This window comes from Astyanax mexicanus, chromosome 2 (assembly GCF_023375975.1).
Source record: "Astyanax mexicanus isolate ESR-SI-001 chromosome 2, AstMex3_surface, whole genome shotgun sequence".
Classification (NCBI taxonomy): domain Eukaryota; kingdom Metazoa; phylum Chordata; class Actinopteri; order Characiformes; family Acestrorhamphidae; genus Astyanax; species Astyanax mexicanus.
In genome coordinates, this window is record NC_064409.1 from 12,544,757 (window position 1) to 12,833,114 (window position 288,358).

At 38.4% G+C, this 288,358-nt stretch overlaps 4 protein-coding genes and 3 long non-coding RNA genes across 16 annotated transcripts in view; 1 reads left to right on the plus strand and 6 right to left on the minus strand.

The window, feature by feature from the left end:
- LOC125793112 (uncharacterized) overlaps nucleotides 1-245 on the minus strand; it is a 1,974-nt gene extending 1,729 nt beyond the window's left edge. The window contains exon 1 of the long non-coding RNA XR_007432695.1: nucleotides 1-245. This exon is cut by the window's left edge and continues 763 nt beyond it. This is a non-coding gene — a long non-coding RNA (uncharacterized LOC125793112).
- Nucleotides 246-17,809: 17,564 nt separating this feature from the next.
- On the minus strand, nucleotides 17,810-38,325 carry LOC111192867 (deleted in malignant brain tumors 1 protein-like). 5 transcript variants are annotated; one of them, XR_007432676.1, is made up of 17 exons: nucleotides 38,172-38,325; nucleotides 37,963-38,032; nucleotides 37,817-37,890; nucleotides 36,505-36,813; nucleotides 36,270-36,376; nucleotides 34,072-34,267; nucleotides 33,556-33,864; nucleotides 32,919-33,221; nucleotides 22,770-23,078; nucleotides 22,057-22,359; nucleotides 21,677-21,967; nucleotides 20,501-20,803; nucleotides 19,943-20,251; nucleotides 19,548-19,850; nucleotides 18,546-18,857; nucleotides 18,347-18,415; nucleotides 17,968-18,012 (listed from the first exon to the last, which is right to left on the minus strand). XR_007432676.1 is itself a non-coding variant. In XM_049473358.1 (16 exons), exons 3-16 carry the CDS (start codon nucleotides 37,839-37,841, stop codon nucleotides 17,960-17,962), a joined length of 3,189 nt encoding a protein of 1,062 aa, XP_049329315.1. In that variant the 5' UTR covers nucleotides 37,842-37,890; nucleotides 37,963-38,032; nucleotides 38,172-38,325; the 3' UTR covers nucleotides 17,810-17,959. The 5 variants fall into 5 exon arrangements, 4 of the variants coding, with proteins under 4 accessions (XP_049329315.1, XP_049329314.1, XP_049329316.1 ...); XM_049473358.1 differs by lacking the exon at nucleotides 18,546-18,857 and having other exon boundaries at nucleotides 17,810-18,012; XM_049473357.1 differs by lacking the exon at nucleotides 18,546-18,857 and having other exon boundaries at nucleotides 17,810-18,012; nucleotides 18,101-18,415.
- Nucleotides 38,326-43,018: 4,693 nt separating this feature from the next.
- Nucleotides 43,019-56,535, minus strand: tnnt2e (troponin T2e, cardiac). Its single transcript, XM_007252703.4, has 15 exons — nucleotides 56,494-56,535; nucleotides 55,819-55,839; nucleotides 54,679-54,699; nucleotides 54,507-54,527; nucleotides 53,043-53,066; nucleotides 52,886-52,897; nucleotides 52,715-52,736; nucleotides 51,261-51,321; nucleotides 50,327-50,443; nucleotides 50,162-50,239; nucleotides 48,744-48,857; nucleotides 47,443-47,555; nucleotides 47,205-47,295; nucleotides 46,199-46,236; nucleotides 43,019-43,215 (listed from the first exon to the last, which is right to left on the minus strand). Exons 8-15 carry the CDS (start codon nucleotides 51,318-51,320, stop codon nucleotides 43,170-43,172), a joined length of 657 nt encoding a protein of 218 aa, XP_007252765.3. The 5' UTR covers nucleotide 51,321; nucleotides 52,715-52,736; nucleotides 52,886-52,897; nucleotides 53,043-53,066; nucleotides 54,507-54,527; nucleotides 54,679-54,699; nucleotides 55,819-55,839; nucleotides 56,494-56,535; the 3' UTR covers nucleotides 43,019-43,169.
- LOC111192934 (uncharacterized) lies at nucleotides 48,869-50,478 on the plus strand. Its single transcript, XR_002650184.2, has 2 exons — nucleotides 48,869-49,230; nucleotides 50,146-50,478. It is a non-coding gene; the product is annotated as an uncharacterized LOC111192934 (long non-coding RNA).
- A 4,124-nt stretch (nucleotides 56,536-60,659) lies between the features above and the next one.
- cald1a (caldesmon 1a) lies at nucleotides 60,660-148,787 on the minus strand. 6 transcript variants are annotated; one of them, XR_455047.4, is made up of 17 exons: nucleotides 107,351-107,579; nucleotides 106,656-106,752; nucleotides 90,173-90,316; nucleotides 88,164-88,548; nucleotides 88,027-88,062; nucleotides 86,155-86,394; nucleotides 84,498-84,589; nucleotides 82,214-82,484; nucleotides 76,711-76,851; nucleotides 72,751-72,794; nucleotides 71,730-71,805; nucleotides 70,764-70,901; nucleotides 70,535-70,630; nucleotides 68,447-68,515; nucleotides 67,502-67,545; nucleotides 65,211-65,247; nucleotides 60,660-62,664 (listed from the first exon to the last, which is right to left on the minus strand). XR_455047.4 is itself a non-coding variant. In XM_022671254.2 (16 exons), the coding sequence occupies exons 2-16, from the start codon at nucleotides 106,727-106,729 to the stop codon at nucleotides 62,651-62,653; spliced, it is 1,857 nt and encodes a 618-aa protein (XP_022526975.2). In that variant the 5' UTR covers nucleotides 106,730-106,752; nucleotides 148,661-148,787; the 3' UTR covers nucleotides 60,660-62,650. The 6 variants fall into 6 exon arrangements, 4 of the variants coding, with proteins under 4 accessions (XP_022526975.2, XP_007252762.3, XP_022526976.2 ...); XM_022671254.2 differs by lacking the exons at nucleotides 67,502-67,545; nucleotides 107,351-107,579 and adding an exon at nucleotides 148,661-148,787; XM_007252700.4 differs by lacking the exon at nucleotides 67,502-67,545 and having other exon boundaries at nucleotides 107,351-107,578.
- Nucleotides 148,788-174,576: 25,789 nt separating this feature from the next.
- tnni4a (troponin I4a) lies at nucleotides 174,577-180,089 on the minus strand. The gene is made up of 5 exons (XM_022671256.2): nucleotides 179,913-180,089; nucleotides 178,065-178,196; nucleotides 177,719-177,808; nucleotides 176,055-176,225; nucleotides 174,577-175,158 (listed from the first exon to the last, which is right to left on the minus strand). The coding sequence occupies exons 1-5, from the start codon at nucleotides 180,072-180,074 to the stop codon at nucleotides 175,072-175,074; spliced, it is 642 nt and encodes a 213-aa protein (XP_022526977.2). The 5' UTR covers nucleotides 180,075-180,089; the 3' UTR covers nucleotides 174,577-175,071.
- Nucleotides 180,090-182,028: 1,939 nt separating this feature from the next.
- LOC125793196 (uncharacterized) lies at nucleotides 182,029-187,471 on the minus strand. The gene is made up of 2 exons (XR_007432784.1): nucleotides 187,201-187,471; nucleotides 182,029-182,060 (listed from the first exon to the last, which is right to left on the minus strand). It is a non-coding gene; the product is annotated as an uncharacterized LOC125793196 (long non-coding RNA).
- Between the last annotated feature and the right edge of the window lie 100,887 nt (nucleotides 187,472-288,358).

Sequence of the window (288,358 nt, forward strand, 5' to 3'; positions counted from 1 at the left end):
ACTGTGCTCATCCATGTCCAAACAAACAGCACTACACGTAAATATGAACAGTTTATTTTGACAAATAAAAAAAGTAGGTGTGAAATCACCCTAAACTACTAAATCATTTAGGGGTTGTGGGATTAGCCCACTTCACATGTCTGTTCTGGATATGCCATATAGCTCTGGTTTTAATTAGGAAACCACTGTGTTTAAGGTTCACAGTTTTTCACTTTTTTGTACTGAAACTATTCTTGTCATTTGACTATGAGGAAGTAAATACAGTTTTATACTGTAGAAAACCTTTAAAAGTTAGCTTACCCTACAGTTCGTCTGCGTGGCACAGACACACTGGAACACCTGCTCTCTTTTCACTATGATCCGCACCTTCAGATCACTGCCATTGCCCTTTCCCACACCTGCACAACAAACACAGCAATGCCCAGGAGCATTAAATTACATAACCAATATACATAACAGTGCAGTCACTCTGAAAGGAGCAGACTGACTGCAGATTTTAATTGGAACTACACAGGAAACAGCCCCTAAACATACACTGTCCCCCAAAAGTACTTGATAAGTCAGTCTCATTTCTTTATTTCTGCTTTAGACTGAAAACAAATTGGGTTTGACATTAAAAGATGAATAGGAGACAAAAGGTCAACAATTCAGCTTTTGTCCGAACTTACCAATTTGTCTTCAATATTCATCTTTAAATTATATTTTTGTTACACCAAAATGTTTTCACTAGAGCAGAAGAAAAAAAATCAATTGGCCTCAGTGTTTCATACTTTTGTAGGAGAGTGCAGACATACAGCTCTGGGGGAAAAAAAAAACTTAAAAATCAAATTGAAAACCTCTGGAATATAATCAAGAGGAAGATGGATAATCTCAAGCCATCAAACCAAACTGAACTGCTTGAATTTTTGCACCAGGAATGGCATAAACTTATCCAAAAGCAGTGTGTAAGACTGGTGGAGGAGAACATGCCAAGATGCATGAAAACCATTTTTTTCCCCAGAGCTGTATGTTTAACTACTTGATCTCAGTCTTCAACTGAGCACAGCAGAAACTAAAGGAGCAGTTCTGACACACTGAATATATACATACACATTCACCTCACCTCAGGAGAAATACAGTACCTGCGCACTCTCAAACTAAACGCTGTCAATCAACCATGTACACACCATCGTACCCGTGCGCCCTGTTGCAACAGAAAAAAACAGTTCTCAAGCTGACTTGATTCGAAATGCTTTGATAAAGGGCCCTCATCAAATATTACATTACAAACACATTTTCTTTTAACTTAAATTCAGCTGGTCAGCCATTGTGTGTTTGTTTCTTTAGTCTGGCACCCCTGCCGTCTATGAGACTACATACGTAAGAAGAAGAAGAGGACAGCCGGGCATAAGCATAAACAGTGTACAATATGAAAAATAAAATACAGCGTCTACTGTCGAAATTTACTAAACCTCATGCGATTATTAAAAGATCTTAAAATTGTACAACATTCTACATCTATATTTGGTACAAAATATATTTGGCTCATTGTTAAACGGGTTACCAGAGTAACCACTCGACAACCACCTTAAAGACCCTAGCAACCATCTGGAATACAACTGCACAGAAATCAGCTAGGAACACAACACAGTAGCCATGTAGCAGCACCTTAGCAGGAAGTGGGAACCATTTCAGCAGTGATTATTATTAGTACTGTATCTTTAACATTGAATTCCATTTAATTAACTGTGTTCTGTGTCCATGGTTTGGTTTCCCAAACAGAGATTAAGCCTTTCATTTGTAGCAGAGATGGAGAGACAATAAAAACAGAAAGACAGTAAAATTAATCAAAATCTTGATTAAATACTTTTGCTAGTTTTAGTTTCCTCACTGTTTCCCCTGATTGTTGCAGTCACCAGGAAAGTCATGTGTGAACTGTATACCTAAAGTCTTACACACCTGCCTAAAACAACTCTCTCAAACAGAATTGCTTTAGGTTTCTTCAGGTTTATGACCCCCCGTGTAACACTTCTCTATAAAAAGTACAGAAGTACAAACTGTAGCTATGCAACAAACATTTTCTGCTTTTATGGAGAGTAAAATATTGGTCACACAATTCAAGTCAAGTCAATTCGTAAGCAAATCTATTTGAGACAACTAACTGCAGTTAGAAGTGACTGCATATTGATTTTTGCCCAGGACTAACAAAGTGGCTATAAGTGTCCAGCAGATTTTGGCTGGATCACCCACGGAGTTAAGCTGCAGAGCAAACTTCAGACACCCAACATAAACCCTATTGTGAAGCGATTAGCTTTATCTATGGAGTAATGCATTTTTTCTTCATGACATCAGGAAAATACAGTATTCTTTGCTTAAATGACTCAGGTGGGAGCAGCTAATCATTTTACATATTGCATTCCCCATCAAAAACATGTGATAAGAATACTATAACCAACTTACAATAAATACAGAAATACAGTAACATGTTCATAACAAACAGCTCTAGAAAAAAATAAAGAGACCACTTTAGTTTCTGAATCAAGTTTCTCAGATTTTGCAATTTATAGGTATATGTTTAAGTAAAATGAATATTGCTGTTTTATTTTATAAACTATGGACAACATTTCTCCCAAATTCCAAATAAAAATATTTTAATTTAGAGCATTTATTTGCAGAAAATTATAAACAGCTGAAATACCAAAAAAAGATGCAGTTCAGCTTTGTTTGTTGTTTGATGGCTTGTGATCATCCATCTTCCTCTTGATTATATTCAATTTGGTAAAAATTGGTAAAATCAAAGAAATTGATCATTTTTAAGTGGTCTCTATTTTTTTCAGAGCTGTATGTAGGCAACAGGCTATGCTACACAATCACTTGCCTTAAGCTGAGAGAAGCTCTGCACCTCTGAGGAGTCATGTGGTTCACCTTCTGAATTTGACTGCTGTATAAAGCATGCACCTGAGATTTGCTATACCCTGACATATCCGTGCCATGAAGGAAGAAAAAAAAAAAAACCTCCTCAGCTAAAATGAATAAGTGAATCCAGTTTGGATATGGCTTTAGACATTCAGCTGAACAATTATGGTGATGGGTTAACCTAAAAATCAAATCAAATACATATAGAAAACATTGATGATGTCTTTAAATCAGTGAAAACTTCAGCATCACCTTTGCCTCCTTTGCAGTGGATGGCAATGACATTCCCTCAAACTGGCAGTGTAGTTCAACATGTCACTGAGAACACAATAACACAAAGTTCAATATGTGAATAAGAGCTTAGGTTCTCTGCCCAAACCCAACCCAAGGTCTGACCTGGCTCGAGATTTCCCACCACTTTCCTCAGGTTCCTTGGGCTAAAGAAAATAATATAGTTATAAGTTATTTTCATTTTATATAAAGCTATGAATCAAAATATAGCAGAAACAAATCAAACTGTTTTTAAAAAAAAGTTGCACAAGTGCAAAGTGCACACTGTCCATATTACGCACTTCACCTGCCGCTGCGCTTTCCTCCAAATGTGCTGCTTGGCAATGCTGCATCAGCAGCAGCTCGAAAAGAAGCGGTGGCTGACGTCACATGTATCGGAGAAAGAGTGTGCTAGTCTTCATCCTCCTGGTGTGTTGGGGCATTACTAGTGATAGGGGGAGTCCTAACGAGTGGGTTGGCTGTGTAAATTGGGGAGAAAATGGGAAAGAAATATAAATAAAATTATAAAATAATTTATTTTATTTTCTTAAACCATGTTATATTATACTAGATTAGAGGAAAGTCATTCAGACATTGTTGTAGCCTAATGTTTAGGCCTTTGGATCATTGTTTGCATTGTTCATGTTATAATCTTTTGGAGATCTGTTCCTAATAATTAATAATATTTTTCTTAAATAATAGGTCTTATTCATTCTTCACTCATTCTAAACAGAACGAAAATGTTTTTTAAAAGCTCAGTTTTAATGCTCTACTTACTCAAAAAATGTCAGGTTTAATTCGGGCTTTGGCTCAAAATGACAGTGTATGGGGCAGGTTGGGTCGAGCTCTAATGTGAATCCTTATACTGCATTCCATCTGAAGTAGGAATTCAGAATTGGAAATTTCCAAGTTCTAAGTAGAACATTTTAACTGGAATAAACCCACAAGTTCAGAACGCAAGATGGCTGCACCAAACATCAACAGTAGTAAAAGCAGTAGTATTTTACGTTTCATTAGCACGTCTAGCTGTTCATGTTTCCATTGTGTGTGTGAATGTGCGTCTGGTATCGCTGACAATGCAAAAAATTATAACCTGGGACACATAATGTGGGACATTTTTTGGTTACATTTGCTATAAAACACTGGTACATGATTAATAATTAAGTTGTAGTAAACATGAAAGTCTTTAGCTTATTTTATAATTCCCTCTGGAAAAAAAGAAAACAAGGGTAAAATATGTATACACATGTAGATTACAAATAGTGTTAACCTATACATTTAAATTATTTTCTGTGCCTTTTCTATGCTTTCGCAGCACATTTTAATGACCATAGCGTGTTTAAAACATCAGAGTAGACAAGAATGTATATCAAAACTGATTATAGTAGGCCTATATTTACATTAAATATATTTAAATAATTAAAAAAAAAAACATTTATTTAAGCAATGCTAAGACACAATCTTCAATAATAAAATGTGTCAAATTCTGAGCGCTCCATAATGTAGGGCTAAATTACTTCACTCTGCACTGATGTATTAATCAGCTCAGGCCCATTTTAAACACTGATAAACATTTCTAATGTTTAACCTGTAAACAGTATTTCACACTTTCATCAAACATGATATAGAATCTTCTGTTTAAAACTTTGAACAGAATCAATTTTTAAATAAACTAATTTGGCATATATCTGGCTGTCAGGGAATATGTTTAGGTTGTGTCTATATTGTGTAGATTCTTTATTTTTTTAACAGCTTTTAAATGCATCTGTTTAAATGTTGCCTTCTTGTCACCATTACTGGTAATTTACTTGCATATATAACCAATATGCTTCCCAAAGAGTGGAAGAGAGCAAGAGCTTAATTACAGCCTAAACACCTAGATTTTTCTCTGTGAATTTACAGTTATATTTCATCTGAAACTCCAATCAAGTTATCAAATTATTTTTTAAATAGCTTTTCTCAGTCGATAAACAGAGTCGATAAACGGAGTCGATAAACGGAGTCAATAAATGGAAACACAAAGATCACAAAGAGTAAATTTGACTTTGACTTTGTTTTTTTTTTTTGTTTTTTGTTTTTCCAAAACTTATCCAGGCCTGAAAATGACTATTTTCAAGTTCCTTGACTTTTCCAGGTTTTTCATGATCTAACTTACTGCAGAGATTGTAAACTCTGTAATGATCGGGATGCTTTGTGTCCAGAAATATGGCAGCTTCCTAAATACAGCAAATTGTAACATTGTTACATAAAAATCTGTTTAAATCAATAATTCAGCTAAAATAATTGCCTTCTACAGACTTTTCAGTTTTATTTTATTTTCTTAATTGTTAAGCTTACTTTTATGGGATTTCTGTAGAGTGCCTGCTTTCCAGGTGAGGGAAAAGACACTGCAAAAACATTAACTATTGGATCCCAAACCAAAAGCAGAAAATCTAGATTAAAATAAGATTACATAATTAGGTAAAGCATCCCAACCTGTGACATAGGTGAGATCCAAATCAAATCCATCCTTTTTGTTACCGCCTTTTGTTCTCAGATACCTGCAAGATTCACAAATGCCACAAATCGGCATACAAACAGTAACTTGGGTGTATTTTAAAAGGTTTTTATGGATTTTAATAATTTTCCAACCTATTTCTAAATACATCAAAATGTTTATTTTTTTTATTTAATTCTCTCTGAATCATGATGAAATAATCAAACTGTAATTAAGTTTAACATTTCATTAGAATCTATATGAATAATTGATATAATTTAATTAAAATAAAAGAATGATGGCCAGCACCCATTTAGATCCTCACCTTTCTTCTAGTGACCTTCTCCAGATCTTTCTTCTGAGAGGCCAGACGAAAGACACGCACCAGGATAACTATCCTCAAAGCCCTCAGGAAGCTCACCACCCTGTTAATGATAGAGAAAATCACATGAATAGCTAAGAAAGAACAACATGTAGATGAATAGTTTACCACATCATCTGAACACAGCATTTGTTCTTTGCATTGTATGATAATTTAATGATGAATGGACTAATCTGCGTCATGAAGTAGCTCCGTAAGTTAGCAAACTAACTTACATAGCTAAGCTGTTTTGGTTCTACTGTCCCCAAACGCCCCATAAACTCGAGCCACGAGAAATTAGTGTTGTGTCGTTCATGAACGATTCGTTCAAATGAACGAATCATTTGAGTGAACGAACTGAATCCAATCACTTCCCCAGCTGATTCGTTCATTTCTCAGTTCAGTAGTTAAGCTCAGCAGCGACCCCACAGGCCGGCAGGGGAACTGCTGTGTGGTCTGTGAATCACTGAATCACCGGCGAATCTGGTGGCGGAGACTCTCATTGCGAGGAAACTTGCTCAATGCTCAGTGATTCCTTCACTCACTGAACTGTTATCAGGGCTGGCGCTCTCGAGAAAATTAAAACAAGGTTGAGGCCTGGTAATAGTAATAATAACGTATATTGTTATCGTGGTTATTTTTTTATAATATTATTACTATTAGTAATAATAGTTGTATAACAAGCATATTCATAACCAATAGACAAAGTTTCTAAAGGGCATAAGGCCACCTTTATCATGATGATCCTGTTTGGATTTAATTTGTTCTGCACCCACAACAGTGAGCGTATGGATATGTCTTTGTTTTATTTATATGTATTTATTTTAGTTTCTTGACCTTTTGTTTTGCACTACAGTTACGCTATTTATTTTCAATTTGATTGCACATTGAAGTTGATACTTTCTTCTGAATGTAAATGTTTTATGTTAATTTTGCTCTTAATGTAATATCTATGTTGCAGAAGTTCATACTTATTTTTTGTATTATGTTATTTGTAATGTGATTTATATATATAAATCACATTACAAATAGCATAATAAGAAAAGTCTCCCGTTTTTTTTACAAGTGTTGTAAAAATATATATAAATAACAAATATTGAAATATGTAACTAAATGTTGGGTTTATTATACGATATCGACCTTTCCGTCTCCCATCTTTTTAGTGAACTTATTCTAATGGTTCAGTTCATCTAAAAGAGCTGTTATGCACATCACTACGAAAAATAACAAAAGGCTAGTGCTAACTGGTTAACTCTAGCTCTCACTCTCAGCACACACTCACGGGCAGCTCTTCTCTCTCTCTCTCTCCCTTCACACACACACACACACACACACACACGCGCTTTCCTGCTCTGCCCCTCCCCCTACCCCAATCACAAGCCCAGCACAGAACAGAACAGTGAATTCACAGTGAACAGAATATAAAAGCAGCTTCGCTACAATATAGCTAATTGTTAAGAATTTAAAGATTAGGCTCCTGAAAGCCAGTAATGTTGACCCTGCTAAAAAGTCCAGCTCAAAATCAGAAGAAAACATTCCCTATACTCCCTATATTTAACGATCTAGCCTCCCAGTATAAAGTACGTTTTTTCTGCTTTTGAGATGGATTATTTAGTAGAGAGTGTAAATCTGTACTGCAGTAAAAGTGTGTAGTTTCATAAACTTGGCTCGACCTAAATTTGGCTCACTATCTTTATAGGTCAGTTGCTTTAAAACAAAGTAATGTTAGCATAATGTAATAGAAGTGTGACTATTTTCACCGGGTAAAAGAAGCTTTAACACAGGGGGACTAATTTCATCCCTTAATTTAAAACTTCACAGTGCAGTTTACACTACACTGCAAAAAAAAAAAAAAAAACTAGACATAAAATATATGCAAATTAAGACAAATATATGTGTATTAAGCAAAACAAATCTGCCAATCGGGTAAGCAAAATTTTCTTAGTAAGATTTCTTACAAAAAAGCAATGGCAAAGTCTCAAAATGAGTGAAGTAACACCTAAATCAAGCAAAAAAGTCACTGTTTATGGACACAAGAATCAGAATAACTTGATTGCTGCTTGATTGTGCTTATTTTGAGTTCAAATTACTCAAAATAAAGAACAAATTCTAAGTAAGAATGATTAAGATAATTATCCCTAAAATAAGCAAAATAATCTAACACTTACACCATGCTTAGTAAGACAAAAAGTCTTATCAGAGAAGAAAATAAGATTTATTGCCTTAAATTTAGATAATTTCACTTGCTAAGATTTAGTTTTTTGCAATGTAATGTAGGGCTGGCACAAACGATTATTTTTATAGTCGACTAACCACCGATTATTTTTTATGATTAGTCGACTAATCGGATCATACGTTAATTGAATATAAAACACAGTTTATCACAATAGAATGCAGCTGCTATTATACAACCATCATTAGATTTCAGCTATATGCTAACTAAAAATAAAAACAATTAAAATCATAATTCATTAAACCTTTAATGAAATATGCAGCTTGTTGTAACAGACAATTATTTTACTGTTTAGCATAAAGTGTAAACAACTGTGTAAAATAAGGATAAGGCACTGGCATTTATGAAACATCGCAACCGTGAGGTTGTTTGAACTATTATGAAAAAAAAAGTATATTAATAAAAAATGCCTCTCTGTCCAGATATTGTGTACATTACCGTCTCTCTGTCGCACTCAGTGTGTCTTTAGTTTCTGCCCGATCTTGTTTTTCTGCCAGTTCTTGGGCTCCCTATCTCTTTATAAAGGCGTTTTTCCCCGTCCGCGTCCCAATTCACTAGCCAGGGCAGCGGTCTGCACAGATCTGATTGGCAGAGGAGAGCGTTTGGTGATTTTACACCACACATGACTGATCTGTGAGTTTACTGCACCGAAAAGCACTGAAAACAGAAGCCACTGTCAGAATGAAATCCTTCTCTGTAGTTTATCGGTTTGGGACGGCATTTGTGACAACGTCTGGGTCCGGATCCGGATCGCGGTCCGCCTATTAGTGACCTCTGTTTTAAAGCTATCAAGATGAGTAAGTTAAGTACTAAGTTAACGCTCTGTTTGCGCTAATTTTAGCAGCTAAATAGCAATTTAGCTTCTTCGTCATTTAATCAGCCACAACATGCCTCCTTTTCAGGTGCTCGTGCATCGCGGTTGTGCTGCCGAGGAAGGCAAGTTCTTCATTGCAGATATTGCATTGCACGCGTTTCACTTTTATTTTCTTGGTGATCCCACACTTTTGAGTTCTGTAGCGGGGTAGCCATGAAACCAGAGCCTGTCTGTATAATGTCCTGAGATGTCGTCCACTACCTACCCCGGTTTCCACTACTGCGCATGTGCGTCTAGGACAGAAAGGCAGTCGCAGCAGTTTGGAGAGAAAAACAAAGAAAAAAAAAAAAAAACGACTAATCGACTATTAAATTAGTCGTCGACTATTTTAATAGTCGACATAATCGTGACTAGTCGACTAATCGTGGCAGCCCTAATGTAATGACTGTGAACAACTTATTACAATATAGATAACTAACTACCTATGTAGTTATGTATGCATTAGTATGGTACCTAAGCTGTCAGTCCTCTGCTATTCTGAGCACTTCAGAATAAAGATGAATCATATTTGTCAGCAAGTTCTTAGATTTTAAAATGCTATTTTATTATATACACACACATATATATATCATATACATACACATATACACATACATACATACATATACACATACATACATACATACATACATACATACACATATACATACATACATACACATATACATACATACACACACACACACACACACACACACACACACACACACACACACACACACACACACACACACACACACACACACACACACATACATACATATACACATACATACATACATATACACATACATACATACACACACACACACACACACACACACACACACACACACACACACACACAGACACACACATACATACATACATACATAAATATATATATATATATATATGTATGTATATATATATATATATATATATATATATATATATATATATATATATATATATATATATATATATATAATGAGAGTACACCAATTTAGCTGTGAGTAAAGGAGAGATTCTAGTTGAGAAACTGTTAAAATGAAATGTAGTTTTAAGAATGTCAATTAGCAGTATTGCCATTTTATCTCAGTTTTGGTTGTCTTTCATTTTTGCATCATCTGAACCTGGGAGTAGTTCTTTAAATTGTCAATATGTCCATATATACACCTTGTTTTAAATAGCTTGTGCTTAATTTAAATGAAACAAAACTTAAAAGCTGGTGTTTTAATAAATATTAGCAATAAATAATACACATCTGAAACAGTAAAACCATAAATGTAATACATACTTTTTATTTGACTAGACTAGGCTAAAATGTTTTGTTGACTAAATGACTAAAGTGTGACAAACTATTATACGTTTTAGTCAAAAGACTAAAACTAAATTAAAGTCACCTGTCAGAATGGATGCTGGACTGTATCTGTACTTAATTTTAAATACTTGTCATTCTTAATTCTCTGTTCTGAACATTTTCATCCAGGCTTGCTTGTTTAAAAAAAATAGTTGTTTTATTAATTCTATTATTTCATCATGATAGTGTGTATCCTGCAGTAAAGTTATTTATTTGGTTACTTTTTTGACATTTCTAGTTTAGTACATTAATTACAAATACAGGCAGTGTATAAAATGGTATGAGAGAAGTGCTGAATCAGGGGTTTGCCCAGGATCCCATACAAGCTAAAAGCAGTGTATGTTAATGAGACAAATGTATGAAATATGGAGAACTGTAGATCTTCTTATTTGGATAAACTATTACAGGACTACAGTAACTATGTGAAAGTAAATCTACAGATCTTTCTCTTCTGTAAATTCAGGCCCAGGCCCCGAAGACCCAGCATCTTCAGTGTCCTGGAGCTCAAGCAGCAGCACTTGCCACTCCAACGTCTCCATCCCCACCCGAAAGAGGAAGATCAGCAGAAGGAGGCTTCCAGGATGTAAAGAGGAGGAGAGGAGAGGGAGAGCAGATCAAAGCTTTGTAAATTGCTTTCTAAATAAGTGCGTTTTTTTTCATTGTTATTGCTTGTGTCTGTGTTTTCTATTTATTTGTTACAAAAAATGTAAATGTGGGTTTGAGGGCCTGATTTAAGTGTCTCCCTATTTCTTCCTTTTTTTCTTCTTTCTTTTCCCTTTTCCCCAAGATCTCATGACCTCTCGCCACAGAAATAACTTTCTGGTCTCAAAAAAGTAAACGGGCACAGTAACATATTTTGATAGTTTGAGGTGCTACACATTTGGTACCTACAGCACATGTGAACCTACAGAAACTCCATGCACAAACAATAAAATAATCCCTGTCAATCATCTTGCATTACTGTTACAGAAACTAAATTTTCTGTATTTCACCAGCTTCCAATATTGACTGTCAGCTGTTCCACTTGGACACAGGGATTATGTTAAACATCTCTGCACATTTTTTTTTTTAGTTCACAGGCTACAAATGCCCAAAGTGTGGCCTTCATGTTCATGTTAAAAAAAAAAAAAAAAAAAAAAAAAAAAAAAAAATAATAATAATAATAATAATAATAATAATAATAATAATAATAATATATATATATATATATTAATTAAAGACAAAAGTTGTACATTCCTTTTCTCCAGAAATAAAAGTGTCGAAAGCCCAGCATTCCCTTGTAAAAGAAAAGCGCATTCAAGTATATTTTTTAAAGCATACTTAACATGGAAAAGTTCATACTTTTAACATTAAAATTAATACGTACTTAAATACATACTAAATGTACAATTTTGGAACAACTCCAGACAATTCGAGTATATTTGAATTTGAAATTGTAATTGAGCTATATTTAAATACAACATAAACACATTAGATTGTACTTTTGAATGTTTTTTTCGTATAACTTGAGTAAACTTTAGTAGATTCAAGTATGTTTTTAAACATAATTTTAAATACACTTGAAGGATATTGTAAATTTAGTATTTTGAGTATTCATGCACATATTTTGTACACACTAATGCTACTGGGAAAAAATATTGTTAAAAATGTATATTCAATTAAAAATGTAATTTTTGTTTTATTTACCTAATTTAAGTATTCTTCCTTTTCACAAGGACTGTCGTGATATTCATGTCTGTAGATCAGACCAGCTGGACTCTAAAAATATATAGCCTGTCCAGTGAAGAGATGTAGGTGGCACTTTCACTGAGGGAGGAACGGACACTGCAGATGAAACTTAATCAGTCTGATAAGAAACTAAAGCTTGAGAGAAGCTTAAAAAGACCATAATCCTGAGTCACCAGGCCAAAGCAGCACTGGAGCTGCTGCAAATCTGCTCCATATATTTTACTCTCAGCATGAAAATGCTGCTCTCAGAGGGGGAGCTGCGGCATATTTACTCCGAAAGACTCTCAGCTGTTTCTGCAAATATATATACCAAAATACCAAATACTAATATGTGGAGTTGAATAATTGATTTTTTATATACAAATTTAGCAAAATAATACTAATTGGAAAAACATTGGCTGCATTCCAAGAGCTGGATTAGGCTTAAACCCAGACTAAGAAAGATGTTTCAGTGCTAAATCAGCATCACTTTGTGTTTCTCAGGAACCATACAAGTTATCAAGCTTTGGATTGGCAAATATCATCTTGGCTTTTGACAGGCTAAACAATTTCCAATCAGGACGTAACTTGTACCCTACATGTATATGAGGGCCAAAACTCTGTCAAAGTTTTTGGCATGTCAAAAATATTTAAGACACTCATTAAAAGTTACATTTCAAGCACATCTACCAAGTATTAATCAAGTGAGCATTCAGGAGGCTCTACAGTGAAAATTTAACTATTGTGCATTTACAGAATTTATCGCTATTTTTAAACCTAAATGTACACAAGACAGGAACCTTTGACCCAATCAACACATAAATTTACAAACACATATATACACTACTAATGTGATCTTGATTCCCAACTGAGAGCCAAATCGGACATTTTTTCCCTCTACAACAGCGAAAAAGCAACAGTCATTTTAAAGGCCCGAGGCCTTTCTTATTGATTTTTTAAACCTAAATGGACATATGACGGGACCCTTTGACCCTATCAACACACAAATTCAAATACATATATATACGGAACACATGATCTTCATTCCCAATTTGGAGCCAAATCGGACATTGTTTTTCATATACAAAGACTAAAAATCTACTGTGATTTTAAAAAAGCCTGATGCCTAATTTATATTTTTTTCAAACCTAAATGGACACAAGACAGGAACCTTTGACCCTATCAACACAAAAATTTACATACACATATATACAGGCAACATGATCTTGATGGTTGGAAATGTACTGACAGGCATATTTGAGCCTTACTACTAGGCTCTCAGCAGGATTTATGTGCTGTGTTGCTGCACTCTAAATGTCATTTGGTGAAAAAACTCCGACCCTTAGGTTCTGCTTGATCATGCTGGTCATCCAGCTTGCTCTTAATGGTCATGCTAGTCATCCAGGTAGCTCATTATAGTCATGCTGGTCAACATGTTTTAAGCCTAACTGGCCTCGGACCCCGTAAATCGCCGCTTGTGGCTATATTTATTATTATTATTATTATTATTATTATTATTGTAACAATGTAAGAAACAAACCTGCCGCAATGTGTCCAGCAGTGACCTCCATGACATCATCGTAGATCTCCAGCATGTTTTCTAACAAAAATAAAGTGAACATGACTTTTATTAGGGATGTTTTAGTTGTTAAGATTAGAATTTGCTCACTCATACATAACTCTACAGACCCATCACAATGTTTGAGTTTTGTTCCACAATAACATCATCGTAATTATCTGGTTCTTCCTCTGCAAAAAAAAGAAAGAAACAAAATTCTTAATGACTGATATTGGTCATTTCATCTGATATCTTTCTCTTTTAAATTGCTAGCTTTATACATGGGAAAGTTGAAGAAATATATATATATATATTTTTCTGCAGAGATGCAAATAGGCATTAGTGATAAGGACAGATAAAAAAAAAACTGAAGCACACCTGCTGCACTGTCAGATGTTTGTCCAGCAAAAATGACATCATAACTTAACTGCATTTCCTCATTATCTGCTTTACCTAAAACATATTAGAATAAACTGATATTACTAATATGTATTTTCAGTTGGCTTTTTATTTCATTTACATATATTTTATTCCTAAAAACATAATTTTATCTTCACACGTGTAAGTGTGTAACATTATTCAGTGGGAAGAAAAGATAGATAAATTGGTGTAATTTATTAACAAAGGAAGAAAATCTACAAAAAAAACACTACTAAAATATAACAATATGAAAAGAGAGTTATCTGACAAGTATTTGATTAACTGCTACATTATTTCTGTAAAGACCAGACATTTCTGCTTTGAGAGAAAAAAAAAATTTACTCTTACTTTCAGTTGAGACAGTAATTCTTTTAGGGATGAGCCTGGTGTCAATCTCCTCATAGACAGGCTCAGCTGAAGTCTTCCTCCTCTTAGAGATCACTGTGAGAGAGACAGAGAGAAACATGGAGTCAGTTCAGTAGAAGAGAAGACTGATGACAGATTGAAGTACTAATGATGATTAGAGAAAGTACAGAAAGTGGATTGTAGATGATCTCTGAATCCCCCTACCTCTCCTGAGCACTCTGTTCTGATAAAACAGCACAACCAGAAGCACTAAGGCCAGGAAGAGCACAGATCCCAGAACCAGGAGAGACACTGGATAGATGGAGGGAACAGCTGGTGGAGGAGTTTATGATTCTTCTTGTCTGTGGTTGAGAATCTAAAAAACAAATATACAAAATGTATAGACAATTTATACATGAACACAGTCCTTTTATTGGATGTGAATAATTTTGTGATGAATATTATGGAAGATGACATATGAAATGTCTATAAACACAGAATGATCTAGACAGACTGGTGCAAAGCACATACAGACTCTCACTATTGTTACTTTCTATCCTTCCCAAAAACATTACAATTATTAAATGATGGAAACCAAATGTGTGTGACCAACATTATGATCAACAATAGTTACCGAAGTTGCTATCAAGCCTGTTTACAATGGAGAAAAGTGGTCCCTGACCTTGCAAGACAAAATGTCCCATCTGTCCTCTTTTATTATTTAAAGGCAAAGTATGATACAGGAAGCCTAGTGAGTGAGCATAAAATAACAATGTGATGTAAGTATTTTTCTCAAGCATGTGTAAAGTTTCTGTAACAGTTAGGAGGCAAATATATTCAGTTGTGTCTGTTCCTCTGACCTCCACAAGTGACTCCAGCACTGTGGGAGCAGTCAGTGTGGTTCTTCAGGGAATGAGGACAGTCCCACAGGTGAATCTCATTCCCTCTACACTTCACTCTGTTCATCCAGATAGTTCCTCCACCAGAACCATCAGCAGCTCTTCTATTAGCACTCAGCGCCGGCCCACAACCCAGCTGCCTGCAGATCACCTGAGCATCCCTGATGTCCCAGAGATCACCACATACAGACCCCCATGTTTTATTATGATACACCTGCAGCCATCCAGAACAGCTTCCTACTCCTCCCCTCAGCCTCAGAGGAATGTGCTCTACAAACACACCACAGAGGGAAAAAAATGATTATCCATCAAAGTCTTACAAACATTTACAACAGTCGTATATACTGTATGATGAAATATGTTCTTATAGAGATGTGGTAAACCACAAAAAAGCATTGTAAGATGAAAAATATATACAAGCAGAAGAGAGCAGGAGAAAAAAAAACAGAAGTAGCCATAGTAAAAAAAAAGCACTTACCTTGTTTTACCGTTTTAGTTGAAACAATTGATTTTTTTAAACTAATATTTTTTTAAAATAAGATGTTGCTGTTTTTATCTGTCCAATATTATTCATTTTACTTTAATCCTCGATTATATAGAGTGCATTAATAGTATCATGACTTTCTTGATCACTGATGTCTGTTACCATCTGATAAAAAGTCTTGTATTTTTTTATATCGTAGTTTGGGGGGGTGCCATATCATATGCAAAAACAGAATTTAATTTTTATTTTGTTTCAGTAGTGTATTTTTAAAATAATATCTTTAATTCAGTGTTTTGTCATATCACCAAGAGTACTGTTATCGCGATAAATGCCATGAAATATCGTGATATTGTTTTAGGGCCATATTACCCACCCCCATCCACCACACCTGTCCTGTCTACACCTGAATTCCTCAGACTTACATAGACACTCTGATGGACTCCATTACCCAGAATCCCTCTCTAAACCTTTGTTAAAAATATCACTGTAGAAGTGTTATCTAAAATATGTTAAAGTGCAAAAAAATATGCAAACTACAAATAAAACAGTGCGAGCAAAGACAAGAATTGTTTATTAGTGAAAGCATGCTGGCAGAACATGCAGTCAAAAAGAAAGAAAATGTAGTTTATCAAAGACATGATCATTTTGATAATGATAAGTTTTCTTACTTGAGCACGGTCTCTCATGAGGAGATGAATCACACAGCCAATTTGTCAAATCTAGTGTATTTCCATTCTCTGTGGTAGGACAAAAAATCAAATATTATGAAATTCCAATTACAAACTACATTAGTTCTAGCATTCTTTAAAGTCTTTAACACCTCATCATATCTGCTACCTGAGCTGGTAATGCAAGCAACCTCATTGCGATTATCACACCTGTTCTCCCCCCAGGAAGAAGATGGACAGTGCCACAGAGTGGAGTCATGTTTCCTACATTTTACATTATCCAGCCAGTTAGGAGCTGATTCCACTCTTGCTTTAGACCAAGACTCACTGCCAGTTCTTCCACAGTTCAGCTCTCGACAGATCAATTTTGCCGTTTCATCAGTCATCCCATTTACACACACATTCTCCCAGGTTCCATTATATAACACCTCCAGATTCCCCTCACAGCCCTCAGTCAGTCTGATCTCTTTATACTCTGGCGGGAGAAAGATAGCTAGCTAGTTATGCACATTGATTTAAACGTGCAAAAGTTTCTTCTTTAATTATTCAAAATGTACCTCCAGTTGTACATAGATAAGGCATTGGTACTTGATTACAAGATCATTACAAACTGAGCAATTCAAGATACGAAGTACCTGAGCACACGACTCCTACATCATCCTTGTGTCCACATTCATCCTCTCCACACAGCTGATATCTGCAGTTCCACAGAGACACCTCGTTCCCCTCACACTCCACCTCATTCAGCCAAATGGGTCCAGTTCCAGATCCAAACCGGGCTGGTACCGGTACTGGAGCACTGAGGGCCACTCCACACTGCAGCTGTCTGCAGACCACCTGCGCATCCTCAATATCCCACAATTCATCACTCACTGTCCCCCATGATCCACTGTGGAAAACCTCCAGCCTTACTGCACAGTCTCCCCCAGAACCAACCAGCCTGATGAAGCTGTGGACTGTGTTAGATGTACCTAAAATTTACACAAATACAAAAGATGTTTTCAAACTCCTTTCACAAGATATGTGTTGTGTATATGTACTCATATTTGCCAAATAATTATTCTCAAATGTTCAAAAATATGGATAATAGAGGCACTTTTGCATGTTATCATACATACAAATAAAATTATACATATATTAACTGTGCAATGCTTACCAGAGCAGGTGATGTAGAGCTGTACTGTGGAGCTGCAGTTAACTGCTTGTGAGCTGCTGCAGTTCCTCAGATGAGCTTCACTCCCAGAGCAGTTGAAACCCGTCACACACATGTAGCTGTGTTCAGGACTGGATGAAGAGGAGCTGGAGATGTTGAGTACAGAACCACAGCCCAGCTGTCTGCAGACCACAGAGGCCTCAGACTCACTCCAGGAGTCCTGCAGAACTCTCCTCCAGTCCTGCCTGAAGAACACCTCCACCTCCCCCTCACACTACATCCCTCCAGACAACCGCACTCCTCCCTCATGAGACGCCAGAGAAGAACCTGAAGAGAAAAAAAAATATTACTTAGCTTAAAATGAGGGAGTAATAAACTTTCAGTTATTTATTATACTGCAACTGTAAGATCTCACCACTACAGATAACTCCAGCATCCTGTTTATGAGAGCATGCAGTTCGACTCCATGATGAAATGGGACATTTTAACAGGTGTGTTTCGTTTCCCTGACAATCAAACACATCAGCCCAGATCCGGCCACTCCCCTCCCCAAACCAGTCTGACCCCAACACAGCCACAGAACTCCCACACTTCAGCTGAGCACAGAGGACGCTGGCAGCTCTCATATCCCAGCTTACATCACACACTGTACCCCACTCACTGAGGTACTGGAGCTCCACTCGACCAGAACAGGAATCTGAGCCGTTCATCAGCCGAGCCTGAGTGTGACCTGAATTTACAGAGGAGAAATAGTAGGCAACAATAATACAATACAATAATAAAAAAAATACAGTAATTACAAACTAATTGCTCACAGTTTAGTACTAATCTAAATCTTTTACAAACATACTTCATCATACCAGAGCATCTTAGTCCCACATCCTTGTTGTGAGAGCAGTTGGGTTTCAAGGAAGGAGATGTCTGGCAGAGGTACATATGAGATTCGTTTCCTCTACACTGAAGCTCCTCTGACCACATCTGACCCTCTGCTCTACCAAAAGTAGCTGCTCACAGAACCTCCACAGGAGAACCACAGCCCAGCTCCCAGCTACACACAACCTCTGCATCCTGGTTAAAGTCAGCATCACACACTGGAAGCCAAGAATTCCGATGAAGCTTCTCTACTCTCCCAGAGCATGCGTGAGGACCACCAACAAGTCTTCGCTTGTCACCTACAGTATAGTATTTGTGTACATTGATCATCAAAAAACACTGCACCCAGAAGAAAGCATCAGATTACAAGGCTAGTCAGAAGAAAGATGTGCTATGCCATGGCTAAACACATTGACAGGTCAATCCACTAATCCACTAAAAAGTGCTGGATACTGTTGGACCCACGATACCACATCGCAAAATCACATTAGTGAAAGCACATGTAATGCCACACATCTGACATGTTGCATTACACACTGTATGTGTAGTTCCTTAAATATTACTCATCTTAGTCTAAATGAAATAATTTATTATTCCTCACACTGCTTGTAAATCAATGGTAGACATTAAAAAAAAAAAAAAAAACATACTTGTAGTTTTAGATAAAAAAATAACCAAAAACAATTCAACATAGTCAAAGTCTAAACATTTTTTCATATGTATAAAACTTTTGCTTTTTGACTTCTCTGCAGCACTCCTTGTAAACTTAAAAAGTCTGGTTAGCCCTCAAGGACATAAATGACAAATCAAATTAAAGGTTTCTTAATGTTTTAATGTCTTAATATCTTTTTTCATAATATTGTGCAATACAGAAATCAATCAAACTGGTGGATTTGTGTCTCCGTCACCTGTCTGTTATCTGAATTTGGTGGATGTGTGTTTTTGTCAGTGTTTTGTGTGAAATTGACAAAAGGAAGTGAAATACCTACCAGAACATGCCAGTCCCACATCATTATCATGGGAGCAGTTGTGTTTGAGTGAAGATGATTTTGGACAGAAGTGAATCTGAGATTCGTTTCCTCTACACTGAAGCTCCTCTGACCACACCGGACCCTCCCCTCTACCAAAAGCAGCTGCTCCCAGAACCTCCACAGGAGAACCACAGCCCAGCTCTCGACACACAACCTCTGCATCCTGCTGGTCAAAGTCAGAATCACACACTGTGACCCAGCTCTCTCCATGAAGAACCTCCACTCTCCCAGAGCAGTGAGAACCTCCAACCAGCCTGACTCCTAGGTATGATCAAAATATAATAAACATTATGCAGTGGGTTAAAAGGTTTTTTGATTACAGAAGTTCATATTTAGTTTTTAGTGTAACTCACTTGAACAGATGACTCCAGCATCTTTAGGATGATTACAGTTATGTTTACCCCATCCTGCTGATTTACAGTTCTTTAGTATGGATTCTGATTCTCTACACTCCACATTATCCATCCAGATTGGTCCTGATCCTGATCCAAAGTAAGCACCACTAAGTGCATCTACAGCCTCTCCACAGCCCAGCTCTCTACACACCACTGCATCATCCATCATATCCCAGTTATCATCACACACTGTTCCCCACTGTCCTTTATGAAGAACCTCCACTCTCCCAGCACAGCGACTCCCACCATCCACCAACCTCACACTTTCTAAAGAGCAGAAAGAGAAAGATTGCATGCACAACAAACATCATTTTGCATCTTTTAAAATGTGGTAAAACTTCATTTTAATGCTATTCACATGTGCTATATTCCAGCATGCACAAATATGGACTATATCAATAAAAGAATTAAGAAGAATATGTTTCATGAAGTACATTATACACTGACCACTAAGAAAAGAACATCTTTTCATCAAGACTCTAAAAAGAAAAAATAAATAAAATACGTAGCTCTCACCAGAACACACCAGTCCCACATCATTATCATGGGAGCAGTTGTGTTTGAGTGAAGATGATTTTGGACAGAAGTGAATCTGAGATTCAGTTCCTCTACACTGAAGCTCCTCTGACCACACCTGACCCTCCCCTCTACCAAAAGCAGCTGCTCCCAGAACCTCCACAGGAGAACCACAGCCCAGCTCTCGACACACAACCTCTGCACCCTGCTGGTCAAAGTCAGCATCACACACTGTGACCCAGCTCTCTCCATGAAGAACCTCCACTCTCCCAGAGCAGCGAGATCTGCCCACCAATCTGACCCCTAAATTAGTTTATAAGAGAAAGAGAACATGTACATTAACATTAACACACAGCATCAAGTACTTGGAAACCTTAAGAAGTTCCACAGGGTTCTACTGTAGGACCGATGAAACTGATATTAGTGAAGAACTGATGACAGTGAAAAACTGCAGTGTGGGCTTACACATGGAGTCAATTAACAGTTTAAGCACTAAACACAAACAAATGTACTAATTAACTGCTTAAAATATATAAAGATAAAAACTCTGGCCATGTACCACTGAACTAAGGTGTAACTATAATTAACTAAAAAATATTAACGCCTGTTTCTTTGTGAATGGGACTTCTGCATGGAAAACCATTATTTTCTACCAGAAAGGAAAGATTACAAAAATGTATTTCTCCATCATGCCTACAGCAATAGTCTTTCTATAATTAAGTATTGTCTTATAGTGAAAATCACTTTTCATCTCCATATAATAATTTGCTTTTTTAATAATTTGACTTAGTATATCAAGTTATTACCTACATTTAAGTACTAGTAAGACCCGGTAAGTATTTTGTATGTGCTAGATCATACAGAGAAATCACACTGTAAGTTATGGGAACTTAAGCTCTAAAACACAGGCTGTATTATAAGTGTTAACTAGGTTTATTACAGCTTATAGTTTTCTTCTATACAGTAATTTGCCACATTATTTTTTAAACGCAAAACCAGGTCTGAGATTGAGCAAACAGTGACTGATCTAGTGGTCTTAACCAAATAAAAGTGGGTTAATATAGGTGAAAGTAGGTCATGATTATGGCAGATTAGGAAGAAATGCTATAATAAATAAATTGTGCACAACTGATATACATTCCAACGACAAGTATTTTAAGATTTAGGAGAGCTCACCTGAACAGATGACTCCAGCAAGTCGATTACAAATTTGTTCCACCCATCCAGCCGATCTACAGTGCTTCACTGAAGACTCTGATCCACTACAGTTCACATCATCCATCCAGGCTGATCTTGGCCCAAACTGAACATTTTTAAATACAGCCTCCCCACAGCCCAGCTCTCTACACACCACTGCAGCATCTCTTATATCCCAGTTTTTACCACACACTGATCTCCATGTTCTGTTATAAAAAACCTCCACTCTCCCAGCACAGCGATGGCCACCATCCACCAACCTCACACTGTCTGCACAACAGAGAGAGAGAGGAACAGATGTAGAAATCTGAAAAATCAGACTAAATCAAAATAAATACATAAAAACATTTAGCTCTTACCAGCACACACCAGTCCCACATAATTATCATGGGAGCAGTTGTGTTTGAGTGAAGATGATTTTGGACAGAAGTGAATCTGAGATTCGTTTCCTCTACACTGAAGCTCCTCTGGCCACACCTGACCCTTCCCTCTACCAAAAGCAGCTGCTCCCAGAACCTCCACAGGAGAACCACAGCCCAGCTCTCGACACACAACCTCTGCATCCTGCTGGTTAAAGTCAGCATCACACACTGTGACCCAGCTCTCTCCATGAAGAACCTCCACTCTCCCAGAACAGTGAGATCTGCCCACCAGTCTGACTTCTACAATGTGTTTATAAGAGCAAAGAGAACATGTATGTTAATATTAACACACAGCATTGGGAGGTTAATTTGAATAGGAGGGAATTAAACTTATATGGGGCAGTGATTTTTATATTTTGCACTTTTCATTAACTGAAATACAAGGATGTTAAAAAAATATATATATTATTTCTTAGTTGCTAATTCTAAACCAAAGCATTCAAAACCACCTCTGTAATAATCCATTTATTAAGTGTATGAAAGTGAATTTAGGTTCAGGCTTAAACTTTTCATGTTACAAAGAAGTTTTTTTTACAGGGGTGTATATAAAACAACTAACAGTTGTTTAATTCATTCAGTACATTCCAACACAGGCCTCATCACATTTGTTTACATCTCTGTGTAATGTGTTTTATTTTTTTGCATCTTACCTGCACAAACAGCACCAGCGTCTTCATCATGATTACATCTCTGTCTACCCCAATCATAAGACCTACAGTTCTTCAGTGAAGACTCTGATCCAGCACAGTTAGCATATTCCACCCAGATCGGTCCTGATCCTGATCCAAATCGAGCTCTCCGTGGTGCATCTATGGCTTCCCCACAGCCCAGCTCTCTACACACCACTGCAGCATCTCTCATATCCCAGTAATCATCACACACTGTTCCCCACTGTCCTCTATGAAGAACCTCCACTCTCCCAGCACAGCGACTGCCACCATCCACCAACCTCACACTGTCTGTGTGGAGAAAAAAACAAACATACTGATAATCAGAGAATAATTACACTTATACTCAAATAATAATACTCAAATAAGGCTGAAATACAGTTTAGACCAAATCATTACACCTTACTGGATATCAAACGCTCCCATTTAGAGATCATAAGAAATCAGTTCACTAATTTGTACTTCTATAGCAATACTAAAATGGGCTGACAGGATGATAGCAAAGTGTAAATCACATGAATGTACGATGAAAAAGTAAATATATACTCTATATAGTTTATTTAAAGAGTTCTCACATAATTCTTGTTCATTTACTTATCAGAGACACCTGCTCAGTTTGAAGTTAATAGTGTTTTCAATTAAATGCCACATTATGCAACCTCATTCAGCATGTCTGATTTGGTAGTGGATCAGTAAGGGTTTCCCCACGGTGCATGACAATCCCTGGCCCGATGTGGAGAAAGTAGTTAAGTTCTTCAAGGATAAAGGAATTCATACCATTCACTGCCCTTTCAATAACACCCTTACAGAAAAAGAGGCCAGTATACATACAGTCCACAAAGTTAGTGTAAAGATATATATATTTTACCAGTATATTATACTTACCAGATGTGACGAGAGTGACAGTGGTCAATAGAAAAATGAGTAGAACTGGGATGTCCATCTCTTGCACACACACTGCTCAACTCAGCAGCAGAACAAGCTTCACCTCTACTCAGCCAGATAAGACTCAAGAGAGAGAGAGAGAGAGAGAGAGAGAGAGAGAGAGAGAGAGAGATATTCCCCACAGAGGCCAATCACACTCACTATGACCTTATTAGAAAGAGGAGAGGAAATTATCAAACATTTTCAGTGACAAATCAGAAGAAGCATTTTTTAATTTCTCCATATTTTTAAAAAGCGTCAGCACTAATTAACACAGCTCCACAGCTATATATATATATATATATAACATACATATATTTTGTTTTCAATTCAGATAGCAGAAACCCAGCAAAAATGAATAATATTTGTTACAAAATGATAAAAAAGATACCTAAAAACAATTTGTTTTGTTCCCTAGTTTTGTTTCAGATGGATTAAAAGTGATTTTTCTGAGTAGACAGACTGGTCGATCTCTGTCAGTTGGTCTATTCGTCTTCTTCAGACATCTGTACGTCCTCCACCACATCATCATAGTCTTAATATAACGGAAGGAAAACAGCATATAAATAATAGAAATTATATTTGAAGCAAGTATTAGTGCTGGAAGTCTCAGTTTGTCATTGCATTTAATGTCGTTTAATCAGAGAAATATAATTTATTTAAATACAGTGATGAAGATGATTAGTTCCATTAACAGTATTTAATACCAAAAGAATAGAAAACCATAATAATGTATGCTGCACAGACATATATAGATATATTTTTGATTAAGGTGAAAAGCAAATATAATTTGCATGTTTACCATGTGTCCACAATATATCGTACGTATTAAAATATCCAAACCTGTTGTAATGTGTGGGCTCTCTTCAGCAGGTATGCTGCACAGCAGCATCAGGATGATGGCAGCAAGACACTGTTACTCAAAGACTCAAACTTTTAAAATACTAAGGGGTTTTCAATGTATTGGTACAGTCGCCCTCTGCGATCAGAACTGGTTGACAAATCAAAGTGTGTCCCTCTAAAAAAAAAAACAAAAAAAAAAAACTCCCACACACCAAAGGATATTAACTCACCTCAACATGCCTTTTGCAATCCTTTAGTTACCCCTGGGCAATCCTAAAATCACTATTACAAACTGTACAGTAGGCAAGACATTGTTTTTAACTTGTGCCAGACATGGATATACTGGAGTAGTCAAAGATAAATTGAATTTAGCATTAGCATTACCCGCTAACCACACTCACTATTTCCCCGTTCAGGGGCGAGTCTTATCGGCCTGAAGCCTGATGCTAACTGCTAAAACACTTCAGAACCCTACACATATTGCATGGAACTTTTTTCTATAAAACAAAAAATATATGTTTTTTCTTCTGCATTAAAAATTCTAACACACATTCAGTATATATGTCAACTTACCTGAGAGAAGCTCCTCATCTACGTCCTCATATCCTGAATGCTGATCTTCAGAGATAAAACTTCCTGTTAAAGGAGATCAGAACAGTCAGAATGCCAAAGTTCAATTATTTAATCAAAATCTACAGCAAAAAAATGTATTTGTAAGTCTGAAAATGAGATGAGGCTTTAAGCCCAATCCCATTTCACCCCATGGCCCTACCACTTACCCCAACCATTCTTTGAGTGTAAAGGGTGAAATCCTCCCCATAAGAATTGGGACAACACTTCATGCACCAGATACGTCATCAGAAGCACTAAGGTTCAGTAACCTAGCTAATTTTATGGCATTGTATGTCTTCAGAAAGGTTGGTGATTAAGGAACAATTGTCAATTTCTTAATTCCTGTTATGGGGAGCTCGGATTAGCTTTCATTTTATTTACTTGTTCTGTTCCGCCTTAAATGATGCAGCCTCTGCTGTCTCTTGCACCATTTAAGGTGAAATGGGAAAGTTGGCTAACAAACCCCATCCCTTTCCTCTGCTTTTTAACAGCAGTACAGGCCTGAATTGATAGTAACAGATATGTAATTCTTCCTATTATAGTCAGTGGAGTAACATTATTTTGAACCTGTAAGATAAGGTAACAATGCTACAATTGATTTACTGCATGTAGTTTTTTCATTTATAGTCATTTAAACACTCAGAATTGCTATTTGATATCTGACCTTAGATCCACTTTACATACTGTGTGAAACTATAGACTGCCTTCAGTGAAACTCTCTACATACAATTTACCTCTTTTAGTATATCTGTTAGTGACACATTTATGGTTAATCTCTTCATAGACTGCCTCAAGCAGAGTCTTCCTCCTCGCCTTAGAAATCACTGTGAGAGAGAAAGAAAGAAACATGGAGTCAGTTCAGTAGAAGAGAAGACTGATGACAGATTGAAGGACTAATGATGATTATGGAAAGTACAGAAAGTGGATTGTAGATGATCTCTGAATCCCCCTACCTCTCCTGAGCACTCTGTTCTGATAAAACAGCACAACCAGAAGCACTAAGGCCAGGAAGAGCACAGATCCCAGAACCAGGAGAGACACTGGATAGATTTATGGAAAATTAGATGATGGATTTTTTGAAGGAGGGACTGTCTTTTTCTCTGTTAGCTGTACTGGAACTGAAAACACAGAATAAAAACACTGTTGAACACTGCATAGTGTTGTTTAAACGTAAAAAAAAATAATCACACAAAGGAACTAATTAAAAGAGTACCTGTGGTGTAAGTTGTAGTTGTTTCAGATGAAAAAGGTAATGTGACAAATATGTCTGAAAGAAATATCATAAAAATGGTCAAGAAAAAGAGGTTACAGAAGGAGAAAGAGATTAGAGCAGCATTATTTAAGAAATGGTATTTATTGTTTTTGTGTTTATTGTCTTTGAAACAAAAGAAGTATATGGCTGATATGGTAATATTGTAGGTATTTTCAAAAATATTGTTGCATTATTGTCTGCCAATGTTACTTAGTGTATTTATCAGTGTTGTGAGCCTAAATCAGCCATAATATAAATGCTATTCTCCCTTTTACAGGTCAGAGGAGCACAATAATAATAATATTGAACCTGACTGAAATACAGAGTACACTGCTTAACATAACCATAGTTATCTTAAGAGAAGTTAATACTAGATTAAAAAACGTTCTCGCAAACCTGCACAGGTGACTCCAGCACTGTGGGAGCAGCCAGTGTGGATCTTCAGGGAATGAGGACAGTCCCACAGGTGAATCTCATTCCCTCTACACTTCACTCTGTTCATCCAGATAGTTCCTCCACCAGAACCATCAGCAGCTCTTCTATTAGCACTCAGCGCCGGCCCACAACCCAGCTGCCTGCAGACCACCTGAGCATCCCTGATGTCCCACAGATAAGCACATATACACCCCCACTCAGCATTATGATACACCTCCAACCTCCCAGAACAGATTTCCTCTCCTCCTCAACCTAATAGGCATGTAATCTACATCACACATGAACAGACACATGAATAATATTACATTTTTATAACAAAACTACAGCAAACTGCATTAGTGTTTTTATTTAATCAGTTTTCACTCAAATCAAAGATCAACTGATGAAAAGGGAAGTTTAGAATTATTTGACAAAACAAGTTAGAATGTATGCACGAACAAATCTGATTAATACGTATACTTATTCAAGTAGTGAATGGAGTGGTAGTCAAATATTCGTACTAGAGCACTGACCCTGGTTTGGAAATAAGGTTTTCAAATGCAAGCTGTTTCTTCTCTCCTAGAAATGGAGACACATGCTATAAATACTACAAAAATCAAATCAATACTACTAAACTCATTACTAAAATAATGATCTCAGCAATAACAATTGAGAGTTTCAATTGAGCGGCAAACCCCCTCATTTCACACCAACGCACAGAATTAAAAGTCAGTCTGGTTGTGCTGATAACACCAGGCATTCTAATAGGGCGCACAGGAAACTTCAAGCTGCATCAGACTGCTCTTTTTCTCTAACCCCACCTAACTATTCCAGCAATGACAAAAACAATTTTTCAGTGCGATTTTCGTTCAGAACAGGCTCCTATTAGTAAATGTACACCATTATTGTAAGTCACTTTAGACAAAAGCATCTGCCAAATGTAACGTAATTCAATGTAAAATATCTTATTATTTCACTCACAAATGTAATTTTTTCTGATACACTTTACACTTTTTATTAAAATGTGTTCCCAGCATGACCAGATGAGTGTAAAAAGCACAGCAAGGTGTAGCTTGTAGTCCCAAAAAATCTCAAGCAATGCTGCACACATACATTGCCATGAAGAAGTATTTGCCCCCCTACAGATATACTGATATTTTTCTGATTATTAAAAAAAACTTTAACATCAGACAAAGATAACCTGAGTAAACATAAAAAAGCTAATTTTAAATGATCAGGAATAAAGGAATTTAAAGAATTTCTTGATTCTACAGGTCTGGCAGTAATCAGGCCTGGTTGAGTTAAGTGAAATTGAATACTCATCTATCCAAAAAGTGTAATTAATCACATTTTATTTTTTAGGGGGTGTTTGGATATTTTTTTTCCCTTAATAAATAAAATGATTATTTAAAAATTATTTTATATTTACTCAGGTTGTATACACTTACACAGGGAAAGAGGATGAGGAAAAGTGAGGGTGATCCGGTCACCACAACACTTTCTTTCAACACAACTTTTTTACTCATGCTCATCTACTACTACAGAAAAAAAAAAAATAAAAATAACGGAGCAGGTAATGTGAGTCACCTCACTGCTTCTATCACAATTGTTCTGACTCCAGGATGAAGATGGACAGTGAAACAGAGTAGAGTCATGTTTCCTACATTTTACATCATCCAGCCAGTTAGGAGCTGATTCCACTCGTGCTTTGGTAGCTCTCTCAGTCTTAAATCTTCCACAGTTCAGCTCCCGACAGATGAGACCCATTGTTTCTACATCCATCCCATTGTTACACACATTCCCCCATGTTCCATTATAGAACACCTCCAGATTCCCCTCACAGCCCTCAGTCAGTCTGATCTCTTTATACTCTGATGAGAGAAAATGCTTTATGTTAGACCCTGGAGTTGTCATGTAGTTTAAAACAAACTTAATGAATCTACACTATTAGTTAAAAGTTTTAGAACACCCCCATTTTTTGCCATTTAAGCTCTCCAGCCCAGTTAATAACCTGAAATGGTACAAAATCCAGTGTGCTCAAATGGTACAAAAGTTAGCAGTGCCAGGGCCTTTAAACAGAAAAGGACCCCAAAAACGTGTATATTGTAAAAAAAAAAAAAAAAAAAAACTGAATATATTTGTTTTAAAGAAAGCTTTGGAAATTGGCGCAAAAATAAGAATAAATTAAGTCTTAGTCTGTAGTAAAGTTAGAAGAGAATGCGTTACTGCACTCTACTGCTGACTTTGTAGTAAACTGCACTTTTATCATAATACCTAAAAAATAGATACATTCTGACACATTCAAAAAAACAAGAAAAAAAAAGGTACAGGAAGAGGTCTGGCTGACCCACATGGCAACAACTTTAGATTGGTTTAACAAGTCTTATTTTAACAGTTTAACTAAGTCTCACTTTCAGCACTGAAGAGAAAATTTAGAGGTCTGACAGGTGAAGTGTTCAATGTAAGAACACCAGCAATCAGCACACTGTACCTGAGCAGACGACTCCTACATCATCCTTGTGTCCACATTCATCCTCTCCACACAGCTGATATCTGCAGTTCCACAGAGACGCCTCGTTCCCCTCACACTCCACCTCATTCAGCCATATGGGTCCAGTTCCAGATCCAAACCGGGCTGGTACTGGTACTGGAGCACTGAGGGCAACTCCACACTGCAGCTGTCTGCAGACCACCTGCGCATCCTCAATATCCCACAATTCATCACTCACTGTCCCCCATGATCCACTGTGGAAAACCTCCAGCCTTCCAGCACAGTCTCCCCCAGAACCAACCAGCCTGATGAAGCTGTAGCCTAAACTTCAGAGAAACCAGTTCAAAGTATGATTTCTTAGTTCACCCGTAGTCACATGATGATTGGTTCATTTCAGATTCATAATAATTATAATAACCCTTACAATAAAACAAAATAAAACAATTTCCCCCTAACAACAGGCATTATTCACTACAATTCCAAATAATTTGAATTAATGTACCAGAGCAGGTGATGTAGAGCTGTACTGTGGAGCTGCAGTTAACTGCTTGTGAGCTGCTGCAGTTCCTCAGATGAGCTTCACTCCCAGAGCAGTTGAAACCCGTCACACACATGTAGCTGTGTTCAGGACTGGATGAAGAGGAGCTGGAGGTGTTGAGTACAGAACCACAGCCCAGCTGTCTGCAGACCACAGAGGCCTCAGACTCACTCCAGGAGTCCAGCAGAACTCTCCTCCACTCCTGCCTGAAGAAAACCTCTACCTCCCCCTCACACTCCATCCCTCCAGTCAATCTCACTACACCCTCATGAGACGCCAGAGAAGAACCTGAAAGTACCACAAATATATTTTAGATTTTACAGGCTTAATAAGATTGTTTTTACAGCACTTGAAATAAATCAGATTTAGAAATTAAACACATTGTTTTTTTACAGATACTGCTGCATTAGCTGAGCTATATATGGAGCAAAATTAGAAATTGATTTTCAGAAATCAAAATTGTCTATGGAAATGTATATACATGTTCAAAACTGAGATACATTAGTAAATTAATTGAAGTGAAGTAAAAAAAAAATATATATAAGAACATAAGGGCACTTCCTCCTAAAATCACTTTACAGCCCATTGATAAGAATGTTTAAGATTCTTAAAAGCTCACCACTGCAGATGAGTCCAACATCCTGTTTATGAGAGCATGCAGTTCGACTCCATGATGAAATGGGACATTTTAACAGGTGTGTTTCGTTTCCCCTGACAATCAAACACATCCGCCCAGATCCGGCCACTCCCCTCCCCAAACCAGTCTGACCCCAACACAGCCACAGAACTCCCACACTTCAGCTGAGCACAGAGGACACTGGAAGCTCTCATATCCCAGCTTACATCACACACTGTACCCCACTCACTGAGGTACTGGAGCTCCACTCGACCAGAACAGGAGTCTGAGCCGTTTATCAGCCGAGCCTGAGTGTGACCTGAATTTACAACCAAGAGACTCGTAAAAGAGCAAGTTCTCTCCTATACTGTATATTATATAAAGAAATGTTAGACAATAATATCACATATTATACTGTACCAGAACATACAAGTCCCACATCATTACCATGAGAGCAGTTGTATTTGTGTGAAGAGGTTATTGGACAGAGAGTAATCTCAGATTCATCTCCTCTACACTGAAGCTCCTCTGACCACACCTGACCCTTCCCTTTACCAAAAGCAGCTGCTCCCAGAACCTCCACAGGAGAACCACAGCCCAGCTCTCGACACACAACCTCTGCATCCTGCTGGTCAAAGTCAGCATCACACACTGTGAAACAAGACGCTCCATGAAAAACCTCCACTCTCCCAGAGCAAACATGAGGACCATCAGCAAGTCTGGATGTCCTGTGATCTGTGCGTAATGCAAAAATGTTAAATCTCTCTCTCTCTCACAATCAGATTAAATAAAGACTTGTATAATAGACAAATGCTAAACAAAACAGAAGGCTAGTAATGAGATGAAAAAATACTAGAGTTGTCAAATTAACATGTTCACTTCATTAATGAATAAAAAAAAATGAACACAAATGACAAAAATACTGCTCATTAATTACCCTACTTTGTGCCCTCTGACCTCCGACGCTAGATCCCAGTTCACAGATCATATCAAACCACATAATCTACCCAATTCATCCATGTTAATAATACAGATTAATTTAGCTAGGAAAACAGTTGGCATCGCCAAATAGCCATAGTGGCTAATCCACCATTTTGAAAATCATAACAAAAGATTTATAGAAAAACAATAAAAATACATTTTCTTTTATTCTGACTTTTTTTGTTGGTCAAAATATAATTAAATATCTAAATTCTGTCCATATTTGCATATTATTTTTAATCATTTTAAGCAGGGCTGGTATATTTTATTATTACACAGCAAAGCATTTAAACTGTTATTGTAATAATAAATGTAAAAATGTTAACTATTTTAGAGTAGCCTAGAATATCTGGCATGTGTGACCTTCATTTATATTTTTTGTAATCTGCATACGAATAAAGGAGCATCAATTTATAACATTTTTTTTATACCATAGTCTGGCAATCTCAGTGTGTGATAATGTACACATCAGGAAGTTGTTCAATTGAGCTGTACACATTTATATCAAAACGATAACACATCGACTAAAATTAATATATTGTGACATAAGTTTTGTCATATCGTCCAGCACTAAATTGTTAAGCTGGAAATGGCACTATGTTTTTAATTACAGTGTGTTGACTGGTTTTGTTTTGGCACATAAAGTGTTTGAGAAGTTGTCTGGAAGTGGAAAGGACTAATGCATTTTGTTTCATTCAGGTTATAGTTTTGAAAACAAATGTTGTGCTCTAGCAAATCAGTACTGCAGACCCTTTTTTATTAAATTAAATTTTATCAAACAAAATGAAACTGACTAGACAATATCTTGGGTTAATATTTTCAGCAATTAAATAAAAGTCAAAGCAAATGTTAAAAAAAACATCACTGCGTCTCACATTAGCTGTAACTGTCAGAATTTACTATGTAATAGAATATTTAATACGGAATAGGTATACAAAACAGTGACATTCCATCATATGATCTCTGATTTGATTTTGTCTATGATGTGTCGAAACATTCTCAGAAAGTTCACAAATGTAATACATGTTATACGTACGTATTACAGTTTTTGTCTAATTAAAACATACCTGAACAGGTAAGCTCAATACCCATATTATGATTACAGCTGTGTTCACCCCACCCTAATGATCCACAGTGTTTCAGTGTAGACTCTGATCCAGTACACTTCACATGACTTATCCAGATCGGTGCAGATCCTGGAACAGCTGCATCAGTCCTAAACGGCTCTCCACAGTCCAACTCTTTACACATGACAAATCCGCTATGAAATTTGCACCAGCACCACAAATTGTTCCCCACTGTCCTCTGTGAAAAACCTCTGCTCTTCCAGCACAGCGACTGCCACCATCCGCCAACCTCACACTGTCTGTGTAAGAGAAAATAAGAACAAGAAAAAATTACCGAATTATGAACTAGTAAGAGTAAAAATGGGAAAACATTTTTTTTTGAAAAACACTTACCTGCACACACCAGTCCCACATCATTATCATGGGAGCAGTTGTGTTTGAGTGAAGATGATTTTGGACAGAAGTGAATCTGAGATTCAGTTCCTCTACACTGAAGCTTCTCTGACCACACCTGACCCTCCCCTCTACCAAAAGCAGCTGCTCCCAGAACCTCCACAAGAGAACCACAGCCCAGCTCTCGACACACAACCTCTGCATCCTGCTGGTTAAAGTCAGCATCACACACTGTGACCCAGCTCTCTCCATGAAGAACCTCCACTCTCCCAGAACAGTGAGAACCACCAACCACCCGGACTCCTAAAAATTGTGAACATAAAGCTGAATTTAAACATATGTGAGTCACTGCTTCAACATGAAAATGTCTTTCCATGTCATTGAATCTCTGACATTAACACAGCAAGAATGGTCAAAATAGATATGGCATTTAACCTTCAGTGGAAAAGTTGACTAAATGAACGCTATCTGTTTCCTTACAAACAGTACTACTACGCTTAAATGGACCCTAAGCCTCTAAAATGGGTCCTTTCCCACCACTTACAAGACTTTGTTTTACATGTATGATATATTATGAACAGTTTCCTGTTCCTAGTTAACAGAAGGGAACATAAAATAATTTACTGATACAATTTACCTGAACAGATGACTCCAGCATCTTTAGAATGATCACAGTTATGTTTACCCCATCCTGCTGATTCACAGTTCCTCAGTGTAGACTCAGAGCCACTGCAGTGCACATTATCCATCCAGATTGGTCCTGATCCTGATCCAAAGTAAGACTCATGATATGTATCTACAGCTTCTCCACAGCCCAGCTCTCTACACACCACTGCAGCATCTCTCATATCCCAGTTATTACCACACACTGATCCCCACTGTCCTCTATAAAGAACCTCCACTCTCCCAGCACAGCGACTGTCACCATCTACCAACCTCACACTGCCTGTACAACAGTGAGTAAGACAGACCAAGACATTGAGAAAGAATGGAAAAAAACATGTATTTTCACCACTATAAATGATGTAAAGTAGAATTGTGGCTGAAAACTGAAATAATAGCAAGACATTTGCATTTTTGACAGAATTACAAAAAGTTTACATAAACATTGAGCTAATCTTAATGACATTAATCACAAACATGCAGCTCTTACCAGAACACACCAGTCCCACATCATTATCATGGGAGCAGTTGTGTTTGAGTGAAGATGATTTTGGACAGAAGTGAATCTGAGATTCGTTTCCTCTACACTGAAGCTCCTCTGACCACACCAGACCCTCCCCTCTACCAAAAGCAGCTGCTCCCAGAATCTCCACAGGAGAACCACAGCCCAGCTCTCGACACACAACCTCTGCATCCTGCTGGTTAAAGTCAGCATCACACACTGTGAACCAGCTCTCACCATGAAGAACCTCCACTCTTCCAGAGCAGCGAGAGCCATTAACCAGCAGGACTCCTAAAAATTACCATGAAAAAAAGAAAGCTTATTTATCAGTAATGATAAATGATTAAGCATGATGATGCTAAATATTGCACAATGAATGATTCATAAATGCATTGGAAAAAACTAAAGAGAGTATAAGGATTCAAAATAAGTTCAGTAAAGCTATGAATTACATTAAACAAATTAATATGGATCAGCAAAATTATGAAATCAGTAAAAAAAAAAATCAGTAAATTAATTGTTGGTTGATAATTCCAGTGTACAGCACAGTTTGGTGATTGCTCAGTTTAAACATACCAATTTACCTTGGCAATCAACAAGGATTTAGGGTGGGTTAAAAAGGAAAATCATATGTGCTGTACACTTTGCCTACATGGCAGATAATGTACAGTCCCTGTTTACAGTGTTTTACCTGAACAGATAACTCCAGCATAGGACACCCCTAATCAAAATGTATATTATTGTGACTACAGAAGGAAATAAAAATGACCTAATGTTTAGAACACATAACATTGAAGTGGACACGTCTATTTAGCATTTTTAATATTTTTTCCCTTTACAGTTTCAAAATAACAAAAATAAAAAAGATACACATAGACCATAGGTCGGCAATAGGCGGCCCGCGGGCCAGATGCGGCCCGCAAGCAAGAAACATCTGGCCCGTGAGGTTGAACTATAATGAAAAAAAAAATCGGACTGTCCGTCTCAAAAAATGCTCTTTATTTAGAAACTTAATTTTCCAAAACAGAAAATTTTATTAAAGATTTTTTGATAGAGCCACGGGCTGTTAGATAACTGCTAGCTTCTTTATTCTGTTTTTTTTATTCGTTTGTTTTTTTTTATTTAACAAACAGGTATATCATTAATAGCGCCCCCAATGGTCAGTCCACAGATTTCACCCACATCAGCCCACTTGAATGTCTGCTTGTCATTTTAAGAGCGCCCTCCCGCCACCGCGCCCAAGTGCTTGTGGCCCGCCATGTAATGGCTTGGAAAAAATCTGGCCCGCGGCCAAACTTAATTGCTGACCCCTGACATAGACTTTTAATTTGTTGGCAATCCTGTGAGCAGTTATTTTCCAGACACTATATGACCTCCACCAGTCTTGTTACCTGCTTAATTGACTGGAGGAACAGAACAGTAGACACATACTTAATTCACCATTCTTGCTTTTAAACTATGTGCTGCCAGTACAAGTATTCTAAGTCTGTTCCACTCCAACCCAGAATATTACATGTGATTCACATGGATACATGTTGCTGTAGCCATTTTGTATAATGTGTTACTGCAGCTCCAAAAATCCACAAATTATCTCCAAAACAACAGTCTCTTGTGTCTGTTAGACTAGAGAAACTCATTACATTTGTCCAAAGTCTATTGTGTTTGTAATTAGTGCTATCCACCAGGAAGTTTCTGCTAGCTGTGTTTTTAATGTTTTTAAATTCACACTGCAAGGTATTCTAGACAAACACAGATCCCCTACACTTTATTACACTATTATCCACTAAAAAACAAATGCCAGAACAGTAATGCTGCACAAACATAACACCCTCACCCCAAACAAACAATATAATAAGTCACAAATATTTAATTTCACCAGGTCTTAATGGCAAACAGGTAATGGAGCACAGGGCTGAGCTACTGAGACAGAGGGCTGTCTAAGTAGGAATAGATGAAGTCACAGGCTCATTGTGCTGAATGCAGTTCTTACCTGCACACACCAGTCCCACATCATTATCATGGGAGCAGTTGTGTTTGAGTGAAGATGATTTTGGACAGAAGTGAGTCTGAGATTTGTTTCCTCTACACTGAAGCACCTCTGACCACACCTGACCCTCCCCTCTACCAAACGCAGCTGCTCCCAGAACCTTCACAGGAGAACCACAGCCCAGCTTTCGACACACAACCTCTGCATCCTGCTGGTTAAAGTCAGCATCACACACTGTGGCCCAGCTCTCTCCATGAAGAACCTCCACTCTCCCAGAGCAGCGAGAACCTAAAACCAGCCTGGCTCCTAAAATATCACAAGAGCATAAACAATGAGATAACAACAGGATTTAATAAATGAAAGTCAGACAGCACAGACACACAATGTAACTATTCAATACAGTGCACATATTATATGAACATAGTGTAGCTTGCCTGAACAGATGACTCCAGAATTGTGGGTTTCATTGCAGTCATGTTTACCCCATACTGGTGATCTACAGTTCTTCAGTCTAGACTCTGATCCACTACAGTCCACATCATCCATCCAGATTGGTCCTGATCCTGATCCAAAATGAGATTTGCCCAGCGCATTTACAGCTTCTCCACAGCCCAGCTCTCTACACACCACTGCAGCATCACTCATATCCCAGTCATCACCACACACTGTTCCCCACTGCCCTCTATGAAGAACCTCCACTCTCCCAGCACAGCGACTGCCACCATCCACCAACCTCACACTGCCTGTACAAAAGACAAGGAATAAAGAAAGAAAGAAGCGAATAAAAAAAAGAAATAATAATAGGTCTATGCTTCTTCAGCGTCGCAAGGTTATTTAACATAATTCTGCACAGATTTCGCTAATTCAAACAGCCCGAAAATGTTTTAAATAGCTCAATTTAACGCTCTAATTACTAAACAAATGGCTCGGGTTCAGAATGACAGTTTATGGCTCAGGTCGGGTCTGCCTCGGGCAGAAAGTGCATGGATTTGGGCCGGGTCGGGCTGGATTTTTGGGCCCGATCTAAGCTCTACCGCTCCACACACTGCAGGCTTTTTGCAGCGGGGGAGCCATACACTTTTACAAAAACACAGTTAACTCTGGACTGGAAATATTCCGCTGTTTTAATCTTTCCAGACCTTGTCTCACCCCTAGGCTATTTTAATTAAGTTTTTCCAATAGCAACCTATTTAAAGTTGGCTTATTTAACGTTATATAATATTTACATTCTTCATGCTGATGCTAAGCTAATGGTGGGAATACACATTCATTGAACTCTAGACGAGAAATATGTGCAGTTTTAATCTTGCAAGGTTTTTTTTTTAATCGCTAGGCTTTTATATTGAATTTTTCCAACAACAAACTATTTAAAATTGGCTTATTTACATAATATTTACATGTAAGTTACTTAACGTTACTTCTAATGCTAATGTAACACTAAGCAGGTTCTGAACAAAAATATGAATCAACCGAAATGGGAGGGCAAATTAATTTGAAACAGCTTTTACCTTTATTTAATCCAAAAATACTCAATTGTAAAAAACAGCATCAATGATAGAATCTACTTCATTAGGCCAATTTACTAAAAATATACAACAAACAGATACTAGCAAAATATATGTTTCACAGTGATAAAACAGTGACATAGATTAAATCTGCAATCAAGAAAAAAACAAAATTAATACATTTTACCTCCTTGCAGAATATACAGGTTCACTGTATTTATCTTCAAAAAAAACAACCTACCATATACAGCAACCATGACAACCATAAGAATCTCATGTGGGCTCCACACCAAAGTTATCCACCAAAATCAGCACCTACAGATCACATAACACCATTAAGCATACATGCTCAGAATTTCCCCCTTTAAACTCATACTGAATACTAACCCTTTAAATGCAGCCACAGCTCCCCTCAGTGGCCAGCAATCCCCAGCACAATAGAGTGTTTCCCTCTGAGCTACAAACAATAACAACTACATTTAATTATAGCCACTAAAAGACCGTTTCTGCTTCACACAGAGCCATGCTGACTACCTATACATTAAAAATGGGTTTAATTCTCAGAGTAAGCACAATACAAACGCTATTTTACTTACTTTTAGTGTTCCCAGAACCCACGCAGCATGGCCGAGTACATACACACTACTGACCCACTGGCTGCCGCCATTCCTAGCTTACGCTACAGCCCTCAGCTACCGTAATAGACGCAGTAGCGCCCCTACCGTAATGCACTTAATATGGGAGCCCATTACACTAATATAATGCGGGGATACACTTTTAACACCTGACCAGAAATATGTGCAGTATTTTAACAAAACAATTTCAACAACAAGTTGGCTTATTTATATTAAATGTACATATAACGTTAACTTTATTCTTCACACGAACACTGAGCTAATGCTAAGCTAACAGCGCTAAGCTTACACCTGAGGGAAAAATATTGTGCTGTTTTAATTTTCTCACACTTCGTCATTAAGCTATTTTATCTAGGTTTTTCCCACAAAAAACTATTTCAAATTAGCTTATTCATAAGACAAGTTTTAAAAATCTGCTCATTTTCAAATGCAATTCATATTACATTTAAACTATGGCAATGTTTAGCTATCCTTAGACAACTAACGTTAGCTAACTACCTAGAAAGAGAGGCAAGGCCAGCACGTGCAGGTGGTGTAAGACACTACAAATACATACATGATCATAAAATAAAGGACCTGGTCGAACTTACCTTATATCTTAGTAGCACAACAAGTCCTGAGGTGAGCTGAGCTGAGCCTAAATGAGCTGTGCTTCCGCAGGAACTAAAAATGTGCTGCTTGGCGCGTTGTGGAGTTTGGGTTGTGATTATAGACTGTATAAAAGTACGGACTGGACGGTCCCCATTTACTCTCATTAAGGCGATTTAAAGCCAAAATATGGCCGAAATGGAAGCTGCCATCTTGCCTGCGCTTGCAGAGGCAGTAGATGCAAATTGGAGCCAGAACTGGCGTGACAGAGGTGGGAGGCGGGGGCGGGGCCGTGTGACTGCTCAAACCCCGCCCACTCCACGTAATTTTCACCAAACAAGTTTAGTTACTTTACTTAGCTAACCTGAGTTGGCTAACCTAGTTAACTATCGTTAAGTACCTAAGGCTAGGTTAAAAAACTAACGTAAATACTAAAATTAGGGAGAAGAACAAAGTCTGTGTAAGGGACAGTATTAGTATAACAGTAACGGCATTAGAAATGTGTGTTACCACTAGGCACCTGTAGGTGGTTAGATTCGGATAATTACAGTGTTTTTTGGGCAGGAGAAAAAACAAGACAAGCAGTAAAAAGCCAAAGGAGCCTCACCTTTTCTGACCGCAGTTTTAGGATTTAGGAATTAGGAACATGAATATAAGTACCTAGTTTTCTGTTTATAAGCATTTTAATCGTTTTTTGTTCAGTTTTCTTGTGTATTATTTTGTAAAGAAATAAATCTTTGGTTTGGAAACCTAAAACGCGAGTTGGAAAGTGAGTCAAGAACCGCATGGATCTACAGTATGAATACTAATGAACTGATGGAGAGAAATGATCCACTTACCAAAAAAAAACTGGAGAGAAAGTTTTCCTGAGGGTCTGTTACAACAGGTAACTGCTGAACAAGCCTTTGCTTTAATTCAGAAATGTAAATTTTAACAGTACAAGAATGTCAGAAAGATCTGACTGAGCCACAGTGGGGCGGGGCGGTGCGCGTTCACGCTCTCAGGCGACCTGTCAATCAACTTGCCCTCAGGCGTAAATCACTACATCGCCACACTCCTTTAAATATCACGTAATAATTCCTATAAAATGTATTAACTGTAAAAAAAAAAAAAAACACTGAATGTACAGAAATCAACTTTCCAAAAAAATCCTGGATGTGTAATTTTAGATTAAAAATTCCGTCATCTTTCATTCAGTTGAATGGAAATAGGCTTTAGGGTTAAAAGCTGTACTGAAACCAGCCACCAGAGGGCGTAAGAGACGTTGTGGCTTCACTTTTCAACCCCTGTCGTGCTGTCCATACTTATATACAGTCTATGGTTGTGATCAGTGCGGTCTCAGCAAATCAGAGTGGTGTTGACTGGTTAAAATCAACCTAACAATTTTCCGCACAGATTGCATTTTCAAATAGAAAAATACATACATAAATACCTAAATTCGTTAATTAATTAAATAGATACAAAAATATAATCTACTAAATAATTAATAATAAATAATTATTAATAAATGACGCTTAATCAAATAGTCTATATTCATACTGATTAACAATATTTATAACAATGATGTTGATATATTATAAATAAAAAATGATATGTATTCTTTAATAATGTCAATTTCCTGCACCTGTCACCATAACGTCCAAAAAAAGTTACCTAGTCCATCATCAGCAATAAGCAAGAAACAGGTTATATGCTTTCTCCAGTGACTTTCTGTGGAGGGCAATGTGTTGTACAGTTGATCACAACTCTGTGGATTACTTGCCCGAGGAGACAAATACTTCTGGAGCTCATGAAGCTTAAAAAGAACCATAACACGAAGGAGAAGCTTCAGATGAGTAAGTGAACAGAGAAAACTCTGATCTGTTTCCTCTTGTGAGGTCGACTCAGTACTATTATAAGGTTACTAATTTATCAGAGAAATTCTATAAGTTAAAAAATAACTTATACACATTATACCAGGTTTGTGGTCTGTTTAAGATTGTGCTGCCACCTGGTGGTTAGAGTGGTTCTTTCATTTTTTTAGCCTTTTGACACATGTAAACACACTTGAGAAGAGTGGATTCATTCCAATGTTATCTAGGGTACGAATAGTTTACATCTCCTAGTGTGGTTATATGTAAAAAAAACAGTTTGTATATTTCATGTGTGTTTTTAATAAAGTTTTTAATGCTTGTTGCTTACTTTTCCTGATTTTCTATAATCCAAAAAACTATTACCCTATTTTCTGAAGTTTGATGTAGGTATTTTAAAGTTTATAGTAGTTTCTCGTTGTCAGGCTTGGTATAAGTGCTTTAATAGGCTAAAGCCAGTTATACCAAGTTGAAAAAAAAAGCAAAATCAGTTTACATGAGCTTTGTTACAAATCAAGTCCAGAATGGCGTTTGTGACTGTAAACTGTAATATGTCTCTAGAACAGGACGATTTTATGTTACATTTACCATGGTAAACATGGAATGGGAACATTTAAGTTCGATAACGTAAAACCTAAAAGTACTCTGTATGGTTCAAAAAATGGAAATTTGCAAGACTGGTAAATACGGGTGCAATTAACTTGGTTGTGGTGTTAATAATTACCGTGGATAATACATTAAAGAAAACAAAATAATCGTTTTTCGGTAATTGAAGTAGGAGTCAATTTTTTTTTACAATTGTTCCTTAAATAAAACCAGGATAGAGTCACAAATGAGCTCCGCGATGAGCTAATCGATGACGTCAGCAAGAAGCTCCGCCAAACAGTGAGCTCTGTGATGATGTTTGTCAAATCCACAAATGGCAGGTTTGCTGACTAAGACCTTGAAGAGAAAAAAAAAGTTTACAAAAAGTTTGAAGAATCAAACATTTTAACCCACTTTAGTTATTAAACAAATACAGCCTTCACTGAACAAGAAATTTTACTTTATTATTTTACTATATATATATATATTTTATAAATACAGGAAACTGTTGCATGGTTCCATCTACACTTTAGCCACTCCGAAATAGTCTTTGCGCTTTGTGCTGGTTTTGTCTGGTAAGAATGAGCATCTGTACAGTACAGTTTAGTAGAACAAGATCCTGAGATCAGAGTTTGTCTCTATATTAGTTTATAGTTTTTTCAAAAATTACAACTTAAACACTATCTATATTTAATCTATATTGAAGGTGCTTCTCAAAGTGACTTAAGATAATTTAGCTATTTATTAAAGCTTAGCCTAAAAAGGCATTTCTGTTTGCAGAGGTTCTTTAACTGTTTTGGACTTAAAGTCTCATAATAAGGAAAACTTAAATTACAAAAGGTAAAGGTTCTGCTCCTATTCCCATTAAACAGTTTCTTAGTCTAAAAGCCATTTGCCCATAACAATTTACTATCCAATAATGTTTAGTGGGAGAAGTTAGATTTGATAAAGATAATCTTTACTGACTGCAGTGATATCTTTTGCCAAAGTTTATAGACTTACAGGGGTTGGACAATGAAACTGAAACACCTGGTTTTAGACCATAATAATTTATTGTCCCGACTGACAGTTCTGGTGGAAACAGGAGAGTTGAGGTGCACATTGAATTCTGCCGTGATTTGGGCATCCGTGGTTTTATGTTTTTTAGCACCCGGATATCCCTTTCAGACATCTTGCTCTTGCGTCCACAGTTAATCCTGTTTGATGTGGTTTGTCCTTCTTGGTGGTATGCTGACATTACCCTGGATACTGTGGCTCTTGATACATCAGACTTTCTGTCTTGGTCACAGATGCTCCAGCAAGATGTGAACCAACAAGTTGTCCTCTTTTGGACTCCGGTATGTCACCCATAATGTTGTGTGCATTGCAATATTTTGAGCAAAACTGTGCTTTTACCCTGTTCTTCAGTGCTGTCTATACTAATCTGCTGCCACCAACATTACACACACCACTCTTCACCATGAACATCCCACACAAGCAAACTTGTAGTTTGTTCTCAGAATTGTGCTTTTCAATTTACATCCACCTAAACATATCTAAATCTTTATTTATCTTTATTGCGCGAACTGCTTGAATAGTATAACTTTCTATACTGTATATAATAAAAAATCTAATGCCATTTTGTCTTTCCAGAACTACTTATACGACAGCAGAATATGTAGTATTACTTAATGCTCATCTTAAACGTCTAACTTATTTCTGGCCAAACTATTCCAAATATATTAGTAGTAATTGCTGTATTTGGGTTATTGAACTAAATGGGTAAAAAAGAAGAGAAGAAAGAGCGACAATACAACAAAAGATCTCTTTATTGTGTTAATGTGTGCTACATGTATAGTCAAACAATACAGTGGTTTGGAGTGACTGCTGAATGTCTTCAAATGACACTTCAAATTCAGTCTTCTGAATTCCTGGTAGACCCTAGAATTCTGCATGTTTACCTCAGCCTGCCGCCCACCTTGCCCTTGCCACGTCCTTTGGCACTGCAACACAATACAATAATATTTTACTCTGTTTTGTTGACCTAATGTTTGTACTGTCCTTAATTGTGCAAATATTAGGAATAGGCTTAATGGGTGGATAGCAAGCATTTATTAACAGTTAAATTCAAAAAGTCAAGTTCTAGATCCTCCTTTTAGAATGAATTATTGATTTTTGTAATAAAATCCATCTATATAACAGTCTAAGCAAGAGTTGGAAAGTTTAAAATATTTTACTTTATACTTCAGGTACCTGTAGTACTATAGTTTCCCTACATTTATTCACCACAGGAGCAAATGAATAAGCTATGGCAGGTAGTACTTTGTACTACCTGTTTTGAAATCAAAACACCAAACAAGCATTTAGACTACACAACTCCCACACCTCACCCAGACCACACATACACAATTTATACCCATGCATGTAGAACTAGCTCCATTTCAAACCACACTCTTAAAACAAAAGTGCTTCAAATGGTTATTTCAGTGATGCCAAATAAGAACCTGATTTGATTAAATTTGTAACTTTTGGTGCAGTAATTGAAGTGGCTAGTTTGTGGTGAGACATTCTGCAAGTGCAGTTTAACCTGGTATATTGTCCAGATAATTATTCCAGCTAGAACAAATGCCATTTCTGCCATTTTTGCTCTATATTAAACTGTAAATAAATATGCTGCATTCTAAAAGCTAGCCTGTATAATAGTTACGCTTCTATGTCATAGAAGGCTGTGCCAGTGTGAAAGATCCAGCTGCCATTCGGAGTGATTTGGAGAACATAACGATGTATCCTTAGTCTGTTCCGTATGTAAGACTAACAGACTACTGAGAAGGAGTCCTTAAAGGACAGTCCTACCAAGGAACCGTCTTACCTCAACAGTAGGGGTGGGAATCGATTACTATCTCACGATTCGATTCGATTCCGATTTTGGGGGCCACGATTCGATTCAAAATCGATTTTTGATTCAAAACGATTTGAATTATAAATATTTCTGCTTCTGGCTTATGAATCGTATTGAAAAAAAAACCCTCCATAATATACACTGGTCCTGGAGCAAGTAATGTGTTACAAAAACAATAAAATGTGCAGGAATGTGGGTCCTCAGTGACAGAGGAATCACTGGGATATCACAATGACGTTAATGAACAATAAATACATAAATAAATAACACTGCTTTATTACCAGGCTACTAGCGGTGGTGTGTAGGTGACGCTGCTGGGCTGATGTGATGATAGCAGTGGAGCGCTAAAGTTCAGGAGCAGCTGCTGATTAACTAGTTAATTTAAGGTGGTTGTATTTCTTCAGAAAGGGGGCAGGAGGTGGAGAAATTAATTCATATTGTCCATTCCTTAATTCCTCTGTGATGAGGAGCTGAAATTAGCTCTGATTAGCTTATTGTTATTTTTCCGTTCCGCCTTAAATGCTGCAGCCCGCTGCCACCTGTAGCGTTATTTAAGGTGGAACTGGAAAGTTAGCTAGTTAGCTAGCTAACAGTTACTGAAACTAACTACTAGCGATCTTTTTTATGCTTGTTATGAAGCATTCTGCCATAAAACATTGAAACTACACGTTAATCTAAGGTAATATAGTGCTTGTTCTGCCATCTTACCGGTGATTCTCAAACACCTACGCTCTGTGTGTGTCTGGAAGATCTCCAAAGGGACAAGCGCTATCCCCAGGGTTGCCAGGTCCAACAAAAATACCCAGCCCAAAATCAGTCTAAAACCCGCCCCTCAGAATCGATTTTGGGACATTTTAAATCGATTCTGAATCGTAGTAAATGAGAATCAAGATTCTTATGTGAATCGATTTTTTGGCACACCTCTACTCAACAGTAGCCTGCACTTTAAAACGCAGCTACTGTATGCACTAGTCCAAAACAGGAGCTTCTTCCTGTATTTACTTTCGGGCTCTGCCCAGGCAGCTCTGACCAATAAGCAGAGAGAACATTCTTGTATGGTTTGCTCTGACACATTTTGGTGATCTTAAATTTTTCCCTGTGTAATATACAAACCAAACCAAACCAAGGCCAAAATGGTACAAGCTCATAAACACATTTACAAACTGAATCAGACCAGAAGAAACTTACACTATCAAACTTTACTTTACACTTTATATACATATCTATAACATGTACTACTATGTACTACTTTTTCTGTGGCATCTCTCAAAAAACATTTGCAGCACTTTTTATTTTCAAGAGAGAATAATGCATTCTCATTTCATGCCACACAAAAACCTGTAGGTGATAATGTTTCCCTTTTTTGACCATTTTTGTTATTTGTTTTACAAAGACACATGAGATTAGTTCCTTACTTTAAACTTACCTTTCTTTACCAAGTGTCCTCACTTTTGGCCAGACAATAAATCCAGTGGCTAGATTCCCCTTAATTACTATTATCTATCTACAGGTTATGGTACTATCGACTATCGTCTACTGATGAAAACTACACAACTTCAGTCTAAATGTTCTTTTTTTGATTGCTTGATGTTTTTAGCCTAGAACTGGCTAAATGTATGCTTAGATGTTTGAGGGAGAAATGTAAGGGATGAAGTGAAGAAGCCACAGGACCTGGTCTTATTAGGATCATATTAAAATGATTCTAAGGTTATCCCCCTCAATGCCAGCTTTTTGTGGATTGAGCTGGACCGCATGCTCCGAGCTCGCTCCTGTGGGCATCTTGATGTGTTGAAGGGTCTGGACCATTTGGCTGTATCTTACTGTTAATAAGGGATCAATAGAATGCCTTAATTTATAAGGCTGTCCTGCAGGTCTGTGACCATAATAATCAACTATTGTTGGATTATATAAATACTTAAATACTTTTTATGTTGTGTCACCAAACATAGTAAAATATATGTTTTCTAGGATTCTTTTGCATCATTACAGATTATATTTCTGAATTTACAAGAATCTTGTCTCTTTCTGCCATACCAGGACCCTTCAACACTGGAGGGGGATTGACCAGGGTGGTTCTGTGAACTTACCTCTGGTGATCTCTGACTCGAGCCAGAAGCTGAGTGATCTGTAAGATGGAACACATACGGAAGCCTGGCTAAGCACCCAAAGTCAACATATTTTGCCCAGAACAGCAAACATGGAACCTGAGGGATCCGAGGCATCCACAGGAGAACCAGCGCCTGACCGAACCCTGTTAATCACCTGCGTTTTACCTGCAGCCACAACCGAGCGAGACCCCAGACCCAAGATAAGTCTGACCACAGTCACTGACAGCAGGCTACACAACAGTGAGGTCACCGTTCTCACAGCCAGTTACTTACAACTTTTGCTGTTCATTGATTCTGCTCTGGAGTAGAGTCATCTGCAAGCAAGTCACAGTTTTAGACAGGCTACTTTAGGAAGGCCTGCGTTTTCAGTTACTGCAGCTACGTAATTATGGAAGCTGCCATTCAGGTGTTTGAAGGAGAAGAAGAAGGAGGCAAGAAAGTGTTGTTTCTATCTGCTACACCTATCCTATAGATCATTAGATAGGACAGATTTGGGAGGGTAATATGAAAATATTTATTCCCACCCCTAGTACAGTACACTTCATGTATTAGAAGGAACATCTACTAAGTTAACGAGCTTATATTAAAAGCAGAGTCGATACTTGGTTAAGCACCTGCTTTGAGTGTTTTAAGTGTTGCAGTGTTTTTTTAATTCTAAACCATTAATGGCCCATTTATTTGTCCACACCTTAGTTTCACTTTCTCTTATAATGACATATGTTATTTTTTAGATGTGCAGTAGTGTATGTATGTAATAAATCAAATCAGACACTAAATAATGTGTAATGAATAATACATCAGAATAATACCATCTATCTATGGTTCATGGAGTTCAGTAGATGAATGATTTCTAAATTGGTCAATGAGATCACAATGCAGTGGCCCAAAATTACACAATATGCATCAAGAGTTGGAATGTTCTGCTATATCGCCGTCCCATGAGTTCAGTGGAGGTTATGCCAGGAGAAACTGGCAGTACACTTACATCATATTTCTGTCTCTTGAGTTTCTCACTGAGGTCGAACTTCTCAGCCTCCAGCTCCATCATCCACTGCCACATCTCGTTGGCCTTCTCCCTGCAGAGTAAAATACGGCACTCAGTCACTCAGGACCTTCTCAAAATACACAACTTGTGAGTGTGAAGACATGCTGCAGAATGAGTTGGTTGTTTTGTGCAGGGATGAATGCTGTGATGTGCTGCATGTCAGAGGGCAGTGTCTCACTTCAGTTTGTCCTCAGACAGATGATCGATGTTGAGTGGCTTTCTCCTGTCAGCCAGGATCTTCCTCTTCTTCTCCCTCTCAGTCTGTTTCTTTGCCCCTTTACGGCCCTCCATCTGTCAGGGAAAAACTTTAGATTAAGATATATAGATTCCTTCACAGTGTAGAAATATGACAAAAATCACTGCATTGATATCAAAGGTCTTACTTATATAAAGAGAAATTATTTCCTGCACCATTTAAAAACACCTGACTTAAAACAATCACACCAAACTACACTTATGAAATCTCATACATTTGGACTGTTTAGACCAGCGATTCTCAACTGTTTGTTCGAGACCCAAAAGTGGGTCGTGGACATGTTTTGGGGCGGGTCGTAGACAGCTTGTAAAAAATAAAACAATAAAAAATAAAAATAATGAATGATCATCTAATTTAATACTCGTCTTTTATATTGGAAGAAAAGAACAGAGAGAGTTTCTTATTAATGTACTATAAATGCAGGTATATGCAAAGAAGTGAAATATCTAATTTATTTGGTTATTTTGTGCAGTTTTGATATTTAATTTTATTGTAGTAACTTTTTTACATGTAGTTGTCATGTTCCTTCTCAGTTTCTTAAAAGAATTGCTCTTTAATTCACTTTGCATGCATATGTATGTTTAAGTGGGTTTTTGAAGGCTTTTTGTCAAAAATACATTTGTTTGGTTTATATTTTATAAAAGTGGGTCCTGTGCTGAGACCAGTTGCGAACCCCTGGTTTAGACTGCTGAGTGTGTTTTTGGAACACAAATTACAATCATATTGTATTAACTGCCAATTAATAGCAATTAATGCCTTATATTTGCTAATCGATTAATTTATAAATACAGTGAATTACAAATTTACTGTGGAATGCAGATGATTGAAAAAAATATTTAAAAAGAATTGCTATGAAATATGTTTATGCTTTGAAAAGGTATAAAATGTTTAACAATTAATGCTAGAAATACAGAAGTCAAAAGTTTTAAAACACGTTTTCATTAATTCATTCATTACTTCATTAACTACATTCTAGATTAATATTAAAAGACCTAAAAACTACAAAGGAACACATATGCAATTAGAAAGTAGACAAAAAAAGTGTTTTGCCTCCACAATCACCAAACCAAGGTGGTTCGGAATGAGTTGGAGTGTAGTAGTGTAGTGTTCGCCACAACCACTTAAAGATTCTCAATTACAAGACAACAAGTTGTGTAGGGAAAAGTACAGTGATCTGGTGACTCTGATGAAAGATTAAAGGAGCAGAATTTTGCAGTTCTGACCTTCTGCTGGATTCCACCATACTGGTGAGTCATGTTGCTGAGTGCCTTCTTCTTCTTGACATCTTCATCGAGTTTCTTCCTCTGTTCCTCTAGCTCTCTCCTCTCCTTCTCCTCCTGCAGTGAGTCAAAGGGATATACAAAGGGAGTATAATAATAATAATAAGACCCGGACAGTACAAACAATATGACTTGATGATACATATGTAACTTGATGTGCCAAATTTCTGCTGTGTCTGGATAAAAAGCTCATTGTTTATGTGCATTTAAGATGGCTACAGGATGGGGGCGCTGTCTGACAAATTTGCCAAATTTGACAAAGCTGCTCTCTGAAAACGGCTGAGAAAAAAACAGTGCCATGTAGTTATAAGTTTAGCAATATATGCTGTTCAAATCAAAATCAAAGGCACAGACACTAAACCTGGACATAGGAGTCTGCAATATTTTCCTCAAAACACTCCTAAGATCATTCACTCGACTGTGTGCACAGGTTTGAAGCTTTATTTTCTAAAGTGTGTAACGTTAAACGCTGTCTGTGCTGTGGTGTCAGCTGTTAGCCTGTTAGCTAATGTTTAGGGATGCAAAACAATACTGGAATTATATCGGAATAGAGCTTTATTTTTTCTTTTACCAGGGCGTCTAGTCTGTCTGTAAGTTATGAGTGTCAGTATAAGTAAAAAATTGGCTGACACATACATGTGTCATATCGGATATCTGTATCGGCCTGTAATTTCCACATCATGCATCCCTACTAATGTCATTTAGCTAGTTAACTAGACTTCACTGTCTCAGAGATTAGTACTCAGGTTATTTAGTCAATAACAGCTGAGCTGTCTAAAACTCTGTACTATCTGTGTATCTGTGTATCAGAATCCAACATCACGTAAAAAAGAAAATTCTAAAGATAAGTTTTGTCCATCCAAAAGCTCTATCATTCTCGTCAAATTGTAGAGTTTCAGTCAGAAAATCTTGAGTGCGTTCTGTGGTGAAAAGAATGTTAGCTATCATGCTAGCTAAGTGAAGTCCTCTGAGTAGCTGTGCTAAACATTGTTTAAATGTCAAACTAATGGATTAACATTTACTGTCTAAAGCTGACTGACTGAAACGTGTGCAGTGTTTACTTAGGCTGTAAACTAAACTTTCTATTTGATAATTTTTCAGTTTAAAACACAGAATTTGATGGTATTGTCGCCACATTAACACAATACTTAATTTGCGTAGATTACCTGAATCCCTGGTAATACACTATACCATGGTAATGTTTTGACAGGGTATGACGGCATAAAAAAAGTACAATATTTTCCTAATTATATAACAGCTCTATTTAAAATGCTGCTTAGTTCAAAATTGGACTTAATCCCTGTTTTGGAAACTGCCTGAATGTTTGTTTGTTTGTGTTGGTCAGGAGAGATGCCACTCACCGCCAGACGGGCTTGTCTTTCCTTTTCTTTTTCTGCACGGATTCTTTGCTGTTCGGCTCTTTCTGCACGACGCTTCTCCTGCACACAGGTCATGTGGAAATCAGCAATCAGATACTGGTCAGACTTACTTGCTCTGGGGAAATAGAGTGGAAATAGAGTACGTACAATCCTGTTGACCAGAGCAATAAGCTCCTCCTCGTCCTTCTTTCTCTGGATGAAATGAGCTTCAATCAGGGACTGCAGTTCAGATAAATCTTTCTCCTGACGCTTTCTGTGGATGTCCTGTTGTACATACACAAATAAATATGTTAGCATCAGTGCTAGTGCAACACATTTGTTTTCACACAACAGAATTTATATTACCTCTAGCAGATCGAACGAAAACACAGATAGAAGGCTTATAGAATTTTATGCTGCACTTTTACAATTGATGCAGTGAAGTCTAAAACTGAAGATTAGTGAAGGAGTCTGTCAGCCTTTTTACTATCTGCCTATATGAGTATGATCTGCCTCTTTAAACATAGTTTTTTTTGCATGCAATTCAGGGCCAAACACGGCTTAATTATGGCTCTTACAGGTCAGTTACACCAATGACAAATTTAATGTCCCACAAACTAGGCCAACTCAAGCAGCCACATTTTAGATTTCTCATGGCATTTGAACTATAGGCCACATGTAGTCCACGTGCAACCTACCATGTGCAATGTTTTCACAGGCATGTTTTTCCCAAAAATAGAATTGCTAACCTACGCGTACCTAGCTGTGGGTGAAGTTTCAGGTCAAGCCAATACCATCATTCCAAGACTGTATCTAGACTGGAGCCTATAGCCATGGGCCATAGATTGATGCTTTCACTTTCTGGGACAGGAAGTGATTAAACTGTCAAAAAAAGTCACTCCGCGTAAGAACTACCTAACAAATGCCATACATGTAGGTGATACCTAGCTTCATCTGTCCAAAACGATTCTAGGAATACAACATTCAGATGACTCAGGAGAGGAATTACAGTTAAGTGTATCTCACATTTTAAGAACTTCAAACATGGCTCAGCTCTCTGTTTTGTAACTGGAGTCTAAAAATGTAAAAAATGCAAACTCACATCAAAGTCCACCTTGTCTCCTTCAGGAATCTTTGGAGCCGCAATATTTGGCATGAACATTCTGAAAAAGATTGTATTCATTTTTGTCATTTAAGAAACATTACTTAAAGCTCACCTTCCGCGAAAATCCGATTTTTCTTGTTTTTTGTGGAATACAGTAGGTCTCTCCGAGTTGAATGTGTACACCTGCACATTAAACTGTTTTGCAGCCCCCATTGTCTGCAGGAGCTAAGCAAAGAAATCCCCCTTCCCCCCTCCGAAAAACGGGTGAATTTTGAATTATCTTTCTGCCTACGTAGGCAGAAACTCACAGACCAGCCCACCTTGGCTCGAGAAACTCCCAGAGGCGGAGCTGAAGCGACGCAACATCACCGCTCATCAGTTAGGAGGTGGGAGGCAGTGAGCGGCAGAGCGGTGGAGGGGCGTCGCAGTGCTCCTAGCCAATCAGAGGAGAGATATTTGCATGCTGTTTGCATGTATGAATATTCATGAGCAAAGCTGGAATCCGGTCATTTTGGACACACCCCTAAAACAGTCCATTAAAAAAGAGCTATACAGAGACACCTGAGCACTTTTTTTTTTACAAAAACGTCTCACATGTCATTCATTCATACTAGAGACCACAACTAGACATTTTAAAATGAAAGAAAAAACGACGGAAGGTGAGCTTTAATATTGGTCTAACTTTACTTTATTCGCACCAAACTGTCTTGGTACAGGGGTCACGGTTTGGTGCATGCACTCACACAGAGAATACAAAATGCAAGTCTGTTACGATACTTTTTCAAGCCTACATGCCACCTGGAAACCTTAAGCTATAACCTGTAGGATTTATATGGTGATGTATGAACTGTATTGTTTTATTAGTATTGGTATGCTAAATGTAGTCTTTTTTTAAGAGAGTAAATTATTTGCTAGTTTTTAATCTGTCTTTGTTTATGTCTCACTGTCCTCACCTTTGAATTTGGAAGATTTAAAATAAGCAATTTTCAAGAAATATTCTAGTTTTAGCATTTATGTCAACTCATCCTGTAAGGACATTTCAGTTGTGTTTTTGGCTGTGGGTGTTTGTGTATGGAAAGCCAGCCACCACCTTTTCTTAACCTGCCTCTGATGTAGCATGTAGTGATGTAGCATCGCTAGGTTGCCAGCACACTCAGAGGAAAGTGCAGCGCCCCAATGCTTATACATCAGCTAACAGATGCCTGTGCTGACTGACATCACCTAGACAAAAATAATGCGTGGAAAACACAGTATCTACCCACCCAAATAGTGCATGTCCAGTTCTCTCAGACTCCGACTGCTGATGGCAAGCAGCATGATTCGGGATGTGACATAGCACCCTTATGTTTCTTTTTGTGTGATTCTTTCAAATCGAAACATGACTGTTGTATACTATTCTGACAGCTTAGGTTGGTAAAATTAGGTTGGCATGGTAAGAAGTCAGTACTTACTTTGGCTTTGGTTTCGTCTCATCTGAAGAAAAAGATGAAACATATATTGGCATTAATGTTAAGTTGTTGCATGTAGTAATATTAAGTATTCTGATCATTTTAATTTGATATAATTTGTATAAGAAACACATTTATTAACCCAACTTGCAGAGACAGTTTAATGCAGAGTACCTTCTGTGGGCTCTGTCATCAAAGAAAAAAAAACATACTTAATCATGAGTTCAGATAATGTATGCAGTGTCTAAAATTTGTGAAAGAAATATTGTATGTATAGGAAATATTGTTTAAAATATATTAATGACAAGTAAAAGAAGTCAAAGTAAATTACCTGCAGATTCCTCCTCCACAGCGGCTAATATTTAGAAGAAATGACTCAGTTAGTGAGGGAGATGAGAGATTATTCATACAGAAACATATCAAACCCAGTGTGGGTCGACAGGAGCCAAGAAAATAAATAAAAAATGTAATAATAGTATTAATACACTAATGCTAATGCTTCCATAAGTTTAATTTTATCTTAAAAGCCATAATCTCCATACAACAGCTTTTATCTGTGTATTTTTTTATTATTATTTTTTTTTACCAGTTATAACCCAATGTTCTGACTGGCGAAGCCATTCTTCATCATGTCCAGTGCTGGCAGTGCTATGAATTATGAGCTGCAACACTTAAGAACAAATGTTTCTTGCGCACACTTGACCTGCATGCAACATTTCAGCATACCTCAGCTTTGTAAAAAAATTAAAAATGTAGTTCAGTTTGAAGAAGATTCTGTGTCCACTTGAGTAATGACATGCTTAATTGCCACATTTTCATATACAGTACCACACAAAAGTTTGAACTCTTCGTTTAAAAATGTTCTGCATTGTAGATTAAAATTAAAGTCATCCAAATTATGAAGAAAAACATATGGAATTATATAGTGAACAAAAAGTGTTAAGCAAACCAGAATATGTTTTATATTTCAGATTCTTCAAAGTAACACTTTAAAAAAGGAACTTCAGACAATCCAAAAAAATTCAAGAACTATCCTCAAGTGCAGTTGCAAAAACATATTAAAACGCCCCAGAAAAGGAAGATCAAGAGTTACCTCTGTTGTACAAGATACGTTCATCAGAGTTACCAGCCTTAATAACTGCAAGTTACCAGCACCCCAAATAAGAACACCTAAATGCTTTATATGAGTATTTTGGTTTGTTTAACAGTTTTAAATTACTTCATGATTCCTTCATAGTGTAAATGACTCAGTATTAATTTACAATGAAACAAAACAAACTTTTGTCTGGTACTGTACATATTCTTATATTAAAGTCTACAAAACTTTAAATTCACCACAAAAATGCCTTTATGGATTAGGGCAATAAATGGGCCATTGTTGGATTATTGATTCTAGGCTTTTGATCACCTTTGGAGTTGAATCTGCTGTATAATAAAAACGCTTAATAGGGTATAGAAACCAAACCTTAGGAATAAGAATAAAACTGTAAGAACCTTGGGCTTGCCAGAATTTAACTGTTAGGTTTAGTTTTATTTTTTTTGGTGAGAATTATTTTGCCATTACTAAAATTTGCACAACATGCACTTTATAAATTTAAAATCTGTAAGTGTTACATTTAGCACATATTTGAAGAACTGTAGAGTGGAGACAACAAAAAAAATGATTTTTTTTTTTTTTTTACCAATTATTATGGAGAGAGTTTAATGTAAACCCAAATGTTAAGGTAAGCCCAAAGAGCAAAAAACAAAACTGACAAAATTTATTAAAAATAGAAAATTAGTGAAAAAAGGTTACCTTCCACCTCAGGCTCTGGTTCTGATGTGGGAATATCAAAAAATATTTGGAGGTAAAATATTCAGAATTTAGTTGCAAATAGAAAAAAGACAGAGTAAAAGAACAAGATAAAATACTAAAGATAAAAAATATATAAAAAAATAATAATATGAGATGAGAAGCTCTGGGTTACCTTGAACGTCAGCTTCTGGTTCTGATACAAAAATATGAAAATATTTATAGAAAATAGGAGTATGATAACAGAAGGAATATCACATCACATATTAAATCTCCAGATTGTTAATGGATATTAATACATAATATGCACTCATAAACCAAAAATATGCTTCAGGAATTTTTAACTGAAGGCAGTGTTTCTATATAGAACCATGATAATCCCAAGAACCTTTCACATGGGTGGAAAGGGTTTGGGTGATGGCTCTATATGTAAAACCTTTTAATTGTTTATTAAAGGGTTCCACTACCTTTACATGTTAAAGAACCCCTTTTTAAAATTAAATCAACCCCCCTCCCCCATCTTAATAAACATTACAGCATTTTTTTATATATATCATTTTATTTCAAATTTTTCCCATTTTCTCCCCAATTTACACAGCCAATTACCCAGCCTCCCTCTATCATTAATAATGCCACCAACACACCAGGAGGGTGAAGACTAACACATGCTTCCTCCGATACATGTGAAGCTACATTACAGCATTTTATTCAAAGAATTGATCTGTTTATGTTGATCTTTTAGCTGTGAACATTCAGATAACTAAAATAGTAATACTTTAAGAGAGGTTTTGATATGGCTGTGTGACAAAATGTATATATTAAGCCAAATTATGGACTATAAGTGGTCACAATAATGATTATTGTGCTGGGGAAGTAATATTATTCGAACATACAAACAGGCTCATAAGTATTTGGACAGTGCCAACATTTGTACAATTTTTCTATTTATGAATGTGATTAAAATGTAAATGGACAATTTAAGTGTTTCATTATATTTACAAATTACAAATCTGGTCACAGTCCAAATATTTATGAACCTGATGGAACAATATGCGTAATGTGGAACCAGTGTAGATAAAGACAAAAAAAGAATATGGCTAGTATCAGATAGTAATACACTGGTCATTAAAATGAATGAATCAATGTTGGATTGATTGAATGAATGAATGAATGAATGAATGGATGATTGAATGAATGAATGGATGGATGGATGAATATATAAAAGAATGAATATAGTATGAATTAATATACTATGTAGACAAGATGGGGAAAATGAACTACATGCATATAAGAATTTGAAAAACGTCTGCTTTACCTTCTACTTCAGGGGGAGGAGCTACGATAAGAGAATGAGATTGATTTATTAATGTACTGAATTGATTATATTAATACATTTATTGATAAATTAAACCTGCAATAACTAACAAAACTGCAATCTAATAAAAAAAAGTATGTTAAACGATAGAATAGGAAAGGGAGGTTCACAAAACCAGGTGTGTTTTGTCACAATACACCTCATATTAAGATTGCAAAATGTGAAATTTGCAATCTTGATTCTGAATTTATGAGTTTATAAATAATGTGAACATTAGAAAACTGCACAATGGAACTCTTATTAGCTAGGAGTGAAAAAAGTGAGTGGGGTGGACAGAGACATGATGTACACAACATGTATGTACAAAGTTCTGTAAAATGATTTTGAGGGTACCCAAAAAACAAACAAAAAACAAACATGGTGTCATGAGGGTATTGACCAGGTGGGCTCTAATGAGTTTGTATGTGTTTCCACTGGGCTTTCCAAACAGGCCACATCACTATAGCCCACCTGGAACTCACATGTGTCCCAACATACTTAGGTCCAACATTGAACCCATAAGCAAAACCTGCTATCCTATTTCAATAAATAAGTGTATAAAACATTACTGTTAAACATGGGGGTGTAAACATGCAGTTCAAAGCAAGCCAACATTTAGAGTAAGCCAGGCTTTACCTTCCTCTGTGTATTCCTCCTCTAATGAGCGATGTAATTGTGATTAGTAGACGAACGCAGCCAAAAGCAGAGAAAGCACATGTTCATTCTGTGAAAGTACAACTTTGTCCAAAAGTTCCTCAGAGCTCATTTTCCACACAATATTGTTAATTATTGCGCTGCGAGAATCCAATGTGTTATACTGCAAGATCATTCCATATTTCCAGGAGTAAGCACGTTCCATTATCACCTTTGTCAGAACATTGAGATACCTACTAAAGATGATGTATCTAACAGAATACAGTAGTGCTGCATCAGTTTAATGCTATTATGATTTGCATTTGCATTTTTTATACCATCCAAACATTACAAAGCATGACTTACTAATTCTTAATCATCATTCTTAGTAATAATAATAATAATAATAATAATAATAACCTACTAACATTAAACAGAAAAAAAGAAGGAACTCTATTTTCATGAGACTTTACCTTCTTCCCTAGTGAGACCAGACGTATAAAAAAACACAGGAAGAAAAGAAAGACATAAAAAACAATGATTAATCAATTAAATAAATACAAAATAAATATTGTTTAATATTGAAAAATATTTTAACCAATTACCTTTTTTCCCTTTGATAAGTGAAAAATCGGTGAGATTTTACGCAGATTTTTAGCTTTAGCCTATACCTTTTTGGTTTGTATTGATTGTTTAAATGCAAGATATAGGATTTTTTTTCTTCCTTTTCTTTATTATCTATTTTTAACCTTTTTTATGTGTGTATATATTTTGCAAAACCGAAAGAAAATAAACGAAATTAAAAAAACATACTTAAGTGATTCCTATAGAGAAGGAAAAATCTTACCTTAAAGTTTATCCTTAAGGGAAAAACAAATTAAGGTATTTTATGCAACTGGACACTGACCTTAACCTTATCGAAACTTAAATAAACTTAACAGAACCTCCAATTCTGTCCAGAAAATTGGTCAGATCAGAGGTCCAACCAGAATTCTGTCAGAGGTTTGCTAATGGCCACCAATAATGCATCTTGCTGAGGGGTTTAGCCACATATTATGTGCTGTGTGTTTATATTTGATTTAAGAAAAGTGAAAATCTAAACTAAGGCACCAAATTTATGTTTTTTTTTTTTGTCAAAATGTATGTTTTTAGTTATTCTGCACTAGTTCCAAAAAAGTATTGAAGTCCCAGTATTGCAAATACATTGATGTCAATGATGAGTTCATGCAAACCTTTATTAATTTTTACTCTTACTGGACTTTTGAGTGAAACATTAACATTGCTATTAGATATGTGTATGTATAAAAGAGATACAGCATTAATACAGTGAAGAGTTTACTAGTCATACTTACTGCACCTCCTCTTCCACAACTTCCTCATCAGCCATGACTAAACAGTTCCTGAGGGCAACAAGAGGCAGATCAGTTACAGGAGCTTTGTTCATGAGACGTGTGGAAGTAAGTGAGCTCGCCCTACACCCCTAGACTTGATTTAGATTTAGGACCTTTTTTCTGACCTTGATAATCCACCTGTTCTTTAATGATTAGGGTCCCAAAATGGATTATTTAGAGTGCTACTTTAGGGGTGATTGGAGTGATTTGGAGTGATTTGGAGTTTTTGTTTTTAGTTCCCTTATAAAGATATCCAAGCCAAAAAGCATTTTTAGTACTTTTTTATTTTGCTCACTCAGAGGTCACATGACTCATTTAGTCCTTTTCATGCAAGAAGTCCACTTGACTAATTCCTGCAGACGTGACCCCGTCCTGTCTCATGATTGTCTGTTTTTATTATTTGGTTAACACTCTTAGCTCCGATATCTGGTTCTGAGTACCAAAAATGTCTTTGTTTGTTCACCATCTCAACTTTAATGGGCCTCCAAATGGGAACGCGAGCTGCTCTGAGGGCTGAAATTCTGGATGACATTGCTCGGGCGATAAATCAGAAAAGAAATCAGCTGGTCATAAAATAGCTGAGATGAGAGATGCAGGCGGGGGGAGGAGGGGTTATTTTTAAGAATAATAAACGATGGTTTGGGAACAGGTGCCACATGCTCTTGCAGACAATGAACTTGGCTGAGACCATACGAGCCTGCCAGTTATTTGCTCTGTAAATCAAGAGTGCGCGTGTCCTTGTCGTCTATTTTTGAAGCGCATAGTGTTCGCTGTTCGCTCGGGTCATTGTTCTGTGCCTGGCACAGTTTTGACTCTTTGTTTTATTTGCTTTTGTATTAAATGTATTAGACCAGTATAGATATACCATTATATATTATAGCATAGTATATGGTATATTATAAAGTAAATATAGTACAACAAACACATTGTATATGTAAATTTACATGCCACAGGTCATTTACTGGGCTCTAGTTAGGGCGTTAGGTCACTAGTCGTATTGACTTGTATGATGCTTCATGCATGTATTGCTCTGGAATAAGAGTTAAAACCTTTATGTTGGCCAATAAGCCAATAACCACCTTACTGAGTGTGAAGACGCACCGGCCAGAAGTCTTAACAACGTTGCCCCAGAGCCACGTTGGCCAAATCCAGCCCGTCTTTGCAGTAGATTAGCTGTCTCTCAGAGGCATTACCCAAGTTTTACTTTAATAAGCGCAACTACTTGTGCCCTGGTGCAAAGGCTGGAATAACACAGCCCTGCCAGTAGCAGGAATGTAGCTGACGATAGTTGCGGCATTAAGCAGCATTAAGTGAAAACCCCAAAGCATGCAAACCGCCAGTCCCTTCGGTGCTGGTACGGAAGGGGCTAAACCTTAGGCCTCTCAGCCCTCACGCTTTTTGGGACACTTCTCTGAAGGCTTACATCACTACTCTTGAACACAAGCCAGTGGCCATTCAGCTGAGGAGCTCTGCAAGTATCAGAGTATCAGTTACTGCAAGACAAGCCCACCCAAGAGCAGCGAGGGATTCCACAAAACAGGATGAAAAGAAGGACGTCCGCTGGCCTACCTGAGATGTCCACAAGGAGAGGGACGGAGTCTTATTCTCGAGGGTCCAGGGCACAGACAGTATCCAGCAAACTCAAACACAGCTCACCTAATACAGACCTGTACGCCCATGTGACCTGTGTGCTGCCCCCTGATTGGACAGGGTGACCAGGTCTATTGTTAGTGCCTTTGTGGGGGTGGGGGGGGGGGGGGGGGGGGGGTGGTACATACATGATGACAATGAGAAGTCATGCCATCCATTTCCAGGACACCAACTGAACCTGGTCTAAAAAGGACTGGAGGAGTGGAGAAGCCCCACTGACATTGTAGTTTAGTTATACAAGATGAGCCTTGGATAGTCCTCAGCTGATCTCTACAGCCTAAGAATACAGCGTTTTAAAGTGTCCTGGAATAGGAGAGTAAATTTACCTGGGCATAGTTGAATATTTAGGGTTTTGTATTTGGGTTTTTGACCTACTGTGAACCTCAAACAACTCTCTACAAAATTGGCATAAACCTAGCCAACTACCGAAACCCTTATGAGGCCAAATGCAAACAGCTACTTTAGGAGAAAACAGAAGCAAGGCTAAAAGCTAATGCTAGATGACTGTGAAGCACCTCTTAGAGATGCTGGAGAAAGTGCTGCTGGTGGTATCTGCACTGTAGCTGGTGAATGGGCTGTGAGGACAAATACCAGACCAAACGCTAACTCCAACAACCCAATCTTTAGCAACGCTGTTCAGTAGGGGTGTAACAGTACGTGTATTCTTTACGAACCGTCAAGATTCCAATCCATGTGTGACAATGATGATCTCAGGCTCCCTGAATCAATGTTTCACAATTTCAGCCCCATGAATCCTGACCTTGTCATCTTGTAATATGCCCGTGTCATCAGGGAAGAAAAAATCCATTGATGGAATAGCCTGGTCTATATTTAGTATATTCAGGTAGTCAGCTGACCTCATTCTTTCAGCACATACTGCTGCTGAACCTAAACCTGACCAACTGCAGCATCAAACCCACATCATTTACATTGTTTAATCCAGTTTTTTTTTGGCCAGGCAGTGTAAGACCTACACACAGCACTGCCCAGCTTGTATCTGTGAACATATTTCAATGGTGTTTAAAGATGCAACAATACAATGATATTGCTAACAATAATAAAAAGTAAAAACATAAAAATTGGGACATATTTTTGTTAGATTCACCATAAAACATAGACAATTGTTGCTTTTTTTTCATTGATCTCTTTATTGCAGTTTCTGAGTCAATGTTCCGTACAACACTATCAGCTACAATAAACAAGGTCATTAAACAAAATTTTGACAAGATAATTGCAATTATAGTGGCTGTGATTTGCACAGAGTTACCCTGATCCAAAGCAGAACTGTTTATAAGTCAAGACTCAACATGGGGTTATGATTGTCAACAATAAGACCAGAACACAGATCTGTTCACATTTCAAAACATGAATCTTCATATCAGTGAGTGTGTTTTTATATGCACTTCATAATCTGATTACTGCAGAACCCTGACATTTGTTTCATGAACTTGGGTAATCAGGTAATGAAAAAAATCTGAGTTTACATGAGTCAGGCAATAATCCGATTTTTGCTTTGAAAACAGCCAATAAAATCAGAATCAGACTTGACATAAACATTGTGTGAAACTCAAACATCATTCTGTTTTTTTTTTTACAATGTGAACATACATCAGCTAGAAGATGAAGATTATTTAAATCCTTCAGCCTCAGCGTCGTTCTGACAGTGTTAGTCACAATCCCGCTGGTGCTGTTAAACACTGCTTCCTTTATTTTTGCTGCCACAGTCTGTTTTCTTGCATGCGCAGATTGAGAAATCCCAGAATACTCTGATTAAGAGTTTACATGCACTAAAATAAATCAGATTGCTGAGCTAAAATTCATCTCACTTTATCAGATTTCTTACATTGTATATAAAGATAACTGCAGTAATCCGATCCAATCCGATGAACAGATTTTTGAGTGCCTGTAACACACTCACTGATCTGGGCAGTAAATAATTAAGACCAATCTTAATAGTCAAACTCTGTATTAGACTGTATTTGCCAAGGTTACTGATAGTGGATAGTGATGGTGTTCTGGTCAGGGAATTGGTGCAGAATAAACAAAAAAGTAACAAACAAGCAAATAACACAAACAACATAAATTGGTCCTCAGTAATGGCAGTAAGCCATTCATGCCCCTTTCCTTTAACATAGAGAACATTACTGTTTATTTTGTTGTTGTTGTTGATAATGATAAAGAAAACCGCAGCCTTATTGGTAGGATATTAAGCGTTATATATTGCAAAGAAATGTGAACTTTATTTTTATTTTAACTATTATTTTTTTGTCAGTTTTTCATTTTTGTCAAAAAGTGTATGTTCCCTTTATTCAGTGCAGAGCGAAGCCATTACGTCCGTTAAGAATCAGATATATCATAGTGAATATACTGACGACAAAGCGCTTGTAATACCAGTGAAAGAAAAAAAAATGTGGAATAATAATTATGGAATGTCTATAATGATTTTAAACTTGATCCAACATATGATATCGAGAGCAAAAGCAAGGACATCATCTCGTATAAAGCGGCAACATATAAAATATATAGTTAATTACAAAACATACACTATGTGCTAACATATATTATTAAGACCATAGTTTTACTATAAAAAAAAAGTGTCATTATGACAAAAGTAGAAAATACACTACTCTATGGGTGCTCATATTCTGCCCTGTACTGGTGAACATTAATAAAATACCAATATGTGAAGCTTTTGCTTTAATTATAAATTAAAAAGGGTGTGAAGAAGGGTGACTAGCAGAGAAGAGCTTTAAAGTAAAAAAACAAACAAAGAAACAGCAACAAATGTTTATAACATGACATGAAATTACATGAGACCTTTAAATAGGTTGCATCTATTCTTATCTAAAAATGAAAAGAAAAAAAAAACCTTTTGGTCATTTGGTCCACATTTCAGACTAGTTTCTACTGTAAATGAGGCTTTATGCTAAGCGCTACGCTGTAATTAGGACTATGCGACATGCAGTGGTAAAAATACAACCCTGTTCTATTTTCTCTCTTGTCTCTGAGATGTATGGGCAGTGGGAAACGCAGACTATTATTTTTGGTTTGAGTAAATACATATAAAAAAGGAAGATGCTGCTGTCTCTTGGTCCCTGGTGCTGTGGCTTCTTGAAAAGTTAGTGGCCCATTCCTGTTAAAACAAAAAAAAATAAAAAAGGATCAGCAAATTAGGAGATAACATTTCTTTATCAATGTATTTATTAACTATTTATTTACCGTAAAATAATATACAAAATTAATGGTCACTAGTTACCACATCACATATATACTGGGGACCATTTTCCTCTCATCCAGGGGTCCTTAAACTTTTTACTAAGTGATCCCTTTAGAATTCAACACCAACCAAAATTATATAGATTTTTTAATTTCTTATTTTGTTCTGTATTTTTCCTACAGTCCTCACTAATGTTGAAGTATGATCATATTAAAGTTCAGTTCAGTGAAATAAAAGCTCAGCTTGGTGAAGATGGTGGTTATAAGCCCTATCTGGACGGGATTAGTTTCTCAGGGGGACGTCTGTGAAAAATATTTTACACTTCTACTCTACCATTGAGTTTTTTGGCTTTCTCGGTCACGTGACATCGCGTTCAGTAGCTTCTCCATTTCCACTCGCCGTTGGTTGAGGTGGATCTCAATGGAAACACATGTCCAAATGTGTCCAAAGTGTAATTACGGTGCGTAGCAGTGGACAAATAGCTATTTTATGAAACACAAGGTGATTCAGTGATGCCATCCTGTTACAGTATCACATTTTAGTTCAGTGAGCTCCTTACAACTGTTCATTCTTTCATAAATGTTTGTTTAGGCAGACTGTATTGATATGTGTCTGCTTTTATGCATGTATGGCAATGGGACTGAATGCAACTAGAATTGGAATTCAGTGATTACCGTAAGGCATCAGGTAGACAATGGTCTCAGTTCCTTTTGTTTATATAGTGTATGAATACTCCATTAGCTAAATTAGATTCTTTGTAGCATTTAGTAAAGCTTCTTCAGCCTCGTCACACTTCTTTTTTAGTGAGTGTAAGTGGCAGCAAATCAACAGGCACTCCAATGTTTGACATGGCGCTGAGGTAAACCTCAGGTGAATCTTGTTCCCATCCATCACTGCCATGTGCCTATCCAGAGGCAGCGGACAGGCTGTCTGAATTCTTCCCTCAGCTGCTCTCCTATACTTGCCTATGTGACGTGTCAGCATGCTAATCTCTTGCCACCCCGCTCAGTAATGTGACAAATCAGGCAGCTGCTGCCTCTGACTGAGCCTAGAATGCAGCGAGAGGAGGTGAGGGCCAAGAGCAGGGTGATACGACTATGAGTTTGAGTGTGTGTTTATGTGTGTGTATGTGCAGAGAGGGTGCATAGGCAGCCATTGTCCATTACCCAACCACGTCCGGCATGCCTGAAGGCCACAGCGTCCTCGTCTACTGGAACAAAAGGTGTGCTTTCGAAATAGAACACTATGCCACAAAGGCATGTTAAAACGTCATGGCCGATGAACGAAGAGCCAGTAGTGATGATTTATGGTTGGCAGGGACTCACCGTCCAAGGTGCGGCCACGGAATTGTGTGATACGGTCCATACAGTTCTATGGCTCAAGACAGCTCGTCTTTTGGTATTAGCATTAGCTTGATTTTATTTTATTTTTATTTTTTTACATAATTGGCCTAACTGACACGTTAAACTGTTGCAAAAAGGTTTTAAAAGATGTGCACTGATTTTGTCAATGTAGAGCAGACAAGAAGAGGAAACATTTAGACCACCAGCCATCCATCATTAAATTACAGTCCAAAACTAAATGCATTACTACATCAGGCATTTCAGTATTTAATATTTCCAACCTATTCCTCTTTTAGAGCTTCTGTTCTTTTCAGCAGACACTTGAAATTGTTCCACGCCTCACATCCATAAAGTTCTCATTCAATAACAATGAGGTCTGGACTGTGAGTGTGTATAACAGGGTAATTTGAGGTATAGAATACAGTTTATTTCTTAGATGTTCTTGTTAGATGTTATCTCACTTACAGCTTCTTGATCAGCTCCACATTCTTCCATAAGACCCACACTTGCTGGGTTTCCATCAAAATGTTTTACAAATGTTATGCTTCATAATAAAAAAACTGTGGCAAAATAAATATGTGAAGAAATTTTATATATAGACTGCCTGATTAGAAGTGCCATCCAAACAAGTGGAATGTACAGATTTATGTCCTTACAGTCATTTTCTAATTCAATTGCAATATTTCAAAGTCTTTTTTAATTTTAAGTTTAATTAATGTAGATTTGTTATGTGCATTTTTCAAAAAATCTTGGTGTATGGAAGTCCTGCTACTGTGGAGTCATCTTCTCAAAGTGGAACTTGATTTTCTCCTCTCTTTCTCAAAAATAAAAAACTTTAGTTTTTTTCATTTTTTTTTTTGGTATTGCATAGTTGTTTTGAGTCCCGATGCTCTGTGCTTTAACATTTTGTTTTAAATACACTTTATTTAAATTATTTTATCAATTGGCCTCTTTAAAAATCACACCGGAGCTAAAACGGCTCTTTTATTTAAATAAAATAAATTAATGGTGGTCTTTGGACATTTGCACAGTATTCTAGATTAAACCTTGAACTAATACTGATAGTGATGCTAATGTTAAGTATTATGAAGAATCGTTTCAGCAGCTAGGTTCACTTACCATTGGCAAAAGATTTGCTCTCTCCTCTGCTTGTCACCTGAGAGAGGGAGAGAGAGAGAAAGAGAGGGTGAGAAAAAGAGGGAGAGAGAAAAAGATTCAGTGGAATAGAAATGGTTCTTAACATGCAGTACCCAAAAAGCTCCTAGCTAGTGAAAGAGTGGAAAGCTAAACACAGAAAAAGCTTTTTTCTTGTCTTTTACTTCTTCCCTCATATTGTCTATGTTGTATTAAATAAAAATGAATATAAACCTCCATGTACATGTACACACACCCTCAGAGGGGCAAAAGGTGGCCGTGCAAACTCCCAATAAGCAAGACCACAGAGTGTGGTCTCTGGATTCATATCCAAACTTATTTTCCATTCCCCCACACTCTGCTGACCGCTCAGATCCCCACCCCCACGCAGCCAGGCTTGTATTTTGTACCATAAGTGTGGCCATAACCACGGCTTTCCCTTCATTAGCCCCTCATTACGTCAGCATTAGCCACAGTGCAGAGTGTGGCTAACCGCGCGGCCTTGGCCTGACCTTAACATGGCCGCAGCATGCCGGCGCTGCTTCTCACCGGCCTGGAGTCTGCCAAAGATAGAGCTGTCCAGATGAATATCGCTGCTGTCCTGCTTTATCAGAGCAACAACATCCCTGAACAAACATGTGTTTGCTCGCAGGAGGCGCAGGGCTGCGGGGCATGCCTTTTCAGTTTCAGCGGAGTGGATACAGGCTGATGATAGCTGTTGGATTGGCTGCTGTTCAGGATATGTGTGAAAGTGTGGTGTGTGTTTGTGTGTGTGTGTGTGTGTGTGTGTGTGATTGTGTGTTTGCATGGAAGCCAAATACAACTGCGAGAGGTTATAAAAATAGATCCAGAGAACAATCTGTGAGCAGTGTGTAGTGTGTGTCTGTGTGTGTATGTAGTGTGTATGTTTGTGAACACAGAACAGCAGAAAATGGTAGAGAGAAAGAAACACAAGCACTTGAGCAGACTGTATGTAACCCGAATCCTGCATAGCCAGTGCTGGGCGATTTATTTGTTGTATTTTTTATACAGGTATTGATGTGATCTGGTATTTATAGGTATATGTTGTAGCTGTCATGCAAAAGCATTAGCACAAAATATTACAGCTTCACAGAAGAAAAAATGCCATTTTCAGTATTATATTAATTATATCACAAGTATATAATATTTGTGATAAACAATGTTATTGTCATTTAAGACCATTTAGTCACTGATAGAATAACAGTATATACACTGCCTTGCCAAAAAAAAAATCACACTAATACTTCGCTGGACCGCCTTTGATTGCAGCACACATTCGCTATGGAATTTTTTCGATAAGCTACTGCAATGTCACAAGATGTATTTCAATCCAGTGTTGCACTAATTTTTAAGCATTAAGCTCTTGGGCAAAGTCTTCTCCAGCACACCCCAAAGATTCTCAATGGGGTTAAGGTCTGGACTCTGGACTGGTGAAAATCCATGTGTGAAAATGATGATCTCATGCTCCCTGAATCACTCTTTCACAATTCCAGCCCCATGAATCCTGACATTGACATCTTGGAATATGCCCGTGACATCAGGGAAGAAAAAATCTATTGATGGAATAACCTGGTCTATATTCAGTATATTCAGGTAGTCAGCTGACCTCATTCTTTCAGCACATACTGTTCTTTTGGCCAGGAAGTGTACTTGCAATACTTAAATACAGAAAATGTTGAATACTTGTTGTAGAACTTTTACAAAAGTGTGCAGCCTAAAGAACACTTTTATAGTACATTTACTCAAGTACTGGGTCTCAAGTACTTTATACATGTCAATTTATTTCAGGTTTAAATGAAAAAGAAATCCAATATTTTCAATATAGTCCCAGGCTTTTGGGCTCCACTGTATATTTGGAGAATATTGTGGAGCTCTAATATGCTTAAATCCATTTACATGTCAAGTTTCTGCATGAAGCATCAAAGGGAGTCCAGTTACCTGCTACACTTACCACTGTATCAATACCGCCCAGCACTACACATGGCACATTAAACAAGCAGGAGGCTTTAGAAAGTGCTTGCAGCCCCTTTCAGTGACCTATCAAAAATTCTAGCATTCCTTAACACCCCCCCCCAATTTCATAGCTGTGAGCTAGAGTGAGCAACAAGAGTGAGACAGGGAAAGAACACTGTAAAGTCAGACCTATTACAGCACACACACACACACACACACAGAGTGAAGCCGTCTGGTGATAAGTGCATGAAGTGGACATTATCAATCACTGTGCTCCCCTTTTGTGAAAAAACAACATTTACCTCCTCATGGAGCCCAATTCTGCAGACAACTAGCATGGAGAGGGCTTAAAACAGAAACACACAGTGTTAACTGCTCGGCTCGCTGGCACTGCTTATCTCTCTTTATCTTGGAAAACTGCAGACATATCGACTGACATGATGACTTTCACAAAGCAAACAAGGTCCCTTAATGGCATACCAGGAGGGTTATGAAAACACGCTGGCCATTTTTGAGCTAAAGCATCGCTAACTAATTTGTCTCTGGGGATGTGAAAATACGTTTCGAATGCAGAATATGTCTCTACGATAGGGCTGCACGATATATATCGTCTAAGCATCATCATGGCGATGTGCGCATGTGCAATAGTCGCATGCTCAATGTAAATCAAACACGTCATGTTGCAATGTTTTGATTCTTGACACAAGAAGTAGATACACAGTGTTGTCTCTGTGTCTGTGTAAGTGACAGGCTGCTGCTGCCTGAGAAGCACAAGGGAGAGGGGGAGAGCAAGGGTGGGCAGGAGTAAACACGAGGTGACCGCATGGCCTTCTTCACATGGCTGGGCATGTGCTTATAAACGCACGTGTCGAAAGCTGTGCACCTCGGTACAGCACAGTTTTACGCAGATATTTCCAATTACAGCTGAATTCACAGTTTTAATCCCAGAAAAACGCTCTTATTTGCCTTTTACAAAGTCATTTAAATGATTGATTAAAGGGCCGATTACTGTAGTTTTGCTTTTTTCTGGGGTTTTGAGTGCTTGGCGCTGACTCAGCTCTTGATTGGCCCTGGCGCCAGACAGCACAAGGGTGGGGGCGGGACTGGTGATGTAATGGGCCCTGCATTTTTTTTTAAATATACCATCGAAAAAAGAACATTTGCAATGTAATTTTTTTTCTCAATATCCTGCAGCCCTACTCTACAATAGCGATGACTAATTCTGAAGCTTTGTGGACGCCAGTTACCTTGGTAGCAGAGGAGCCTTTGTTTTCCCATAGACTGCGCTTGCTGGTCACATCGCCGGGTTTCAGGTCCTGGAAAGGGATAAAAGGTGAAATGTCAGATGTACGTTTTTGTCCATATGCTGTACACACCACACACAGGCAGAAGTGCTAAGAAGGCATGTAAAGAGAAAGAGGGATACATCTACAGACGTTCATAGAGACGTATACTCCTACCTTCGTCTCTGGACAGACAGAAGAGAAGAAAAGGACGGACAGAGGAAGAGCAGCCCAGAGGCCGAGCGAGGCTGAGGTGCTGCATTATGCGACAGGGGGGAAGCTTAGCTAGCACAGGAAAGAGGACACACAGAGAAATAAGGAATTCACAGTGATGTAACGGAAGCAGATTGATGTTGGAAGAGTTTTGCCTACAAACGTAGCATGAACAGAAGTTTAGTTTTTGTCTGATATTTTTATAAAAATTGAATTCTGTTTAATTATATTATGCACTCATTTTAGACCATAGAAACACTTTGTAGTTCTATAATTACAGACTGTAGTCCTGTATTTTTTTCTGTATATACTTTATCTTCTTTTTAACATGTTCTTTAATGGTCAGGACTCCACAGGACCACGACAGACTGCACTGGTATGGTGGTGGTTTATGAATAGATCAGATACAGCAGTGCTGCTGGAGTTTTTGAACACATCAGTGACACTGCTGCACAGAGAATAGTCCACCAACCAGAAATACCTGCTCTGTGGTTGTCCTGTGTGGCCTGACCATTGAAGAAAATGGTAAAACGAGGACAATAAATGTATGCATAGAAACAGATACAGGACTATAACGTAATTATTTCTACACTTTCTGCATCTACATTTTATAAACCTACAGTTACGAGCAGAATAGAAAAATATATATTTTTATATTTACATTGGCTTCACATACTGTTGTAAGTATGCTTTACAATTAATTCATGCAAATACATTTTAATGTATTTATCTAGGTTTTCTTGTAGCAAATATATTAGAAAATGTACAGTTCTCCAAAACCAAATTCAACTCAATTCATTCCATCTCCAGTTTTTGCAGTAACTGCAGTGGTTGGCACTGTTGGCCACCAGATGGCACCTCGAGGAGGGTTAACCACATTTTAGAAGAGATAAGAGATCAGCATGTTGTTTTCTTTTAAACTCCAATTTTAAACAAATATATGGTAAGGAATTTGTTCCTAGATGTTTACAAAAGCTAAAACGTTATAAGAACACTTGTTGGTTTTCTCTGCTCCCAACACAGATGATCCAACTAATTAGCCAAATAACACTTAATTATCTAATTAATTATGGTGTATAAAAGCAATAAAAGCACTAAAATGTGCAGAGCAGTGGGCCTGAGGCCCACAGTAGAAACATAATGGTATACACTCTATAATAAACTCACAATGGCCTGTGGAGCACTGAAAACAGTCTCTAAAGTAACATTTAAATCGTCCACTAGAGGTAGCCAGTGTGTCATTTAAGGCATATTGTATATCAAGGCCGATGCATAAACCCAGTGAAAGGTGCGTCTCTGATTTTGGCAATATTTCTTAATTGAAAAAAAGAGGCTGTACAAACTGTGTTATATTAAAAATAACACCATTGTTCTTAGGTTAGGGATTTGTTTGAATAGCCAATAACCCAAGTTCTTTCTTTAGGTCACTGGCAACATTTTAGAGACACAGAGTCACATTAAGTGGTCCAATGTCAGGCAGACAATTGACAAAAATCCTAAACTATAAACCTACGTCTGGTTTTGTAAAAACTTTAACCTAATTTAATTTAATGATTCTCTATTAAAACTAGCAAATCAAATGTGGTTATTTTGTAGATAGCACTAAAAATATTCCCTTCTAATACTTCATTTTAAGAAGAGTAAAAGTAGTGGAATTAAGCCCCCTGGCATGTTAATGACCTCCATCTATTTTTTGTAAAATAAAGCAGTGCCACTAGAGGGCATCATCTAGGCAGCCTGCCATAGTTATCATATCTGATCCTGCTCTAACCTAAAGAACTGTGGTCCACAGGGATGCCATGAAGTGCTGAGTCATGTTAAAGGGGACACGGAACTTACTGCAGGTCTCCCTCCCGACATTTTGCCCGTCTCTGGGGTTTTATTCAGCCAATCGTTGATCCGGCCTGCCACGCCCACCTTTATCCCAGCTGCATCCTGCACACAGAGAGGAGAAAACTCACCGTGGGTCAAAAGTCCCCACGTACCAGGCAGGACAGGAAGTTAGTGTGTGAGTGTGTAAGAGAAGAAAGTGTCCATTTATCCAGGTCTGTGAACAGATGTTGCTGACCTTGTTGCTGGACGGTGTCCCGGGGCCAGAGCCGAAGACATTTCCCTTCTCCCACATGCTCTTGATGTTCCGAATGCCATCAGTGACCATGGGCAGGTCAATAGCGCCGGACCGTGGCGAGCGTGCGTCCTTATTAGTCTGAAAAATAAAAAAAGTAAAAGCTTTATTTTTGTTTTGGAGTTGTAAGGCTAATGTAGCTAACAAGTAATGGAAGCTTATGTAGGTCTACATTTTTCCAGATGAGCATCAAACATCATCCAAGAGTTAAATTTGAATAAAATGACAATATACTGCAATCTTACTAGAATATTTATCTATAAAAATGAACAGACAGTCTCAATAGGTCAAAAAGAAAATATAATAATGTGAAACGTAGAGTGAAGACTGGAGAAGTTGGATCGTTTTCAAAATTATATGTTCTCTCATATAAATGTAAAATGATTAGGAATTTTTATTTTTAGTGACACCTTTTTTTAGTGTATCATTTAATTTTTAGTGTTACCTTTACTAACCACAACCCAAATAGTTTTAGATGATATTGGTAAAGTGGGACACTACACTGAAACAGTAACATGTACTAAGGCTTATTCATCACATGACATAGCCGGATAACAATAATTAACTTGTAAATTATATTATTTAAAACATCTCTTATACTTGTTGTAAAACATTATCTCATTAAAGTGAATGTTTGAAAGCTTAAAATAGGAAATGGCATCTAATATAAACCTCCGTTGCTTTAACACAGGTTACTGTTTATAAAAAAAAAAAACAGTTTAAGAATCAATACTTTATTTAAACAACATATGCACTGTCAAATTCACCCATTGTCTAACCACCCAAATATATTCACCCAATCTGTTGTCTAATAGATGCTTATCTTCCAAGCAATGTTTTAAAATGCACTCATTATCTCTGATCTGCTGTTTCGGAAGCGCCCACACTGAAGCTCTGAGTAGAACTCACCTGCACAGCACTGGTGTACTGCTCCAATCTGTTGTCAATCTTTGACACCACAGGAGAGTGAGACGTCTTCACACCACTGGCACCACAGGAAGGCAGGCACACACACACACACACACACATACGTTCAAACAGGTTACACCATGCTGTGAATATTTACCCGTGATGGATGTATGAAAATACCTCATGCCACTTTATTTGAATAATGTATTATTAACAATTTAAGTGATATAATTTGCATAGAACCCTAATTCCAAAAAGAAAAAAAAAGCTGGGTCGCTGTGTTAAGTATACGTAAATAAACACAGAATGCAATGAGTTGCAAATCTCATAGACCCATTCCAGATAGTATGAAGAATCAGCCTGGCTGATTTATCGCAGCATCCGCTATACAGCATTGGTCCAAATGTGGTTTATATTTGCCAAACGGAGAGTTGGAAAAAGCTGCATAATTTCCATAATATACCCGGCAACCAGGGTGTTTGCACATGAGTCTCGGCCCAAGTTTTATATTATGCTCTGCACCTGTGGCTCCATCCGTTTCCTATGTTAAACTCAACTCAGCAAACAAGGTGCTGTCACATGTGTCTCAGACAGATTCCCATATTATAGTCCAGATTATAGTCGGCACCACAAGGAAAATTTGGGACAGTTGTCATATTACACTCTGCAGCTGGGGTTCTGGCTAATGAGGCCCTGATCGATTCCCATATTATACTCGGCAACTGGGGTGTTAAGGCAAGTGATTTAGAGTACTCAGGCTGGGTGTGAACTGAGCATTTTGGCCTGAATCCTAACGGCTAAATACAACATGTCGAGCCTGAGTCGCATTAGCCCGCTCTAATTTAAGTGATTTTTGCAGGGAATTTTTTTTCTCAACATAACATGCTGTAGAACACATATCAGATGTTGAAATTAAGACATTTCACCATTTTATTAAGAACATTAACTTGTGTAGAACTTGATGGCGTCCCATTTTTTTTAAAAATTGGGTTTGTATAATATACTGGGTTTTTGAGGGTACCTTTTCTGTGCTGACTTGTTGAGGAATTCTGCTCTTTCACCAATCTGGGAAGACAGATCAGACAAAGGATAGACTTAAGACAGGTCACTGCGTTGGTCATGTGGAAAGACATACAAACACAAACACACACACACACACACACACACACACACACACACACACACACACATATATATATATACACACTGTTGGAGTTGGCTATTCTGATTGGCCAAGAGACTAGTCTGTTCTTTTTAGGCTGAATCTGTCAGTGGGCCAGGAAAAGGCCTTTTTCAGGCCGAGCGCTCTGTGGGAACGCGGCCTGTGTTTATGATATACGACAACAGGGCTAAGAGGGGGGCAAGTGTTCCCGCTACGCAAAAAGAGAAAAAACACACACACACACACACACTAACACACAACCATTCTCCCCCCCACTCTTCCTGAGCCCTTCAACCCCCTCCCAACCCCACTACCCTCCAACCCCACCGAATGTGGGAGTTCTTAAAATACTCTCTTCAGGAAATTCCCCATTCTTTGGCGTGTTTGAAACCGCTCTGTTCGAATGTGGTTACAGTAATCCTATTAGGCTAATAGCCTTCCTGCATTCCCTGTGAGCCCACACTCTAACGGCTGCAACTCTCCTTTATCTCATTCTGTCCTTCTGGTGTAGACGGATCCACAACCGGGACAATCAGAGCAAACCATAGGCATCTTATGAAGGAACAGTCTGTTTAAAATACATATATAAAAATATATAAAATCACTTTAGAATTATTTAGCACTATTTCATTAAATAGGATATCATTTTGGATATCTGAAGTGTCTGCATTATGAATATCTGAATCTGCTTGTTTATTTTAAATCAGGACTATCTATGCTAGACTATCACTGCAAACAAACACTGGATTTAGACTGTCACCAGTCTCATCTCTGTAAATATGGCCAGAAAAGCGTCTCACCCAGTAAAAAAGCATTATGTGGTTTAGTAATGTGGTTTAGAATACAGTATGACTTATTCTAGATTACAAAAACAAAATGAATTTATTTTAAATATAATAAAATAAATTAATGCATAGCTGAATATAGAGGCAGCCATACTGCGCAACTAAAACCACTTTTACCTCAGAACAGTATGTGGTCAGATTCTGCTCACTGTATAAGATGGGATGTTTTGCAGTTGGAAATTAGAATTTTGTCCTATTTGAACTATATATAATTGCAATTTTATTCATGCAATATTACTGCATGCAATCCATCTTATTTAAAAGACAAAAACAACAATGAAAATATATATATATATATATTTTTTAATTTCTTTAAATTAAATAATATTTTTTATCATTTGTATTATACATTATTTTATATTTAATTCATATTTTAAATTCATTTAAAATTTTTTTTTAAAAGCAAAAGTTAGGAGACACTAGCCTAGCATATTCTGTTATTCTAACCCCAAAAAAATCCCCTGGTGACGTGGTGATGTGTTTTTGTTCATGTGACCTTATTTATAGAATGTATGTGTGCTGGGTTAGTGCTAAAATAAAGCTAGCTCTTTTTTAAGTGTATTTGTTTGCATTTATAGATCTGTTTTAACCAGTTTAACAGTTAAAACATATGAATTAAATGTTTTATGTTCTATATAACTAGTTCTGACCAGATACAAGTTAAATACAAGTTAAGAAATGGGTCTGGGCTGCTATGGGCTACACTAAAAAGCACACGTTGATTATTAAATGTCATGTCTGATTGAGGTTTTGATATTTATTTTCCCTGATCTTGCTCTTTAATCTTAATATCCTGTACATACTGTTCATTTACAATACAGTCAATTAAAATATAACCTCAGATGGGACCTGGTGAATTCACTACTGTGAACATTTATATGAACACTCACTAATGTGGGCATATAAAACTGATGTCAGTTATCAAAGTAATGAAAGTAAAGCTCTTCTCAAGCTGCCTTCATTCATCTTACAGTGCGACCTATGGGGGTGGGTGGAAATTGGCAGAAAATCTCACAGCACCCTAAAAAAACACACATAATTATGTTATAAAGCTAATTTAAATATTAATGCCTTTTTACATTAATATTGTAAAGGCCAATATTTCAATATAATTAAAAAATATGCTGTGCAGCCCAAACGCAAAGCATGCAAAAACGTCAACCGAGATAGCAGCCGAGAGAATTAGACAGGTTCTGAACATGGAACAATATGATATCTGAAAGCACTTTAATCCAATAGGTCAAGCATGAATAGGCTGAATTAGCATTTTGACAGGAAGAAAATGGAAACTCAGTCCGCGAACACACATCACACTCACACACACAGCATGCACTACATACAGTGAACATGATGACAAAGTAAAGCTGTGGACAGAACAGAGACACTCACTGTTAGCTTTTACTACAAACACAATCCTCCTCAGACCAAACAACACGTGAGAGTGTCACGCTAGCGAGAGTGCGGCAGATTGAAGAAGAGATGTGGCTGGCTAAACACACGCTAACTGTAATTCGATTGCTCTCAGTTGGTGGAAAACCAGCTCTGACACTGACCGCAACATAACCTATAACAAGATTACCACATTCGAGCAAATTCATCCACCGCAAATGGACTGAAACAGACACATTCAAACAAACACATGCAGACTTTTGTCTTTCTTACGTCTTGTTCATTCCTAATTCAGCGGCTGCGATGTAAACAAAAGCACTCTGAGAGTGGACTGATTTCAAATTGTGGAGAAAACTGACCTGTACTGACAAGGGGTCACAATGTCTACAGTGCTGAAATATCTGTTTCTTTTACTAGGTACTAGGTGGTGTGATGCTTCTAAGAACTTCCTAAGAACGTTAAATGTTTGCTCCCCGAATTCAGTCCAAGTACTATTTCACAGAAAGCAGGATCACATATTTTAATCAGGTTTATTAATAATACAGTCATAACATATATTAGTGCATCTCAAGAAACTAGAACATCATTGAAAAGTTACTTTATTTCAGTAATTCAGTTTAAAATGTATAACTAACATATTATATAGCTATATTAAACACAGAATGATCTATTTTAAGTGTTTATTTATTTTATTGCAGATGATTATGGCTTACAGCCAATGAAAACCCAAAAGTCAGTATTTCAGAATACAGAAAATTCACAGTGGGCAGTGTGCCAAGTCCTGCTTCAGATTTCATTTTCCAGCAGGACTTGGCACACTTCCCAAACTGTCAAAGGTACCAGCTGTTCTTATATAATATTCTAAGGTTCTTCAATACTGACTTTTTGGGTTGTCGTAAAAAAGTCAGAAAGTTGTAAGAAAGTTTTAGAGGTGCTGAGCTCTTGTTTCTTTTTCTTTACAAATTTAGGCAATTTCATGATGTCTCTTAATATTAAACTCTTTCCGCTTTTAGACTCTTTGGCCTGTTTTTTGCGCTAGAAATGAGCACTCTCTCCGCTTTTAGACTCTTTGGCTTTTTTTTGTGCTAGAAATGCGCAACCTCTCCGCTTTTAGACTCTTTGGCTTTTTTTTGTGCTAGAAATGCGCACCCTCTCCGCTTTTAGACTCTTTGGCTTTTTTTTGTGCTAGAAATGCGCACCCTCTCTGCTTTTAGACTCTTTGGCCCGTTTTTCTGCGCTAGAAACGCGCACCCTCTCTGCTTTTAGACTCTTTGGCCCATTTTTCTGTGCTAGAAGCGAGCACCCTCTCTGCTTTTAGACTCTTTGGCCCGTTTTTCTGCGCTAAAACTTCACTCTCGCCGCTTTTAGACTCTCTGGCCCATTTCTGACACCTAATGGCCCGCGGACCAAAGTTTGGACACCCCTGGTTTAAAGGGTTAAAAGTTGATGAGAGCTAAGCAGTTATTGTTTCTTTATTTTTCCAAAAAACAATCTAAAACAAATAGCTTTCAGTCTATCAGTCTTAAGGTAAATTCTGTCCTAGTCCAGGCTTTGACTGTCCGGACCTGGTTGACTAGGAACTGACCTTCAAGGAGGATCCCCTGGGGCTCACACAAACAAAGGGTTTCCTGGTGTCTCCGTCCACTTCCTCCCCAACCTTCTGCCTCCGCTCTGCTGCTTCTGCTCTTCTCCTCTCGATCTCCTCCTTCATCCTTCTCTTCTCATCCTGCAACAAAACACAACAAACAACACATCTTCAGCACAGCAAATACACCAGCATCCAAAATTCTGTAATATCTGTAAATAATTAGTAAAAATTAAATAAAATCTCTGAACCCTGAAATCTCTAATTAAGCATCTTACATGTTCCTTTGTGTCAGTTTACAATATTTTTTATATATTTCAAGCAGTTTCCTTTTATCACTAAGCAAAGCAAAAACTGTTACTTGTCATTTTAACATATTTAAACATGGATATTCAGTATTAATTTAAACAATACTGAAAGAAGGAGGTAATATAACTAAACACATACAATTGAAGATAGGTCTTTACATAATTATTTGTAAAATGTAATTAATACAAATGCAAATTTCAGAAACCAGGAACAGTTCAGGAAAAGCCAGGGACTACTGTTGATTCTTGAGAATTTACACGAGGACATCCAGCCCCAGTTTCAGCACATTTCCTGCCCACTTAACATGTTTGAAAAATGCATGCTGAAGGGTCAATAACAAGCCTGTGGAGGCAGGGCTTAGTGACAAGTGAGCAAGCTAGAAATCAGCCAGTCAAATGCTTCTCTGCTTGTTATATTGCTGCATCATCAATCAACAGATATACAACAGATATACAACTATATTTTCAACTACTGTATTTTTAAATAACTGGTGCACCAGCCAGCTTTGAAAAGGAAAGTGTAATTTATCAGCATAAAATATATATTTTTTTTAGACAAATCCTGAACAAAATCAATTGTAGAAAAAATATGTATATTTAGAGTTTTACTTGCACTTAAAGAGGTTAATACATTCACAATTACAATCAGGTGCAGCACATTAGAACATGGTTAGACAGAAAATGAAGGAAGTCTGTTTTGCTTTTTAAACCTTTTAGACATTTGATTTGGTTTGCTTATGATTGTTGAAGTGAGCCGATTGTTGAAATGACTAGATCCAAAGAGCTCTCTGTGGCCTTCAGAAAGACGATGTATATTCAGAAATGCAGATAAGTCTGATATATGTTGCAAAAATATCTCAGAACAAATAAAAATCAGCAATTTCACTGTCTGGAAAATAATTTACAAGTAAGGAACATTTTTTTAAAAACGCCAACGTGATCGGTTCAGGTTTTCTAGCAAATTTAGCCCAAAGCAGAGTAAAGAACACTACAACAATCCTAAAATATCATCACAGGACTTACAGGTAGTTCTTTATTGCCACAGTTGTTGGAAATATACTGCATCTACCATCAGAAAGAGAGCGATAAGGTTTAACTTCCATGAGAGAAGAACAAAGAAGAAACGGTTACTGTCCCAAAAAACATTAATAAAAAATAAAAATCAGGGCCAGACTAAAATATACAAATATCAGCACAGATGAAAAGGGGTAATAATAAGGTATTATTAGGGTGTCGTTATTACACATTTTACAAATTATTTTAAAAGTTATTTTATGTGTTTAGTTATACTATATACTATCCCTATCCCTAAAATGCACATATGTTAAAGAAACATTAAGGTTTTTTATATATTTTATTTTCAGTAGTAAATGATCAGATGATCAAGATGTGTCATCGGATATTATGGAGACATGCTAAATTTAAGCACTGTCATATTTTGTCCGCAGAGCCTGGGATAGTATTTTATTACTAGAACTGTGTGGTACATCATAAAAATCAGTATGGGTGTTGCTCTCTAACTCCACCTCTGGGTCCTCCTGCGGCTCTTTCCCTAATACTAATTCCACCACTAAGTTTGCCAGGTAAAAAAAAAAAAATCAAAGACAAAATAAAACAGAGTAAGTATTGACTTATTTTAAATTATTTTGCACTAGTAGTTTTTGCACAAGCTTGCACTTCAAATTTAAATTATTATATAACTGTGTATTTGCACTTTTTATATGTCTGGCATCAGATACCCTCATTATATGCACATCAACTGGTGTTCATTGTCTACTGTGTTCAACTGCCATTACATCATCTCCATTACACACTACTGACTGTACTTTTGTACTTTTATACTTTATATATTATATTGTATTTGTATTTTTTGTATTTGTTTACAAATACAAATTGCTATACAATTTTTTTGGTATTTGTATTTTTATAAGTTTTGTTTTATCTTATACTTCCTAGTTACTTTTGTGTACTGTGTATACCCGCTGCTGGATGTCAAAAATTTCCCCCACGGGGATCAATAAAGTATGTATGTATGTATGTATGTATGTATGTATGTATGTATGTATCTATCTATCTATCTATCTATCTTGACAGCGAGAAAATATTTTGCATCTGTGGTGGGAAAGGAAGACGATTCTCCCTGGTGTTTTGAAAGTGGACTGCTGTAGTTGTTTCCCACACTCAATCTTATTTTCTACTGATTACTCCTTTAAAATAAGACAAATACATAAGACAAAGACATCTATGAGCTATCCACATTTTTTTTTCATATGACTCTATACTGAGTGATTTCAAACCTCTGAATAGCAGAGTACACAAACATACAACATACAGGCTGGCCCAAATCCAGCATGCTAATGTGGCAGTGAATTCCATCTCAGCTGGGGAATCATAAAAATAGCTTTTTTTCATCCCATAGCAGCTCCTGGCAAGCCTCTCCGCCATCAGCACGAGGCCTTGTACCGTCTAATTAGTCCCTTTTTTATTTATTCCGCCTTTTAATTAGGAACAAGGAAAGCATTAGCATTACAATGACAGAACAGGGCTGGACGAGGCGCGCTGACCGGCCTGCGTGGCCCCGGCTCAGGAAAGGCCTGCTCCTCGCTGATAGCCCGTGTACAGCTGTAGGAAATTTGCATAATGCCATTGAGAAATACGAGCGAGCTGTGGCGTGCGGTGTGAACATTTAAATGATGTCGGACCATAATCTGAAGCGCACACAATGGAGGCATTGGGTTGAATTAGGACTCTGGTACACACTGATAGTGATAGAGTGTAATAAAACAGGAGTTATGACCCTGTTACACACTCATCACCGTCACATAAGACACGTTCAAATGAGAAACACGGCCCACAATTCCTCGTACGTTCTGAGAAGACAGAGCCTCCTCGCGAACCAGGACTTATCGACATGGAGTTTAAGAAAATAAAGAGCTTAATGACTCCGAAGCAATCAAATATGCAGAGAATGTCTTCCTCCTTCAGAGAGCTTCATTCTCAGGCAAATTTAGACCAGTATTGTTGACTGAGGGCCAGGAAAATAAGATACACACATACCACTGTGCTCTAGAAACAACATTCTGGATGATTAAAGCGATAGTTCAGCTAAAAAACAACTTTTCAGCATTTCCCTGATCCCAAATGCCGTCCCTCAGCCAAGACATATTTGGTGTCCAGACGTCGAGCTGGCTGCAGCTTTATTTTTAGCCACGCTGCTGAGTTTTAAGACATTTATAGATAACAGAATGTCAGAAACCACATACTCACATATACAGCTCTGGAAAAAAAAACAAGAGACCACTTAAAAAAGTTGAGTTTCTATGATTCTCCAAATTGAAAACCTCTGCAATATATTTAAGAGGAAGATGGATGATCATAAGCCATCAAACCAAACTGGACTGCTTGAATGTTTGCACCAGGAGTAAAGGCATAAAGTTATCCAAAAACAGTGTGTAAGACTGGTGGAGGTGAACATGACAAGATGCATGAAAACTTTGATTAAAAACCAGGGTTATTCCACCAAATATTGATTTCTGAACTCTGAATCCCTAATGTGTTGTTCCTAATCAACACCTAATCAACTACGTTTTTAGACCACTCCCTTAAGGGCCTGTCCCACTGCGATTGCGTCTAAATATCCACTAAAGTACGTCCAAATTTATCAGAAAACACTGCGTCCACTGAGTGAATGCTGCGTCCAAAATATAGACGCTGCATCCAAACTATAGACGCAGTGCGTCCAAATTACGTCCATATTCCGTCTAAATTGAAGTTGGACGCCGACTTCCAAATTTGTACGTCGACTTCAACTCTTTGGACGTCGACTTCCACTTTTTGGAAGTCGACGTCCACTTTTGGGACGTCGACGTCCAACTATATATGGTTGTTTTTTCTAGTGAATCATCATTTCTTCTTGAGCTACAAGAGAGAGCACATCTATTCTCTTGGAAAGTGTGGAAAAGCGATGGACGCCAGAAAAATATTTTTATGGACGTCGATGTCCACCTGTACGTGCCGTCCAAATATCCACTAAAATACATCCGAACTGCGTCTAAATATCCACTAAATTACGTCCATATTAGTCGCCGTCTATTCCGAAAATTTTGGGAGGTACCAAAACCACTTTTGCGTCTAAAGTGGACGGCAACGTCTAAACTACGTCCACTTGGACGGTGCCATCCAAATATCCACTAAACTACGTCCAGATTGCGTCTAAATATCCACTAAATATCCACTAAACTGCGTCCACTGAAATTTGGACGTACTTTAGTGGATATTTAGACGCAATCGCAGTGGGACAGGGCCATTACTTTGATTGGTTGAAATCATCATAACATTTGTTTTGAGATCTCCTCGTGAAAAGTGAACAAACGTCTTAATCAACAATAATTTTTTAAACCTTCCCCTTTGACACAGACTGGAGACCTCCTTCCAACTGTGATTGGTCTAAATCACCACCTCTACCTTGCTGTGACTGGTCCTAATGACCATCTTGTTTGTTCGTAATCGCCAGTTCATTTTGAGACCTTCCTTGTGCTGTAATTGGTCCTGATCACCACACTGTTTGTTCTGCGACCTACCCCACCTGTGACAGGTCCTAATCATCAGCTCATTTATAAGTCTTCAACCTAACTCTACATAAAAGCTCCTCTAAAGGGTGATTATTCTTAATCATCAAACCTACACTGACTGTTATTGGTCCTAATTGCTGCCTTATTTATGAGATCTCACTCTAGCAGTGATTGGTTCAAATTACTGCCTTGTTTAGTCCTTATTAACACCCTATTTATTTTGAAACCTCCTTCTGACTGTGATTGGTCTAAATCACCACCTCATTCATTCTCAGACGTACCCTTACTGTGTCAGGTCCTGATTAATACCTCATTTATGAGATTTCACTGTAACTGTCACCTTGTTTGTTCTGAGACCTTTCCTTAAATGTGATTAGTCCATATTACCACATAGTTGCTTAGTTTTGACACCTACCTCGACTGATCCTACTCATTAGATCTCATCCTAACAACCACTGGTCCTAATCACCACCTTGTTTGTTCCTAATCACCAACTACGATAGTTCATGTTGAGAATATTTACATTTTATCTCACAAAGTTCAGGTAACAGGGATTTTTGTACTGAGAAGTTTTTCTTCACAGCACCAAGGAAGTCTGGAGGACCAATTCTGAAGCTAACGTACCTCCTCTTTAGCCTTCCTCTCAGCCTCCTCTTGCTTCTTATTCTTCTCCTCTTCTTCCAGCACCTTCCTCCTCTCCTCTCTCTTCCTCTTCAGCTCCTCCAGCTCGGCCTCTGCCTCCTGCTGCTTCTGCCTCATCCTCTCAAACTCCTCGATCTCCGTCTCGTCTCTCCTCCGCTTCAGCTCCTCCAGCTTCCGCTCTGCCTCCAGACGAGCTCCCTCCCCGTCCTGATCCTCCGCTGTCGGGACCTCGGGAGAGCGTAGGCTGCCACGGCTGGTGCACACACACGAAGAGACGACAGGTGAGGGGATATAGCCATGTTAACATAGGTTAAAGAGCACACGGCCACATAATAACATGCATGCATGCACACACTGCACTGTTTTAGAGCTGCACACACAGAAACATACACACACACACACACACACTTAGGGAATCAGCTCGTGTTAACTCATGTGTCTCGTGTCTAAGGTGACAGAGTATCCAGTTACAGTCGTATTCAGGACTCGAGACAGCTAGGATTAGATAACTAGGGTCAAAAACCTCGTCATAGTACATAAAAAACAGCTATTTTAGTGTATGATCAGGACTACTGCTGAACATCTGTATCATCTGACCTGATGTCCTGTGTTTCTGTGTTTAAACTAAGCTTGTATGGGGAACTAACACTTACGGTGGTGCTTGAAAATTTGTGAACCCTTCAGAATTTTCTATATTTCTGTATAAATATGATTTAAAACATCATGAGATTTTCACAAGTCCTAAAAATAGTTAAAGAGAATTTGGTAATTTATTTATTGAGGAAAATGATCCAATATTACAGATTTGTGAGTAGAAAAAATATGTGAACCTCTAGGATTAGCAGTTAGTTTAAAGACGAGTCAGGTCAATCAATGGGAAGACCATCAGGTATGCGTGGTTACTAGGGGTGGGCGATATGGCCCTAAGTAATATCATATGTAATATCATGATAAGTTAAATTTGACTGAGATATTTTAAGATTTGTAACAGATTTGTAACAGAATTCAATGATCCAGAATGTCATGATACTAATAATAATGCACTCCAAATATCTCCATATATCCAGGATTAAAGTCTCTAGTAGATATACAATGGGAAATGAGAACAGTGTAAATTTTTCTTTTAATAAAAACAGTAAAAAAAAAAAAGTAGAACACTGATTAGGGGTGGGTAATATGGAATAATATTTCATGGTGTAATATCGTTCACGATATTCAAATTGTTGGCGATTATTATTGCGTACGAGAAAATTCTAAAGGGTTCACAAACTGTCAAGCCCCACTGTACTTATGAAATATTAGTAACTAGGGTTGGGAGGTTAATCGAAATAATTTGATTAATCAAATTATTGTTTTAAAGCGATTTTCAAAAAGGGATAAACAACATTGTTGATCTTGACATATAGAAGCTGCCAGAGTGAATCTCAGTAGATAAACTAAAGTCTTTATGTGAAACGTAAAAAACAAATGCTCATATAATTGAAGAATATTGATATTGAATATGTAACTACACAGCTAACATAGCTTCAAAGCAGTCGTCAGTTAGTAGCAACTGACTATACTGCAGTGTTTAAAAAAATTAAAACGTAGATTAATAGAATATCATAACATTAATTATTCATAAATATCAAATATATCATTACAAAGCTTAATTCCCTGGTGGAACAAAAGACTATTGGTAATAAAAAAAAACAACATCATGAGCTTTAACTAAGGAACATGGACCAGATATATTCCAACAGTGCGTCAACAATGGATTTTCTGTGACAATGTAATAATGTAAACAATTCACTGGTTTCTAAATTGTTCTTTTACCTTTTATGACAAACTGAAACAAATTAGTGAAAAAATATTAATAAATATTGGTCTTAAGGGGCCTAATCTTTATTTAATACATCTTTCGATCAGTACATACCTGATCAGTCCTCTCCACATTATTTCCTCTCTTTCCAGCCCAACCTCTTCTATTCTACCCCTTCTTGTCTCCTTGTTAATAATGTTTTTTTTATATATATATCTATATATATATATATATAATACGAGAAATGTATGGGAAAATACTAATTCGGGAGGACGGCGGGAAAGAAGGGTAAAATACGGTAGATTTAGGCTAAAGTTATGGGACATAATATTTCACTAGTACCTGTCTAATAACTTTTGTCTCCTAAGTCGTTAAAGGCAGGGTGATTTATATGATCTTGTTAAGTACAGTCAAAAACTCTGTTCAGTGTACAGATCAGCCTCATCTCTACATTATCTCACACACCTCGTGGTTCTCTCCACCTTCTTGTGCTTGCTGTCCTCATACACTCCTCCATTCTGCTGCTTGCTCTTCCTCCCCACGTTTTCGTCCTCCATCTGCCAGCGGAGAGCGATCAGAAATGAAAATAGAGCACTATAACATCATTTGCTGGGCAAGCGAAGCACTCGGCGAGATAACAAGGGGAAGAGTGTGAAACAGTGGTCAGAACAGCACTCGGAGAGAAAGGTCAAGTGAGAACACACACACACTCTTACAAACACACACTCCTATCATGCAACAAGCTAGCAGCAGTGTGTGGTAAACCGCGTTTCATCGGTGAGAGAACAAGACCATATGGAAGAGACCGTGACCTTACTGAACACTGTGGAGAAATTCGATGGAGGTATTTAGTGGACATTTCTGTGGAGTCACTCACACACACTGTGATCACACTGTGTCTGGATAACCTTCAGGGACTGGATTCACAAAAGCTTACCCAAGACACTTATATATAACATATATATATATATATATATATATATATATATATATATATATATATATATATATATATATATATATATATATATATATATATATGCCCCCCCCCCCCAAAAAAAAAAAAACTTAAACATTTTTAAATATATATTTAGTGATTATTATAGATTAATTGTTGAAATTATTTATGGTGGAAATGTAATTATTTTAATAAAAATAGAAATTCATTTATTTTTATTTATGTATTTCATTTTTTTATAGTCTAGGGCCAAATCAATTGTTCATATTCTTAAATGCAAGTCTGGGAAAATACTCAAGAAGTTCTTAAATAGAGATTTTCCTAACACACTAGCCTTTTACACTTTATTTTATAGATTAGGATAAACAACATGAACCATTTTCCAATTTTTAAATTAATCATTTAAAGCAACAATATGTAGCATTATGACACTTAAGTTACAGTTTTAAAATCATTGTAAATTTCCTCTAATATTCCTCTAATCTGTAATAGAGATGTGGTTGCTCAAGGCATCCACATGCTACTAACTGCACTATATAACTTTGGTGAAGCAGTAAAATTGTGTAAACTTTGACACAGCAGAGGGATTCCTCTTTAAACTTGTGCAAGAAAGTTAGAATGAAATCAAACTAAGCAATTAGAAAACATAAACTAAAATTGACTGTAGAAAATAGGTCAAAATTCCTCTGGAAAAAAAGATAAGTGTGATCTGACACTGAAAAACATTATTTTTATTATGTATAAACAATAATCTCCACTTTTAATCTTGTGAATTTATGGATTAATCATTGTAATTAAACTTTTTTTATTTAAAGTCTAATACAATTTAAGAGAAGTGTGAGGCTATCTTATAGTCAGGAACATACATTGTTAAACATTTTTAACAAAGTAAGATAAGGATAAATGATAAAAAAAGAATAAAGAAGAATGAAAAAAAACTACATAAGTGTATAAAATTAAATTTTTTATTTCTTAAGACGCTTTTGTGAATCCTGCCCCAGATTTGGGGGCAAAGCCTTTTGCTACCATAAACACCGTAATCTCCTTTACATATGCAAATTTTGGCAATGCATCCTATTACTATTTAGGCCTAATCAGCTGTTCTCCGAGACGAAGCCCCCAAAGCTTTAGTTATCCATCTCCTGCGAGCATCTGGCCTCTTACCAAACCTAAATCATTGCTTGTAAACTCTCTCTCTGCTTCCTGAGACACAGCTGTCTCCTGATTTTCATCATCTGCATTCTCCTCGAGCTCCTCTAACTCATCCTCCTCTCCTTCCTCTACATCCTCATTCACTCCTGCTGTGTCCTCGTCCACGTCTGGCTTTGAGCAGACTGTGGAATCAGCTGTGTCTTCATTTACATTCTCACACTTTTCACTTGCAGCCTCCTGCTCAGTGCTGCCCTATAAAAGGAAGTGGGAGCCACACAGTTTATAATGTGTAGTTTATTTAAAAAAAAATCAAACGTTACACAATTTTCCCACTAGCCCAGTAATAGTAGAACATGAATGATGTTTGTCTTTTTATCTTTGTATCAGACGTATAGAAGCTAAAGTAAGCCTAATTATAGATTTGTGTGTTTTGTACAAAATGTAGTTTAAATAACTCTTTTAAAGCATATTTTAATATCCTTATCCTTAATAATTTAACAAGCTGTTTGGTTACTGTACTTTAAAGAGTATTATATATTTAAACGGCCTCTATTCTGACTGGATATCATGTATTGTGTAGCTTGATTTAGGTTGTGTCAGTGTGTCCTTGTTAAGATTGGTATGAATGTCTGACAGTTGATTGTTGTCAGGATTTAAATCAGTCACCTGTGTTCACCTGTGTTTTTCATGGCCAAGATAGCAATACACCAGAAATTTACCTGAACACACCTCACTTCCAGACTACCATGCCCATTGGCTTAGATATATTTGAAAACTCTGTTACTATTTAAACGATGCGCAAGGAGTGAAAATAAATAGACTGTTTGCGGGGTGTAAGCTAGCAATAAGCATGGGGACACGCCATGTGCAGGGTGTATTATTTCAGAAAGAGTGGGTGGGGCTAGCCTGCTAACATAAGGTCAAATTACACGTGTTCACGTGTTTGTAACTTTTAAGGTAAAAATAGACTTCTTATTCTCTACAAAATCACCCTTCCACATTTTCTTTACCATTATCCTAAAGTTTAATTGCCTGATTTAACATATTGCAAAAAAACTACTTTTTTTCCAACATGGGAATTCAATTGAACATTCTTTTTTGTCTCCTGTGCATAATTATGGTCTTATTCATATTTATAAAAATCACAATATTCAGTCTTAAAAATGGATATTACTACATTCTGTTAGCCATGGAATGTATTTTGTACATTTTTCAGTCATTCTGGCGCATAAGTTTCAAGGACAAAATATTTTTTTTTGGAAGTTTCTCTAAATTATGGGCTAAAGGACTAAACCCTTGAACTTTTACAAGACAGATTAATGTAAAACACATAAGAATATGTTAGAAGGATGGGTAGCAATTTACAGTAAGGGTGCATTATTAAACAGTCTCAAATAATTATTAATTGACGCTAGTTATTAATCATTACAGTTTTTTTAAACTACTGTCTCAATTAATTAATATTATTTACAATATCCTTAAGCATCAAAATGTTAACACTTTTTTTATTGTTGTAGGTACTGTTGTGACCCTTATTGTGATGTATTACTGAATAATTGTATCTATTTATTTTTTTTATTTTATTAAGTAGATATTTCCATTACAATTACAATGATTTCACTTTCACTTTTCTGATTGCATAAAAAAAGTACTGTTTCTTAAACAATGGGGTTTTTAGTACTATGATATGTTTTGTAAAACTGGATTTGAAAAACTGTGATGTATCATTTTACTAAGAGTATTGCAATATATTGAGATGCAACCTCTTTATTGTATTGTAAGGTTCTTATATCTAAACAAATCTTTGGGCTAACAGAAAATCTGTGTAGGTTTGATCTTTTTTTTGTTAAACTTAAAATGTAGAAGAAGTCACGACCGCCATACCTCATCTTCTATTTGAGGTTTCTCCTCAGCGGATTCCTAAAAGTGAACAACGATCATCAAAACCTAAACCCAACCCATACCCAACCAACAGACCACAATACAGCAGTCATAACAAACCTCAGATTACAGAAACACACCTGTGCCCTCAGGTAAGACCTCCGCGGCTTCTCCTCCATCACTTCCTCCACTTTCTGCTCTTCCTCCTCCTCCTCTTCTGCTGCAGCCTCCTCTTCCTCCTCCTCCTTGGCCTCCTCATTCTCCTGCTCCTTGCTGTTGAGTGCAGGCTGCTCCTCCTGCTCGTGGTAGTGATAGCGGCGGCTGCTGGAGCACTCCTCCGTGCTGTAGTGAGTGGAGTCGGGGGAATCCGTGTCCTTCTGTCTGTCCAGCGCCTCCTTCATCCTCTTCTGCCGGCGCTCCTCGCGCTTGGCGAGGCGATCTAGCAGGGCCTGCTCCTCATCGTCATCTTCACCTGCCTGGCTAGAGCTGACCACTGAGCTGGACACCGTCTCTGTAACAGTCACACTGACAGAGAAAAAAGAGAGAATTTACTATATTAAGATTAAGGCGATGGTCACTTAGAAATACCATAACAACCACCTGAAATAGCATAGAAACCACCTAGTGCCTACCAAGAACAGCCAAGCAATTTGAAAGTATTTTTGTGAATTGTTCCTCATAGAAATGAATAAGGAACAAGGAATACACTTGTAACACCCAGCCATCAATGTGGGATATCATATTAGCAACATTTTTAATTTTAGCAACACCCGAGTAGCCACCTGAAACACCACAGCACGAGACTGGGATACTCCAGCAACTTCCCAGCATCCACCTGCAAACTACTACCATGTAAAGTATCATCATTATAACTGACTAATATTCACTTAGAAATACCATAACAACCACCTGGAATACCACAGAAATCACTTAGTGACTACACAGCAACAGCTGAGCAACTGGAAACAATTTTTGCGGATTGTTCCCCATAGGAATGGATAGGGTGCAAAAATCTGGGACCCCGACAATGCAAATTGCCCGCGGGCCGTAGTTTGGACACCCCTGCCCTATTGAGTCTGTTTCCTGAATGAAGTGTCCGCTGGTAATTTGGGACAGGCCCTGCTCTTTCCCATTCCCCCCTACCTTTGTTAGGCTGCCTAACTGGCCTGCGCTGGACTGTCTCGGACCCGGCCCGGCTCTCACAGGCACGCCACTGTAGGTTAATGTAGTCTGAGCGCACCACTTGGCACAGCTTTCCTCCGACATCAGCACAATTCACAATAGAGGCGGCTATGCCCTCTCACGCGCAGGGGACACTCGCAGGCTGCTGCCATAGACTAGTCTTGTGTGCGAAAGCATTCGGGACTACAATGGCGCAGTGTCAGTGAACGTCAGCACGACCCACTGCTTCCACATCACTGACCTGCCACAGGAAGTTATTTATTACACACTCAGAGCGGGGCTGCGGGTCTCTGTCTACAGGACAGAGAGGAGACTTTTACACAGATATCGACAGTCTGAGTGTGTACAGATGTGTGTGTGTGTGTTTGTGTGTATATGTGTGTGTGCTATGAAAGCTAGAGTTTCATGCATGCATTATTAAGAGAGAGTATTGAAATATGCAGAGGACTCAGGCTCCACCTGTTTCTGGGTCACATTTGGGCACATGGGAACACCCACACACACACACACACTCCAGGAAGGACATGGAGGACCCCTAGTGTTTAAGTCCAACTACCAGATTTGTTTGAAGAAAAAAAAAAAAGTTGGTAAATGGACTATGAATGGTACCGTCCCAATCATAAAGAGAACACATTTAAATGCACTTAACAATCCAATAATTGCAGTTTATTTTATTTTGTAAGCACCACAAAACACCATTGATAGTGCCCTCTAAATGTGGAGAAGTCTTCTCCAAGTGTCCTGACCTTATTAAATCTCAGATCTTTACGGCAATGCTGCATAATCTGGAAGAAAAACAGCCCAAGTAAGTCTAGAGACTTTGAGACTTCTAGTTAGTTGTTTAATATCCTTCACAAAAAATAAATCAGTAGGATTCCCAATACTTTTGTCCGTATATTATAGTGTATCTTATATAATATAACAGCAGAACGTGTGGGTGTGTATGTAGGCATGTGAGCTGGCATACCTGTGGCTGTTGTTTAGCTCCACACTCTCTGGAGGGTTCGGCGCCTCCTCGCTGTCTTTGCTGCGCAGGCGCTCCTGCCGAGCTCTTCGCCTGCGCTCACGAGCCGCCTCCTCCTCGTCCTCCTCGTTCCGCCGATAGGCCATCCTGAACACACACACACACACAGAAACACTCAGGCAATGACAGTGATATTGCTCTAGTGAGAGATGGTAGGAGCCAGGGCAGAAGTCTTGTTGGCAGCCAGTGTGTTTCTCACAGCCATTACTGTTATTGCTGCTGTCACTGCTGCTTCTGCTGCTGGTGCTGGGGGTGAATGGTGGCTGGATGTCAGCTGTGTGTTTGTGTGTTTTTTCGTCTGTGTGTGTGTGTGTGTGTGAAGTTTGGCAGCTGATGAGAGGAGCTGGACACCAGTATGGCTTAGAGCCCATAAAACAGCCAGTCAGACAGAACAAGTTCAGAGCACAGGGAGGAAGATTTTTCTTGAGTGTGACCTCAAGAAGCTTTTCACCTCTTTCTCTCGTTCTCTTTCTCCACCTCTCTTTCTCTCTCTCGCTAAGCCTTTTCCACTTTTAACAGGCACGGTATGTACAGTCATATGCAAATGCTCCCAAGCCTGCTTCTCTATCCATTAGGTCACGGCTGCCTCACAAGTTTATGTCCAATAACTGTTCCTTCTTTCACATAGACAGAGAGACAAAACACCAAGCTCCTCTTATACAGAGTTTAGGGCTGTACCTCTCTCAGAATTTAGAATTTTAAGATTGAATGTTAATGTGTTTAATATTTAAGTATAAGTATTTGTGTACATTTTCCCCTTATTGTCACACTGTAGCCTGTGTCTGTTTTGGGTTTTTCTTTTTTTTTTTTTGGGCCGTTTTTGCTCCTCTCCTCTGTCTTCCTGCCTTTTGGTATTGTCCTGTCTCCGCCCTTGCCACGCCCTAGTCATTAGTGTTGTCACCTCATGTCTTGTTTGTATTCCCGCCCCCTCGTTTCCTTCTTCTTCAAGTGTTCCTCACCCTCTTTGGGTATATAAGCCCCTTTGTTTCAGTGTTCCTCGTCAAGTCTTTTGTCTATTTGGTGTAATTTGTTATTCCTTTGTATTTGTAGTATTGGAATTTTTGTATAGTCTTGTATTCTTTTGTATCCTTGTATGCTTAATAAATTTTCTAGTCTACGTTTATGTGTGTATTGTTTTTTTGTTTGTTTTGTTTTATGTATTCAGTTTTGTTATCCTCAGTCTTGTAGTTTTGTGGTTTAGTTTGCTCTGTCTTGTTTATTAATTTTTTTGTGTTTCCTGTGTTTGCTTTTTGTTTAGTTTTTGTTGATTTTTTTGTTTAAATAAAAATGAAAATACTTGCGCTTATGTCCATCCCCTCATCTGTGACACTTATATAATCATCTCGCAATCAGAAAATCACATTGCTTTGAGTTCAAGTGCTGATTTTCACCACATTAAAGGCCAATTTATACTTTTGCAATGAATCTATGCTGTAGCCTATGCATACCCTACATGTAGCTCCGGACCCTACGCGTAGCCGAGGAACCTATGCTGTAGCCTGTGCATACCCCACCCATAACAGCAAACCCTATGTGTAGCCAAGGAACCTATGCCGTAGGCTATGCATACCCTACCCATAACCGTGGACCCAATGATCAGCCGAGGACCCTTAACCATAACCTATGCGTATGCCACCCACAACCATGGACTCTACAAGAAGCCGAGGACCCTACACCATAACCTATGCATACCCCACCAGTAACCGCAGACCCTATGCATAGCCGAGGAACTGACGCCGAAGCCAATGCATACCCTACCTGTTGTAGCCAAGTCCGAGTCAAGACCAAGACTTTTTAGTAGTGGAGTCAAGACCGAGGCCAGGAAAAACCGAGACCAAGTCCAAGACTGAGACCAGATTTAGATTTAAAAATAATTTTTTAAATTCCATTAATTTATTATAAAATGTGAAAACAATCACAATTTGCCCTCAAACAGATCCTCACTAAGGTTAGCTAGCCCATCGTAAGGTTAGCTGGCTCATTGTAAGGTTAGCTAGCTCATCACTAATGGTAATTCTCTCCCCGGTAATATTAGTATATTATATCTTGATCGTTGCTAAGCTTAGCTAGCTCATCACTAATGGTAATTCTCTCCCCGGTAATATTAGTATATTATATCTTGATCGTTGCTAAGCTTAGCTAGCTCATCGCAAGCTTTACTTCTCTTCCCGGTAACATTAGTATTTTATCTAGCTCTCTGCTAATGTTAGTTATCTCGCTAGTTTGCACTAACCTCTCCTTGTGCTTTCTTTCTAGATGTCTGGAAAAATTAGTTGTGGTCCCTGAGGTCTCTGTTTTTGAAATGTGGCAGAATTTACATTCTGCTGAATGTTTCTTCTTTCAAGAAGTCCTGCATACAAATTCACAATGATTCACATAACCAAAGAGTATAACTTCAGCGAGCCAGTGAAAAAGAGCACATTTAACTTAACGTCAGACTGTTCAAAATGAAAAGTGTTCATTGATTGGATACTGAACAAAAGCGGGAGTTGCCTGTTTTTTCGCTGTACAAAGAGAAAGGACTAATATGGTCTGTTTAAATGAATTGTTGATGTTCAGTAACAATAAAAAAAAGGTTCAGTTTCTACTTTTTCACCTTAGACAGAAGACTTTCACCCCGAGACCAAGAAAAGACAGATTCCAAACAAGGTCGAATCCGAGACGAGATCGAGAACGCTTATTTTTGGTCCCACTAGTGATAAATAAAGCTTTATTTAATTTTATTTAGGAAGACAAAGTATTGAAATAAACTTGTAGGCCTGCTCCCTGTAGGCATTCCTTTTAACAGTGCTTCAATATGCAGTCCTACTCTAACCTATTCACAGGGGCGCTGTAAAACGAGGTGGAAACACTGTAGCCTGATTATTTATGATAACATTAATCTATAGCTGACAGTAGTTGAGAGTGTTTTTATGCTACAGCGCTGGAGTAATAGAGTGCTAACATAACTGAACTGCTGTGGTCAGGAATTCTGCTGTTACTGAACAGAGGATTCTGCTAACGCCCAAGCAAGACCGTAGGGAGAGTGACATCATTTACATGTCCCTTATCCTCCCCCCCCTTCTCTATCTTTACTACAAGTACAGTACAGTACAAACATCAAGACACAATGTAGCATTTTTTTTACAAATCACGATGTGTTGATCTAAAGTTTAATGCTTAATTTTTTATGCTTTATGCTTGTTTCAGTTGAGTGTCATTGAATAATCTTAAACAAATATCTGCAAAAAGGAACGAGAATGTACTGTTAATAAGATCAAATGAAAGATTTTACCTTTAACCTCTTACTGCAGAAGCGCCCTCTAGCGGGCCCGCCGGCGGGCCCGTTCTGACTATGTAAATTAGAACGCTTAAAAGCTGTCAAATATTCTAAACATACCGACCAACTAACCAACTCATATTCATTAGTACTACTTTAACTACCTGCATGCAAATTTACAGCCATCTACATGAAACCAGTCGCCAGAAATCTCCAACTGAAAACAGCCTGTTTTTTTCACATTGTTTACACGAGAAACACGCCTCCCCAACAAAATAGCCTTATAAAATAATATTAGTGTATAAAATAACATCATATTATATTATTGAAAATTCACTTACTATCACAGCATCCACAATACAGCACTGAACCGCAGGTAAAATATCCATAAAGTCCTTTATTTGCCTGCTCACTGCTCCTCAAAAACATGCGTTTAGTTTCAGCGCAGCCGTAACGTCGTATTCTCAAGCTCCCAGCGACTACACAATGGAATATTTTCCGTAAAGTTGTACGTGAATACAAAGCTAAGGGTGTCCTCTTCTAGATTCAGTGGTTTTTATTGGTCTACAATCCACTACTTTTCTTGAGTGATCGTCTTTTGAACCAATGGCGTGAGCGCTGGATCGCGCTGGTGTTCAGGGCTGTCCAATCAAATCAGATCATAGCCTTTCTCCAGCGTCACAAAAGTGATTGACACCTATTTCAACCAATAGTCCACCCTTAGACGAAAACACTGATACGTAATTTGCCCTGATTGGTCTCCGAATGGCTGGGGGAGGGGCATGCCAATCCGTCACCACGTCACAAAAAAAACACCCCTCTTCAAACGCTAAAACTCCATAGCGCACACAGCGCGCAAACATGTGATTTTATGTGTCATTTCATCAAAAAAATATTAATATTACCCTGAGATGGACTCACATTAATTTATTTTATCACAAAGAAACAAAAAAATATTAAAATGTTGTTTTATAGAGACAGATTCACCTCTATTAGACTGGGGCGCTCTGGAGAGGTTTTTAAGCCTTTGGTGACGCCTGGTGGACACCTTATATATAATGCAGTGTAAATTCCCATGCTGTCAAAATAATGTTTTCAAATTTTGTACTTTGTTTGACAAGACCCTAATAAACCAGGAAATGTAGAGAATGATTAGCTAATCATCACCAACATCCATACACACACTATAAACTCAAAATATAATAGGCGCTTTTTTTTTTTTTTTTACATTTTCCTCTGCATTTAATGTTCTCAAATAGATCCTAAATAATGAAAATTACCTCTTGAAAGTGAATTACTGTTTTGTCCCAAGTGTCTACTTCAGTTTAAGCCCTGACTGGTCATTGTGCTATATGTAAAACTTAAGATATCCAGTGTGATAGCATAGTAGTGCAAATCGCATGAAAATGAGCAAAAACATGGATCTGATAACATTAATCTATAGCTGACAGTAGTTGAGAGTGTTTTTATGCTACAGCGCTGGAGTAATAGAGTGCTAACATAACTGAACTGCTGTGGTCAGGAATTCTGCTGTTACTGAACAGAGGATTCTGCTAACGCCCAAGCAAGACCGTAGGGAGAGTGACATCATTTACATGTCCCTTATCCTCCCTCCCCTTCTCTATCTTTACTACAAGTACAGTACAGTACAAACATCAAGACACAATGTAGCATTTTTTTACAATCACGATGTGTTGATCTAAAGTTTAATGCTTAATTTTTTATGCTTTATGCTTGTTTCAGTTGAGTGTCATTGAATAATCTTAAACAAATATCTGCAAAAAGGAACGAGAATGTACTGTTAATAAGATCAAATGAAAGATTTTACCTTTAACCCTCCTATTATGTTTCGGGTTAAAATGCTTTTAGGTGTAGTTAACCTTTTCTGCTGGACTTAATTATTTCAATGAACACAAACACGCTAAAATGAACCCTATTTTTGGGATCTATAGGCGAGCCGTCAACCCCGCACCGCACAGCTTAATTAAGGGTGTGTCAGTGTGTTTGGTATTGTGAGGATGCAAAAAAACACCTTGCAGAGCTTGAAATGTGCAAAAGTGCAAAAATCATGGTTGTGTTTTGGGCTTAACATAAAATAATGACCTCATCGACATGTCACTTGCCAAGCTTGCCAAGAGACAGATGCACTCTGATTTTGGTGAATTGCTATTCTAATGGCGCAGGGCTTTTGCGCTTCTCAGAAGAAGAAAATAAACTGTGTGTTCACACTGTAATTTACGGAAACAACAATGTTATTGTATTGTGTGTTCTGTTTACTGTTGATGTAAAAGATGGGTTTGTGCAGTGCTGTACGTCCGTGTGCGTGCTTGATACTTGATTGTTGTCAAGGCTTCAATCAGTCAGTGGCGTATCTTCATGAATGGACCCCACAATATCTTATAATGTAATTAAATCTTTTTATACTTACTTTAACTGAAAGCTAAAGGAGAACTCCGGTGTTAAATGGACTTTTGGTTTAGTAAAACGTGATAAAAAGTACTTCCTTTGATTAATAGCATACCTCCGTTCTCCCACAGCGTTTAGAGATCCAAACAATTTAAATCCAGAATTTAAATTTTGTCCAAACACCCTTCCAACTGGGTGACAAGTGGCATATTTTGCCCCGATAAATCATTTTTTACATCTTTGTCCAGGCTCAAAGTAGCTCCACACCTCCTTGCTAGAATCTGGAGAAGCTTATTAAAAACCTAATACATAATTAAAAACCTCTATGTAGACTCCACATAGCGCAGCACCCGGCACCAGGAGTAATGGCGGCGCTCGGAGCTGAAGCTAGCATTACAGGATGTAAACAGTGGTTTTTAATAAGCTTCTTCTGCACTTTTTAGGTTATTAATGCCTCGTTTTAAATGTTGAGGCTGTCTGGATTCTAGCAAGGAGGTGTGGAGCTACTTTGAGCCTGAATAATGGTAAAAAAAAATATTTTTTTAATTAAAATTATCTGGGCAAATTATGCCCCGTGTCACCCAGTCTGAAGGGTGTTACGACAAACTGTTAAAATGTCTGGATCTCGGAACGCTGTGGGAGAACGGAGTTGTGCTATTCATTAAAGGTAAGTACTTTTTATCATGTTTTACTACAACAAAAATCCATTTTACACCGGCGTTATCCTTTAAGAAGGTTCTTTCCTTCTTTTGAGGCGTTTGCTTCTACTCTACAGTGTACTGCAAATATCTGGGAGAGTCTCTCAAATCCCAAATTCTGTAAATTCCAAATATGAAAGATTGTATCAGCATGGATCTGAGTCACTCTGAGAGAACATTCCTGACTATCAATCCCCAGCTTTCTGCTGGACACACGGCTCCACCACGCCCAATCTAATATCCTCTCCTTGGGACACATCCAGTCCATCCAGTCCAAGTGTCCAGCAGCGTCTCGGCTCCCTCTGCTTTACCAACACAATAATAAATCTCCTCCAGACCAAAACTACCCGTCTGGAATCTGGACTCACAGCAGCAGCTCTCAGGTGGGTCTAAAGTAAGTTTGATAGTTTGCCCAAGCCGGGCGGCCTATGCCTGTTTGGAGCTTCGCACTTCCCAGCATGTCTTCAGCACACATAGTTATTTAGGTTAGCCGAGCATGTAGGCCATATGGAACGCATCATGTGGTTTAGTATAACATTAATTGTTAAACAGCTTCTGTGGTGAAGGCCGGGCTGTTGGAGACGCGTTTTACTGAATTCATAAAATCTGCGAAGAGAGAAGCGGCTGTGGGGTTGGAGATAATGCTGATATGAAGATGATCTCACACTGCATTAAGCGACAGTGTGGGCAGCAACATGGAGGAGAGCTTATGGACAGCGGACACATCCAAACAGGCAACACATTAGTGCGCCCAAATATTTTCCTTCCATCCAAACATCTCAGAAATGTCACTTAGAGCAGTTTGGGAAAGGCCCTTGAGAGCGGGGTCTGACACAGAGAGAGAGAGAGAAAGAGAGACTGAGACTCTGCCAAAAGGCTGCCCTATTCCCACACTCACCCTCCCTCCCACCCCTCCATTCCCCTCTCCCAGAACACCCACTGACACCGCACTCATCTATTTTCTATCTATGCTTTTCTACTGCCATCTTAAGAACCACTTTTGGTTCCGTAATGAACTATGTTTATGAAAGTGAGGCAATGCGAATGTCATACTGCTGGCAGCTTGCAGTGTGTTGTGTAGCTCCACCCATCCCCATATGTTTAAATGACAAAACAGCCCATTTTCCATCTCACTTTTCCCCTCTAATCTGTCTTTCTATCTCCAGTGTCTTATTATGGCAGTTTTTAAATGTCAATTATTTTAATATTTCCTATTTCGTTAGAACATGGGATACACCTAAAAATGTAGTCACTAGATCAACGAGTGGTCCAGCGGGCTAAACGCTGCCACTATGATCCGGAGATTGAGGTTCGAATACATGTAGCCTGCCATTGGCTACCAGAGCTCTGAGAGAGCACAATTGGTTTTCTCTGAGTAGGTAGTCCAAGTAAATTAAAGTCACCTAAAATGGCAATACTATTTGAGTATTTTACATTTACATTACTACTGTTCACTATTGTTCAGCTTAGACGACTTATACAATATTTTCACTCTAGATCACTTTAAAAAATAAGGAAATTAACAGCACAGTGGTTTGTTTAAGCTTAAAACTGTACTCAATACATGAAACAATAAAGTTAAAAAGAAGCATTGTTAAAACACTTAAGAAATATAGAAAAAATAGTGCATCTTCACCCCTTTTGTTTACGCTTCAAAAAAAAAAATAATTCACATCTATATCAAATATTTTTAGAAAATCTAATTGTGAACTCAGTATCGTGAATCGAAATGCATAGACTAGAGTGTATTGCTGCACCCCTACTTTTTCAGTAAGTCTAATGTCAGCATGTAGAGCCAATTTGATTGAGCTAGTTGATTAATAAGTGTTTGGTACTAAAATGAAATTGACACTACATGAACAGAGCTGTAAAATGGGCCAATTTTAAAACCCCCAAACATTTACAAAACAGTCTTTACTCTCTATTTACAACCTGTCTCTTTGCAGAAGTCTTTTGAGGCTAAAGTTAAGACTACATATCTCTTTTGTAACAGATAACTGTTTGCATGTTTTCACTTGTGTGGTTGTTGAGTTTTTCTTTTTTGTACTGGAGATCCTGGAGGAACATCATTTCACTTCGCTGTGTGACTTACAAAGCCTTTAGACTTGTCCTGACTTGTAAATCAAGATAAGGAGCAGTATGGTGATGGTACTTCTCAGATTTAATATGATGATCAACAGCTAAACATTTCTGCAGACAGAAAGGAGCTCATCCCACTATTCTCTCTCTCTCTCTCTCTCTCTCTCTCTCTCTCATAGGAGCCTGGCTGTAGCGCAGAGCTCAGAGTGGGTTTGGAACGGCCCATTCACTGAGGATGGGTGTTATTTCCTGAGCTCTTCCTGACCTCTCATGGGAACACAGCACAGATGTGTGGTGCCAAATGGCTGCAGAGGGAGGGATGAAGTTACACACCAACTACTGCAGGACCTACTGCGTAAAACGTACACACTACACACTTCTCATACATTAACACGGGCCTTTTTATGATCAGTAAAGTCCTGAACCAGCGAAACATACAGAACTGAGACATGTTCTCTCTTTTTTTTTAGAACATTCCATCAGAATCGTCGGCGGAGATGCGAAAGCAGCAGCAGTCAAAACATTCCAGAGTGTGTGTATGTGGAGTGTCGCTGACCCGAGTCCGATCTGGAACACACTGCTCCAGCACGGGAAAGGCCACAGCGCTCACAGAGCAGAGAAAGAGAGGGAGGAGGGAGGGACAAGACAGGAAAAAAGAGAGAGAAATGCTGAAAAAGGAAGAATAAGGAAGAAGAGAATAAGCAAAAGAGATTGGACAAGACTGAAAGAAAGTGAGAGAGAGACTAAAGAGACAGAGAAGTGATGAAAAAGAAACCATAAAAGAGAGTAAGAGAAAGAGATTGGAAAAGACAGAAAGTGAGTGAGAGTGAAAGAGAAAGAAAGAGAAAGAGAGAGAGAAGTTATTTTCAAGGACAGAGCGATAAAGAAAGAGATGGCAAAACAGAATGTGTGAGAGAGACAGAGAATACAGAGAGATAGAGAGAGTTTGGGCAAGCAAGAGAGAGAGAGAGAGAGAGAGAGAGAGACTGGGTGAGAGAACAAGAGAGCAAGAAAGGTAATGAGTGAGAGGAAAGGACAGAGGGTTAATAAAGATAGAGTGAGAGAGAGAGAGAGATTGGGAAAAACAGGACAAGTGTGAGAGGTAAAAAATATAAGAACACATTTAAAAAAAGGGGAAAGACAGAATGAGTGAGTGAGAAATAGAGAGATTGGGATAAATGAGAGGTAGAGAGAGAGAAAAGAGAAAAAAGGACTGAGACATATATAGAGAGTATATAGAGAAATTATGGGAAGTAAGGATAGAGAGAGAATGGAAGAGAGGGAGGCCAAGACAGTAAGTGAGAGAGACCATGCAATGATGAGGGAGAAATAAAATGAAGGGAAGAGAGCTGCAGACAAATGCACAGTGAGGGGAAGGGGAAATAAACATTCAGAGAGAGAGAGAGAGAGAGAGAAGAGAGAGGGGCCAAAAAGGGAAAAAATACAAAAAGAGAAAGACAGGAAGTGATGAAATAGAGTAATATAAAGAATATACATGCAAACGTTTAAGGAGATAAAAGGGACAAAAAAGGAAAGTATGGGAGAAAAGGAAGGGTCAAAAGGAGAATGAATCTGAGAGAGTAAAAGAAAGACAGAAAAGGAAAGAGAAAATCAAACGAAATGCCAAAAAAAACAGAAATACCTATATAAAGTAATTGGGAAAGAGAAGGACAAAAGAAAGTTAGCGAAAGATGAAAAGGAAGGAATGAAAAGTTTCAAAAAGAAGGAAGAATCTCAGAGAGTGAAAGAAAGACAGAAAAAGAGAAAAGCTAAAGAAAAGTCTAAAAGACAGCAATAGATATAGAAAAAAGTGAGAAAAAGAAGACAGAAGAAAGTTAGAGAAGAATGAAAAAGAAATAGAGAAATAGAGAGTGAGAACGGTAAAGACACACATAGGTAAAGAGGGCTTGGGAAAAAGAGAGGCAGAGAGAGAGAGAGAGAGAGAGAGAGGTTTATAGGGTCACTTATAGTCATTCATATAATCACGGCAGTAAATGATCAGACAGCAAATATACAGCCAGAGCACTGCTAGTCCACCAGACTGACTTGAGACAGAGCACAGGACCAGTCTCTCTCTCTCTCTTTCTCTCTCTCCCTCTCTTATTCCCTCTCTCTGTCTCTCTCTGTCTCTCTCTCTCTCTCTCTCTCTCTCTCGTTCTGAAGTGGAGTTAATCTTGGCTGCTCCAGACGTAGAAGCGAAATGGCACTCGTCAAGCCTTCATCGCCTGACGGAGTTTCAGCCAAGCTCGAGTGCCAAGTTGCTCCCGAGTGCACAGGCCTTATCGTTCCTCTCTCACTAACCTCTCTGCACCCGTGACCAGAGCTACGCCAACATCTGCCCGCCTGCTGTTCCAGACACCCACTCCAGAGCTTCCGCAGAGACGCAGCGGCAGCAGTGCCAGCAAGCGCTGGTAATGTAGAAGCACTTGGCCAGAGGACAGCACTTACAATTACACGCATTAAAAACTCAGCTCTGGGTATGAGTTTCCTCCCTACACTCCATGTTGATGGTTGAATTGACAGGCCTAATGAAACGTGCTAATGCGCTTGAGCTAAATCCATTTCAAACTGACTCTTTGATAGGTTAGGCTAGGTTGGGTTAGAGCTTTGATCAAGGATTGACAGCAGAACTGTACTGACATCGAGGTGATCATTCTCACTTCAGCGTGACATAGAATGCATTTATAAATCATTTAAAGATGTATTTCACTTTGGTTGCGGTGAAAAATGCTACTCAGATGCTATTTTACAAGTCTGTTTACAACCCTGTTTACAACCCTGTTAGTTTTACCTCAGAATTGAGCTGAACACTAACTTAGCTTTTAATGTGGGCTGTAAAAACTAATGATGACCTAGGCTGTTATTGCCTGGTTTACAGCACCACAACAGCACATATTACCAATGTATGGCTTAGCCTAGCCTAGCCTAGCTTATAACACAGTTATAGCAAGAATGTCTTGGGTCCTAGTGGATAGTGTAGCTGTCCTCTTTGTATTTTTCTGTGTTTTTTTGTGTGTCTTTTTAGCAGTTAGCAGGTAACTAGGTGACGAGAATGCAAGGTCTAGTAAGCTTAGCATTTAGCCTAATGTCTGGCTAGCTACTAGCACCTTCCAGGGCTAGTTCCAAAGCCCAGGGTTTTTCTCTCTGGCCCATTACTGAGTGGTGCTTCATCCACACTCTGCTAGCATTCACTTTTTAGTAGCATTCTTTACATATTTAGACTAAAAATGCTTTTGCTAGTGGGCGGTGTGTAATAAATTCTGTCAGACTGATTAAAAAGGTTGTTATGCAATAGTTTTTGGGTTTTGATTTTGGATTATTCTACTTTTTTTTTACTTTTACTTTTAATTTTACTCTGTTAATGTCATCTCAATCAACTTTGCTAAAGTAAATAGCCTATATTTCTCCAATCTAACGCACTAATGCACCCTTAAGCTTTTAAATATTTGTTAAATCTAAAACTTGGCCATGGAAATACAACTCCTTCACAACATGCAGTGAAAATGTACTGGATTTATGCAACATTAGCAAAATAAAATGGTGACTAATATATCCGCCATTCTCTCCGGTCAAACATTGGCCCGGGATTATGGGAAACGACAATGTGTACTGTAAACCAAATTCTTTTTTGCATGGCACCCACTTTCAGGAGAAAAAGAAATACATACCGGGCAGGAACTTGACACGCAGGCCTAACAATGCACACAATTAGCCAAGGTCCAGTATTCTGGCCAATGATAACATGGGCGTTAGCTATTGAAAAGAATACGCTGCACTTATAGCAGTGAATACGCTGGGAATAGCGGCGGGTCCGGCCTGCTTGTTCTTTACCCATGATGCTTTGTGACAGCCGCATAAATCACTCCTCGGCAGCTGCCGTCCGTGTTTGTGGAACGGTTGTGAAAAAATGCAGCGTTCGACGAGAAACGCTGATGCGAAATCTCTATTTGAGTTCCTGCCATCAGTGTTTATGGGAGTGCCTCTCTTCCTTAAATGGGCACGAGGCTGAGGAAAGAGCCGGAGTTCAGAGCGCTTCCCACACACTGCCGTCTCCGAGCGGAGCGAGCTGTCCCACCGACTAACTCCACAGGATCTAAAGCCTGTCAGAGCAGGAGCTGAGAACAGGAGCAAAAGCAGCTGTCAACAGCAGAAGGCCACGAGCTCATAAAGGCCCTGCCATGTTTTACTCATAATCAGACTGCAGCTGAAAAACTGCCTCTTAAACTGGTCCCTTGCTGATCAAGAAGAAAACGCTGTGATGGTGTCAGTCTAAGAACAGGCGTTACAGTAGAAACCGGAGGAGAGGCTGTTACAGTCAATTTTTGCTACATTTGCACAGTTTATGACTATCTGTCAACTGCGTAGTTAACCGCTGCACACAGAGCCATACAATGTCAGGTTAACTGCTAACACTCAGGTTAACACTTTTTACTTAATTGCCGTGTATATATGCCTGTCACTACTTATTATACAGCTCTGCGATTTCTATTGACTTAATGTTTTAAACATTAATATAATATAATCTTATCTAATCTGCCGTAAAGGAAACAGGACAAGCAATTCAACTTAAATAACAATAAACAATAGCACCAGCCTTTAACCTAAAGTTAAACCAGTTTTTCTGCTGTTTTCATTTTAAGGCCAAACAATAAAAACAGGCTTAAGCGAGCAGTAACATGCTTTCAAAGATTTCAAAATAAGGCCAAAAGGAAGCCATTTAAAGCATTTGATATAAAATCTCTGTAGTAAAAATGCACATTAATACAGTGAGCACCCCTGGACAAACTTTCTGTTTCTATGAATAGCCAGCTGGGTAAAAGATGGCCTGATATCAGAAAAGGTACGAAGTAGTGCTGAGCAATATGAAAAAAATGTCTGGAATAACAAAAGAATGCAAAGCTTTCAGACCTTAAATAGTGCAAAGAAAACAAGTTCATATCCACAATGTTTTAAGAGTTCAGAAATCAATATTTGGTGGAATCATATTTTTCATGCATCTAGGCATGTTCTCCTACACCAGTCTTACACACTGCTTTTGGATAACTTTATGCCACTCCTGGTGCAAAAATTCAAGCAGTTCAGCTTGGTTTAATGGCCTGTGATCATCCATCTTCCTCTTGATTATAATATATAGTTTTCAATTAAGTAAAATCATTATTTTTAATTGGCCTCTTATTTTTTGTTTCCATAGCTGTATGCCTACATTGGTTAGTGCAGAGAACCACACGCATATCCCACATGTCTAGTTCCTGTTCTATGACGTTTGGCATGTTAGTGTAGAGTATGATATCAGGCGAACAGTATAAGAGCATACCTGGCCTTTCAAATTCAGATTTGCTACTAATAAACCTATTGTATCACTCCACCCCTGTGAAAGGAAAAGCAGATCTATATAAAACATATATATATATATAAAGGCCTATAAATCTGATTTTAAGTATCCTGCGCAACAATAAAGTTTACTTTGACATGTGCAAAACACGACACCGCATACAGTCAAGTGCAACAAGCATGAAATGACTTCACACAAAGCCTATGACACTCTAAACCTGTGCTGCATAAAGCAGAACTCATGAGAGCTGTTTCCAGTGTTTTCAGAATGGGCTGGGTCGTAAAAAGGCCAGCAGATGTACAGTAATGGATGTTCGAGTGAAAGAGAAAAAAAAGAGCCTGACATCTGTAAGCATGGCCCACCCATCCACCCAGAGGAAGCCATGTAAGAACTATATACGAACATGCGGGACTGAAATTCCACCAGAACGAAGGAATAGGCAGTCCAGTGCTGTTAAATTTCACATGTGATATATTAACACTGTATATCAGAGGTCACTAATAGGCGGATCTGGACCCAGACGCTGTCCAATCCGGACCCAAACCGATAAACCGATACAGAGAAGAATTTATTTCTGACCGTGTTCATTTAAAGCAGCGGAACTTTTATTGCCTTTATGGTTACTTGCTTTGTGACGCAGTAAACTTACAGACCAATCACGTGTGCTGTAAGATCACCAAACGCTCTCGACTGCCAATCAGATCTGTGCAGATACGCGAGTGCGGAGCCACACATGAGAGAAGTGGGAGAATAAAGCGAGAAAAGCTAATACAGATGATGCGCACCAGAAAAAGAAATTAAAATACTACCTTTAAAAACATACTAGTACTAGTGTTACTTGGAGGTATTAAAGAGAAACAACCGAGACAAGAGTGCAAAATATTCTTCTTTACTCCACCTGATCAGAACTCCTCAGCAAGAAAAAAAAAAACCCTCGCTCACAGGTGCGCTCTCTCTCTACTCACAAAACAACCCTACCTCAAAACTAAGGCAGCCCCCAGGGGACAAAAAGCATTGGCAACTCCCCCCATCAGTTTTACCAACAACATAGTAAAGTCTGATACAGTAATAATATTAAATAAAATAAAACTGCTGTTTTAAAAAAAAGCTGATATTTTGGCCAAGTTCAGCAAACATTTCTCCATATATAGTATGATTTGTCATTCATGTAATTATCATGACAGGTAGGCGCAAATCTATTATAAATAAATATAGCAATTTGAAACAAAGTTAACATACAGATTCACATTAATGGACTCAATAAGTTCAGGGTGTTTCCATTTATTTTATGATAGGTTGATAATGACATAAAACACTGACAGCACTACTAGGTTTCTTCAGTATACAGTATATAATACTGAATCATAACACAAGTTAAAAATGGCGACTAAATACCCCTGCTGTATATGTACAGCACAGCATGAGCATCAGTTTGAAGATGTCATCTGGAACATGGTAAAGGAAAGCTTAAAGTGACTGGAACAGCTCCAACAGCAGAGAGCAGTGCGTGTGCATGTTCAGCTGTACACTGACACTGTTTTAGTGGTAGTTTAAAAAATAAGGCTCTATATGATTGTGAAAGCACTAATCTAGAGCTAGTTGTGGTTAGTTGGATGTTAACCTCGACAGATAATGTTAATTAGATGCTGTTAGCTGGATAATTACCTGACAAATGTAAACTATTCTATGTATATTGTGAGCAAAAATTACTAATAAAGATGTTGTGAGGTAGTATTTGTGAGCAGGATGTTAACCGATCTATCTGATGTTAGCTAGATGTTAACTCCTCTAGCCGAAATCAACTGAATATTATCTAATTTCGATTATACAGACTACATGTTGTTAGCTGGGTGTTCACTAGCTATAGCTGATGTTAACTGAATATTAACTAATACAGATGTTGTGAGTTAATGTTTGTGAGCAGGATGTTAACTGATCTATTTGGTGTGAACTAGATGTTGTTAGTTAAATGTCAACTACTGTTGTCATTGCTGATGTTAGATTTGCACTACTATATTTGATGTTTTAGCAATTAGTCAATTATTAAAGCTGATGTGACCTGAATGATGTTAACTGGTTGGTAACTAATCTAGCAGGTAGTTAGCTAGATGATAACTAAAGTAGCTAACATATGCTAGATGGTATCTACTGGTACTCTGCCAGATTAAATACATTCGTGCATTGACCACTTTAGAAAAAAAAGACCAATTTAATCATTTAACAGAGGAGCCTACAGATTACTTCTCTGTTGTTTTTGAATAATAAAAAACTACTTTAAAATGTATTTCTTTCTCTTCTGCAAATATTTGTGATAAATATAAATGTTTAGCTTCTTAACGTTGAGTCTGTGTCACATATGATAAAAAAATATCAGATTTGGGCTACTTTTATCTTGTGAGTGAGGTTGAACACTGGCAAGTGTGCTTAAGCCAGAAGGTGCAAGAAGTATGAATATGTGCTTGATCCACATCAAGAAGAAATGCATAGTAATAGAAGGCATAACCGTCTACAGTGGATGATGCAATGGGTGGTAATTTTCTGATCGGACATTTTTTTTTCATATGTTTGGGTCAGTTTGCAAGTTGTGCTTGAGCTGTCATTAGTAGTATAGAGTAAAGTTGATGTGGCAGGCCTGGTTAAAAGTGATGTTACCTCTCAGCCTCCAGGCGCATCTCCTCTCGCTTCTGCCTCCTCATCTCCCTGCGCCGCTCGAAGTCATCATCCATGGTTCGGTCCCGGAGGTGCGGCCCTGCGAAGGAAAAAAAAACGGCAAACACAAACACTGGGTTGGTTCACTGTAGATAGTAAATACTAAATAATATATAGTGTAAACAGGGCTGGCACTCGATTACGGCTGAACCGCATGCTTTGCCACATATTCCGGCATATGGTGCTCGAGGAGGCTTCTGCATTCCGCAGCTTCCCTCCCAGTGAACGTGTTTGCTTAACCCTTTTAACACAGTCACACATTCACATATGCAAGACATTTCCAGCTGCTTTTTTCCTCCCTCTCGCTGGCCTGATATCAAACAGATCGCACAGTTTATTTTCACACTAGTGCTTTTAAAATGGAAAATTGGGGAGGCGGGGAGAAGAAAGAAGGAGAGAAAAGAGAGCAAGAGAAGAGCAAAAAGGAGTGAGTGAGTAAAAGAGAGAGAGAGAGAGAGAGAGAGAGAGGCAAAGGAGAGGATGTTAGCACAGGATGTTCATTCAGCCAGGCAGAAAGACTCTCACTAAATATACTTCTGGGTACGTGACCAAAGCTAGTGGCGGACCACCCAGGAGCCTCTAGAGTGAGCTTTTTAGTCCTGAGGGGCTGCAAGCGGAGTGAGCGCAAACTGCCATACCTTAGCAACAGCGACGAAAACGCCTCGGAGCGGACTCTCACACCATTCCAGCCTTTCCTTTCCTTTCCTTCCCTGCTCCCTCTTTCCCTGTGCTTTCTGTCTCAGCACCACTCCAACACAAAGAGTCCCTCTGGCTCAGCCGTTCTCTTTCTCTTTCTCTCTCCAGCTGCAGCTCCACCAGAAAAAGCCAACAAAAAAAAGAGAGAAAAAGCCAGCCTCTTCCGTTCCCCTCTCGCTCACCCTCCCTCTCTTCCTCCCTCTCTCTCTCTCTCTCTCCCTCTCTCTTTCTTTCTCTATCTATCCCTCCTTCTCTGGGTGCAGACAGTATGGGCCTCCCCTCTAACCCTCCCTTTCCTCCTTTCTCTTTCTCTCTCTGATTCTGTCTCTCTCTCTGTCGCTCTCTTAATGCTTGCTTCCACTCCTCCCTCCCTCCATTTCTCTCTCTCTTGCTCTTTCCTCTCGCTCTTCCCTGCTGCTCCGTGCCCCTGGTTCTATTTCTCCCACCATAAAAATGAAAAGTACTGTTATGTGCTGTCAATATAGAAATACATTATAATGCAATGTATGTATGGGTCTCTCACTTTTACTCTGGCTTCACTCCTCTCTTTTTTCTGTCTTCTATCAATTTTCTCTCTTTCTTTCTTCCTGATTTTTCTTTCAGTCTCTACTTTCTATCATTCTCTAACTTTCTCTCCATCTTAAGTTTCTCTCACTCTTTCTCTCTCCCTTCTTTTGTCTCTCACTACTCCATCATCTATTTGCTTCTTACTCTTTCTCTGGCTTCTCCCTTTCTATCCCTTTCTATTCATCTTATACTCCTCTATTTTCTTTGTCTTACATTCTCTCTTCCTCCCTTTACATTTTATTCTATGTTCTATCCTTCCCTGACTTTCTCCATCTCTCCTTATTGTCTATCTTTGGCCCTCTCTGTCTATCTCTTTTTCTCTCTCTAACCTTTCTTTCATACATTCTTTCTCTTTTTCATTCTCTCTCTATTTCTACCTCTCTTACATTGTCTCCCTGCTCTCTTCCCTTTCTTTTTATTTTTTAAATTCTTTCTTTCCACTAATTCTTCATCTGTACCTCAGTCTTTCATTCATTTTTCTTATTCATTCTTCATTCATGTCTTTATTTTCCATGTCTTCCTGCCTTTTTTCACCTTTTTGTATTTGATGTTCTCTTTTTTTTCATCAGTTTGCTGTCTGTTTTTCTTTCTTTGCACTAATCTACATCATCTCTCTTATTATTTCTCTCTTTTATTGTTTCTCTCATTCTCCTACTCTGTCTCTCGCTCTATTCCTTAATATCCTTCACCTTTCACCTCAATTTTTTCTTTCCCTGTTTTCAACCTACTCTTTTTCTCATTCAATCTCTCACTCTTTATTTTCTACTTTTCTTTCATTTTCACAAATTTCCCATCTCTCTCTCTCTCTCTCTCTCTCTCTACTTTTTGTGTTGTGTTTACAGAGCTGGGTCTGGTTAGTCCAGGCCTGAGTCCTGGACGTTGTGTGTGTTTTAAAATGCAAAACTCTGAGGGTTTCCTGTTCAGCATTGTGAAGGCCTATCTGGACTGCTCTCTGCTTCAGCTGAAAGAGAGAAAGAGCGAGAGAGAGAGAGAGAGAGAGAGAGAGAAAGAGAAAGAGGGACTTCCAGCTGTTCAGCCTCCATATCGCTCTGAACCGCTGGCTCATCTGGACCCGCATTCACACACCGCAGGAATTCCCCGCTATCTCAGGCCAGATCAGCTGTTTTGCAGCACGACTGCGCCTCATATTTGGAAGCTGAGTGTCGCTGCCACACAAACACCCCTCACTTGCCCCTTTAAACTGTCCCATAAAACTGTCCACTTTAATCACAGCGTTAATGCTGATCATTAAATCAACGCCATAATATACCACTGTGCACGGCTTCACTCGTTTACTAAAAAACTCATTTAGTGGCTGAATCACAGCCAGTGTTATCATCACATCATCACATCTGTTAGAAATAACAATCTAACGCAATACACTGCACTATGTGGGCAAAAGTATTCAGACACTCAGAAAGCAGGGGTATTATTGTTAAGAGTTTATCATGCTTTTGATGGTGCAGTTGTCTCTACTGTTCAGGGAAACCTTTCTACTAGCATTCTAGATTTTGAAGCAATGCTGTGAGGATTTGATTGCATTCAGCAACAAGAGTTTGAGGTCAGAATGTGGGATTTTCATCAACTACCACATTCCCAACTCCTCAACTTACCCCAACAAAAATAAATAAAATAAAACTAAAAAACAATGGAGTTGCTTAGATCTAATGGATGCTAGATGGGTGCTACAGTTTGACAAAAGTGTAAGTGGTTACGTGGTAGCTAGGCAGTTGCTATGACTTTCCATGTGGTTGCTATGGTGGCTATGCAGGTGTTGCAGTGGAAGTATCTAAGGCTGTCATGACAAGTAATGGACAATACATAGACATGACTTTAAAAATATTTGATAATCGTGATATAATCTATTGTGTTTATCTGTTATATATGTTTGTTCACATACAAAACACTGAACAGTATTTTAGCCAATACACACAGTGTGGACTACAAGATGGATGATCACAAGCCATCAAACCAAGCTGATCTGCTTGGATTTTTGCACCAGGAGTAAAGGCATAAAGTTATCCAAAAGCAGCGTGTAAGACTGGTGGAAGAGAACATGCCAAGAAAACTGTGATTAAAAACCAGGGTTATTTTTCTTTGCATTATTTGAGGTCTGAAAGCTCTGCATTTTTTTGTTATTTCTCATTTTCTGTAAATAAATGTTCTAAATAACAATATTTTTATTTGGAATTCGGGAGAAATGTTGTCCGTAGTTTATAGAAAACACAGCAATGTTGATTTTACTAGTTACTATGTTGATTTTACTATTTTACTAGTGGTATCCCATGTAGGGGTTTTAAGAAAATATTGATACTGTATTTTCTTATTAACTTTTTTTTACTGAAAAGTCTCATACAAGTAGCATATACGCAGATCAAGCATAAGATTATGACCACATGCTTTTTTCAGTCTTTAATCATTATCAATTTTATCAGGTCCTCTGAGCATGTACTGTTTGAGTGGTGGGTCATACTCAGTACTGCAGTCACACTGTCATGGTGGTGGTGTGTTAGTGGGTGATGTGCTGATACAAGTGGATCAGGCATAGCAGTGCTGCTGGAGTTTTTAAACAGTGTTATTTCAATAGAAATGCACATGAAATTGTTGGAACCACAAACACATTTGGGTTCCACACACTGTGTCACTGTGTGTTCTCAGTATGGGGCATTGCTCTCTGTAAGAGGCCCCGTCCCCTTCCTCTGAGTCCAAACATTCTTTCCTCAGCCTTCAATCAAAAAAAAAAGAAGAGAAAGAAAAAAAGAGGTAGAAATAGAACTGTTGTGCCTCTTCCTCCGCAAGACCACCCGTATGCGGATAAAGCTAGCGTACATGCAGCAAGATAATGGAAGGGCCTAGACTTTCCTAGAATTACATCCCTCTACTGTGCTCTTGAAGAGTGTTTCATAAGACAACGGGGGTCTGGCCACCTCCTCCTACTGGCCTCGATATGCTGGCAGCCACTGCCCCCCTCAGTGAGTAAGGATTAGAATGGCTGTAATGACACATTTACCTAGCAAATTACTACCTCTGTGAGGAGAGCGCCGCTCGAGCCGTTCATAAAACCTTCGCCGGGCAACTTGTTGCAAAGCTATCATAAGAAAAGGGCTTGCGCTTGAAGTCTGTGCCATTCTGGTAGCAAATTTACACAGCGGTGGTGTGATGTTTACCTCAGAAGACCTGCTTTTAAAAAACCAGGGCCTTGCTCTATGGTGGACAAAACCATAAACAGTACAGGGGTCAGAAACCGTGTGTTTGTAAAATGCGTCTGCAAATAGCAAGACAGACCAAGTCTAGACAGGATTAAACTAATGGCTGTACACGGACATCCTGCATCAGCTGTTTTTTAGGCTGAAAGATACAAGATCTAAAGGAATAGAATTGTAATATTAGCATTTCACTCACGTATGCTTAAAAATGCACCGCTGAGGTAAATTAATGACTACAACTGCATTGCTGAGGTAAATTTGTGACTAAAACTGAACCGCTGAGGTAAACTTGCGACTACAATTGCACTGCTAAGGAAAATGTATGGCTAAATTAGAACTGCTGCTGACAATGTATGACTAAAATAGCACTGCTATTTTGGGTAAATTAATGTATAAAATTGCATGTTTTAAATAAAATAGCACTGCTAAAGTAAAATTCTGACTAATATTTCACTGCTAAGATAAATGTATGCATTACATTATACTGCTACAGTAAATGTATGGCTAAAATTGCACTGCTACAGTAAATGTGTGACCAAAACTGACAGGCAGGAGAATGCTTCCTAGAACTGGGTAACACTGCATAAACCAACTAATATTTGTGTAAAATTCTAATACTTCTCTTCTGCCTCAGTACAAATTCATGATGGGTTTAATCATTTGATCCTTAAAATGTTCTTATTTTGGACAAAATTTTAATCCTGCATGAAAAAAAATCATAATTTAAATAATGGAAAGTTAAGGCTTTTTTGTACAATTACAACAATTGATTCTCTGTAATTTTCTTTTATATCCAAACAAAACCTGTTGTTGTTACTGAAATATGTCTAAATCAAGATCAAATCAAATTGGAAATCGTATCAAAATGGCACCTTGTGAATGAGAATTAAATCAATTTGGGAAACGTTTTTTTCAGAAATGTGTTAGTCTTAGTCTTTGCTTAAATGATTTCTGAATCAAAGGGAAGAAATTACAAATTTTGCATGAGACAAGGACTATGCCTTCTATGACATATTCCTAATAAATGCATAACTACATAGAACTACAGAACTTTAGAAATGCAATGTCTTATCCACCTAGTACCCACTATTAAGCCTTACTCCAACTATTGATAATTTACATTGCCTTGCCATGAGCACATTGACCAGTGTTCAGCTCCATTCACAAGATAACACCTCACAACTCATGATCAATGTACATGCTGATATCGCATGACTTTTGGCACAAAGTTAAAAGAGTAGTACACTATTACTGTGCATTAATGGACCATATAGCTATAGCTATAGAGCAAAAGTTCCACTGTCTCTCCTGGGATTCCTTGAGTGCCATCAAAGGAAAATTCTCAGTACTTTCCATATGGCTTAAGCATACAGATGGTTTGGATGAGCAGTAAATGTTAACAAATTATATTCTGTGGTTTCCCCAGAGTTCCTCCACTCCACTGATAGATAGCACTTCATATTTTTTTTTATAATAAATAAAGCATGTGAGCACAGTCTCGGCTTCAGACACTCCCTCCATACGTAAACAGAACGTCTGAGAACTATTACACGTGAGACTGACCACAACAGTGGAGATACTGTCATCTGCATTTTGATTGGCTCCTCACACGGTCATGTTTATGCACTTCCATGCAGCACATTCATCATTTCCTCATATCCATTAGATAACTGGAAATGTTCATGTCAACAAGCTCAGGCTGTGCAATTATCCATTACCAAACCAGACAGACAGAAGTACTGTTTGCAGACACACTTAAAGCAGAGCCAAGTCTGGAGTGATCTATGACCCCGACCACCGTCCACGTGTTCATGTTTATGCAGCATCTTTATCACTTCCATAAGAAACCAATTGTTCCAGGTTAATTCCAGTCAGGAATATCTAAGCAGTGCATGTCCTGGATACATTCTTTCAGAGAAAAGATGTGATTAATCACCTCCACATCTTTCTTTAGCGCCATCAGGCAAAAATCTATCTTGACTAAAACCCTAAAACTCTTAACAAAACCAGTGCTCAAGTATAGCAGTCTGATGTATTTCTAGCAAAGTGGTTTTGCTTTTATCTGTCATGTAGGGCCGGGCAATTAATTGAACATTAATCAAAATTCACAAAGAATCTATAGTCTACTGGTTCTTGTTGATTTTTTCATTTTCAAAAATCTGGTAATACAATTTTTAAAAATTCTGTTAGTATTCTGTATTCATGTACTGACCCCTTTAAAAAGCATACTACCACATACTACCAGATCTGTCCCAATAATTACACATTATTGACGTCATAAATATCATACAATATCTGGATATAACGTCAATATTTTTAGCTGACCTTAATATTATCTACAGTGCCTGTGAGGGAGAACCCTTTGACAAGATTGAGCTGGTATGTTGACTTTGTTTAAGTTCAAAGTTTAAATAAAGGAAGTTGAAACTTTTTTTTTGTTTATGTTCCAACTCCAATTTCTTCTCATACTTATTAAAAGTAATGTGTAATTGTGTTATTATGCCATTATATTTACATTATATTGGTGGCATACAATGGTGTTAAGATGACAGTAATATATTTAATTGCAATTATTACTATTTATATTGCAATTACGGTAATGATTATTATTTACTAAAGTAAATATATTTTTAGTGGATGTCAATGTGCAAAGATTTTTATTTAAAGTCATTTTGGCACTTTGAAACATTTTTATTGGTCCAATGAAACGGATAATAACAACAATCAACAATAATCAACTTATCATACAGTAAATTAACATGACCTCAATAATAATTGATAATCTTGATATCGACTGTTGTGTTTATTTTAATGTTTGTTCACATAAAATAAAATAAAATAAAAGACCACTTAAAAATGATGAGTTTCTTTGTTTTTACCAAATTGAAATCTTCTGGAATATTTTCAAGAGGAAGCTGGATGATCACAAGCCATAAAATCAAACAGAGCTGCTTAATTTTTTGCACCAGGAGTGCAGGCATAAAGTTATCCAAAAGCAGTGTGTAAGACTGGTGGAGGAGAACATGCTAAGATGCATAAAAACTGTGATTAAAAGTTATTTATTTAAAGTGTTATTCCACCAAATATTGATTTCTGAACTCTTAAAACTTTATAATATGAACTTGTTTTCTTTGCATTATTTTGGAATTTGGGAGAAATTGACGTAGTTCATAGAATAAAACAAGAATGTTCATTTTACTCAAACATATACCTATAAATAGCAAAATCAGAGAAAAGGATTCAGAAACTGAAAAGGTCTTTTAATTTTTTCAGAGATTTGTATGACACCAAATAGTATTTTGCTATAATGACAATGCTTCAATAACTGCAGCAACTACATTCAGTAGATGAATAAAAAGTATATATTTCCCAAACTATGATTAAATAAATGTTGTTGTCTTTAAACTGGTAGAATCACTTTGTTATGGTCTTCTATTATTATCATGTCAGTGGCATTTAGTGGTCTAAAAAAAAAGATAACAATATTGTTGATTGCAATAATTTTTGGGATGATATGTCATCCACAAAACAATAAAACACTACTTACATACAGATCCACTTCTCCACAGCTCAGTGTTTAGGGAAAATGTATAAATCTGGCAACATCATGATCCACACTTGTGTTTTCACAAGATCTCGAATCATATCACAGTATGCAGAGATATAAACTCTCCACTGGTATTCTGCCCATATTCTGCAGAGCTACCACACAGCTACGCAAACACATTTATCTCCAGGGCATGCACCCGCAACTATTTAAAGAATGCGCCTCCGCTCCAGCCGTGGTCGCAGCGCAGTGACACCGAGGTGAGATTTCCTTGCCTCCCTGCAGAACAAAAGGCGGCCTTCGTGCGGAGAACATTTCCTCATACCCATTAGATAATTGGAAATGTTAATGTCAACAAACTCCGTCTGCGCAATTAGCCATTAGCAATTTGTCTGCAGCCTGCTGGGACGGACGGCCAGGCAGAAGTGCTCTCCACAGACACGGCCAAGTCTGATGCGATCCACAACCCCTACTGCCAAACAGATTAAATAACTAAATGTTTGGATCTACCACCCACTGCTTTCTGGAGCGAGGCCTTTCTCCACTACTCCAACAAGGCTAAATTTACTCCCCCAGAAAAAAGGTGCTGCCCTGCCAGCAGAAACCACTGGCCCTATTTGCATGTCTGTCAATAAAGGTCCATTAACACCAAGCAACTAGTCGTAGCTAACGCTCTCTCTGCAGAATCAGTGGGATATCTGGCATCAGGCAACTTACTGGCTTGGGCTATCACTCGCTTTTCTTAAAAGGAGTTTAAGAAAAATGATCATAAAGTAGAGGACTGTTCATTATTTTCTACATTATTTTCTAGTTTTACTGCTGAAATGCTGTGTATAGTAGATTCCACGGTAATCCAACAGTCCTGCACTGTTTATTATACAGAAGTGCTAAAATTACCATCCATAAATGCAACTTTTACAGCATTATATCAAATATTTATAAACCAACTTGTCAATAATCTCTGTGCAGGACCATGCTATTGTGATACAGGTAGCAAATCACGGCATAGTAGCAACAACAGCAATGAAGCATTAGCTTGGTGGCTAGCTACTATCCATCCACATAGATTCCATAGAAAGGAAGCCAAATTTGTCTGCAGGTTGTCAATGAGAGTCTGCACATTAGAGGCCACCTACTCCTTCTCCCAGACCGAACACGTCTCAGACTGCCTTCATTAAGTTTACAGGGCAGCCTAAAGAACTACAAGCAAAACAGATTTTTCCACAGAATACCTAGTTTTTCTTGCTTTCTTTAGATATTTCTGTAAAACGTGCAAATATGAGCACAGGGAAAAGTAAGTGGTGGAAATAGACAGGGGTGACTGATCTTTGCTGGCTTCATTTTTGAGTAAAGTTGAGATGCCTGTGTTTTTATGTTGGAGTAATAACTATAAACCTAAAAAAATATTGAATTTAGATTAGGTGAAATCCTGAGGTGGCTCCTAAGAGGCACAGTCATCAGCGTTGCCCTATCAACGATGGGGCCAACATTAAGATGACTATGCATAGTGCTAGTCAGTGTAGGTGTCTGGTAGCCAATGCAATAGAACCAGTGGTGTCGCCTGGGCAGGGCTTCTGGGGCTACGGTCCCGAGCATCGTTTCAAGCCCTGATAAGGATGTCACAGATGCCACGTGTCAGCGTTTGCTGAACGTATAAATAGAAATGAATAAATTGGGTACTGGGTGAAGGGTGGTAGCGTCTCTCCATTGCCATAACTGATCCAAAAGAGCCTGAACTTATTTTTGGCAAAAGATAAGATGTCAATGGGTAGTTAAAGAAAGTGGAGCCTGGCTTTTGCTGCAACAATGTTTTGAGGTCTGAAAGTTGTTGTTCTGTTAGTAACCACAGGTAATTAATTTTAAGACAGGTTATTATTTCAATAATGCATTACACTTTATCATAAAGATATTTTAATTTAGATCTAGACCTTATTAACAATTGCAAAGCAATGGATCATCAACATATGCATGATGGAACATCCCTGTGGTTTCCCTGTTCTGCAGGTGAGCAGAGCTGATACTCCAGTGTCTTCCAGAGTGCATGAGCAGGTGTGCTGCCAGCCAGGTGCACAAAGTATCCCAATAATCTGCAGAGTCAGCAACCTAACAAGGCCTCACTAACACACACACCCCTCACCTTGCTCATCCCCTGGCTCCAGCGAAGCTCCAGCAGGTATGCCAGCTATGCAAACTCAGGCCTTCCCCAGGACTTTAATCACTCATCATCACCAGTCTCTCATTGTGCATGCCAATCAAAGCTTTCATTAACCCCTAAAGAGCGAAAAAGGTTCCTTTCTCCAAGCCCACGAAGCAGCACACACACATCCATCATGCTGGAGGTGGATACAGTAGCTCCTGCAGCTGCCTGCGGCGGGTGCAGTGTATCGGTGCTCATGAATCAAGCCGACGCTGACACGGGGCCATATGGGGATGAAGAGCCAAGCCCTCAGGGAAGGAAGCGGAGGCGCGGTCTCACCTGCGGAGCGAGTTAGAGAGCACAGCCGCCTGTCAATCACCGGCAGTGGGAAGAGCATCTCGGGCTAAAGCTTTCCCCCTGAGTGCTATTCGCTCAATGAACTCCAATGAAATAAAGAGATCAAAGAGCCGAAGCTGGGAGCAGGGCTCCCCCCGGGCTGAGTCTGGGCCAAGCCAGTGAAATCCACTCTGCTGCACAGTCTAGCACATCCACCGGGTCAAAGCACAGTCTACAACTCCAGCCTGCTGCAGCACAGGGTCTGAAACTCTTATCCTAACCCCAATACTGCCTGAGACCTTTCTCTGTCTGAGATTGACCCAACATTAGCCTTCTTTACATTATACATTACTAGTATTTTGACCACAAAAAAAAACTTATATATGTACAGTTTTCTGTAAAACGTGCAAATATTAGCACAGAAAAAAACTAACTGTTGGAATTAGACTAGGGCTGCATGATATATTTATGGTTTAAGCATCGTCATCGCGATGTGCGCATGAGAAATAGTCACAGCGCAGGGTGTGCAATGTCACTTAAGGCAACACAAGAAGTAGATACACAGTGTTGTCTCTGCGTCTGTGTGAGAGACAGGCTGCTGCTGCCTCAGAAGTGAGAGGGGAAGAGCGAAGGGGGGACCAGGAGTAAACACAAGGTACCTGCTTGGCCTCCATTCACCAAAGCTGTGCACCTCAGTGCAGCACAGTTTTGCGCAGATATTTCCAGTTACAGCTTAATTCATGCTTTTAATTCCAGAAAAAACACTCTTATTTACCTTTTAAAAAGCCATTTAATGCCTAATTAAAGGGCTGATTACTGTTGTTTTGCTGTTTTCCTCAGGTTTTGAGTGCTTGGCGCTGGCTCAGCTCTGGACGCGAGACAGCACGCGGGTGGGGGCGGGCTGGTGATGTCATGGGCCCTGCATTTTTTAATATCGCAATATTTATTTTAATTTAGAAGAGTGGCGCAGCTATCTAAATGCAGATCTATCATTGGGAATAAATTGCTTGTGGTGATTTATTCTCAATGAGGGGGGCCAACATTCAGATGACTCTGCATAATGCTAGTCTAATAGCTAAGCTAATCTAATAGAGCTAACAGTCAGTGTTCTCCTCCAAGCATGTTCAGCTGTTCAGTAGTTCACCAGGAAAATTAGATAAAAAAGTAACATCAGTAACATAGATGATGTATGAAGTATGGTAGGCAATATATTGAGTATCACAGAATCACAGAGATCACAAGATATCATCATTATCGTGGGCAATCGTTAGATGCCCTATGATTCCCATCCTCATTCATTTTCTAAAATACATGAATTCCTTAATTTCAGGCCTTAAACACATTCCAATAAAGTTGTGGCAGTAAAGCATTTATCGCTTTGTAATTTAGTCATTCCCTCTCATTTCACAGTTAAAAAGATATTTTGGCACTGAGGATAAAGGACTACAGGCAGGTCTTTTTTTTTCACTGGCATACTATTGTAACGTGAACATCACGTGGTTCAGCACTGAATTGTTGAAAAATGCATCTAGGACACTGAAAAAGATGTTGTTTTGAAGGCAGCATTGTAATTTCTGCATTAATCCTGCTAACACAGAAGAGTTCTGACACAATTCCATGCCATGACAAAGCCTGGCTTGAACTTTGGAACTGGTTATGTTCCTATTTTGCCCAGAAAACATGGTATCCATTTCTTCCGGCAAGGATCAAGACGTTTTCACTGTGTAAAGGTCCATCCCAGATGCCTCTGAACCCAGAAAAGCTGACATCACTTCTGAACAGGGCTAACATAAGGCTTCTGTTTTGCAAAGTGATGTTTTAAGAGGCACTAGTGAATGTACAGTAACTCTGTACTGTAGAGCTTGATGATGCTTGAAGGTTTGCAAAAGTAGTCCAGACAAAACATTAAGTATATTGGGTTTCTGCAGTCTGCAATGAAATAAAAGTCAAAGTAAATGTAAGAAACTATTTTTTATCTAATTAAGGTTAAAATATACTGTAGAAAGATGTGAGCAAACAATCAGAACTGGCGGTAAGTGCAGTGTGATGTGAATGCAGCCATATAGCCATAAGTGAGATGCTATGTGTTCTTTTTAGCACTCCATCGAGGCTGAACTCAGAACAGCTGCCTTGGCGTGTATTTTTTCATCAGCTTGGATGAAAGATTTAGGAGAGCCAGTAAGGCAGATCTCAGGCCAGTGGCGTCTCGGCAGTGGCGGTGGCTGAGCTCCAGCTCTTAGGCCTGGTCCATGTGCAGTAAAACTACACAGCGTGTGACAGGCCTACAGCCATCATTATCTCCCAGCTGTGTTTATATGCAGGACATAATGGGACCTGCTGAGTCTCAAAGGCTTATTGGAGCAGTGGAGACATAAAAAAAAAAAAAAAAAAACGAACAGGAGAGACACCCTGCATCTGCAGGAGAGTGGATGCACATTACAGCTGCTTGACTGTTTGGTTTGGTTGGACGTCCTTACAGCCATCCTGGTAATACCTCTGGGCAGATATTTCCAGTCAGACAGCACGAGTCACACAGTGCTGGCCTCGATGTAAGACCTCAATAATAATATCATTTCCACCATTTTTCCATTTCTAACAACTGACTGGTACTTCTGCTACCACTGGTATTCAGAGTCAGTGACGTGTCTAGGGAACTTCCAAAAGCTCTGCAGAAAAATATTTACTCAAGATTGAGTGTTACGAGCGATCCCATTCATATTTAAACCAGTAAACCCGTCTACTGTGTAGATGAAGACATTTTTATCCTAAATGTCCTCATGCTTTTGGTCCAGAAGAGGGTATCTAGTAATGTTGTAGTCAAAACCAAGACCAGGATACAGGAGTCCGATTAGTTGAATGGTCTGAGTCAAGACAGAGACCAATCTCTTATTATTTAAAAGCTTTCAAAGCTAAATGATGGATGAAACAATTCCCTCAGACAGTAGTACCGGATTCGTCTGGTCTTGACAGCAGTTTCTGAGTCGACCTCAATCCGAAAAGCCGATTCCAACTGAGGTCAAAAACAAAGTGAGGCCAAACAAAATCAGTCTTGGGTAAATACATTTCTGTAAGCATTTTGAAAGTTCTGGATGCTAGTATTCTAGTACTTGAGTCTGGTCTATATCTCAAGAACTGTCTGAGGCTGGACTTGAGTACTACAACACTGGCATCTAGAAGTTACAAAATGGCTCCAGAGATGAATTTACCCAAGATTGAGTATCTAAACGAGTTGACCAGTTTATGCTGTTTATGTTTCAATTCAAATTTTATACCCAATTAGAACATTTCTCAGTAAGTCTGATGTTAGTGGAAACTGGTCAATGTAATCAAATTAGTTCGTAGCCAATCAGCTAATGGTAGTGCAGATAGATGGGCTGGACTTGCTGGTAATGTTTGTATTAGTATTTGGTCTTAGTCAGTGCTGGTCACATTTATTTTCGAGTCCAAATATACTATTGCATTAAAAAAAAAAAATATATATATATCATTGAAAAGTTACTTTATTCCAGTAATTCAGTTCAAAATGTGAAACTCATTTTTTATATAGATGTATTACACACATAGTGATCTATTTTAAACCTTTATTTATTTTATTGTTATTGTTGGTCTAGTGTGAAGTTTCCACAATCAGTGATGGTTTGGGAAGGCAAGTCATCTGCTGGTGCTGGTCCACTGTGTTCTATCAAGTCTAAAGTCAGTGCAGTGTTCTCCTGGGAAATCTTTCAACACTTCATGCTGCTCTCTGCTGGCAACTTTTATGGAGATGCAGATTTCATTTTCTAGCAGAACACACTGCCAAAAGGATGAATTGGAGTTATATAATATTATAATTTTCTGAGATTTTGGGTTTTTATGACCTGAACTTTTATTGTTGAAACATACCAATAAACTTAATGAATAAACTGGGAATCCTGTGGGACAATCTTTGTATCTGGTCCTTCAGGCTGCACTGAAAACTCAATAAAAGCAGTCTGAGATGCTTGGTCTGAGGAAACAGGGTGTAGGTCTGCCAAAAATTGTGTTGAAGAATCTACTGTGCAGACAATCATTGCAAATTCGACACAACATATTTAGCTACTCATCCGATAGAACAGATTTTAAACATCCAAGCTTATCAAACGGATACATCTTCCAAATATTGAGTGTTATGAGAGTTAAGAGTTATTCAGTTCATGTTTAAACCAGTAAACCTCTCTGTCTCCTCTGTAGATGATGCATGCTACTTCTATCCCCATCTCCTCACCCTGTTGATACAGAGAAAGGGCTGTACCATCTGTTATTATGGGGGTGATCTGTTTGCCGGTGGTCTGTTGGCTTAAGCCTCGTGATTGCACATAAGAGATGGCTCGACTCACGCGTTGGTCCCTCTGATGATGCATCAGCACATTTACAGCCCTGGGGCATCAGACCAGAGAGAGAAAGAGAGAGAGAGAGAGAGAGAGAGAGAGAGAGAGAGAGAGAGAGAGAGAGAGAGAGAGAGATGGAGAAAAAGAGCAGGATGTACAGCCATAAATTCAGTGGAGTTTTTGGCAGGCAGAGCGGTGACTGCTTTCCACTGGTGTCACTGAGCAAATTGGCTCGACAAAGCAGCAAAAGAGAGGAGAGGAGTGAGGAGAAGAGAGAATAACAGAAGAGAGGAGGAAAAGAAACAGAACCGTCTCAAGATCCATCTCTTCTTCCATTCAGAACGAGGCTTTGATGAATTTACTGCGTTGCTACTGCAGTGCCAAGTTTAAAAAAATGACCATATTGCACTCAAAACTTTTCGGAATTTGAACACGAAATGTCTTTCAGACAGCGACACATCATCACACCGTCCTAAAATGACTCCAGCTGTCCAGCTTTTCTTTGCTGAACGCCTTGTTATGTCAGCCTTTCTGAACGTTCTCTGGACAATCTCTGGACATGCAGAGCTGGAAATGAAAACATCGAGATGGTAACGCCATAACTCACTCACTATTAGCCTGGCTTTAGTCTGAGCGTGCCTGTAAACACACAAATCAAAACCCATATTCAGTCCATTAGCTTCATCCAAAACACAAGTTTAATGAATAGAGGAAACTCAAGCCATTCAGAGCCATTGGATTTCCATTCCAGGGTGAAAATTGAGACTCCCGCATTCCCAGACAATGGATCACATTCCTCACCACACAGACTCGTCCAGTGATTCACTTTCTGACTGTTACCTGAACATCAAATAAGCCTCAGATGTTGCAGAGAGCGAAATGCTGTCATGCAACTGCAGCACTCTGGACTCTGAAATTCAGAAGTTGGTAATCGTCTTGCGATTTTCCAGACCTCCGGCATTCCAGAAAAGATAAGTGTACGATAAAGTATGTGATGATATTATGTTGATCTAAGCAGTTGAATTTAAAAAGGCCACATCATGGAATTTTTTAAATCTATCATTCTTTTCTTAGTCCATATACATTAGTAGATATCCAAGTTTTGGTGGACACTCCATCTGAAGGTATAGATAAATATGTATATGTGGGTCGTGACGCCTACATTTTCTGTCTGACTGTAATATTTTTAATGAAAAAATGTTTTAATTCATAAAAAGATTTCTCTCCTATATATGTACTCACTTTAACGTTCCAGAAAAAAAAACATGTTTTCAATCTTCTATCAGTTAAAGTGTTAATAAAATCATGGTCAATCATCGGCCTGTTGAAAACTCATACGACAATGACCTATTTATAATCAGCTACTGTTGCTGGCACAGACCAGCTTGTCCAGTTACTGTATACAAGTCAATGTTTTTCTAATAGCTTTAGACCCAGACTCAAAGTCTAAGCATTACTTATCATGTTTGGTACATCAGTTGGCTGTTTTACAGCTGAAAGACCCAAGCTGTACAGGACTAGGATATTAGCGTTAGCTGAGGTAACCTTTACCTCTAAACAAAGTCATGTATGGCCTTTGTCACTATTTAATAGAAAGTACTGCGTACAAAATCCTGTGTGGAGTGTTGTAGCATGGTAAAGAAACAAACATTGCTCAGAGTCATGAAGCACCTGTGTGCATGCCTCCATTTTAAACAATGGTTTCGAATGTTAGCTAGTTTAATCTACTTTTCTTTTCTTTTCACCTCTCCCTGTCTAACTTATTCCTGTCTTTCTTATCGGAAGCATAGCGATAAAAAAGACAGGGTTGGGTATCATCATGTGTCTCCACTATTTGTTTCTGTGGCTTTAAATATAAGCCCTATGCAGAGTTTTCAGAAAGCGCACTAATAATCCTAACATAAAACGGTTAGCATAAACAAAATTGAATATGATAAACTCTCTGGAGCAGATAAACATATTGGCACCATGCCTAATGATGTTACCTACTGGTAGAATGTCTATTACCAATTGTAAGGGGTCTCAGGCCCTCCAGCATTGAGCTGTGGAGCAGTGTAATTCTGGAATGATAGTGCTCTATCCAACATATTTTGGGATGACTTGAGAAGTTGGGGAGTTAGGTAAGGTAAGGTATAAGGGGATGGGGTAAGAGCATGAGGTAAGGTGGTGATCATCTCACTTAATTCTCCTTCAATGCAAGCAAATCCTCACACTATTGCTTCCAAATCTAGGAGAAATATTTCCCTGGACAATAAAGACAGCCACACCAACACAAGCAGGATACACAGATTTTAAACTGTTACATTTCGGAGAAACAATAACAAACAATGAATGAACAAATTTTCTAATGTTTGCTTTATATCATGTACATGTTTTGAACTTCACAGTGACAATACAATAAAATCTGATACAAGAAGATACGCTGTACTGTTGAGCCAAAATATTTGAATATCTTGCAAAGTAGCAACTGCAACCTCCAGCAAGAATAGAAGCATGGTATTTCTGTCCGCATTGTGCAGTGTTAGGAAAATGAGGGGTCAGCTAGTTTTGGACGCTGCAAGCAAATTCAGTAAGATAGCCTATCCCACAGCTGACCTAATGAATCTGTCACGCAATGTAAAACGGTCTTAGGCTAAATCACTCAGTGGCGCAGTGTGTCAGGGAAGTATTTGCTCTTTTATTCTTTTTTTTCTCTCTCTCAGATTCCTCTTCTTTGTGACAGAAGGTAGATAAACGAGGCCGGATCCCTGCATTCCTCTGCTAAACTGCAATTGGTGGTAAGTGGTGAGAATGCAATGAGGCTTACGCTATGTGTTTTTTCCCCTTAAACGCTTGTTTTAAATGGTCCTCTCATGCGCTTCCAGAGATTGCACCTCTATCAGCCAGTACTGGCATGCAAGATCCTCGCGAAAAGAGCGAGGAGGAGAAAAAAAAAATAATGCGAGTACAGCATCAAACGTCTGCTGCCTATTGGCGTCGCTCCACATGACCAAATATGGTAAGAAAAAAAGCTCCCTTTCCCGTAAGTTGAGAAAAAAAAGAGGGTTTATAACATGCTGTGCAGAAAGATAGAGCCCTCGCACTCAAACACACTGACCACAATCAGTGGGAGAGAGGGAAAGCTCTATCTGCAGCCCATGAAGCGAAAGAACGGGCAAGCGACAGCACTGTCGCAGTGGTGGTACACATGGCACACTGTGTCCCAGACTCCCAGACCGAGCAGAAAAGTTTCCCTCCTCTAGCAGAAGCAGAAATGTGCTCTCCACACTGAGAGAAATATGATATCTGAAGAAAAACAGAAAAAGCAATCCACGTTTTTTTCTCCCCTCCGGACATTTTTGTTCAAGATGGAGCGGTTTTAGCTTTCAGCTACTTCTGTCTATTATGTAACTGAAAAACACTCGAGGGGGGAAAAGAGACACTTGTCTAAATATTCAACCTGTCAACCAGCCTGGCCTTCAGGGGAAACTAACAACCATGCAACCTTGCACACGCTACCTGATCAATGGGCCTACTCAGCATGCTCAATGGTGACAGATGAGGTGAGAAGGCACTGAAGCACTGGGCTAATCATGACTCCAAAACACATGTACTGACCTTTCATAATACATTCCCCTTCACTTCAGTATTTACCCACGCCTACAACACTGAACCTTATTCACTAATTGCAGAAATGAGGTGCCGCAGGCTTCCAGCTGGCCACCAACGATGTTGGTACATGTTAGTTGCATCCCAAAGCCTGGGCTGCAGCTGAGTTTGCTGCTTATTTTGGCCACACTGTGTTTCTGTGTTTTAAAGTAAAAGACGTTCAACAAAAGCCTAGAAATGCAGGAGAAAACCTCTGGAATATAAGCAAGAGAAAGATGAATGATCAAAAGCCATCAAACCAAACTGAACTGCTTGAATTTTTGCACCAGGAGTGGCATAAATTATCCAAAAGCAGTGTGTAAGATTGGTGGGGGAGAACATGCCAAGATGCATGAAAACTGTGATTAAAAAACAGGGTTATTCCACCAAATATTGGAATTTGGGAGAAATGTTGTCCGTAGTTTATAGACACTGAAACTGGTTTATACCTGTTCAAGTCAAGTAACTAGTGTTTGTCCTATGTGCTGATTACACTTTTAACCATATGCATTTACACATGAAAAGCTTTGGTAAGTTACTGTCAGAATGAAATCTGATATCTGTGTGGAACTGAATAGGCAAATTCATTCACTACGTGAAAACCTGTTGGTTTTCCGCTGAGCTGTGGCTTTACTTTCTGTCATGAGTTTCCTCAAACTTTAAGAAAGGCAACAGCTTCAGAGCTCTACACTAACAACACAACAACAACTTTAGACTGTTTGATTAAGTCAACAAGTACCCTGATTGCTGTCATAATTTCTGAAGACTGGTTTTAACTGTTTACAGAAATACATGCTGCTTAATAATCCAATTACTGAGCCAAAAAAGTCTTTCTTTTTTTCTCCATTTTGTAGAAACAGTTTTTCAAGATGGTGACCATAGTCTGGAACAGTGGCTCACAAACTTTGGTACACGTATCACTGGTGGTACCCAAAACATCCCAGGGTGGTGTGCCAGATTAACGCAGACAATTTGCACAATGCATGCACGAAGTAATGATGATTAGATAAATTAGATATATAAAGTTTTCATCTGTTATTTTTATCATATTAGATACACATGTATTAGAGCCACATGTGTGAGCTCACACTTCAGTTCTTCACTCTTATAACTACAGTTATAAAATTATTATTATCAGTTTTACAGACCCTACCATAGAACCATGTGGAAATCCATAATTCACAATAGTTCCTGCATTAGGATTAATGCAGTAGCTGAATAATTAACATTGGGTTAAAGGGGATGCACTACTGTTATTCCCTTTCCTCTGTCTCAAGTTTTCTAAAGGTGCTTACACACTGAACTGCACTGACCCTAAACAATAATCCATAATCTGCCAATTGCAAAAGTGTGCAAAGCAGACATATTACCTATAGTAGGTGGTACATGGAAAATACATTTAGCTAATCATATGTGTTACATGGTCTAAAAAGTTTGAGAACCACTGTTGTAAAATATTTAATACATGCAGAAGTGTATGATCCAAAGCAACTGGACAGATTAGCCACTCGATTTCCCTGTGTTGTAATTAACATTATCCAGCAGCACACGCAGTATATGTCATGCCCCCTGTGGGACATTTAATGGTACATAAAAATGTATTCAGCATAAACTTGAGACGTTCCTGATGTGCCTTGTAAAACGTGCCTGTCGAGCAGGCCTCTCTGCCTGCCCCTGACAGGCATCCTTTAGCCACGCCTTACATACACAGCCTCGGAGCAGTGATAATCGAGCGGAGAAAGACAGAGCTAAAAATGGTGGAGTGATTTAAAACCCCGCTCCGGTTCACAGCAGGGTGCGTACTTTCCGTCATACCGTACATGGAAACCCATGATTCGAGTCTAAAGCACGGACGCTGTGGACTCTGCGGCGTACATCCACAGCAGCACATGTGCAGAACATGTGCATCCGAAACCCCTGGCCCTCAGGCGCTTCTATCATATCCTTCGTTTTTACGCCTCACAAAACCCCGAGCTGTGAGAAAACATTGGCTCCCCAAAGAGAATTAATGCCATAGCTACCTCCTTCTTGAGTGACACTCTCCCCCTGTCCCTCCCAGCATGGATATTAATCATCATCAGCATATCTATTTAACGGAACAGAACCCTGTAAATCAGACAATGGAATGTGTTTTTTTGTCGAAGACTGCGAGAGGATTTCAAGGGTATTATGTGACAACAGATCTCGGAGAAGAAAAGACGAGGAAAGCATTCCCCAGGAGAGACAAGCAAGGGGAGATTAGGCCTCAGGCTCGATGACCTCAGTGTGTGGACACTGCGCAGGGTGGAGGCGAGAGGTCCAGAGTAGGGCCACACCATTTTAGAAGCTTTTAGAGAAAAAAAACAAAAAAACAGTTTCATTCTTTTCTGAGCAAACACACAGACAGATCACAGTCAGAGAGAAATGAGTGGCATCTGACTAGCCTATTGTTAAACCAGTACTTTTACACAATGCTAACAGATGGTTTTCCAAGAACTCACAAATTATAAAATGCCAAAATACAGCAAATTTGCATTATGTAATGCTAGGACATGCTGGAAACATAGCTGGAAAGTAAGACTAAAGCAAAATACAAAACAAGTGTGATGAAAATTAGTTATATTACCAAATTTATACATTGCTTGAATGAAGCAATGGAGATTGTTAGTTCAGTTGAAACAGGTGGTTTATTACTGGATACTACTGGCCTTGTAAATGTTATAATCATGCCAAACAGCTTTTCAAAAGTTGCTTTCAAAAGCCTAAATGCAGAACCTATAAACACATATATGAAAAATGGCTTTGCAGTGCTTTTACAGAACTGTACATACAAATCTTTGACTGTTAGATTGTCGCCTTCATTTGCAGTGGTGTCGTAAACACCCCAGTTGATGATTGTGATGATCTGGGAAGCAATTGCATATAGCAATCAGTCACCACAAGTAGTGAAACGTGGGACACCAACAGCTCACAAATATGTGCAGGGTGTCACACGAACAATTGTGCTGCCTCTTATGGTGCAATTTTCATTTTTCAGCAGGATAATCCTCATCCACACACAGCAAGGTTGCTTGGTTGCCAGATTTAGCGAACAAATCAGCCAAAAATCTGCTGGGATGTCAGCATCTGCAACCTTCGAGTATAGGGAAGGGTCTACAGGCCCAGCTGCAACAACTGCTGGAAATGTGCTGCAGAATGCCATAGAAAAACTATATGCCTCCATGGCCAACCACATGCCCAATCCAATTTCTCTTTTGTACCCACAGCCCTTGTTTTTAAATATAACTCTTTCCTTTGGAACAAGGTTACAAGGGAGCAACCTAGCTGCTGGTTAACTAGCTAACTTTAGGGATTTTTCATTCAACATTTATGTCTTCATAGGTGATAGGGGAAGGTGCTGCAGTAATACGGTAAGACTAATATTGTCCAATTCGTAATTTTTCTGTGATGGGGAGCTGAATTTAGCTTTTATTAACTTTTATTTTCTTTTATTTGTCCATTTAACCTTAAATGCAGCAGCCTCTGCAGTCCTGTTCCATCAATTTAAGGTGGAATGGGAAACCCTCCTCCTAGCCTAACAAGAGTCGGGACATCCTACCCCTAGGCGTGCACACACAAAACAGAGGGTAGGGCTAGGTGGTAGGGCCAAGGGGTGAAATGGGATTGGGCCCTTTTATCCAGGCTAGAGAAGCTCATCAGAACAATAGAGCTCACTTTCTAAGCTTTTATAATATAGTAATCACTTTCATATACAGTATCATCATAACATTCAAACATACAAAAAGCTTCCTTTCATTCCAACAACTCCTTTTCTGGTGTATATTGCAGAAACATTTATTGCAACTATATTTCCCAACATGATTCAGCTCTATATTAAACCTTTGTTAAACTGTAAAAAGATTTTAGCTACAAAACTGAAGGAAACTACTGAGGAACTTCTTTTTAGTTTGAACGACAGACAGTATAAAAAAGAGTGTAAATTTCCATAATTTAAAGCAGGCCAAGGAAATCCAGAGATCAGGATCATCGCTCGCAGCTTTAGTCAGTGATGAGCCGGAACAACTTAAAACAATCAGACTGATGACAGCGCTGGGGAGTGTGACAAGAGAGACCCTTTTAAGAGCCCCCTTTCGCTGCGAGCCCACTTCCTACCATTATTCCTTCCACTTCTCGCATGAAATGGACATGCACGGCTATGGGGGACCACAAAAGAGGCATTCCAGTTTTCTATCCTCGAGTCTAAAACAAACACGACTAACGTGCCTCACATTAATCATGTCTGCGAGGCGTGTACACAATGTAGGTAGACTCTCATAAGCTTGCTCAGGAATGCTTGCAAGAAACCTCTGCATGAAATGTAATGTATGTGTGTGCACATGTGTATATATGTGTGTGTGTGTGTCAGCTGCAGAGGATATGCAGCGCTGCTGTGCTGTGTGGCCCTTCAGACCACACATTCCTGTGTGAGTTGAAACCCCTTTCTAGTGCCTCTCTCTGCTGCACTCCTCCCGTTACGCTAGCCTAGCCCTGCTCTCGCGCTCACATTTATGCTGGCCATTATTATTAGCAAGGCAGTGGGCCAGTGTTTACAGCCACTGCTTACGGTGTGTGTTTGACCCCCTCTGAGGCAGAAAGGAGGCTGTTATCCTGCCATAAATCTGGAAATACACAGACATATCATTCACAGACACACAGAGCAGTTGATAGAGATATGTATCCAGCTTTGAGGGGTATTATCAAATCATGTCCGCAGGTTTTATGTCAGTGTGTGACTGATATTTAGTGTCTAAGAAAAAGCATGTTTTGAACTCCAGAAACACATTTTTCTGGCAATAAACACCAAATAGTATGTAGACTTATATGTTTTGCCAAATTACTGCTGTTGCTGCTCCAGAATTTTTATACAATTATTTTTTTGTGAAATTGCAAGTACAAAACTATGCTACTCTGAGGAATTTTCACTTGAAATGAGGGTTGCAAGACATGGAGACACAAGAAAGGGAGATAAACTAGCTCATTTTAAATTAGCACCCAATCTTTTGGTACACAAACTAATGCTAAGGCTAAGTTACCTGAGCTAACGTTACTATCATAACCCTGTAGACCTCATAAAGCTGAGGTAGTAAACTGACTAAACTGATACCAAGTGTATCTAATAAGCGATGCTGAAAGCTTAATTTAACTTTATTTATAAAATTATAGCATACAAATTAAGCCTGTACCAAGTATTTGGCTAACCAACAACCAACAATACATAATGGATATAGGTTAAAATCACAGTTATTATAAATGCACAAATGTACTCAGTTAGTTATAGTGTGTCACAGTAAATAAAAGACAATAAGAATTTTGCTACAGTGTTTTAACCTACAGTGTTTTGAACACAGCACAAACATATTCGGTATTGTGGAGTTTTATATAACTTAACCACCACCTTCCACAGAAGATGAGCTGCTAAATTAGCTAGCTAGTTGGCTAGCTGAATTAGCTAGCAAAATTGGCTAGTTAGCTAATTAATAAATATGCAGAGTTTCTAATTGTTTCAGTGCTTTTTTATATAGTCAAAAAATACTGAAATGGTTCTGCTTTACACTAGCTAGCTCTCTACATTGTATAAATAACTCTCAAGACTGCTTTACAGTGCTATTGCTTAACGAAAGCCCCCTACACCAGAACATCCTAACCCAGAGAAACAGGTTCTTGATTCTGAACAACAGATTAGCTGTAAAGCTAACCGCTTCTCCTGCAGACTCACAGCACCACTTTACCAGAACTTCAAAACCAAGTTTCTCTCAGCAGAAAAGTAGGAGCAGTTGTATGGAAGTTTGGGTGGATGTGTTAAATTTAGCTACCTCAACCACAGACGCAGCTCCTCTTCTCTGGAAGGCAGTGGATATAAGTTAGCTAGATAGCGAGCTAACCTAGCTCTGCACAGCACTCCTGTCTTTTTGTGTGTTGTGTGTGAAAGCTGGTTAGATATGCTGGTGTAAAAAGCTGTAAATAAAGTTAAACAGCTTGTTGGAATGCTGGGTTAGCATTGCTACTTTATTATCAGTGTTTACAGCAGTAGCTCTCTCAGGCTGCATTTATTTAAATACTATATGCAAAAACTATTTAATATGAAATGATCAGATTTTCTAAAACAAAAGTGGAGGAATCAAAGTTTTAAAATAGGGCAAGAACATTAATGTTGGCTGAGCTAATATCCTGTTTGGATATTTAAAAGGTTACGTGTTTAATAAATATATGTATATATTAAATTAGTGTTGGCTCATGTGGAAATTAAAACCAGTATGCGCTGCAGAGCACTTGTGTATAACAGCACCAACAAAAAAACATACTAGCAGAGCTCGCTAGCTAGCCAGTTAGCAAAACAAGCTAACACATTGACAGCAGCTCAGCTCTGTGTAGTCAAATGCACCGTTCTACGTGAAGAAACATCAGAAAAGAGAGGAATGGAATTACACAATAGATCCACAACTTGAAGAAAAAATTCTCTTCAAAAATGATGAAAAAAATACAAATAAATAAATAAAAAACATAAACATACCCTAATACAGTGTGATATACCTGCTGGCACAGCTGAAAAAAATCCTACAGTAAACAATGGAACTCATGGATGGAATGCTTTCTCTAGGTAGTGCTTAACATTAAAAGAGATAAAGTACAACGTGAAGCCAATGTTTATCTGGAGAGCAGAAAGATTCCAAATGATTTGTTATCGACCACCCATTATGTCTAAGTGTTATAAACTGTTCACTACAAAGCAAACAACTTTGATTCTAAAATCTGATTGCCTTAGCCATGCCTGAATAAGTGCAAAAAAACAAAAACACACATAACTCTGCAGATCAGGTAAAATCTATATACATGTAATTAGATATGGAAAATGGGTATCAGTGGGTATTGGTGTCTGGCTGATACAGTATCAACAGGAAGAGCTAATCTGATATCAGTACAAACTGGAAAAGTGCATTTCCTGAAGAAAACACCCATTTCCACCGGTTGTTAGGAGGTTGTTACACTGCTGTTGTACACTGCTATTTGGTTGCTATGACATCAAAGATGGTTGGTACCATGTTAATTGTTTGATGTTTGGTATAGTGTTGCTAGGTGGTTGCTGAAGAGTTGTTGTAAAGTTGCTGGAATATTGTAAAACATCTGCTATGGTATTTCAGGTGGTTGTGCTATAGATTTGGAGACTACAAGTGATTGTTGTTATGTGTTGGTTGTGGTCTCCCAGGGAGAGACAACAGTGTTCCTAAGCAGTTGCCATGGTATTCCGGTTGTTTGCTTGGTGGTTACTTTGGTATCTTTGGTATTTTTGTTTGCTAATCGCTGTGCAACCATCAATGCAATACATGTCGAGTAGTGACTGTTAAGGGTCTTGAGGCCCCAACAGTGGCAGACTGCCAAAGCTAAGTATTGAACCCACAACCCTGTCATCAATAACCCAGTGCTTTAACCACTGAGCCACCACTGCCTTAAGTATTGTGACTGCAACAAATACACTACATTTGTTGACAGTGGTTGACTTCACTGCTCTCCAGTCTTCTACACAAATCTGTGTCCCAATTACCTTTTCCTTTTCAGAAATGTATTGCTGAGCTTTTGCTGAAACCTCGATGTCTGTCTTTCATTGGAGCTGCAAGTGCCTGTGGTTCCATTAAAATACCTCTTTGTGTGTCTTGCTCTCTTTTTATTCATATTTCTCTCTGACACACACACACACACACACACACACACACACACACACACACAGACTCAAACTCACTTATTATGCAGTGGATACTCTCAAAAGTCCTCTGATGGATTCATTTTACTCATATGAAAACTGACTATTTCTCCACTTGAACAGGTTTTGCTGTGTAGGCCTTTCAATCTAATCCTTTTACCTTCGTTTGAGGAATATAATATTTCATATTCAAGAAAAACATCACTCAGTCTGTTTCTGAAGGCTTTCATTTAAAAGCCCTTATATCATATAATCCTTACATTTCCTACAAGCATGAAATTGCGAGTTAATTCAATAGCCAGTTTCAGACGTATGAGTGTGTGTCTGTGTCTCTGGTTATAGCTAATGGCTAAACTGGAACTGAGATTGTAATATATGGTGTATTATGGTGCCAGGGGAGCTTTTTACCTCCTGCCACTTACCCCACCATCTCCCTTCCAGTTATACACCTGTGCTACACACACACACACACATACACACACACTCACAATCGCCCATTTGAAGTGCTGTGGCTCTGTTGACAGAAAGCTTGACTGACTGACTATTTCATTTCAGGCAGGTCTGGGCGGCTGGGACGCTATTACTGATCATTAAGTTGAACCTGAACTAATGGAGGGCTATTATTATCCAAGGTGGTCTCGCAGACATGTGTCATAAGCTTGAGTGGTACAGGACCCACTCTCTTTCTCTCTGTCTCTCTCTCTCTCTACGACACACACACACACGCACGCACACACAGAGCGGCCCGGCAGACATGTAACAAGAGTCCATTGTTCTGTATGGCGCTGCTATATTCATTAAATCAGAGTTTAATGAGGGCACAACCCCCCTCCTCACACACACACACACACAAAGACGTTTGTTTTTCTACAATGTTAGGACATGAGGTCCCATATTCATTTTATAGATAAATATATACTAAGGCTTAATGATGTTGGAGAAAACAACTGACACTGCAAATTCTTCTTCTTTATTATTAAATAAAAGAACAGGAATTTCACTAGAAGTCATAGGAAGCCAACACTCAATACATATATTGACAATGTTCTCGATATTGATATTCAAAACTGGAGTAAAATTAATAATATTGGGCAATATACAGACATAAAATGTATTTTTTTACTAGCACAGAGAACATTTTGTAGCAATTTGAACATATAGAGGTCCTATCGTACACCAAGGCATGTTGCGATGCTCTTTGCTATCTTACACCCCATCAACAGTCTATTTTCACCCACGTTGTTAAAATAGCATTAGAGTTTAGGAACATACTGTATCTATGCTGATGGATGTGGTGGTTTCAATGTGAGGTGATTGAGTGCATTTCTGGTGTATTGATATCTTGGTGGCGGAAAGCACAGGTGTGCCACTGACGGATATGAACCTTGACAACAATCAACAGTCTATACCTCTATATCTTTGCTAGGCAGGTGCACAATAAACAGAATATGCAATAAAATAACATTGCACACTCACCATCACAGCGTGAACGAGCAGGTCAATTTCCTTTGCTCAGAAGCTTAGAAACACTGCACCATGCGCCAAAGTCAGAGTGCTATTAAAAGGAATGGCAAGTCATACACTGATTGGTTTATTTCATGTTATACCCAAAAACACCTATGACTAATTAAGAGAATTAGAACATGCCTTTTGCACATTTAAGGACATGCAAGGCGCACTTTTTGCATCTCCACAACACCAAAGACATGCTAAAATAGACCAAAATAATGTATTTGCTATTCTGCCCAGAATTTATGTCTTGAAAATGTATGAAAACAACTACAAACACACCCACACACACACTAGCCTCAACATTCTTATTTCCAATGTAAACCCTCACACTCTCTTTCTGGGGCATCTCTGGCCTCTCCTAATCGCATGCAAGTGCTTCAGTCATTAATCAGAACATGGCTCCAATTAGACTGAGCTCGGCCTCCATTAACAGAATGGCTGTTTACAGCACAGAGACCAGGATAAACAAACAGAGGCCATCATGACCCCGCTATTGTCCTAATCCGCGTGTCACCAAGCCGCTTCAGGGTTCGGCTCAGCCGTTGACACAGTTCTAGCGGCGTATATTCGTGATGTAATCTTGTAACCGGCTGCAAAAGCTGAAAATCTGCTGTCTGATTATCCTCATTCTGTCAGCTTAAGAGCGCCTGAGGAGCTGATTCGGTTTAGCCTATGAAGCTCTGTGCTGACTGATGGCACCAGTAGCAAATAAATAGCCTGTATAGCTGCTCGCCGCGCGTGACAGAGGCTGCATCTGGGATGTGTAGCGTGCAGCCTGAGTCACCCTGTGTTTGAACTGCAGCTGAAGGCCAATAAAATCTCCTTTAAGAAAGCCAGACCTGAGCTGTTTAATAACAGCCTGAGTGAGTGTAACAGAGTCGTTTTAGCGCATTTCTTATGAGGTAAGAGGCTCTCGAGTGCCAGTCTCTTCTCCAGCAGAGGACTCCTGATTACACAGCACTTTACCACTTACTGGGCACTGCAGAAAAGCATCCAAACTAGTAAATCATGGTACCTATTGGTACAAACAGTGCTGGACTTTATGGCTGAAATTCATTCCATGCTATATTTCTTCATTTTGGTCAATACTATATAATTCTGATATCGATATATGAACAGCATGAAGTCACCACCTGTGGTGCACATCATCACAAACTGGCACTGCTAGGCTACAGTAATAGCCTGTAGTGTGCTTTCTGTTCTTTGTGCCCAGCTTGATGCAGCAAACTGATGGCAGCCTCCTGAAATGAACATCAGTCAGTAAACAGATGCAGTAAATACTGTATATACAGTATCTCACAATCATATCATATACTTTGATGTTCCTTTATTTGCCTAAAAATTATAAAGAATTTATAATATACAGTCACAGATTCCAGATGATTTTCATGAGATTCTAGGCTACTCAAATATGTCTTAAACAGTAACTACACTCTTAACCCTTTCAGACCCTGCATCCATTCCAGTGGATGTTGCATTTTTTTTATATAATGAGTTTTCTTTATTTGTTTGTTCAAATGTTTTGTAGCACACATCACTATTTGAGAGCTGTTGTCCTTTAGAATAGACAATGAACAAGTTTATAAATCAAAGAAACAGTAGCTTGGCACTGCCCACTGCACAGTAAAACCAAAAACAAAAAAACAGTAGTACTGGTACTAAAGCCATTGAGGCAAAGAAATAGCTAATTTTTACTAATTTAATGTGATTTTAGAACACCTTTTAACATTTTTTTTACTGTTTAGGGATAGTTTATCAATAAGAAATATAAAATATCTCACACAGGCTTCCTATGCATTGAAAAAATATATATATTTTAGTTAATGGATTAATTTGCTATATAGAATTTATAGTCGAGTATTATAGTCTTCTTTTCTGTGCATTACAGACAGAAAACATCATGCCAATTATTTCCAAGCTGAATTAATCATAGATTTTTGATAGCAGGTCCCTGTCATTGAGTACCTGAGTTGAGTAAGTTTGGATTTTTTATATAATCTGTGTATGATATCTGTGCATCACTCTGGTCTTCAGTTATAAAGGTCAGAACATTGATATGTAGTTAAACATTTTTTTTATAAAAAAAAAAGTATTTATATAAAGTATTTTATATAAAAATACATACACATTTTAGTGTGTTTTAGACCAAAGGTGATTCCTCTACCAGTTTTTTGGGGGTAAACAAGGCCTTGTGTATATTTTTAAATGAAGAAATAACTAAATCTGGTTTAATATCTACCAATAACTACTGTATGACAAAGTTTTTGCCCCGTGCCCTAGTCTTTCTCTCAGACCTACCTCTATTTTATGAAGGTAGGTCCAGCCTTTTACCTCAAAGCAGAAGCAAACCAGAAGTCTAAAAGTAGTTTCCATAGATTTTCTTCAATTTCTACAATCATACACACTCTTCTTATACAACCATATGTTGAACATACTGTCTGAAATCACCAGCTGTCATTTGCTAGTATGTAGCTTGTTGTCTTGTGTCAGGGACGCTGGAATAAAATAAATACAAGCTGCCACACTGAGCGTATGTGCATGCAGCCACATGCCTAGAAGTCATGTACAGACTCACTTCCACAGGGGTGGCAGGGCATATTTAACATATGTTATAGGGGGTCCTTGTGTGACTCGCCGTGTTGGACTTTGATCTGCAGCTTTGATCAAGTTTAATTGCCTTGTTCCAAATGGAGAAACGACATGTGAAGTGGAATGAGGAGTGAGGGGAGGGAGGGGACGGGTTGAGTTCTGTGCCTACAGCACATTTCTAAAGAGTCCTCCGAGGCTCATATATTAATGCATAAATATGCTTCTGATTAGGAGGAGCGAGTTCACTTCATAAAGTCACTCCTAAACAATTACTACTGCTCCCCATTAGCAGACTGCAGGCAGCCCCAGCCAGACTGCCTCTATTAAAGCAATTGTACACACACTGGAAGAGCTGCAGTTTAATGCCAAACAGTGTGGCATAATTACACTTCACATTACCCCACATACCACACACACACACACACACACACACACACACTTAGCTAAGTAACTTAGCTTACATAAAACAGGGCCTGAGACTTGGTTCTTCTCAAGGATTCTTCCTCATAGTCTTAATGAGCTTCTTTGCACTCTTTAAAAATAAAGGTTTCTAAATGGTGGTTTAAGTGTTATAGAGACTCTATATTATGTTAAGGGCCTTTAAACTTTTTAAAAGGTTCCTCATGCTTACAGATACTGTACTTTTCATTTCCTTTTTATTATTTTTATGGTAATGTATGTATGTATATATATATATATATATATATATATATATATATATATATATATATATATATATATATATATATATATATTATATTTTTATATATATATAAATATATTATATATATATCTTTTTTTTCAGCATGAATTAAAAATACAAAAATTTAAACAAATAATTTGTATATTATATAATAATATAATTATGATTAAATTGATTAAATCTGCATATCTCAAGCCATTTGTTATTTTTTTCCCTAGATTATATGAGTCAATTAAGCCAAATTACTGTTTAATGTGCTTTTTAAAATGGAATAAATGAGATTGTACATGTTTACATATAGAATCTGCCAGACTAAATCTCTGTGTAGACATTTGCTTCTGTCAGAAACCTGTAAAAAAGTATTTTATATGGCAGTGGTCTTTATATATGATACTTTTTCTTAAATATATTAGGCTATATAAGTTAGGTTTGCGCCATGTTAATATAAAATGCATTTAAGGATTAAGGTGGCTGCTTACTGTTTAAAAAAAACTAAGAAAGAATGTAAAGGAAACAATAGCTTGCGCATCACTTTAAATGGGGCTCTGTTTAAAAATAAAAAAAAGTTGTTAAGGAAGAACTAAAAATAATTATTGTAATAGAAGTCATGTTTGCTCATATGTATTTGAAAAATATAGAGATTTTTTTTTTTACAATATCATCCAGGCCACCATTTTACTTTTCCATTACATGTGAAGTCACTAGTTAGCCATTGTGATTGGAGCAAATCAAACATCAGCCACCATACGCCTGCACCAGCTAGCATCAAACTGGGAGTGATGGGAGGAGAGAGATACATCTATCTACAGGGTTCGGCTGCTGATGGCGAAGCACTAATGCCCAGGAATCACAAATTTGTGTTCTAATGAGCCACTCAGAGCCTCTAACTTTGTTTTCAGTGTTTTCTTGTGGATGAAGAAATGGAGCTTTTAAAAAAAAATGTTATCAACTGAATCTTAAATACCTGCTTACTTCCAATATAGTGATCAACATAAGACATAAAAACACCATAAAAACACCTTCAGGCAGACTGCACTAGATTCCAGATTTCCACATATGAATAAATACATGTAAATACTATTCTCTTGTCAATATATAGTGCTTTGTTTAGATTTATCTGTAATGTATCTGGGATTTGCATAGTGAGAGCTAGGGGTGGGCGATATGGCCCTAAAATAATATCACGATATTTCATGGTATTATCGCGATAACGATACTCTTGGTGATATGACAAAAAAATAAAAGTACACTACTGCAACAAAACAAAACTTAAATTTTATTATTGTACACGATATGATACAGCACACCCCTAACTGATATATAAAAAATACAAGAATTTTAGCAGATTTCTAACAGAATACTGGACAAATATAATCTCTAGTAGATATTTAATTATAAATGAGAAATGTGTGAATTTTTCTTTTGCTTAAACAGCAAAAAAGTAGGACCCTGCTGTGATAATTAGGGGTGAGTGTTATGGCACAATGTTTCAGGGTATAATATTTTGGCGATATTATCGCGTACAATATGATATGGCACACCCCTAGTGAGAGCAGTGTGCAATTTAGGATTAAACTTTTGGGTTTTCTTCCTTGATGTCTCTCTTAATAAGACCACACAGGGCTAGTATGCTCATGCATACATGTACATATCTTGGTGGACAAAAATATTTAAAAAATAGATGGAGGAAAATGTCTGTTTAAAAAAACAAACAGGTATATGTGAGCATGAGAATAATGCATGGAATAATGGGTTTCTGTTCAGTGTTCTGAGCCATTATTGAGTTGCCACTGTGCCACTGTGGTCTCTCAGAACTGTTAAAGAGCTACAGTTGTGTACTGTGTAACTGTGGGTTGTTATGACTCTTCTACTGCAAGCTAACAATAGCTCAAAACCCGCAGTTGCGTACAGCATATCACATTATCTTCAGAAATTCTCATGTAAGAGTGGCTGACGGAAACTCACACTTTCACGGAATTCGGAATTCGACTGAAATTCGAGAAAAGGTCTGGATGAAGCCTCACTCTTGGTGTTGCTCTAAAGAACTTGCCACCTTTATCTTTAAGAGTATAGATTTTTTGGACCAATATATGTTTAGAGCCACCATATATAGCAATTTAAATAAAACCAAAATGACCTCACACTGCAACTGATCACATTGTTCACGCATACTCTTGGTCTTGCATCATAACTCAACGTATATCGCTCCCTTAATTTCTCAAATTGCGCTCTTCAAATGAGATCATTTAATCTGATTTCCACTGGCCGGGCAGGCGGACATGTTGGCCACGTCTTGATTAGGCATGTTTGTTTAGCTTGGGCTTGGGGAGGGGTGGTGTGTGTGAAGCAGAGAGCCCTTGGGCTGAGCATGTGATCCCCATGGGGAAGAGGCTGGAACAGAGAGACCAGGGAAAATGGACTCGACTCAGATATTTCCTGTTCTTGTTTTATCAGATGAAGAAGTTCTTCTCAAATTAGGAGAAGGCGAACATGCTTTGTTTAGGGATGCACTGAACGGTCAACAACCAAACTTTCCAGCTGAAAACTGCAAATAAGCACTTTTGTGTTGAGCAAATAAGTGAAAAGACACAATAATTTACACCAACCAATAACCATAATTACTTTTAAGTCAAACTGCTCTGTTCACAACATCTATACTCTACCAGTATCTATACTCTCCCTTCTTCTATCCCCCATGCTAGATAAAAGAGTTAAAAAAAAACGGCAGGTTGAAGTTCATTTTTCAACACACTCGCAAAATTAAATAAAATAAGCACTCAATAGGGCTGGGAGATATATTGAGATTTTAGGAATTATCTATATTTTCATATTATATATAAGATGATACTATCGAATTCACCTTTCTCTTCTCCAAGTTTGTCAATGCTGACACATAGCCAACTAATCTTTCCATCTCTAGAATATTCTAAAATAATTTTATGTTCATCTAGAGCTGATTGATAATACAAGTGTCTGTATAACATTTGGTTGTAGTTTTGTCTTAGAAGTGTCTTTTTGTCAATAAATATCTTATGGGATGAAAAAAAATTCCTTTTAACTTAAAATATTGTCATAAACTGTATGTGTTCCAAATGAAAGTTTCTGTATGAGCTATATTGGGTTGGGATAGTAGCATTAGCTGAAGTAGCTAACTGATGTATTTTGTTTTAATCTACTGTGCTTATCTGTTAAAAAATGCAAAAGAAAACACAGCTCAGTTACATTATATTTTGATGTAGTGATTTATGCTTACCAAATATCTTAATACTTCTATAACAGATAAGTATCTATGGGTGAAAAACATAATATAAAAGCTAATATAAAAGCAATACTGAATATATATTTTATTTTGGTCATTTCAGCACATTACTAGTTTTGTTGCTTTATTGTGTCATTTTTTAACAACTTAACATTAAGCATATTTGGACGATGTCATGCTTTAAGGCTGGTGGACCTCATGGATGAGTCTTAGAAGCTGAGCCATTATACTGGCTTATAAAACTGAACATAATGGTAAGAGTGTCAGGTTCAGTCGTATATGTTTCCCGAGGGATCCATCAAAGGAATCCAAGGTTTTTCCTCCCAAATGAACTGCTGACGTTCTAAAGCCGGAGACGGCTGTGAGCCATGCCAGCGCCTGGACGACCAGGGCGGCCAAATAAGTTAAAACTCGAGCCTCGTTGATTCGTCCTCTGTGAGCAGGATTTATTTCAGTAGTTGATATAACATGCCTGCGCCCTTGGGCAGTGGAGCGAGGAGAACGCATCTGTCAGCGTTATCCATCACCCCAGAGAAATCCTTACACATCAGCAGCCCAGGCCTGCTGCAAGCCTGGCCATTTAGGAGCTACATACCCTGGGTCCAACTCTGGGTTCACTGTTCCAGAAGCCCACTTTTCCACTGAAATCTGCCACCATGAAGATCAACAAACGGACCACAACTTCAAATTATTGAGAAAAAAAGGCAGAATGACTGACTGGTTTGAAATGCAAGAGGGTAGAAGAAATTACTCATTTATATACATTCATCATCAAAAAATAGTTACATCCAGTAGAAATCAACCAAGAAAGGAATTAGTATGGAATCTGAATGGTTTGTCGTTGTTTCAGACTGTCATGGAGTGATTTGGATCTACGCTGGGTCATCATCTTCAGTGATGAGTCCTGCTTATCTCTTGGTGGAAATGACAAAAACAAATTAGTATGCGAAGGCATTGTGATCAGCGCCAACATCAAGGTGTCATGGTGTGGGGTTCAATTTCGTAGGATTCCAGATGTGGAATGTGGACTTTGACAGCTTAAAGGTATGTCAATGAGGTATGTTAATGATACTATACCATGGCTAGCTGCATCGCCAGACCTATCCTCCATTGATTTGTAGGATGCTATTGGATACGCTATCAACACTCATCCCCTACTGCAAAATCTGCAGGAACTGAGTAAGGATTAAAACTGTATAAGATCAGTCGAAATGTTTAATCATCTATTATTCCTGGTAACCTGGTAATCTTCCTACTCTATAGCCTTGCAAATCGACCCTTCCTTCTGGGAGCAACTATTTTTGCAACCCTTTTATGGTGATGAGTGTACTTCTACCAAATATTGAACCACATCTGCAAGGCAGGGGCTAAAGTTTCAGCTGTCTCTGACCTCACGAGCAAGGAATGGCCCTGTTTTTGTCACTTTTTCCCTTAGTTGGATCGTCACAAGCAGTTAGGAACCAGTTAAACGTAGCTCAAAGTTCTGAAAGCGTCCGAAAATTCACCGGGTTATGCAACAAGGCTGTGCGGTTCTGGACCTAGTGCATTCAAATTACATGCTATCAGATTCAAAGCGGAGGAGGGCTGGTTTAGAACATGATGTGGTTCTGAGTCGCAGGGCCGCATCTACTGAGGTTTCTCCGCTCCGTCAATCATCTGAACTGAAAGTTAATTGAACATTTCGTGACGGCTGCCCAAAGTAAACATTTTTTCAGTCTTATTTTACAAGAGCGCATTTGAAAAAAGCTGTCCTGGACTGGGGAAATACAAACCAGTGTTATGCGGAGGGTTTTTCTGCTTGCGCATTTGGGATCTTATATGCATACTGTACGTCTTGGCCTCCCGTTCGTGGATATTTTGAAGATTACCACGCAGAATTCTTCCAGAGCCTGAAATTAGAAAAAGTGTTTGGCACATTTAATGAGAACCTATCTAATACGAAGTCGCTAATTACACTGTCATTGAACGACGCTGTAATTACATGTTTTGAGGTATTTACAGAAACAGAATTGTGAGGTTGCGGCAACCTCCAAGTCGACGCTGCGATAGATTCTGCACAGTTGGGAATATTTGTTAGGGCAAACGAAACCAGATCATTAAAAAAAAAATTGCACTTGAGACTGGCCCAACTGTAAGGCAAACTGCATGGGCTGGTATTGGGACTGTCGGGCAAAAGCATCTATCCATCACCATCATTTAGTCCACCCCTCTGCTCCTTTCCTAGGTCAACCTCAGAGTCCTATTTTCCATAACGGGCACAGGGGCCAACACACTCCGGAAACGCAGGGCAGTGTTCTCTACATCCTGCTCTGGTCAGGCCCATGCCAAAGTCTTGTTATCACTGTGCAGAATTACCTCCAGATTCCTCTGGGCTCCACTCGCCCTCACATTACAGCGAATAACCGCAAGTGAGCAGGCGAGCAAGCGAGAGAGAGATAGCGATAGAGAGAGAGAGAGCTAAAGAGAGAGAAAGAGGGGGTCAAAGAGAAAGAAAATGGTGCTGTTATGCATTCCAGAGGCTATTCCAATCGTCTGTCACCAGGTTCAATCTGTTCCTTATAAGGCGAGGGCATTCCCCTCATATTTTTCAAACACCACACTGTTATCAGATCCAGTTTCGTGGCCAATTACCGGCCAGGCTCGCTGCTCAAAGCTCTAAAGCTTCTACAGCTACCTCCACACCACATCACCAGTCTGAAGGACTCTTCTGAGACCTGGTCTGGGCAGAAACCAGCCCTGGGCGAAAACAGTCAGATCACTTCCAGAACAAAATCAAAACAACTTCTGAACATTAAAGTGATTCAGATGGATGTCATCACGACTATGCCTCGATTCATGCTGACTTGCTTTTTTATTCACCACTGTTTTAAAGGATCGGACAGGCAAAAGAGCTTGGACTACAGTGCAAATTTAGAGAAACAGACATTGTGTGCACTATTCTAACAGTGATTCAGTGGTTTGGTTCAGTTATATACCACATGTGACCATTAAAGCGCAAGAATAAAAGCGACATTTTATTAGCTACAAACATTTGTCCAACAATAGCCCATTATGCCTATAAACCACGCTTTTGCTGTTCCAAACCTGGATAGTGTACCCCAAGTGTTTTTGGTTTTTTTTGTAATTTGTTTGGTTCAGATCCACTACTAATAGGTTACACTGACTGGGTTTCCATTTAAATGTTTCGCAACAGCTATGGTCAGAGTATAGGAATTTTAAGGTAGTATGGGATAGGATTTAAACTATAGGGGAGTACAGAGACATATATGGTAGTGTAGGGTAGTATAGGGGGTATAGAATTGTTGTTTAATAAAAAAATAATTTTTGTTTTTTACATAATTAGAACACCCAAACTGTCCCTCCCACTATGTCAAAATCTTTTGACAAATGGACCAATAGAAACTCTCTAAAATTACCTGAAATAAGCTCTTTTTACATTGACTTCCACTGAAAGTAAAGAAGGTTTTAGCTCTCTCTTGTAAAGTTGCTGTTTTGGAGATACATGTTTTTCTTTGGACAGCGACGATAGGTAGTATGGGGTGTATAGAATGTTTAAGGTAGTATATAGAGTACCAAGTAGTGGAGAAATTGGACACGATTAAGATGCTTGCAGATTGATATTTAATCATTTATTCCAAAATTGCTTTCCCATTACTCTTTTCTGGCATCGCCATTTAGTTTTAAGATTATTTTTAAAACATACAAAAACTTGGTTGGTACTACTCAGGGTAGTATATAGAGTATACAGGGTAGTATAGTTAGTACGAGGTAGTATATAGTGGTGTTGTGTAGAGGGTATAGGTAGTAAACAGTAGTACATGAAGTACAGGATATTAAGGGTAGTATAGGGAAGTATAGCAGGGTTCTGGCATTATTTTAAAAGTCAAATTTAATGCTTTTTAAGACCTTTTTTAGCCCGCAATGAATATAATTTAAGACCCAAAAAATCTATTTTAGCTTGCCACTAACCTTAGGTCTCTTCCCGGTAATGTAGCTTGACGCTAATTATGTTAGCATATTAGCTAGCTTACCGCTAATGTTACTATGTTAGCTAGCTCTCCGCTAACCTTAGTTATATCCCCAGTAATGTAGCTAGATAACTCACTGCTAATGTTAATATGTTAGCTAGCTCACCTCTAATGTTAGCTAGCTCTCTGCTAACCTTAGTTCTCTCATCAGTAATGTAGCTAGATAACTCACTGCTAATGTTAGTATGTTAGCTAGCTCACCTCTAATGTTAGCTAACTCTCCACTAACCTTAGTTATATCCCCAGTAATGTAGCTAGATAACTCACTGCTTATGTTAGTATGTTAGCTAGCTCACCTCTAATGTTAGCTAGCTCTCTGCTAACCTTAGTTCTCTCTTCAGTAATGTAGCTACATAACTCGCTGCTATTGTTACTGTGTTAGCTAGCTCGCCGCTAACCTTAGACCTCTCCCCAGAAAATTAGCTAGATAACTCGCTGCCAAGAATCTCTCTATTTATCTATCTGTCTGTCTGTCTGTCTGTTTGTCTGCCTGTCTGTCTGTGCATCTATAATAGTATGTTAGCTAGCTCACCACTAATGTTAGCTAGCTCTCTGTTAACCTTAGTTCTCTTTCTGGTAACGTTAGCTAACTCACCGCTAAAGCATGTGCCTTTTTTACAGTAAATTTAACAATTTAAGACCTTAATTACCTGGATTTTAATTTAAGACATTTTAAGACTTTTTAAGGACCTGCAAGAACCCTGTATAGGTAGTGCAGGGTAATATAGGATCTATACAAGTTTAGGGTAGTATAAGGTAGTATAGAGAAGTATAGTGAGTGTAGGGTAATATAGGTAGTACAGAGTGATTACGAAATATAACACACTAAAGATGCTTATAGCTTGATATTTAATTATTTATTAAAAGCCTCTTGCATTTCCATCCATTTCCATGCTTATTTATTTTATTAACATGCAAAAACATGGTGGATGGAAACACTATGCAATACTCAAGTGGTTCTCTGTATGTTTGGTTGGAATTCACTACTGTTAGGTAACCCAGTTGTTTACCTGAGGTTCTTTGCATTAGCTTGGTTGAAAACCACTTCTAATATTGTTGAACTGGTGCCCTTATTCTAAAAAGCTTGTCTAGATTCCATGTGCTGGAGTTTCTCTGATTCATTTGCTTGTATCCCAGCAACGAGACTGAAACCTAACACTATAATCTTTCCAAGTAGAGTTCAAAGCAAGTGTGTGATTGTTCTGTATATATAACCTGTAATCAGGTGAAGGATTTTCTACTGTATACATTTTTCAACCAATCCTTCATTAAAATGGCTGTACAAAGAGAATGGTTTACTGAAAGCGAGGCGATAAAAAATGCAATTTAAAGTATAATTTGCATCATATTGGTACTTATTTAAATTATCATAAGACTGCCTCATGGCTAGTTTAGAGGAAAATTTCATTGGCCAAGACAGTCTACAGGGTTATTCCTATAAAGCGCTTTATGGTTTGGACAAATGCCAATATTATAAACATTTCTGTGGTCAAATATTGCAAGAACTCTACGTTCTTTAACATAAGGTTAGGTGTCTTTTTCTCCTTCTCCGGTCTTCCTCAGTTCATACTTCTCATAATTTATTTTTAAATTAAAAACACTCTGTAATGTTTTCTAATTAAAGTGTAATTGCAATGTAACAAAATAAGGGTGCTATAAAAAGTACTTTGAGCAATCCCTTAATAGAAACCACTTTAGGTTCTATTTAAATGTGTTTGTAAAGAAACTGTGTGTGTGTGTGAAGAATCAATCTTTCAATGAATAAAAACCATTAAAATTAATTTAATTAAACCTAATAATCAAGTGCTAGTCATTAGAAACGCACTGAAATTAACATTTTGGGCTGAAACTAAAACCAAACCAAATAAAACTTGAAGGCTGAAGGACAGATGATGAATATTGAGCATAGTCCTTTTGCTGGTTTTCATTAATTTTGCACATTTTTTCACTGTAATTATATTTTGTATTGATTTTCAAAGCAAAAACATACAGCATCACTAAAAAAACCTTTTTAGTAGCACCCTTAATTTTAATAGTGTAGCAAAGCAACCTCCCAACATCCACCATGCTCTTCCACAATCCCACAACAGAAACAGATGAAACAATGCAAGAATGTTCGTGACTAGCAACAGCACACCACAACTATTTTTGGAAGAGAAAGAGGAGAGACTGGCAGCCAGAAAATACACATACAGACCAAACTACTGAGAATCATCAACATTTTACAGCATCCATGTTGGTAGGAGTTCCAGACCATAGATAAAAAAAAAAACAAGGTAACATGAATCCACAGTAGTTTAGCTATAGACTGTTTTTATTTCGGAGAAAAGGTAGTGTAACTTAACAAATATGGAAAAAAAAGTTTTGGAGAAACTAAACATACTATTTTTAAAAGGATAGACACCCTCATTAGTATTGGAACAGCTATTCACTAGGCATTAAGCAGTCTGTTTTGTGTTTGTTTTGCTGTTTACTGCGAAGCTTTAAGCTTTTTTATTTTTTGTACATTTTTAATGTTTGTAGTTTATATCCATAGATCAAGTGACTTGTTTACAAAATAAAAAAAAGTTAACAGAGCTAGCTGGATAGACAGACAGGCAGCCATGCAGACAGACAGACAGACAGATATATAGATTGATGCCTAAACCAACCAAACTGTCCACCTTGTAAGCGTACCAGCCCACCCTAATATCGCAGGCCCTGTTTACGCTAAATAAAACAACTAAATTTATTGTAGAAACACCCTGAAACAACCCTGATTTATTATTATTGGGCCATATTGCCCAAGCCCTAAGATTTCTGAGGAGCTTCTAAGTTGCCACCCTACCCCTACCACACTGCCACAGCCATCCTGCCACTGTTACTCTGCCACAGCCACCATTCCGCAGGCATCCTGCCACTGCTATCCTGCCACTGCCATCCATGCCACAGCATTAAATACAAGTAGTGAGCATGTCACAGCCTTGCCACAGCCATCCTGCCACTGTTACTCTGCCACAGCCACCATTCCACAGCCATCCTGCCACTGTTACCCTGTCACAGCAAATCCTGCCACTGTTACCCTGTCACAGCAAATCCTGCCACTGTTACCCTGTCACAGCAAATCCTGCCACTGTTACCCTGCCACAGCAAATCCTGCCACTGTTACCCTGCTACAGCCCCCTGCCACTGTTACCCTGTCAATCCTGCCACAGTATTAAACACATGCAGCAAGCATGTCAGAGCCTTGCCACAGCCATCCTGCCACTGTTACCCTGCTACAGCCCCCTGCCACTGGTACTCTGCCAAAGCCATCATTCCAGAGCAATTAAACTCAGGCACCGAGCAGCACCTCTGGGCTTTTCTCATTAGGAAGACATAATGAACAATATCGACATCAGCAAAATTATTGAGGTCATGTCTTTACACTGTACGATAAATCGATACGTAATTATCGTGTACCTCTAGTGTTCATACAAACACGTCTCTGAGGAGCTCGAAAGTTACTTACTAAGAAAAGTCTAACCACACAGAGACCTGCCTCCCCGCTCCTGCCAGTCTGCCACAGCATTAAACACAGGCAGAGAGCAGCACCTAAAGAGATCCGCCGGATTCTGCACCGGGGCGGAGAAAAACACTGTAAAACTTTCTACACACACACACATGCACTGACACACACACACACACACACTGTAGACTCACCTGCAGTCACTGTGGAAGTGTGGACGGGCTGGAAATCGCCAGAGTTTCGGGCTGGACTCCGCTGCTCAGACTGGATCCTCTCTGGAAACGAGTCTTCAGGATTCAGCCTGCAGCACAGGCCCCTCCCCCTCCATCGCTCCTGTGTTTACAGCCCCACCCAGCCGCGCTTAGACACGCCCCCCCACACCCACCCTCAGCCCTGCTGCATTAGCCTATGCAATGCCGAATGCTTTTTATTTAAAGAGGCACTTTCATTTTAAACGCTGAAATGTGTTCCTTTAAAGTAATGAAACATACCAGTCCTGCTTAATTTGTTTATAAACCTCTCCTAACCTTTGAAAAACGCTTCTATTGTGGTAATTTCTGTCTCTACAGCATCCTCTTAGGTTCTCCAGTGCTATAGGTAAGGATAATGTGTTAATGTACTCACAATATGCAGATCAGTGAATCAATAATACCGCCCTCCTGCTGACGTCCAACCAATCATCTGCATCTCACCACTATCAAAGGCACATTGCTACTGCTGCTGCTGCCCCAGTGCCCCTCCCAAACTACCCCTCCCATTTTTTTGCCTTTTTCAGATTTGAGCTGAGGGTGGAGTCATAATTATATGATTATAAATCGCCTCTAAAAACTAAGAGGAAAAAAATCTTAATTTTGATATAATAAGCTCAAAGTTAAATACAAAATAACCCACTGTTTTCAAAAATAGCAGGTCCAAATTCAAGGACAATAAGCAACTATTTTAAATATAATGAGTAGGAATGTACAGACAATATTTTAAATGTCCAAATGTAGAGGATAAAAATCACATTTGTTCAAAATTCAGACAATACATAATACCTTTTAAATATTAATTTGATATTTAAAGAAATAAACAATTAATTTTTATATATTAGGTTAAATTGTAGAAAAGATACTCAAAATGTAAGCCACTATTTGGAGGAAAATTATTAAAATATAGAGACTATAAGTAATAATTTTAAGTACAGTTTTAGAGACAATATGTCATCATTCTAAGATGATAAGCCAAAATCTAAAAAAAGCATTATTTTAAGAGAAAAGCCCAACTGAGAAAAGTCCAGTTGACAAAAATAATGAATAATTATTGTTGTATAATATCCTCATATTTAGAGAAATTAAGTCATAATTTAGAAATTTGGGGTTAAAATAAATTAATTGTATACTCTTAAATATTTTCTATTTTCGTAAATAAGCAATTATGTAGAGATCAGGGGTCACTTTAAGATACTAAGTCAAGCTGTTAAGAAAAAAAAGTAATTGTGATCAGATATTTAATTTAAATTTAGAGAAATTAAATAACTATTTTAAAATAATATCTCCAAGCATGTAGAAAATATGTCATAATTATGAGATAAGACAAAATTATACTTTGACTTTGTTCAAACAATGATTTATTTTCTTGTGATTGTTGGTTAGAAAGGTTGAAATATTCCCTCATTTCATAAAAATAGAGCCTATCTAACTTCATTTTTACATAGTAATTGAAACATTTTGTTAATGTTTTTGAATTGACCCAATTTCTTTCACATTTGAGGTAAGAAGACAAATTTAAACATAGTATCATACTGCGCTCAAAACAGAAAGAAGAGAAAAAGCAGGTGAAGAATGGGCTTTGATGCTGGTGGGCTCAACGCTTTCTTGCCAACAGAGCAGGATTTTTTTTTTTAGTAATTAAATGACCAATCCCTCAAGCTGGCACAGAATAGAGAGAAAAAGTTCAAATACCAACACATTAAAGCTCGGGGGAGTGGAGGAAGCAGCCAGGCTGAGATGCTGAATGCCCTTTTTTGGTTATCCTTCTCGAGGCCTCAGCGAGAAAAAGCCACTGTCAGGAGTGATCATAGAAAATGTTAGTCTTGGAGAAAAAGGGGTGTCGGTCTGTTTAAGCACTTTAAACACAGGCCTAATATCTTCTGGGAAGCACATGCAACCCTACACCTTTCTGATTCAGGATGGATTTAGAAATCACACAAGGTGCCCAAAAATACCCACCAATCTGAGGACACTGGAAGCCGGTATAAAACGCTCAGTGCCATAACAGTCATCCAGAATCAGACACCTTTGATGCTCGCTCTGAGCCAGGCTTTTTTAAAGCAGCCCATTAGATTTAATCACCAGTTGATTTAGAAAAAGAGCGCTCCCTCTGAGGCCGGAGCGGTTATGTAATTATAAACCAAAAGAACTTACTCATTTCATGCCTTTCCTAAATCTGGCCTTCTCCTGGTTTGACTTGTCAGCGTGTTTTATGCTTACATCAGGACTCAAACCGCCTGAAAAACCTAAAATAAGGGTTGTGTAGGCAGCATTCTGAACAACGCACATTTAAACACACTATTTACATGGCCTGTATCATGGAAAGCTCATTTACCTAATTTCTTGAAATAGAATAGACCGGTGTAGAGTAACATGTAAACATGGTTTAAGGTTTAGAAACATGGGGCCCTATTTTAGCAACCTATAGCGCACTGGTCAATTGCAGTCGTGCAGCTGGATTAAGGCCAGGTCAGTGTGCCTTTGGTATCGTGAAGGCATGTACTAATTCTAATAATATGTGTGTTTAAAAGCAAAGTGCAAGTCCCTTTAAGAGCCAAGTGAGCTCTGACTTTGGTGCGTTTGTATCTTAACAGCACGGTGCTTTGTGTGTCTCAGCAGAGGACAGCAAGTGACCTGCGTGTTCACACTGTAAAGGTACAACAATGGTTGTACCTTGAAAAATGGTATTTTATTCTTTATTCTGTTTATTGTTGAGGTAAAAGTTAGGTTTATTCTCTCTTTGTTTGTGTTTAAAGTTTGTGTAGAGGTGTTTAAAGAGGTGTACGCAAATGGACGATTGGCGTGGGTTAGTGATTAAATGAGAGAGCGTTTGAGCCTAAATATAAGCTGTATATACACCATTGCTCAGACGACTAATATTACATAATTTTAAAAAGACATCCTACAGATCTCTGTGCTTAGTGGGTGAATTATCTGAAAAGAACTTACATACACTTTGTCCTCTTTGTCCATTTTTGGACATAGGGCTCCCCCAATGCTGATACCTAGTCCTGGTAGAGGAGCTTCAATTACTCTTGAGAGCTATACCAGCAGGGGCATTAATAGATATTAGAGCCTAATCATTAGAGTGGCCATATATCAGTTTAAAGTCACAGTAATAAAACTGTTTATTTCTACACTGAAAAAAAGTTTTTTTTAAATGTGTTTGAAAAGTGACATAATAAAATAATTACTTTTGGTTTCAGTAACCTTTAAAGTGGTTACTGAAATTAAGAATGTTGACTATTTTAAAAAGCAAACTCACTAAAAATCTCATTTTACTACAAACATGGTCCTTCATATAGAACTAGAAGTGTATAGAGGATATAGTTGAGATGAAGTAAAATGAAGGAAATTGTAGGCCTGGAGATTATAGTTTTCAATCACTTCATCTTCTCGGACAGAAATACCCAGCATACTTTCTTCAAGAGATGGAATTGGGCATTGTGATCACCTCATAGTCATGATTGTTTGATTTTTAATCATATGGTCTTGTTCTCGTACTGTGTGAGTGTATATATGTGTGTGTGTGTGTGAGTCTTGGCAACATTAAAAAGAAAGGAGAAACACCCAATATATTCAAACTCCTGCAAATAAATCAAGCCACTGAAGGGGAAGGATCATTTATTTGTTTTTCACAAACGCCTTTGAGGAAATAGGAGCCGTGCGACAGTTTACCAGAGTAAAGATTAAATGGAATTTTTTTCCCACACTTTGGAAACAGAAAACAAAGTTAACAGATCGTTTTACTTATCTGGAATTTAGTAACAAATGAGAGGCTCCCGATGATTTTATCATTTTATAGCCTCTTTAATATAAGAGCTTTTGCCTGGTCTATATTTACCACAATGATTTCACTTGTTTACCTCAGTAATAAACTGACGTTCATGGCAACTCTACCTGGGTATGACCTCATACAGGCTCAGTGATCAATATGCGCGTTTTGGACATATTAGGCAATTGGCTGAGTATCAAAAGAAGTTATTCTATGTGCTCAACTCTGTAAGAAGAACAGGCCTACTTCTGTCCATGTCTATGTATGAGCTTGTTTTAAAGCATCTGAACCGTGAGCAGTTCAACACAACACAGAATAACAGAGCGAAGTCTGTGGCGTGCCAAATATCTCTGTTTTGCCCAAAGCACAAGGCCTTATTTTATTTCTTGCCAGTCGAGTTTTCACATGATAGTCAATCACGAATGGCTTTGTGATGGTAGGTAATTTTAAACAATGCCTTCTTGTAAACATAACACACACCAGCTGTAAACTGATGCCATTTACTTTGTTGGGAGATATCACGAGTAGTGAAAAATAGTGAAAAATACCTGCCACCATCCTCTAGCTTCTTTTTCTTCATTGTTTAATTAATTTCATTAACTTCAATTTTGACACACATTTTCAATTGAACATGTACACTCACATGTCACTTTATTAGGTACACCTCTCCAACTACTTATTAACACAAATGTAGAATTAGCCAATCACATGGCAGCAACTCAATGCATTTAGGCATGTAGACATGGCCAAGACGATCTGCTGCAGTTCAAACCATCAGAGCATCAGAATGGGGAAGAAAGGTGATTTATGTGATTTTAAACGTGGCATGGTTGTTGGTGCCAGACGGGCTGGTATGAGTATGTCAAAAACTGCTGATCTACTGGGATTTTCACACACAACCATCTCTAGGGTTTACAGAGAATGATCCGAAAAAGCGAAAATATCCAGTGAGCAGATGCCTTGTTGATGCTAGAGGCAGTGGCGGACTTAGCAATTTGGGGGCTCAAGGCGAATTTAGCTAGGGGGCCCATCAACATTAATATGCAAGAAATAGGGTTGTGCCCATGGATGATATCATCGTCCATCCTCATTTAGGACCCAACATTGTAATGGATGGTAACCATCGCGATGCCACGCCCACTGTTTTGTTTTTCCAGAAACATGCACTGACCTTCTTTAGGTCTCCTTCACCTAAAACTTTAGCAGGGATCGTACAGAAAAAGATCAAATCAGGTATATGAGTCAGGGATGAAAAAATACCCTACTGCTAAATATGCCTAATTGGCATATTATTCTATTATTTATTATTATTATATTATTATATTATTATTATTATTATTATATTATTATTTATATCTAGGTTACAGCTTGTCTTCGTCTTGGTTTTTCTACATGTCTGTATTAATTTTAAACATTTCATGTCATTCATGCTGGTTGTGCCAGGAAACTTGCTCATTGTCAGCCAGTGTTGGGCACGGTACTTTGAAAATAAATTATGAAAATTCTATTATTATTAGAAAAATAACAAACGAAAATAAACCCAAAATGTGGACAAAAATATAATCGAACGAATTTCAAAACATAGAAACGAAAAACTTTAAAATGGTATTAATATAATAAAATATAATAACTGGATCAAACAGTTTCGCGTCAGTCACAAGGAACGTGCGCATCAGTCAAAAGGAACGCGAGCGCGGCATTGCGATAAAAAAAACGTTTGAATAAATAAGGTCCTATCAAGTGAATTAAAATATATGGTATTAAATGGTATTAAATTCACATGTTTATTGATATTTAATCAAGAGAAATCAGGCAAAATGCGCTGCCTCTCTCCCCCTCCCTCCCTCCCTCCCTCCCTCAGCACGGAGCTAAATTCAGCGTGAGGCTAAAAATAATACAACAACTAAAATTAAGATGAGTAAGGACCTGTAAAGTAATAAAATATTGTCAAATATAAAGGATAGTTTGAGGTTTTGGGGAGCTGTTTCAATTATTTGAAACTGAAACTAACTGAAACTGATATTATTCTGTGCACTATTATATAGCTTTTGATTGTGTTTTGAATGAGTTTTTATTTTATATTAATTACTTTTTATTCATTTAAAATATTTTGAGTATTTTATTGATAAAAAAAAGCTTATCAGTTTTGGAAGAGCATCTGTTTTTAGTTTAGCCTCTTCCTTCTTTTTTTCTTTTTGTAGCAAGTGGCGCTTCATGGCTTGGCTCACAACCCACTTGTACACTTAATTTCACCTTAATTCCTCCTTGAGGTTCATGGCATGGCCACATGGCATGAATAGAATATTCAATTTTAACGCGAAAGAGAGGGGGTGTGGACTGAACTGTATTTCTTTGTAATTTATTGTGTTGTCTTTGTTTCCATTTTAAACATACAAGAATCACCATTTCTGAACGCACTGTGAATTACTGTCCAAAGGGCCCCAATTACCAGCTGTAGGCCTATGGGAAGTTTGCAGCTAGTCAAGGGGCCCCTACAGTGGGCTGCAGTGAAAGGGGCCCAAGGCAGTTGCCTAGCAATGCCTCTATGCAAAGACCGCCTCTGGCTAGAGGTCAGGGGAGAATGGCCAGACTGGTTTTAGCTGATAGAAAGGCAACAGTAACTCAAATAACCACTCGACTCGTTACAACCGAGGTCTGCAGAAGAGCATCTCTGAACATCAGCACAACACATCCAACATTGAGGTGGATGATGAGCTACAGCAGCAGAAGATCACACTGGGTGCAGCTAGTGTCAGCAAAGAACAGGAAACTGAGGCTACAATTCGCACAGACTCACCAAAATTGTACAATAGAAGATTGGAAAAAAACGCTACCTGGTCTGATGAGTCTCGACTTCTGCTGCGACATTCGGATGGTAGGATCAGAATTTGGCGTCGACAAAATGAAAGCATGGCTCCAACCTGCCTTGTATCAACAGCTGGTTCAGGCTGGTGGTGCTGGGTGAAAGATATTTTCCTGGCACACTTTGGGTCCATTAGCACCAATTGAGCACCCTGTCTCAAACGCCACAGTCTACCTGAGTATTGTTGCTGACCAAGTCCTCCATCCCTTTATGACCACAGTGTACCTGTATCTTCTGGCTACTTTCAGCAGGATAATGCGCCATGTCATAAAGCGTGAATCATCTCAGACTGTTTTTTAACACGACAATGAGTTCACATATTCTTTTGTATTTTTAAAAATGTTGGCTTCTTTCCTATAGAACAGAACAAAATTTGGAACTAAAGCATCCATACCTACACTCTAAAAAACAGAGGTACGATATGAGTACTTTATTGTACTCAAAGGTACACTCTTCATAATTGTACCCTCAAAGGTACCCTCTACAGTACAATAGTCTTTACAGGGTCAGATTAGTTCCCTCTGAAGTACAAAGTAGTTTCTAACAGCAATAAGTACAAATTTGTACCATTTAACCAGCCAAAAGTTACATTCGGTATTCTGTATCACTGTACTAATAAACTATATATATTTTAATTGCACATTTTTTATTTGAAAGCCAGACAATTTTGGATCATCAAGTTTTTAAGCCATATTCAGTTGATGATAATGTTTATAATTTGTATAATCTTTACTGGCACAAAAACCATGGGTACAAAAAAGGACTTTTTTGTACCTCAATATAAGGTACAGCCCCAGCGACAAGCTTTGTACCCTTTTAAGTACAAATCTGTACTTATATTTCTTAGTGTGTATTTACTATCATTGGTTTAAACTATTATATCTAACTATGAAATACATGATTTATGTTATTGCAATTACAGCATCATTAACCATGTATTAATACTGTATTACCACATGGTATTTCGTATTTTGGTATCCTAATACCTACAGTGCCAGAACTACTGCTTGTAGTTATTATAGATGCTGAAGTTGATCGGCTCATTGGCTCTTTCTAGACCAGTCATGTGACATTCACGCTAAAGCAGAACAGACAGTAGCACAGTTAGTACCAAACATCAAAGAAACTTTTTTTTTCCTTTCATTGGTTTGTTTTGGGGGTCAAACATCCAGCTGTAAGCCCAGAGCAGGCGAGCAGCCCAGCTGCCTGGACATGGTCCACTCAACACTGACCTTAAAGTTGTGGACGAAGAGGAGATTAAAGCATCAAGACCCAGTTTCAAAGACCTGTCATCTTCTAGATTAACACCGGCAGAAACCGGCCATTTCCGAACACAAGGGGTCCCAAAACAAAGTTTTACTTGGGGGCCCTCGAGTGAATACTTTACTCACTTTAACTACAAAAAAGTTGAATAAGTGCCTAAAAAGATACAATAACACTATTAAATATCACTATTAACACAAAAGGCAACCATGTTGACTTTATACATTACAAACAATGGAATGAAAATTGATTGAAATACATTAAACAATCTCAGGTAAAACATTCCCAACTAAATGACAAAAAAAATAATAAAAAATATAAGGATATAATTACAATAGGAGAGTAACAGAAAACGGGCGGCACAGTGGCGCAGTGGGTAGCACTTCCGCCTCACAGGGTTCGATTCCCGGCTGGGGCAACCCGGGTCTTTCTGTGTGGAGTTTGCACGTTCTCCCCGTGTCTGCGTGGGTTTCCTCCGGGTTCTCCGGTTTCCTCCCACAGTCCAAAGATGGCACGTTCAGGCTAATTGGAACTTGATTGAAATTGCCCCTTAGGTGTGAGTGTGTGAGTGAATGTGTCTGTTTGTCTGTCTGTGTCCGTCTGCCCTGCGATGGATTGGCGGCCTGTCCAGGGTGTATCCTGCCTTCCGCCCGATGCCTGCTGGGATAAGCTCCAGCACCCCCCCCGTCCCCCTCCCCCCCCCCCCCCCCCCCGCGACCCTTCACGGATTAAGCGGTTGACAATGAGATGGGATGAGTAACAGAAAACAAAACAAAACAAAACAAAACAAAACAAAATAAAATAAAGTAAATATAATTTTATTTAGCAACAACAAGAATGATAAGCAACTAAGACAAAATAATCTGATAATCTAAAATGTTCTTATATTAAATACACAGTAAAATACAAAAATGGATGAATTTGAGACAGGCATGTCCACTACCCGTACCCTTTTCTTCTAACAGTGTCCGTTATGTCTTTATAATGTGTGCAGCGGGTGGTTTTGCATTGTCTTTTGGAAAAATGCATGGGCATCTTTGAAAAAGATGCTGCATGTGTAACATACAGCTCTGGGAAAAAAAGAGACCACTTAAAAACGATATGTTTCATTAATTTTACCTAATTGAAAACCTCTGGAATATAATCAAGAGAAAGATGGATGATCACAAGCCATCAAACCAAGCTGAACTGCTTGAATTTTTGCACCAGGAGTGGCATAAGGTATCCAAAAGTAGTGTGTAAGACTGGTGGAGGAGAACATGCCAAGATGCATGAAAAATGTGATTAGAAACCAGGGGTATTTCACTGAATGTTGATTTCTGAACTCTTAAAACTTTATGAATATGAACTTGAACATTATTTGAGATCTAAAAGCTCTACATTTTTTTTGTTATTTCAGCCATTTGTCATTTTCTGCAAATAAATGCTCTAAATGACAATATTTTCATTTACAATTAGGGAGAAATGTTGTCCGTAGCTTATAGAATAAAACAACAATGTTCATTTTACTCAGTCAAAACATATACCTATAAATAGCAAAATCAGAGAAACTGATTCAGAAACTGAATTGGTCTCTTATTTATTGAAGCTTCATTTTATGTTCTCAAAAAAATATATCTGCATGTATACATAAATGTTTTTTTTTTTTTTTTAGATTAAAGGTTAGTTGTCAGCTTAAAGGGTTAAAGCAGACATCTTCACCATTCCATAACATTAAGAAAAGAGGATGCGAGATGGTGTGATGTCACATAGTCTGCTGAGGCAATAAGTTCAGCACTAGTTGAACACTGTGTGATGTTCAGCCTTGCTGAATGTGCCACGGTGCTGATGTTCGAGCCCGTGTCACGGTCTGACTATATGATAAAGCAAATGGAGCAGATGTTCATATCTACTGACTTCCTGCATGCTCTCTATTGTAAGGCAGAGGCCAGAATGGGAGCTGGCAGTAAAAGGAGCACAGTGCCATGTGGTTATTTCATTTCTGCATGGCCTGCCTTAGAGGCTGGAATAAATCTTACTGTGCTGAAACTCTACACTCTCATGTGGAAACTTGGGTTTTGAAGCTCCATGAGAGATGACTAAGGACCTGAACTTTCCCCTACGCTTTCCACTACCAGTCTCACCATGTCCAATTTCCTCCTGCCATTTTGGAAAATGATTTAGAATGATCGGCTTCTTATAATCCAATGTAAAGGACAGTGCGAAAGGGCTGGCAGTGTCTGGACTTTTGTCTTTTAACATATTAGGCCATCTGAGGCCCTTTATCATCACTAAGAACATATTAGATACATGCTCTCACCTGTATTCAGTACCAATCAGTACCAGTTCTGACATCCAGATTATGAAGGAACACATAAGGTTGGATTCATGTAGTAACTTAAAAGGGTTTAACAAGCCAATACAAATGAATCATTTAGTTAGTTCTTATCTGGGGTGCTGTTAACTTGAGGTTTCTGAGGCTGGTAACACTGATAAACTTATCCAGTCCAACAAAGGTTTATTAAGGAACCTTGATCTATAATGAACCTTAAACTCTTGATCTTCCTTTTCTGGGGCAGTCCTGATGAGAGCCAGTTTTATCACAACGTTTTTGGTGGTTTTTGTTACTGCACTTTAACTTTTATTTTTTTAGCTTCTGTAACTCTGTTACAACTACAGAAATGTTCTTTTCTTTTTTGTTCAATTCTTTATGTTGCTGCACCAAGATTTGTGTGGCTACATGAGAGAAGCATGCAGTAGTGTAGCCAACTCCTCAGTAAGAAAAGTAGCTATTGGCTGTCATAAAAGTTGTCATCACCTAATTTACATAATATATATTTTTGAAGCTGTAAAGGATTAACAGGAGAGGAAAGTGAGTAAAAAACACCCTAAATTTGTTAGAAATGTTACAAATGAACTTGAACAATTGAACAACTTCTGTTGCTTTTTAAATAGGCAGTCACATCCCAAAATAACTTAATTTTTACGTAAATTACATGAATACGTTTTTTTTAAAGTTTTTTTTTTAAGTTTTCCTAAGTTTTCTTTATTTTTAAACCTATTATAGACAAATTGTTAAATTCCTAGCTAGATGTTTAGCTTTTAATATAGAGGCAGACACTGTGGACGAGGTGAATGACAGGCTACTTGGTGAATGAGGTGAGTGACTGACTGAGACTGTGTGAGTTAAATTAAGTGATTTTTTGTTGCATCACACTGAAGATGCATTTTTATTTACATCGCGCTCTTTAAATAGGGGGCGGGGTCAGTCAGCAGCGGTTTTGGGCATGCGCAGATGATTTACAGCACATGTGTCAAACACAAGGCCCGCGGGCCAAATGTGGCCCGCCACGTCTTTTTATGTGGCCCGCGAGAGCTTGTAAAATCTTAGTGTCTATAATAAATAGGTCAGAAGCGTTCTTTGACCAAAAAATACATTTCCCACAATGCTTGTCGATTGTATTACCCGCAAAGTTACGGCTTACTGCCACTACACGGCAGTGTAGTCATTGATGTGGAAACCCTGCCGGAGGGAAGGTGTAACTTCGCGGGTGGAATTGAGACATGTTTATCCCATAATATCCAGAAAAAGAAAAGTTGATGCAGACGGACGGCTGTGCTTCAAGGCGAAAGACCGGTATGCATTTTGTGTTACTGACCAAAATAAACGCTTTTTAGAAGAGATATAAATTATGTGTAAATATTTATAAGACAATAGCTGATAAAATCTGTTTTAATGAGGTTAATAAACATCACTGTGACATCGCTAGTCGCAGTTTCACCTCAGCAAAGGACGAGGAGGTGAATCACTTATCTAACCAGCCTTTACTGATTTCTGCCCCCAATAACCCTTTCAATAACCTCCAATAGCCTTTAATAGTCTCCAGTAGCCTTCAACAGTCTAACCTTGCAGCCGTGGTGTGTTCTAAACTCCGTAGTTATAAACATCCTGAGGTTAGCAGCGCGCTAACTGACCTGTTTATAATGTAATCCGAGCAGTGACTCCGGGATGGCTGCTCTAAACTGCTGCTGTTAGCTGCTTGGGCTGAAATATGAACTGTAGAGAGCTGTATTATCCGGTTAGTGGGGTTATTTTATTTCATACACAGAAGAACTTAAAATCCTGTAGCCCGTGGCTGGGCTGTAGCTCTGACTCAGTAAAGACTGTGGGCTTGTGCTGCTGCAGCTCCCACTAGTGGTTGGATGAGGAAATGCTAAATCTGTCACAGCTCACAATTTTTGATTTTATATTTATTAAGCCTCTTTTCAGTATCAAACGTTTTGATCAAAGTTAATATAACTTGTATTTTATGTCATTTCTATTCACTTGTATAGTTTCGTTCTTGATTGATGGAGTTTTTGGATTTCATAACAGGATTTATGTTAATAGAGCAACAAGCAAACATTTTTTCCATGCAACTGTAATATTTGATTGAATAAATAATATATTGAGAGTTATTTAACATTAAGGAGTAATTACATTCATTTACATATATTACATTTGGTTACATTTTCTTATATTTATAAGTTACATCTGGCCCTCGGAGGACAGCCAATATGCCAATGTGGCCCTCGGCCAAAATGAGTTTGACACCCCTGATTTACAGTGTGTTCGTGGAGCGGTGTGGCTCTGCTCTGCACTGTAAGTGCAGGGGCCGATCTAGCCCTTTTGGGGCCCTAGGCAAAATATAAACAAGGGGCCCTCATTCTTGAAACACACACATAAACCGAATATCTAGAGATGGAACGATCGATTGGCAGTGTATCGTATCGGCCGTTTTTCAGCCAAAATACGGTATCGGCGATCGGCAGATATTCTTCTGATTTTAGACGATCTGATTCAGAAGTTTAGGGTTAAGCAGTTTATCAGAGCTGTGTGTGGATGAAACTGGTGAAACCGGTGAAACTGCTCGCTTACAGGAAGCTGCAGTTCCTCATCCAACCACTAGTCGGAGCTGCAGCAGCCAGCCCTGCTGTCTTTATTCAGTCACAGAGCTACAGCTCAGCAATGGGCTACAGGCACAGTCTGGAGTGGTTTTTTTTACAGTTTTCTGTGTAGGAAATAAAGGTTTTAACCCCACTAAACGGATAATACAGCTCTCTACAGTTCATCTTTCAGCCCAAGCAGCTAACAGCAGCAGGTTAGAACAGCCGTCACGGAGTCACTGCTCGGATTACATTATAAACAGGTCATTTAGCGCGCTGCTAACCTCATGATGTTTATAACTACGGAGTTTAGTGGACACGGCCGCCAGTTTAGACTGTTGAAGGCTACTGAAGACTATTAAAGGCTATTGGAAGTTATTGAAAGGGTTATTGGGGGCAGAAATCAGTAAAGGCTGGCTAGATAAGTGTTTCACGTCCTCGTCCTTTGCTGCGGTGAAACTGTGACTAGCGCTGTCACAGTGATGTTTATTAACGTCATTAAAACAGATTTTGTCTCATAAATATTTACACATAACTTATATCTCTCCTAAAAAGCGTCTATTTTGGTCAGTAACACTCGTATTTATTTACTAGCAGCTTAAATTAACAGTGTTTGCTTTGGCGTGGATGTAATTAGGGGAATCAATACCAGGTTTGCCTGGCACCTGTGTGGCATTAATGTGGCATTTGGCCCCGCCCAATATCGGTATCGGCGATCGGCCGATCGTGGTGAAAGACGACCGGCGATCGGAATCGGCCCCAAAAACACTGATCGGTCCAGGAGGTGTAAAGAAGGAGGTCAACTTTGGCAGTGCATCTGCGATTATTTTGCTCTGTCCGATTCTTTCGTTTAGCAGAACCACTTTCATAACTCCGCTTCATTTTCACTGTGACAGCAAAAGCAAAAAGAAGCATGAATTTTGATTTAACCATTCACATTCATGTAACATGTCCATGGTTTGGATTCATATCCCATTTAGGACTATTTATGAAAGTGACTCAAAGCTGATTTGAAAAAAATCTGATTTGGCACGTTCACACAGCCATGAAAAAATCAGATCTGAGCCGCATTGAGCCAAAAATCTGATTTAAGTCACTTAAGTTTTCTCAGCTTTTTAATTTTTTCAGTGTAGGAAAAAATGGTTCAAATTCTGGTAGGAAACAGGCAGAATTCTACATAACAACCTATTTAAAACACCTACTGAGCTTCTGTAATTATGCTCTGTGACTCAGCTGACTGCCATCTTGTGCAGCTCTACATCTGTGCGCATAGAGGTACACACGCCACGCACGGATTCATCACACAACCCTCTCAGACTGGGGTAGTTCCCACTGACCACTCAGCAGTCTGCTTATGATTTCAGATTATCCCCCTTTTGTTTCATGAGCCCCTCACTCTAAACCGCTCTGACATGCAGAACAGTTCAGCAAGAGACAATAAACCTTTGGAAGCAATTTCTCAGCAAAGGTCACACAAAACAATGTGTGGGATGTTTAACGTTACCACAGAGACTGCATCTGTGTCCAATCAAAACTCAACCATCTGCTCATCATAAAAATGCAAAAGCTGGATTAATAGGACAGTCTTTAAAAAAAGAGAGGCCACAGGAAGATGCGGCACACGGAGGAGGCCAAATACCACAATAATGAGCACTTCAGGAAACCGCTTATACTGTCCATGACTGGTCAAGGTAATAACAGTGCAGGCCAAATTCCGGTCAAATGTAGGTAATACTGTACATACCTTAATTCCTTATGTACACAGCAAAATGTGTAGTGATAAATGAACTCTATCCCGGATAGCATATGGTCCCAATCTATAGTGTAAAAAAACTGTACAACAAAAGTTTCTTAAACACTGTACAGTATAGTCATATATAAAATATTCATTGTAAATTTTATATATATATATATATATATATATATATATATATATATATATATATATATATATATATATATATATATATATATATTATTAGAATCATATGAATCATATGAATGAATATGAAAAACTGCCAAATAAATAATTTATCCCCCATTAAATGCCTGCTCTCCAGTGCAGTCCCTTATCCACCCTTTAACCCAACACCAACCACAACTAAATCTCAACTAAATATTCAGTTATGTTAACATAATTTATCATATAAACACACACACACACACAACTCCCCAAAACAACATAGGACTGCCAATAAGCAGAGCATGCTGGGAGCAAATCAAAATTAGGGAGTGGAGCTGTAAGACAAAATACAACTGCCTGGGACTTTTTAATTCTGAAAAATAACACCAATTCTATGGATAGTTTAACACTAGGAAAACTTACAAGGAGTCAAATGTTTTACACTGTAATTTTAACACTGTTTTATACTGTGTTTTTACTGTCTAGCCCCCACCCAATTGTATAAAATATCAAATAATCAGACTCATTAATCTGGAGTTTTAACGATGCTGATATCCTGCAAGCTGAACGATGAGTTAGCCTACAAAAAGTCCAGCAGATGATAATAATAATAAAAAAACTGAGAAATAATAATGTACACAACAAGATGGCAATATAGATAACGCTAGTTAAACAAAGCAATTTAAGCATATTCATGTTGAGATTAGATCTGGCCACATTATTTGATAAGATATGCATCTTGGCATGTTCTCCTCCACCAGTCTTACACACTGCTTTTGGATAACTTTATGTCTTACACTCCTGGTGCAAAAATTCAAACAGTTCAGTTCAGTTTGATGGCTTGTGATCATCCATCTTCCTCCTGATTATATACCAGAAGTTTTCAATTTGGTAAAATCAAAGAAACTCATCATTTGTAGATGGTCTCTTATTTTTTCCAGAGCAGTATATGGATGCTTTATATATAACTGTAATTTGGAACATTATTTATTTATTTATTTTAATTTATTCACTTCTAACATATCAAATATGAATTGGCACATACAGTACACTATATGTCTGAATGGTAGAGGACAAAGTTATTTAATGGCTCCAGTTTTTCGCATATTGTCGGACACTGAGGTTAACTCCACCTTACTGTCTCTGGCAGGTTCCTTTACACATGTCAGTGATGATGATGATGCCTCTCCATGTGTTCTGAGTCCAGCTGCACGGGCCAAGGATATCATACCAGTCCCTACAACTCCCTTCCTTTACCCACCTTCTGTTTCCTCCAGCTGACAGCCCCTCACGCTGATGCACGGCCAGAGAGGAAGATGTACAGTAGTAGTGTGATTCTTTCAGTTGTACCTTCTTAACTGTTACAAATATAAATTTACTAGTAAATTTGCTTAAATTATGTCTTTTTAAAGTAATTAAAGTATTAATTGCCATATTCTCTAGTGCTGTCTAATGTTAATATCTAATAATATATATAATAATAATAATAATAATAATAATAATAATAATAATAATATATATAATAATAATATATAATAATAATATAATATTGCATTTTCTTTGTCTGTAAGCATAGAACTACACAGTGCTCCTCCTATATCCTCAGTGAAGCTGAGAAGAACAGAGAAAAAAAGAAAAGTGGTCATAATATTCTAATATAACTGTGTAATAATATAGATTGAAGTCAGGACATCTTCTGGAAAGTTCAGGTCCATAAGCAGCACGTAAACATGACTTTTGTATCTTTTACAACTCAAATCTGAAATCTCCAAAAATATGACATATAGTCTTTTCCCTTTTAAACGCATTTATGTCCAGTAAAACTGGCTTTACATTTCTGTTATAATACCCCAGATACCAGAGCTGGAGCAGGTCCTGAGTCAGTGTTCAAGTGCTCAAGGCCAATGTCAACTAGGAGACCCGGACAGGCCAAGACTGTAAGCAAAGCTTTGTCTCCCCCTACTGGTGAAGACTGTAAATTACAATAATGCAGATTCAAGCAGATCAAAATCTGCAGATTAAAATACTGTACATGAATTTAAGTTCAGTCTCTCTACCAGCTGCTGATAAAACCACACTTGAAGCAGGTAAACCAGGGCCATTTCTAACGAAGTAGAAAAATTTACCTAATGAAAAAATGCTGTATCTGTATTCTATTGCCACATCTTCTACTTTCATTGAACTACATATTTTTAATACTTTACTCTGATAGGTTTTTTATGTGCTGCATAATAGTTATTCGTTAAAATGATAAAAAATGTTAGGAATCATTCCAAACCCACATTATTACTAGAGCTGGAGCGGTACTTTTACTTTCAGTACTTCTGTAGTACATTTTACAATAAACTACTTGCAATTCTTAAGTACAGAAATGATTGAATACTTTAGTACTTGGATGCTTAGAGAACACTTTAAATTTTACTTAAGTCACACTTTTTAATAGAGCATTTGTACTTTTTCTCTTAGACTCTGGTCGGTTTGTACTCTTAGTGCGGTTGGATTGAGCAGGTGTGAAAACAGTAATCACACTCGGTGCGGATCAAAACAACAGGTCCAAAACCCTCTAGAGGACGTGGTCTTGGTTTGGTCCCAAATAAACTCTGGATCAGTTCGCTTGTGGTGAGAACATTAACTGGTCTTGATCCGACCCATCCATCAAATATACTTATTTTAGCACAGTTTGATCTGATACATTAGCCATATATACAGTTAAATACAACAGCTATGAACAAACATTGTCTCTGTTCCATGATGTTTACACACTGAGCACGGTATGTGCAGCGTTCACTGCTCGCAGCCGCTCGACTTGTTTACTACATGTACATCTGCGCTGCACGTCCTATTGAAAACACTGTGTTTGAAAGTGCAAGGTTTCAGCATTCTGTGTTGAAGCAGCTTCACACTACACAGATATATAAGCACTGGAACATAGAATCTTTTTCTTATATTTACTTTCTTGCTTCCGCGCCAGACAGCTCTGACCAATCAGAGGACACAGCGTGCTTGCGTGGTTTATTGGTGTGCATTTTGATGCGTTTAGGTTTATGCCTGTGTGAAACCAAACCAAACAGAGAGAGAAACGCTCCAAATAAACGAACTTGTCAACTGATCCGGACCATAGAAACAAACTACAGGTGTAAAAATCCAACCGCCCTTAGCAGGCCCGCTGCTAAGGTTTTGGAGGCCCTAAGCATAACTGCCCCCCCCCCCAAAAAAAAAAACAAAAAACACACACACACACAAACACAAAAGGTTTACGCAAAATTTTACTATTTATTAAAATTAAACATGTAACTGTGAATATTTACAACGTTATAAGTAAGGCCAATAACAGTGAAGAACAGCACAAGAGTACTATTTATAATGTATAAATAATAAATGAAACGATGCATGTCTATTTTAAGCAGTGGACACGTCATTTACACAAGCCAGCCTTAAAGGTTATGAAATTATCGTTTATATTCGTGGTGTATTTATATCAGCCTGTCAAAATCTATAGAGCTGTCTGATCCTGCTGTCATACAGACCATTTGGATAGTGCACTGACGGCATTAGTCAATAGGTAGGCTACTCTGTTTATTAATTTTTTATTAAAGTCACTAAAAATCTTCAAACTACACTACTACTATTTGCAAACGTGCCACGTGCCTTGCAATACCCAGATTAGTTTCTAGTTAAGCGTTTAAAGCTACCAAATCAGCAAAGCCAACGTAACTAGCTCAGGCAACACCACTGAACATGAAGTAATCAAAACTATTTAAACCTTTATCATCGAAGTTACTCACCAGAAAGGGATGCATGGGCCTCATCTTTCTGCTTCTTTTTCTTCTTCTCAGCTCCAGACTCAAACCGTCGCTTCATAGTTGAATTACCATTTAGTAGCAACTTCGCGCGGTGAACTTGTCTCCTGCCAAACTCAAGTAGCGTTGCTACTTTAGTTAGGACTAAGGTTGCCAGATAAGTTACGATTTTTCATCCTATTTGTTTATTTTATTTTAAGTTTTTAACTTACACAAATATTGCACTGGACAAGTTTTTGTATAGAATGGCCACATACACTTTAAAAATGGTTAAACATGCGCAAGATTTAGCGCCTCCATGCATTTTTTGATTATTTATTTGACTGGAAAATGTCACATCTGGCAACAACCAACAGAGCAAACCGAGCCGTGCCATTTCAGGCAATAGGGGTGGGGGCATTATATTATGCACAAAAATAATAACGTGCCGCTTTTAAGTAGTAGAGTAGGTGCCCCATGCAATGTTTAAAGACAAAAAAGATGAGCGTATCATAAATAATTCACATTGGGTTTTAAATTTAATAATGTCATAATTTCAACACATTTCATTCTCAGTCAATTTGGCTCCCTGCAACTGCAAAATGGTTGAGGCCTAACGCTGGCTGCGTTGTCTGCGTATGCAGAGCGGCGGCCCTGGCCCTTAGGCTGTATTCGGAATGGCATACTACATACTACTCGCGTACTAAATCTGCCTAAAGCCAGTATGCAGTACACAGTATGTGACCAAACTGAGGATCTGTAGTGCACTACAGGTACCCGGATGGTGTACTACTCCGCTCCGATTCCGCAGTGTGCATGGAGAGCTATCTTCGCGGTGTACTGCATCCCAACATGCATTGCGACTGGCTTCTCCAGCTCGCTTCAGAAAAAAACAAGATGGAGGCGAGAGATTTTTAAATTTTATAAATAAATATATTTTTAAATTAAGGGAATTATTTTGGAAAGTATTGGCTCACCGCTGTCGAGCCCCCTCCGCTGCCGCGGCCGAGCGCTGTCCGCCGCCGGGACTCTCCGCTGCCGCGCGTTCTCCGCGGGTGGGGACCCTCCGCTGCCGCGGCCGCGCGTTCTCCGCGGCGGGGACGCTCCGCTGCCGCGGCCGAGCGCTGTCCGCAGCCGGGACTCTCCGCTGCCGCGCGTTCTCCGCGGGTGGGGACCCTCCGCTGCCGCGGCCGCGCGTTCTCCGCGGCGGGGACCCTACGCTGCCGCGACCGAGCGCTTTCCGCGGCCGGGACAGCGGAGGGTCTCGACAGCGGTGAGCCATTACTTTCCTTGATGCAGTAAATTATTCCCTCAGTTTTAATAAATTATTCTGTTATTTTAATAAATGATTCCCTCAGTTTTAATAAATGATTCCCTCAGTTTTAATAAATGATTCCCTCAGTTTTAATAAATTATTCTGTTATTTTAATAAATGATTCCCTCAGTTTTAATAAATTATTCTGTTACTTTAATAAAAAATTCCCTCAGTTTTAATAAATTGTTCTCTTTATTTAATAAATAATTACCTTTGTTTAATAAATCGTTCTGTTGATTTAATAAATAATTCCCTCAGTTTAAATACATATTTTTCTTTTAAATAAGGGAATGATTTGAATACAAATTAATAAAATTGTTTGATTTGTGTTGAGATTGTGTAAATATGAATGAGAGTTTGTTTAAATGTTTTCTTCTTGTTGGTACTTACATAGATGAAAATAGTAATCTACTAAAATAAATAGAAAAACATATTTAAATATAACTGGAACATACTTGGGTTGTGGGGGCTGCTGCTAATTGGTTGTTAGAATTGGGTTAGCTGCTAAACTCTAAAATAAAAGCAGCAATTGCTGTTCTGGACAGTATGCAGATCTCATTAGTTTTAATAATGAAAAGGTAGGACATTTTTCATGTTCTTTCTGTTTACAACTCACTCTGAGGAATTCGGAGCACTACAGAGCACTGACTGGTGTGTCACAGCAGGACCGTGTAGGGTACTACAATCAAAAGTGTTACAGTACCGAATACTACATACTGGGCAGTGTGTAGTATGCAGTACATACTAGTGCAGTATGCAGTACGCAGTATAGTAGTATGCCATTCCGAATACAGCCTTAGTCTGGATCTCTAGTACTTTATAAATGTCTGATTGCCACCCACTGCTCTGTCCATTGTGGGCGGTGATCCCTTCTATTAGAGATGGAACGATCGATCTGCAGTGTATATTCCTCTGATTTTAGCCGATCTGATTCCGGAGTTTAGGGTTAAGCAGTTAATCAATACAATAACTGTGTGTGGATGGCCGGAGAAACTGTTTGCTCACAGGAAGCTGCAGTTCCTCATCCAACCAATAGCCGGTGCTGCAGCAGCAGAACAAGCCCCGCTGTCCTTACACCAGTCACAGAGCTACAGCCCAGCCACGGGCTACAAGCAAAGCTCAGTCAGTCTGGAGCGTTTTTACAGTTTCTGCAGTTCTTATGTAGGACTAATGCTCCTCACAGTGAAAAGAAAAAGGTTTAAACCACAATAACAGGATAATGCCGCTCTCTACAGCAGCTAACCTCAGGAGCAGTCACAGAGCTGGGTTAGCTCACAAGCTCAGCAGCAAACAGCCGCATCAGTCACGAAGCTAGTTAGCGTAAAAGCTAACAACAGCAGGGGACTATAGTCAGTGTTTTTAGAGCTGAATATGTATAAGTTTTCGCTCCTCACTGCAGTTTCTGTGCGCTCACACTCCAGCTCCGCTCTGCATCGGTTTATACTGGACGCGCTGAGGAAGCCGCAGTTCCGCTCAGATAAAATTAAAGGCACGGTGCAGTTTGCGCGCTGCTCACCTCAGAATGTTTATAACCGCGCGGTTTAGTGGACACGGCTGCAGGTAAGACTGTAGAAGGCTACTAAAGACTATTAAAGTCTATTAGAGGTTATTGAAAGGGTTATTGGGGGACAGAAATCAGTACAGGCTGTCACAGTTTCGTAAATTAAAAAATTCCAACTATTGGGAAATGTAGTTAAAAACTCCGTTTTATTGATGTAACGTTACTTACTAAAAATGCGGAGTTTAAATTAGATCCGCGCTCGTAATAACAGTTTATGAGGGCAGGCAGAGTCAGGCTGGATTTTTAGCCCAATCTAAGCTCTAGCTGGAAGAACAACAGCTCTAGATTACTGTTGTTCTTAATAAAATTATATATTATTAGTTATATATGAATAGTAAATATGACCTATTTTAGGCAATAACTCCGAAAAAACGGCTGTGAGACGGCTGATGTTGGGATATATTCCCGCAGTATTGGCATATAAATATAAAAATTCTGCTGTCTTCTAAATATTTACACATAACTTAAATTTCTCCTGAAAAGCATTTATTTTGGTCAGTAACACTCTTGTTTACTTACTATCAGCGTAAATTACCAGGTTTGCCTGGCACCTGTGTGGCATTAATGTGGCATTTGGCCCCTCCCAAGTTTGGTATGGGTGATCGGCCGATCCAGATGAAAGACGATCGGCGATCGGAATCGGCCCCCAAAACACTGATCGATCCATCTCTTCTATACCTTCTATTATGTATTTCTAGTATTTAAATCCAGAAAAACGTTGGAAATAGAATGTTTAGTCACCTTTTACTGGTTTTAAAGTTCTTTTAAAGAAATGATTATTTATGTGCTCACATTGTGTGCTCTCTGGCACTTGAGAAGCTGTAGGACTAAATTAAATGGGTGAAGAGCTCCAAATTATGCAAATATGCAGATTAACTGAAATGTGTTATGGGGAAGAAAGCATCCGAGGTGAAGCGCATCACACAAACGATAAAGCATAATAAATAATATGTCATAATCAAATATATTCCTTCAGACCTGTTTTGCTTGAGACTGTTAAATCTTTAGCTTTGTTTAGAAATTATGTATGGTAATACACTGACATGCCACATGTCATTCGATTGAAACTAGTATTGTGTCTCTTGACTTTTGCCATGTGTCATGGAAGCTAAAGAACTCTTCAGCGACCTGTGGGATATGTGTGTGGGGCCTCCTGCATTGAATATGGAGTCGCTTGTCCATTCACAAGGACAATTCTAGCCAGACACCACCAGTCACGATCATTACCACCCACTGCGCTGGCAGTGCCATATGTAACATAGTGGATCGAGAAATGTTAAATATCCTTCAGAAACTTCAGAAATGGCTATGAGCCCTCTGTCTAGGTTTTAACCTCTCACAGGATAACAGGATAACACCTTACAAAATAATTGACACCTCATGACCAATTTCTTATACTGCTATCCCAAGACTTTTGGCACATTAGTCTATCATTCTATATGTGGTGCTAAGGCAATTCTGACACACCAAGGCATGGCCTCCACAAGACCTCTGAAGGTCTACAGGTCAAGCCATTAGCAGCAAATCCTTTAAGTCCTGTAAGTTGTGAGGTGGGGCCTCCATGAATTGCGTCAATGAGCCATGGATGCCCATGACCCTGTCACTGCTTCAATGGTTGTCCTTCTTTTGAACACTTTTGGAAGGAATCATCCATTGTATATGAGAAACACCCCACCAGACCTTTTGATGTTTTAAAGATGTTCTGAACAAGATGTCAGCTGTTAAAGTGGCTGAGATTCTTATGCATGCCCGTTCACCTGCTTACTCACATCAACTTTAATATCTGGCTCTTCACTTGCTGTCTAATATTTATTTTTTGCTGATGGTACAGAACCAAGCAGAGAACATCCTACTGAAGTAAGCAAGGTATTAATATGCTTTAGCTTCTCCTTCTTTTTGGATTTTTATACGTCTTGAGCTTGTGCCCACCCACCCTTGTGGGTTGAATCATTGCAGCAAAAGTTAACATGGTTTAAACCAGGGGTTCTCAACATTTTGCAGCTTGCAACCCACTTAAAGATTCAATAAATAATAAATGAAAGTGTGTGAAATAGCTACAGGAGTCCAATTTCCAAACATTGGAAAGAGTTTTCTGCCCCACCTGCTCCTTCCTAGATGCAAAGCTTACGTGGGTTGCCAGATTGACACACAGTGGCAAAAAAACATTAGTCTTAACTCTGTAAGATTGCTAATCAATGAATATAAACGTTTGCAATGTCCAAAATGCCTGTCTCTACTTAAATAGTGGTGTGGTAAACTATCCAGCTATGGTTAGCAACCTTACTGAAGCTCAGTGATTACCTGTTCAGCAGAAAAAAGTGCTAGGTCTCCTGTTTGCATGGCTGCATCACATTGTTTTGATGCTGTTGTCTACATCTTACAAATAGGGGGTGGAGGGTGAAATGGAACTGAAGAGGCTAGAACCCACACAGATTACAGTGATGTACAAAATGTTCCCTGGCCCACACAGGCCTTTATTCAGTATAGCCCATCAAATCGATAGGCCCAAATGTCCTTATGACTATTCAGACTGTCAATAACAATGATGCAACCAGCTTGCGAAGCCACCAGGTAGCTTTGACAGTCATGGTATTTGTAATATGCCACCCACACAAAGTAATGTACTAAACCTAAATATAATGTTTTGTTATCAATTATTATATTTAAAATAATTTTTCATGTTTTTTATTTGTAAAACTTTTTGGCTGAAAGACCCCTAGCACCACCCCTCAGACTGCAGGTTAAAAAAACATTGTGCTTGAACTTTTTTTCCACCTTTATTTCCACAAGCTGGCACGTAACTGGAATAGACTGGAGGATGTGTTCCTGACACTCCAGTGTCAGGCTCTAGTGTGTAGGCTCCCTTAGCCTTGCTTACAGCACCCCTGGATCAGAGAGGGTTATGGGCCTTGCTCAAGGGCTCAACAGCTACAGCTTAACAGACACAGGTATTGAACTCACAACCACGTGATCAATAACTCAACACTCTAACCGCCAAGCTACCACTGCTTCTTAGTCAAGTATCGGACATCTACAGTTACTCCTGAGCTTCCGCACAGAGAGCTTTAGAAACAGCTATAATAGCGAATTCAGGGCTTTCATAAACCCATCATTATTTTATTATTTCATTGGCCTTTTTCTAAATATTTTTCACTTGCTACATATGTTCCATTAGATTAATTAAATGATGATATAAGTAAGTGATTACAATATTACATGCCTCTATGACACACCCAAAGACCCAAATTTTGTCCAATTGACAGACGACAGACTTTAAAGGTCTCATTCATGTTTTCTTTTTTTAATATAATTTTTGTGGTGGTCTTTAATATGAATGAATGCTCTGTGAAGCGGTTTGTGTTTTTGGTTGTTTTAGGTGGGTGGTGAAGGAGTGGGAGGGGAAAGAACAATAGTATCAAAGTATTACTCATGAATTTTCATGACCTGTAAACATCTCGCCTCTGATTGCCGAGAACGAACGTCGTCTATTTGACAAAAGTTCATACTCATTATTATGTTTTACGTCACCCCAAGTCCATTTCACATAGGATTTCACCTTTAAAATCCAGATTAGTTTTTTTTTTATATACTTTTTTTTTAAGTGTTTAAGATTTTTCTAAAGCACTGTACATTAAAAATAGATTAGAATGCACCTTCTGAACTGAACAAGACCCTCTGAAAAGTGGGTTTTATTAAACACTGCAGAATTCATTTAACACTGAGGTTTTATTCAGTCTACTTCTGAAGAAACCATCTGTAGCTGCAGGAAAAATAAAGATGATGAGACTGAACTGAGGTGAACTCGTCCCCAAAAGTGGAAATCTGAGCTACAGTTATGAATTAGAGATGTTCTCTAGTGCTATTTCGTAATTTTCTTGCATAAGAGAGTAACCCTCTTCTTCGAACAACTCTATTGAAGCTTATTTGTGGGGATGATGGCACTTTGGAAGAAATTCAGTTTTATACAGAGGCTACACGGTCAAGAAGACCTCAGTTCTGTTCATAAGACGGTCAATTCAAACTTTCCGAGCTGAAGAAGCTCGTCATTTTGTATTAATATTACCTGGATTTTCAGAAAGAAAAAAAACGCAGGCTGGAGATAAAATCTGCTCACAGGATAAATTTATTCATTTTAATCGTGCAGAATATGATTAAATATTTACACAGTTGACATGATAGGAATATTAGGTTGTTCCACAGTCTAATCCTTCTCTCCTGACAATACACACACACATATATTAGAAGTAGATCATGAGTCAACATATCATGCGAGTCAGTGTTGTGTTACAAAACACACTGATTATGCATAACAATATGACCAACTCCTTGTTTTTAAACCTATTACCTTTTTTTTTTTTTAGCTCCACTGAGCATATTGGAACACTGTGTAGTTCTATAATTACAGACTGTAGTACTGTATCTGTTTCTCTGTATACCGTATTTTCAAATTAGATTATAAGATGCACGTCTATCAATAAACGTCTATTTTCTGGTCTATTTTCATACGGCTGACCGCTAACGGTTAGCGGCTAATGCCACCTGACAGAGCTAGGAACCCTGAGTGATTTGGATCAGACACAGCAGTGCTGCTGGAGATTTTAAACACTATTTCCCCTCACAACAGTGAATATATAATAAATAAAGTGTAATTATAGAACTATAAAGGTGGCCTTATACCTTATATGCTCAGTGGAGCTAAGTATAAAAAATAGTATTTAAAAAATGATAATTGATGTAGAAAAAAGGAAGTGGTCACAATGTTATGCTTTATTATTGTAGACAAATGGCTGATCTGTTAATGTTTTTCGAAATTTCAAACAGTCACACAAAAATAAACCCAAACGCACAAAACTGCCCCAGAATATGTGCCTTCATATGCAGATACCCATCTTTACCTTTAAACAACTAGGCCCATGTTTTGCAGAACTGTGTCTTTGCTCAAAAAAATGTTTTTTTTTTAAAAAAGAGATAAAAATAATTTGCCAATGCTTCACTGGCCAGCATTAAATATCTTCTTTCTGCCCTCCATCCCAGACATAGCTTCCACGTTCTTCCTCCAGTCTGTCACCTCCTCTTTCTGCAGGGGAAAAGAGACAAACAGAGAGAACCACTTTCAGTGAAACTAAGAGACTGACATCAGTAGAGCAGTAAATATGAAACTATAGCCTGAGTGTACAATTACCTCTAATGGCAGTGTGCATATGGCTCTAGATACTGTAAATACTGTAGATCCCACACCAACTCTCAAGTGTTTCCAGTTTAAAATGTTCTACTATGAAGCTGAGCAAGCTAAAATAAAATAGGAGTAACAAGGCTGTTTTTAAAATGTAAAGTCATCTGAAAAAAAAACTCCAGTAAAGCTTAGATAACCAAAACTACGTTTTTAGTATATTTACAATTGTAGTTTAAAATGTTATCCACAAGTTATTTTAGGAAACACAAAATAGTTGGTTTATTGTTATCACTCCAATGAACTCATATAAGTACCTTTTAAGATATTTTTAATCTTAAAGACAGTAGACAGTATGTTGTTATAGCTAAACATAGGTAAAAATAAGTACGAAACAGCAAACACATTAGCCACAATGTTCGTTTTAAATGGGTGTATTTTGTGCGCTATTTAAAAAAAAAAAGATTTTTCTTTAAGATAATCTGAAAATCACCATAATGGGATTTTTTAAACTTGCCTATCTCCTTAAAAAGGTTCTATAAGGCACCATCCATTGAAAGAGTCTTCAGGGAAAGCACTTAAGTTTCTTTTTTTTTTTTTCGCATCACTTCTAAGAATAATTCTTGGCAGGATTTTATTTATTTATTACTTTAAGATTCATACATTCCCCAAAAAAAAAACTCTATTCTGCAGCAGCAGCAGCTCTGAACAGCCTGACTGAAGGTTTGATATGAGACTATAGAAGGGCGCTGAAACTTCAGTTGGAGAGAGATAAAGCGGTGCTTTGCTGGCATTAACGTCACCTTTTCTTCTTCCTTTTTCACTGTCTTCAGGTTGGCTTTGAAGTCAGCCTTCATGAGCTTGTTGTCCGTCAGCGCTCCCAACATGTCGTCTGCTGACTTCTTCACTCTCTTCAGCTTGGGTCTCTTCATTTTACCCTTCAGCTCGTAGATTTTCTGGTGCAGTGACTGGATCTGATGCATGAAAAAAATCAGCTTTAGACCATATGTTACCATATGTGTGAAACAAATCTAACAATAATGATCCAATCATGGACTGCAGCAGTCGAGCGCAATCTGGCAAAACTTCCTTTCCCTAAGAATCTACGAAACAGAAACAGTATCTGTCTTATCTGTAACATTTTCATAAAATTACCAAAAAATACTTTTTAGGAACTGCAGTAGAGAAAGTTCAGAGAACACATTTATATAGCATTTCTTTAGCACTCTTTAGCACATTTCTATGGGATCTGGCAAAAGTCATGGGAAAACTGTCCTGTTAATGTACTATAGATATTGAATACTGTAAGTGTAAAATCAACATTGTGAGTGTGAGGAAAAAAGCAACATTGAGTGTGAAATCAACCATAGATCTTAAATCAATTTGAGTGTTTCTTTGAAACCAATATTGGGGAAGTAAAGTCAAACACTGTGACTGTTCAATTGTTATTTCTACAAAGCCTTGAAGCCCTATCTATGAGCCTACATAATTACGCTGATGGGCGTGAAGGTCTAAAAGTGAGGTGGGTTCAGGTAAATATCTGGTATATTGCTATCTTGGCAATGCACTGCCACACACAGAAAACAACCTAAACAAAAGTCAACCTCCAGAGGTTCATTGCTATCTTGACCATGCAGGTGCGCAGTGTGCACTCAACGTGCTTTTCCTGCAAATGACCTACTTGTGTACCTTCACCGCGTGAACAAGCAGAAGCGCTGCACCATTAAAATACCAATCTGCCAAAGTCAGAGCGCACTGGGCTCTTAAAGAGAATGTTAGTCAAGGTTTATTTCACATTATGCCCAACCTAAATCAAGATGCATGGTCTGTGGCTCACGGCGTACCTATAAATCGCTAAAAAAAAAGGCCTCTTTGTCTTAATTTGCACTCAATGTGTCCAAACTCTTACTGATTAATTTCTCATCACATAGCTAAAAGTAAGAAGTGGGGGGTGAAGGGTTGCAAAGACTTGTCACGGACACATGAACAATTCATAAGAAGGTTTTTTTTTTTTTTTACATTTATTTTACTTTTATTTGATTGCAGACAGTATGAACCCAATATATTTAATGTTTTGTCCATTCAACTTTATTTTATATAAATATTTATATATATATTTTTTCTAATATACATCCATTACTGCATTTCAGACAAGCAACACATTCCAAAAAAGTTGGGCTGAAGAAATAGGTGTATATTAGTATGAAGTACGAAATGAAGTTGACCCAATGAAACATAAAAAATCGTACTGTCAGCAGTCAACTAAAATAAAATATAAGACACACTGTGCTTTTTAAAAATTTAAATTTTTCATGCTGTCCCAATTTCTTATTTGGCATTGTAAAACAACACATAGTAAAGCAAACAGACATAGACCTAAAGACTTCCAAAATCTAATAACTGAAGAGACTGAAAAAAAAAAGGAATTAATATCAAACATGTAAATATAGAACAACTGCAACAATACCTCTGAATCGTTTCTGCCCACTTTGAGTAAAAGGTCATATCTCGCTTCATCCACTATATCAATCTTGTGATGTAAATCCTTGCAAAGTTCCTGCAAAGAGAATTTTAGCACATTTCTGTCATTGAGATGCAAAACTATGTAAAAATGCATATTAAGGCATTCAATAAAGCTTCTACCTCCAAATTCTAGAAGACATTTTAATAACAGAAACTCAGACACAGTGTACAGTACTATAAGCAATAGCTTGCCTAAGCAATTCTAAGCCCAGGAGCTTTTAAAAATGAAGAGCACTACTGTTTTGGGGCTGTGGTAAAAGGTTGCTAATTGAAATGCTAATCTGCAGTACCTGCAGCTCCTGTACTGAGAGGCCAGAGAGTTTGAGAGGAGGCGCTCTCTCGTTCAGAACGTTCTCTCGCTCTATTCTCTTCTGATCTTGCTCTTTATCCAGTAAACTCTCTGCCTTCCTCAGAAGTTTCGTCTGTGAAAGACAAGATGAAACACTCGTATCACATTTACAACAGGGCATGATTAGCATACTGAGCTAACATTTAGTCAGCTACTTGATGCTAACCAGCTGAAAAAAACTGCATTAGCTCACATTAGCTTAGCTTTTGACCTGCGTATGTTTTTGTATGTTCTGAGCTCAGCTTCATAAAGGTTAGCTAACCAGCTTTACCAGTTTAAAAATGACCTTAGACAAAGTCTAATGGTCTTTTTGTCTTCTAGCCTAATACAAAGTCTAATAACATCTAACAGGCTCTATGAATTCTAGGCAAATGTGTTTTCTATCGCTGCTAAAGAGGAATAGTAGGTATATTCAAATGCTAAGCTCAGATTTTGTCTGAGATAGTGTGTATGTTCTGATTGGATAAGGAAGTTATTATTGTTATTATTTTTTAATTAAAGTAAAGATAAAGTATCACTGATGTTTGATGGTAATACTGTTTATGTATTAGGCACAATATAGTGTATTTATTTAACAGCAGCAGTTTTGGACGAAAAACACAATTAAAAAATGCAGATTTTTTGGCTTCTTTGGATTATGTTGGCTACACTTCAAATGAATTACAACAACATCTATTAGGAATTTTATTAATCTGAAATTCAGCTTATTAATTGGAAACAGTAGCCATAATGTATAAATATACTGTATGTACAGCTCTGGAAAATATTTAGAGACCACTTCAGTTTCTAAATCAGTTTCACTGATTTTGCTATTTATAGGTTTATGTTTCAGTAAAATGAACATTGTTGTTTTATTCTTTAAACTACAGACAACATTTCTCCCAAATTCCAAATTAAAATATTGTCAATTAGGGCATTTATTTGCAAAAAATGAAAGGCTGAAATAACAAAAAAGATGCAGAGCTTTCAGACCTCAAATAATGCAAAAAAACAAGTTAATATTCATAAAGTTTTAAGAAGTTCAGAAATCAATATTTGATGGAATAACCCTGGTAATTAATCACAGTTTTCATGCATCTTGGCATGTTATCCTCCACCAGTCTTACACACTGCTTTTGGATAATTGTATGCCACTTCTGCTCAGCTCCATGTGTGTGCCCAGCTGGCTTACCAGCATATGGTATGTTCTTGCCCAGACCAGGATGTAATGTTGGTAAGATAAGATTTAACAACGTTATTCAATTAAATAAATGAATACAAATCCTGTGCATTCTGTGCATATTATAGTGAAATTACACATAACACGTTTGTTTTTGGTTCATTTTAATTCAAATACTAAACTTGTATTAATTTTTCTACCTAAATATTGTGATTGATTTTGGAAATGGTCATTAAACATCAGTTAGTCAGTATCGGTTGACCACTATCTTTGAGCACTGTAACCATCTAATAATACCTGCCATGGCTCAGTGTTCTAGAAGTCCTGACAAAACCTATGACGTATATTTAAAAGTTTAATCATGATTCATTACAGTAACAATAGTCTATCGCTTTGCTCACCACCTACCTGAAGGAACAGAGAGTGCAGAGAAAAGTCATTCACAGCACATCAATTACACCGTTATGTAGTACTCATATAATTTTAGATAATACAAGAGCTGTGAAACTTATAAAGGACCAAGATAGGCCTACTAATCAAGTCTGTGTATATGAAAATAGTGGAGGGATAATGGATATAGGTGGTGATTCATCTGCTGAAGATATTGACTCCGTGTTTTTTTTTACCCACCTTCAGCATCAGCCGGCGCGTGGCTGAGTAATTGGACGTGGGCTTGGATCTTGATTTTTTAGACTTTCTCTGTAAGAAAAGAGTCGAGTCATTCTCGGTCTGATCTGCAGTTGCGTTAGCATGCAAACAGCGCCTAATCTGCAGACGCCATGGAGCATGCATTAACTGCCTGAGCTGATTACTGCCGGAATTTCCAGCATGGGGACTCTAGTCTCTCAATACGGGACTAAACTGAGCACAGCATACCTACAGTGGAGCTTACTTTACCTCATGCCGCTCCGTTCAATCACACAAAATTCTCAAAGATACGACCATTTAGCCCTGGATTAGGAAGAGCAATTCAATTCAGCTCACTGCGTTCTCCTGATATTCATGCTAATTGCTCACTGTCAAGTAGGAGAGCTCGCTAAATGTCAGCCAAATTCCAATCAATGGGTTTTGCTTGCAAACAATTTGCAGGATCATTACAAAGGAGATTTTATTTATTTTTTTTTTGTTGAAAAAGCGAAGTATTATATTTCTATATTTTAGCACTTATATTATATTAGTATAAATCCTTATAAAACCTCTGACTAATGCTCTTACTTTATAGAAGATGTATTTCAATGTATAGTCATGTGAAAAGGTTGTACACTGTGTGTGTGTTTCTTATATTTAAACATATTGATGTTTGATCGTCATTTATATGATAATACTAAGAGATAGAGGTAATAACACTTAAAAATAATGAATATACCAGAATGCTTTTATGTATTGTATGTCTAACCCCTTTGCCTGATATTACCTCAATTATTTGTTAGCCATTTTAGTTCTATAACCATCCTCCAGTCTCTTACACTGGCTGGAAGAAGGTTTTCCCACTCCTCCATGCAGTATTCTTTCAACTGTGTGATGTTTGAGTGTTTTTCTGCATGCATCTCAATACAACTTTCTTTGGTTTGCACCACACGTCTTCTGTTTTGTGTCCAGATAACTCAACTTTCCATGCATCTATCCAATGGACATCATTTCAGAATTTTAGGTATGTTAAAGAATTTTAGAATTGCCATGATGTTTTTGCACCAAAATTAGGCTACATCCAATAGAATAGTATCTGGAAAATTATAAAATCACTTCCATCCACACAGAGATGAAAATGTTTTAAATTATAGATTTTTCAAAGTAGGAACCTCTTGCTTAGATGACAGATTTGCACATCTTGGTTGGATTTTCTCAGCCAGCTTTATGAGGTAGAGTCACCTGGAATTCAGGCTTTTAGTTAACAGCTGTGCTGACATTGTCAAGAGTTAATTACTTGAATTTCTTGCCTCTTAATGTGTTTTAGAGAATCGGTTGCAAAGTTGTGAAGAGGTAGAGTTACAGGTATACAGTGAATATCCCTATTTGAGTAATGTTCTAATATATAACATGACAAAAACTACTTAACTAAGTAAAAAAATAAATGACTTCAAGAAATGTAGGTCAGTAAATCGAAACGAATGAGAATTTTGAAAGTATCCATTAATTGCAAAAAAAAACTTTACGATAAAACTGGCTCTCATCAGGAACAGGAAAGGAGGACCAGGAGTTACCTCTATTGCACAGGATAAGTTAATCAGAGTTACCAGCCCTTGAAACTGCAAGCTAACAGCACCCCAGACAAGAGCCACCTGTAAATTCTTCTTAGAGTATTTTGGTTTGATTAACAGCTTTATTTTAAGTTTACTACATGATTCCTTATCTTTTCCATCATAGTTTGGAATAAAAAAAATAATAAAAACATGAATGAGAAGATGCGTCAAAATTTTTCACTGGTTCAGTGAATGTACTGTATGTTTAAATATGATACCAATATACAATAGTGTCTATAAATGTCTACTAATGTATGCTTTATGATATATTGGCAACTTGTATTAAAGAAACTGTCAAAAATGGGATTTTTGTATGATTGGCTTCAAAAAAACAAAAGATGTTCTTACCGGTCTGTCGAAGGACAACGTCATCCATAGAGGAACATGGCAACAAACACAAATAACAAACATATTACTGAACCATTCATCATCACACGTCGTGAATCAGTCACGCTAAATGAATGTGATGTTGATAGAGTCGTTATGCCAGGTGAAATGACCCTTACCCCTCAGACATGGTCACCTTGCGCTACGTGCCCTGAAAGAAAGCCAGAGTATTCATGGTCAGATTTCAGCATGCGCTGGGCAGCACATTCATATCGTGCAACCTCACAATGCCCGTCAGATGCTGGCCCTCTCTGCCACGGGATTATCTGAAGTCGCCATGGAAAGAGAGATCACGCTGACGAAAGCAGCACAATGCATAAAACAAAGCTCTGGACCGAGAGGGATCAAAAGATAACACGCTAATGCTGGAACTGTGCACGTGAGGCAGGTGGGGCCTGACGGACCCCGGGGAGAAAAGGCATGTATCACTTTTAGACCAGCCGCAGACATTTAAAAATAAGAGCAGTTCTCAGTTTGGGCGAACAGTTCTGGGAAGGAAACGTCGTTTAATTGGCGTATACATTCACCACCCACCACTCGATACATTCTTTTATACTAGCTGTGGAGAGAGATCAGACAGGAGGCATCTGTTAGGTGTAATATTTATAGGTTGAAGTTCCAGTAATATACTACTCTATAGCTAAACTAAAGAAGAAGAAAAACATTGACAAGTGCACAAATCCAGTTATAATTACTTAATGTCTTAATGAGTGTCTGAATCACTAACAACACATGAATATATTTTTTAAAAAGTAGCTTTTGTTCTACACTTTAGCCTCCCATATACAATAATGCAGAATTAAACATTAGACTGAAAACTAAGGTTCCATAGTAAAGATTTTAGGAACTTTTTTTTTTTTTTTTTTTAACTTCTAATTTTCTTGTTGTAAAAATATATAATTAAAATTCAGAATGTGTTGGTGATTCAGAGAAAACCTGTAATGTTATATGCCAAAGATATATAACACTTTAGATTTTTTTTCTTCAAATCTGAAGTTTAAATATTTGGCACAAAGTAAAGAATCTTTTCTATACAGCTGAGAAATGCAGGTGACCTTTGTAGCATTTTTTAAAGGACATAACTTGTGTATCCTTACTGGTCCCCGGTCACCCATAGACAAACGTTGCAGATAAAAGGGCAAAAGACTGCTCAAAATTTGTGCCGCAAAAGTTTTGGGTTGTGACCTTTCTCACCACAAACCCTTGTTAGATTGTTCCAAATGTGTAACCAATAGGTTATTAAGAAGGAGTCTTTATATGACTTAATTTTGTTTTCTCTCTCTTTTATTCAGATTTTACAAGTTATATAGCAGTTTGGGTCAAATGCGTCAGAAGCAGGCCGGGGTGTTGTTTAATTAATTAGATGCAATTTCTAATTTAAATTGATTTCTAGTGTATTTGTTCCCCACAGGATGTTAAACACCTATTTTTACCTGCAAAAGACACTTAATTCAATGACTATTTTAGAGTCAGACTCAGCTCCCTTGTCAGCAGCTCTAGAACTGTGCCCATTTCAACACACAAGCAGTTATACATTATACCATAACCCTGCTGAGTTATCTGGCAAAAGAATACGCACCATTTTGGCTAGCTTAAAAAATAATTTTATTACAGAGTTTTATTACAATGAGAGCACATGCTAGAATCTGCTTGGTTTGTTCTCTCTCTCTCTCCTCCTTGCACCCTCTTTCTCTTTGGCACTCTCTCTCTCTCTCTCTCTCTCTCTTGCTCCCCCTCCCTCTCTCTCTTTTGTTTCCCCACTGTTCCTACCTGCATTTCTAGATGTTCATACTTTTTTTGCTACTGTGCTTTCCATGTTTCCATGTTGTTTTTTCTCTGAGCATGCATTGAAAACCATTTTCTTTAATGCATGAAAATAAAAATAAAAAAACCTAAACAAAAGAAACAGAATAGGAGATTATGTTGAAACAGGCTTGTGGATGGTAAAGCCGGTAGAAGTATTAATAACACTATACAAATCAGCAGCATAAATTTTGATTGAATGAATGAGGTATTTGTGCGTCACTACGCATTCAGTTTTCGAGTGATACTCAGCCTTCTCATTCTGCCTTTTGTTCCTCACATTCGGCCTCCTGTGGTGTGACCACAAGTAGGTATGAACCAGCCTTTAGTCACCATTCATTTAATAATAATTACACAGCCTAAATTTCTGTGCTGTACAATTTTCTAATTGGATTGAGTGGAATTTTTTTAAAATTCCCAAACATGTTTTTTTTTCTATTGTACAGATCTTCCCACATCTGTGTCTCATGAACTACCCAGCGAGAAGATCTTGCCTCAACCAAAAGTGGTTCTTCTTGTGGCACCACTCCAGAGGACCCCTTTCATTTCTGCGACTGTAGATGAACAATGGCATCTCTTCAGTCTGCATCACCCCACAGGCAGCTGGAATCCAAAGAAATGATCCATTACAGTGAAGAGGTCACAGTTTGGGCACTGTGGCCCCAGACGGCAAGAACTGACCCCTTCTTCTCCTCGGAGCAGAGGGGATCGCCGCCTCACAGCAGGGGTTAATGGGGTCTTTGGCTGAAATGTGGTGATGAAATACGAAAGGACAGAGAGAAAAAGAATTCAAGAGGAAAAAGTCTCAGTGCATCCCAGCGATCCCAGCGCGGGGTCAGTCGTGCAGTGGGGAGATAGTGAGATAGGCCAGTGTCGTGTCAGATTGGGTTATGTGAAAAGAACAGCATCCACCATGTGACTGAATGGGCTGCTGGAGTGTTTGTAGTGAAAGGCTGGTAAAGTGGAGTCACCCGGGAATTAGTTTATTTGCCATTTAGTAAAGAACCTATTTGTTTTCTTCTTCTGAAATCAAGGGTACTAAAAAATTATCCTTATTTTGTTGGCGTAACTGTGTCTACTGTCTAGGATAGGAAGTTTTTTTACTTGATTTTGGAACATTGCTGTCAGTATTTGAGTGCATTCAGCATTAAATGTGACAGTCAGTTTAGGATGTGAGATGATCACCACTTATCTCATCAAAATAAATGTAACTATGGAAACGCTCTAAATCTAGGATTAGGTTTCTACCTTCATTTGTCACTGTCATGCAACAACCTTGTATCTTGAAAGGGTAACTAACTCCCCAATTTTTGTTGACTCCATCCTCAGCTCAGATTTGAAAAAAAAAAATAAATAAATAAATTGGAGGGGCAGTTTGGGAGGGGCACTGGGTGATGTATGGGTTATGGGCAGTGCAGAAAGGAGAGCTGATTGGCTGAGCTGCAGCAGCAGCAGTGTGCCTCCGATAACGGTGAAACGCAGATTGGTTGGACATCACCAGAGGTTGGTATTATTGATTCACTGATTTGCATATTGTGCGTGTCTGTGTACAAAAGTACATGGAAACATCATGCTCACAATTGAAGCGTTCATACCGATCGAATCCTGTTCGTGTAGCTTGCCATCGGCTACCGGAGCCTTGAGAGAGCACAATTGGCCTTGCTCTCTCTGGGTGGGTAGATGGCGCTCTCTTCCCACATCACTCCAAAGGGTGATTTCGATCAGCACAAGGCGTCTGTGCGCTGATGTATTGAAACGAAGTCACTGTGTTTCCTCCTAACGTGCTGTGATGCTGCTCGGCAATGCTGCATCAGCAACAGTTTTAAAAAAAAGATGCGGTGGCTGACCTCACATGTCCCAGAGGAGGCATGTGCTACTGTAGCTACTGTGTTGGGGCATCACTAGTGATGGGGGGAGTTGGGTAATTGGCCGTGTAAATTGGGGAGAAAATGGGGAAAGTTTTTGAAAAAAAAAAAGGAAATACAAGGTTTTTGCAGAACAGAGACACATTTCCATTGGCCCTTTCATCTTAAAATACGGAACAATGTTAAGAACATCTATCAAATATAAGCGATTTCAAAAATGTCCATGCATTTTTTGTGTGGCAACTTATATACAGCACCAGTCAAAAGTTTGGACACACCTTCACATTCATTGTTTTTTGTTATTTCTTTATTTCATTTATTCTCTACATTGTAGATTAATATTAAACACATCAAAACAATTAAGGGACAGTCATGGAATGATGTAGTAAACAGTAAGAAAATGTTTGTCCTCCACAATCCTCTGATCTAAACCTGATCAACTGAGATGGTGATTTGGGATGAAAAAAACAGCAGCTACTGTTCAGCACCTCCAGGAACTCCTTCAAGACTTTAAGAGAAAACTATTCCAGGTTAATCTACCTCATGAAGACACTGAGATTAAAATATCAAGAGTGTGCAGATCTATCCTCAAACATTAATGTGATACTTAGAAGAATCTGAAACACTTTTAGTTTACAAAATAATTCTGCATCCTGTGTAGGTTTAATATAGTCTTCAATATTAAATTCACAATGTAAATATCATAAAAAAAGAAAAAACACAAGGAATGAAAAGTGTGTCCAAACTTTTGACTGATAACTATATGTGTGTATGTGTTTCTCTGTCTGTCTGTCTGTTTGGCTCAAAATCAAATATGCATGTCCACACAAACACACACACATTTATCCACACACACTCACCTGTCCTTCGTGCCTTTCCAACACACATTCCGCATATTCATCATCTCTCACTATAGGACTCTCTCTCTTTTCCTCTCTCTCTCTCTCTCTTTTTCTTTCTGTCTGTCTCCCTTGCCAGGAAACTCTAGTGAGTGAAAGCCAAGTGCTGCCCTACTTTACGACAGAGTTCAACAACACCAATAAAACACCCAATACCTTTTATTGCAAGAAATCCACTTTGTAAATAAGCACGATACAGAATGCACTTAGCATTAAACAATGTGGGATTCCAATACTCTTAAGACGGACTGAGAGACGGGATAATAAACCTACAACACCTCCTATATTTATTTTATTTAGATTGTGTCGTTTAATTACAAAACTTGCCAGCTTAAATATACTTCAGAATTTCTTTAAATACATTTTTGTTACAGTTGTTACCATTCGACTAACTTTGGATAACAATGGTGAGGAGATGTTTATGACTTGGAGCTGTGCGCTGTGAAGAGAATTTCATTCCCATCATGCCATAGCAAGCAAAATCTCCCCTTAAAAATACCTCCATTACAGCTTACAAGACCTTTCGACCTGAACGCTTTAATCACGGAATGAATAAAGTCATTCTAAAGCTGAAGGAGATAAGAAAAATCCTCTTTTTTTTACTAAGATGTCGAAGTAGAAAATGCAGAAAATGTTCTATGCTCTCCAGACCCTCTTCACACTCTGCATTTCTGGACTGTTGGCTGGGATTAAAAAAGAAAAGGCATTGATAGAGAGTTCTTACCTGTATGGAGAAGTGTTGGTTAGAGAGTGGTCAGATGAGCGATGGTGGAGGAGAAATCAGTGTAGTGGATTTCTGATGGCTGATTTATGGCCTCTCCTCCCACATGTGAACGGCGCCCCCAAAATAGCTCCTCTGTTACGCCTCCTGCTGTGCAGCCCACCTTTCTGACCTACACCACTGTCCTAGACCTGCTGCAAACACACAAACACAAGCCACACGACGAGGACGGCCAAAGTTTTTCCCCTCACATGTATCTGAACTATCACACACACGAGCGGTGGATGATATTCAAGGCTGGGCACACAGATTTACAAACCTCCATCATGTATCATCTCGCTATTATTAAGCCTTATGACAGGGACAGTGAATCCTCTAGTAGCATCTGCGTCTGTGTTAGAGTTTAGAAGCACACAGGGGCAAATTTACAACACTTTAATACTGTATGCAAAAATGAAACCTATGAAAATAGTTATTGTGTCCCACTGAAGTCCCACTATTATGTCCCACTGAAGCTAAGGAACTCTGCATTGCTCTAAATGCGGTTGGGATTTCTGTCAGTGTGTCGCTTGTCTGTTGACATGTCATCACCCGTCACAACAATTACCACCCACTGCTCTGTCCACTGTGAGTGATAATGCCGTCTATGACCTAAATTTCGGTACACACTTGACACTGTGATGCAAAGGAATGTTAAACCCCCTGAGGGTTGCCTCGCGGTCACCGGCTGCAGAGCGGAGCAGAGCTGACGGTCTGTTATTGGTCCCGCCCATAACCAGCCGTTTTTCAAAAACCACACCTTTTTTGAATAGAGATAAATAACATTTTAAAAAACGAATTCTGTGTGGATATAAAAATGTAACAATGTAAGCAGAGGTTACACTAGCTGTTGCATTTAAATAAAGGAGGTAGAATTACAGAATATTAGAAAAAAACGTGATTGAAAGTTGTCTGTTTTGCCATTAAAACCTATGGGGATGGGTGGGGTTACACAGCTTTATGAAACCGAACAGCAGGGGGCGCCCGACCTGTGGTGGCTTCACTTTTGAGAGACGATGCTCTGTCCAGCTATACACAGTCTATGGTTCTGCCAATGTGCAGCCTCACTCACAAGATTACAACTCACAACATATACAGGTATGGACATTCGTAAGCCATCCACTGAGGTATCACTTTATAATTAATCAAAAACAACATATTGATGTCCCATGACTTAAACTTAAACAGCATTTATTTTAAAGCATAAAAAAGCCATGTCTGCAGTAATTAAGCTTTTTACTTGTCTACTTCCTATTGTCTATAATTTTATAATTAATGTTATAGTCTATAATATGTGTTGTTCTACTCTTTCTACTTATTGTTCTAATAGTTTGTGTGTTAGTGGAGGATCAGTAAAGTAAGAATTTTATTGTATAGTGTATCTGCCTGTTCACTGTACACATGGCAATAAATATCTTGAATCTTGAAGACCTAATGATAATCATGTGGTATCAGGTGCATCGGAAATACGATTTTCCCACCAGGAGGCAACACATAACAACCTTTAAATTCAGTAACTGAATTCCTGCCGATTTATGATGTAAATGCTAAAAAAAAAAAAAAAGATGTACAATTATTACTGGTGGATTTGAATGTCCGCCATTTACCTCCCAGATGTTTTTTTTTTTTTTTTTAAGGTTGGCAAGTTGATATTAAATATCAATATTATAATATACGTTTATCTGTCTAAAACACAAAATCACTTTTTAGAGTGTATAGAGTGTATACAGTTGCTAAAATTAACTATATAGTGTACAGGAAAATAATTCTTATGCAACAAAATGCTGTGTTATATAAATATCTTAAACATGTATGTTTTATAGCATTCACAATTATTATGTATCTGAATCTGAACACATAGTAAACATTTTCATGCACTCATCTGTCACGTCTGGTGTTGTAGGCGCTCCCTGTCCCTCCACACTTAGCTCCAACGGAGGTCCTCAGTCTAACAACTACAACACCCAGAATGCACCACACACTGACATCACTCACTCTGCCGATCACGTGACACCTCACCTGGCCCGGGCAGGAAGTCCTGAGTACTGATGATTACCTATAGTATTTAAGGACAGCTCACACACACACTCACGCACCGTATTGCCTGGTTTCGCCCACATTACTTCTACATTATTTCTGTGATTGGTTTCTCGTGTATGACCTTGCTTTTGTTCTCTCGACTCTGATTTTTGCCTTGCCTACTCTGTGGATTTTCATGTATTACCTGGACTGTTTATCGTTTCCGTTTGGATCACCTCTTCTTATACTGCCTGCCCCGTGTATGACCATTGGACTGCCTCACTATCCGGTAATGGTCTTTACCTCCAGTATCTGTTTACCAGTGTTGTTTACCATCTGCTACTGTTTTGTATACCCTGTGGGTTTTTAATAAAATCCTTAACTGGTTCCGCGAGTGTCTGTATTCTGTACCCCACCATGACATCCTCATTGTTATTGAAATGAAGAGTATTACATTCATGTAATAAATAAACTGTATCATATAAAATCAAATTAAATTAATAATTGTGTAACCTGCTAAACCACTTCTAAATCCACCTCAATCTGAAAAATAAAAGGCTCCTAAAATAAAAAAAGTTCTCAATAATACCATAGCCTTATATTCAGCTCCACGGTCAGTCACTTCAACGCCAACAAAGCAACACAGTCCTTGCGGTTAGGTGCTCGAGACATATACGCACCCAATTATTTAATACAGTATTTTTGCACAGTGTGACATTGTGGTTCAGTATCACTCAGGGCCTGCTTTTGAAAAGATAGCCCTGAATTCAGCAGAGCAGGGCTTTAATTATGAGTGAATATCACAAGCACTGCTCTTAGCTACATTTTTTTCTTTATAAACCAATATTCTATTTTTACTAATAATTTATTTATTTTTTGCGTTGGTTAACCATAAAGAAAATGCACAATGAAATGGTGTTCCGGGATCACTGAAACTTGAAAACAGTGGCTGTCTGATATGAAGCGATAGCATCCATCACTTTTCTATCCCAACCTTTACGATGCACAACCTTTTTTATGATCACTCGTAAATAAGCCCCTGTAGCGAGCTAGCTAGGCTTTTAGCAATCCCAACAGAACGCAAGGAGAACAATTCTAATTGCATAATGATGATGGATCATAAACAATGATTTTGAAGCTGTTTGACTCAATAAAAAAACTGCCTAATTTTAACAGCCATCCATAAATTAGCCCCTATAATGAAACAGCACAGCATTTAGGAGCCACTACAAAGCTGAGACAGAACATTTCATATGTTTTATATATTTTTTCCGACTAATGATTGATGTTTAAGGATTAGATCATCAGCTACCATCACCTCCATTTTCAGTGGATTTGTGAATGAGATACCTGGACTGCTTCAGAGTGCTTCAGGAACTTTATCGTCTTATTGACGAATCAAGGTTCTGATCCGATCCGATAGCAGTGGTCAGGTTTGAGTATGGAGGCCCTGTGATGTTCGCTGTACCTGCTTCAGTCCAACTGCTGATGTGGTGATCTGGGGAGCCATTGCATACAAAAGTCGGCTACCTCTAGTAGTGATAAGAGGGACACTTACCGTATTAGGTAAGGCGCACTATCAATAAATGTCTGTTTTCTGGTCTATTTTCATACACAGGGCACACTGGCACAATATTTTTAAAGTGAAACGAGCACTGGATGTTAATGTGCACAGATTTATCTCCTGAAAACTCTTCATTTCATTGAGTAAAGTGTTTCTGTTTGTCTACGGCAGGCTTAGATTTCCAGATTTCGAACTAGGCTAGCCAGACAGAGCTACATTGAGGAACCCTGAGTGTTCCGGTAACCCAGTATGATATTAGCTAGTGATTCATCCCATGTAGCTTCTTTTAACATGGTAAATGGGAAGGTTACAGTCAGATATACTCACCTCTGAACGGAAAAGGAGCTAACTAGTGCTTAGCCCGGTTAGCGGGTAATGCTAAAGCTGCTCCAGCAGTGCTAGCCAGGGTTAGCAGCTAGCTTCAGTCCAATATACGCACCTCTGAACGGCAAAAGAGCTAACTGGTGATTAACGCAATTAGCCGGGAATGCTAATGCTGCTCCAGCAGTACTAGTCAGGGTTAGGAGCATGCTACAGTGTGATAATGAAAAAAGTAAAATAAAATAAGAAGCTTTTCTGGCAAGCTTAAGTTCCTGCCCTGTGTCTCTGTCACGCTCTGTGTGACTTTAGTTTCCGCAGATTCTCGTTTTCCCGCCCGTTCTTGGCCTCCCTATCTCTTAATAAGGGGAACGGCTTTTTTTTTCCCGGTCGTGTCCCAATTTACTAGCCGGGGCATTGCTAGTGTATTGGACCGTGACAATGACGACACAGTTTCGATCCCCTGTGAGGAGCGGTGTGTTTATTTATTTGTTTTTTTCTTTCTTCTTCGGTTTACCTGCTTTGAGATCATCTGTTCTGCAATTGGGTTCAACAACCCTCTGGGCTGGAGAGCTACTAGTCTGTAGATCTCCATCCCATTACACTTCATTTTCCAAAACAGAATTTCTTTTTTTGTGACCCGCCAAGTGACCCACGACCAAACTTTATTGCCGACCCCTGATCTACAGTATTAACTGTCCTCAGTATTACAAATTCAGCCTGTTTCACAAGCCAGTACCCAGTGTTCTCTCCATTCTATTGAATCAGTTTAACTGTACTGAGTACTGGTGTGCCGCTAAGTTTACAACAGCCGTACCCTATATTATGTTCTTTCTACACCGCATTAGCCACTGTATTACTATGGTGAATGACACAATCAGAGCACTGCCATTGTGCGGCCTGGAATTCAAAGCTCTGTGACTCTGCTGCTCAAACGCTGGACCAAAATGAATGCTGCAGCTGTCAGCAACTCCAGTGATGTAGAGTAATTGAAGCCACCCCAGGATGCATTCTCACCAAGTCCAGCGGGCGTCCGGGTGAAAGTGGAAACCTCTGTGCGTGCCCTGTATCACATGCCTCGTTCTGGAGGTCATTCTCTATTAATGGCGGAGCAAGCTGTCATACCCTCAGTTTTATTAGAGTAAACTCTCGCTGAGCACTGCAGGTAGACCATACGGACGATGCGTTTCAGGAGGGGACAGGAAGGTTGACTCCCTGGTGCTCGAGGACATTCTGAGATGCTGAAGGTCATTAATTAAACCAGTGACTTTCATTATCGGTTTTTTGTACCCTTCCAGATAGGTGGGCTGTGCTGAACAACAACAGTTACTGTGGTAAAAGTCACTGTAGCACATAGACTGCTTTGCTTTATGCTTGTTTTTTAAATGTATAAAACAGCAAACAAATACAATATACAGTAATACACAGAGGTGTCAAGTAATGAACTTAAGTAGAAATTTGCTAGAGTTATTATTTTCCAGCTGACTTTTTACTTCTCCTCCTTACATTTTTATAAATAGCCTCACTACTCCTATTTAATTTCAGTTTGTTTATATTCCAGTTTCTTATTATTTAAAAAAAAAAATCCCTATCCAGATAAATCTCTTCACGATTTCAATATGATCCATCACACCTGCACACATCAAGTCACACTCCAGCATGAACATTGCAGACATACACTTACAGCCACTGCTCATTAATGCAAATGTCGAATCAGCCAATCACACGGCAGCAACCTTATGCATTTAATAATGTAGACATGGCCAAGACAATCTGCTGCAGTTCAAACCGAGCATCAGAATGGGGAAGAAAGAAATGTAGAAATTTAAGTGATTTTGAACACGGCATGGTTGTTGGTGCCAGACGCACAACCATCTCCTGATGCTACTTCCAGCAGGATAATGTGCCATGTCATAAAGTGTGTGTTCTTGAACACCACAATGAGTTCACTGTACTGGAATGGCCTCCACAGTCACCAGATCTCAATCCAATAGAGCAGCTTTGGGATGTGGTGGAACGGAAAGTTCGCATCATGGATGTGCAGCCGACAAATCTGCAGCAACTGCGTGATGCTGTCAAGTCAATCTGGACCAGACTCTCTAAGGAATGTTTCCAGCACCTTGTTGAATCTGTGCCACGAAAGATTAAGGCACTTCTGAAGGCAAAAGTGGTCCAAACTAGTACTAGCAAGGTGTACCAGTGTAACAGTGAGCCTAGTGAATCCAACATTTTTCAACATTAACATTTTATTACACATTCTAGTCACTACGCCTTTAGAAAAATGTAAAAGATATAGACGCTGTGTGCTCTGGATTAAAGACAAAAATGACCATCCAGACTGTTATCAGCAAGAAGGCCAAAAGCTAGAGTCTGTCATCGTACGGTGGTGTGTTTAGATTTTTTTTTTATAAAGAATGAGGCAAAACAACACCTGAGATTTATCACTTAGTATAAACATCATGCTAAAACTCCAACGTTTCAAAGTGGAAATGCTTTAACGTTCCAACTTTTTTCATAATTTCTTTCAGGCCTGAAATGCAGGATTGGGGGTGTATTAATAAATTTAATGAATTGACCACATATAACATTATCTATCTTGGCTTCACACGGTCTGTCATGAAATCAAAATAAAAAAGACATATTGTTACAACTTTTTTTTTTAATTGTGATTACAAACAACCTCTGTTCTGATTGGCTGCCCTGTGTTCAAAAGCACTTTAGGCTCAAACACTTTTTATAACAATAACAATGTGAATAGGTGGAGCAAAACTGTTATTGACAGAATAAGATAAATACCAATAATACTGTATGTAAAATAATGTGTGTATATTAATACAAAACTCAGCTGAAACTTGGTTCCAAAAGTGTCTCAGCCAATCAGATTTTAGGAGCATTGCTCTCTGTAATAGCACCAAAGTGACTAAATCTAGTAGCAGAGTCATGCTCCAGAGTCTCTTAGCACAACAACACCGAAATGATTTTATGCGCTTTCACAGCATGATGGCCGTAACGGTCCTGCTGTTTTAAGCAGTTTAGGGAACGCCACTAATAGTGTGCCAGGGCCGCGTGTGGATAATTAAACACAAGCAAACTACTGAATACAGAAACTTCCAGTTTAAATGTATTGGAATTTTCATTGTTTTTCTCCAGCACACTATTCCGCATAATGGACGTTAAAACAAAACAAAACAAAAAAAAAAACACTAATCAACTGCTAATAATAGCCAGTGCTAATTTGCAGACCTAATGATGTACATTAACACACCCAGACACAGCCACACATACCCATGACTGGAGTTGTTTGGCTCTAATTCTAATTACGCTGGATTTGCATAACGATTTCCCATTAAACGGGTCCCAGGCGTGCCCATCCTGATAGTGGGAATTGGTCTCCTATGCCCACCTCATTAGTGATGGGCATGACGTCACAGTCTGTGAGGTATAACATAGCCATGGGCACCACAGCCACACACACTGAGTGAGTGAGGAGTCTGTGAGAATGACAGAGTGCCCATGAGTAATGTAGTCTTTAATCACTGGTGAGGGTGGTGGGATGGATTAGAAGTTGTGGCCGGCCGCAGGCTGAATATTTCTGTTAGCTTGAAGTTGAGACACTGTATAGAAATCTCCTTAAATTTAAAAGAGAACATAATAAAATGCATAATATTTTATTAATTTAAGAATGAATAAACAATTGTGATAAATTCCTTTTATTTGTTTACTCTGATCTGCTGTCAATTACTTTAGGAGGAATTACTTTAGAAAGTCTCATTACTCCACCCCTCAACACCACTTTCGTCCACCCCATCTCCTCAGTGCCTTACTAGTGTATCCCATCTTCTTAATGCACATTACTCCATCCGCTCTCCTCAGTACAATATTACTTCACCTTAATACATTACTCCAGCTCATCCCCTTAACATCACATTACTCCACCATATTCCCTTAATGCTCCATTTCTCACATTTCCTCTCCACCCAATTACTCTACCCCATTACCTTAACGCCCATTACTTCACCTCCATCTCCTCAATGTCCCATTACTCCACCATCATTTTCTTAAGACCCCATAACTCCACCCCATCTCATCATGGCCCCCTTAATCCACCTCCGTTTTCTAAACCTCCCATCTCCTCAACAATCCATTACTCCACCACATCTCCTAAACACCCCAGTACTCCACCACACATCAATAATTGCCCCATTACTCCACCTTCATCTCCTCAACACTTACATCTCCTCGCTGCCCAACTACTCTACCCTGTGTCCTCAACACCACATTACCTTACCCCACTTCCTTTACACCCTATTGCATTTCCTCACCACCCCATTATTCTACCCCTTTTCCCTCAGAACTCATTACTCCACCACATCTTCTCAGTGCTCCATTACTCCACCACCATCTCCTCATGGCCCCATTACTCCACCCATATTATCAATGCCCCGTTTCCTTAGCCCATCTCATCAGTGCCTCATTACTTCAGCACCATCTTCTCAAATTCCCATTACTCCAACACCATCTCATCAACACCCCAATCCTCCACCCCAATCTCTTAACACCCTATTACTCACATTTCTTCACCGCCCCATTACTCCACACCAGCACCCTCAGTTTAAAAATATGTCATGTTCTCCAGTTTACAGCTGGAAATATCCCCCTGCTGAATCTCAGATACGTCTTATTTTTTTTCATTCTCAGATCTGCTCTGCAAAATTATAGCAGTTCTTTGCTGAACCCCAGAGGAATTAACAACTAAAATATGTGTTGTGACAAACAACAGCAATGTCATGAATAACTCATAAGTCATGCAAGGTGAGATGCTCCGTCAGCTATGATTCAGTCAGCAGCCTCGCCTATCAAACCCCGCACCGGGCACACGGCCAAGGAGATGCCACCCTGCGCTATCATTCAACACTGGACTGTTTGCTTTGCACAGAGCAGCACCCAGTTGTGTTATGCTGTGACTGTTGTAAATACAATGTACATTTAGTTTACAGACTGTGTGTTATGTTTACTATCATTCAAATGTTTGGCCATGTTTGTTTTATTTGTCCTTTATGTAAAATGATAAAGAATGCATGATTGTAATTGAAAAAGATGAAATCAGCTTGTTTTTGCTCTAAACAAGCAAATGTACAGTATTTTTTGTCATGTCTGTGTTACAGCTGCAATACCCTTTATATTTAATAATTAAAAATATGGTACATTGTTATTTTATGAATGGAAAAACAAGCCTAAAACAAACTGGAACCATATAGATTTTTAGTCATTTTAACAATGGTCAGCTTTGAGTATGAAGGTCTCGCTGTGATGATCTGGGGAGCCATTGCACACAACAGTCTGTCACCCCTAGTACTTAAAAGAGGGACACTAATAACTCAGTAATATGTGCAGGACTTCCTGCGCTGTGCCACGTGTTGCCTCTCATGCCAGCTGGCATTTTTCAGCAGATAATGCTCACACTCACACACAGCACAGCCAACAAGGGTTTCCCAGGAATGTCTTTGCCAGATTTAACACTCTCTTTTTAATGTCTTTATAAATAAACTTAACCCTTTGCTTTAATATTGCAATCACTTTCATATATCATTGTTACATTCGCACAAATAAAGTTTAATTCCAATTTCAACAACTAGTGTATAAAGGTTCTAAACAACTTTTCAAGTTTTTAATAATAATAAATAATAAAATCTTTAAAAATGCTATTTTTTAAAGTTGATTACAAAATTGGTTCTCAATTAATGATCTACTAAATGTTTTTTTTTCACAGAAATAAAAACACATTATATATTCTTGACATCTCTGTTTAAGAGTGAAGAAAATACTTATCAGTCTTTTACATTTAAACTCACACTTAGGCCCAATCCAATTTCTCTTTTGCATCTTTACCCCTGTTTTTTTAAGTGAAACCCACCCCCTTAACAGAGTTAAACCATTCAATACATGATACAGATACACAGCTAAAGTTTAGCTATCTAGCTAGAAAACTAGTTAACTTTAATTCTTCATATGTCTTCAGAAAGGGGGCAGGTGGTACAGAAATTCATTATTGCAGTCCATTTCTTAATTCCTCTTTAATGAGGAGCTAAAACAATCTTTTATTAGCTTTTTTTTGGTTCTACCTTAAATGCTAAAGCCTCTGTTTCCAACTATTTAAGGTGGAATGGGAACGTTAGCTAGTTGGCTAGCTACTGAGACGAACTACTAGCGTTTTTTTTATGCTTGTAATGAAGCAAATGTCCATAAAATGTAGAACCTACACATTAAACTATGGTAATATACTGTTGTAGGTTATCATAATTTTCAGCAAAGAAAAGACTCAAATTTTTGGGTTTCTTTGTGGGTCTCTTGTGCCGCCATCTTACCAGCGATTCTCATAGGCCCCTGTTTTGCGGGTGCCTCTGAAACATGTAAGTTTCAAGGGTCATATACCCCTAACACTTCACCTGACCTTTAGGTGTGCACGGTAAGTGGTAAAGTAGTAGGGCCAAGTGGTGAAATGGGATTGGGCCTTAAACGTACAAACAAACAAAATCTGATACTTATAGATCGTTCTTCTTCTTCTTCTTCTTCTTCTTCTCTTTTTAGTAGTAGTAAAAGAACTTTCTTGAGCATCTTTGAGGATACTTTTTAAAGAGCGCAGTCTCTCGGATGGCAGCAGATCAGCGGATCTGTGACGGTGGCGCTGGGCACTGCTGGGTTTGTGGTGTTGTGTGTTGTACTGTACTCTGCTGGGTGGAGTGTGTGGCGTGTAGAGAGCGGTTAGCCTGTGGGGCGCGTTCCCTCTCTCTCTCTCTCTTTCTCTCTCTCTCTCTTTCTCCGTCCGCTGCACTCCCAGGAGGGAGTCGGCTGTTTAACACGGATGAGAGAGCGGCCTTTTCGGGAATAGAGACGGAGGCAGAGGGCTTGTTGTGCTTTTTTTTTTTTACATGCTTTCCCCCCCTCCTCTCCGCTCCTTCCCTCCGTGGCTTACAGGCAGTGTTTGTCTGAACTAGGGCAATTTCAAGCAATCTCATAACCTATCATGTCTGCTACTGAGCAGCGCTTTTTTTCTCTCTCTCTTTTTTACCCTTTTAGAAAAAAAAGGAAAAAAAAAAGGAGCAGTTTCTGTCTGACCTAAAAACAACTTCAGTGGGACGGGAGTAGAAACACATGCACATGGCCTACACACACACTCGCTCACATGCACTCTGAAAGCCTGGCTATCAAATATTTAACAAAAGAAGCACTTGATCATTACACTGAGGGCATGTTTGGCAGGAAATGGAAAGGCTGAGCGGTGTTCAGAAAGCCATCTGTACTTGGTCCGTGACCGCCTTTAGGTTCTCTGATGGGGGGGAGACGAGAACCGGACGAAGAGGCGGAACGTTTTTCCTCTCGTTGACACCAACACACACACACATCAGAAAAGTTCTGAAATCTGAAATATGGCTTGAGATATGGAAAGCTTTGGCTTTCTCGGGCTGAAATAATGAAATCCCTCTGACACCCAGTCACTATCTGCCCACACGCTGAGTGCGAATAGCACAGGAGGCGTGGGCGCTTAAAAAAAAAAAGAAAGAGAGAAAGAGAGAAAGAAAAAAAAGGAAGAAAGAGAAAACCCGAACAAGCCCACACCCTGAGCAAGGCATCCACAACGCACAAGGCATTTTTGCAGTGTGTATGTATACTATATATATATATATATATATATATATATATATATATATATATATATATATATATGTGTGTGTGTGTGTGTGTGTGTATGTGATTTTACTGCAACAGACTCCAGCAAACGCAAAACCCATAATGCTTTGTCCTTGAAAGCTGGCTGAAGATAAATTGTCACACTGTGGCCCTGAGACGAGCACAAGTGTTGTGCCGGTTGACCCCCGTGACCTGCTCTCATGCACAGATATGAATGAATGTGTTTCTACTGTAGACCCCCTGCTGATACTTTTTATTTATTTTTATCTAGAGGCAGAACAAAAGAAAAAAAAAAAAAACAACCCTGTGTTTCTGCTGCCGTCCACCAGGGGGCAGGGCCTCATGTTGTATTTACCCAGCAGTTTGGACAGCAGCAAACATAGCACAAAAAGAACACACAAGAGCTAGCACACAGCACATAGCACTCAGCACACGTCACTGCAGCAATGATTAGCAATGAGCATCCTGCTGCCTGCCTGTAAACACAGCGATTCTAGGTTCTGGAGGAGGTGCAACAGCAGGGGGGCGGGAGATGGCACACATCACACTGACATCTCCTCAAGACGTCCAATGCTGCGAAATCTCCTGGAAGATATTTGGACAGCATTAGCTGGCATGTCACTGGTGGTCACATCTTCTGTCCTGTCCTGTCTTCTGATTTTCCAGGAAAAATAAATAAATAAATAAATAAGCCCAGTTCCACCAGCTGAACAGAGGGTGGGGGTGGGGGGAGGGGAGGGGGTTCATTTTGGCCCTCCCTGCATACGTACGGTCTGTTAGCTTAAATTTCTATGGCAACAGAAAGAGCGAGCCCGCTGCCTTGTCACCGCGCCGCGGCTTGTCGCAGGCTTAAGCTAGACGCTGTGGGTGGATTGACACCTGTTTTCTGCTGCGCTAGGCGGGTGAGGGAGGCTTTGCTGACATGACTGGCGGGGGTTGACACTCGCACACTTATAGAGGGATGCCTCTTCACAGCCCCCGAGCTTTAAAATAAACAATGCGTGTCAGAGGAAACGACCGCCAAGGCCTGGGAGACGAAGCTACGCACTATGGGCTATATGTAGTAATGCTAACAGTAGTGCTAATATGATCTGAGCACAGAGCCGTTGAAACTTCTGATTCTGAAATAAAACGGATCTCAGTATCTTGGTATCATGCACTTATCAAGCTCCATTAAGTATCAGATTGCAATGCTACATGGAAGAAAGATAAACAGAAGGCCAGACGTCTCGGCTTTAGGAAGTTGTAGAGGTTCCTAAGGATGTCCTAATCAGTATTCCATTCAGTTCAAAATATTTTCACACAGTTTTCACCGAAGATTTGGTGGTAGTGGTGTGTAGGAGTGTTGAGAGCACGTCCAATAGCAACATCCCACACATTTTCAGTCAGGCATAGGCCTGGTGAAGCGATTGTATCTATGCCTTTAAAGGTCTCATTTCAATAGTTTTTTTTTTATTAATGTTGTTTTGGTCTCAAGTATGAATGAATGCATTGTAAGCTGGTTTTCATGTAAAAAGTGTTCTGGTGCTCCTGTTTCAGGCTATTTTAGGTCACTGCCAGAATGGGCAGGGAAGTAAAACAGGATTTCTACTCTTACTCATGTATATTTATGTAATGACATGCAAACATCTCGTCTCTGATTGGCTAACAGCACTGTGACGCTCTCTCCACGGCTCTGCAATCGCAATTCATGGTGGGCAAGGCCATCAATCCTAATTTACAGGTTGACATTAGTCAGGGGGCCTTGTCTTTTATTGGCTGATGCAGGAAATTGGGGCAGAAGAACAGTTTCACATACAGCATGAATGTTGTTATTGTCCAATGAAAAACAAGTATCTCCAAAACAGCAGCTAACAGGAGAGAAAAAAACTTCTACACTTTCAATGGAAGTCAATGTAAAAACAGATTATTTCTGGTCATTTTAAAGTATTTCTATTGGTCCATTTGTCAAGAAAGTTTGGCACAGTGTAAGTGACAGTTTGTATGTTCAATTATGTAGTAAACTAAAAATCAAAAACCGAGTGCCATACTGTGTTTTTTAAAAATCGCAAGTACTAAATAGTTACCTGAATCAGCAGCAAAAAAGTGATACATGTCAGTGAAGATGACCAACTGCCATTCTGAGCCTCTCCATGACATTTCTGGCAGTTAATTCCTAGATAACTGTCCAGTTTCAGATATAAATTGCATAGACTCTGATACCTGAGGTGCACAATTAATAGTGAAGCGCTAGTCCAAATGTTCAGTTTATGGATCAAGCTCATTAATTAATGCAAAATGTGCATTGTTATTATACATGGCAAAACATGTTGTGGCATCTAATGCCTTTCCATCCACTTTTACCACCTCTACAGATAATCCTGAAAAGAACAACTAGAAAAGTTCATGGTGGTGACACTCTTGGGCTTCTCAATAAGGCCCCTAACCCTGACTGCTTCATGGGTGCAGCAGGCATGTAGGCTCACTGTAGCACGGTGTATAAAGTGTGTTTGTCTAGTGTGTATACTGTGTGTAAATGTGTGTTCACTGCACGAATAGGATTCAGATCCTCATTTGAAAGAGCAAACAGTAATAAATGCAAGCCAGCGTGAGAAATGGCTACAGGAGTCAAACACTGGAGAGACTTTTTTTTTGCCCCATCCGCTTCTGCCCAGATGAGAAGCTCTCTCTGGTTGCCTGATTGATGCAGTGGCAAGTGACGACGAGTCTTACTCATAGACTGTGTCTATGTGGGGTGGGACCATAGACCATAGACATAAATCTTGTTTACAGTCTCTGGTCTTACTCTGTTGCTGATCAATGAATATATACATTTCAATATCAAACATGCCCTTCTCTACTACGCTAATTGTGGTAATAAATTACTTAGCTATGGTTAGCAACCTTACTGAAGCTCAGTGATAAAAAGTGAAAAGTGATATCCAGCTCGCCCATTGGCTCCATGGCTTCATCAAACTGTTTGCATGCTGCTATCTATACCTGGCAGCCCGGGGTGTGGAAATGGGACTAAGGAAAATGGCGGTGGGTAGATATGGAGGCTATATTCCACATAGATCACCGTGATGTACCACACAGCACAAATAAGAACATATCTGAATGAAGCTCTGCTGACAAGAGCTGCCAGAGTTTAAACTCTGAATGTTTCCCTAATATCAGATGAAACATCATGATCATGTAATGAGTTGCTACAGAAAATATAATCCTTAATGGTCCTTATAAATGAAATATTTTTTGTCCCTCCAGTAGAGCAGTTTTCAGCAGCCAGCCCTGTCTCACCACCTGTCTTAAAGTCTGTTGGAGAAGCATCCCAGGAGGCTCCTTGTGAAGCTGCTTGAGAGAAAGCCAGGAGTGTGTAAAGCTGCATTGAGATTAAAATGCTATGTGCTAAAATCTAAAATTACAGTTATTTCACAGTTTAAACACCTTCATTAATATTTTAAAATATTGATAACATTTTAAAGAATAAAGTCTTCTAAGATTTGAACAGTGTCCAACTTTTGGCTGATAATCTAGGTCCTTTAGAGAGCCAGGGCAGTGCCTCGGCTCCGTGTGACCCCTGTCCTAACCCCACAGTGGCTCTGGGAGGTGAGGTCATCCAGATAAACTGTCCCAGAGCTGCCCCCTCGGGCCGGGCGCCTCCGCTCCGCCCCTGTGTCCTGTCATTGGGATTGATGGAGCGTGAGACGGCCGGGAGATGCTCCGCTGAGCCAGAGATGCCTCAGTGCGGACGGGGTCACCGAGGGGCAGGTGCTCCGCAGACGGCCCATCACACTCCACCTGACTCCCCCTAACACAACCACAACATACCACACACACCCGTCACAGAGCCGCAGCAGGAATAAATAAAGAGATACTGACTGCAATTAGAGAAGAGGACGAGCAGAGAACCTAATAGAGAACAAATGGGAAGAATTAGAGAGGATTTAGACCATTATGCTGTTTGTCCTTAAACATATTTGCAAAACTTACTGTATGTACATCATTTGCATATGAATACAGTACAAGTACAGTGGTTAACATTAACACATTCATTACATTGAATAATAGCTGGGTAGTAGGTCTGAAAGGCATTTCTGCTATTGCTTGTCTGTTCAGACTATTTGACAGACTGGCTTGTGCATATTAAAATTATGTAAAAAATTATCTAAGCAAAAACCTAAGAATTTAAAATGTACTGAATGTGATTGCTAGCTCTAGTCCACTTTTGCATAGTTTAGTACTTTAGTTCAGAATATTGATTTGTTATATGTATAAAAACTCAAATATTAAGTCTAACCAACTTAAAAATGCACTTTATGTTCTTAGTTGGCCTAAATTAAGGTCTATGAAATGTGTATTGGATTATTTATGATCAACTAAAAAAATTGGTTTTGGCAATCACACTTTTTTCAATTAATCAAACTCATGTAGTGGGCACAACACTGTATATACAGCTCTGGAAAAAAAATTAAGAGACCACTTCAGTTTCTGAATCATTTTTTTCTGATTTTGCTATTTATAGGTTTATGTTTGAGTAAAATGAACATTGTTGTTTTATTCTATAAACTACGGACAACAATTCTCCCAAATTCCAAATAAAAATATTGTAATTAACACCATTTATTTGCAAAAAATAAGAAATGAGCAGAGCTTTCTACACTCAAATAATGCAAAGAAACAAGTTTTCAGAAGAGTTCAGAAATCAATATTTGGTGTAATAATCAATTTTTAATTACAGTTTTCATGCATCTAGGCATTATGTTCTCCTCCACCAGTCTTACACACTGCTTTTGAATAACTTTATGCCGCTCCTGGTACAAAAACTCAAGCAGTTCAGCTTGGTTTGATGGCTTGTGATCATCCATCTTCCTCTTGATTATGTTCCAGAGGTTTTTAATTTGGTAAAATTAATTTGGAAAAGCATCATCAAGTGGTCTTTTATTTTTTCCAGCGCTGTATATATATTTATGAATTTGTGACTTTAAATCTGCATTTATTGTCAGTCATATAAGCTTGTATATATACAGATATGTATATATACAGATATAAGTGAAGATATCAGTCTGTGGAGAACATGTAGAGACTATGTAGGGATTATGCAAATAGCTTGACTAATATCAGGTGTAGACCTCTTATTTGAGTCAAACTGAGCATGTGCAAAGTAATTGGCCTGCAAATGATTTTAACACTACTTAGAAACGTAATAATTTTAGTTAAAACAATTAGTTTGCTAAAGTTTTCAATTCAATATTCAATATTTTTTTATCAGCTGACTTAAAGGAGAAAAAAATCACATAAAGGAGAACAATATTATTATTATTATTATTATTTTTACAGTGTATTTATTATGGTGGTAAATCCTTTAAAGAAAATATAGGCAAAAGTCTTCAGTAAACAATTTTACTCTAAACAGACATACTCTATGAATTTATAACAATGTCTTATGGCAGAATTGCATATACTGAATCAAGCTAATTTACTGCATCACTTCCTTTAATGTATTAATCAACATTTCATGTTGTTTTGCTGCTCTCATTTTCTAATACTCTTGGCTGTGGGTTACCTGAAGGTATGTTATGCTTAATTTGGTCAATATGGATATTAGGTTAAACGAAGCAATACATTGCTCTGAGAAAAAGGTTCGGTTTTGTTAAATGAGATCATGTTTGGAGGGCATGTTATGACAAGATTCATTATTCAAACTCGCTCTCTTTCTCAGACCTTTAATGCAAGTGGTAAAACAAAAGAAAAAAAAAACAGTAAAAAAAAAAAAAATACAATGCCAAAAGTATTTCCATGAGAGAAAGGGACAAAATGCATGGGGTAATTAGCTTTTAACCTGGAACAAATTGCTTTTTGTCTGCGCCGATCAGGCAGATAAAGGGAAAGGCCAAAAGCATTTAGTATAAAGTTGGTAAAAATGCAACCTGACGTGAGAACAGCCTGGGCGGACCTTATCAAGACCGAACAGACCAATTGAATTTGCTTGAAATAAGCTATTTGAGGATCATTCTACCTGGAAGAACCGCAGGACCGGCCGTACCCGGCGCGTACAGTTAGGTTTAATAGTATAGCGCAGCCTCAGACACTCGCTGTGGGCTTTTCTCTGTGGGCTGCAGCTCATGGTGATATCCTAATAAAGATCTTGGCGGCAGATGCCAGTCATGGAGGAGTGTGATCATTAGCCAGGGCTGCAGTGCAGCCTCCGATGGCCTGCCTGCTTAGCTGCCACCCTCATGGGCTTCGCTTGAGTCAGGAGACTCCTCATTTGTCAGGCTGAATGTGTCAGAGTGCAAGCTTTAAACTCAGCTACATTATAGAGCAGGGAGGCCCCGTGTACACATAGCACTCAACGCAAAGTTTTGACAGAAGACTGGACAGAGGGCTGCTGGCTTCTCTTGTACCCAACTCAGAAATCCCCAGAAAGATTAGATGATGCCAGATGTTAAAGCCATTTATTATCACTGATGTGACAATGTAAGCTCTAATATGAGGATCAGCCCCTGCTTTACACTTGGCACAATGATGAGCGATGCCAGAGTACAGCTTGTACTGGACCTGAATGCTGTATTTTACCACTACGGCAGATATGGGTGTCTGATTGATTCTACTGTAGAACTGTAGATTAGCTTTTCTGAGGAAAATGGGGGACAGAATTACTGTTAAAAAGTGTTAAAAATATAACACACTGCAAAAAAAAAAAACAGTTAAAAGTTTGGACACACCTTCTCACTCAATGTTTTTCTTTTTTGTGAATTAATACTTAGTTATACAAGTTATACAGACAAAGAATCGTGTAGTAACTTTAAAAGTGTTAAACAAACCGAAATGCTCTGTGAAGAATTTAGTTGCCTCTTATCTGGGGTGCTGTTAACTTGCATTTTCTAAGGCTGACAAAATCGAGGTAACTCCTATGGTGGTCCTGATGAGAGCCAATTTCATCATCACATTAAGAGGGCAAGAAATTTAAGTAATTAATGAGCACAGCTGATAACTGAAAGCCTTAATTCCAGATAACTTATATACCTTATACACCTGACTGAGAAAATCCAGCCAATCCAGCCTTACCAAAGCAAACTGTAAGTTTAGCATTGTGAAAGACTGGTGGAGGAGAACATGCCCAAATGCATAAAAACTGGGATTACAAACTAGGGTTATTCCACCAAATATGGAATTCTGAGCTCCTAAAACTCTTAAAACTATGAATATAAACTGGTTTTCTTTGCATTATTTGAGGTCTGAAAGCTCTGCATCTGCTATTTCAGCCATTTCTCATTTTCCCATCATATATTTCTCCTGCCCATGGTGGTCATTAGCAAAGTATCACGGTTGGACACTGTTGTTTTGGCTCTAGATCCCAGCACACTGGATCACTGGACACTGAAAGAGAGAGTATCACAGTGCTGGATATCTTTCCAATTCAAGGGTATTTCCTCTACATTGAGAATCGCTTAGAAATTAGATGCTTTTTATTCATAGTCCTCACACTTCAGGGACCATAAGTAATTAAGCAATTGGCTGCTCAGATGTTTCTTGGCCAGCTGTGTGTCTTTGCATTTTTAGTTCATGCAAAAGAGAGCCAATAAAGATGTGCAGTTAATTCTGTGTATCAGTGCATCAATATGACATGATTTGAATAAACATACTGTATATAGAAGCATCTTAACTGCTCTGATCCAACCAAGAGATGATGGCAGCGGGCAGAGCCTATGCCCTGGGTATCCAGCTGGAAAATCCTGGAGGCTTTGAAGAGGAAGGATGGGGAAATGAAATGTTGGCATCTAAGAGCAGCAGAGAAAATGTGTAAGTTGTGTTCTTTTAAACAGAGGTAATTGTTTAGGAAATAATAACATAGCATTACAGTGTCCTTGTAGAAGCTTTTGCATGACAGCCAGACAGACAGACATATAGAGAGTGAGACAGACAGAGGGACACTTCTTTCCTGCCTTCCTCCTGACCTGAGAAAATGTAGGTATGTCAACCAAGGGTGCAAGTTAAAGTACCTGAATGCATTAAAAAAAAGGGTAAACCTTCCTTTTTTAGATTTTATGAATAAAATATTGTTTTTTTTTTAACTGTGACAATACATGTAAAAATGTATTTAAACAACCTTGTTTAAACTGTTGCAATATCTTGTCATGTATTGATTTATTTTCTTTAAATATTTAATTTCTAATTGTATCCCATTTTCTCCTTAATTACCCAACCCACTCATTAGGACTCCCACCATCATTAATAATGCCCCAACACCAGGAGCGTAAGGACTAACACATGCCTCCTCTGATACATGTGAAGTCAGCCGCCACCTCTTTTCGAACTGCTGCTGATGCAGCATTGCCGAGTAGCATCACAGCACACTCTGAGGAAAACACAGCGACTCGGTTCTGATATATCAGCTCACAGACGCCTTGTGCTGAGCGACATCACCCTCTGGAGTGATGTTGGGAGAGAGCAAGGCCAATTGTGCTCTCTCAGGACTATTTCTCAGGCAGCCGGTGGCAAGCTACATCAACAGGATTCAAACCGTCCTTTATTTAATTTTAACCCCTGTATTGTAATATGTATTGGATCATCAAGTTCTTGCCAATACACAGCCCTAGTGTTCACAAATATATGGACGTAAATTAGTATATACTGTATGTCCAAGTATGTGCTTTGTAGAGGCTGAAAGGTTGTAATTCCATTTTAAATACTAAACGTTTTAAATACAGAACACTGTACAGGTACGTTTTGTTAAACAAGCACTACAAACTTGTGCAAAGCTGCTCTCAACTCTTGTTTCAATTTGGAATTAGCTGTGCCTAAATTGGTTCAGCACTTTGTTCAAAAACAAAATCCCCTTTCGCCTCAGACGATGTCTAATCCATGATTGGCCCTTTAGCCATTTTCTATACCTGGAGTCATTACTGATGGAGCAAACAGTAGCTGTTCAGAGTGGCCCAGGGTTTAGCAGGAAATGTGTTCTCACTGAAAAGGTTTGGATTACAAGGAAGAGCACTGTATCTTCTAATGCATGACCAAATCAACATGCTCTAAAAACAAATGGGTGAATCATCAGGAGGAGCATTTCTGCTTGATGTGGCTTGAAGTTCATCATGTGGCCAATCTTGCGCCAGTAAAGCAGCTTTAGGCTCTAGGCTCTGGGTAATACTGGGCTTTGGGAATGAGATCTCTGCTGTAGAGAACAGAAGATTGTGTATGTCTGCCACTTACTGAATTGCGATTGTTATTCTGCTACCTAGCTGACCAACTGAAATTTACAAAATAATGGAATCTTGCCCACACATAAGCCCTATTCTGGTTAGATTAGTTGTACCTGAGAAGATAGGTATAATGGGTAATGGAATTATTGGCAAAGTTTCTCAGTGATTTTATTCTATTCCTGAAAGCCGTGTCAGTCATTTTTACGGATTGCACACTTGCATCAAAAGATGGCAGTGCCTTACAAGCCATAAAACATGACCTTAAGATATATTAATCTCATGAAAATCAACATTTGAATAAATATTCTGTCATACAAAAGTATAGAGGCACTCAATGAGATGTTTAATTTAGTTGCAGATAGCATAGGTGAATTCCCATGTTATACACAGCAACCAGGGTCTTGTAACAAGCGGCTCGGGACAATTTCCATATTAAATAAGCAACTGGGGTCGTGTAACAAGTGGCTTGGGACAATTTCTATATTAAACTCAGTAACCAGAGTCTTGTAACAAGTGGCTTGGGACAATTTCTATATTAAACTCAGTAACCAGAGTCTTGTAACAAGTGGCTTGGGCCAATTTCCATATTAAACACAGTAACCAGAGTCTTGTAACAAGTGGCTTGGGCCAATTTCTATATCAAACTCAGTAACCAGGGTCTTGTAACAAGTGGCTTGGGCCAATTTCCATATTAAACACAGTAACCAGAGTCTTGTAACAAGTGGCTTGGGCCAATTTCCATATTAAACACAGTAACCAGAGTCTTGTAACAAGTGGCTTGGGCCAATTTCTATATCAAACTCAGTAACCAGGGTCTTGTAACAAGTGGCTTGGGACGATTTCCATATTAAACTCAGTAACCAGGGTCTTGTAACAAGTGGCTTGGGACAATTTCCATATTAAACTCAGTAACCAGGGTCTTCTAACAAGTGGCTTGGGCCAATTTCTATATCAAACTCAGTAACCAGGGTCTTGTAACAAGCGGCTCGGGACAATTTCCATATTACACTCAGAAACCAGGGTCTTGTAACAAGTGGCATGGGCCAATTCCAATATTATACACTATATGTACTGACAGCAGTACATAAATCAAGTAGCCACTCCCATCTCTGTCATTTATGCTGAGATTTCTTATTCTTTGTGAATCAGTCTTTAAAGATGTCCTTTAGTAAAAATTCCTAATGTGTGGGAAAGTTCTAGTTCTCTATAATTATTCCTATTCCTTTGGTCTGTGTGAAGCATCTGGAGTAATCTAGCTAATTTCTCATCTGTCTTTTATTAGAAAAAGCAGAACATTTGGGCTTTCTGTTTCTTTTTGATATCAAGGTTAGCTACAGGGTGGCAGTGCGGTGGTGCAGCAGGGAGTCTGTGTGCAGCACAGCTTCAGGGGACTGGTGTTTTGGGTTCGATCCATGCTCTGATCTCTGTTTGTGAGAAGCTATAGAGGAAGGTGTGTTCTCCTGTGTCTCCTGTGTGGGTCTCCTCTGGGTACTCCTCTTGGTTTCCTGCCATCACCCGACAAAAAAAATCATGGAGTGTTGATTGGCTTTGCTAACTGCTAAGTGAAGGACTTTAAGGTGGACTGACACCCAATCTAAGTTGCTGAGTTTACTCCTGTCTTTTTCCCAACAATTCCAGGTAGGCTCTCTTTATTCATGGACCCTGATAAGAAACAACCAGATAAGAAGATATATAAGGTATATGGATAGACAAATGGGCTGAGTATTACCATACATTAAATTTGCATGGTCTAAAGAACCTTTTTTGTAAATGCAAGTTTTGATAAAGTATAACAAACCTAAATGTAATGTTATATACCCATTTAAATACCAATAATTTATGTTCTGTTTATGAACTGCAACAAAACTGTAACAACAAGTGCTGGATGTTAGTCTACACAGATTTCTCTCCTGTTTATTTGGGTGAGTAAAGGGCTTCTGTTTATTTACCGTAAGCTTAGTTTCCGAGCTAGAGCATTAGCGGCTAACCGCTAACACTGAGGAACCTTGAGTGTTCTGGTAAGCCAGGGGGATTTTAACTAGCGGTTCGTCCCACGTAGCTTGTTTTAAAATGGTAAACACAAAGCCTAGAGTCTAAAATACTCACCCCTGAACGGCGAAAGAGTTAGCATGGTTAGCGGCTAATGCTAATGCTACTCCAACCCCAGTGCTGGAGAACTAAACTGAAACTCCTGTACAACGCTGTATTTTAGCAGAGTGGCTTTACTGCTCATTAAAATCTGACTGGAAAAATATATAAGGTGCACTTAATTATAAAAGCACCCTGTCAATTTTTGGAAAAACTAAAGGATTTTAAGTGCGCCTTATAGTGCGATAAATACGGTATTTAACTGCTGGTGCTATGCCCTGAGCTGCATTGTGTTGCTTTTTTTTCATAGTTTTTACACACCATCGGTTGTGGCTATTATACTGCTGTTTTTCTTTAAGCTTCAATGCATTTATTCCTTACGCCTCAGTACAGTAGCAGGGTGACAATAAAGAGAGATAAGCCGTGATTGTTCCTCATCCACAACGACCGCTTTGGCACACATTTGAGGCCACAGTGCCAAAGAAAATGTGCCTGAGTAACACTAGCCTTAACTTTTTAATCACACAGATGTGCATCTCTACTGGCTCTTTCATCTGCTTCTGTTTTTTTATACTCTCTTCATCAGCTTTTCACTGCATCTGTTCTCAGAGGACAGTAAAGGAGGGACTGAAATATGGGTTCATGCCATAGTCTTCATTAGAATAATCATTCTTCTCAAACCATGCTAAGACCCTCACACATACACATGTTAAACAATACAGTAAGAAAGAACACTGCTTGCTTAGCAGTATGGTAGTGTTTTGTGGGTGACTAATACAGCGCTGCTATATTTAGTTTAATTATAGTGCAGTTCATTTTTATAGTGTACTCTCTAAAGACATATTTATCATATTAAAATATAAGATCAATATTAATATAAGCCACCACCAAACAATTTACAGTCACACGCTATTTATTAAAAGTTGAGCACTAGTTGCACACTCCAGAATTATTCAAAATTTTTTGGTAAATATGAACAAAAAAGTGAATTTCTAAACTGAACACATGGTCATGATATCTGTGTTGTTTTTATTATTGCCCCAAACAAATAAGAAATGCAAAAAAATACGTTGATTGATTGATTTGTCTTTGTGTAAATATTATATGGTTAAGCACTTTTCAACAAAATCCCCTGTATATGGAGGGTTGGGCTCAGATCAATTTACTTTCCAGCTCTGGAAAAAAATTAGAGACCACTTCAGATTCTGAATAAGTTTCTCTGATTTTGATATTTATAGGTTTATGTTTGAGTAAAATGAACATTGTTGTTTTATTCTATAAACTACAGACAACATTTCTCCCAAATTCCAAATAAAAATATTGTAATTTAGAGCATTTATTTGCAGAAAATGAGAAATGGCTGATATAACAAAAAATATGCAGAGCTTTCAGACCTCAAATAATGCAAAGAAAAGTTCATATTTATAACATTCAGAGTTCAGAAATCAATATTTGGTGAAATAACCCTGGTTTCCAATTAGTTTTGAGTTTTCATGCATCTTGGCATGTTCTCCTCCACCAGTCTTACACACTGCTTTTGGATAACTTTATGCCACTCCTGGTGCAACAATACAAGCAGTTCAGTTTGGTTTGATGGCTTGTGATCATTCATCTTCCTCTTTATTATATTCCAGAGGTTTATAATTTAGTAAAATCAAAATAACTCATTATTTTAAGTGATATCTTATTTTCTTCCAGAGCTGTATGTACAAAATTCATGGATACAAAGTAATGTTTTCTAAATACCTGTACAAATCAGATAATGGATCCTGCCAATAAAGAACAAAACATTATGTCTCATCCTTATTAGGCGTTCCAAAATTTCCATGAGTCAAAGCACTCGCTGTTCTTTGTTCTCCATTAGTAGTCGCTCACCATTCTCCATTTTACAGAGTGCGATGTTCATTGAGTTGGCTGGGTTCGTCCTTATTGCTATTTGTGTAATGTGATTGTCATGTTTAATAGGGGAGAGATGTCTTGCTAAAGAGATTGCATACTGATGAAATCACTTCGGCAGACAGGAATGTCCTTGGGGCCATTTTCACACAGATTAAAAGCCTATTGAAGGAAGTCGTTCCCCTCCTCTACTACAAACAAGACAAGCATTCATAGAGCTGATACAGTGATAACGGTCCTTACGCAAGTGAGAGAAATAGACATAGCCCGAACACAAAGCCAGGTCTTGACAAATGGAGATGATGGAGTTTTTAAAATAAACTATTAATTTTCATCCTCATGAATGCAGCATGCCATTACAGTACAGTAAAACTGAGTTTTTTTATTAGTTTTTTTTAAATAAGTTTATCTTTTTCTTATTATTTTAATTGTTAATTTGTTGTATTATTTATTTATTTTATTTATTTATTTTATTTATTTATTCATTACTATTTTTTATTTTATTAACGTTTTTTTAATTTTATATTTTATAACTTTTTGTGTCAATTTGTTTTTGTGGTCTTTTCTAATCTTCTATGTTCTTTTTACATGTACATTTTATTCATCTGTATTAAATGTTGATAAGAAATACAAAGTATTTATTTTATTTATTATTTTTTACTATTTTGTTCCTTATTATTTCTAATTTCTTATTTAATGTATTTTTAATCCCATTTAAACTGAGTAAAAATAAAGGTTGATTGATTGATCGAAAATGAAGAAATAATTTTAATTAGATTTTTTGAGAATTTGAATATCATAAGTGAATATCATCACTGCCTAATGAAAAACAGGCATCTCCAAACTGCACAGGAGATTAAACCTTCTTAACTTAATAAAGTCTTAATAAAGTCAATGTAAAAATAATTTATTTCAGGTCATTTCTATTAGTCCATTAATCTACATTTTTTACACAGTGTAAGGGACAGTTTATGTGTTCAAATTCTGTAGTAAACTAAAAATCGACTAAAATAGAGATACAATATACTAGATTATTCATTTTCTAAACTTTGATTTAAAGAAAAAACGTATTTATATTACTTAAGTAGAGCCATCACAAACGTATGAAATCTGTAAAATAAATAAAAGATATAAACCCACATCAAAAATTCACATCACACTGTTTAAAAACCTGATCATCCATGTAACACCACAGGGCAGCATTTTCTCTACAAAACCCACAGTATGTGATCATTATTGCAGGAGTCTGGTACGTTTTTTTTTTTTTTTTTTTGCATTACTGACACAAGGTTTTGGAGGCATTTGGTTTTCTTAATCAATATTTTTACTTGATTGCGGTAAAATCAGGCATCATGTCACCCACCCAGATATTATACGTAATGAGAACAGAAGCTTGTTTATTTCAACATTCTCTGTAAAATATCTCAGCCTTCACCTCTCAGCATTCATACAGCTGAAATCTGAGGCTTTTTGCAATTGATTAGTTGACAGATCTGGTGATTATGATGGCTGTCTTGAATGAATCATGAGCTCTTACCCTACAATTTCTCCAGCAAAACATCTCTACCTCTTTGATCTCCGGCCTCCCCAAGGACTCTTTTGGGCCTGGAATCCTCTTTTGATCAATAATGGCTCAGAATACACAGGCGTGAGAGCGAGGTCAGGAATCTGACACTGCTGGCAGACAGAAATTCTTTTAACAGGCCAGGGATCCCCTAAAACCACCAGGCCCATTTAAGATTCAGCAGCAATCACTTTCACATTCTGAAAAAAGGGCCACTGGTTGGAATGTGAAACCTTGAGCGGAGGGTGCATTTAAAGTTAAATAACCGACCGCCGCCTAGCGCTGATTACACGGCCCGGATGCCACAGCCCCTCTCTACCTCGGTGAACTGTAATGGCTCGGAGTCAATGGGAAAAGCTTCATAGCGTGAAGTGTCCGACTGATGGAGCGACCTCTTTCCCCTCACAGAAAAACGAACCTCACTGTGGACGTCTGCTCGGCGTCGCTCTCTCTGGGACCGACCCGCGAATAATGAGCAATTAATTGGGGCTGAAGCCGCACAGGCAGCACAGGGCTGTGATGCGATTGAAGATACAGAGGGTGACCTTAGCATCCCCACTGCCCGCAGTCCATTCTTAATCAACACAGATCAGTTCAATTTACTCCACCTGGCCTTCACAGAGGGAAAAAAGCCACAAAGCCCGAGCTGCTCGCCGTCCTCCCAGCCAGGGTCTGGTTCTGACACACAGCAGATCAAATGCCGAGGACATCTGCTGCTTTTCTGAAAAAAAAAATGCTCTGAAAAATGTCGCTTTATTCAGGCATGCACAATGAGCAATGAATTACAACTACTATTATTACAGAACATTAGAGGACTTTTATTCTATTACAGCTTTACTTTTAAAAAGGTACAATTCAACATTATTGTTATTTCTAACACAATGTTCATTTTAACCACTTTAACAGAAGTGTCAAAATGCAATATTTGTGGCATAGTTTAACAATGGCAGTTATTTAATACATTACAGGTTATTGTGGGAGAGTTTAATAATAAAAGTTTGGCACGTGGATATTTTACTATTATAGGGCTGTCAATGTTTACGTGCAAATACATGCAAATGATTTGGAAACTTTAATATGTTATTTTTAGGAAACAGAATAATTTTTGTTTCAAGTTGTCTGAAGACAGCAGTGAGAGGAAATTCACTCGAGACAGGTTTCCAAAAAACAGCGTCCAGCGCAGCATTTATTTTCCTTTTTTTCTTTTTAGAGATGCAAATATTTACAGTGCATGAAAGCCAAAAAAAGAAGAAAACTTTAAAATATAAAGAAAAAAAAACCTTTAAAGGCCTTCTAGAGACACAAGCTAATCATTAATACCTCCAGCCTCTAGGCTGCAAAAACAGAAACTGACTCAGCTTCTTCTCCTTTCTTCTTCTTTTGGTTTTTATGGCTGTTGGCAGACCAACTACAGGTGCATTACCGCCAACTGACTCAGCTCTACGGGATCCCTCCTACTAAGCATTAGCCGCTCCTCTAGATCAGTCCAATTAAACACGACCAATTAACTCAATTCCCCAATTATAATAAACTTGTAGGCTCTATCCCAAATAACATAGAAACAATGACATATTACACAATATACATATTAAATCATAAACAAAAGATTTACCTCACAAAATCACTGCAGAAACAAACAAGACACCAGTATAATACCCCCCTGCTCTAACTTCAAGAGTGGTATGTCCCATGCTAAAGGCGGGAAACTCCCCTATATCAGAGCTCATTGGTACAGCTGAATCTGTTTGAAAGACTCCATTGCTGCTGCTGCTACATGTAAGTCTTTACAATGCTCAGTTTCCAAGTGAAAACTAAATAAATGCTACATTTTGAATTTTACCTGAGTAGTGTTTTATTTCACATAAGTAAATCTGTGCTCAGAATTCCCCTTTTACACACCTCAGATCCATGACAATTTTATTATTATGAGTAAAATATACTGGGTTTCTAAATTTATTCACTTATTTTTTTAAAATGTTATTTAAAATTTATAAAAGTAGCACCATCACACCACAAAAATTCTAAACAATTTCTATTGGTCCACTCATTAAGACATCAATGATATACTGAATTTCTAAACTTTTTAAACTTTGATTTTATATATTTATTGTACATTTTCTGAAAGTAATGCCATCACACCACAGGACTTACAGAAATGGACATAATTGTTTTAACACGTACATTTTTTGTATGCAAATTAATTACATCAAGCCAAGTTTGCACTTATTTTACAGAGCCTGGTGAAGTTTAACAACGTAAACACAGCAATAGAGTTAAGAAGGAAGGTTACTTTTTTATTTATACTTTTTATTTGTATTTTACACACACACACACACACAAACATACCTTCAAAGAATTCAATTATCTTTGTCTCCTGTGCAATTCATTTTTTTTTATGAATAGGAGCACAATCTAAATGAAGTGAAAGCTGTGGGAATAAACATTGATCAGCGCTAAGCTAAAAGTTGACACTAGCTAAGCTTACACTGGCCTTTTCCATCTTTTCTCCCCGGCGTTTTTGTTTTGCTCCCTATAAAACAAACTAGTCTGCCTCAGTTAAGCCAAACTTCAGACTGAAAATAAAACAGCTTGGTAAAAAAGACCAGAAAGCCAAAACTGAGGACGTGCTTAAAGATAAAGCTAAAAGCTAACTCGCTACATTCTCTTTAGATGCAGCATTGCCGAGTGGACAGCACGCTCATAGAAAAGCACAGCCCGCTGGAGCCCTCTGAATCCAATCTTAAAGGACCATTAAGAATGATATTTTCTGTACAAACTCATAAAATGATATGGGTGTATCATCAGATATTAATGCAACGTGTTAAATTTAAGCTCTGGCAGCTCTTGTGAGCTTAGCTTCAGGCAGAATTTTATTATTTGAACTCTGTGGTACATCACAGTAATCTCTGTGGGTTGTGGCTTCCAAATCTGGACATTTTCATTCACCCAGTCCTATCTCCACACCAGATATAGATCACAACAGCACGCAAACAGTGTTTGTGCAGCCATGGAAATGGGTGAGTTGGCTATTTTCCTGCTGAACAGGTAATCACTGAGCTTCAGTAAGGTTGCTGAGCATATCTAGGTACTGTAATTTAATTTAACACATTCAACTAGCAATATTGGACAATGCAAATGTAAATAAATGTATTCAATTATCAGCTACAGACTTAAAAAGAATGTGTGTCTGTGTGTCAATCTGGCAACCCGCTTTGAGCCTTGTGCCTGGGGAGAAGTGGACAGGCAAGAAAACTCTATCCAGTGTTTGGAAATTGGACTCCTGTTGCTGTTTCACACTCTTACTTACATGTGTTATTGATTGTTCTTTTAAATCTGATTGGCTGAGCTGTACCCTACTAATAAATCTAGCTCAAGACGAGCTGGACAAACTTATCCTATCCTGGTCAAAGACTAAGTAAGATAACTAACAGGCTGAAAGTTTAGGAAACAGACTAAACCACAATTACTTAACATTCAGTGTGAACCTCTGAACCTATGAATTCCAGAATGAAAAAAAAAAAAAAAAAAACATAGAATATATTACTCAAACCTCTCAACAGCTTGAAACTTCAAAGGTCTGTGTTATTGGTTAGATCAGACTCAAGTTGTATTCAAACCCAAGCAGAGTCTCAAATGCTCTTTACACTCCATATGGTGCACTGTGTGAGTTCTGAAAATTTGGCTTCAATACTTATACAGTGCACTGTATGTGCAGCAGGGAATTGTGCACGTGGTGAATCTCTAATTACTGCTCGTTAGATATATTAGGTAGTGTTTAGTGTAGGAGTCATTATTTTAAAGCTGGCACTGCACTACATAGAAAGTAGGAAGCTATATAAATGGTAAGAAAAGGGAAATACAACAATCAGCTACAACATAAAAGCTCACATGCTAAAAATCATTGGACAAAAACTAGTATTATTTCCCATTACTTTTTCATTGTCAGGAAAAAGCTAAAGAATGCCGCACTGATCTGTGTGGAGTCATTTATATTAAATACAGACAATTTTCGCCAGGCATCACTGGCTGTGGACAGCACAGTGGGTGGTAATGCCTACTATGACAAACAATACCAGTCAAAAGTTTGGACTCACCTTCATTCATTGTTTTTCTTTATTTATTTATGTATTTATTTTTTCTACATGGTTGATTAAAATTAAAGATGAATGAAATTATGCAAGAAAAAAAAAAGTGTTGGTCCTCCACAATCTTGAGGCTCTGGGAAGTTGATTGGTTTGCTAGAGTGACACCCACAAAGTGTGGTCACGTTTGTGTTAGTGATTAAATTTATTGTTTTTATCTATTTAATTAAATCTGCCATGTAACTCTTTTTTATGTACTTCAATCATAACCTTTCTAAGGCAGGTAAACCTGCTATATGCTGCTGCTGCCAGTAGATGGCGGTGGAGCGCTGGCTATTGCTATGACTGACTGTGACTAGCTGTAGTAGCCTTGAATTCCCCTCAGAGCAGAGAGGCGTGCGTAAAAGCAGTTCATAGTTTCTGTCTCATGCTTTTAAATCTGTTTTTCAAGTGAGTTCTGTGATAAAAAGGCACCAAAATCACTTCAGACTAGTTAATAAATCATACTAGTCCATGTTTAGACACATAGGTTGAGCTGTGAATCAATTAAATACTTATTAGAAGACGTGTGGATGAGGGTAAAATGGCGGATGCATTGGGTGTTGTTTTATTCAGTTGTGTTCGAGTTAAGTTGAAAATATTTAAAAAGAAGATGTTCTAAGCTGCTCTGACACTGTTTTTTGATTCTATGCAGTGTTGTATTCTTTTACAAGTATATTTTTGTCCATTTAACTGGATATTGACTTTTTTTTTTTTTTTTTTAGAAAATGGCTGGTCTAAGAGGGGTGTTTTACAGTCCTAGCAGTTAGCAGCTTAAGCCTTTGTTAAGTTTAACTCCCTGTTCAGTTTAATGTAAATTAGAATGTTAGAATATATGTACATATCTGAATATGTATATTTTGGTTAAATTACTACTGCTTATAGTGATGCATTTAAGGTTATAATACTGTTTCAGGTTAAAGATAAGCCAAGTAAAGTGTGAAGTAAAGTGATAAAAAGGAAGCTAAATATTTTACTGTATTTTGATTTTTTAGCAATACATATTTATGGACCTTTTGCACCTACATTTGTATGTTTTGAACAGAGGTTTGTGATTAACCAAAATTGGAATATATATAAAAGAGATTTCTTTATGAAAAAAGAATGTTTAAACAAACCACAGACCACAGAGGCATTTGTGAAAGCAAGTCATGGTTTCTGTCTCGTGCTTTTGAACTTGTTTTTCAGGGATATTATCTGTTTATGGGTCTGAAGCCTGGGACCTGTAACACTTGCTTGTTGCAGCGGCCTGTCCCAGTATATCTAGGATTGGAAAATGTTTTAAATTTTAAATATGGGTGGAAATAAGGGTATATATTTTTCTTACCTTTAAATTAATGTATACAACATTCATTTATCACTTTCCTTTTTCCAAATCAAGCTCTGATCTTTCTGCCTCCTTATTAACACCTTGTATGTTGTTGAGTGGTAAGTTACTGAATGTATTTTGATATTAAAGATTAATTAAGGAGTACACAGCTCTTGTGTGGTGTTTCTTCTGGCATAAATCTGTGGAGTTAATCTGAATGCAGGTCCACGAGCAATGCCCTGAGGTAATATGGGAAATGATATTTAATATTGCTGCTTTTTATAACAGTGTTTCCACACATTTTCCACACTTTTCTCACAAACACATACCTGGTGATGGATCTACATACTTCAATGTGGTAGAATTCCTCAGGTGATATTAGTAAGTGTGTGTATATGTATGTATCCTGTGAATCTGCTGTCTGTGCTGATGTATACTGTATATAAGTGAAGCAGTCAGGTCTGTCTGTTCAGCGTAAGTGTAAACAAGTCCTGTTGTCAGGCAAACATGCCAGCGGCTGCACGTTAGAGTGCACGGTGGGCGGTGATTGAGGCCGTCAAGTTTGTCAGGAAAGTGTGAGCCCACACTCCCACGCATGTACTGTGTGTATGTAAGCATGTCTCTTTCTGTATGTGTATATGAGTGTGTGTGTGTGTGTGTGTGTGTGTGTGTGTGACATTGTCACAGATAAAGTAGCGCAATAGATCTGCAGTGACAGTCACTGATAAGGCGCTAGCAAATAAGTTTGCCTTCAGAAAACTGTCAGGGCTCCTCACATCTGATTGCTAGATTTATGTTTTGTTTATTCTTTATTGCCTAGAAGAGGCATTTTTGCTTACTAACTTACTGAGTTACTGAGTAGTGGATGCACCAGAATGAACATTTTTGGGCAAAAAAAAAAAAAAAACTGAACATAGCAGAACCTATTTTGTTGTATTAATTGAAAAATGGAAAACACAAAAATATGAACTAAATATTTAACATTTTATTACCAGTGTCTAATTAATCGGCAAGACCTGTAAAGCCAAGTTAAATAAACAAGAAGAGGCATTTTTGCTTACTAACCTACTGAGTGACTGAGTAGTGGATGCACCAGAATTAACATTTTTGGCCCAAAAAAAAAACTGCACATAAAAAGTGAGTACATGAAATAAAAGGCTGAAGACTGATTTTTTTTTTTTTAGCAGATTTTTAACCTATGTATAAATTTTTTGTATCAATTGAAAAATGGAAAACATAAAAATATGAACTAAATATTTAACATTTTATTACCAGTGTCTAATTCAGTGGCAATACCTGTAAAGCCAAGTTAAATAAACAAAACTGTAAAAAAAAAAAGTCAAACGAGTGCTGGATGTTAATCTACACAGATTTCTCTTCTGTTTATTTGGGTGAGTAAAGCGCTTCAGTTTATATACAGTAAGCTTGGATTTCCAGATATCCACTAAGGCTGGATATTAGCTAGCAATATTAGCTAGCAATATTAGCTAGCGATTTGTCCCACGTAGCTTGTTGTAACACAGTAAACTCACAGGCTACTGGCCGATAATATCCACCTCTGAATAGTGAAAGAGCTTAGCATGGTTAGTGGCTTATGCTAAAACTGCTGTAGAACTAAACTGAAACTCCTGTATAATGCTGTACTTCAGCAGGGTGGCTTTATTGCACCAGATTATAAGGTGCACTGATGATTTTTTGGGAAAATTAAAGGATTTTATGTGCCCCTTATAGTGTGAAAAATACGGTACCCAGCAGACACACCAACAAATCAATACATTTAGCCACAATCAGCAGAGCTATTATAATCATGTATAAATATTTTTAATAGTGCCATTATAGTCACACATTTAGCTATAAAGCTACTTCAGCAGTAAAGATTCATCATTTTAGTCATTAATTACTCATAAACATTAATACATTAAGTCATATACGAGTGACATTTACACATAGAAAGGGAGCCAGTCAAGCAAATACTAAAGCTAAGTAAGCCAAGCTAGTGCTGTACTCTTCATACCTTTAAGCTCTTGAGACACTATGTATTTTCTGCACCATGATACTTAATTTGAAACAATAACACTTTGGCCTCATATGCAGTCACTGCCTGTATCATCTTGTGGTCACATGACAACATTACACTCAAATGATTGAAAACAACATGGCAGGAATCCCAGTCTAAAGTTTCTACAGCCAGTACAGACAGAAACTTAGGCCTGGGGAAAATGTTCCATCCTTTTTTGTTGTTTTAAACTAGTTTATTTACTTAAAATGAGTTGGTTTAGAAAAAATGTGCTATCTTCTGAACTATGGATCAGATCCAGATGTAAATACCTGGAAATTAAAGCTAAATCATTGCAAGATCACATGAAATGATAGACAAAACATAATAATATGTCATACTTTATTTAACAGCATATTTTTTCTTGTCTAGATACTGAGTTCACCATGAACATTTAGCTTTATTTAAAATGACACTTCGCCAAAGACACAGATCCAGGATTGGTGGTTCAGTGCTTCACTTCAATACTGTGCCATTTCCACATTTTCACAAGCACCTTCAAAAAGGTCACAGACCACATACCTTGTCCTGATTGCTACATTTGCCCTTTGCAAATGCTTATTACTTAAACAAGATTTATAATAACTAAGTGTCCATCATTCAGCCTTAAAGTCCAAGTGCCTCGCCCAAGGCGCCGAATCCTTTCTTGCTAAGGATCTGCTTGCAATTAACTACACGTCAGCAGGGCTAATTAAAATCATTTAAGTGAAATAAATGACCAGCACTGCTAGCAGATCGCCACAGGTGAGTAATGCTGCTGTATGAAGCTTCACAATGAACAGTCATTACCTTTTCTGGGCTTTTCACAAATGTACTGATCGTCCAGAAGAATGGTAGAAAAAGTAACAAAATTAACAATATCTAAAATGCTTTTAGATACAATAGGATGCATTGTAATAGCTTATTAATCACTCCTAATCCTAAACAGATATTTGAGTATGTAGTAGTGGAGTCAACTGAAAAATATTTGTTTGATTATTCTTGATTAATCACACCTAGTCTTCCTATTAAGTCTAAATTTAAAATAATGATTATTTAAATGAATGGAATAAAATTTATTTAAGTGGTGTCAATTGCTTAAAAATAGTGTATTAAATAAAACAGTATTCAGTGATTTAGAATGATTAAAATCATTATATCAAATATAAATGCTGGTGTTTTCCTGCATTCTTGTGAGGAAGATAGAAAGGGTTGTGCAAAATTTATAAGTGAATTAAGAATTACTTAAAAAATTCAATTCAATTCTTGAAACACTGGGTGTCCAGTGGAAAATCTTGCCTCTGGACCCTTAGGCTGTGCTCAATGAAGGCAGTTTGAGACTCTTTTGTGGCTGAGATTTGGCTTTATATTTTGGTCACCTGAGAAACATAATCTGCACTTATTTAGAGTTATTGTGATGGGCAGTGCTGCACTGTGGGCTGCTAGCAGGGGGACTGGTAGACATAGGGGAGGAAGTGGTAGAGTTGGATCCCAACTACCCTATAAAAACCTCAGTTAAACAAGACCTCACTGTTGCACCTTTGCAGAGGAGAGACCAAGGGTATAAGAAAAGAAAAGAAAATAAAGGAAGAGAAAAGGTGGTCTCAAAAGAAGGAAATATATCTGAAAAGAAAGCCACACAAAAAGAAAAAAAATCTAAAAAAAAAAAGCATAAAGTTTTGACTTTGGTTGTGTTTTAGTTTGGTTTATTTGAATTTGAAAGCTGTCTTTTGTTGGTACATGCCATTTTGTGGCATTTCCTTTGTTCTGTTTCCCGCCTTTTCCCCACCCATTTTCCAGTCTGCCTGGAGAAACAGTTGCTTAAGCAGAAGATCTTACATTATTATAACATTATTATTTCAAAACCATTACTAGAACTGAATAATAAATAATAGAACTACATCCATGTAAGCATTTAAATATATATTAAAATATATTCATTATATATTCATTATATAAATCTCCCTATCTGCTCTGCATTGGATCCCACTCCTACCCCAACTGTAACAGTTATATAGAATTAAATCTGAAATGGGACGCTTAGTCAGCCACAACAATTTTGTAATATGTATATTTTGAATAGAACTTAATTAAACAATAATTAACAAGCATTATATATTCGTATAAAACAATAGATTTCAGTTTTTAATAATAAAAAAGGCTTGGGCATATATAAACTCTTTAAAGAGTGGGCCTACATCGATTGTGAGTTCAATCACAACCTTTCCAACTGAATTCCAACAGAGAGATTATGGCTTCAGGCAGGCCATCACTAGCCACAAAACTTCTAGCTTTTTTCTAGTCCCATCTGATGCAAGCTATCTGAGAGGGCAGATTGAGGTTGCACTGATTAAGAGATTTTCTTTATAGGTTTTCCAATGGCTGCCTCGTTAACAGGTTGGGCTCTACAGTAACTGTCTGTGAGCCTGCTTTTAAAATTCGATGGATTCCAAAGGATACTTAACCTCAGTGGCCTCTTTCTAAAGCTTTAAAAACAACGTACAGTGAAAACGGGAAGGTACATTGTGAGTAACATAACGCAGCACACGTGTCTTGGGAGAGATTCACAAGGACTCTTAGAAAGCAAGGTTTCTTAATGGTTCTGGCTTGGATGTACAGGCCTTTTGAAAACATAGAATTATGCTGAACCTTTTTGACATGGTGCTTTAAAAAAAAGTTTCTTTATACTTCTTCATATCGAATTAAGTTTTGCCAGTTCAGAACATGTCATCAGCTTGTGAATGTTGGGAGGAGACTGAAGGGAGGGCAAAGACTTTGGGCTAGATTTCATGCAGCTTCTGTCTCTTATAAGTGGATTTAGGAAGGAGAAATATTAGAGTTAATGGGTGAAGATTGGGTGATGGAGGATTGAGATAAGGACTCATTGGGACCTATTTTATTGACCTTTATGTGAGTTATCAACTGTGCACGCCACAGCTTGATATAGGGTGTGTCTTTGGTATCATAATGGCCCAAAACTTCGCCTTGAGTGGCTCAAAACATGCAAAAGGCATGTACTAATTTTCTTACTTAATCATAGGTGTGTTTTGTGCATAATGTGAAATAAACCAATCAGCGTGTCTCTTTCCATTCCCTTTAAAAGCCAGGTGTGCTTTAACTTTGTTGAATTGCTATTTTATAGGCGCAGAGCTTCTTGTGATGAATGGACCAAAATAAATGATCTAACATTACCCAAAATAAACCCTTTTTGCATTGACTTCCTTAAAGTTTGGAGATATTTGGAGAGATGTTTTTCATTGGGTAATGATGATTGGTCCTGATGGTCATGGTCAATGTGTTAATGAGGGTCAACCAACTTGGTAAACCAATTCCTTGGGTTAATTTCAAGGTTTATTCCTTTAGAGGTCCTGTAGCTGATATTATGGAAAAACAAGTTTTATTTGTAGCAGCAATGTTACACAGGATCAGGTTTCTCTGTTCACAGATGGAGTAAAAACATTGGCACATAAACATTCGAGCATTCCAACATTAAAGATTCTTTCCATTTTATTTATTCCCACATGCCTCGCCGGTAAGGATCTTATTAGCATTAAACATATTGTGTTAGAAAAGAGCAAATATGTACTTTTTCCTCAGGAGAGTGGATATAGTGTACCTTTAGGACTAAATTAAGCCAGAACACTTTTTTTTTTGGCAGTGAGAAAAATTATCGTTTTTTTTTTTTTAAACAAAGTGTAGGGCCAAGATAAAAGGAAGCGCTGTTAAATCTAGTTGAAATCTCAGGGGGACTGTGAACGGAGAGCAGGTCTCAGAAAAAAACGCTTTTAGCATCTCGTATAAATGTATAGTTTGACCCTGATGCACCCGCTCTAATTAGCTTGCCACCCAGCCCTGCGCTCAGCCATTCCCATTGCATTAATCAGCTGCTGCGCAAAATTGTGGGCCCTGTCTTAAATATTTACTCAGGGTTCTCTGGGCCTGACATCCAGAAATATGGATTGGTTGGGGAGAAGTGCATTTGCGCACCACCAAATCACATAGCCCCCTCCTTGATAAATTACAGTCCCCAGAGCACATAATTACTCTGACTCTGCTAGAACAGAGATGACACATCAGCGAGACAATGAGTCACATTCATTTAAAAGCCCTGACACGAGGAGAGATCATCCGTCATCCTGAAAAAGGGGCTTCACAAATGTCACGATGTCCTGGTGTTCTTCTGGGACGAATCTCAGCACATATACGCTCATTTCGATAACACAATGTCACTTTTGCCAGAAAGCATTCGCAGCAATGGCATGGGAGAATCATATCAAGTTACCTGAAGAACCTTTCGCTGGAAACGTGCCTCATTAGTAGATTGCTCTCCGTCGTCACTCAACATGATGCTGGTCAGTGAGTGCATTTAATCAGAATCAGATTCCTGCAGTTTGCAGTCTGATTACTGTTATCGCCACACTCAAAATAAATTATGTGCTAGTTTAACAAAAAAAAAGACAAATAAAACATTTTTTGGTAATTTTTACAAAATACATGAGTTTCTTTACATGCCTTTACTTAGAAAAACAATATGTTTTTCAAGTAAGTAAATTTAAGTTGTTTTTAGCATTGGGCTAGCAGTATTAGCAATGCACTACCTTACAGCGGCATTAGCGATACGCCAGTTAGTGTCAGGCTAGTAGTATTAGCCATGTTGGCAACTGGGCCTGGCCCAGCCTGGCCAGGCTAGCCAATTGGACGAACAGAAAAAATGCATGCTCCATGCTCCAGCTAGCTTACGGCCAGCTGCTAAATCAGGCGACTTGCTGGTGAGCTAGCTTAAACAAATGAGTGACTTTACCCTGTGTAAACTTTAGCTAGTTGCCCGATACATTCAGCAACATGTATTGTGTATTTTGTTAGCCATTTAGCCACCAATTTAGAGAGGTATTATATTGGCACTTTAATACTTGCCTATGTCCAAGAAACGGCTGTAAACATAATTTTGCAAACTTTATTCACTGCAGCGCTCTGTGTCTAAAACAAACTCAAACTACACAGACACTCATTGTGCGTTAGGTGTGCTTAATTCTGTCGTTAAGTTATTCTAAACAAAATAAACACAAAATATTGTGCTGTACTTACTATTTTAATCAAGCAAAGTTTACAAAAGATTATTTTAGGTAAAATATTCTCATTTTAATAATCGTTTCAAGAATCGTTTATTTACTGTGCATTTAAACAGCATACTCTGGTTTCTTTTGGTGTTCTTGATATTGTGCATGCACGCAAACATAATCACAGTTAGAAAATTATTAAGTGCATGCTAATTCTCTCACTGTATAAGTCTGTTAGCCGATGTAATACAACTTGTAGTTAGTGTTAAATGTTAAAACATGTAAAAACCAAGTAAGATTGTGCTTTTTATAAATAAACCAACTTCATTGATGAGGATAATAAAAACATCCAATATCTCAGTTTCTTTTTGAGAAAAGAGTATTTAATCTTTTTAGACCTGAGTTATGTTCCAGTTATGATAAAAATATATGAATGCTGTTTTCTGTTTGCAATAAACACAAAATAAGAAATTACTGTCCTAATATAAAATCTATATTAAAATAAATCCAATAAATTAAAACATGTATTTCTCAATAGAATTTAAAAAAGTGTTCTAAATCATAAAGAATGAGCTTGTATTACTTTGCCTCATTTTTTCTGTAGTTTTGACATGCCCTAATGTCTGAGTTGCTGATTTCTTTGTCCAGTGCAGTGGGCGGTGCTGAGCTACTGTTTCATTAGCTGGTTTATGCTCCATTTTGAAGGACAACAGGTTTTAATTAGTGTTCTGTGCAACAAAACATTTGAAAAAAATAAAGAAACTGCATGATGTCTATTGTAATTTACGCAGGGTCTGAAAAGGATAATGTGAATTTGATTTTTGATTGAGCAGTATGGTTTTGCAAAAGAAAATTCTTCACATTTTTGCCATGTGTTGTAAATGCATGACAATAAAAAAAAAACATACATTCAGATTGAAATGCATAGAAGGGTTATTTGTTATTATATATTATTTTGAGGTAACTGTATGTGCATATAAATAGAACAGAAAAACACACAAATTACAACTAATGTTCAGCTGTTACTAAGCAGCCAGGAAGTACCCAGACTATGCAGCAGGAAAAGCTAAATATGCACTGTTACAGTCAAAAGATAATCACAGCTGAGAAGCTTGATTTACAAATTTCACTTAAATGGAAAATCAAATCCATCAATTTCAGTCTCTGTATTAAAAGCAGCACAGAAATTGATTGGCAACGTGTGAGTTTTACTACTGCAATAACAATGAATTTAAAACACAGCAGACCTCGGGGGAAGGAAACCTGTTGTGGCAGTCCCCACGGTGAGGAATAATAGGAACTTAAGTTTAATCGTTTTAATTTTGTCATTATTTATTGACAGCTAAAATCGATTTTCAAAACAAAGCACACTGAGAAAAAAACAGGCCTTTATCAGCCGAATAAACGGACTGTTCGCCGACATTCTCTGTGTATTCTCTTTTTTTTATTTTTGTACTATTTATTTTTTATTTGGAATTCAATCAAGTCCCTCTCCCTCAGCAAAAGAAATTGCCACCCCTAATGAATGGAAAATGAAAATTGCCCAGTTAGTGTTTTAAGCCAAAGTAAACATTGCTTAATTTCTCAGATAGATTAAGAACAAGTGTGGACCTGCATCATAATGGCGGGAATCTGACAGGAAGGTAGCGGAATCTCACTCTGGGGAAGAACTGAAAGGTGACCAAAAACACACAGCAACAGCACAGCCGCCACGGGCTGAGAAAAACCACATGCTGCAGATTGCCTGGGGTTAGATGATGCAATAAGCAATGAGTGGCTGTGATACTGTGATTGTACCATGGTTGAGGGGTGTTAGGTGCTTTTAGCCTACTATCACTAGTTCTATTACACTGGAAAGAGCATTTAATTTATCTAGATTATTTAATTCAGAGGTGTACATCAACAAACAATCTCCTGTATTTGAATCATTATACTTTGTTGTATTAAACATTAGTTGTTTTTTAGGCACTGTGTGTAATACTGTCAATGTGATGCGTTTATGTTGATGTGCAGTGAAGCCATCTTGGATTTTTGCATTAAACTAGGGTTGGCGGGGCTCTTCTGATTTTCGTGGTCCATAGTGGAATTACCCACCATCCGATTTCAAACAGAACACAGCATTAAGCACAATTCATCTGTAATCAGCAGTTCTCACTCTGCTTAAGACTGACTAGAAAAGTACAGTTTCTAAAAAAAAAAACGTTTAGCATTCTCCTCCAAGCATGTTGAAACAATATGATTCACATGCTAGCCTTCGCCTCACTAGTTTTAGTTGATTTTTAAGGACATTGAATGTAATATAAGTGATGCAATTGTGTTTTCATTGTTTTGAATGAATTTTGTGTTAAAAGGACATAAGCCTGATTGTTAGAACTGGCCTTGAGACTAGTATAAGCCCTCCCACTTACATCTGGTCTGAACTAGTCCTATACATTAAAACAGACCACAGTTCAAAAGAGTACCGTATTTTAAAGACTGTAAGGCGCACTATCAATGAACATCTATTTTCTGGGTTCTCCATGTTTCCCTCCTAATTCAAGCAGGTCTCGCCGCTGGGGGCACCTAAGTAAACAAAATCTAATTCTTAAAAAAAAAAGCGCTGGATGTTAATCTACACAGATTTCTCTACTAAAAATTACAGAGAATTACAGTTCTTGCTGTCCAAGAATACCAGTGTCAGAGTTTAGCATTTTTCTCCAAGCATAGTGAAACAATATGGCACTCCACAGGGCTGGTGGCATTGTTTGATAACAGTGGACCTAAAGCTAGCACTTATTAAAATGATAATGAGCATCAGAAGCCTGTAAATACTGTAAATCTCTCAAGGCCAATCCTAATAAATGATTCAATGCATTATTAATGACAGTGACAATAAACAATAAGGTCAGCTTGCAGTTGCATCCATTAACAAATAGGTTATTATTGGTGAGCAACATAAAATTATGACCCTAGATTATTACTCCCTGACTAACACAATCGTTTTTAATAACTGGCCGCATTAATGCTGAATTCGGTTCACATTCAGATGTGTGTATGCATGTTTTTTACAATGGCCCATCACATTTTAGGTTGTTGTAAAACCCATTTTTACAGCGATCATGAAAAATGAAGGTCATACTGAGCCTCGTAACTATGATTATCACCATCATAATAAGCATCATCAGCACGTGCCATGCTAATGAAATACGAATGGAGGAACGCAGGCGAGGAAGACGCATGGAGCCCACCCATGTTTTCTAAACAGAGGGGTCCAAATCTCCCCAGCAGTCATCCAGCAGAAACTCCCTGCTCTCTCGCACGTGTGGCTGCGCTGACAGTTGGCAGATGCTCAGGCTCAGTGAGAAGCGCTCAATTCTTTCTCAAATCCGGCTGATCAGTTAATTAGCTTTGAATATAGATGTTGAAACTCACAGAGGGTGTTGATGATTAGAAGATTTGCCCTTGCAAAAGATATCCCAGCTCTGCCTTTGCTTTATTGGCATTGATGGATGACCCTTGCCCTTATTATTCATCTTTTCATGCATTCTATGAATATTCAACACTTATCACTTAAGATATCAACAGCCCTGTCATGGTAAAGTACATGTTTTTTGTAAAGGACAATATAGTCCCGAAAACTATTACAATAAATGATATTATTGTAATTTCAGACAACAATGCACACTTATGCAAATACACCCTCCTAAACGCCAATAACCGTGGATTTTAATCACAGTTCTAATGCATCTTGGCATGTTCTCCTCCACCAGTCTTACACACTGCTTTTGGGTAAATTTATGCCTTTACTCCTGGTGCAAATATTCGTGCAGTTCACTTTGTTTGTTTGATGGCTTGTAATCATCTATATTGATCTAAATTATATTCCAGAGGTTTTTAATTTGGTAAAATCAAAAAGAGGTGGTCTCTTATTTTTTCCAGAGCTGTATATACATGTATAACTTATGTTATGTATAAATTAACCCCTTCTCAGCAGACTTCTCCTCACCTCAGACAGAGAGCTACTAAAATATATGAAAATAAACACAACATAAACAATACTGAGGTCTTCAGTAATGATCAGGTCATGTTAACTGATTATTATATGATAGGTTTACAACATAATTATTGCGACAGGCCTAGATATCATAGTGAGATGAGCAGCAGGGAAGCCAAGGACTTCAGCCACTTTCATTCACCCGCCGCCATTAAGCACCTCTCTTTGTTTTGCGCGCGGCGGAGTTAGCTTAGCGAGAAGTAAACCGCTGTGAATGGGAGATTAGCGCGTCCCTCTGCGTCTCCTTGCATGGCAGCGTCATTGCTGAAGGTTTTAAATATTTATCAGAGGTATCTGTTAATTAAAACACAGAGAGGCTTCAAATGTCCTTTACTCTAATCCATTTCTCTGAACCTCTGCCAGAATTACAGCATCTGTCACTCAATGGGATCCTAAAGCACCCTGGGTATTCAGTAAGCCACTTCAACTCGAACATGTCTGGAGGTGGGGGAGTTCACCACAGTGGCCCAGCTGTGCACATGAGCACAGCCGCTGCCATCACTGTGCTCAACCACTGCGCTGATGTGTATGTATTTACAGACGATTGTCTTTGGGGCAGTCTTTAATGGAAAGGGGAGGATTTAGGACCCCTCCTAATCCTTTAAATACATCTGTAAATGTTTGCATAAAGGCAGGCAGCCGCTATTAAATGAGACCTACAATGGAAAACTGTATTTACTTTGGTTTACTGGAATAATGAGATTTCAGTGCATGGAACTGACATATTGTGAACCTCAAACACTGTTGTGTGCTCAGAGCTGAATAACAGGCCTGTTCCTAAACGCCATTTATTATATTTTGTTTGTATTAGTTATAGTGAAAATGACATTGACACACCAAGTGTGATAGGACAGGAACTGCTATTGTGTCCCGTGTTCACTGACCTGCAGAATGTGTGTGTGGGATCATCTGCATTGAATGTGAATGTGGATGATTCACATAGATAATTTATGCTAGATTCCATTAGTCATTGTGGGTGGTAATAATCCCCTCCTATGATGTATGATGTACAGTGGTATGAAAAAGTTTGGGCAACCCTGATCATGTTCATGATTTTTCTTTATAAATCATTGATTGTTCAGATTAGCAACTTCAGGTAAATACAGTCATATGAAAAAAGTTTGGGCACCCCTATTAATCTTAATAATTTTTAGTTCTAAATATTTGGGTGTTTGTAACAGCCGTTTCAGTTTGACATATCTAATAACTGATGGACACAGTAATATTTCAGGATTGAAATGAGGTTTATTGTACTAACAGAAAATGTGTATAAAACCAAACTTTGACCGGTGCAAAAGTATGGGCACCCTTATCATTTTATTGATTTGAATACTCCTAACTACTTTTTCCTGACTTACTGAAGCACAAAATTGGTTTGTTAACCTCATTGAGCTTTGAACTTCAAAGCCAGGTGTATCCAATCATGAGAAAATTGCAATTGCAAGTTGTTCTCCTATTTGAATCTCCTCTGAAGAGTGGCATCATGGGCTCATCAAAACAACTCTCAAATGATTTAAAAACAAAGGTTGTTCAACATAGTTGTTCAGGGGAAGGATACAAAAAGTTGTCTCAGAGATTTAACCTGTCAGTTTCCACTGTGAGGAACATAGTAAGGAAATGGAAGACCACAGGGACAGTTCTTGTTAAGCCCAGAAGTGGCAGGCCAAGACAAATATCAGAAAGGCAGAGAAGAAGAATGGTGAGAACAGTCAAGGACAATCCACAGACCACCTCCAAAGAGCTGCAGCATCATCTTGCTGCAGATGGTGTCACTGTGCATCGGTCAACAAAACAGCACACTTTGCACAAGGAGAAGCTGTATGGAAGAGTGATGCGAAAGAAGCCATTTCTGCAAGCATGCCACAAACAGAGTCGTCTGAGGTGTGCCCAAGCTTTTTTGTATGACTCTATATCATATAGCAGACAAACACAGTGATATTTAAGAAGTGACATGAAGTTTATAGGATTTACAGAAAGTGTGCAATAGTTCTTTAAACAAAATCAGTGCAGGTGCATACGTTTGAGCACCCTTGTTTTGTTTAAAGAATTATTGCACACTTTCCGTAAATCATATAAACTTAATACAATTTTTTAAATATCACTGTGTAATATATTTACATATATGTGTAATATATTTAACTGAAGTCGCTGATCCGAAAATACAATGATTGGTGCCCAAACATTTTCATATAACTGAAATTCTGGTACACATGTGACACTGTGACTGTGGCGCAATATTAAATGACCCCACAACTTAAACAGAAATAAAACATCCCAACAACCTAAAAACCCACTATTAGACCTTGCTTGAACTGTTCATTTATATCATTGTCTTGCCATGAGCACACTGGCCAGTGTGCAGCCTCCCTCACAATATAATACCTCAGGCTGTTTATAGAGCAGAGGCAAGAAAAATAAAAAGGCAGAAGTATCATAGAGAATTGTCTTGCGATATATCGAGTATCGCAGAATCACAGTATTGTGATACGTTGTATTTTATCGTGGGTGACATATTGTGATTCCCTCCCAATAATCTGAGCTGAAGCATGATGAAACCGAATGCCTGTGAAAAGGCTAACCGGCACACAGAGATATGTTGTGTCAACCAAATCTATTTAGCCATAGCTCAGCCTAGATATGTATGAAATCTGCCATTTCTGACAGTTATCTGTGCTCAGTTTCATTATCTGACACCTCTAACATTTATCACCCGCTTGCTCCAATACAGTCTGATCATATTGGGGAAGAAAGCAATTATAGATATGGACAATATAAGAATGAAAGGACCCCATTTTGCTGCACCTGGTCTCCTGACCCAGTGGAACAAAGAACCTTTCTAAAGTGAGGGGTGCTAACATTTACAGGATGGTGTGAGGTAGACAGAGAGCTTACAGACACATACGGCAAGTGTGTGTGTGTGTGTGTGTGTGTGTGTGAGAGAGAGAGAGAGAGAGAGAGAAAGAAAAAGGTTTTTTTAGACATCCACAATTCTATTCTAAATCAAACTCACTGACCTATTAAAAAAAAAATAATAATAAGTGCACTACAGTGCCCACATGGTGCTGCCCAAAGTGAATGTTTCTTCTCATCTCCCAAATGGGGAAATGTGGATATGTGGGTAAGTGGGCATACGTACAGCAAAAAGCTGATCCAGAGCAGATGGTAAGTCTTACTCACTAGGTTTAAAATTACAGTGCCCTCCATAATTATTGGCACCCCTGGTTAAGATGTGTTCTTTAGCTTCTCATAAATTGAGTTTTGTTCAAAATAATATAGGACCACGATGGGAAAAAAAAGTAAAGTCCAACCTTTAACTCAAGTAAATTTTAAGGGGGAAATAAAATCCCTGACTAAGAAATAATTATTCTTTATAAAATCACCTGTTCCACAATTATTGGCACCCCTAACAATTCTTAGGAAATAAATTTAATAAAAGTATTTCTGTCACTTCTACAGTAGTTTACGAAGTTGATCAGAGTATGTAGGAACATTTAATTAGTAATTCACAACTTCCTGTTTCCCTGGGGTATAAATATGACGTGACACAGAGGCCATTTATCTTCAACATGGGAAAGACAAAGGAACATACCATTCAAGTGAGGCAGATGTGTGTTGACCTTCACAAGTCAGGCAATGGCTACAAGAAAATCGCTACTCGCCTACACCTGTCCATATCTACTGTCAGAGGAATTATTAAGAAGTTTAAAACAACTGGAACAGTGGTAAACAAGCCTGGACGAGGACGCAAGTTTATTTTGCCACCACGCACAGTGAGGAGGATGATAAGAGAAATAAAAAGTTCTCCAAAGCTCACTGTTACAGAATTGCAACAAATGGTAGCTTCTTGGGGTCACAAAGTCTCCAAAACAACCATCAGGCGCTATCTACATGCCAACAAGCTGTTTGGGAGGCATGCACGGAAGAAACCATTTCTCACTCACAATCATAAACGCAAACGTTTGGAGTTTGCTAAGCGGTACTGGGACTTCAACTGGGACCGTGTGCTTTGGTCAGATGAAACAAAGATAGAGCTTTTTGGCAACAAATGCTCTAAGTGGGTCTGGCGTAACACAAGAGCTGAGTATGCAGAAAAGCACCTCATGCCCACTGTGAAATACGGCGGGGGATCAGTGATGCTGTGGGCCTGTTTCTCTTCTAAAGGCCCTGGGAACCTTGTTAGGGTGCATGGCATCATGAATGCTCTAAAATACCAGGACATTTTAAAACAAAATCTGGTGGCTTCTGCCCGAAAGCTGAAGATGGGTCGTCACTGGGTCTTTCAGCAAGATAATGACCCTAAACATGTGGCCAAATCTACACAGAAATGGTTCACCGCACACAGAATCAAGCTCCTCCCATGGCCATCTCAGTCCCCAGACCTCAACCCCATTGAAAACCTGTGGGGTGAGCTGAAGACGAGAGTGCAGAGGAGAGGACCCAGGTCGTTGGATGATTTAGAGAGAATGTGCAAAGAGGAATGGTCAAAGATCCCTCTTTCTGTATTCTCCCATCTTGTGAAACATTACAGGAGAAGATTAGGTGCTGTTTGGTTGGCAAAAGGGGGTTGTACAAAGTATTAACATCAGGGGTGCTAATAATTGTGGCACACATGATTTGATGTTAAATAATTATTTCTTAATGTGGGATTTTTTTCCTACTGAATAAATTCACTTGAGTTAAAGGTTGTATTTTACTCTTTTTTCCATCGTGGTCCTATATTATTTTGAACAAAACTCAATTTATGAGAAGCTAAAGAACACATCTTAACCAGGGGTGCCAATAATTATGGAGGGCACTGTATCTGTACATGATGTACTTCACAGTACACAGTCCACAGTTGGCCTCAGAAAGGTCATCTATGCTTTTTTTGCTCAAACTTAACGCAAACCGTATAACAGATTTGCTGGCCACACACAAGTGCACCTGCTGCATTAACTAATTTCAGTCCTATTTTAAAGAGCCCTTAATAATTAAAAAAGTTATTTTCTTTTATTCTGCATACTGTCAGATAGCAATCACTGTAATGATTTTTGATTGTAAGGCAGCAAAAACAGCTTAATGTTCAATCCAACCTTTTTGGGATGGCCCAAAAACAAGGCCACCAATCCGAATATTTATTATGCACATACACTGAAAAAAATGAGGATGCATTTGCTTTTTTTTTTAAGTAAGTTTAATTTCAGATAAATTTAAGTAACAAGCTTTAAGTTGTTTCAAGACTTAAAGCTCCACTAGGCACCCCTACAGTTGTAGAGTCTAATAAATGTTTCAGGCAAATTAGTTTCTCTTTCTGGTTTTCTGTCTTTCACAGACATATTTGGTCTCTTTCCAGCTTCTGCCAGAGTGTCTGTATGTTAGTTTGTGAAGAATTAACCAGTAGTCCTTGTAGAACTGTTAGAACTAAAGGTCGGAAAGCAGGTCGCAGTTCTCACGAGCGTTGGTTTGAGCTCAGAGGAGCTCAGGCACAGACACGAGAGCACCGCTATTCCTCCTATTACACCTCAATGCAGCGCTGCAGTGAGTTTCAAGCTGTAATTTTACTTCTTTAAAAAGATCCTACATAGTGCTGCTTTAAAAGTTACATAGAGTAAATAAGTGAACTGAACTTCAGTCAATCCTTTCTTTTAGTAAACTTTACTTCATTTATTTTTGCTAAATCAGTCCTTTCTGTTAGTAACCTTTACTTAATTTCTGCATACAATATTACCTAATTACCCTACAGAACTATTAATATTACCTAATTAAGTATACTAAAAAATGTTTTAAATGCCATCCATGTGTTGAGACAGTGAGACTTGGTCTGTTTTTTTCAGTGTATATATAAACTGTTGTTCTATAATTACAAACTGTAGTCATTTTATTATATATATATTTACTGATATGGATCAGATACAGCAGTGCTGCTGGAATTTTTTAAATACCTCAGTGTCACTGCTAGACAGAAAAAAATAGTCGACCAACCAGAAATACAGTATCTGGCCACGAGTGGGCTGTATTCTGTGGTCACTGTCCCGTGGTCACCGATAAATGACTAGAGGATGATCAACACAAGCCTTTTCTATTTTACTCAAATAAAAAAACACTCATACAGGGAGGAACAGCAGCAGGAGCTCCTAAGATAAAGTGTTGTTTCCATTACTCCTGTGTTTTAGCTTGTTACTCATACTGGCTAGGCATAAGCTAAGGAGCTGTATCTGCTTCTTTGGCGATGCTGTTCTATACGGTGCTCCACAGTGCCTCTAGCAGTGTGGTGGTATGTGAAAAATGAATACAGGTTTTAATTTAAGCATTTCGCCCAGCACTACACTGGATACATCATGAATCAGGATCTCATTTTGTCTAAATCATCCCTTCAAAAGATCCACGTCTAACCCAAACAAATCCAACAATATCAGCATTACAGATGCACGTACTGTATATATACAGTAGCCTCTTGATAATGTGTTTTTATTAATGACTGCACTTTGTCTTCATGTACAGTGTAGCATTCCCTCTGGTCCACCTACATACCGAGTCGACCTGAATGAAACGTATCTGAGAGGAGCCGTGTGTTGAGCGGCAGCAGACTTGTATTGGGGTTGATTCTATTTAAAGAAATCTAACAAGTGAATATTCCCATGGTTCCACTGCAGATGTGAGAGTCTGACAGATTAAAAAAGAGGAAGAGGGGAGAAAAAAAATCACACATGAAAAGCTCATTACAACTGGAACTGAGAACAAAATGAATGCTCTGCTGTGAAGCAGAGACTGCCCATCTGCCTTGCTGGAGATTCAACCAGTCTGTCCATCTGCTCTTACAGTGCTTTGGCCACAGCTCTGCTAATAGTGTCCCAGTTCCACAGCAGTCACTAAACTTTTGTTCATTTCTAGCAGCTGCATTAAGGTCAGAGTATGAATTAATTCATTTTGTGAAATACACTGGCAACCAAAAGTGGGCACAATGTTCTAAGAGCCGAAAGAGGTTAATTGGACCACACAGTTGGCATATATATACTGTATCTATGTGAAAATAATACATAAAATTATAAAGATGAAAATATAAAGATATAAAGATAATATTTGTGCAACCACCATATTCCAGAAGAAATGTGGCAGAAAATCATTCAGAGAGTGCACCGCTCCTCTACCTGTCAATGACATTCTGTGTGGTGCAGTTTAAAGTAGTAAGGTATGGTAAGGCAGTTCCGTCTTTATTGGTGTAAAGTAAGACTGTTTAAAATGTAACCAAATGTGGACTCTAAATGTGACAGATGTAAACAGAACCCAGCAAATCTATTACACGTGTTCTGTAGGGGTGTCACTATTCACTAAATTCTCGATTCAATTTTATTTCCGACTTTAGAGTCATGATTCGATTCGATTCTTGAATTACTTTTTTTTTTTTACAGCAGAGAGGCCTATGCCAGTTTTAGATTAGTCTATGGTCAGTCATTGGTTTGATTCATCAAATTTACAATATCTTATTTCAAAATGTGGGCTTGATATAAGTGATGCAAAGTGATACAAGTGATCTGTAATACACCACATTAGACACTAATGGTCAAATTTAAATAATTTAAGATATATATATGTAATGCCATCTAGTGGCTTTTTTTGGTAGCAGCAGTGTGCACTATTAAAACAGCAATGTGCAACATAACAAAATAAATAATAAAAAAATACATGAACAGTCATGTACAAAATACTATACTATAACAGTTAAACATTAAAAATAAGACTTTTTCTCTGAGAATGACATGTTTTTTTCTTTAACAAAGATATATTATTAACTTTATCTGAGAGAAAGATGCTCCTTAAGGTACCAAAACTATTAACATTTTTGAGGCTAGACAAAACAACTGTTATTTTTATATTTTAAAGTTTTTCTTTAAGAAGATGAGAATGTCCACATTCTCTGGAGAAAGGGCTGCTCTTTCAGCAGTCACAGTGTCCGCAGCGTCGGCTTTTTTACTTCGATGCTCGAGACTATGACATAATTTCGATCGATTTTCTGGTCATGTCCATGTCCATGTCCAAAGCTATATTGGTTTTGGCAATCCATTTTTGATACTCTTTCTGAAATTCTGGAAACACTGCTGGTTTATTCGCCCTATTTTGCATTGTTTATTGTCCTACCAACAGATTATATATGTTTTATATGTTACAGTATGTTACACATCTCTACACCTTATCCTCACTATACACATTAATATACCGTATCGGTACTGCACTGTGCAGTCTTTTAAATTTAAATTTTATCGTATTCATTGTAGTGTTATAGTTTCACACCTTGCACTTTATGTTGTCTATTGTTTGTTGTCCCATGTTGCACCATGGTTCCGGAGGAACATAATTTCACTACACTGTGTACCTGTACTCAGATGTAATGACAATAAAAGCCTCTTGACATGACTCCTGATATGACTTGACTCACTTAAGTCACCATAAACAGAATATTCTGGCTTTCTGTACTCTGTTAGCCAGATGATTTATACTGTTTAAGTGGAAAGACTATAGTCCTCCGACTTGTATTCAGGCAGTTGCTACTGTAAGTGGATGCTATGGAGCTGCTACTTCATCACAGGTGGCTGTTATTTATGGCGTTGCTAGGTGGTTGCTGTGGTTGATATTGTTAAACACATTTTAACATTTCTATTGGTCCAGCCTTTATGAGATTTTGACACAATTTCCTAAGAACAACTGCCAGATTCACATGTGCGTAAAGTAAAATATGGGCCCTTTATGCAAAACTGAACTACATTCGGATCTAAGCGCACTATAAACACACCTTAACGACCTTTAAAATAGAGCGCATTGCCTGTTTTCGTCCCTCTCGCCCCGTAGGTTGAATTACACTTGCTAAAAATCCTTGAATCTCCTCATTTTCAGAGGTGGCGCATATTTCACCTGACACCGAGCGCTCTAATCTTACTCAAGGTTTTTTGCTCCGACTGCAATTGGGTGAAAAATGGCCCCGGACTAGATCATCAGCTCCTACCATTCTCCCGCACGGAACCTGTGGGCTGACCAATAAATTACCTCAAAAAGCAGCCTTCAAAGTCACCTCTCCTCCGAGCAGTGCGGGCCGGTGGCAGCCGTGCAGAGCGGATGATTCACATTGCGAGTCGTAATTACCAGCGTGACATTTCCTTTTAATTAGGCTTGCAATGACTCTTCACACGGATGTTTTTTTGAAGCAAAGGTCATCCCTGGCAGAAGTCAAAGTCTTACCTATCGGCGGTTTGGGACGGAGGGGCCGGAGGAAATAATTGATCGGACTGTCAGTAGTGCCAGCGAGCGGTCAAATTGCATCACTGGCGCAGTCGATACTGTAAAATTATTTACAAGGTACTTTATGCTTCAAAGAAGTCGGGCCAAGAGCACGTCTCTGAACTCTCTCTCTCGTAACATCCTCCTCCAATGTAAACCTGGCTTCTATTAAAGCTCCGGCAGCTCTGACTGACTGTGTTTTGAACACCGCAGGCCTTTAGTGTCTGATAAACAGCTTGCTCAACCTAGAATAATGTAACTTAATGCTTCATTATGCCAACCCTGCTGTCACTTAATCAAGCATGGTCTTGTTTAATCAGACAGGCTAAAGATATAAATAATGCTCATCCCTGAACTGTGAATGACAGATGCATGAATGACTTTTTTTTTACGCTTTGGTCAAATAACAAGCTTTAAAGGTGTCCTTCGGCTAAAATCCACTTTTTTTGTCCTTTTTGTAAAATACAAATGGACATGAAAATCTTCCTCTACCTCCACTGTCTGCAGTAGCTAGTAAAAGAAAACATTTTTTTTTCATTCAGAAAAACAAGTCGATCAGGAGCTGACAGTGCTAGGAACAGTGTGGAAGTTCGTTCCTGTGTTATTTGGGCAAATAACTCAATAAATCAATGTTATATGCTTTGCCCAGTAATTTAGAGCTTAGGAACTAAATTGTTAGAATTTGTCTATGAAACACCTGTGCGTGTAACTATAGATTTACATAGGATTTCCGGTGGATTTCCCATTTTACAGAGACTCAAAGACTAAGTCAGTGGCTAAACTGCACTTATCAGGGCATTAAACATGTTGTAAAGTAACACATGATATTGCAAAGAGTGTTATTAGTGTAAAAATGTCTTTATTTTAAACAGTTAGCCAATCAGAAGCGATATATTTGCATGTATCCTAATGTTTCTCCCCTGCCCACTTTTCCACCGGACTAAAGCAGCTATATACCGGATCACCGGAGCATTTTTTCCTAAAAAAAAAAAAAAAACAGCTCACATGGCATTTATTCATACTAGAGACCATAACTAGACATTTTAAAGTGAATGACAAAAACTATGTAATGAGTCCTTTAATGTACTTAAGTTTCCCAATTCAGTGCATTGATTTTTGCCTTTCTTGGCACCCAAGGACGCTTACAACTACATTCTGTATGCAATAATTTGCACACAGCTCTCAACCAACCAACACACCCATCAGAAGTGGCGGCCAATCATGCACGGTATACTCTCAACTGGAAATGACCGTCCACCTAGAGGACTGCACCAGGCACTGAGAAGCTGACCCAGGAAAGAGTGCAAAATCCATACAGACCTGTTCCCACAAGGCAAGCAAACCAATCAATTGCCTAGAGCCCCGAGCTAGCCTGGGGCATTTTTAGCAATTCTACAGTGATGATCTGTCTCCCAAATGGGGGGTAGAAATAACCTACTATAATCATATAACCAGACTGGAACATTCATATGTAGTGGTGACCATGCACACTGTTTTGCCTGGGGCCCCCAAATTTCTTGAAACGGCCCTAAATCCATATCTGGTCATACAGTGATACACACATTCACACACACTTATACCCACATACATTTACAACACCAGGGCAATTTTGGGTCATTTAAAGATATTTATGAACCCAGGATGAACCCAGGATTCCAGCGCTGGGAGGTGAAAATGCTAACCACTAAGCCTCCACATACAGTATGCTCTGGAAAAAAATAAGAGACCACTTAAAAATAATGAGTTGATTTTACCAAATTTAAAACCTCTGGAATATAATCATGAGGAAGACTGAACTGCTATTTTAAAGAGCCCTTAACAATTAAAAAGTGATTTTCTTTTATTTTGCGTACTGTCAGCTAGCAATCACTGTAATGTTTGTAAATCACTTTACTAAACAGCCCTTTATTTGGTGGAGATTTGATTTAAAGTGTGTTTTACTATAATCTTCATAAATCAGAAACTGGTAGAATGAACAGTTTGCCGGTATGTTTGCTGGTCTGTTGTACTCAAAACAATCACTCATAGCTAGGGGGAGGAACCAGAGGAACAGCGGCCATGACAGTGAACATTTACTCCCATCCTGTAGGGGGAGCCGCATAAGAAAACCAAACAAGGTTTGAATAGTGTGCCTTTAAAGCCTAAATCTAAACAGGGGGAACAAAAACTGTAAAAAAAGAGACAAAAACGAAAACGATTAAAAAGAAAAGAGGCTTTATTAACATGCTAAGATACAAACGAGTTGTTCAAAACAGAAACAGAAAATGTTAAAATGGTACATATCAATAAATGAAGTAGAAAAAATCAACTGAAGATACTAAACCGGGAAACTGAGCAATAAGGTCAAGGCCGGAGTCAAAAAGAATAATAAAAAAAAAAGCAAGCTAACATGTCATACACACACACACACACACACACACAAAAAACTAAAACTACAATAAATACTTAGTAATGCTAGTGGTCTAGTCAAAAACTTGGTAAAAAAAAAAAACTGAACAAAGGAGAGGGTATATATAGGCAGGGAAACAGGTGAATGAGACTGAGTGAGTGTCATGTGATCATGATCTGGAGTCATATGAGTGTCAGTGGCATTATGGGAGATGAAGTCCAGATCAGCTTGGAAGACAGAAGGAAAAGTAACAATACTAAATATTTCTGAACCAAAATCATGAAAAACCTTTTTAATCTCAACATAAAAATGAAATTCAATTCTTGTTGCAGCATCTTCTTTACCATTGTTTTAAATCTGATCATTTGACCATGGTCCTCAAAACTCACTACTCCTGTGGTGACTTTATAGTTGTATATCTGAATACAGAGTTTTATCCCTGAAGATCCAGTCAAAAAAAGGGCTGCAATCATATAAAACTAATTAAACCTACTTTTCCTTCATAAAGCGCACAGACATTAAAATACATTTAATGGAAAAAAATCAGTGCATGAAAGTGTTTGTGTGTGCCCTTTAGTATGTGAAAGCTGTGCTCTGGTCACGTTTCTGTGCATCAAACACACACTGTGGTAATCAGGGCAGTGCAATCAATGCTATACCATCTGTACAGCATCACCAGCACTGTTATAACAGTCTGTTTACACTCTGAGACTGATTAAAAAATAACACAGATAGCACAGATAACACACCGCGCTCTTCTCTAAAGCACTGCTATCCCCTCACATATCTGCACAAAACAATGGCCGGTTGCTTCGTGGTGGAGGTGGTCAGATCAGTCTGAGTCATGGTCTGCGGGTCAGCGAGGACTGCTGTGCTCAGAAACCCATCGCACTGATATTGCTGTGAAATCTGTCCAATAACAGCATCAGAACGTCCCCCAAATTTCCGTTCACTCTCAGAGTACAGAGGACAACATAAATGAATGAGTGAGTGTTTTACTATTAGCTGGTTTAGATGGTTTAAGGTGGTCTTTGATGGTTGAAGTGGTTGAAAAGCTGCTTAAGCCAAAGTCTACAAAATGGCAACAACATATGATACATATCACAATACAGAATTTACGATTAAATATATCACAATACTATATAGCAATACCGTAAGCAAGGCGAGTACAGAGTACAGAACTCCCGAAACGATGAATGAATGAATAAATGAAAAACGTACCTCCTGATGTTTATCTTCATTGGGATAAGTGTCCACAAATATTCCCACACCAGTTAAATAGTTAATGTTCCCAAACACCGGCCCTAAAGTACAGTTTAAAAAAAAATAATAAAAAAATAAAATAAAATAAATAAATAAATAAATAACACAATTAGTGAATGTTGGTAAGGCCTGCGGTGATGGCTAAATCTGTTAGGATGATATGTATTTCCCAAGAATAATTGAGATGAACAATAAAAATATATATAAAAAAAAAGGCCAACATTTAGATTAAGCAAAAAATAATTGAGGTCATGTCCATAGTTTGTGACTATATTTACATTATCATAACTTTTACAATATATGGACCTCATTAAATTTAACTAAACCATTTTAACTATTTTAACTATATTTAAAAAGTTTTTTAATTTAATCTTTACTTGATTTTATTTATATTATAATAATATTATAAATTTTTTTCTTAAAAAGCCCAGTCATGGAAAGTAATGTACATTACAGAAAAATGAAAAACTATTAAAACTGATCATCAAAATATAATATTTTTCATTGCAATTTCAATATCTGAGATTTCTTAAAAATGAGCAAAACTGCTATTGCATTATCAAAGACAGAATATGATTATTAAAATCATAATAATATTAATTATCGCAATTATTTTTTCAACAAACTCGCCTTCAAACAACAAGTTACTGTGACAGACCTACATATCCAAAACTTTTAACTATAAGTCAAATGCCGGCATTAGTTCCATTAAATCATATAACAAGTATAGTTAGTATACCGATCTGCATGCGCTCGCCTCATACCTGTAAGAATGGCTATAGTAATCGTGATGCTCGGCCCGACAGGTGCTCTGCCCCCTACAGATGCAGCTGACAGTGGTCAGCTGTTCCTCTCCTCGAGGTCGACGTGGATCAGCCATTTTATCCCAAATTCTGTTTACTCTCACAATTAACTAATCAGGGCAGCAGCTGCGGGAGCCAACCCTGAGGTGTTGCCTAGCAACCGTGCCGCTGTGGTCTGGCTCCACGCTTGATGTGTGAGAGTTACAGCCGGAGTAAAACTGTCTCCGCTGCTTTACTGATTTGTGGATTTCCATCAGGCCTTGGTCAAGTTCAGCCTTGCTCAAGGTTTTTCCTCATGCAGAACTGGAGCCAAATTCAGAGAAATCCCATTTCATCACTTAGAAAACCTTGCTTATATATATATATATATATATATATATATATATATAATTTTTTTATACAGTTTAAAATGCTGATGTCCTTTTATGTACCATATATTTTGGACACATTTAAAGGTGCTCTTAAAATCCTTGAATCAACAATGCAATTAATATGAATGTATTAATTCTACCAGTCAGGTATTAAAGAACAGTAAAGCCACTCTGCTGAAGTGCAGCATTATAAGGGGGAGTTTTCTCCAGCACTAAGGCTGGGTGCAGCAGCTTTTGGCAAAAGGAATACTGAGCCTAGTTTTCCACAGGCTTTAGTAATCAGTGAAGGAGTAATCCGAATAAAGGAGAATGAGCGTGTGAATTGGCTACAGCAGTCCAATTTAAAAACACTGAAGAGAGTTATCCAACCTAGCCCACCCCTCCACAGACACTAAGCTCACTCGGGTTGCCAAGCTGAGGACACTAAATCTACGCAAACAAGTGCAAGACGAGTTCAGTCGTGTCAGTGAGAGCAGCCCTCTTCTTAAGGGGGGGTATGCAGCCTAGAGGGGGCGCCAAATCAAAGCTCCACATACACCAACTTCCACAGTCTCAGTCAGTCACCTTATTCACCACACAGCCTGTCACTCACCTCGTCCACAGTGTCTGCCTCTTTGTAAAAAGCTAAATATCTATTGAACCATTGAACAATTTGTCTATGATGGGTTAAAAATAAAGAAAACTTAAGAAAACGTAAAGAAATTAAATAAAACAAACAAAAACCCTAACAAAACGTGGAATAACAGTTCAGTCTAACTGCTGCTCTTATAATAACATTTAAGAACATGGCAAAAAATGTAATTCACGTAAAAATAAAGTTATTGTAAAAAAGTGATGGCCTATTTAAAAAGCAACAGACGTTTTTCATTTATATAATTTCTAACATAGGGTGTTTTTTACTCACTTACATAACTGCTGAGGTAGTAATCAGATACAACACATCTGCTCCACCTTTGTAATTGGCTGCAGTTCGCATTAGCATGTGTAGCATGACTGCTTTAGCCATTATAGCCCAGATCACTTTAGCTTACCTTGCTAACCTATCTAGCTATTTCAGCTACCCGCTGCCTTGTTAGTTCAGTTGTACACAGATGGTTATTTTTTTTTTAATTAATATTAATTAAAATCCCCATCTTTAGTAAGCTAACCTAGTGGTTGTGGTAAATTACCTGGCTGTTTAGGAGTCATCAAAAAAAAGTAGTCAGCAGCAACCTGGCAACCTCATGGGTAGAGTTAGTGTTGGGAAATGAGCATCAGAAAAGCAGCGTCAGAGACCACACCCACATATATCTCTGTGATCTACAGTTCTAGTAAGATAATACTGAATTTTAACATGTTTCCTTAATATCTAATGACACATCCTGATCATTTTATTATTTACTATTAAAAATGTAATTTGTGTTGGTCCTTTAAGTTTACCACTTTTATCAACAAAGTATGAATTAAATGGCATAAATGTACTTTTATCATGCTTTCAAACAAAACAACGCTGTTCATTATAACCGATTTATTCTTTTTAAAAAAAAATGTCATTCCTACTGATTCCAGTTGTTTAATCAGTTGGTCAATCTTCGAACAACTGATGATTGTACTTGGCAGGAATGAAAGCATGCAGCTCACCTTCCTAATGCAGATTCAATATGAAACTTCTGTTTTATGGCGTAGCTCAAAAAGTGTATATACAGCAATTATTGTTTTGGAAATACAAGTTTTTTTATGACACCTAAAGACACACTGATATAGACATAGCAGGTAAACACCAGATATCCAGGATATGAGTCAGTGCCAATATGGATAAAATATGCTTTATTATCTTAAAATCAAATAATAGAGCTCAACAGTTATTGTTAGCACCTAAGTTTATTGTTGCTTTGCTATTATTCAGTTGTAATGTCCAACTCAGCTGAAGAACTGTACCTCCAGCGGAAAGCTCACTGCTGCTGCTGCGTTTCCTCAAACCACTCACCACACAGCTTTTCCAAAGGCCTGGAGGAGATGCGCTCAGACTGGAATGCTAATGAAGCGACTCTGCAATGTGGACGCTCAAACGAATCAGTCTGCAACAACACAAACACAACAAAATGACCCTCCTGCCCAATTTCTCCTGGTGGAAAGGAGCTAATTGCAATCTCAGAGGACCTTCATCTATGGGTGGCACATAGCAAATGGCACTGTTGGGCTCAATGATTATTATATGTACCAGATTTTTCAGACTATTAGGCGCACATAAAATCCTTAGGTTTCCCCAAAAATTGTCAGTGCACCTTAGAATCTGTAAGAATTTTAACAGTCAGGTTGTAAGGAGTAGTAAAGCCACTTTAATGAAGTACAGCCTTATACAGGAGTTTCAGTGAAGTTTCTCCAGCACTAAGGCTGGAGCAGTCTTAGCATTAGCTGCTAACCGCACCTGCTAACTAGCTCTTTTGCCATTAAAAGGTGATTATAAAGTGAGTATATCAGAGTGTAGTCTGCATGTTTACCATGTTAAAACAATCTACATGGGACAAACCACTAGCTGATAGTGCCATGGGGTACCGGAACACTTAGGGTACCTCAGTCTACTGCTATCAGTCGGCATTTAGTAGCGCTAACTGGGGATGGCGAGTTCTGCTAACCATAGGGTGAACAAATGTCCGTATTTACCGGGACATGTCCATAATTTACGTCCTGTCCTGGGCGTCGCGTTTTTTATTTTTTTCAGAAAGTGAGGAAATGTCCTGGTTTTTAAAGTACTTTCATTGGACCAGAGAGCAGTAGACAGCGTGGTGCCCTCCCTCCCACCCTTCTGGTGCAGTTTCACAGTAAGAGCACACACACACACAACGCTCCAACCCCTCAACATAACCCCCCCCCCCCCCCCCCCGCTACCAGGCGAAAATATGAAAATGAAAATATGGTCACCCTAGCTTACCAGGGCTCGCTAAGCGCTTGCTAACCATGGCTACTGCTCACCTTTGAACGAAATACTGTAATTCTAAGCTTACTGTAAATAAACTGAAGCACTTTACTTATTACATTACATTACATTTGGAAGACGCTTTTGTCCAAAGCGACTTACAATAATGGGATAGAGGAGTGAAGGAGGGGAAGAAGGAAATGGGGTTAGAAGTAGTTAGTGTGTTAGAGGTGTTAGGAGAGTAAGTGCTCTTGGAAGAGCTCAGTCTTCAGGAGTTTATTAAAGATAGTGAGAGATTCTCCTGATCTGGTAGTGGAAGGTAGTTAGTTAGAGGTGTTAGGAGAGTAAGTGCTCTTGGAAGAGCTCAGTCTTCAGGAGTTTATTAAAGATAGTGAGAGATTCTCCTGATCTGGTAGTAGAAGGTAGTTTGTTCCACCATTGGGGAACTCTGTATGAGAACAGTCTGGATTGCTTTGTGTGAATGTTTGGCAAAGTGAGGCGAGAGGTAGCCGGGAGGTAGCGTTCACTTCAAGTATTCATTCTTACTAATGTCGCTTAACGTGCCTTATAATCTGGTGCCTATTGGTTTGTATATTGTCACTGTTTTCATAAAACACAGTAAGAATACTCTCTCTCAAAATATATGGGCAGCAAAACATTGCAGCAAAGTTAAGTTTAAAAAATGTAGGGGCACCGAGTGGTCCAGTGGTCCAAAGCGCTAACACTATGAGCGGGAGGTCGCAGGTTCGAACTCCAGCTCATGCAGCTTTGCCATCAAGCTGCCGGCGCTCAGAGGGAGCAAAATTGGCCCTGCTCCCTCCGGGTGGGTAGATGGCGCTCTCTCCCCACATATTTCCTATGGTGATGTCTGCAGCACAGGGCGTCTGTGAGCTTTCCTCCAAGCGTGCTGTGATGCTGCTGGGCAATGCTGCATCAGCAGCAGCTCGAAAAGAAGCGGTGGCTGGCTTCACTAGTCTTCACCCTCCTGGTGTGTTGGGGCATTACTAGTGATAGAGGGAGTCCTATTGAATGGGTTGGGTAATTGGCCGTGTAAATTGGGGAGAAAATGGGGAAAAAAAGTAAATAAAATAAAAAATTAAAAAAAAGTTACAAAAATGTGCTTTAAGACAAGACATGTTGATTCACAAACAATAAATGTATCATCAATTTTATTATTACAAATGTATGGAGCCCCTAAAATTACATGGTGCTGGACAAAGCCTTTAAGAAGGCATGACCACAACATACAATATATTGAGGCTATTAGATAAATTATTGAGGTCATGAAATAATATTGCAAGATGAAACATTGATGGCCTCAATTTATTATCATTATCTTGTGACCTCTATATGTATTTATTTTTATAGCCTCAAAATGTAATCTCATTGTCTTAATATATTCTTTTGTGGTCCTAATTTAAGTAAAGACTCATTGATTCAGTATACACTCATCATTAACAAAAAATTCAAAATAGTTGCACCCAGAAGGAAGTGTCGGACTGCAGTTGTTTAGTACAATGCTATTCAGAAGGAAGGATACTGATAACAATGCATAATTATAAATGTACTTTTTTATGAGCAATATATACTGAGATACAGTTAGGGCCGTATCAAGGCATTTGGGGGCCTCAAGCAAAATAGACCCCATCACATACCATATACTCGTCACATTTTGCTTATGTCTGGGTGGATATGAACAATGAATGTCCATTACTTGTCCACTTTTTAAAATACTTTTTATCCACTATATATAATCAGTAAACAAACAGCCACCATGTGAATGTGTTGCTGAATATATGCTGATTCTGTTTCAATACGACAAAAGAGCAAATGTTGTTTATACGTTATTCATATAGTACATTTATAGAGTCATGTTTCGCATGCATGTGTACAATTATTCTGAGGTAGCAGAGAATAAGTTAAAGTACTTCTGACACAGAATGTGTGTCTTTCTTTTTTAGAGATTTTATTTTTATTTATTTATTTGTATTTATACCACACACTTGAAAAGCAGCAGCTGCTCTTTCCAGTGTCAATCTCTCTCGTCTGACAGAAATGGTCCAAAATTAGCACGTCTTTGTATTATCTTATCACCGTTGGGTGATATTGATGTTCACTGTCAGTTTCTCATTGTACCAGCCATACAGGTGCATAACAGAACAATAATAGAACAGAGAAGCACAACACCTTCCAAAAAAATCCTCTCCTCCATTAAACAATCAGTAATTAGATAATGTCTCTCTGGCTTGTCTAAGTGGATCATAATGAACAGGAAATGTCCTACAGATTAATTGACAATTAAAGTGCCATTGTACTGCATATGGTCCGCATGGCGGCTCCTGTCCACAGATGATGCCAAATACAGAAAAAAACAAATCACCCTAAAACAAAACAAAAAAAACGCTTCATCAGACATGCTTCTTGGCACAGGGAGTTTATATCTAGATGATATAAATAAGATCATTTTGTTTCCAAAGAGAGCTGGGATTGGTTTTTACTCTCAACGCTAATCATGATGCTGGTAAAAACAGCTCCAAACATGAAGTTAACATCCACGGCTCCGGTTCCATCAGACTCGCCACAGGCAGAAACCTCCACATTTACTGATGCTCCACTTCTGCTGGTTTAAAATTGAAGAAGGCTAAACATTCGTCTCCAGTCATTTTAAAAACAAATTCAAATGCAAACTGCTATTCATATTTGTTCAGTTTATGTTCATTTTGAAACCACACACACAGGGCCTTCTTCACCAACTTACTGTATATCTTAAGAAGTTAATTTGTAAAACCTACTTAAGTGGTTTTCAAATAGATTCTGTTATTCGCCAGTTTTATTATTTAAGGTGGGGCTGCCTCGAGGTCGCCTGCTGCAGAACGGAGCTGACGGTCTGTTATTGGTCCCGCCCATAACCAGCCCTTTTACAATAACCACACCTTTTTTGAATAGAGCTGAATAACGTTTTAAAAAATGAATTCTGTGGGGATATAAAAATGTGACAATATAAGCAGAGGTTACACTAGCTGTTACATTTAAATAAAGGAGGTAGAATTACAGTATATTAGAAAAAAACGTGATTGAAAGTTGTTCTGTTTTGCCATTGAAACCTATGGGGATGGGTGGGGTTATACAGCTTTCTGAATCCGAACAGCAGGGGGTGCCCGACCTGTGGTGGCTTCACTTTAGAGAGACGATGCTCTGTCCAGCTATACTCAGTCTATGGAAGAAATAATGAAAGATTACACTAAGGTACAGTGTGATTGGATGAATGTCAAAGAATTGGAAAGTACTTTGAATACCAAACAGTCACACAAACCTGAACAAATTCCTTAAAAAAAATCGAGGAATCTTTCAGTTATTCCGGAGCATCCTACCTTGCGAGAGCCTCAGCTAACAAAAGGGAGTTGGAGTTCCCTCAGACATTATCCCAGTCAGAACCCTGGCTGCTCTATTTGCCACTCTATTTGGAAATTACATAGCTTGTTTATTCTGCAGCGTTTCGTTTCTGCCATCAAAGATCAACTGATCTTCCTCGCACGGTGGGAAGCATCCAGTTAAAAACTTTCACAAAGATTTTTTTTTCTCTTCTCACACTCGAGATGCACGCTTGATGTGCACAGAAATGCCTGATGTTGTAATTTCCTAGTGGGCTTTGCACCCGCTTTTCTTTGAGGTGTTCCTGAGAGATGAAACGTCGTCTCATCCAAGATGAGAACAATTATCACGCATCCTTTTATAGACTGCATGTATGAAACATGACATGATTCGCGAAGAGGGAGCGAATAAAAAAAAAAACTCAGTGCTGGAAAGACTTCTTTTGCCAGTAAGTGTGGAATAATTCACACTCCCACATGTCTGCTGTAGTGCTGTGTAGAGTCTGGAGATTTCTGTAGCCAGGAATCATTTTTGTGTGTTCAAAGCCATGTTGCGGAACCATTTGGAAATCTGAGTTCAATTTCACTATAAACAACCAGGCCTGGTTACTGCTAGAAGTGCAGAATCAAGAAATTGCAAATACAACCTGTCTGACAACATGAAGCAGCTAAAAGATCTCATAAAGCAACACATTATGCTCCAATCTGAAGAAATTCAAAAAAAGATGAGAAAACAAAGTAATTGATCGTCTGGAAAATGTTACAAAGAAATTTCTAAGGCTTTGGGACTCCAGCGAACCACAGTGAGTGCTATTATTCACAAAAAGAGAAAACATGGAACACTGGTGAACCAATCTACCAAGATTGCTCCAAAAGGGCATAGACAACTCATCCAGGAGGTCCCAAAAGAACCCACAAACACATCTAAAGAACTGCAGGTCTCACTTGCTGCCTCATTTAAGGTCAGGGTTAATAATTCAAAAATAAGAAATAAGAGTACATGTCAAATGTTTCAGTGCCACAGACATCAATTTTGAAGGTTTTAAATTACAGTTATAAGCTTTTTAAATTTAGTGTGCTGACTGTATCTCCAGCATCACCTCACCAACCAGTCAAGCAGCTGACAATAGCAGTACTGCTAGAGTCTTTACTGTGTTAAACCTTTTTATTGAAAAAAAAAAAGAATATATACAGGTAAGCTTTCTTTGTTTTTTTTTTGAGTAAAATACAATATCCTACCTTTTTAAATTAAAGGAATACTCAAAACAAGTAATTTGTAGTTTTTAGCTTCATACACCCACATTCATGAAGGACTCACTCACAAGCTTCCTTTACAGTTTAACAGTAATTTTTTTAGGCCAGCCTCTCCATACCTCCATACCAGACTCTTCATATTTTGTATCTGAGGTTCTCTCTTTCTACACGATCCCACTGGCTGTAGGTAGTTAGTGGTGTTGACTCACAGTCACCGACTGGATCAGATGTTTAGCATGCCACATATTTGCTGGGCTTGTGTGACCCGTTGGTGTACATTGTTTTTAACACCACGTGACTGAGCAAGCACCAAAAAAACAAAAACAAAAAAAAATAAACAGATTTGAATCCAAGCATAGGTTCTGAAAAAAATTAAAATTGGGAAAAAATTATGTAGTGTGAACCTGGCAGGGCATAAATACTCACACCTAGTTCCAGAAGCAATTTTTTATAGTCAATTCACCTCACCTACATTGACCTTTGTAATTAACTAACTATATTAAGGGCCCCTAAAAACATGAACCTGAAGTCCTGCTGGCGAATAGTCTCTCACGCTTTCACTTAAACATCAGCCACTGCCTATTATTACTGAATAAGAACAAGAACAATGACACAATCACTCCCTCTCTGTCTCACTCCCTCAGTGTGACTTATCTTATTTGATATACTTACAGATTACAGTAAGGCTTCCATCAGTGGAGTGATCAAAGTTGAGTCATTTACCTTATCTAAGACGGGGCTGGCGAGAATAAGAAGCTTTTAAAGTCGTAATCGAAGCGTTATCCAACATAAATCATTTTTATAGCAGGGTGATGCTCGCTGACACACACATTAGTGTGAAATGAATCTAGTCACAGTTCATTTGCTGATTTGGGCAGTACAGTCACCTCTGTCTGTCTCCACTTCTGTCTCCAAATCTGACATGTGTCATATTGGTGCATTCTCCTCCCGTGTCCATAGCAACTGTGCTCATCTCCTGATCTGCTTCGGAGCTGATGGCTGATAGGCGCTAACGCTTTCATGTGTGCCACAGACTTCTCTCATGATTTGGACTCGTGGAAAGATTATAATCATCGGAGAGGGAAGAAAATATCAGCTGTCAAATTTGAGCAATTGGAAATGATGTAAATATATCACAAACATGTCCCTCAGGGTTTTTTTCAGAGGTGGCTTTTTAGCTGTTGAGGAGCGGTTGTTGAATCCATTTGAAAATTTTAGGCTGCATCAGCTGTAATGTCAGCGTGACTGCTTGAATTTTTAGGGCATCTGTCTCAGTGTTGAGTGTTGAATAACATAAATAACATTATAACCACCTACTCTGTTTCTACAGTCACTATTCATTCCAGCTAAACTCATAAAATCATATACAGTAGGTGCACTTTGTAGTTCTATAATTATTAGGTGTGGGTCACTTATTTCCCGATTAATTTAGGTTAATTTCAGTTACAATAAAAATTGTAGTTTAAATATGAAATGTAATTATACAAGGAACACTCAAAATTCCATTCCATATTAAAATAATAGTGTTTATATTATATAGACTTAACACAACAGTTAATTTTTTCTTTTAATATCTTTTAATGTAGCTTAGTTAATTTCCACATCGTGTTTCCCATCTCTATACAGGTTTGGAATGGCCACTTCCAAACCTGGCCACTGGGGTAGTTTAGTGCGCCGGTCTCTTGCAAGGCTAGTAAAGCCGGCTAAAGAGGGATTAGCTTAACCAGTGATTTGGCGCTAAGCTAAGCTAACCTATGGGTGGATTCAGCCGGTCAGGTCTTACTTTAAATAAAGTACAGGTGAAAACAACCTAAAAAACAGTTAAAAAAGACCACTTCATTTTCTGAATCAGTTTCTCTGATTTTGCTTTTTATAGGTTGATATTTGAGTAAAAAGAACATTGTTATTTTATTCGTATATCTGTATAACATTTAGAGCATTTATTTGCAGAAAATGAGAAATGGCTGAAATAACAAAAATATGCAGAGCTTTCAGACCTCAAATAATGCAAAGAAAAGGGAAATAAGTTCATAATTATAAAGTTTTAAGAAATTCAGAAATCAATATTTGGTGGAATAACCCTGGTTTTTAATCACAGTTTTCATGCATCTTGGCATGTTCTCCTCCACCAGTCTTACACACTGCTTTTGGATAACTTTATGCCACTTTTATGCCACTCCTGGTGCAAAAATTCAAGCAGTTCAGCTTCAGCTTCAGGTTTGATGGCTTGTGATCATCCATGTTACTCTTGATTATATTCCAGAGGTTTTGAATTTGGTAAATTTAAGAAACTCATAATTTTTTTAAGTGGTCCCTTATTTTTTGTGCAGAGCTGTATTCCTGATTGATAATGTGTTAAATGCCTTTGAACGCCCCTATCGAAAAATGTTTAGGAAGTGTGCGAGAATATTTGAGCTGCATAGAACGGATTATCACAGGACACCATTAAGAACCTCTACAACTCCATGCCTTGCTGCATCACACATGTTGCACACACGATATATACACTTCTTCTGTATGTGTAGCTTGATAAAAGCTTAAAGCATTTTTATTCATGAATTGTTCCTAGTAACCTTTACCTTTCTTCCAAATTGCCATCTGATGTTTCCATCTGTGGTTTTTTTATTTTTTATTTTTTTTTGATGATGGGTGTATAACAAGCTGTTCAGCACACAGAGTACACCACGGCATAAAGTAGTTTTCCCTCCTTTTTCATTTTAACAATGCCTGGAACTGAAGTGATTAATAATCCAGAAATTAATACAAGTGCCCAAAAAACTGACCCGTTCCTCTGGGACCCCGTCTGAAGTGAATCACAGTGAACCACTATTTTTACATTATTTCCAATTATCACCTGCCACGGGCTGGAGCCCTAGAGGAGAGCGGCTGGACTTTATGGCCCAGGCCATTTTATGGAGCCAGGAAACAGAGTCACAAAGTGATTGTTAGAGTGAGTAATGTTACGACTTAAGATAACTTTCATCACGTTCGCGTTGAGATTACTCACTTTAAACATATGTCTCGCCTTCTGGGCCTGCTTTAACCTGCACGAGTCTCAGGAATCACGGCTGATAATCAAAGCAGGGCAAAACTTGGTATGATTTATTTCACAATCAAAAACAATGACTAAAAAAATAAGGATATCATGATTCTATTCCTTTTTGTTCTGTAGAAACGAAGAAGCCAAAATTGCCTGCCTTGTTGTAACATATGCAACCAGGGACACAGATGTAAGAGCCAGACTCATTTGTAGGTACTGGTGTTTGGTAGACCCACTCGTCCCCCTACTCCCAGTCAAATTGTGTCTCAGACTGCCTTCATTGAGTTTACAGTTCAGACCAAAGGACCAGAAACCAGGGGTTGCCAGGTCCAACAAAAATATCCAGCCCAAAGTCAGTCTAAAACCTGCCATTCAGAAGCTTAAACTAGGAAAAAATAAATAAAGAGACCACTTCAGTTCCTGAATCAGTTTCACTGATTTTGTTATTTATAGGTAAATGATTGAGTAAAATGAGCATTGTTGTTTTATTCTATAAACTACAGACAACATTTCTCCCAAATTCCAAATAAAAATATTGTCATTTAGAGCCTTTATTTGCAGAAAATAAGAACTTAATAAAATAACAAAAAATATGCAGAGCTTCCAGACCTTACGTAATGCAAAAAAAAGTTTATATTCATAAAGTTTTAAGAGTTCAGAAATGCAGTTTTCATGCATCTTGGCATGTTCTCCTCCACCAGTCTTACACACTACTTTTGGATAACTTTATGCCACTCCTGGTGCAAAAATACAACCAGTTCAGCTTGGTTTGATGGCTTTAAAGATGCAGAATAAACATCTACTCTTTTGAACACTTTTGTTCCAATACATTTGTCTATAGTTTATATTCTTCAACACTTTTAATAACCTTTCTTTTAATTTAACTCTCACAGTGTTGCTTTAACTCGCACACTTGTCGACCTTGTAAATTACCTTGTAAAACTTCGAAACGTGTAGACCTCTAACAACCATTATCATAAATTATCATTCTTCTTTTATGCCACGTTTTTTTTATCACTGCTTGACATTAAAACAACCAGAAAAAAAAAACATAAAAAGTGAAGACTGAAACCTGTTGAATATAAATCAAATGTAAATATATAACTCATTATATAACTCACTACGTATGTAATTAAATGGCACTGAGTAATTACGTTTAAATAGCACAGCAAAATGAAAATAATAACTCTCGTCTTATAGAGGTTAAGCAGCGTGGTTAGCTCAAACTATAGGCAGGACGAGCTGCTGCTGCTGCTGCTGATTCTTCAAATCACTTTCCCAAAGTCTTTCTAAAGATGTCACTTTGGTAATTACAAAAAGGCATGATAAAGTGCCAGTATCCACAATAATTACTTTGGAGATATTGTCTTGTTATGCACCAAATGCTGCTCGGCTTTTTTGCGCGACACTGTCTTAATTAATGCACACTCAAGGGGGCATCAAAGTGGCCCGAGCGCTCGGAGTGATTGACAGATAAATTAATATTGTCAGGCCCTGGAGATGCATGATAGACTCCGCTTTAAGCCATTGTTACTGGGCTCAAGGACGACGCAGCCCTCCTCGCCTGCTCGGCAGAGCTTTCATAAGAAAGGAGAGGCTTTTAGCCTTTCATCACTTCCAGCTCTGCATCCTCATCCACTCTCAGCTCTCACAGAAAAACACAGAGGTTCTGAGGGACAAACGCAAAAATCCAGGTCTTTACTCTTACAAAGAATAAGACCCCTGCCTGGATGTATCTTTTATTTTTAAAGATAAAGTAACGGTACAATAGACTGCATACAAGTGCATAATAAAATCTGAATGAGAACAAACACAGGATGCAGCCTAACTCAAACATTTAAATGAATAACCTGAGTTGTTTTATACAATTTTAATAATCCAAACTTTGAGCTGGGAATAGTAAAAGATGTGCAATCTTTAAGCATCCACAAGGAAATGCAAAAAATAAAATCAATCCCAAATCAACTCTCATGCTATTTTTACGTATCTTTATATATTTCCTGTTATTGTTTTTGTATACATAGTTTTTATTAATATTATTATTATTATTTGTTTATTTTTTTCTCTGTTCTTCTGTAACATTGTACATTTCCCTATTGTGGGATTAATAAAGGATTATTTTATCTTACCTTATTTTATATCTTATATCCTCTTAGAAAAAAAAAATCTATTAAAAATATAGGAAATATTAGTGTCCTGATTAAGTGTTTCTTAATCAGTTTCTCTCTGATTAAGTTTTTCTGATTCTCTACTATGTATAGGTATATGTTTGACTAAAATAAACATTGTTGTTTTATTCTATAAACTATGGACAAAACTTCTCCAATATTGTCATTTAGAGCATTTATTTATAGAAAATGAGAAATGGCTGAAATAAACAAAAAACGATGCAGAGCTTCATTCAAAGTTTTAAAAGTTCAGAAATCAATATTTGGTGGAATAACCCTGTTTTTTAATCACAGTTTTTTTCATGCATCTTGGCATGTTCTCCTCCACCAGTCTTACACACTGCTTTTGGATAACTTTATGCCTTTACTCCTGGTGCAAAAATTCAAGCAGTTCAGCTTGGTTTGATGGCTTGTGATCATCCATCTTCCTCTTGATTATATTCCAGAGGTTTTCAATTGGGTAAAATCAAAGAAACTCATCATTTTTAAGTGGCCTCTTATTTTTGTTCCAGAGCTGTATATGTTTTTAATATATTGTATGCTATAACACAAGAACCAAAGAAAAGTAATTACAGTACATGAAAAAAAAACTTAAAAATAAACGCATCGCTGGTGCACTATTAGTCATTTAAAAGTTCAAAATGCAATGAAATGATATCCAGAAAATGACTGACCTACTTTTAAAAGTCAGTAGCGGATAGATAGGCAGAAATTGATATATTAATGCATCTATATTGCATAACTAACTAGTGCATGTATGGTGTCAGCCTAGTCATTCCACCCCCATTCCACGTCTTGCATTTCCTTTAAAAGAAGGAATAAGAACTTCAGCACAGGGGAAATCAGATGGCGAGCACTTAAACATGGAGGGTGGCTATGCGCTAATCCCAGTGGCTTCCAACATGGCTGGGAGAGATCATCAGCTATGTAACACATGCCAGTTGCACTAATCAGAACACTAGCTGCACCACAGGCTATTCCTTTCCACTTCATCTCACTCCTCATTTACTGCACTGCTCCTCTGATATTAACATATTGCTGCTTCCTCAGGCCACGGCTGTGGCTCCCCTTCCACGACTCCTCCATCTCCAAACAGAGCCACTGGATCGTTTGTCTTCTAGTAAATGTCATCCTTTCAGTTCCTAACCAGACCAGAACTGTCACTGTCTGGAAACTACAGTTTAAGCTTAGCCCCTTAAAGGAGAAATCTGGTGTGAAATGAACTTAGGATGTTGTGAAACATGATAAAGAATATGAACTTTTGTTGAATAGTCTACCTCCATTCTCCCGCAGAATTTTAAAATACAGCGCTTTTAACTAATGCTCTCAACAGGCTTACAATGCTAGTGATAGGGGCATAGAGTTACCTGTGCAAAGAAATCGCTATTTTTACATCATTAACAAGCTCAAAGTAGCTCTACACTTCATTGACAGAATTCAGAGGGCAGTGACATTTAAAAAGAGGCACTTTGAGAGCTTTGAAAGTGTAGAAATTGTTTATTAAAAACACTGTTTATACACACAGTACCTCAAGATTCAGATTCAAGAGTCAAGAGATTTTTATTGTCACGTCACAGAGTACAGGTGTACACGTGAGTGAAAAACTTGGGTGCAGATTCCCACCAATGCAGTGCAGAGAACAATATTTTTTAAAAGAAGAATAATATATAATAAGATTTACAGATAGCTTTACAGTATAAACAATAAAGTACACAGTACACTCAATAATAATACACATGATAACTTAACACTATAGACAAATTATGCAAGGAAATGTACTACCTTGAGGTAGTTCTTCAGGCTGCCATCTTGAAATGGAGTCACAATAAGTCGACTGGGCAACAGATTTCAAAATTAATTTTGTGGAAATGAATGTATGAATTCCAGCTGTTGCTTAAAATATATATATCATATTTAGTTTTGAATGTCAGGGCCCTTGGAATTTTGTGCCTTGTTCGTTAATGGTCAAAAAATGATTATTTTTTTCAATAGGCAATGCTAAGCATTGTTAGCCTGTTGGGAGCATAGACTAAAAGTGCTGTGTTTTGGAATGCTGGGGGTGAACAGAGATGGGCTATTCAACAAATGTCTGTATTACTACCCACTACTACCCAAGTCCACTTTACACTGGATTTCTCCATCGAAATACCAGGTTTAATACTTTCCTGGGTGTATGATTCAGTAACTACACTGACTTATTTTTAATATATTCCATTACTCCAAAATCATTGTTTTTATAAAGGTGCACAAACTGCCAACAGCACTGTTTGTCAATCTTAAACTCTGTAAAAATTTCCTCTTGCATCACAGCACATAATGCAGAAATTTCCTTTCTGTATAACATTATATACAAACCAAAAGATGCCACAAAATTGACAATACTGTATATAACTTCTGCACGAAACTTCTGGCCTGTGAGGCTGTTTAAACTATAATGAACAATAATGAAAAAAAAATAAATAAAATGCTTCTCTGGCGAGCTTTTGTTTACTCTCCTCCCCTGCCTCTCTGTTGTGCTTGGCGCGACTATATTTTCATCACGTTTTTTTGTTTTTCCGCCCATTCTTGGGCTCCTCATCACCTTATAAGGACGTTTTTTTCCCTGGCCGTGTCCCAATTCGCTAGCCAGGGCAATGCTATTGTATTGTACCGCAACCCTGACATCACGGGTTCGATTTGTGTTTATTTATTTATTTTTTTCCTTTTTTCTTGGGTTTACCTGCTTTGAGATCAACTGTTCTGCAGTTGGGTTTAACATCCTTCTGGGCTGGAGAGCTACTAGTCTGTAGCACTCCATACTATTACACTTCATTTCCCAAAACAGATTTTTATATTTTTTTGTGGCCCGCCACGTAATGGCTTGGAAAATATCTGGCCCGCGGCCAAACTTAATTTCTGACCCCTGTTATATATAATCTTATGCTAGTCTATTTTTATATTTCACGTTTTTATATTGCATATTATGGCAGCAATTATTAAAATGACATATAAAGCTATATGGAGTACAATGGATAACAATCGACAACAATGGACTAAAACTGAACAGAAATGTAATAAAGAAGAGATAATTTTGTCACATGATAACCAAAGTTCCTCGAGTGCACGGTGCCCCAGATGTTCTGATCTCCCCTCCCCATTACTGTTAATCCCTGAAGAAGCCTTGTCTGCAGAGCGAGTCCAGCAGTTGCCTTCGGTCACCCCCGGCGTGCGGGCGGTCCCAGCTGGCGTGAGCTCTGCCTGGATGTCTGTCACCGAGCGTGTGTTATCACTCCTAATTGCTAGTTTATGTTTTAACACTCGAGTGGGTCACGGCTCATTCCGAACGGCTTCATCTCTAACGACTTTACGCCCTGTGACGACGTCTGGGCGATGCCAGGCCGTAAATCAGCACAATTAAACGCCAGCATCGAGGAGATTGAGAGCAATCAGAGGAGAGGGAAAGAAGCGGCAATCGTTCAGCATCATATATCGTTCATGTCGGCTGTAATGTTGGACAGGGATGGTTTTATGTCAGATACACTCTCCTGGACATGCTTTAACCCTTTAAGACACTGGAATCACTGTTAGAAACCATTTATGTTTTTTTCCCATTCTTTCCCATACAATTGTGAAGTAGAGTACCTTTAAAACGTGCATTGTGATGCAGTCTCATTTTGGAGAGAAGATGATAAATCTGGTGATTTTTGCAACGACTCTGATGCCCTTCAGTTTTTGAATCAGTTTCTCTGATTTTGCTACTTATAAGTAAATGGTTAAGTAAAATTAACATTTCCGTTTTTATTCCTTAAACAACATTTCCCCCAAATTTTAAATGAAAATATTGTCATTTAGGACATTTATTTGCAGAAAATGAGAAATGACTGATATAACAAAAAAGATGCAGCGCTTTCAGACCTCAAATAACGCAAAGAAAATATGTTCATACTCATAAAGTTTTGAGAGTTCAGAAATCAATATTTGGTGGAATATAATCACAGTTTTCATGCATCTTGGCATGTTCTCCTCCACCAGTCTTACACACTGCTTTTGGATAACTTTATGCTACTCTTGGTGCAAAAATTCAAGCAGTTCAGCTTGGTTTGATGGCTTGTGATCCATCTTCCTCATGACTATATTTCAGGGATTTTCAATTTGGTAAAATAATAAAAAAACTCATAATTTTTAAGTGGCTTCTTATTGTTTTCCAGATCTGTAGATGGACATTGCCATTCTGATACCTTCATGTTTGTAGTAGCTCTTGTATCAGTGCCATTAGCAGCACAGAGGTTGCTCAGGTAACCAGAAAAAGCTGTTTGAAAGTAATGTAACATTTCACTTTTCTTCTTTTTTCAGAAGCGGGTGATTCACATTTCCTCTCCATCCTCCCCACCGCCACCAGGTTGGTCGTGTTCTGTTACCCAGGGGTTTGGCCCAGCCCCTGCCTTCTACACCTGACAGGATCTGCAAGTGACAAGAGGCCTACCACAGAGACTTTAACTTCAAATAAAAGACTTTTACTTCAGATATTGGTTCCAATCAAATTGTAAAGATGTATCTACATTAAAAGTCTCTGGCAGCCTCTGAAATCTGTAGTTTTTTCTGCACATCAAAAGTAGATAAAGCTTTAATACTAAGGGCAAAAAAGTTGTAATGTAGAGAGTGTAGTTGTAATACAAGCTGTGGTCGAAACCAGAGAGAGAACAATTTGATACATCAGAGCCAAAAATGAAGTCCTGAGCCAAAAATAGAGTAAAAATAATCAGAAAACAGTACACACACAGCAAAAGGGCTAGCAAAAAAATCAAAAGTCAAATACGAGAAAAAGGGTCAATACCGGAGATGACAAGCGTGAGAAAGTGCAGCCATTGGTCTTGAGTCTGAACACGTGATGTTGTCAGGTGCATGCTGGGGACTGTAGTTCAGACGTGACAACCATAAAAAAAATATATAGTGCCAAATAATGCCAATTAGTGCACAGTTGTTACTCAGAAATTACCTTTGACCAAAAATAACAAATCACATTTTGAAAAGAAATTCTTTGTGTGTGCCTGAAAGGGTTAAATATAGTTTTCCAAGTGGCTTTTGGTTAAGAAGAGTTCTATGATAAAATATATATATATATAAAAAAAGCCAGCCAAAAGATTTTCTTCTTCACAAACATTTTTATGAATGGAAAGCTTCTTTGGGAATCCAAATACCAAAAAATATTTTTTCTTAGTGTTTATTGGCTCCAATGTTTTTTTGCACTGTTCTTTATGATGAGCAAAATGGGCAGGGTGCCCCCCCATAACATTCTGTGCATCATTAGCTCATTATATGTCCACTAAGCAAATCTGCTAATGGTAGCTACTGGCAAATTGGCTGCATGTCTCTGCAAGAATCTCCTTTTATGAAATGACATTTTGATGTTCTTGTTCACTGGGTTCTTCTGCTGCACTGCAGCCAACTCCTTCAGTCCCATTGGCTGCTGGCAGGTGTGTGAGAATGTGTGGCCAGGTCTCATACCGAGTGACCCGCCTGTCCTCCAGCTAGCCTGGCCTTGAACTGCCATAATCACCCCTCGTTTTCCTCCAAAGGTGAATCGTTCATTTCCTCCAGCTCTCCGGCTCAAACGAGGGTATTAACCCTTTCAGGCTGACACTGTGTCTGTCTTCAAATATAATAATATCCTCCTCTAATGAGGGGATTTACTTATTTACTTATTTATTATTTTAAGCATATGAACAGAAACATAGACTGGGATGCCAAAAGTCATGGGATAAGAACTTAAAGTATTGTGTCCCGTGACTTTTGGCATGCTCCATGGAAGCTTAGGAACGCTACATTGACCTGTGAGATATGCAACTCTGGGAATTTAGAGGGTTTCCTCAGATGAACTGCTCACTTCAGCTCCTTCTACAACATTTTAATAGGATTAAGGTCCCATTCCAAAACATTAACTTTGTACTTCTTCTTTAACCATTCTTTGGTAGAATGACTTGTGCGTTTAGGGTCGTTGTCTTGCTGCATGATTCATAATCTTATGAGATAAAGCACAAAGAGAAATAAATACAAATATTAGTGATATTAGAGTTGTAGACTCATAGACTGTGTATAGCTGGACAGAGCATCGTCTCTCAAAACTGAAGCCACCACAGGTCGGGCGCCCCCTGCTGTTCGGTTGCAGAAAGCTGTGTAACCCCACCCATTCCCATAGGTTTCACTGACAAAACAGACAACTTTTAATCACATTTTTTTCCAAAATATACTGCAATTCTACCTCCTTTGTTTAAACGCAACAGCTAGTGTAACCTCTGCTTATATTGTCAAACTTTTATATCCCCACAGAATCCGTTTTTTAAAAGTTATTCAGCTCTATTCAAAAAAGGTGTGGTTATTGTAAAAGGGCTGGGTTACGCCTAGCTGGGGTGGGACCAATGGCGGGTTTATTTAAATGAGTAGGCTGTCTCTCCACAGTCTTTCTCCCTCCTCTGGTCTCTACTGCGCAGACTCGGGTTTCAGGATCACCAACATGGCAAAAGATTTTGCTTCATTTTCATTGAATGAATGGGAACGGCAACACGTCGTTCATCTTTTTTACAGTCTTTGAGTAGACTAAACTGTTTAGCAGGGTAAGAGCACAATTTTGCTCAAAATATTGCAATGCACACAACATTATGGGTTCAAAAGTTCAAAAGAGGACAAATTGTTGGTGCACGTCTTGCTGGCGCATCTGTGACCAAGACAGCAAGTCTTTGTGATGTATCAAGAGCCACGGTATCCAGGGTAACGTCAGCATACCACCAAGAAGAACGAACCACATCCAACAGGATTAACTGTGGACGCAAGAGGAAGCTATCTGAAAGCATAAAACTGTCCAAAAAGCATAAAACCACGGCTGCCCAAATCACGGCAGAATTCAATGTGCACCTCTTCTGTTTCCACCAGAACTGTCCGTCAGGACAATAAATGATGGTGGTCTAAAACCAACTGTTTTAGTTTCATTGTCCAACCCCTGTAGGTCGTAATGTATCTCCAGTGAAGGTTGAAGAAGATTCTGATGGACACTGAACTGCTCCTCCTCCCTGCACAATATATGTACAGTACTTTACTTGTCACACATCAGAACTGGCTCAATGCCAGAAGTTGTAAATATGGTTTATGACCGGAGTGTGTAGCGCAAGTATGTATAATCACCTGGCACATGCCCTTGATTGACAGCCCCGGCCAACCGCTGGCTCCCGATTTCAGAGAATTAATTATTAGCAAATTAATTACATGTGCGGATTGTTTTACAGCTGGTGAGGGAAAAGAGAGGAGGTGAGGGAGAGTCTGGCGGTAAACAGTTATTTTTGCCAGAAAACGACCGAACGAACACAGCTCTGCCTGGAGGAAGTCTCATCAAAGCCAAATCACCTACAAATCATTCCCTTTAATTCAGCCGCTCTCGCAGTTTACCGTCCCCACCCTCAATAACGAGCATCACGTCAATGAGCTAAGTAGAGCGACAAATCTTTCCAGCCCGGGTGAAGAAAAAAGTGACGGGTGACGAGATTGAATTAGGGCAGGGCGGTTGTGAAAGTGCACTGTGCTCTCGCGCACTGTTTTACTGCTGTATAAAAGGAGAGAAAGTTGGTTGGATGGAGCTTTCTGAAGCGGAGGCCCCTGTCCGCTCTCCGTTCGGCTGCGCTGGATAAATGGTTTGTGACTGTGCCTGTGCACCGGCCGTGCCTTGGCCTCCCACTCTCGGCTGTGCCGCGCTCAGTGAGCACAAAGCACGGCACACTGTGCTAATAAGATTTCATTTCAGCTCCCTACCTCCCTCTCTCTCACACACACAAACACACAAAGTTTAGTCCCAGAGATCACATCCACAGTGGGAAAACCCATGTCCCACAATTCCAGTGAGAGAGAGAGAGAGAGAGAGGCAAGAGAGAGAGAGAGAGAGAGAGAGAGAGGAGACCATAATAGTATCTCTACATCATCATCAGCTTAATCAACAGACTAGTCACAACTCTTCTTAAATAATTACAACATAGAACACTGTTATTTATATCTTATTCATTTATTTTCCTTTTTTAAATACTTATTTATATTTACTTTTATATGTAAGATAATATATATATATATATATATATATATATTTGTATATGTATTGTTATGTATTTATTTTTTATTATTTTCGCTTTTGTATATTAACTTCTTGTTTTATTGCTTTGGCAAAAGTTGTTAATTGCAATTCGTGCCAATAAAGCTTTTTTAAATTGAAAAAGTTGAAATTGAGAGAGAAAGAGAGGCGAGAGAGAGAGAAAGGTGAGAGAGAGAGAGAAAAAAAGAGACAGAGGCCAGAGAGAGAAAGAGAGAGACAGATGTGAGAGAGAGAGAGAGAGAGAGAGAGAGGCGAGAAAGAGAGACAGAGGCGATAGAGAGAAATCTTATATGTAAGATATGTTAATATATATATATATATATATATATATATATATATTGTGAGCAACCTAGCTAGGAGGACCCAGTTGAAGCAGGAGTCAGAGGCAGGTTCAACAAAAAGCTCCCCGTAGGGCGTTTATTAATAAAAGGGGAAAAAGAAAAACTGTGAAAAAGTAAAGTCCCTGGTTCAGATGACCGAGGCTGTAGGAACCACCAGGCTAGAGGTTAGTCCATCCAGTGACTGGAGTTTTAGGACGGGGATCCCTTTGTGCAACGGGTCCAGATTCAGCCTTCTAAGTCAAGGAGAGACAGGAAAAAGTGTTAGTGTGGAGCTGGGGACAAGCCAAACCATACTCAACTCAGCCTCAGTAATACTGAGGCTTTTAAAGGGCAGCTCCACTCTCTGGCAGCGTCCTGATTAGTGGCTGCCAGCCGCGCCTCGTCTGCTCCTCCAGCACGCAGGTGATCAGTGCGCTGTCCTTGGTGCTGAAGGAGCGGGAGCTTTGTTGATCCTGGCCATGTGCTTTCGGGCGCTGTCCGGTGCTGCAGGAGCTGGAGCTCCTGATCTGTCTCTGGGAGACAGCGAACCTCCTCCTTGCGGGACCTTCACGCCACAATATATATATATATATATATATATATATATTTGTATATGTATTGTTTTGTATTTCTTTTTTATTATTTTAGCTTTTGTATATTAACTTCTTGTTTCATTGCTTTGGCAAAAGTTGTTAATTGCAATTCATGCCAATAAAGCTTTTTTAAATAAAAAAAAATGGAAATTGAGAGAGAGAGAGAGAGAGGCGAGAGAGAGAGAGACAGAGGTGCTAGAGAGAGAGAGAGAGACAGAGGCGAGAGAGAGAGAGAGAAAGAGAGAGACAGAGGCAAAAGAGAGAGAGAGGGACAGAGGCAAGAGAGAGAGAGACTAAGGCGAGAGAGAGAGAGACAGAGGCAAAAGAGAGAGAGAGAGACAGAGGCGAGAGAGAGAGAGACAGAGGCAAGAGAGAGAGACAGTGGCAAGAGAGAGAGAGAAAGAGAGACAGAGGCGAGAGAGAGAGAGACAGAGGCGAGAGAGAACAGAGAGGGTGCAGAGGGGGGTGTAAAAAACATTATAAACATTATATGTATAAAATAATAAAAAAGAAGAAAAAGAAAGCAGCAAGAGGGATTTAGAAAGATAGAGAATGTGAGAGAGAAACATATATTTTGCACAATAGATGGAGGCATAAAAAAGTAAGAGGCAAAGAGAAAGCATGAAAGGGACTGTGAGAGAAAATTAAAACAAACAGAAAGGAAGAAAAAATTACTGTGTCAGAGATGCATGTGGAGAAGATGGATTAATGGACAGAGAGAGACAGATAATAGAAAAATAGATAAATCTTGTAGATAGAACACTGAATTTAAGATCTACGCAAGTCTTGGGAATCTTTTTTAAATTATCAGCTGTAATAATGAAATATACAGCTGTGAAAAAATAAAAGACCACTTAAAAATGATGAGTTTCTTTGATTTTACCAAATTGAAAACATCTGGAATATAATCAAGAGGAAGATGGATAATCACAAGCCATCAAACCAAGCTGAACTACTTGAATTTTTTGCACCAGGAGTAAAGGCATAAAGTTATCCAAAAGCAGTGTGTAAAACTGGTGGAGGAGAACATGCCAAGATGCATGAAAACTGTGATTAAAAAACAGGGTTATTCCACCAAATATTGATTTATGAACTCTTAAAACTTTATGAATATGAACTTGGTTTTCTTTGCATTATTTGAGGTCTGAAAGCTCTGCATCTTTTTTTTTTTTGTTATTTCAACCATTTCTCATTTTCTGCAAATAAATGCTCTAAATTAAAATATTTTTACATGGAATTTGGGAGAAATGTTGTCTGTAGTTTATAGAATAAAACAACATTTTGCAAACAAACAACAAACTAATAGTAAAATCAGAAAATCAGAGAAACTGATTCAGAAACTGAAAGTGGCCTCTTCATTTATTCCAGAGCTGTACCAAAAAGTTCTGAAGTAGAATATAACCTCCCTGTATATTAAAAAAGCATCGCAATTATCATAATTTACATAAACACAGATCATTTCTGAGAGGTTGCTGCAGATCCCTGACCTGCCGTTCAGCAGGACAGGTGCCAAATCATCAAGGTATCCAGGAGAAAAGAGAAAAGGTTAGTCCAGCCCTACAGAAACACACACACATACACACACATTAATGCAAATCACTGCTATCCTCTTTGTACTCATTCTGATTCTCCTTTGGCCGCCTACTTTATTAGCACTGGCGTTTCCAGATGGCAATGCTCTTGCAGTGCTCTGAACAAAAGAGCTGCATGGGGGGAATGTGGCCATCACTGGCGCTCACTCATACACACTTCCTCTTCCACTGGGAACGGCAGCGTTGGGCCATTTTGCCCAGGAAATCACCATAACACTGTTTCTCATTATCGCACCACAATCAGCTTATACAATCAGCTTATGAACATGACAACAACCAGCACTGTCTCTCTCTCTCTGTCTCACTCTCTGAGTTTCTTTTAGAGCCTCAACTGAACATGATACACTCTGATCATAATGCTGCATCACACTGATTTGGAACGAAACCTTAGAATTATCTTTTTCATACCTATACTGACTTTATACCATTTTACTAATTAATTAGCCCTCCTAAAAGTAAAGTCAATATATGGGACATTCCAGGATTTTGGGACAATTTCCTGTCCCCCCACTTAAATTTTAAAATGTACATATCCAAAATATCTAAATGACTGTTTTTGTGAACAATGTACTTGTTATAGGACAAACTGTAAAATTTGGTGGAAAAATAAGCTCCTTAGATATTATTCAAAAGTCTGAATACCTTTGGACCACCTCAAAAAATGGCCGTTTTCTCCTGTCCCACACATTGGGTGACCAACCCCTTTGGCAAATTTAACAATTGAAATAAGCTGTAAATAAATGACTTCCTCTTGTATATTGTTGATATGCATCTTCTTTACTTATGAAAACAACTTCTTTGGTCTACATTGTTTTGCAAGTTACAGTTTTTATGCTATTAAGTTGTGCCCCACAAAATGCGCTCAACCCTGTTACCATAAGGAATTTTACCTGCAGAGAAAGAGTTAAAAATATTTGTCTACTGGCACAAAGGAAGTGACATCACAAGGACATTTTCTGCCCACATGGCAAGACCAAGAGTAAGTGCTCTAACAATTTTTTTTTCCAAATATGTTTGTCCAAGCTGTGTGTGTCACTCAGTGAACGCAACCCTGTTACTCATATTGTAAGACTAATAATGAGTAGAGTCAAAATTTACTTTATATACTTATATAATCATGCTTGTCCTTGATCTTGTATACATAGCTACATTTTACAGTTAGCATCTGTTCCTGGGGTAGACCACAACTTAGCCTAGATTTGCAACCCTGTTACTCACAACCCTGTTACTGTAAGTTACCAAATATATTGCATACCAACTTAAGCATCTAATTGAAAAAACTGCTTTGATACCTGAGCTTGATGAATCAAACTTTTTGATAGTCTATTACCTGTATTTAATAAACATATGACTAAAAATGATCAAATTGAAGATCAAATTTTCAGAAGTGACCACCCCTGAAATGTACCAAAATCCTGGAATATCCCAAATAATAGCATAATAGTTTGTGCTTACCTCTTTCCAGGAACTCTCCTCAAATTAATGTACAATTAACGTTGATAATAATTTTTTTTTTACTTATAGGTACTTTTTGTTGTAGTTTGAACAACCTCTACTTTCCTAAATATTATGAAGTATTTATAGGAAACTGTCATATGATCCTACTCTGCTCAAATATTTCTTCTTTGTTTGTTCTGTAAATGTTAACAGATTTTTGATATATGCATTAATTTGACCATGTTTGGATCAAAAAGCTACCTAGCGCATTTTATTTATTTGTATTTTCTGATTATAATCTAATAAGTACAGATGTACAGTGTCTTAATCTGGACACTCTGGCCACTGAAATCTGATTTATCACATATTTTGCTTTATTTACAAAACTGTAATTAAAGATCCACTAGGTAGGATTGAGATTTTGAGCTTGTGGGCTCCCCCTACAGTTGTAGAGTGTAATAAATGTTTAAGGCGGATTAGTTTCTCTTTCTCGTTTTCTGGCTTTCACAGACATATTCGGTCTCTTTCCAGCTTCTGCCTGAGTGTCTGTATGTTAGTTTGTAAAGAATGAACCAGTAGTCCTGGTAATACTGTTAGAACTAAAGGTCGGAAAGCAGGTTGCAGTCCCGCGAGCGTTGGTCGCGGCCGCCTCGGAAAACTTACAGAGTCTGTTTTGAGTTCAGAGGAGCTCCGGCACAGACACGAGAGCACCGCTATTCCTCCTATTACACCTCAATGCAGCGCTGCAGTGAGTTTCAAGCTGTAATTTTACTTCTTTAAAAATATCAAAAATCAAGGAAATCATACCTAGTGCTGCCAAATCCGTCAAATGCTGAAAGTGTGGAAAAAGAATCCAAGAAAAGCACCAAAGGTTAGTTACTGACACCAACCTTCACACCACAGCAACCCATGCAGATAGTGTACGTTTATGATGAACAGACACACAAGTCTTTTATCTTAAGAGAAAGGGTCACAATCTAGCACAGGGTATAAAAAGTAGCATGGATATTTTATGCAGATTGCAGTAAAACATGCTTTTGGTCCTCGTCTTGTGTTCCCATAGCAACATCGCATGTGAATTCTAGCAGTAATCAGGCAGATACGTCTTGAGATTCACACTGATGTTTCTTTTTTTCTGTGCTCTTTATGTACCATAAGTGTTACATTTTTAATAAAGTGTTTATCAGTTTTTGTGTGAATAAGTTAAATATTGAACATATATATATATATATATATATATATATATATATATATATATATATATATATATATTTATTTGAATCATCATGTTGATGTTTTTTTAAAGGAATAGCTTAAGAAGAAAAATATTAATTCACATGAATTTACATTTAAATTCTACACTTTTTGCCCAGATACTGTTACTGGAAATTGCAGAGATTTCGGACCAGTGATGTGCAGACGCTATGGACAAATGTGCTTGGGCAACTGCCCTTTTGCCTCCTTGGCTGATACTGCCCTTCCGAGGGAGGGGAAAAAATAATATAGGCAAATATGAATCCATATTTCAACAAGATTTTCTTATAATTCGTAATTTTGATTGAAGTTTCGTAAAACAAAGTTTTCAGAGTCAATCATTCAGATTCAGACACTTTGAGAGGCAAAAGGGAGGTGTGCGGGCATAGCGGGGGACATGAGCACGCTTCACTAGAAAAAAAGAAAAGAAAGAAGCGCAGCACACAACCGGGCGCTGCTTCAGCCGACTAGCAGAGACCCAAGAGGAGGTTGAACATGTTTCATACTTATATAAATATTTGGTGGAATAACCCTGGAATGTTCTCCTCCACCAGTCTTACACACTGCTTTTGGATAACTTTATGCCTGCACTCCTGGTGCAAAAATTCAAGCAGTTCAGCTTGAGCTTCATGTTTGATGGCTTGTGATTATCCATCTTCTTCTTGATTTTAATTCAGAGGTTTTCAATTTGGTAAAATCAAAGAAACTCATCATTTTTTAAGTGGTCTCTTTTTTTTACAGAGCTGCATGAACTCACACACACACACATTTATACTTAATTTCTTTGGTGATCCTAATTCCGAGCATGACATCGGGTCCTATTTTTAGCAGGGGGTCACTTTCTGGTACCTCATGATGCTCCGTTGCCCTGGGAATAAAAGCCTCAGAGCTAATTATCACAGAGCGAGAGTCCCGGGTCTTGGGAGGACTGCTCCCTTCTGGATAAAGTTGAGAGAAATGCAAAGGGAGGAGGGCATCAGCAATCTCACGAGGGTGAGAGAGGTGAGAGTGGAGGAGAGGAGGAGGTTCAGCACTATAGGCCTCTCTGATCTCTAGAGAGGTGGAGATGATGAAGAACCCTCTCAGTCCACAAAAAGAGCTGATTTTGAATGAAAGGCCTTATTTCTCCATATGAGATACTTCATATCATGACATTATTATTACATCACTGTCATTACTACACACTCACCTTTGTAACTGATAAGGGAGCTCAGGGCTCATCACAGTGTTTGAGAGTGATCAAAGAATACTATGGCTGATTAGGTCTGGAGAGGACGGCCCTGCTGACCTCATCCTCTGCCTGCCTACGTTTCCCACTGAAGCCTCCAGCCTCCAACCTGTAAACATTTTAAGGAGACCCGTCCGCCGCCTGCCCGACGGCCCTCGCAGAGCAGGGTTGAAATGCTTTTAAGCCCCATTATTCCTGCAGGTGAAGAGCAGGAGAGCAGGCGCAGAGGTGCTAAACATGCAGAGTGCTGCGCTGACCCCCAGCTCCACTCCTATTAGCATAATTGCATTTCAAACGATCAGGATGTTGAGGAGAGGGAACCATCAAAACGCTTAAATGCACCACAAAGCGCCTCACCTTCATAATGACATCTGAATATCAGGGCAGAGATGGAGAAAAGAGAGAGCACTCTGTATCAATTTATGATCTAGTGTGTGATAAGAGCAGAGGTCAGAGCCGCGTGAAGAAGAAGCGACGTTAGCTGAGCTGCTCAACTCACTTACAAAGAAAAGTGCATAAACGATTCTCAGGCTGGATGTACAGTTTGTCCCTTTTGAGAAAAATCAGTTATTATTTTTTTTTTTATTAATGTAAATCATTTTATTTTAAATTATTGTATTTTAAGGGCTTTGTGAATCAAGAAATAAAAATAAAGCCCATTTTAAATGTAAAAAAAGGAAAAAGAAAATCTGATTCATCCCAAAAGTGAGAAGTGGAAAAATATAGTTGTTCATTGGAAGAGCATATATAAAAGCACATATATACCTCTTTTTACATAAGTTAAAACAGGTCATAGACTGTGTATAGCTGGACAGAGCATCGTCTCTCAAAAGTGAAGCCACCACAGGTCGGACGCCCCCTGCTGTTCGGTTTCATAAAGCTGTGTAACCCCACCCATCCCCATAGGTTTCAATGGCAAAACAGACAACTTTCAATCACGTTTTTTTCTAATATACTGCAATTCTACCTCCTTTATTTAAATGCAGCTACAGCTAGTGTAACCTGTGCTTATATTGTCAAAATTTTATATCCCCACAGAATCCGTTTTTTAAAACGTTATTCAGCTCTATTCAAAAAAGGTGTGGTTATTGTAAAAGGGCTGGTTATGGGCGGGACCAATAACAAACCGTCAGCTCCACTCTGTTTAGCTCTGCAGCCTGTGACCTTGAGGCAGCTCTCAGGGGCGGGGTTATTTAAATGAGTTAAAACACAGAAGAGTAGAAAATATATAAGGCTATAAAAAACGTACTATACAAGGTAAAGATCTATCTGTAATCGGAGCAGTGCAGTAGATGTTGCTAATGGTCGTTAAATAATTAAATAATTAACAGAGCAGAGCAAAGTGCAATGACATTGATTATGAAAGTGACTGATGTGAAATAGAAATATAATATAAATATGCAAGTGAATACCCAAGTGTTAGTGTAAATAAATAAGAGGTTGAATAATGCTTAAACTTTTGCTTAAATTAAAGTATAACTACACAAACCTTAATAGTAATAACTGAATTTAATAACGATATAATAACGATATCTGCACCCGAATGTGCTACAGTGGTCCTTTTTTTCCTCTGAGCTTACATCACTGCACTAAAACCCAGTCTGAGAACCAGTTGTACAAATAGGATTGTGCTCTTCTGTGTTTCCAGGACACGGACTGCAGTGATATTAATGAATCACTGTAGACAGAGCTTTAATCAGGCCTGACACTGTGTCCAAACCCAGAACTTTTTATCTGAGAACAGCCTGATCTGACCCACAGCAGCGTACTCAATCAGACCTGAGCCCAATAACTCTCCATCCACCAATGAATTCAGCTCATTATCAACCAATCAGCCCAAATGAAACAGTGTATTTTTAGTGATTACAGTGAAAATAATAATAGCTATTGTTAGATCACTAATAAAAAACAGAAAATACTGTTCAGCTGTATTAATGTCTATTATACTGTAATCAGTTTATTCTTTATCTTCATTCTGAAAAGAACTGCAATACAAAACCTCTTTCTGCGCACGACGACTATTGTATTTTTATTTTATTTATTTTTTTAATAAAAGCTGGATATCCAGGATATCCACTTTTATATCTAGGAAATGAGGAGATCATCATCATTAAAGAAGGAACTATTCGTTGAAAGCTTCTTTATGGATTTTTCTGTGGTTCCTCTGAGATGTTTCAGCCTTTTATCTTCGTGGATGAACAGTATCTGGTGCATTTTTTCTTTTTTTTTTCATTCTGAAAGTAAAGTCAGGAACATTACCATATAACTCAGAGCATTTGTACACAATCTACACTTCTCATCTGCCAACACTTTTTTCCATTCTTTTTTTTCTTTCTTCATCCATCTGTCCTTCAACCCATCCTCGTACAAACCGTCTCTCCAGTACTCTGTTCTCACCCTCTCAAAAGATATTTTTTTTCTCTCAACTGCTTTCTCTCTCTAATTCATGCAGACCTCTCACTGCTTTGTCTGAATTTATGCTCAGGTAACGGCCCACCTCTCTCTCCAGCCCCCCCCCCCCCCCCCCTCTCTCTCTCTCTCTCTCTGGTAGTGATTGTGATAAATGGAGGCAGAGGTGTGTCTGTGGGCCGGGTAGATTTTCCTACAGAGCCCTCAGCTATCAGTCAAGCTTGTCTCGCGGGCCCAGGTGGTCATAAACATGCACATAAAATGGAACTTTTTCAGCAGGTGGGATTCTGTCCTTGGGAGGAGACAAATGTCAACTTGGCATATATTAGACTGATGCCCCCTTGCGTCCCCCAGGAGGCAGTGTTTTGAGTTATCTGTCACAAAAGTACAGTCATGCTCAGCTCACCGCTCCCTGGATGCTTCCTGACAGGTGGGCACGGACGAAACAGCTCCACAATCTGCCCGCTATAACGCAGCGCCGCGAGTGTTATGATAAATGTGTGATGGAAACGGTGCTGTGCTTGGTGCCCAACGGGAGCACGTTGGCACGAATATGTGTTAAAATATGAGTGCTGTGTAATATTATATATATTTCTTTGATTATACCAATTTGAAAACCTCTGGAATACAATCAAGAAGAAGATGGATGATCACAGGCCATTAATTCAAGCTGAACTGCTTGAATTTTTGCACCAGGAGCAAAGGCATAAAGTTATCCAAAAGCAGTGTGTAAGACTGGTGGAGGAGAACATGCCAAGATGCATGAAAACTGTGTTTAAAAAACAGGGTTAGTCCACCAAATATTGATTTCTGAACTTCAGTTGCATTTGAAAGAAATGCAATTGCTCAAAATTACAATGTTTTTATTTGGAATTTTAGACAAATGTTGCAGAAGTTTATAGAATAACACAACAATATTCATTTTACTCAAACATATTCCTATAAATAGCAAAATCAGAGAAACTGATTCAGAAACTGAAATGGTCTCTTAATTATTTTTCCAGAGCTGTATAAATAGCACTAAGCTTCACGGATAATATAAATTTAGGTTACATACAGGTTATATATGCTCTGCAGCATTATTGTGATAAAAATCCAAATTCAGTTCTGAAGTTACACATGTGAGGATTACAGAGTTTAATGCTACAGCTTGCTTTCCCCTGATGGTAATATACTTATCATATAATTACCAACTGGACTATCTGAATAATTTATAAGGGGGACCTGGGATTCAGCAAAGATGGCCCTTAACACCGTGTAATGAAATGTTAAAGCTGGTGTGGGTGATCTATTTTAGATTTTTGATAACATTAAAAAAAAAAAAAAACTTTACATGTCTATTGTAGGAACATCACAAGCCCTTTGTGGGGGTGCTCAAACAATCCTAAATGTAAAAGCATAAAACAGAAAGCAGTGTTTCTGTTCTGTATTTGTGTAATTAAATGGAAGTTTGCCTCTGATAAGCTGAAAAAATAAAAAAAAAATTCTTTCAAGTTTTTCAGGAAATACAAACATATGATGTGGGTGGGTGAGGGGTTGGGGTGGTTGTGGGGGCTCCACGCTGACAGTCACACTGTCTACTGCTCTCTGGTCCAATGAAGGTAATTTGAAGACCAGGACATTTCCTCACTTTCTGAAAAAAAAAAAAAAAACACCGGGACGCCCGGGACAGGACGTGAAAGACGGACATGTCCCGGGAAATACGGACGTTTGGTCACCCTATGTAACTCTACCTCTTCACAACTTTACAACTGATGCTCTCAAACACATTAAGATGCAAGAAATTCAAGTAATTAACTCTTGATGAGTTCAGCACAGCTGTTAACTGAAAGCCTGAATTCCAGGTGACTCTACCTCATAAAGCTGACTGAGAAAATTCAGCCAAGCTGTGCAACGCTGTCATCTCTAAGCAAGAGTTGCTACTTTGAATAATCTAAAATATAAAACATATTCTGCTATGTTTAATATTTTTTTGGTTACCAAATAATTCCATGAGTTTTCCATCTTTGTTTAAGTGCTATTAGTATTAATATACAATGCAGAACATTTTAAAACATGAAAAACACAGAATTTAAGCAATGTACAAACTGTTAATTGGTACTGTATGTGTGTAACTAAGTAGGATATGTACTGGTTGTGTCTAAAGTTAAAGGACGGGAGCTAGTATTGTGTCAAATGACTTTTGCCACAGTTGTCTGCTCTGAGTAGTAAAGCTTTATATTATGGATTATATAAAGCTATTATGGATTATATAAAGCTATTATGGATTATATAAAGCTATAATGGATTATATAAAGCTATAATGGATTATATAAAGCTATAATGGATTATATAAAGCTATAATGAATTGAGGAACTTCGAAAATAGAACGCCCTATCCATCAGGCACCCTTTATTTGGAATCGTGTATATTCAATGATAATTCACACAATATTGCCTCTTAAAGCTGGAATATTTGATTTATTTAGTCGAATATTGTCAGGAAGTGTAATTTGAGCTTTGAACCACCTCTAGAAGAAGACATGCATTTCTGGGCAAGCTGAAATATACAGAACCACCACTGAAAGGTTGGGATATGTTTTTATAACCTAACCCTGCTTTTAAACTTCTCCACAACTCTATCTCTGACCTGTCACAACTTTATCTAGCATGCTGTTAATTTTGAATCAGTAACGCGTTACTATTTTTTTAACGCAAGTTAATTAAGGCACCAAGTTTGACCCCTACTTCCGCCGTAATCTACCCCGCCCCCACCCAACGCACTGATCTGTTGTCCGGATGAATGATTGAATGGCGCGCTCTGATCGTCCAGCTCAAAGCTGGTCAGATTTTTTGGTCAGGTTTTTTTCTCTCTCATACAAGTATATGTTATTATTTTAATTGACACCACTAATACACAGTAATTGCATTTTACATTTCTAACATTCCTTATTTTATTTACATGTAAATATCCACTATAAAAATGTGCGTATGAATAAAAACAAATGGGATTAATCACAGTTAATTACATAATTGTGTTGTGATTAATCAGATAAAAAATTTTAATCGATTGACACCAATAAATGTAACACAGAGTTGCTTTAATAGCTGATGCTATGCCGCAGATATCCTGCTCAGTCAAAAAAAATAAAATAACAACATACAAATATTATAAACAATTTACATGTTTTGACATCTAATCATTTTCCATCAGGTTGAATAATATTTTTCTCAAAGTTATAAACAGCTGAAAAACAGAAGCCATACCAAAACAGATTTGTGGGCGGATCATGGACCAGTCAGTTGATACTCTGGCCCAAGGATTCTGTAACTTCTCTCATTGGCTTCTGAGCTTTCAGCTGATGATCTCCCTCCGGTTTGACCTGATCAGCTCTCAGAGTCTCGAAGCTTTTACTTCTCTATTTCCAGAAAAGTGCGTCTGCTTTTGAATCTGCTCATAAACAGCATATGCTCCTAACAATCACCGGGACCCTGGAGGCAAATTTAACCTTGAGGCTCTGAAGCAGATGTTGGGAGAAAATAACAGGAGAAGAAGAGATTATATCGGCTTTGGAAATATGATTGAATTCAGCAGCACAGGAAATGAAACGCTATAGGTCCTTCTTCTGCCTAGCTGTCTTTCATTCGCCTGTGAGGTTTAAATACACTTGTTTACGTGGAAACAGCAATCAGCTGGCGCTCCACAGCCATTTAAAATTTCATGTTGTGTTACTGCCGCTTGCGGAGAATTTCAACTAAAAACAAATGAATTATTAACGAAAATTCACGCTAAGAATTGGATGCATTCAGGTGTAAAAGTAACAATCTTATGAAAAAAAAAAGAACAGTACAGAGTGTAGAGAGAACGTTTAGAAAACTTGGGGAAGTTGACCTGAATAACAAAATAGCTGTCCAAAAGAATTTTGGTATTTTACTTCTAATTTATCTCAAAATTCTGTGGACAAAATGATTTAGTCATGATGAATTAATATACGTCTACAGTACCAGTCAAAGGTTTGGACACACCTCATTTCATTTTTTTAATTTTTCTTACTTTTACTTTGCAAAGTGATTCTAAAGTCATCCATACTATGAAGGAACACATAGATGCTCTTATCTGAGGTGCTCTTAACTTGTGGTTTCTTAGTAACTCTGATGAACTTATCCTTTACAGCCGAGGTAACTCTTGGTCTTCCTTTTTCGGGGGCGGTCCTGATGAGAGCCAGTTTCATCTTAACGTTTTTGATGTTCTTTGCGACTGAAATTTTACGGATTGACTTACCTTAATGAAAAAACTATTTACTGTTTACCTGTAACTTTACCTCTTCACAACTTCACAACTGATGCTCTCAAACACATTAAGAGCACATGAAATTAAAGTAATTAACTCTTGACAAGTTCAGCACAGCTGTTAACTGAAAGCCATGATGTGGAGGGTTCCATCTATTTACAAGCACCTTTTTCGCTGCGGTTAGAGCACAAAGTAAAAGTCTCTTCTGTTGCACTGAAATGCTAAGTGAGGAAAAATCATTCAAAAGAAGCATTGTATGAATTTGTGTACATCTAGTGTACAGAGATATGTTGTACTTGTCTTTCTTTTTGTTTTCAATGCGTGTTGTGTTTTAACATATACTTTTTAGTATCTTTTTTTTTGTGCATTTAACTATAAAGTGTGATTTATATTTATGTATGAGATGTTAGTTGGACCTGAGGAAGAATTGCAATGCTATTGCATTAGCACCTAATGAGAATCCAAATAAAACAATAAATCAATAAAACCATACGCTACGCTGCTGTTTATCTGGCTAGGATATGGGGGAAATATGCTAGAAGTAACCCACATTTTTTTTTTACACAGCTTTTGAAAGAGGACACAACAGTGTTTGAGGTACAGTACGGTTTCTCAGTCTGGGCCACCTTTAAGGAATAATAAATTTTTTTACAGCACACATAAAAATAGTATTGTCTATTTTATTTGGACTGTGGTTATGACCTGACATTTTTACCAAGCCTAAGACTTGGTGTGAAGATTTGTGCGAATGCTGAATCCACAGTGATAGCAGCGGCTTGTACCTCCACTATGCGGAGTCCCTTAGTTTGGATTTTTCATCACTTTTTAAAGGTCAAGCATCAGAGCGAGAGAGAGAGAAAGAGAGAGAGAGAGAGAGGGAGAACTAGGCTGAGCATTAATAAGAAACTCCGGCAGCAGGCAGTGTGTAAACAGTGTTCCCGAGCAGCCGAGTTTCATACCGCATTAACACACACACTAAATGAGGCCTCTTGTAAAGACTTTTCACACAGCGCCCAATCAACAAGACAATTGCTTTTCATCGCCATCTACATAATTGCATCACGCTCTCTGTCAGACTGCAGCTTATCTTTTGTCATCTGAACAGGCGCTAGTGCACTCTATGCAAATTCCCAGGCCTAGAACATATGTAATTTGTCTGAAATACCTGTTGGAGGTTGGAGGTTGTGCTGAACCAACTGAAGTGTTTTCCTGGAACCGTGTGGAGGTACCTTACTGTAAGTGTAGCAGCTTGTGTTGTTTTCTCAGAATTCCACGCATTGTCCTTGTTCCTCTCGAGAAGGAAACGCGAGAAAGAACACGCGAGAACGTAAAACAGCAACTATGGACAATAATATCCGAGCTACGCTGGGGGCGAGCTGCAGCTCCTCCGCGCTCCGGCGTGGGGGAGCGGATCGCTGCAGACAAAGGGCAAGAGGAGGAGGCGGTGCGAGCGGCGTCAGAAGAGAGGAAAACGCACTGGGGTGCTAGCCAGGCTAAAGGCTAATGCTAACCGACCCCTGATTCCGTCGCTTTTCCTCTCTAACGTCCGCTCTTTGGATAACAAGCTGGACCTGCTGCGGCTGAGGATGAATGTTTCTGAGGAGATGAGGAACTGCGCTGTGATTTGTCTCACGGAAACCTGGCTGAACCAGACCATGCCGGACTCAGCCTTCCAACTCGCCGGCCGGCAGCTCTTCCGAGCGGACCGCAGACAGCTATCCGGGAAAGCCCAGGGGGGGGCGGCTTGTGCGTCTACATAAACAAAGATTGGTGCACAAACTGCGTGTTGGTAAACAGCCACTGCTCCGAGGCGACAGAACAGCTGACTGTAAAGTGTCGTCCTCACTATCTGCCGCGTGAGTTTTCGGCGGTGTTCGTGATTGCTGTTTACATAGCACCGGATGCTAATGCTAACAACGCGCTGAAGGAGCTTTATGACAACATCAGCTCGCTTCAGAACAAGCATCCTGACGCGTTTTACGTGGTAGCGGGGGATTTTAACCACGTTGAACTGAAGAACACGCTGCCGAGGTTTTACCAACACGTGAACATTCCAACGCGAGGTAATAACACGCTGGACCGTGTTTACTCCTCTGTGAAAGACGCTTACAAAGCCTTCCCCCGCCCCCACCTCAGGCTATCGGACCACATCTCCATCATGCTGGTCCCCGCATACCACCCCCCACTACGACGCTCAAAACCCACACAGAAAACCATCACGGTGTGGCCCAGTGACGGCGCCGCTGTGCTGCAGGACTGCTTCGGCTGCACAGACTGGCAGGTCTTCAGGGAGGCTGCTGAGTGTGAGGGGGAGCTGGATCTGGAGGAATACACATCTGCTGTTCTCGGGTACATCAGCAAGTGTGTGGAGGATGTCACTACTACCAAGACTGTGACTTCCACCACACACATACTACCCGAACCAGAAGCCCTGGCTGAACGCAGAGGTGCGTTCCCTGCTGAAAGCCAGGGATGCTGCCTTCAGATCTGGAGACTCGGATGAACTCAGGAGGGCTAGAAGAGAGCTGACTGCTGGAGTTAAGAGGGCAAAAGCTGCATATGCTCAGAAAATCCAGGGACACTTTTCCTCCCAGGATCCACAGAGCATGTGGAGGGGCATCAAGTGCATCACGGACTACAAATCTAACGTTGCACAAAGCTCCAAAGACCCATCCCTGCCTGAGGCTCTCAACACAACATTTTCAACGCGTCCCTTTTCGCAACACGACATTTTCAATGCGTCCCTCATCCAGGCAGCTGTCCCCACTTGCCTGAAGACCGCCACCATCCCGGTCCCCAAGAGCTCCACAGTGACAGGTCTGAATGACTACCGGCCAGTAGCCCTCACTCCGATAGTCACAAAGTGCTTTGAAAGACTGGTTCAGACCCACATCAAAGCCACCATCAACATCACTGTGGATCCACACCAGTATGCATACAGGAAGAACCGATCCACAGAGGATGCCATTTCCTCCGTGGTCCACACTGCCCTCACCCACCTGGAGCAGAAAGATTCCTACGTTCGGATGCTCTTTGTGGACTTCACATCTGCTTTCAACACCATGATTCCTCAGACACTGATAACCAAACTCTCCTCACTTGGACTGAGCTCTTCCCTGTGCAACTGGGTCCTAGACTTCCTGACCAACAGGCCGCAGTCTGTGAGGATTCACAACATCTCCTCCCCCTCCATAATCCTCAGCACTGGCTCCCCTCAGGGCTGTGTGCTGAGCCCCCTCCTGTTCACACTGCTCACATATGACTGCTCACCTCTCCATCCAGGCTGTCATATTGTGAAGTTTGCGGACGACACGGCAGTGGTTGGATGCATCACGAACAGAGATGAGTCCAGCTACAGGCAGGAGGTGGAACACCTGGAGGATTGGTGCAGAGAAAACAACCTCTGCATCAATGTAAAAAAGACAAAGGAGATGATTGTGGACTTCAGAAGGGGCAAGCATGCCCACCTCCCCCTGCACATTGGAGGATCTGCGGTGGAAGTGGTTGACAGCTACAGGTACTTGGGTGTGCACCTGACCAGCAACCTCACCTGGAGCAACAACACTTCCACTCTGGTCAGGAAGGCACATCAACGGCTCTACTTCCTCAGGAGGCTGAGACGAGCTGGACTCGGGAGCGTAGTCCTCACCTCCTTCTACAGATGTGTGGTGGAGAGCATTGTGTGCTCCAGCATCAATGTGTGGCATGGAAGCTGCTCTGCTGCAGACAGGAAAGCACTGCAGAGGGTGGTGAAGGCTGCACAGAGGATTGTTGGAGTTAGCTTCCCCAGCACCACAGACATTTACACCTCCAGATGCAGGAAAAGGGCCACCTGCATCAGGAAGGATCCCACCCACCCAGCACACGCACTTTTTGTCCCACTCCCCTCAGGCCGGAGGCTGCGGAGCATTAAGTGCAAAACAACAAGACTCAGAAACAGCTTCATTCCGGAAGCTGTAAGACTCTTAAACTCCACTTAACAACACACTGCACTGACACCAAGGACAAATTACTGTTTACTGTTTACAAACATGGTCACTTTACTTGCACTGAGACACTTTATCTCCACTGCTCTAATTCACATTATCATGCTGCTATAGCACACTTGCACTCTGGACTTCATGTTGCTGAACCTTTCTACTCTCTATTTATTTTTTTTTATTCTTTGGGATATTTATCTATCTATTTTGTATATTCTATTTCTTTTATTGTATTCTTTTTTTATCTATATATCTATTAATAACAGCTCTTTAGGTGTAAAACTGGATCGTGAGATCACAATTTCGTTCCACCTCATGTACCACATGTGATGCGAATGACAATAAAATCTCCTTGAACCCTTGAATCCTTGAATCTCATAGAGTTCCTTTGGGAAGTCCAGAAGCAGGAAAATAAAAAAAAAGATTTTCTATAGTGGTGCATTAAAATGACAATATTATAATTTATCGCAATAATATTTGGAACAATATATTGTCCTGAGAATTTTGTTTTTGAAAGAGACCTAGTGTATAGGTCTGCATTACACAATCAGACCAAATGATCTGGTATAATATGGTATTGATATCCTGACAACTGCAAAAAGAAGAAGAAGAAAAAGCAACAGAAGAAGAAGAAATGTTTACATCGGACAACAATATGAAAAATTGAACGTATCGTGATCAAAGGCACCCGGTCTCCTCGTCCGCTTTTCATAAACACTCTCAGTGAGACGGTGGAGAGGGGCTGCTGCTGCTCCTGAGAGATGGCTCTTTAACCGCTGTGTGATGGATTGGACTCGGCTCTAAACCCGCACCCCGAGATGCCAAATTGCCGTGCTGCAGAATCCACCCACGTGTCTGCGCAATAACACCCTCCATCTCACTCCGTCCACACGCCAGACGCCGGGGCCCCGGGGGCCATGTATTAAATGGTATATTGATAATTGAAATCTTCGGGCCGTCTCCGTTTCTGCTGACGGAGGCCTTTCATAGCAGATGGCTCCTGTTAGTTATGTTGCGAATGGCTGAAGTTGTGACGGTCAGGAGGATGTTAGGGAAAAAATGATCCCAAATAGCAGTTATGTTGTAAATCCAAGCATAAAACTATATTGCCAGAGAACGGTGATGAAGCACCTCTGGGACACGGCAGCATCAATACCAAGCAGATGACTGTAATCATAATTTAAGGGGAATGTTTACTCAGTCAACCCTTAGAAATCTGTTTTTTATTACACTTTTCTGAATCAAGTTTCTGAATCAGTCTCTGTGATTCTGCTATTTATAGGTATATTTTTTAGTAAAATGAACATTGTTGTTTTATTTTATAAAGCCAACATTTCTCCCAAATTCAAAATAAAAATATTGTCATTTAGAAGCATTTATTTGCAGAAAATGAGAAATGGCAAAAATAACAAAAAAAGATGCAACGCTTTCAGACCTCAAATAATGCAAAGAAAAATAAAAGTTTGAAAAGTTTAGAAATCAATATTTGGTGGAATAACCCTGGTTTTTAATCACAGTTTTCGTGCATCTTGGCATGTTCTCCTCCACCAGTCTTACACACTGCTTTTGGGTAATTTATGCCTGCATTCCTGGTGCATCAATTCAAGCAGTTCAGCTTGGTTTGATGGTTTGTGATCGTTAATCTTCCTCTTGATTATATTCCAGAGGTTTTGAATTTGGTAAAATCAAAGAAACTCGTAATTCTTAGGTGGTATTACATATTATACTTATTGATAATAATTATAATTCATATTAATATCAACACAAGCCAGCATGCCATGAGCATGCAGGCTTGTGTTTTACCAGTTTTTAGGTATGCTAAAAAAATGCATTTGGCATGATAACAAAAAGGATCTGTGTCATAGTAGGGAAAACAATATTGTCTTATTATTATATTATACTCAGCAATAGGGGTGTTGGCAAGTAAAAAATATCATATTTAAGTCACTTCAGAATAGTGATGTCAACATAGCCTCAAGAGTCTCAAGTTCAAGTGAAGTCGAAAGTCAGTATCAATACAACAAGCTATTTCCTCTCCACACATTAATTTAATACTAGACATCTGTACTAAACATAACCAAATAAAAAACACATGTAACATAGACAACAATGACAAAGCATAGCATGAGCCCTCGTGAGAGTAGATTAAAGTATAATAAACATTATTATGCTATAGTGCACTAAAGTGTTCTTATTGCCACATTATTTACATTTTTTGTACTTATTATACTTTAATTGTATAAAAAATAGAACAAAAGTCTTTCTTGAATTGTGCTAAGTGTACTTAAATGTACTAAAATTGAATTGAACAATTTTAAATAAATTTAAGTAACATTTAAACATACTACTTCATGTATGTAACCCCATATTTTAAATATGCTGACAGTAAATTTATAATACATTAATTAATGAGTATTGCAACTGTATCACTATTACTGTATACACCAGGTATATTAAAAAAGTACTATCTAAGTACTAAGTACTAAGCATTGATGTTAAATATATGTGATCTATTTACAATAGTACAAAAGAGAGTACAAATACATGCTTCCTGTTCCTGTCTTTTCTAGGAAGCAAACTACTAGTAAACTTTGTTGGGTATAAAAATATATATTTTAATATACTGTACTACCGTTTTTAGCGTGTTACAAATTTACTTTAAATGTATTAAATTAGTAGTAGTAATTTAATTTACTTTCTGAAAAGTTACATGATACATTGCACTTTAAGTGAACTGCTGTAACAGCTGTTTTTAACACACTTTGCTACAAATGTGCCAAAGTATATTTGGAAACAATAGTTTAGAAATAAACTGAATTATATTAAACTAAAAGTATACATCATAGTAGTCTATTTATTTAAAATAAACTATATTGTACTTTCTTTTTTTGATTTTTCAAAAGCATAATATTAATGTACTTTTAATATATTTTAGGCAAGTACATAAATCTTAGACATTTCTCAATATGTTTTAAGTTCAGTTAAGTATATATTTTTTTCACCGGGGAGTACAGTGTTTAGAACTGAAGATAAATCTATCAGTGTTGACTCAGCTCCTCAAAACACATCAACAAAATCCTTTTAAAGGGCAGCGTTGAGGAGTGATTACCTCGCCATTCTGACCATGCCATAATTACCATCTCTATCTGCACTGCTCTGCCTTCACATAGCATTAAATAAAAATCAAATTACACTACACAATACAGCACGGCATTCAGAGTCCAATTACACAACACAATGCGGCGTATTGTTACAGCTCAGTCACCGTGCTAAACGCACAGCTTTTCCTTGGGTAGTCTCTGACATTTGTGTTTCTCTGGTGCCTCACAAAAAGTGCCTTCCATGGCACCTCATAATTGCTGAGCACACGAGGGGGAAGAAAGCTTTGTTTACCACGTTGCATGCACAGGGATCAATGACTCCTCCGCCGCCCAGGTCATGTGATCACAGCTGACTGGAGATCAACGCTTAAACTCCACGCAAACATGGGCAGCGCAGGGCCGCTTTGAAGGGCTAATGGGCAGAATGCAGGCGGAGCAGAGGAGGATGTCGAGCCTATTGAAAATTCAAGGCCACATATAAGTGTGGGATGGAGCGGAGTGGCGGCGGGGGGAATCGATCGGTTTTGAAACGAAGGATGGAGAAGGAGGAAGCCCTTCAAAGTGTCAGATTCGATGAAAGTTTGTGTCACGGTAATTAGCTGTTGTGAGGCAAGTGGAGACCCAGGAGTAACTCTTTGTGGCTTTCCATCTGCCTGTGGCGCATGACTGCTACTCTCAAAGCTCAAGAACTCCAGAGAATGCGTCCAATCTATATGATGAATCTCTCGCTCCCAGATTAGCCAGAGCTCGGTTTGAGTATGGTACCATCGGCTGAGACTAAGCATCTGCCTTATACTTGAAAACTGGGGTGGTATGACACTGGCAGCTGAGGCCGATTCCCATATTATACTCAGCAACTAAGGTGTTGGCACAAGTGGCTCGGGCCAAGTGTTGTATTATACTTGACATCCGGGGAGTTTAACATATGCGGCCCGGGATGATCATGATATTATACTTAGCAATAGTGTGTTGGCACATGCAACTTAGGCTCATTCGCATATTATACTTAGCAACCAGAGTGTTGGCACTTGTGTCTCCGGTCAATTGTCATATTATAATCTGCAACTGGGGTATTGGTACATGCAGCTTGGTCCAATTGTCGTACTATAATCGGCAACTGGGGTCTTGGTACATGCAGCTTGGTCCAATTGTCGTATTATAATCAGCAACTGGGGTATTGGTACATGCAGCTTTGTCCAATTGTCGTATTATAATCGGCAACTGGGGTCTTGGTACATGCAGCTTGGTTCAATTGTCGTATTATAATCGGCAACTGGGGTCTTGGTACATGCAGCTTGGTCTAATTGTCGAATTATAATCGGCAACTGGGGTCTTGGTACATGCAGCTTGGTTCACACATGTGGCTCCAGACAGTGGTCCTATTAGAGTCAGCAACTGGGGTCTTGGGACATGCGGTTTGGGCCGATTGTAGCATTATACTCCATAACCAGGCTGTTGTCACATGTGATTGGTCCAATTGTCATAGTATACTCTGCAACTGAGGTCTTGGCACATGCCGCTTTGGCCTATTGTAGTATTATACTTGACAACCGTGGTGTTAATACAGGTAGCTTGGGCCAATTCCTGTATTAAGTGTAGCATAGTTAGCAACTAGGGTGCTTTCACATGCGGCTTGGAAACCGGGGTGTTGGCACATGCGGTTCCAGCCAATTGTTCTATTATACTCGACAACTGACTTTTATACAGGCAGCTTGGGCTGATTCCTGTATTATACTCAACAACTAGACAGTTGGCAAAGTGGAACAGCCTGATTCCCATATTATTGTTGGCAACTAGGGTAATGTAACATGCGGCTTATTCCAATTGACGTATTATACCTGGAAACCAGGGTGTTAGCACATGTGGTTCCAGCCAATTGTTCTATTATACTCTATTATACATGTGGCTTGGGTTAATTGTAGTATTATACTCGACAAATGTTGAAACAGGCAGCTTGGGCCGATTTCTGTAATATACTCAGCAACTGGGGTGGATAGCACATGCTGCAATTGGCACATACTGTACGTGAGCTAAATATTTTGGCCCTTATAGGGGCCGATACCTGGCCGATTGAACTCAGACTTAGCTCATGATATCTGGCACAGTATTGGCCCAAGTGAGTTTTGCTATCTGAGTTAAAATGCAGGTTCAGGTATACTCAACAAAAGCACATATACTGTATTAGCATTTACTTGCCTGTAAGCGAGTGCTCTTTACTTTTCAGCTCTCTGGAAAAAACAAAGACGCTTGGAAAAAAAAACCCTCCACTTCTATCCTCTGTGTTTTGGTTTATAATTCACGCCGGTGTTATCACTCGCCGGATCACACCACTATAACTTCAATGGCTGTAAGAAAACACTGGTGTGGAAATGTTATTAGCCCATCTATTTCTGCAAAGAGATGCAATTTTATCCCCACCCACCTCCCCACCCTTGAGATATCATGGCACGCTGTTGTTTATAGGCATGCTGAGAGTTTCAGTGCAAAGGATATGAGTGGAGGTAGGTGAACTGTGTTTGAGGAGAGAGAAAAAATATATATTCCTTTTCTTTATAAAGAAATAAAGCCAATACAGTCTGACATATTGATGCATGGAGGTGTTCTGTAGACAAGAGTTTCACAACCCTAGTTTTCGACGCCCCCTGCCCTGGGGTTTTCCTGCTTTAACATACCAGCTTTAATTAAATATAAAAATAATTGACTGATTCCTTGGATCAGGGGTATTGAGATCCCCATATTGGATATTAGACCAATCATCTATGCAATCTTATCAATTTTATGCTGCCCTTTTTTCAACAGATCAACTTCAAGATCAGAACAGATCAGGATAGCAATGGGTCATCTTCAGAAACAAGTCCTGCTTTTGTCTTGAAGGAAACAACCAACGGGTCTGTGTGTAGAGGCACCGCAATCAGATGCTTGGCCAAGACCAACATGACCAATCAGGAGGAACTGCATTAGGATATGCAAGGACACCATTAGGAACCTCTACAATGTCACGCTGAAACATCTGGCATGTTGTGTTATACATGTGTTACACACCCATTGTGTATATGTAGCCCAATAAAGAAAGTAAACAAACACAGGACTATAAATACAGACCCAATGCAGGAAATAGAAACTGGGAACACCTGAGAACAGGTAACAAGGCGG

What these genes read in the sequence shown, in the direction of transcription:
- tnnt2e (XM_007252703.4), bottom strand. Translation starts at nt 51,320, where the DNA reads ATGTTCATGCCAAATATTGCGGCTCCAAAGATTCCTGAAGGAGACAAG. An exon ending in TTGCTCTGGTCAACAGGATT is followed by an intron (nt 50,240 to 50,326) that starts GTACGTACTCTA and finishes ACCTGTGTGCAG; the next exon opens with GAGAAGCGTCGTGCAGAAAG. An exon ending in AAAGACAAGCCCGTCTGGCG is followed by an intron (nt 48,858 to 50,161) that starts GTGAGTGGCATC and finishes GACTCACTGCAG; the next exon opens with GAGGAGAAGGAGAGGAGAGA.
- cald1a (XM_022671254.2), bottom strand. Translation starts at nt 106,729, where the DNA reads ATGGATGATGACTTCGAGCGGCGCAGGGAGATGAGGAGGCAGAAGCGA. An exon ending in CAAGCAATGATTTAGGTTTG is followed by an intron (nt 84,590 to 86,154) that starts GTAAGAGGCCAG and finishes CTCCGCTGGCAG; the next exon opens with ATGGAGGACGAAAACGTGGG. An exon ending in AAGGTGGAGAGAACCACGAG is followed by an intron (nt 82,485 to 84,497) that starts GTGTGTGAGATA and finishes TGTGTGCACCAG; the next exon opens with CCGTGGCAGCCTACGCTCTC.
- tnni4a (XM_022671256.2), bottom strand. Translation starts at nt 180,074, where the DNA reads ATGCATGCTCCATGGCGTCTGCAGATTAGGCGCTGTTTGCATGCTAAC. An exon ending in CGCGCCGGCTGATGCTGAAG is followed by an intron (nt 178,197 to 179,912) that starts GTGGGTAAAAAA and finishes TGTCTTTCACAG; the next exon opens with ACGAAACTTCTGAGGAAGGC. An exon ending in TCTCAGTACAGGAGCTGCAG is followed by an intron (nt 177,809 to 178,064) that starts GTACTGCAGATT and finishes TTCTCTTTGCAG; the next exon opens with GAACTTTGCAAGGATTTACA.
- LOC111192867 (XM_049473357.1), bottom strand. Translation starts at nt 37,841, where the DNA reads ATGGTTGTCATGGTTGCTGTATATG. An exon ending in TGCTGGAGTCATCTGTTCAG is followed by an intron (nt 20,804 to 21,676) that starts GTGAGCTCTCCT and finishes AAACTAATTTAG; the next exon opens with GGGTCAGATTGGTGGGCAGA. An exon ending in TGTGGGACTGGCATGTTCTG is followed by an intron (nt 18,416 to 19,547) that starts GTAGGTATTTCA and finishes CTGTAAATTCAG; the next exon opens with GTCACACTCAGGCTCGGCTG.